The 288,358-nt window shown below is 39.6% G+C and overlaps 1 protein-coding gene across 2 annotated transcripts; it reads right to left on the bottom strand.

Annotated features, from left to right (window-relative positions):
* Positions 1 to 55,953: 55,953 nt before the first annotated feature.
* Positions 55,954 to 224,190, bottom strand: GLRA2 (glycine receptor alpha 2). 2 transcript variants are annotated; one of them, XM_054715516.1, is made up of 9 exons: positions 224,123 to 224,190; positions 221,574 to 221,707; positions 184,309 to 184,376; positions 175,968 to 176,191; positions 159,404 to 159,486; positions 155,784 to 155,921; positions 154,080 to 154,294; positions 89,905 to 90,054; positions 55,954 to 56,232 (listed from the first exon to the last, which is right to left on the bottom strand). In XM_054715516.1, the coding sequence occupies exons 1-9, from the start codon at positions 224,188 to 224,190 to the stop codon at positions 55,954 to 55,956; spliced, it is 1,359 nt and encodes a 452-aa protein (XP_054571491.1). The 2 variants fall into 2 exon arrangements, with proteins under 2 accessions (XP_054571491.1, XP_008153143.1); XM_008154921.3 differs by lacking the exon at positions 184,309 to 184,376 and adding an exon at positions 184,146 to 184,213.
* Between the last annotated feature and the right edge of the window lie 64,168 nt (positions 224,191 to 288,358).

The following is a 288,358-nucleotide window of genomic DNA, read 5'->3' as shown; positions in this document are numbered from 1 at the left end:
GGGGGGCAGTGGGGGCAACCAGGCTGTCAGGGGGTGCAGTTGGGGGTTATTAGGCTGGCAGGGGGGAAAGTGAGGGGTGACTACATCAGAGGGGGGGAAGTAAGGGGTGACTGGGGGGGGCAGTTAGGAATGGACAGGCTGGCAGGAGGGGCAGTTGGGTGCTACCAGGCTGGCATGGGGGGCAGTTAGGGGTGATCAGACCAGGATACAGAGGCAGTTAGGGGTGTTCAGGCCAGCAGTGGGGGCAGTTAGGGGTGACTAGGCAGGCAGGGAGGTGAGCGATTAGGAGCCAGCAGTCCAGGATTGTGAGAGGGATGTCCAACTATTGGTTTAGGCCCAATCCCGGGATTGGGCCTAAACCAACAGTCGGATATCCCCCGAGGGGTCCCGGATTGGAGAGGGTGTGGGCTGGTCTGAGGGACCTCCCCCACTCCATCCCCCCGTGCAAGAATTTCGTGCACCGGGCCTCTAGTATAATAATAAAGGGATCAATTTATCAAGAGGATATAACTATTGTAAATATATAACCACCCATATTGGAGCACCTAAATATATTAAGCAAATACTAACAGATTGAAGGGAGTAATAGATAACAATACAATAATAGTAGGTGACTTCAATATCTAACTTTCAAAATAATCTAAGTGTCCATTGAAAGATGAATGAATTAAAAAATGTGGCAGGTATGTGTGCAATGCTATATTATTCAGTCATTAAAAAGAAGGAAATGCAGCCATTTATGACAACAGGGATAGACTTGGGGCATTATTCTAAGTGAAATAAGTCAGACAGATAAATACTATATGATTGCACTTGTATAAAGAATCTAAAAACATGAAACTTAATGGAAACGAAGTGGAATGGTGGTTGTCAGGCTCTGAGGTGTGGAGGAAATTGGGAGATGATAGTCATAGATCAAACTTTGAATTACAAGATGAGTAAGTTCTGGGGGTGTAATATACTGCATGGTGACTATAGTTAAGAATCCTGTGTTGTATACTTGAAAATCGCTATGAGAGTAGAGTTTTGATGTTCTCACTGTCACAACAATGACAACAAAATGGTAATTATGTGAGTTGAAGGATATGTTAAGGATGGTAAACATTTTGTAATATACATGTGTATTGAATCATCACATTGTATACCTTAAACTTACACAATGTGGTATATCAATTATATCTCGATAAAGCTGAAAAAAGAGGTAATGATAATGCATATTAGAAAAAGTCTGCACTTTAAATTCCATTTCCAACAACCCAAAAATATTTAAATTGTGACATCAAAACCTAAATGGCACATTTCCTTTTTTAATTTACAGTATTATAAGTGGAAATATTATTTATGATAAAATATCTAGATTACTTCCAACTTACTTTTTGTATATTTAACTCGACAAATTACAACTCTTTTTATAATGATGCCATGTGTTTAATTTTTTATATGATGCATTGATTTTGAAACCCATCCTCTGATTCTCTGATTTCTGTTAGCACACACACACACACACACACACACACACACACACACAGAGTGGCCAGATTATTATGATCTCTGAACGCATAATAATCTGGCCACTCAGTGTGTGTGTGTGTGTGTGTGTGTGTGTGTGTGTGTGTGTGTGTGTGTGTATTAGAGGCCCGGTGCATGAATTTATGCATGGGTGGGGTCCAGCCAGCCTGATCAGGGGGAGGGGACATGGGCAGTTGGCCAGCCTGCCTGTTGGTCGAACTCCTGGTCAAGGGGACAATTTGCATATTAGCCTTTTATTATATAGGATATACACTGAGTGGTCAGATTATTATGTGTTCAGAGATCATAATAATCTGGCCACTCAGTATATATATATATATAGCTTAGCTTCAAGGAGGGGACAGGTTAGCCAGGTGGGGAAGGAGAGTCAGGTTCTAACTAAAGTAGGGCATGATAAAGTGACTGGCTTACATGGAGAGCCTTGCTTTTTCTTCAGATCAAACATATTCAGCGTCTTGAAAAAGTCCTCTTGCTAATTTGTGCACATATTTCTTTTGAGATTGATGCTTTTGGAAGGAAAGTACAAAATGACAGTGTCTGAGAGCAGTGCTTTTAGAAAGATATTCCTGACCCATTTAAAGAAGTTAAAAAGTCTCAAATTTTAGGGAAAAACCTATGTTTCCAATTTCCTCAGCAGTTCTATGACACATATTTAGTGAAGTTATAACAATTTTTCAACCTTATCCAATATAAAATATTATGAATATAAATGTAAGATTTTTAGGTATAATACAGTTGTCATCAATTTTTTTGTTTTTTATCATTCTTACCCTAGATGGAATGGAGGCTGCCCTGGAAATCAGGCTGTTAAAATGTCCCTTTTTAAAATATATTGACAAATATGATTGATTCATATAAAAGAGGACATGGATTCTCAATGGCTGCCTTAAGAAAAGGTATATTAAAAATTGAGAGGATAATAGCAAGATTTATTGTTGCTTCAAATATAATGAACACACAGAACAGGCTTTTTTACAGTCTAGTTTTTTTATAGTTTTAGCCATTGCAAAGTTATAGCTTTCTCATCCTTTCTTTAGGGGTTGCTGAAAAACAACATGATAATCTCTCAGCCGCAACAGGTCCACCTTCTATGGACTCTGTAGATGTCTTTAGTGCCCATGTCACCTCCCTTGCATGCATCTAATTTAAGCCATTGCTTGTTGCACAGTTCCTTGCATGCTCAAATTCATCACAGTTTGCTAGGCTATGGTAACAAAGTACCATGAACTGAGTGGCTCACATAACAGAAATTTATGGTGTCACAATTCTGGAGGCTGGAAATTTGAGATCAAGATATTGGCAGGCCACGTTCCCTCTGAAGGGCCAGGGAAGGGTCTTTTCTAGGCTTTTTTCCTAATTTCTGGCAATTCCTTGGCCTGTGGCAGCATAATGCCAATCTTCATATGACATTGCATGCATATATATGTGTGCCTTTCCCCCTTTTGATAAGTAGACCAGTCATATTGTATTAGGGCCTGCACTAATGCCCGCATTTCAACTTGTTTACCTGTGTAAAGATCCTATCTTCAAATAAGATCACATTTTGAGGTGCTGGGGTTTAGGACTACAGTGTATGAAATTTGGGAGTCGGATGAGGGGACACAATTCAACCCATCACAGTGTCACACCTTAAACTCTTGCTTTCTCTGTGATGGCCTTCTCAAAGCTGAAGCTATGGAAGTCTGCAGAGCTTAGAAGGTCAGGCTGTTGACACCCTCGGGGCAATCCTCAATCAGTCAGGGATGGGACCCAGTGAAAAAGTGCACTGACTCCTCTCCTTTGAATGAGTTATTCTGGCAGGTATTTTGTCTTTTCTCAGAAGTCCTGATGGGACTGGGTCTTAATTGCTACAATAATAGCAACTTCATTAATACACCCTGACATTGGCTTCTCCCTGTCTCAAGGTCCCTTTCTCATCCTACAATTTATTAGGATTTCCCTCTCAAACAAATTCCAACACTCTGCTGAAATTATCTCTTGTCTCAGACTCTGCTTCTGAGGTAATCCAAACAGCTGCTTTTGCTATCTTTAGCAGAAAAATCTAAGTAATCCCCTATAAGGTTGCATTTCAATTTAAGTTATACGTGATAGCAGTACCTGTGGTTATGATACTAACTCTAAAAAGGTATATTTTTCTTGTCTCCATAAACTTGGCCTGTCTTGCTAGTATGATTAATGTAGACATACAGAAAATATAACTTTATTGCTGAAAATACCTTTGAGACCCTACTCCCATTTCCCTTAGGTGGCAAAACTGAAACTCAGAGAATATAATTGACTAGAGACCTGATGCATGAAAATTCATGCACTGGAGGGGGGGCATCCCTAAGCCTGGCCGGCCCCCTCTCACAATCTGGGAGCCTTCAGGGGTGGGAGGCCACCCAGCAATCAGGAGAAGGTGACGCCCCCATCACACCTCTGCTGCTGCCACTGCTGGCAGCGTAAGCCTCAGCCGGCCCTGGTTATCTGTGCCTCAGGCCCGCCATGGGCAGCTGGGCAGCCAACATCCGAGGCTTGCCTGCGCCTCGGGCCAGCCCTGAGCGGCTGGGTGGCTGAGGGTGGGTCCGGCCACACCATGCGCCTGCCACCCCCCATCCCGGCAGGGCTAAAAGGACTGGGGACTCTGGCGGGGCTGCCACCATCTTGTGGCTATGGACACCGCCATCTTTGTGATGGCATGATGGTCAAGTTGCATATTCCCTCTTTATTAGACAGGATAACACAAGATGTAGTATAGATAGGGCTAGAACCTGATTCTCTGATATCTAAATTAGCATTTTCCCACTACGCATTTAATTCCTATTGCCAGGAATACTTCATATATTAATAAATGTCATTCCTTTCAGAGGATGATTTACAAGCTTTTAAAATAAGGTAATAGGAACTTCTTTAAGATAGGGAAGATTCCCATTTATATTTTTAACAAATGGGATTAATGCCTTTCATAGAATGGGTGCTAAATAGATATGATCTTAGCTCCATAGTGGCACAGATTTTTATCTGGTGTGTTTACTAACATATACCAAGAACCTAGAATAGTGCCTGGCACATAGTAGGCATTCAACAAACATTTGTTGAGTCAACAAATGAATGTGTACATGCTAAAAAGACAAGAAATACTTGTTTCTGTCTCTTTTGCCTTCTATTAGCGGGCCACCTAAAATCTGTTAATAATAGTACAATTATACAAGTCAAAGAATGTTCTGGATTATTTACATATATCCATGATCTAATCTAATCATCACAATATCCCTATAAGGTAGTGAAACTGAAACTTAGAGAAGTCTTATAACTATTCCAATATCACAAAGCTAGTGATTGATCCAACCATGTGTCAACCATGTTGCGTCTGATTATATATAACTTATATAGCTCAGTGTTAACACTATAGAAAATGAGGGTACAAGGAGCTCTTAGTCTCTAACTATAAATTAAGCAATCATCTTGCAAACACCATAAACCAAAAGGTGAAGTACTCAATCCAAGGTATTTCTAAACATTGAATCTGATAGAGAGTGATGGCTTATCATAAAACCAGAAAGAGCCTTTATTTCTCCCTGTTGGGTTGTTGTAAGTCTGCTGGGTATGAATTTTATTAAACTGAAATGACTTTCATTGTCATAATTCCTTATGTTATTAAGTGCCATTATTAATTGTTGGTTTCCTTTATCCAATTTATTCTTTCTGAGAAAATAATGTTATACTGAACAATGCCAAGCAAATAAAATCTCCTCCTTGTGAAATGTCAGCTCCCTTTGATAGTCAGAGACAATATATTCCAGAGGTTAAGTCAAGGGCTCTACAGTCAACTGTGTGACTTTGGCAAGTTTCTTACCCACTTTAAATTCCATGCTCTGCATCTGTTAGATGGAATCAAAAAAGTACTTAGCTTTGCACAGTACCTGAGTCTAAATGTATGCCTTTTTAAAATGACATAACACTGTTTTGTTTGAAAAAAGATTGCCTTTGCTGAGGTATAGATAGTTTTCTGGGCCTGCAGACATAACATAGAAGGTGAAATTTGCCAAGATGATTTGTGTTCCTTCTTATGTGTTTTAGGGCCTCACCATCCCTTACAGCTGTACTGTCTACATGGTAGCCTCTAGCCACATGTGGCTCTTGAGCACCCCATATGTAGCTAGAACAACTGACTTATAAATTTTATTTAATTTTCATGTGTTAAATCAAAACTTAAATAGCCACTGTGGCTAGTGACAACCAGACCAGACAGCATTGCGCTTTGTCATGCTGGGGATGGCACTTTGAATACCTTTGCCAGCTGATGCCCTGTTTAGCTCTGCCAGTAGGGGTCAGTAGAGGGAGACTTCAAAGATAGGAGAAGAAGGCACTTGTACCTGCCAGTCCACTTCTGTTCCTGTCAGTGAGTTTCAAGGCACCAATGGTTCTTCACTCTTTTTTAAAATATATTTTATTGATTTTTTACAGAGAGGAAGGGAGAGGGATAGAGAGTTAGAAACATCGATGAGAGAGAAACATCGGATCAGCTGCCTCCTGCACAACCCCTACTGGGGATGTGCCTGCAACCAAGTTATATGCCCTTGACCGGAATCGAACCTTGGACCCTTCAGTCCACAGGCCCATGCTCTATCCACTGAGCCAAACTGGTTAGGGCGGTTCTTTACTCTTACGTGGCAATTAGTTTCAGAACTTGCCACATTCCCAGAATTAGCCCCATTGTACCCCTCAGAGATGCCAGGACCAGCTGGGTAGTGCCCACAACCCCATGTTCCCTGGTCTGTGTCCCAATTACGTGGGGCTCTCCTTTTCAACCTTTAAATTCCAGTAACCCTGACTCCTTACATGGGGGTAGGTTGCTGCTTCAGTTTCTTCCTTTTGTCCTTTATCTGACAACAGTTCAATCAATTCTCTCTATTAACTCTTTTCTTTTAAATGCCTGGCCCAGTGTCTGTTTTTCTGTGTGGACCCCCATACAGGCTTCCTGGGATCTCAGTCCATGTGGGCCATGTTCCCACTGCTTCAGCCAAGTGCAGCTCCAGCCTACAACTTCGCCTAAGACAGTGGTCGGCAAACTCATTAGTCAACAGAGCCAAATATCAACAGGACAACGATTGAAATTTCTTTTGAGAGCCACATTTTTTAAACTTCTTCTAATGCAACTTCTTCAAAATAGACTTGCCCAGGCCATGGTATTTTGTGGAAGAGCTACACTCAAGGGGCCAAAGAGTCGCATGTGGCTCACGAGCCGCACTTTGCTGACCATGGACCTAGGACTTCGCCTCTGACAAAGTCTAGCCAGATGTTTTCTTTCTTTCTGCTAATTCTTAACCTTACCCTTTAACCAAAAATGTTTGTTTTATTTTAGCCATATCTCTCTCAACTTCTGTTTCGATTGATTTTCTCACTGGAATTGTTTTCTAATGTTATATTAATTTTTCATTTCTCTTTAAATTGGGTTTATTACTATTTCTATTTTTGTTTCCTCTTGTTATTTTCTCCTATCTTTTTGGTTTCCTCATTTAAAGCTTCATTTATTTTTTTCTTTCTATATTTATACTGGGTGGGTTTATAAAAAATTAAAAATGAACAAATTAACTTTTAAAATGTTTAATTGTAGATGTAAGTCTCTTTGCTTCTTTCTTTTCTCTTTGTTTCATATACTCTTTAAAATTGTAGTAAAATATACTTGACATAAAATTTATCATCTTAACTATTTTTAAATGCACAGTTTAATGGTACTAAATATTCATATCACCACCATCCATCTCTTTACTCTTTTCATCTTGTAAAACTGAAACTCTGTCCCCATTAAACAATAACTCCCCATTTTCCCCTCCCCTAACCCCTGGCAACCACCATCCTATTTTCTCTCTATGATTTTAACTACACTAAGTATCTCATATTAATGGAATTGTATAGTATTTGTTCTTTTGCGACTGGCTTCTTTCACTTAGTGTAATGTCTTCAAGGTTCATCCATGTTGCAGCATGTGCCAGAATTTCCTTCCTTTTTAAGGCTGAAAAATTATTCCATTGTACATACATACCACATTTTGCTTATCCGTTCATCCTCCCATGGGCACCTGGGTTGATTCCACATTTTAGCTATCCTGAAAAATGCTATTGTCAACATAGGTACACATCATATGTTTTAAATGACTTTCCATAAGTACAGAAAGAACTGAGTGAGTCCTAAAACTTGATGAGAGAATACTTTAAACTCTGAGGAAAATTGAAGTTTTTCTCATTCTCACTTCTTTGTATTTACTTCTCTGACTCCCCAAAATGGATCACTCAGCCTAGGTAAGGCATGTTCTTCCAATAAATTCATCATGTAGAGCTTGATACTAGGGAGGTAGAAGCCAGGGCAAGGCTGACCCCACGGTGTTCTCAGGTAGTAATGAACTCAATTCCACTAGAGGCCCAATAAGAGATTATGTTGCCACTTCTTGGACAGTTTTACCCCAATGTGCTTCCTGCTTACTAATTATGAGGCTCCTTCTCATTTTATTATCAGGGACATGGAAATGCTTGTTTGAGGTAGTTTTCCTCAGCTCACTTCCCTTGCCATCCATTAAGGCCAAAGAGAGATTGTGTGAAACAGGTATTAGCATAAATAGAACTTTAAAAATACAGGGGGGCCTCGGTTCTTGAAATTAATTCATTCCAGAAGGCTGTTCAAGAAGCAGTTTGTTCGAAAACCAAATCATATTTCCCCCATTAGAAATCATGTAAATTGAATTAATCCATTCCTGACCCCCAAATGATTCCCTGTTTTAACCTTTCTTATATACAGTACATGTCTAATGTACTGTTTAATCTATAGATAAACACTTCTTTCTTAATTTATCGAGCCACCCCCTACTAGCCTTAACAAATCACTTTCAGCACTCATTCCAGGGGTGTCTTTCAGGCCAGCATGCAGCATCTTTGCTTGTTTATATATCACTGCCTCCAAAATAGCTGTTACAAGTGAAAGGCTTTTCCTTTATCCAAATCAACAACAGTTCTTCTACCTCTTCCATTGCCTGTGATCATTGCTTCTTTCACACCCTTAGCAACATCAGCACTCTTAATGGCCTCTTTATGTTTTAAAATTGTGCTAATAGTTGATTTCCCCAGCAACAAAAGCATTCTCTCCTTTGTTTTTGCCTGAAAGACCCTTTTTGTCATGCTGAGGTATCAGCATAAAAGGGTTGTTAGGTTGACAACTTGGTCAAGAACCGAATTATTTGAGATCAGAGATGTTCAATAACTGAGGTTTGACTGTAGTTTATTTCCTCTTGGGATGTCCTTTGATTTGTCAGATTTCATTCTTGGTAACTGATGATAAGGAGAAGGACCAGGCCCCAGCACTTTTAGATAATCTGCCCAAGATTCCCCAGCCCCCATTTGGGGGACAGGAAAAGACCTCTCAGTATATAAAAACTTCTGGACAAGGCTTTAAAAAGCTTTTCACCATTATCCTTGTACTAGGTTCAGTTCTTAAAGTTTCCCTTAAGAACTGAAGCACCCTCCCTCCCACCTGCTGGCTGCTGGTAGCTGACAACTCTCAGTGGAGTCCCTCTCATACATCTTCCCCTGGTATAGTCACTGTCATTGACTAGCTGATGTTGGAGTAGAAAGGCCCCACTCCTTTGCCTCAAGGCAGGACAATTTAAGGGGCCAGCTCAGCTTCAGAGCTCTCCACAGGGCTCAGCTGAGGCCATTGTTGTGAATGCATTGCCATTAATTTCCTCTCTGTGCCCAAACCTGCTTTTCTCACATTCTTAAAGGTGTTCCCAAGAGCATTTCTACACCTAAGAGATTGGGCACCAGAAGTGATCTGAGGAAGGTCACCTTAAAATGGGATTTGGAAGGTGGATCACCCATCAGTTAGCTGACAATCAGGACTCCATCGCTGGGGGATGGTGACGTACAGACAATGTCTGGCATACTGAAGCCCCGGGATTGTTAAAACTTTCAAATGTGCCAGTCAACTAGGAGATAAACTGGGGTCCTATTACAGCACAACTCTATCAGAGAAGTGCTGGCTCTCTGAGGGAGAAAGGGGGCTTTGTCCCAAAGTTACTGCAGGATCTAGCCAACATATGCTGTTAGGGTCCAAAAGAGAGCTCTGGTAACTGGATCTTGAGGGTGCAGGATCAAGGGGGAAGGAGCAAAAGATTGGGTCAAAGACAGTGCATTGAATTGGGAGCACCCTCCTGTGGTGCAGGATTTGACACTCTGGCAAGGATGCAAGGAGACCATGCTGATACATAATTGTGATGGCTCTGGGAAGCTTGGAGAAAACAATGGCTTGCACCAAGTCAGGTAAAAATGACAGAATTGCCATAGTAGATGGTGTAAGAAGGATCCAAAAGGATCTGAGAAATAGTCATTCTAGCCTGCAGGTTCTGTGTGAGACTGAAAAACCCAACAGTTGATCATACCCCTAATCCCCAGAACATGTGAATATGTTACCTTCTATGGCAAAAGGGACTTGGCAGATGTGATTAAGGATTTTGAGATGAAGTGATTACTTTGGATTACATGGTGGGCCCAAATTTATTCACAAGGGTTTTAATAAGGGAAAGGGGGTGCCGGAAAATTAAAGAAAGAGATCTATGACAGAAGCAGAGGTTCAGGTGATAAGATTGCCAGCTTTGAAGATGGAGAAGGGGAACAGGAGCTGAGGAATGTGGCAGCCTCTGGAAGCTGGAAAAGACAAGGAAATGAATTCTCCCCTAGGGCCTCTTGAAAGGAATCCAGCTTTCCTGACACCTTGATCTTAGCCCAGTGAGACCAGTTTCAGACTTCTGACCTCCAGAACAGTAAGATAATATATTTGTGTTGTTTTAAAAAAACACTAAGTTTGTGATAATTTGTTACAGCAATAATAAAAAGCTAATGCTAATACAGGCATGGATCGCTAACATGGCACAACTGCATCTACCAGTATTTGGGCATTTATAGCTGTTGTATTCATGGTAACAGGGGCAACTGTCTAGCCACTCAAGAATATCTTCTCTGGTAGTTATGCCCCAGCATTTACATACTGAAACATGTGTTGTTTTATTGTCAATTAAAAATTTTTTCCTTCCTATTTCTTCCCTTTGGTTTAAAAATACTGAAGATCTGTTCCCACAAATACCCTCCTGATTTTTGCTGTTATAACTTAAATTCCAATAAAACAACACATGTTAAATTCCCAAAGACCCTCCATTGTATAAGCCTTCTCTTCCTGAGTCTGAGTCCACACTCAGTCCCCCACCCAGGGCATGCTGGGATCTGATTATGGTTATTGACGGAGAGACACTGACTGGCGGTAGGGTGCTGAATATGAACTTGTTCTGCAAGGGCCCTTGCTCAGGCTAGGAAGTAACAGTTTCTCTAAGTGAGGGTAGGAGAATTGGTCTGCAGACACAGGAGGTCCAGTGGGAGGAACTTCTTAGGGGGTTGGGGATATAAGGTACTCCTCAAAAGTGTTTTAGATATTTCCACTCAAATTGCTGAAAATGCACTCTTTCCAGGTCACTGCCTTCATTCTCATCAAAGACCTGGCAGGACTATGAATTCCACTGATACTGTAATTCAGCAAGTAAACTCAGATTTGATCAGACTCAAAATCTGAGTTAGATTTCTGGATATTTTATTCTTATTGTTCCTACCACTGTGAGAGAAAAAAATTAAAGCATGCTATAAAAAAAATCTTTGATTTTAATCTGTGTCTCAAGGCAAAAGCTTAGGCATATGAGGTTTTTGTTCTCCATGCTTTAAGTTCAGCACTGCCGTCAGGAGCAGCAATCCAGTTTAATTAGCGATTTCAGCCCTGCTTAGTTTGAACTACTGGTTTCCTGTATTAGATTATGGACATGAGATCAGTGTATTTTACAGTCTTGCTACTCAGAGTATGATCTGCAAACCAGCAGCATGGACATCCCTTGGGAGCTTGTTACAAATGCAGCATCTCAGGCTCTATCCTAGATCTGCTGAATCAGATTTGCAGTTCAACAAAACCACCTCCCCACCCCTCCCCTGCCCAGGGTGATCCACATGCCCATTAGTCTGAGAAGCACTTGACTCACTATCTTGGCCAGGTGAACAAGGCTGGATTCAGTGTTTTGCTTCTCACCATCTCCTGGCTCTCCATTCCCAGTGGTTTTCAATTTGCGGCTTCTAGTGCTGGCCCGAGCCTCGATATACTCTATCCTCTCAAATTTAGGCAGGTAGGGAATATTTAATAATAAACAAAAACTGACTGTACTTTTCGGATCTCAAGTTGTTCTTGTGGTTTCAGTTAGAAAATTAGCTCGTTACAAAGATAAGTGTTCCATTTTGTAAAATAAGTAGTCCCGGGCCACAGAGAAACAAGCCTCTTTTTTATGGTTGGCCATAATCACAGTTCAAAGTCATTTGGTCTATTCGTGTATTTCTAGAGCATGAAGCCCCTTTTCAAATAGAAAGTAATCAACACCTACGAATTTTTCATTTTCCTTTATTACATTTTGCTATACCTGCAAGTTCCTCTTTACTTAGTAATGCACTTGGAAAATGTCCAATAAATTATGTTTAGTTTCAACTAAGGTTTATTAATGTACCCAATTCTATTCATGTGGAATACTCTCTCTCCCTTACTGAAAAAAAATCATTAATAGTTTTCCATTGCTCACAGGCTACATCCAAATTCCTTACTTAGACTCATCCTGGGTACAGACTCTCTCTGACTTTATCATCCCCAACCTCTCTGGCCTCTCTTCTTATGTATTAGGTTCTTCAGAAGCAGACTTAGAGACAAGGGTTTGTGTACAAGTGTTTTCTTAAGGAATTCTTAAGGAGAATGGTGAAGGAGTGGAGGAAGGAGGATAGGGAAGAGTGTGATTGCAGGGGAGCTCTGGAGTCAAAGTTGCTTCTCAGCTTTTGTCTTGCCTTGAGGAAAAGGACCCGAACTTTTAGACTCTTACAGCCTTGAGTCATTGCCTAAGGACTGCTCTGGAGCTAGTAGAATCCTAGGCTAGTGAGCTTTTTGTGCATGTGATCAAAGTGGCTCTAGGTATCTAAGGACATCTTTTGAACAAAGTCACAGGTACAAGCCTTTACAAGCAGAAGCACACTGAAGCTAGGGAAGGTTTCACAGAAGTGATATGAGGGATCTCAATTTCTATCACATCATTTCCGTTGGCATATTCTTGCCATATAGCATGTACCACCTTCTACTTCCAAATATCCCTGGGAGTGAATCTTGGCTTTCTACTCAGTCAAGGGACCATGGTCATATGTCTAAACTTCTCTTAGTCTCTTAGGTTGTGCCTCTTTAAATGAGCATAGTTCTCTGTCCTTCAGAGAATTACTCTGCTGATTTAAGATGATACCTGAGAAACTAATACAGGATAGGTCTTCCACACATGTCAAATCTGAAATTGTCCCACTTTGCCAGTCTCTGGAAACACCTTGCTCTGCTGGCTATAATCTATAATTCTATCTAATAAAAGAGTAATATGCAAATTGACATCACTCCAACACACAAGATGGCTGCCCCCATGTGGACACAAGATGGCCAACAGGGGAGGGCTGTTGGGAGGGTCCAGGCCTGCAAGGGAGGGCAGTTGTGGGTGATCAGGCCAGGAGGGGAGAGCAGTTGGGGGTGACCATGCCTGCAGGGAGGGCAGTTAGGGGTGACCAGGCCTTCAGGGGAGGGCAGTTAGGGGTGACCAGGCTGGCAGGGGAGGGCAGTTAGGGGCAATCAGGTTGTCAGGGAAGCAGTTAGGCATCAATCAGGCTGGCAGGGGAGTGGTTAGAGGGTGATCAGGCTGGCAGGTAGAAGTGGTTAGGGGCAATCAGGAAGGCAGGAAGGCGAGCAGTTGGGAGCCAGCAGTCCTGGATTGTGAGAGGGATGTCCTACTGCCTATTTAGACCCGATCCTGAGAGGTCTGGGAGAGGGTGCAGGCTGGGCTGAGGGACACCCCCCCCATGGATGAATTTTGTGCACTGGGCCTCTAGTTTCTATTATATGACACAAAAAAGCACCACTACAAATGACGAATCGTGCCCTAGATAGGTTAAGCAGGACATCTCAACCTCTATTGGCCTTTTGGACTGGATAATATTTTTGTAATGGGAGGCTGTTCTATGCACTGTTGGTTGTTTAGCAACATCCTTGATCTCTACTCACTATACCCTAGTAGAACTCCCCAAGTTTTGACAAGCAAAAATGTCTCCAGACATTGCCAAATGTCCCCTAGGTAGCAACATTTTTCCTGCTTGAGAACCATTGGATTAAAGAAATTCCTACACGTTGTGCAGAATGGATTTTATTCTTGGAAATCGTGTAGGCTGATTAACAGCAGCACCTTTGGAATGCTAGAAATATTTTCCTATTTCCTACTCTAAATAATAGAATTTTTCATGTGTGGTATTGTGTTTGTTGGTTGTGTTCTCATGCGTGGTATTGTGTTGGTTGGTTGTTGTTTTGGATGTTGGGGAAGGTAAAAGGTAGGAACCTCACATATTCCAAATGCAAGGATTGGAGGAGTCATGCTTCTAGCAACATGTGAGTATCAGAGACGCAGAGAGTTCCCATCTAGAGTCTATGAAGGAGCCAGGATTTTAATGCAGACTGCCTTGCTCAATCCAGTGTTGGGAAGCAGCCATTGAAAGACACATGTGCCATTGTTCCCCAGAAGTGGGGCTAAGGAGGTTCATGGCTATCTCATTCCATCTTCATGGCTCCCTTCTCAGCTCAGGTGCTCTGCAGACCCAAGCATTCTGTTCAAGAATATTTGCAAATGACTAGTGAAGTCCAACTTTCTTATTTTGCAAACAAGGGACATAGACCCAGAGAGGTACAGGAATGAGTTCAAAGTTTCATCGCTCATTTTCAACAAAGACAAGATTTGAGCTGGCCCAGTGCTCTTTCCCCACTAGCCCTCCCAAGCATCTTTTCTCTGTCATCCTCTATATAGCAGCATTTTCTGTCCTGGAGCTTTCCAGAGTTTTTAGTGCATGTGACCAGAAGGCACAGACATTTGTCCAATAGTAGATACTGGGTAGAGAGATAGATAGCTCTAAATAACTGAATAACAAATTTTATGAGGTACTCAAACTGGATCAAGCTGGTTTTGAAGAACTTTTTGTTTTGTTTTAATAAGTTCTGTCCCAAGAGTGTCCTTAATTCTTCAAGTTAAAAAGAGGAAAGAGATTTCTGACAGATTCAGCCCACTGGACCCACAGTATACCCAGGCAGTCTCAATTCCCCTTGGTGACCCAGAGGAAGCTCAAGCTGAGACTTCACTATGCTATAAAAAGTAATTCCCACAGCTTAGGATTTGTCTACAAGTTGGGCTCTTTTTTTTTTTTTTTTTTTTTTTTTGCCAATGAGCTGGTCTGGAATAGATGTCTTTCTTGCCTTTATGCTTCCTATCAGCGCCAGGGTTCCCAAGTGCTCTCATAACACCACCTTCTGCCTCAGCCTAGTTCTGAGGTTGCCCTGTTCCACACTGACTGGCCAATCATTAATTGTACTAAAAGATAAAGTAAGGAGTGGAAGGATGACTGGCAGTAGGAAAGTCTGTAAGTATAGAAAAGACAGTTATATATTAGTATTAAATAATAGTTTGCAATTTATAAAGGATTTTGTATGTACTTAATAGACATAACAACCATGGGAGTTGGCATTGTTTTCCTTATAAGGTTTCAATTCTTTGAAAGTACAGTCAGGAAAATGTTATATGCCCTCAGAGGAACTGGTATTCACTCTCCTTAATGAAAACCAAATATATGTAACCTCATTTTCTCATTCATGCCCTGGCTTCTAGGAACCCAAAGTTCTAAGGTAATGAATATTTATAGTTATTACACTAACCTGTATAGTGTGCTTTTTCCCTTTTTTGTCCTGATTTTCTATTTCTGTTTCATCAGCCTCAGGTGATTATCACATATTACATTTTCATAATCTGCTTCAAGTGTTAAAAAAGAGGATACATAAGAAAATAAATGAATATAAAGAGAGGAAGGGGAGCTAGGAAGTAAAGGGAGGGATCCCCCATATTAAATGTTGAAAAGTCATAAAAATGATACCAAAATAAAAAGATTGGGTTAGAGGGATGGAGACAACAGAGTGGAAATAGAAGGGGACCCCAAAGGAAAAGTTCTAGTTTACAAAAATGACACAAGGTCAGGGCTTTAGGAATCTGATCCTTACCTACCTGTAAAAGAATAGGAAAGAAAGTATGTATTGAAACATTTGTATTTTTCCTCTGAGTTTTATACTTACTCTGAATCATAGGAAATTATTGGAGATTCATAGGGAAAATTATAGATTATTGGAATCTCATTAAAGTATTTAACATAATTAAAATTTTATGGATGCTTAATATTCTTTCTTATGCCCTAATTTATCAAACCATTATGCTATTTTTGGACACTTAGGTTGAAGGCATTTAGTGTTTTGTCAGATCTTTATTTGCTCTCCTTCATTAGGTAATTGCTCCTTTCCCAATCTAATCAAATGATTTGGGTGGGGGCTGTTAAACAACCTCATCATGTGCTGGTAGTTGGTTCAACAGATGGATCTGTGGCTCAGGCCAGGCCAGTCAGATGCTTTCACTGGGATCTCTTTGAATTGGGGATCTCATTGCGTATAGAGAAGGGACATGATGAGCCGAGAGTTGTAAGCCAGGAAGGTTTCAATTCATGGAGAACAGAGCAAGACTGAAAAAAGTTGGCACCAATAGAGTCTTCTGGTGACATAGACCTCCTGCTTTAGGTATCTCTGAGTAGAATCACATTCTTTCTGATTATGAGAAGCAAAACATCTAATTTTTCTAAAAATAGATCCCCCCAATTTTACTGAGGCATAATTGACAAATAGATAGGATGTACAACATGATGATTTAATATACATATACATCGTGAAATGATTACCACAATCAATTAATACATCATCACCTCGTACAGTTACCATTTGTGTGTGTAGGTGTGGTGGAAACACTTAAGATTTACTTTCTTAAGAAATTTCAAGTATACAATATGTTATTATCCTACCTAATAATAGACAAATATGCAAATTGGCCGTACCTTCGCTATGCCCATGATTGGCCAGGAGGCACGGGGGGGGCGGGACTCGGGGTGGCCGGGGTGGCTGATTGGGCCAGCGGGACAATGAGCTCACATTGCCAGTGGCAGCGCGAGCTCAGTGTCTGTGCCATGGCTGTGCTGTGGCACAGAAGGAGCCTCTGGGGCAGCGAGCTCATGTCCCGCCAAGGACCATCAAAAGTGGGGGAGCTGGGTGCCTGTCCGATCCGGCACCAGGCCTTTCAGAATCCTTCAATGTGCTGGAGGCTTCTGAAAGGCCTGGTGCACCAGCAGACAGGCATCCAGCTCCCCCGTGATCGAAAGCGAAAGTGTGTAGGTGACCCTACACGTGCATGATTTAATCATGCACTGGGCCTCTAGTTAACTATAATCACAATGCTGTGCATTAAATCTCTAGAACTTATCTTACAGCTAAAAGTTTGTACCCTTTGATCAATATCTTTCCATGTCCCCTATCCCCTGGCCCCTGGAAACTACCATTCTGTTCTCTGCTTCTATGAGTTTGACTTTTTAAAATTACATATATAAGTGAGAATATACAGTATTTATCTTTCTGTGTCTGGCTTATTTCATTTAGAATAATGTCCTTTGGCTTCATCAAATTTGTTGTGGCAGTATTTTCTTCTTTTTTATGATTGTATAACATTCCATTGTCTATATATCACACATACACTGAGTGGCCATATTATGATGATCTCTGAACGCATAATAATCTGGCCACTCAGTGTATATTCTATATAATAAAAGGCTAATATGCAAATTGTCCCCTCAACCAGGAGTTCAACCAGCAGGCAGGCCGGCTAACCGTCCATGTCCCCTCCCCCTGGCCAGGCTGGCTGGACCCCACCCATGCACGAACACGAATTCATGCACCGGTCCTCTAATATATATATATATATTTTTTTTCACTGAGTGGCCAGATTATTATGCGATCAGAGATTATAATAATCTGGCCACTCAGTGTATATTCATTGATCCATCAACTGACACTCAGGTTGTCTCCATATCTGTGCTATTGTGAATGATGCTGCAGTGAACATGGGAGTGCAGATACCTCTTCAGGTTCCTGTTTCATTTCCTTTGGATATATACCCAGAAGTAGAATTGCTGGATCATATGGTAGTTCTATTTTTAACTTTCTAAGGAACCTCCATACTGTTTTCCATAGTGGCTGCACCAATTTACATTCCCACCAATAGTGCACAAGGGTTCCCTTTTCTTCACATCCTCACCAACACTTGTTATTTCATCTTTTAGGTGATGACAATTCTAACAGGTATGAAGTGATACAATGATAGTTTTAATTGAAGTAGTACTGATCAGTATAAAATATTTTTCCTCATTTTCTACTTCTCTCAATGCCTTTGTTTAGACATGAGAATCTTATTGAGTACTGGGTGTCCTCTAAAATGCAATCATGTCCTTTCTACTGGTTTTCTTTCTCCTGTTCCTCCCTGCATCCTGCATGTCAGCCAGGCTGCTTTATGACTACACCTTAGCCTTTCATGCCTTTGAAATCTCTCCTGAGACTCCTAGATGCTCCCATTTTCTGATTTGAATAGCACTTTTATGACACTTCACCATTCATAAGAGGTGTGTTCAGAGCCCTCACAGACCCTGCCTTTGCTAACTTGAAATGTTTGTTTAGAATTTCTTCAGAGCTGAAGTTTTGTGCAAGGCATGCCTGTATGCCAGTGCTGGCTCTTTAATCATCACTGAAGCTTTAGTTTTCACTCGATTACTCTTTTTCACAAACACCTTTTAAAAAACCTCTCCATAAATTTCTATATGCTGTATTAGATTAAAGGAAAATGAAGGTGACTCAATGAAAACACACATGACCACCTGGCTCCACACATTAGCCCAATGATGCATCCTTCACCCAGCCAATGGTTTTATGACAATTGCTCTCTAAATGTTTGCCTGAATAAAATTACCCATTATTAGAATTACTCAAAGCTTTGATTGTTAAGTCAGCATGGTTGCTTCAATTTTTTCTGTGTTTTTTTTTCCTATTTGCATTTAGTATTCACTCAAGATTTTATGGTTTTTGAGGAAAGAAAACACATTTGATTCATCCCCCACAACACTTCCAGGTGCTTACTAATTTGCTTAATGGCTGAATGAATTTCTTATACATGTTAGTTTTTTCCCAAAGCACTTGGCACAGTAACGCACTTGATAAATATTTATTTAAGAAACAAAAATGAATGAACACAGAAAGAATAATTGAAAGAGTGTTGAATAGAGCAATGAATGTTTTCAAAGTAAACATTTTCCAAATACCAGAGAATTATAGCAATCTGATTTGTCACTATAACAAACAGTTCACATTTATCTCTCTCTTCAGCAGTATTTCTCAACCTGAGCACTAATGATATTTTGGGCCAGATAATTGTTTGATGTGTGGGGTTGGGCTGTGCATTATAGGATGTTTGGCAGCATCCCTGGCCTCTACTCATTAGATGCCAGTCCCTCTGCCTTTTTTGACAACTGAAAATATCTCCAGACATTGCCAAGTGTCCCCTGGGGGGGGGGTGTTGAATCACTCCTAGTTGAGAACCACAGCTCTTAAGATCCTTTGGTTCTCCATTTCTTCCCTTCTCTCCAGCTACATGTTTAATAATGTGTAAATTATTTTTAAATGCCTTTTCTGTACCTCCAGCGGCAGAGTGGACGTTGGCAGGTCTCTCAGTTATCTGATGTGTGTTTGCTTTTCCCATCCTTGCTTGAGGAACTGCAGGACCTTATATTTACAACAGACATCACTTGCTTGTCACCAGCATTTTCAGGCTGAATCAAGCTGTCAGGCTTTATTATGTTGAAGCTGCTGTTGCCAACTTTCGGAAGCAAGAACAACAAAAAATGCCTTCTGACTTCCCTAACAAAGAGTCCTGTTTGACAGATTTAATTCAATAAAATAGATACTGAGGCATTTCATTAATAAATGATCACCATAACTGCCATTTCTGAGCTATTTTTTTTACTCGTCAACTAGAGAAGGTTTGCTTCTCAAGTGATGGAGCTATTTTTTATTATTGTGCCTCATAAAAGAGAAGATAATAGGTTGACAGTTACCTATTGTATTAGTCATCACTTACTGTGTAACAAATTGCTACCCAAACTTAGTGACTTTAAATAACAAGCATATATGATCTCAGTTTCTGTGTGTCGGGAATTGAGGAGCAGCTTACTCAGGAGGTTGTGGTCTCCTGAGGTTGCAGTCAAGGTGTCAGCTGTGGCTGCAGTCAGATAAAGATTTGATTAAAACTGGGTCCGGGAGTCTGTGTCAGTTACATGGCTGTTGACAGGTAGGATTATCAGATTTCAGACAGACAGACATACACAAAAATCAGGATATTCATTTAAACTATAATTTTAGAAAACAATGAATGATTTTGTAGTATAAGTATGTTACATGCAATATTTTGAGTCATACTAAACTTATTCATTGTTTATCTGAAATTCAAACTTAAGTTGCATTCTGTGTTTTGTTTTTGTTTGTTTTTGTTAATCCTTAAACGAGGATATTTTTCCATAGATTTTTTTAGAGAGTGGAAGGGAGGTGAGGAAGAGAGAAAGAAACGATGTGAGAGAGACACATCAATTAGTTGCCTCCTGCACAGACCCTGACTGGGACCAGGGATCGAACCTGCAACCCAGGTACATGTCCTTGGCCTGGAATCTAAACTGAGAACCTTTGGTACATAGACTGATGCTCTAACAACTGGGCCAACACCAGTTATGGTCTTTTTATTATTATTATTCTGACTACCTTATTAGCAGTAGATCTTAGATCCCTGCTATATGGGCCTCTCCAAAGAGCTATTTTTGTATCCTCATGGCATGGTAGCTTGTTTCCCTGAAAACAAGGAACAGAGAGGTGGAAACTGCATTGTCTTATGGTGTAGCCTCAGAAGTCACATGTCATCATATTGGCCAATTTGATTGGTCACATAGACCATCTCTGGTAAAGTGTGGGAGAGGCTTACACAATGGTGTGATCATTGAGTGCCATCTTGGAGGCTGGCTCCTATATCTGTATTGTGGGATTTCAGGGCTGCTGAGAAAATCTTTCTCAGTCTTCAAATAATACCGCTTTGTGGTAAACAGAATTCTAAGGTAACCCTTAATGAGTTATATCCTTATATAATGCCCTCCTCACTTTGAATGTGGGCAGAATCTGAGACTTGCTTCTAGCCAACAGAATGTGACAAAGGTGATGTCACTCCCTTGATTGATTAAGTTATGTTATCTGTCAGAGGTGATGGGGTTTCATTTTCATAATTCTTTTTTTGAAACACAGTTTACATTCAGTACTGTTCCACACAAATTTCAGATGTATAGCAAAGTGGTCGGAAAATGATGCACGCTACAGAGTGGTCCCCACTCCAAGCACCCATCTGGCTCTATAACCTGTTATCTCGACACTGTTGACTATTATATGAGTCCCTCTTAGCCTGCTAGAGCAAGATGTTCATCCTTGGGTGTTGGATTAAGTGAAAGCTACATTAACATGCTCCCAGACCAAACTGGAATTATGACTAAAATATAGAAAAACCATCCTAAATAATCAACTGAAGACTAGCTGGAGAGAACCTTGATAACCAAGGATGTAAATTGGCCAAGCAACATATGAAAAAATGCTCAGTCACTAATCATCAGAGAGATGCAAATTAAAACAACAATGAAGTATCACCTCACACTTGTCAGAATGGCTATCATCAACAAATTAGCAAATGACAAGTGTTGGTGGGGATGTGGAGAAAAGGGAATGCTAGTACACTGCTGGTGGGAATGCAGACTGGTGCAGCCCCTGTGGGAAACAGTGTGGAGTTTCCTCAAAAAATTAAAAATGGAACTGCGATTTGACCCAGTGATCCCACTTCTAGGAATATATCCTAAGAAACCCAAAACACCAATCAGAAAGAATATATTCACCCCTATGTTCATTGCAGCACAATTTATAATAGCTAAAATCTGGAAACAGCCCAAGTGCCCATCAGTAGATGATTACATAAAAAAGACGTGGTAAATTTACACCATGAACTACTACTCAGCCATAAAAAGAAGGATCAATTACCTTTTGAGACAGCCTGGAGGGACCTGGAGAGTATTATGCTAAGCAAAATAAGCCTATCAGAAAAGACAGGTATCACATGATCTCATATGTGGAATCTAGAGAAAAAAATAAACTGATGAACAAAAAAAGATCCAGAGACATAGAAACATGGAACAGACTGTAGAATCTTAGAGGGAAGGTGGGGGTGCGTGGGTGAGTAGGAAGATATTAAGCAAAGAACTAACATGCATATATGCATGGCCACACATAATAGTGTGGTGAAGGCCTGGGGCCGGGGGCGGGGGCGGGGGCAAGTGAGGGGTAGAGGGAGTCATTGGCGTGAAAAAGGAGGATATCTGTAATACTTTAAACAGTAAGGATAACTTTACAAAAATAAATAAAATGTGTTCCTAAATGTCAAAAAAGAGACCCTCACTTGCTGGCGTTGAAGAAGCTTCCATTTGAGAGGCCTGTTCAAGGGCCTTTGACAAGGAAAATGGGTGGACTCTAGGAATAAATAGTGGCCCTTGGCTGACATTCAACAAGGAAGTGGGTGTCTCTGTTCTACAGTGGCACAGGATTAAATGTGACCAACAACCATGTGAGCTTGGGAGAGGACCTTGAGGCTCCCGAAAGGAATACAAGCCTGGTGACACATTGAGTGTAGTCTTGTGAGACCCTAAAGCAGAGGAACCAGCTAATTTGTACCTGAACTTGTGATGCACAGAAATTGTGAGAGAATGTGTGTTGTTTTAGGCTGCTGAGTTAGTGAATTTGTTACAAAGCAATATATAAGTAGTTCACCCTTCTATATTTCTCACTGCTCTGGGGCTGATATTCTACCCTTGGGAGAGTATTATTAAATCTTACTCTCTTCACGTGGCCTCTATTAAAATGTGTGCACTTTCACAATGTGCCTGAAAAGATAAATAAAGCCAATTTACAAAACTTGATTCAACAAGTAGTTGTAATTAAATGTGGATAGTTGTTCAGATAGGTGAACAACAGGGGACTTTGAGCACACAGCATAATGAGCTAAAATAGTCTAGGAATTTAGGAAAGGGCCTCTGGAGGAAGTGATATTGAAAGTTGGAAGAGCAAGAGTTATTTAGCAAGAAGGAGAGGTGCAAAGTATGAAGAACAGAGAATTTTTATAAAGTGTAAACTATCATGGTATGACTTACAGAAAAGTGCATAAATTCTAAGTGTAAAGCTTGGCAAATTTTTACAAAGAAAACACCCATGTAACTAACAAGGAAGTTACAGCTCAATATTATCTACCTCCCAAAGCCCCTCTGTGCCCCATTCTTTTTTTTTTTAATTTCTTTATTGATTAAGGTGACATATTTGTCCTCATCCCCCCATTCCCCTCCCACCCCCCTCCCCACGCATGCCCCAACCCCCTGTTGAACTTAACCGTTGGATAGGCTCATATGCATGCACACAAGTCCTTTGGTTGAACTCTCCCCCTCCCCCCACCCTCCCCTATCCTCCCTCTGAGACCCGATAGTCCGATCGATGCCTCCTTGTTTCTGGTTCTATTCTTGTTCCTCAGTCTATGTTGTTCATCATTTCCCCTAGATGAGCGAGATCATATGTCACTAGATATGTACTTATAAGAACTGAATGTGAGACGAGCAATAATAGTTATGCTTACAGGCAAATGAATCAGTCTGTAGTGAGTTTCTTTCTGGACCAACAGTTCTTTTGAGACCCAATTTCAATGTCCACCAGTTCCTTATGTGTACATGTCAGCACTGACCCCTCAGCTCTGGATGGTGGACAAATGGTGGTAACGGAGGTCCGACTCCCTCTGGTTTGGTCTCGGCCGGACCCAGGGGCACGGCTTCACCCGGACTAAGGGGCACGTGGCCTCACCCAGACCCAGGGGCGCATGGCCTCACCCGGGCCCAGGGACCCAGCCTCATCCGGGTCCAGTGGCGCGTGGTCTCACCCGGACCCAGGGGTGCGTGGCCTCACCCGGACCCAGCCACACCCGGGTCCAGGGGCGCGTGGCCTCTCCCAGACCCAGGGGCGCGTGGCCACACCCGGGTCCAGGGGCGCGTGGCCTCTCCCAGACCCAGGGGCACGTGGCCTCACCCGGGCCTAGGTGTGCGAGGCCTCACCCGGATCCAGGGGCGCGTGGCCTCTCCCAGACCCAGGGGCACGTGGCCTCACCCGGACCCAGGGGCGCATGGCCTCACCGGGACCCGGGGCGCGTGGACTCTCCCAGACCCAGGGGCACGTGGCCTCACCCGGGCCTAGGCGCGCGAAGCCTCACCCGGATCCAGGGACACATGGCCTCACCCGGACCCAGGGGCCGGGCCTCTCCCAGACCCAGGTCTGTGCCCCATTCTTGAGAGTAACCCACCCTTCTTCTCTGTCCTGACATGTAAGACCATAGTTAATTTTGACTATTTTTGTACTTTATATACTAGGACTAATATAGCATGTCCTCTTCTGTACCTGGCCTTTTGTCCCCAATGTTATGTTTGTGAGAGTCATTCATGTTGCATAAAGCTGAAGTTACTTTTGTATTATGGATGAATAGTATTCCCATTTTAGAAGATACCACATTTATACATGCTAATGTGGGTGATCTGGGTTGTTTCATCCTTGGAGCTATTACTGTGAAGATCTTTGTGCATGGCTTTAGTGAACAACAACATATGTTAAGTAGATACCTAGTTGAGTCATAGGAAAAGTCATTGGACTTTTGAAGTCAAGGAGGGGGGCATCTAATGTGGCTTATAGGGGACTAAGCAATCTAGCATCAGCCTACCTTTCCAAGCTTGGTTTAAACCACCTCCTGAAATATAAGTGTCCAGAGTCACAAGTGATGTAAACAGATGTCAGAAAGGTGGATCAGTGCTAGATTGCTCAGTGCTCTGCAAGCCACATCTGAATTTGGACTTTATCCCAAAAAGCCGTTAAAGAGTTAAAGTCGAAATTCATAAAAAATATATCTTCCTAGCTACCTACATTTTGGAGAATTAATTGAAAAGAGGCAAGCCTGGTGTGGGGAGACAAATTGACTGCTATTTCAGTAGGTGTAAACTACAAACATTTTATCTTATAAGGGTTTATTGAGTCTGGTGTTGATAGTTTCTGAAGTAAAGGACCTTGCATTTAATCATCTTCTGCCCCCCCCCCCTTTGGATCAGCCAGAGGACTTAGCTGACATTTTTTTTCATTTTGGAAATACTTTTTAATTTTTTAATTCTTTTTTAACAAACAAACCCAGGGATACGGCAGCTGGCATTTTTCACAGAAGGAATAGAGAGAGTGGTGAAACAAACCATATTTTCATTCGCTGTAATGCATTTCTATAGTAGTCAAGTACTCTGCAAATGCCACTATAAAATAAAAGCATGGGGGCCATTGTCCAAATGGGGGCCTTCAACCATAATGACATCACTAATTGTGGAGAGAAGCTGGATTCTAATGCTTTAGGAACAGAAATGCAGACTAATGCTTCCAGAAAGAGGGCATCGTCGTTTCTCTTTGGTTAGATATGTAGTAAAATACCCTCCTCCATACAACTGAGACAGTTCCAACCAGAATGGCCCTCCTCTCTTATGACTAGGTCTCCCCTCACTGACTCCTGCTTTTAAGCTGTTCCATCATGCTCTCTTCACCCACCCCCATCCAGGCTTAACCTGTGTGTCTACAGCATTCACACCTTCACAATTCCCCCTTCTTCACTCTATAGAAAGCTATCTCTCTAAATAGGTATATCCTTATCCTCTCCAGCAAAGATTGTACCTGTCTGAAGCCTGTTCCATATCCGTTCCCCATATGTCCACCTTATACTTTCTATCCTCCAATCATTTTCCCAGCCTGACATAATCTTTCTAACCACTCTATATCCATTCAATAAATCCCATCCATTCTATCTAGAAATCCTCCTCATGACCAGTGTTTCCTTTCCACACCTACTAGTGATTTTTTACTCCTATTTAGGTACTCAGCATCACTTGAATGACCCCAACTGAATGACCCAACTGACCTTCTTGCAAATGCTCTCTGCTCTACTTCATTTCTTCATATGTCCAGAAGGTAGTGTCTTTTTGACACGTTTTAAAATTTTTTAAATGTTTTTAATGATTTCCGAGAGAGGAAGGGAGAGGGAGAGAAATAGAAACATCAATGATGAGAGAGAATCATTGTTTGGCTGCCTCCTGCACGCCCCCTACTGGAGATCAAGCCCACAACCCAGGCATATGCCCTGACCTGGAATTGAACCCTGATCTCCTGGGTTGATGCTCAACCACTGTACCACACGGGCAGGGCTTTTTGACATTTTTCTTCTGCTTACAGCCACAGTCAGTGTTCATTCTTAGAGCTTCTGATACTGTTGCTACCCATTCTAAAAAACTACTGATCACTGTTCTGGAAAGTGATGTGATGCACAAGCCCAGAATGGACCCACATTCCTTGGGGATGGTTAAAAAAGCAATTGACTTCTTAGCCCTCTAAAAGTTTAGTCTTTGCCCAGATCTCACAATCACATTGCTAATCTATTATCTATATATTTTGCCCTAATCTGCAGATGCTCAAGGAAAAGAGCACCTCTTAACCCTGTTCCTGGTATATCACTCCATCTGACCAATCCTACCATCTACTTCTAAAAGCATTTTCTCTACAACTCCTTATAATCTCTCACCCCTATACCCAGTCATGAATTGCTGTCCATTCTGTTTCCAATGTCTATCACGTGCCAGCTCTCCTCTTCACCTTTTCTGCAATTCCTTAATTCAAACTCTTGTCATCTCTGGAATAATTTACAACTGGCTTCCCTGTCCTGTCACCATTACCCCTTCTATAATTTATTTATAATTATCTAGATTCTCCCTCAAATATTAAACTTTTATGTTACTCAAAAATCTCTTAAGATACCTCTATAAGGATATATACTTTTATGGCTATTTAATAATATGGGTTCCCGTATCTCCACGTCCTCATCAACACTTGTTATTTTCTGTGTTGTTGTTTTTTATATTATAGCCATCCTACCGATATTCTCTCCCCAACTTTTGTGGTTTTGACTTGCATTTCCTTAATGACTAATGATATTAAGCATCTTTTCATATGCTTATTGGGCATTCCAGTATCTTGTTTTGTGAGAAATATCCTTTGCTCATTTGCCCATTTGTCCATTTGTTCATAGGGTTGTTTGTTTTTTTAATTTATTTATTTATTTTTCTTTTTCACACTTTTTTTTATTAAGGTATTATATGTGTACATATTGTTTTTTTTTTAAATGATTGTATTATAAGAGTTCTCTATATATTCTGGATGAGGCCCTTATCAGATATGATTTGCAAATATTTTCTCCTATTTTGTATTCTTGTCTTTTTACGTTCTTGATAGTGCCTTTTGATGCAGTTTCTTAATTCTGATGAAGTCAATTAATCTATTTTTTCTTTTGTTGCTTGCACTTTTGGTGTCATAACTAAGAATCTCATGCCAAATCCAAGGCCAGAACTACTTTCAAATTTCCACTTCCAACCATGAACCTTTTTCTGTGGTTTACCCAAAGTGAATAAGTCCCGGGACATGCCATTTCCTTTACCTAGCAAACCTCTATCTCTTCCTTCCAGATAGAAGTCAAATGTCTTCTCAGTAAATTTTCTAAACCTGCAGGGATGGTTGCTTACTAAAACACGCCCTCCTTCATGCACTGATCCTATCTCTGTACCTGGTATGTAAATTTATCTGTGTCTTTTTCTCCTTTTAAGTTTGTGGTGTTTTGAATACAGGGATGGATTTTATTTTGTTCTGAAGCCTGTTCCTTTAATAATTGCTCACTGTTTGTGGAATGGATGGATGAATGAGCAATTATGAGAAACAACACATTCTCTTGTCATACAGCTTTAAAGCCATTTCTTGTGTATCCCATCAGTTTCGTGAAGAGGGGAGATCGATTTCCCTCTGCAAGGGTCAGATAGATGTAAGATCGATCGAAACACATGGCATTGTCATTTGTTACTGAACATCCAGCAAGGTTCTTTTTGTCTTACCTACTCCTTGTGGTTCTTTTTTTTGGAGACCTTCAAATTTTCTAAGACAGCCATGCCCCTCTTTGCATAGGTCAGATGAGAAGAATCGCATATGAGGCCAAACTTGGGCTTCGTATTTCTAAAGAGATATCACACATTCTATTTTATTTAAAACTAGGGACATACTACTAAAATGTCAGTCATGGTAGTCAGGAATTGTTTTATAGAAGTATATAAAAATGAATGCTATCCAGTGGCCTGAATTTTTATCTCATTATCTGATTCCAGTTTCAAAAAGACACAAAACAACCTTTAACTTGGTTCCTTTTTCCCCCCCTTCTGTGCCTCTTAAATATCTCAGACTTCCTCTTATTCTCCCTTTTCCCCTTCTTTTAGTGAAATCAGAGGAAATATACTTTCAATGAAATACCATTTTTTGTACTTATGGAATTTGTAATTCATGAGGGTTGTGAATATTACCTTTCAGAGGTCTACACTGATAGAGTTTTTCTTAGGTTGAGATGAGAAATGGTCCTGACTTTATACTTGGGTGGCAATGGCTTCATAGAAGAGCCACATTCCATGTGGTAATAAGTCCACTGTGAAATAGCATCTGTGCCTATGTGAGGCCATGAGAATGTAACCTTTGCAGTATCATCCATTAGTTCTGAGAATTCACATAAAGCCCCCACACTCCTAGGAAATGATAGCCCATTCCCTAGCCACTTTAACAATGAAACCCTAGAACAGGATCTAAAGCTGTTTTATCTGTCACTGGTTACTCTCTGAAAGTCTGTCAATCAGTGACAGTCTCACACTTTAACAGTCAGCTGATGGGAAGCTGCTGACTTGAAGACATTTTTAAGGCTGACCCACTATTGTCTATTGTCTCTTAGACAAATGTAACCTCAGAACAAACCCTTCACTGAAATCAGTGGTTTTCTTTGCTCAGAATGATTCTACCTGACCAGCAAAACTCTCCCTTACTTAAGTAAAAAATAAATTCAGCCTTTTGATTTCAGAAATGTTGTGATGGCCTTATCTGTGAGTTTTTACCTCTTGAATGTCTGCATATTCCACTATTACAACTTCAATCATCTATGCTATATGTGATATATGATGATAAAGGCAATAGTTATCAAGCATAAAGATATATCTATGGCCGAAACCGGTTTGGCTCAGTGGATAGAGCGTCGGCCTGCGGACTCAAGGGTCCCAGGTTCGATTCCGGTCAAGGGCATGTGCCTTGGTTGCGGGCACATCCTCAGTAGGGGGTGTGCAGGAGGCAGCTGATCGATGTTTCTCTCTCATCGATGTTTCTAACTTTCTATCCCTCTCTCTTCCTCTCTGTAAAAATCAATAAAATATATATTTTTAAAAAAAGATATATCTATGGTACATATATGATGTTAAGTCTTATAGTTATTGAGGATAAATTAAAGTATATTTTACATAGTCACAGATTAAGAGATATCCTACATTATAATAGAGAAACATGCAAATTGACCGCACCTCCGCTATGCCCATGATTGGGCCTGCCAGAGGCTGGGGGCGGGACTCCGGGTGGCCTAACTGGCCATTGAGAAAACCAAGATGGCGGCGCCAAATCCTCTTAGTTCCGGGGGTCCTGGTGAGTGATGGCAACCCTAGAGGGGCGTGGTATGCACAGCCAGCAGCCTCCCGGGGGTCCCGGGACCCATCGCGACCCGGGGGGGCGTGGCCGGGCACGGCCAGCAGCCTCCCGGGGGTCCCAGGTTCAATGGTGACCCGGGTGGGCTTGGCCGGGCACGGCCAGCAGCCTCCCGGGGGTCCCGGGACCCATCGCGACCCGGGGGGGCGTGGCCGGGCACGGCCAGCAGCCTCCGCGGTGTCCCGGGACCCATCGCGACCCGGGAGGGCGGGGCCGGGCACGGCCAGCAGCCTCCCGGGGGTCCCGGGACCCATCGCGACCCGGGGGGCGTGGCCGGGCACGGCCAGCAGCCTCCCGGGGGTCCCAGGTTCAATGGCGACCCGGGGGGGGGGGGGCGTGGCCGGGCACGGCCCGCAGCCTCCCGGGGGTCCCGGGACCCATCGCGACCGGGTGGGCGTGGCCGGGCACGGCCAGCAGCCTCCCAGGGGTCCCGGGACCCATCGCGACCCGTGGGTGGGGGGGGGTGTGGCCGGGCACGGCCAGCAGCCTCCCGGGGGGTACCGGGACCCATCGCGACCCGGGGGGCGTGGCCTGGCCCAGCCAGCCGCTCCAGGGGTGATGTCCCTGGGTAATCGCCACCCTCGCCTAAATGGCTGGTGCTGAGAGGGATCAATGGGGCCAGTGGAAGGAGCAGGTGGTAGTTGACCACCGAGGCCATCTGCAGCAGCCGGATGCAGAGCTGGGGTCCACGTTCTCCAGGTTGGCCTCCGTGGGGGCCCGAGTCGCACCCATACTAGCCGAGTGGGCATGCTGGCATAGTAGCCCCAGCATGAGGCCAGCTTCCCAAGCCAGGCTGCGGAGGGAGGGAGGGCCTCTGGGCTGGGAGCACTCCCCCACCCCAGTGGACAGGGCACAGAGACCAAGCAGCAGAGAGCTACTAGAGGTGGTGGGTGTGGTGGCCTGGCTTCCAAGAGGCTGGCTTCAGCTGCTGTGGCCTGCGCTGAGGTGGCTGGTGGTGGGGGCAACTGCATGGGCGCATCCGAGGCTGGGGCACTGGGAGACGTGGGACTGGAGCCCAGAAAGCGAGGCTCCGGAGGACCTGGTCACCGACCCCGGGCATTAAAGCCGCCTCCTACAAGATGTATCCTAGCCTAGGTGTGTGGGAAGCAGATTCAGGAACCTCTCCCTTTGCGGCGCCAGAGCCCAGGCCTGCCAGCACCCCAGAGGAGACCCCCACCAGGATCGGGGGCGTGACCAGTCTCTAAACCAGGGTGGCCATTAGCCTAGGCCTGCCAGCCCCCCAGAGGAGATCCCCACCAGGATCGGGGGCGTGACCAGCCTCTAAACCTCCCGCAGCCCTAGCCCAGGCCTGCCAGCACCCCAGAGGAGACCCCTGCCAGGATTGGGGTCATGGCCAGCCTTCAAACTGTGGCGGCCCCTAGCCCAAGGAGGCCTCCTGGCCGAGGACGCCTGAGTCTGTTCTTGACCTAGGGCCGGACTCTCCCCACAAGGGACTCAGAAGCCACCAGAGTCTAACTGCCAGTCTCTGGGAGTGCATCCACTGTCCACCAAAAAGTAGGGCCATCAAAGCATTCAGTCTCAGTGCAGGCACAGGTCTGTGGCTGACGGGGTGGAGGCCAGACCAAAACAAAACAGCAGAAACACCCTGCCCACCTGGGCGGGTACTGCTGTAGTCCACGTGGCCTGGGCAGTGTAGAAAGCGCTACCTTCTCCCAGGTCCTGTGCTGGCACCGCCGCCTCGCTCACCCTCAAGCCCCCCTGAGTCCTGACAGCAAAGTGTGTGGGGCATTCTGCAGGAGTTGTGCCGTTCTGGGTGCTTTTGCCCAAAGACACACTTTGGGATGAATTCAGAGCCACATCTCATTTCCCATGACACTGGAAGAACCATGTAAAAGGATTTTGACAAAAGCTTTCCACATCTCTGTTTATTCTTTTGAATCCATAAAACGACCTTAAAAAAAGCATCCGGGCCACCTAAGAAAGAATGCACTTTCTGGCCAGAGCACGCAGGATTCTTTTGCCCAACAGGTTAAAGGGAGCAGAGCTGGCACAGTGTGAATGGCCCTGGTGCCCTATGAGGAGACCGGGGGAATGGGGTTGCCGAAATTCCATAAGCCTCTTGCCACCTTCTCCTTTGCAAACCACACCATCCAGATCCACCAGGACTGGAGGCAACTGGGAATCACAGCCGTGATTTGGGACATGGTGAGCAAATCTTGAGGGGCCTCTGTAAACATCTGCAATTGATTATAAGACTGGTCTTTATTTAAAAAGAAATAAAAGAACAGCTTTGTTGAGAAATATCCATATATTTCATGTCACCTAAAGTGTACAATGAACTGGTTTTTTAAAGTAAATTCAGAGTGGTACAACCATCACCATGCTCAATTTTTAAATATCTTCATGACCCATCCCCTCCAAAAAAAACTTCTACCCATTGGAATCACTTTCCTGATCATCTTCCCCAAAATAGATTGCACTTTAAAGGTGGGTAAAGGAAAGTTGAGGGAAGTTAAAACACTGCACAAAGGATATTGTAAGATGACAAAGCCCAAAGTGAAGCTCATGTGTTTTCTTTAAAAAATATATATTTTTGAAATGTCAGAAAGGGAGAGGGAGAGAGAGATAGAAACATCAATGATAAGAATCACTGATCAGCCGAAACCGGTTTGGCTCAGTGGATAGAGCGTCGGTCTGCGGACTGGAAGGTCCCAGGTTCGATTCCGGTTAAGGGCATATACATTGGTTGCTGGCACATATCCTGGTGGGGGGTGTGCAGGAAGCAGCTGGTCGATGTTTCTCTCTCATCGATGTTTCTAGCTCTCTATCCCTCTCCCTTCCTCTCTGTGAAAAATCAATAAAATATATTAAAAAAAAAAAAAGAATCACTGATCAGCTGCCGCCCACAGGCCCCCTACTGGGGATTGAGCCCAAAACTCAGGCATGTGTGCCCCTGATCAGAACCAAACCTGGACTCTTCAGTCCACAGGCCGATGCTCTCTCCATTAAGCCAAACTGACCATGGCCATGTGTTTTCTTCAAGTTCTGCGTGATTGTAATGGTCCCCAAATCTATACTAATAAAAGGGTAATATGCTAATTAGAGTGGTTGTCTTCCAGACATCTTTCCAGACAAAGCCGCAGTGGCTACAAAGGCCAAGGCTCAGGCAGCCATAACCAGCTGCAGTGGCAGCAGCATTGGGGTTATGGGGGTGATGCCTCCAGAGGGAGGCCAGACTGGGGGCCAAGGCACAGGCAGTTTGGGGTGATCAGGCTGATAGGGGAGGACAAGGTAGGGGCAATCAGGCTGGCAGGAGGTCAAGGTAGGGGCGAGCAGGCAGGCAGGCAGTGGGGTTAGGGACAATCACGCAGGCAGGCAGGTGAGTGGTTAGGAGCCAGCGGTTCCGGATTGTGAGAAGGATGTCCGACTGCTGGAAGTTGGACATCCCCTGAGGGGTCCCAGATTGAAGAGGGTGCAGATTGGGCTGAGGGGCACACCCCCCCACCCCCACCCCCAGTGCACGAATTTCGTGCACCGGGCCTCTAGTTATATATAATAGGGATTGGCTAAGCATTTCATCTATTCAATTTTTAAACCCTTCCTATTCTTAGTTTGATTTTTGTTGTTGTTGTTGTTAATACTCACCCAAGGATATTTTTCCATTGATTTTTAGAGAGTGAAAGGGAGGAGGAGAGATGAGAAACATTGATGAGAGAGACACATCAATTGGTTGCTTCCCGCACGTACCACGACCAGGGCCAGGGATCAAGCCTGAAACCGAGGTATGTGACCTTGACCAGAATTGAACCAGGAACCCTTCAGTCCATGAGCCAATGCTCTATCCAATGAGCCAAACCATTTAGGGCTAGTTTGATTTTTTAATTTTAGGTTAGAAAAGTCAAGTTTTCAAATTCAGCCTGTTCATGTTCTTTTAAAAATATTTAAACCAATATATAGATATCTGAAAATTCTACATGTAAATCTAGGTTTTCATAATTTCTTAAAGAAAAAGGCACATTTGGTATTCTAGGGCCTCCATTGCTGCATGAAAGCACTCAGCAGTAATGAAGGAGCTGCTGCTGCTTGTAAAGGGTGTGTATGCTCTCTTCTTCACTGTAGCCTCAGTTTCCCTATTGTTGCCCCAAGAGGAAGAAAGAGCATCAATTTTTCTTTATCATTATTCTCTTATTGTTGTTTTTCTTATAATAGGGACATATTGCTCTGCACAGAATTCTCCATCATTCAGTTGTTTGTGGTAATTGCATTATAGCTTCAGAGAGTGAGCATTACAGGTAATTTATAGGTCTTTAAATTTGATCTCTTTGACCAATAAAAAGAAACAGGATGACAAGCCCTTTACTAGTGAACTTCTGTTATAGGTCCTTTTTCCTCACTGCTGTGGCACCTTGATTTCAGAATCTTTCAAGGCTGTAATTTAAGTGTTCCTACCTTACTATTTGGAGGCTTTTGTATTTTCTCATTTCCCCATTAATAGCATATTCTTTATTCTTTGAAAAAAACATCTTATCCCTTGCCTTTAGCTGCTGTGGTATATTGTAACATTTCTACTATTTCTCTCCATGATCTATGGGCATACTCTCCTACATTGACTCTGGACTGGCCTTGTGACTTCCTTTAGCCAATGGGACACTAACAAACAGGATGCAAGCAAAGGCTTGGAAAGCATTTGTGCATTGGAGCTTTCTCTCTTGCTGAGCTTTAGAACTGTGACCACAACCATGTAAATGCACTGGGTCAGCCTGTTGGATGATGATACACACATGGCTAAGTCATCCTTATGACCCCTGCTCATAGTCAGCCAACTGCCAGACATGTGAGTGAGGTCAGCCTAGACCATCCTAGACCAAGTTGGGCCAAACTAGAAGAATCATTTAGCTGACCCACTGAATTGTGAGGAATGATACATTTTTGCTGTAATAAATTTTCATTTTGAGCTATTATGTTTGGGGATAGTTTATTATATAGCGAAAGTTAAATGATACAACCTAAATTAAAGAACATTCTAGTATAAAAAAAGACCTGCAGTTTTCAAAAATGTCTATTTCATGAATGTAAAGAAAGACCAAAGAGGTAGTCCAGATTGTAGGAAAGTAAAGAGGCATGCAAATCAAATGTATGTCATACTGGATTGGGTCTTGGACTGGGTGGGGAAAATGCTCTAAAAGACATTGTGGGACCATTTAAAATAGATTATGGACTGTAGAATAGATAATAGTATTGTAACAATATGAATTTTCTTGAATTTTATAATTATATTGGTTATGTAAAAAAATATCCTTGTTCTTAGGAAATACACACTGAAGTGTTATGAGTTAAAATGGCATGATTTATACAACCTACTCCATGAGAAAAATAACAATAATAATATTTTCTCTCAGATAATAAATATAATAATAATGAGAGAGAGAGAGAGAGAGAGAGAGAGAGAGAGAGAGAGAGAGAAGAAGAAGAAGAAGAAGAAGAAGAAGAAGAAGAAGAAGAAGAAGAAGAAGAAGAAGAAGAGGAAGAAGAAGAAGAAGAAGAAGAAGAAGAAGAAGAAGAAGAAGAAGAAGAAGAGGAAGAAAAGTAGGAGGAAGAGAGAATTACAAAGCAACTATGGCAAAATAAAAATAAAAAAAGATCGGTCTGGGTAAAATTATATGGAGGTTACATACTTTTCTTGTATCTTTTATAATTTTAAAAGTATTTCAAAAAGAGGTAAAAAGAAAAACCTTGACAATTGAGGACATAAAAAAATTAACTGTATAGTTCCCTTCAGGAACTTCCTAAGAACATTATCTCAATACATTTGTTTTAGACAAAAGCCAAGATACTTATTTGTGTAGACATCAGACCTTGGGGCTTATGGTTGAAATGGGAAATGGAAAATGCTGGAATCATGTTCATTTTATGCCAAATACATGTGGAGATAAACAGAAGCCCTTTACAGCTGTGGGGTAGTAGAGAGGGTACTGGATAAGGAGCAGAAAATCTGGATTATTGTCTTGGTTCTTCCACAACTATCTTTTTTTTTTTAAAAAAATATATTTTATTGAATTTTTACAGAGAGGAAGAGAGAGGGATGGAAACATCGATGAGGAGAAACATCGATCAGCTGCCTCTTGCACACCCCCTCTGGGGATGTACCCACAACCAAGGTACATTGACCGGAATCGAACCTGGGATCTTGAGTCCGCAGGCCGACGCTCTATCCACTGAGCCACAACTATCTTTATGTGTTAAAGCAAGTCATTCTAGCCCTAGCTGGTTTGGCTCAGAGGATAGAGCATCGACCTGTGGACTGAAGGGTCCCGGATGTGATTTCTGTCAAGGGCATGTACCTCCATTATGGGTTCCTTCCCAGTCTGGGTCCTGATCGGGGCTTGTGCAGGAGGCAACCAATCACTGTGTTTCTCTCACATCAATATTTCTCTCTGTCTTTCCATCTCTCTTCCACTCTCTATAAAAATCAATGGAAAAATATTCTCAGGTGAGGATTAAAAAAAAAAAGCAAGTAATTCTCCTCTCTTGGCCTCAATTTTCTTCTTATATTAAATGGGAAGGTAATATCTTAAGGTTCCTACTGATGCTAACATTTGTAAAATACTTATAAAATGAAACCAAGTGTGTTAAGAATTGACTTCTAGTGTTGTAATCTTAGTGACCCTTTGTTATTATGTGATAACTACATGACATATATTTATGGCTAAAAATGGGTACCTTGTTAAATAGAAATATAGTAGAAGTATAGTGAGCATAAGCTTGAGTTATTACATGGTTGCCCCTGTAGAAGATAGGTTATTTGGGGATGTTATTAGTGGAGAATGAAGTTTGCATGATCATGGTGTTGGAAGCCCTTATTGGTGTTTAGGGTAGGTGATCCAGATCGCAAGTATTGGGATTGGTAAGGATCATCCTACACACACACACACACACACACACACACACACACACACACACACCCATAGCTCCCCAATATGAAATTGCAAAGAAGAATCACAATGACAGAAATGACAGCGTGGCATATGGAACAGAAAGACACATTATAGACTGGAAGGCATGTACTGGATTGCCCATAGGGAAGACTTGTATTTTTAGTAGCACTAAGATTTAGCCTAAATAAGAATGCCAGTGTCACTATGAAAAAGTGTCTTGGATCCTTTTGTTATTGTCAGAAATTTGGGGCATATATCACAAAATGGCATTTTTTAGGAAAGTGGTAGATATCTCTGGCTCTTGATACCCTGCAGCATTATTCTGTGTCCTCACCAACTCTCCTCTTCTTTATGGCTTACTTTCACATTTCTCCCTTCCCATCCCTTTTACTCTTTTTTTCTTCCTTTCCAAAGGCTGGCCACCATCATGATCAATATTTAAGTACTTTGAGAGTGGTCACTCAGGTGAAGGTCACCATTTTAAAAAAACTTTTTATTGCTATAAGTATTCAGCATAATGAATTTTCACAAACTGAATACACTCCAAAGCAGCACCCCTGTTCCAAAAGATAACATTTAGCTGCATCCCACAATCCATCATCACATCTATTCCCATTCAGTAGTTCTCTTCAAGGGTAACCACCATTCTGACTTCTAACAGCATAGATTAATTTTGTTCGTTTGGAACTTTATATAAATGGAATCACACAGTAGGTAATCTCTTTAACTTTGGCTCAATGTGTGTGAGTTTCATCCATATTGGTGCACATAGCTTGTTCATTTTTATTGCTATGTAGTATTGCATGTAAGATATATCACAATCTATTTGTCCATTCTGTTCTTGGTGGGCATATGTGTTGTTTTTACATTTTAGCTATTATGAACAGTGCTGGTACCTGAATTTTGGTAAGTATGTGTATTTGTTGGGTGTATACGTGGGCGTGGAATTGCTGGCCTGTAGGAGATGTATGTGCTCAACTTCAGTAGATGTTGTGAGGGCACTATTTTTTGAGTGTCTTTTATGGGCTAAGTAAACACTTGCCATGCCATCTTACTGAGTCTTTATAAAATCCTTTTGGCATCTTATGGAGCTTATGCTGCTGCTAAAGACTTTGAGGTTTAAAGGGTTAAATAAATTATGCAACGTCCATTATTGTTTGGTCAGGAGCATAGATTAAAACCTAGCCTGACTTGACTTCAAAGCCTGATTTTTATTTTATTTTACTTTATTTATTTAATGATGTGCTCCCATAAGCTTTTGATCTCTGATTTAGAACTATGCTAGACTATTTTCATGTGATTTAAGGATTAATAACAGTGTTTTCCAAGCAATGTTGTCTGTTTATTGGTACCCTAGCTATAAAAATCTTAGATGTATGTATTGCCTGGAAATGCTGGCAAAAGGAAAGGATGCAAAATGGTAGAGATTTGTATTCTCTCTGTTTCCAGGTGAGGCACAGGAGGTCACCTCTTCCCCCAATGTGGTGACCCTTATGTGGTGTTGAGTTGACTTTGGCAAACCAGGACTGTTACCCCTGTACCTACTGGGACCATGTGAAGGTTCTCACCCTTGGAATATGAGTGATAGAGATGTGTGTCATCTCCAGGCATAACTAGTTGAAGGCAAGTGTTTTTCCTCCTCCTCCCCCTCCCCCTCCTCCACCTCCTCCTCCTCCTCCTCCTCCTCCTCCTTCTTCTTAATTTAAATATATTTTTATTGATTTCAGAGAGGGAGGGAAATACAAACATCAATGATGAGAAAGAATTATTGATCAGCTGCCTCCTGCATGCCCCCTACTGGGGACCAAGCCTACAACTGTGGCATGTGCCCTTGACCAGAATCGAACCTGGGACCTTTCAGTGCGCAGGCTGATGCTTTATCCACCGAGCCAAACAAGCTAGGGCTAGGTGTTTCTTCTTATCCCTAGCTTTTTTTTCCCCCCACACCAGACAGATACAGAGAATTCAGCATGGGCCTTTGAGTCCATAATGAAGCTGGAGTTATGAAGGGAGCCTGGTTCCTAAATCACTGCTTGGAAGAGAGAAGAGCTAGCTACCGGTCAGAAATGTCCATTTGGACTTCGCATGAATGAATGATAAACTTCTGTTGTGCTAAGTCTCTGATATTTGGGCACTTATCTATAGCAGCTTGTATTACCTTAACTAGTATACCAGGAAAGTTTCTACACTTATCCCATCTGCTTCCATCATTTGGATTCTGGTACCTTTTCCCATGGTTGAAATCTTGAAGACATATTTCCCTTCCTCTCCTTACTTGCCAGGATCATAGGAATCAAAAGCTCTACAATGCAGGACCTTGATCTGATTATCTTTGTGAATCATCTTTGGCCCCATCATTTATTGCGTGTGCTGTGACAATGTGATGTAATTTTGTGTAATTTAGCCTTTGCACCTCTTTGTTCTTGTGAAGGAAGCCATTACAGAATGGAAAAGGGCCTTTTCATGGTAACAATGGAAAATTTAGTGGAACCTCTTTTTATATATAGCCATGCACTTGTACAAAACTCTTTTATGCTTTTTTCAAACTTCAAGCCTCACAGGAGCTTTGTGACATAGGACAGACAGCTTTATTATCTCTATTGGGCAGTTGAAGAAAATGAAGTAGAGACTAGAAGCCAGACTTGTGACTCCAGTTCACTGTCCTTTTGACTCCTCTTTGACGCCTCAGTGTCTGTGCCAGGAGCCAGGGAATTATCACAGAATTTACCAAACCACATTATACCGGGCTGCTGTTACATTTGGGAACTAGGTCTGAGGAATCAGTAGTTTAAAGGAGTCAGTAATTTCTTAATACGTTGTTTGTGGACTAATTTTACATGCTAGTTTCCCAAGCTTTATTCTTTTATTACAGGGCTGTGGTATATGGCTATATAGATTGAACACTACATAACCATATCTGGTAGCTCATATAGTCATATAATGGATGATACAAACACCGCAAGATCCAGGTACATTCTAAGCTCAGATCTGAGCCCTATATCTATAAGTCTAAAATCTTGGTCCATTTCCTGGCAGTAAGTATCTAAGGATCCAAATCAGTTGAGATCTTTGGGGAATAATTAAATCATGCCTTTATTCTTTCATTAGCATACATTTACTGAATGTATTATCTATTGCTGCACAACAAATTGCCTTAGAATTTAGCCACTTAATACAACAGACATTTATTATTGCATAGTTTCTGTGGTCAAGAATTCTGTGTGTGGCATAGCTGGGTCCCCTGACTCAGAATACCTTACTAGGCTGAAATAAAAATGTTGTCCTGGTCTGCAATCAACTCAAGTCTTAACTGGTGGGTAATTTGTTCCAAGCTCCTTTATGTGACTGTTGGCAGATTCAGCTCCTCATAGGCCTCAGAGGTCTGATGGTCTCATTTCCTTGCTGGGTGTTGGCCAGAGGACTCCCTCGGTTCCTTGACACATAGGCCTCACCATAGGGCAATTCAACATACTGTAGTTTGCTTCTTCAGAGCAAGCAGACAATAAGAGTGAGAGTGAGAGCGAGAGCAAGAGAGAGAGATCACAGCCTCTTGTAACCTTATCTCAGAAGTGACATTCTGTCACTTTTGTGATATAGTCTGTTTATTAGTGGAGGCCAACAAATAGCTATCTACTTTTTCCATTGAGTTGTGAACTAATTGAAAAATAAGACAAATGGGCGAGGCAGATGGGAGGCCCAAAGTGCAGATATCTCTTGCTTAGTGTTGGTTTTCTGTTAAAGAAATCAGTTGTTCTATATGAAAATGCTAAAGGAACCCTTTTCCAATTATTTTATTGGGAAAAATTACTATGCATTAACATCAACCCCAAACCCCCAACTAATGAAAACACATTACAATGCCAATATGTAAAGAACAAACTGTCATATCATGAGGTAAAATGCTTAAAACGTTGCTTCCTTGATGCCAAATAATTAATATGGTTATTAACAAGCAGTCGTTTTGTCTAATCATGTCTTTCTTGATGCCAGCAACATCCTTACCTCTGTTGACACTCTGGAGCACTAAAAAATATCTGTGCGTCTTTCTGATCCATCTAAATTTGATTTATTCCAAATGCCAATTGTATTAGGAGTGAAACTTGAGATTTTCAGCATGGTCTTTTGTTAAAAAGGTTGTATTGATTTTTAAGGCATAAATGTAATTTTTGAATACAACATCCATTTGCCTGAAAAGTACTTAGGTGAAGTTTGGGTATTAGAAAAAAACAAGAGGAATTTTACTGAGAAAACATTAGTGGAGGACACATTCTATGCGATATACCTGTATCACTTTTATTGTAGGTAGTGCCAATATTAGAAAATGTGCTTTACATCTGTGGGTAAGCAGGCTCTAAAATTCTGTGCTCTAGAATTAATCAGACTTATCTTTTGAGTCACAGATTGTGCTGGAGAATTGTGGGCTTTCCCTGAAGGGAAACGTTGAAACATTTCCATTATGTTGAAAACATATGGCAAGACCAGAGCACAACATGCAGTTTTGGAGAATTGGCCATCCCCCAAGTGAAAGGAAAGTGGAGGGGCCAGGGAAACACTTGCAAGATCCCCAGTGAGATTCAGTCACTTGCTTTCCAGGGAGGGGCTGAAGAGAGACCAGAAGGAATATGTAGAGTTTGGGGGACATGACCTTCTACCCAAACCCTGTAATTTAGTTTCTTAAACTTTACATGCATGAATCTAACAATAGCATTGCAAGTTACGTGCTGCTATCATTATTGCCATTACAGATGGAGAAACTGAGATTTGAGAGATTAAGCAACACATCTAAGGTCCAGGAACAGAAAGTGATATACCTGAGAATTGAACCCAGGCCTGTCCAATGCTTAAAGCCTTTGTTCTTCACCACAGAGTGATAATACCTTACTGCTTGCCTACTTTACAAAAAATATATATATTTTTATTTAAGAGAGGAAGGGAGAGGGAGAGAGAGATAGAAACATCAATGATGAGAATCATTGATCGGCTGCCTCCTGTAAGACCCACACTGGGGATCGAGCCCGCAACCCGGGCATGTGCCTTGACTAGGAATTGAACCTTGATCTCCTGATTCATAGGTTGATGTTCAATCACTGAGCCATGCCAGCCAGGCTGCATACTTAACTCTTGATGTGTGATGTTCAGATATTTCCAATCTGCAGACCCTTACATATGAGCCCATTTTAATGATATTGGAGGGCAACAAAGAAAAAGAAAGTTAGATTCATCCAAAGCTTTCTGAGATCAATACCATTATTATATTTTAGACCCTCCAGGTATTAATCTTCTGCTTTGTTTCAGAAAAGCAATTCCATTTTCCTAGCATGGTCTGTTAGAAATAATACTGCTTCTCTATGGCTCTTTTGAAATTTTTCCCCTGAGGGAGAAAGAAAGGCAAGCTTTTTCCTTTTCACCTCTGTTTCTCCTACCGCCTTTCTCTCTCTTAAATTGAATGTTCATTGATGCCCTAAAATGACTATGCACAGAGAAAAGGCAGATGTGAAGATGCTTTATAATATTATACAGTTTGAATATAAGCTGTTTTCAGTGCTTTCTGACACTTCTTGCTTTCATTATTTTATTTAACAAATATCATTGTATTTGTTGTCTAAAATATATTTTGCTAAAATAATATAATGCTAATAATATTTGTCAAACATTTGTTGTGGGCTAATGATTGTTCTAAGCACTTGACATGAATTAACTAATTTAAATCTCATTAGAATTCTGTGAAATAGGTACTGTTTACACATTAGGACTGCAGTGCAGAGAGAGTTTGGAATCTTTGCCATAGTAGGCTCACAACTAGTAAAGCGAAAATGAACTTTGATCCCAGGCAATCTCATACCACCAGTTGCATATTAAACTTTTAAGCTATATCTGGCTGAACCTGTACGTACCTTACACCTTGAAAACTGTAAAAAATTAGACACAATTGGTACCTCTACTGGATTGAATAGTGTTCCCAAAAAATGCATGTTCACTAGGAACTCCGGAATGTGACCTTATTTGGAGAGTATCTTTGTAGATACAGTTAGTTAAGATGAGGTCATACTGGCCCTGGCCAGTATTGTTAAGTGGTTAGAGCATTGGCCCATGCACCAAAGGGTCTCTGGTTCCATTTCAAAAGCACATACCTGGGTTGTAGGTTCAATCCCTGCCCTGGTTGGGGCACATGTGGGAGGCAACCAATCGATGTGTCTCACATCAGAATTTCTGTCTCTCTCCCCTGCCTTGCTTCCTTCCCCCCTCCCTTCCACTCTTTCTAAAAATCAATGGGAAAAATATATCCTCCTCGGATGAGGATTAACAACAAGAACAACAAAGATGAGGTCATACTGGATTAAGGTGTGCCATATGAAGTGTCCTTAAAAGGAGAGGGAGATTTGGAAACAGACAGATAGGTGGGGCAAATATCATCATTCTCATTCTGCAAACATTGCCTAGTGTTGCAAAGTTCGTACCCAATGGCTGGATCTGCCTCTGTGATAGTGGCCTCCATTGAGCTTTGTTTCATTTTTCTTATCGGTAAAATAAGGATCACGATGCTGCTGTTGGTGGTGGTTATGCTGTTGCTGCTGCTGATGATGATGGTAATGCTTCTGCTGCTGATGGTGATGGTGGTGGTGATGATGATAATGATATTGATATGGTGGTGATGCTTTTGCTGCCAATGGTGTTGTGGTTGGTGGTGGTGATGATGATGGTGGTGGTGACGCTGCTGATGGTGATAGTGATGATGATGATGGTTATCACCTACTAGGCTCTCTGATGGGCAACCGTTATTTTTCTCCATTTTACAGGAGAATAAAGTGAAGCTGTGAGAGAAACTTACCCAATGCCATCATTCCTGTGATTGCAGGATGATCTGCCCAAATTTAGGTGAAAGCAGTTTGTAAACTGTGATGGTGCTGTACCAATATTAGTTATATATAGCAAAAAGTCCTCCTAATAACTTCTTCCCACTGGCTGTAGTCATGCCAACTTGAACTTTTTCAACATTTAAATAAAAAAATATTTTCCTTGCTGTATTAGTTCAGAGTGAAACAATTAAATCTCTATTGTCCCCTTTTACCAAAGAAGTGTGTTCAGACTATCTCTAGATATGGTCTTTTCACTTTCAGCCTTTTTTATATTTAGATGATGGTTTAAGATTACAGTAAAGTAACTACACATAAATTGACTCCTTTCATAGCTGATAGGCTCTGAATGGTGTTATTATTAATTAAAGGTAGGTAGGAAGGGAAATGAGAATTAATATTATTCAGTACACATTAAGAGGTAGGTACCACTCAATTTAGTTCTCACCTACAATTGTATGTGGTAGATATTATTATGTCATATTTTACAATATTTTCCATTCTGGGGAATGAAAGCATTGCCCAAGGACACCCTGCAAATATTAGACAGAGGGAGAATTTGACCCCACCAACTGTGCCTTTACAACCATGATACCTGCCTTCCAGAAAAATGAGCAAATAATCATGTGGATGTAGAATAATTTAAAGGAGATAAAATGCAATTTATAACTTTTTCTACCTGGGATACATGGGGAAAAGGCTAATAGGGGTAGTTATAAACTAACCAGGACAGAATTAAGGGGATTTTGGTTCTAAACCCAAAGTTACATTAACATGCTATGTTATAGTGGCATGTCATGTTAATGTTCTGGTCTTGGTCCTATTAAGGCGTGATATTAATAGTCAGATATTAATTAAGCATTAACTTTTAATGTCAATGGTCAGAAAAATTATCTGAAACTTGGGAAATAGGCATAAAAAGGTTACAGGTGCTCTTTCAGTACAGTGCTGGGCGTGACATTGTATTGCCTGGGCTATTTCATCACTCTGTAGTGGCAGAGGAGAACTTGGTGAATTTTGTTCAGTAGAAATGCAAATATTTTCTGTCCAAAGAAGAGATAGAAAACCCTAAAGGTTACTGTTTATGGCCCTGTTGAACGTCAACCAGTTTTGTATCTAACCCAGGAAACATATCCTAATGTTGCTTATAAATACTTAACTTCTCAAATACTTTTTGAGAAGGATTGGTCTTAGCATTTTACTATTTTTAATCAAGTTAAATACAATTTTGACATATGGTAATTTTATATTTGTATCAGAGTCATGAATTTATCTTTTGAAAATTATACTTTAAGAGTATTTAGATAGAAAGCCTCAAATCTACAAGCATTATGGAATCTCTGTCTTGGCTTCCGTCCTCCAAGTGACACAAAAATGGAACTGGAAGTCAAAACTGCTATGTGGCATTTTGAGCTCCTAAAGCCAGGCAGGCAGCAGGCAAATTAAAAAAAAATTTTTTTTTAAAGTCAATGGGAAACTATAAAAAAATCAATTAGACCCTTAAGGATTTGTAGAATTTGGGGTTTCAGAACATTCTTTGAAAAAATGCTAACCTAGTGCAATTTCTTCATTGTTATAGACCTAAATCCTGCTTAAGTTTTGACAACTATTTTTATCTCACTGGGTAGTATTATGTTCTTTGTTCTATCCCTAAGTCTCACATGCAAACACACATCTCCTTAATAATTATTAATTATTCAATATTCATTGAACAAATGCTATATTGATTTAACACTTACTAAGTGCCAGGCTCAGATCTAAACCCTGGGAATACAACAGTGAACCTATGTTTCTAATTTCTCACATAAAGTTGTCCTTCAAGAGGTGTGTGTGTGTGTGTGTGTGTGTGTGTGTGTGTGTGTGTTGACAATAAACACATAAAAGCATCTATTGGATAGTGACAAATGCTATGGAAAATATAAGGCAGGATTTGTAAATAGATTATAATGGTTGGAGGGTACTAGTTTATATAACATGGTCAGAGAAGGCTTCTCAGATAAGATGTTCAAGTAGAAGACTGAGTTACATGAGTGAGTAAGCCTTGTTTATATTTAGAGCAAGGGTTTGTAAAGTACTGCCTACAGGCCAAATTTGGAATGCCACTTGCTTTTATAAATAAAGTATTATTGGAACACACCCACACTCATTTATTTACATACTAACTATGACTGCTTTTATACCACAACTAGAGGCCTGGTGCACGAAATTCATGCACGGGGGTGTGTGTCCCTCAGCCCAGCCTGCATCCTCTCCAATCTGGGACCCCTCCAGGATGTCCGACTGCCCGTTTAGGATTGGGCCTAAATGGGCAGTCAGACATTCCTCTCACAATCCAGGACTGCTGGCTCCCAACTGCTCCCCTGCCTGCCTTCCTGATTGCCCCTAACCACTTCTGCCTGCCAGCCTGATCACCCCCTAACCACTCCCCTGACAGCCTGATTGATACCTAACTGCTCCTCTGCCAGCCTGATTGCCCCTAAGTGCCCTCCCCTGCAGTCCTGGTCACCCCTAACTGCCCTCCCCTGCAGGCCTGGTCCCCCGCCCCCCCAACTGCTCTCCCATGCAGGTCTGGGTCCCCCCCCCCAATTGCCCTTACCTCCAGGCCCAGTTGGCCCAAACTTCCCTCTTCACCAGCCTGGTCACCCCTAACTGCCTTCCCCTGCAGGTTTGATCACCCCCAACTGCCCTCCCTTGCAGGCCTGGTCCCTCCCAACTGCCCTCACCTGCTGGCCTGATCACCCACAACTGCCCTCCCTTGCAGGCCTGGTCCCTCCCAACTGCCTTCCCCTGTTGGCCATCTTGTGGCAGCCATCTTGTGTCCATATGGGGGAAGTCATCTTTGACTACATGGGGGCAGCCATCTCGTGTATTGGAGTGACAGTCAATTTGCATATTATTCTTTTATTAGATAGGATTAGATAGGATAGAGGCCTGATGCAGGGGTGGGGGCCAGCTGGTTTGCCCTGAAGGGTGTCCTGGATCAGGGTGGGAGTTCCCTTGGGGTGTGGGGTGGCCTGGGCGAGGGGCCTGTGGTGGTTTGCAGGATGGCCATGCCCCCCTGGCCACCCAAGTGGAGGCCCTGGTATCGGGGGTTTATTTATCTTCTATAATTGAAACTTTGTAGCCTTGAGCAGAGCCAGCCTCCTGCTCACTCTGTAGTTGCAGCCATTTTTATTGGAATTTATTTACCTTCTATAATTGAAACTTTGTAGCCTTGAGTGTAGGCCTGGGCCAGCCAGGGCAGCAGGGAACCTTGGCTTCCTCCATTGCCGGGGAAACCCAAGCCTCCTGTTTGCTGCAGCTCTGTGGCTGCAGCCATCTTGATTGGGTTAATTTGCATACTTGTTCCTGATTGGCTGGTGGGCATGGCTTGTGGGTGTAGCAGAGTGATGGTTAATTTGCATATTACTCTTTTATTAGATAGGATGATAGAGTTACATAGTTCAGCAGAGAATGTATGGCCTGGAAATTCTAAACAATTTACTGGCCTTAAAATGTTTGACAACTCCTGGTCTAGGGAAAGAGGTGCCAAACAAGTAGAGAAAACAGCAAATTCAAAGGCCCTGAGGTAGAAGTGTGGTCAGCATGTTTAAACACTGGCCAGTATGCTCAGAGGAAGTGGGGACAACAGAAGGTTGTGGGAGAGTAAGGGAGGTAAGATCATGTGGCTACAAAGAAGACTCTGGCTTACTCTCTAAGTAAGATGGGAAGCAAAGTGACATGATTTGGTTTATGCCTTAAAAGGAACTTTCCATCTACTGTTTTTTATAAAAATGTATCTTTATTATTGAAAGTATTACAGATGTCCCCTTTATTTTTTTTCCTGTTGACCCCCTCCACCCTGTACCCGCACCTCCCAGGCCTTCACCACCCTATTGCCTGTGTCCATGGGCTATGCATATCTACACTAATAAAAGAGAAGCATGCAAATTGAACATACCTCCATGACACCCACCAGCCAATCAGGAGTGAGTATGCAAATTAACCCAACAAATATGGAGGGTTAATTTGCATACAGAGGTGCAGAGCAGCTGGGTATGGCGGGATGCCTGCTATGACGGGGAGAGCGGGGGGTGGAGGGAGCTACAGGAGTGGCACTCCGGCTGGAGCAGAGAAGACTGAAGGCTCCGGCCGGAGCGAACACTGAAGGCTCCAGCTGGAGCAAAGACTCTAGCCAGAGCGAAGACAGAAGGCAGCAGCCAGAGAGAAGGCCTGGGTTCCAGGTGCTAGAGGAAAACCGGTGCCGGCAGCCAGGGGAAGGAAGGCCTATTACACGAATCTTTGTGCAATGGGCCTCTAGTCTACACTAATAAAAAAGAAATATGCAAATTGACTGTACTTTCATGATGCCCACCAGCCAATCAGGAGTGAGTATGCAAATTAACCCAACAAAGATGGTGGGTTAATTTGCATATGCAGGTGCCGAGTGGCAGGGAGCAGGACACAGGCATTCTGCGCCACCCCAGCTGCTCCGGGCCTCTGGGCAGTGTGGGAAGGCGGAAAGGTGGCTCCAGGCTAGAGTGAAGGTGGTGCTGGCAGCCAGGGAAGGAAGGCCCATTCTTGCATGAATCTCTGTGCATCGGGCCTCTAGTCAATCTATATAAAAGCCTAAGTGACCATTGCAACTGAACCGATGACCAAACAGGCTGCGTGGGGTGACCCAGCCGGCAGGGGGGTTAGTGAGAGATGACCAAACGACTGAGCAGCAGGCTGCGTGGGGTGACCAGGCTGGCAAGGTGGTTAGTGAGAGACAACAAAATGACTGAGCAGCAGACTGTGTGGGGCAACCAGGCTGGAGGGGGTGGGGGGCAGTGAGGGGTGACCAAATGACTGAGGCAACCAGGCTGGCGGGGGGGCGGGGCAGTTGGGGGCAACCAGGCCGGTGGAGGGGCAGTTGGGGGTGATCAGGCAGGCAGGCAGGTGAGCAGTTAGGAGCCAGCGGTCCAGGATTGTGAGAGGGATAACTGGCATTTGGACATCCCCTGAGGGGTCCTGGATGGGGGAGGGTGCAGGCTGGGCTGAGGAGACACTCCCCCCATGCACAAATTTCATGCACCGGGCCTCTAGTGTGCATATAAATTCCTGGGTTAATCTCTCCCCCCAACCCCCACCTTCCCCTCTGAAATTCGTCAGTCTGTTCCATGCTTCTATGTCTCTGGATCTGTTTTGTTCATCAGTTTATTTTGTTCATTAGATTCCACTATCTCTTTTTATCTCTCTTCCTTCCCCACTACTCAGCCCCCCAAATCGTTCTCCATAGAAAGCAGGGGTAGCTTAAGAAATGATTAACCATTTAATTTGATGAAGTCTTGGTTGTTTCTGATACTTGTACATGAAGGTCTTCTAGCCCTTGGTTCCACCATTTTTGAGGACCTGGAGCCTATTATGAGACTTCAGTCTGCATGAGGACTGACCAAGCTTCTCATTCCAAGACCAGCCCTGGGTCATACAAGAAGGCCAGTATGATTGCTTGCTTCACAAAGAGCACCCCAGAGCTTTGCTCTCCTCTTTCAAGATGCCTTCACCTATTTATAAATCATTTGTGGCAAAGTGATAATGTACGCATAAATGCTGGCTTGTAGTCTAAAAACATCTAATACACACTGCTCTCAGCTTGAAGGAAACTATGTTACTTATTTTTAAAGTGCATTTGCACCAAAGCAAAATATTGCATCTTATGTGGAGCATGTGTGACAATGTGAAGGTCATTTTCTCTCCTTCAAAAATGGAAATAAACACTTTCTAAATTGAATTCTGTTTTTTTCCAACCCCAGTGTCTTTTTGGGCATTCAATCACATATGATATTTACTCTGTGAAGATGTTTTTAATGCCGTAAGCACAATTTTGAGCTATTTCTCTTAGGCATTTTCAACAGAAATATTCTATTATATGCTCTCTTTTACCAATCTGTTTTGCCATCCATGAGGATAGGTTAGTGGTGGCATGACTTTTTAGTTTTTCAGGCTTTTATTTTCCTGGACAGTGTGGATATAGTGAAAGGCTATAGGAAACAAACTGTGCTGGAATGTTCAACCTCTAACACTATAGGAACTTTGGGTGAGACATTTAACTCATAGAGCTTTGGTTTATCTATTTATCAAAGGATAGATATTGACTCTTTGTGATCTGGCCACCTTGGATGACTACTATATTAGAATTGAATGCTGTTGTAGACATCAAAACATGTTGATATGTGGAAAACACTATATGAATATGAGGTTGTGATGTTAGCTTTAGTTCTCCTACTTTGTGATCTATGAAGAGTATGTATTACCTGAATCATTCAACTTTATATTTTAAAAAGAAAAAAAAATGAATTTGTGAAAATAAGAAAAAGTTTATAGCAGAGGCTGAAAGATTTAAAAAGGAATATCTGGCAGATATATAACTTATATTCATCCAACAAATTGGCTTCAGGTTTAAATTAGGAAATGGATAAATTAAAATAATTCCAAATAGATTAAGTCTTTATTTTCCAAAGCTGTGAATCTTATGATATGGAATTCATGCTGTATTTTGGTTAGAACCTTTATGCAAATATCAAGTAAGCAAAATGTAAAATGATATTCATTTACATTGGAAGTTTTGTTTTCAGAATTTGGCAGATCTGTTCAGTGGCATAGATGAGCTTAATGCTAACATTTTTATGAGGATTTTAAAAAATCTACCGCCCATTTGGTTTGTAGTATCTGTTTTGGGCCAAGATGCTTAAAAATGTCATAAAGAGTCTTAAGCCTTAATTGAAAAATGTTTAAAATACAAATCCCTTAGTGACCCATTATCTGAAAAATGGTGGCAGTAACTGATTACCTTGTATCATTGCTTGGATGGGTAAACTTACATAAGTTTGTCAATAGGCATAGCATATCCTCCTTCACCAACTTTTTTCCTAGTGATAGTAATAATATCTGTTGAGCATTTGAGCTTTGGTAGGAATTCCAGAGAGCCAATTAAAACATAGCCAATTTCTTCCAGAAGCTTCCAATCTTGTGAAAACAGGTAGTAAGTTCTCTTCTTCAGGGCTGTAATCTTACACTTGAACTAGTTTCTTTCAAATACTATTATGAAAGAAAATGTCCTACATAAAAACTCAAATAACATTTTAGAGGAATTATCTATTTCACCAGAATATGTGGCACTCAAAATCTTTCCCTGAGATTTTATCTTACTTATATAACCCAAATCAGTACATTCAAGAGTTCTTTCCACTGAACATGGACTAGAATTAGACAAAAGCCAAGAATCCCTCTTGCCATCCAGGATGCCTTTGCCTACTTGAGTGGCTGACAGATATGTTTAGAAGTAAATCTTTTAAAAATTTTCTAATGTGGGGACCATGCCCTCACAAAAAATTACATGGTACATACATTGATTAGATATGACCACTTAGCTGAGAATTTCCCCCAAGGCACCTCCTCACCCACCATATGTAGAATCAGATCTCTTCCCAGGTCACTTCTGGGGTCAGGCCCATTTTGAGAGACATTTTAGTCTCAATTTTACTGGTTGCAGGGGAAGGAAGAAAATCAAGACCAATCAAACACTTGGCTTTATTTATTTGAAAAGGAATGAGCAATAAAACAGAGATAGTATTTCAGAAATGGTGCAAAAAGCCTGGCATTAATCTTGCCAAGGTTAGACACTGAAGCTTTTTACCCTGTGGATAGCCAATACTATCCATATTAGTAATAATACTTTTATTATTATCTATTAGTTATTGAGAATTTACTATGTGTTAGACTCCAAGCTAATGGCTTTACTTGCATTTTTCTCAGTTTATCCTCTTAAACTCTATGAGACAGAAAATACTCAGAAAACTTAGGTAATTCATCTAAGATCACTCTGTTGATAGGTGGCCAAGCTAGTCTTTCTATCACCAAAATTCATGCTTTAGCCATTCTGCAATATTTCTCTCTATGGAAATGCGTTATTATTTGAATAGATTTAAGAGGGAATAAACATTGACTTATGTTTTCACATCTCTCTGAAAATATTATGATGCATATCTCTGGTTAAGGAAAATCTACTGGGGTCAATATGAGTTAATTCTGCTTCACTGGTGTTCTCAGAATTTTTTTTTTTCATCTTAGAACTTCATTCCTGACAAAATCAGGATGGATAGCTGGACAGGTTGGTCTTTTGTATTTCTTATCACTTTGACAATTTATAATTCCTCAGTGTTCTTGGAACATTTCCACATTTCATATGAAGTATCCAGTATTAGATTCTGCTCACAATGACTACTAATGCTTTCATGTCTCCATTTGCCTATTTCTACAATGAGGATAACTTTTTTTCATGGGGATACTATTAGCCAGTGGTCAGCAAACTCATTAGTCAACAGAGCGACAAACCGCAGCTTGCAAGCCGCATGTGGCTCGCAAGCCGCATGTGGCTCACGAGCCACAGTTTGCTGACCATTGCTATAAGCTATTATTATATTACTAGAGGTCCAGTGCAAAAATTCGTGCACTGGGGAGGGTGTCCCTCAGCCCAGCCTGCACCGTCTCCAATCTGGGACCCCTCGGGGGATGTCCGACTGCAGGTTTAGGCCCCAACCTGCAGTCAGACATCCCTCTCACAATCCGGGACGGCTGGCTCCTAACCGCTCACCTGCCTGCCTGATTGCCCCCTAACTGCTTCCTTGCTGGCCTGATTGCCCCAAACTACCCTCCCCTGCTGGCCTGATCACCCCCAAGGCTTTTATTAGTATAGATATGACCGTTCAGAGAAAATTTTACTAACCCTGCTTTACAATAAGGGTTTGACGATTGAATCATTGGGACCAGACACCAAGATTTCCTTTCTTTGAATAGTGGAGGAAATAATTATCTTGTCTTTAAGTTGCCCTGAAATTAAAATGAGATAATGACTTAGAAAAGTATAAAAGCACCATATAAAGACAACTGTCTTTTTCATGTACTGAAAAGACAATAAAGTGGTAAAATGAAAAATACTATTTTTATTCTCCCCCTTCCTTCCTTTAAGCCTTTATTTAAACTTTGAAATTTATAAAAATTTCACTCCAATTTTCATTCAATATTATTTTGTATTGGTTTCAGGTTTTATATTAGTTACAGACTAGTAGTTAGACACTTATATACTTTACAAAGTGTTCCCCAATATTTCCAGTACCCACCTGGCATCATACCATCATGACAACACTATTGACTATATTCCCTATTTAAGTGACAATGGGTTTACAGGTTCCTTTCAATCTTTCTTTTGTGTTTTTTGTCCTTCCTTTTCTTTCTCACTTCTTCCCTCATTTTCTTTATATAGCATCTCAATTGGCCATCAAAGCTCAGTGAAGGCACTGGGACACGCTTCATCCATTTTACAGACCAGGAAACTGAGGCCAATTCCAGTTGGCTGTGGAACTTGACTCAGCACACAGGGAGCCCTCAGAGCCATGCTCTCTGCCCTTCCTAAGGGGCAGCCGCTGGGCAAACAGAACAAACCTTCCCGTCAGGCTTCTGAGCCTCTTTCTCAAGAAGCACCTCTTCATTGTGGATGCTCCACATTCTTTCCTCTCCCCATCCCCTGCCCCCCATTCTTTACTGCCCCACCTTCTCCAGAGCAGGTGGAAGGCTTCGCACTCACCGCCTAGGCATGCTCTGCCGTGGGGCAGGGCGGCGCGGGCTTGCTTTTGGGTCAAGGTGGGAACAGGAATCGCTGCCTCTGAAGTGCAAAGGCCGCCTGGGCTAGGCCGGTTAGCACTGGGAGCTTCTCTGAATCACGTCAGTCAGTCCGGTACCCTGCAGTGCGGCACCCCTCCACTGAGGTGGCACCACCTCTCAACCCCCGCCTCAGGGCTGTGAGTACTTGCCCCTACCCCCGGAAATCCTTCCATGCCCCTTGATCCCTGGCCTGGCCCATCCGCGTCTTGGGGCCACTGCAGAAACTCTATCTCTGCAGGTGAGGCAGATCCCTGCCCGCCGGTCCCCTGCCCCAGCCCGAGCCCCCTCTGGTGCACCCTGCCTCACCAGGCTTTTGCCTTTGATCTGTGGCATTGGTGACAGCACACTCCTAGCAAGCCTGGTACCCAGCGGGGCACAGGGTCAGTTCTTTGCCCAGAATGTTAGAGGTTGCAGTAGCATTTGCAGATGTCGCCCAGAGCCTGCTGGTGAAGGCAGCGCCTGTGTGGGGTGTCCTCATAGAGGAATGGTGAGGTGCTGCTTGGGGCCCCTTAGAATGCCCGCCTCCTGGCCAGCCGCTTAGCCAAAGCTGTGGCACTCGCCCTGGCGCCACCCTTCAGGCAGCCCCAGAGTCATGTTCACAGGGCCCCACGGGAGTGGCTAGGCAGGCCCAGCCGCACCTCCCCGGGGCAGCGATGTTCCCAGAGCCCCACAGGAATGGCTAGGCAGGCCCAGCCACGCCTCCTCGGGGTGGCGATGTTCACAGGGCCCCACGGGAGTGGCTAGGCAGGCCCAGCCGCACCTCCCAGGGGCAGCGATGTTCCCAGGGCCTCGTGGGCATAAATAGGCAGGCCGCTGCCCCTCCCAGGGCCTGCAATGGACCCGGATCCCCACGGGTGGTGCCTGGCGCTGCCAACCCCAGGCCCCGATGGACTGGTACCTTGCGGGTGGCATCTGGCACTGCCCTACTGGCTTCCCCTGGCCCCCAATGGACCCAGACCCCCAAGGGTGGGCCATGGTGCTGCCTGCCTCGCCTGCATATGCAAATTTACCCGCCATCTTTGATGTGTTAATTTGCATACTCGCTCCTGATTGGCTGGTGGGCATGGCTTGTGGGTGTAGCAGAGGTACCGTCAATTTGCATGTTTCTTTTTTATTAGTGTAGACTAGAGGCCTGATGCACAAAATTTGTGCAAGAGTAGGCCTTCCTTCCCCCAGCTGCCGGCACCAGCTTCCCTCTGGCACCTGGGACCCGGGCTTCCCTCTCAGCCCTGGCTTCTTAGTCCAGAAGGACATCTGGTCTAATTAGCATATTACACTGTTATTATTATAGACTAGAGGCCCAGTGCACGAAATTTGTGCATGAAAGGGAGGAGTTTCCCCTTAGCCCAGCCTGCACCCTCTCACAATCCTGGACCTCTGGCTCCTAACTGCTCACCTGCCTGCCTGCCTGATCACCCCAACTGCCCTCCCCTGCCAGCCTGGTCACCCCATGCAGCCTGCTGCTCGGTCGTTTGGTCACCCCTCACTAACCCCCCCTGCCAGCCTGGTTGCCCCACTCAGCCTGCTGCTCAGTTATTTGGTCACCCCTCAGGTTGTTTGGTCACCCCTCACTAACCCCCTTGCTGGCCTGGTCGCCCCACGCAGCCTTCTGCTTGGTCATTTGGTCGCCCCTCACTAACCCCCCTGCTGGCCGGGTTGCCCCATGCAGCCTGCTGCTCGGTCATTTGGTCACCCCTCACTAACCCCCCCTGCCGGCCTGGTCACCCCACACAGCCTGTTCGGTCATCGGTTCGGTTGTGATGGTCACTTAGGCCTTTATATAGATAGATAAGAATAATATAATAGCTATATAAGTGCTTCAAGCTTATGAGGTAGACCAGAAACAAAAATTCAAGTTACCATTGTCATCTAAATTATTCACATTGTAGTGCAAAAAACAGAAAGACTCTTAGATAAGTTCTGTGGCACACTTAGCTTTATTGTAATTGAACAAATACTTTTTTTTTTAAATAGCCCCTTTTACAACACATGTAAAGTTCAATTTTTTTCATTATATTTTTACAGGTTGTCTTTTATCTGAGTAAGCAAAAATACGTCTTTTTTTTTTTTTCTTACTTAAATCATGTAGCCAGGATTCAAACCACGTAGCTCTGGTACCAAAAAGGCAACGGGTTATGAAAATCACAGTACAATTTTAAAATTATTTAAGTTAATTAAGGATATCTAAAATGATATTCACTTGGATTGACAGTAGAAATCATGGGTCAGTTGACATTAGGACTAGTAGTTACACCTACAATGAGAGCAGAAATGAGAAGTTCAGGCTAATAAGAGCTACACCATTCAGGATACACCATCTTCATAAATACTGTGGCTGTGAGGTTGCAATGGCTACATCACACTTGAGCACTTCACACATAAATATAGCCAAAGCGAAAAAAATATATAGTGTGCTAACTTGGATCTAAAATAAAATGGGCATTTATTTTTAAGAAGGTATACTATTAAACAACTGCACAAGACACAATTTAAACCCCCAAATTACATCTAGGAAAGAAAATAATATTAAAATGCACACCTACACAGACAGTAAAGTAGAAATCTGTTCTTTGTGATTGGTGTTTATTTTTCTATGAGTAGAAATAATTTATGACCCACAAAAGGATTTCACGGGTGAAACACTAATTACAGACATTGTAAAGAATGTAGCTCAGGAGGCTTGTTTTAAAAATGAGGCAGCATTTTCTTGAAAAAAGTTTGGTCCTCGACTCACAATAGGCTAGTCACTATGATCTGATGGTAAGCATTTTTTCTCTCTCTCTCTGTGTGTGTGTGTGTATGTGTGTGTGTGTGTGTGTGTGTGTGTGTGTGTGTTAAGCTTTTCCAGTATTAGGATTAGTCAAAACCAGACCAAAAGACAAATTGCCCTTAAAAACTTGACCTTGCATATCATGTCTAATTGATGTATCATCTGAAAGGACAATGCTAAAGACTATGGAGGGAATTATGCTCACGTGATTCTGCAACAACTTAATTTTGTGCAAACATTTTCCTTCATTGCCATATAACTTATCTTCATTTACCTAGGTGCCAGGAAACCCACCCCATGATCCTCCCTCTCCCCTCCCCCAATCTTCTTCTCTATCAAAGTGATATAAAGACAATTTCACTGTATATTTACAAGCACAACACTTAGGCAAGAAGGTCCCAGGGTCTGAAGAGTACATCTATTTCTTGTGGACATCTTCATGCCGAATGATCTTGTATGTGATCCAGTAAAAGATGTTGAAAATGAGGAAGGCCAATGGGAAGGCAGCTCGAGATATCGTGTCAATTCTTTTTGCCCGGTCCACAAACTTCTTCTTGATGGTATCTGCATCTTTTGGGGGTTGTGGGACCGGGTTGGCAGGTGTGGTCTTGACAGCTGTTCCATCCTTCACTTGGAGGCAGTGACCCATCCCATAACCGCTGAAATTAAAACGACTTTCACGAGTAGCATCTTCTTCCTGAGAGAAGAAAGACAGAGGAAGCACAGTTTGGTTGTCACTCAAATCAGATGGAAGATGCTTAAAATTCTTTAGAAGTAAAAGGATAAATCACAGTTAACTGATAGTGTGGGAGGCTTTTGGAACGGGTGGTTCTCTTTCAAGTTTAACTCAATTATTCATGGAATAGATACAGTTCATTAACTTTCAGGCTGAGAAATTAAGGGTAAGAATAATGACTTTGTGGTCATTTTAATTAACAAAGAGAGACACCTACATTATATGCAGCACCAACTTTTCCAAAATCTAATGTATTAATCCATAGCTTTGAATAGGTTGTTTTAAAGTGAAGTCTCTAAATCACAAACATATACTCTAAATCTATGAAGAGGACCATTTTTCATTTACTCATTCATTCATTCACTCATTCATTCATTCATTCATTCATTCATTCAAAAAGCATCTATTTAACTCCTGCGGTATACCTGGCACTGAGGTAGGAACTTCTAGTATTGTGGCTTATTCACAGTCCAGTTCCTTCTATTGACATTGATTTTAACATTAATGGTAGATCTAAGGTTATCCTTTTACAAGTATATGTTTCCCCTCTAGCACTCTAGTTCACTTCAGTTAAATGGCAGAGATTAAATATTCGTTATTTGGTATTGGATATTTCTACCATGAATAATTTTTCTTTTTTAATATATATTCTTATTGATTTCAGAGAAGAAGGGAGAGAGAGAGAGAGATAGAAACATCAATGATGAGAAAGAATCGTTGATCGGCTGCCTCCTGCAATGCCCCCTACTTGGGATAGAGCCTGCAGCCCAGGCATGTGCCCTTGACTGGAATCAAACCTGGGACCCTTCAGTCTGCAGGCTGATGCTCTATCCACTGAGCAAAACAGGCCAGGGCTACCATGGCTACTTTTTCTAGTGTTAATTTTTAATATTGATTCTTGGGCTAGTTATTTATTTCTACCATATTTAAACATGTGTCCTTTTAGCTGATGTCAGTGGTATTTTGTGTTGATTATTTCTACATTATTTAGATAAAAGACTGAAAATTGTATTTATTCCTCAGGGTAAAGAGTAAATAGCCTTAACAGAAACAAATGTATGGAATCTGGGTGTGAGGTGGGTCAAAATAGTGGGGTTGAAAAGGCAGGATTGAAATTACCTACTTAATAATTTAGTTCTGAATAGCCATCAATTGAATCTTCTTCAGAAACTAGATTACTGCCTTCCACAACACTATGCAACCCTTTCAAGAAACCAGAGGCACTGCACTATTTACCTTGCCTTAAAATCAGAATGATATATTTTATGGATGCAAAGGTTTTAATTAAGTATAGTATTTCAAAATATGGTATAAACAGATATATTAATCATTGCAGTGTAATTGGAAGACTTATTTAGTACTTAGCAAGAAAGGAAGCATAGAGGCCATTAGGGGAAGGGGACTTGCTTATCACATGGGTTATAGGCTGTCTTGGACATCCTATTACTGATTGGTAATTAGATCTCAACCATTGTATCAGAGAAGAAGAAATGGTACCAGTTGGTTTAGTAGAGATTCAGACTAGGAATTTGGGTATTTCGGTTCTAGGACTGGTTCCAAGGGTTACAAGCTATGTTGCTCTTAGGCAAGGTATTTATTCTTTCAAGGCCTCAGGATCTCATGCAAAAAAATGTTGAGGCTAGACTAGATGTGTGGATCTCAGCTTTGGCTTCTGCAGAGCTTTCGTAAGTATATGTCTGCCTGCCTCCCCTCTCAGCAACTTCCAGATGAATTGAATCAGAATCTCTGGGGAGGAAAACTGAGAATATGTATTTTGAAAAATCGAGTGACTCTAATGCAAAAGGTTGGAAACCAATGGCCTACATGAGCTCTAATGTCCATTTCTAAAATCCTGAATCTATCCTATATTATCGAGTCTAAAGTGACTTTTCAAACGGAAACAATCTTTTAAATTTCCCCTTGTCTGCCTAAATTTATTGTGCTGTTTATTCTTTCCATGTCTGTAGAATCCTGCAAATTGCTGTTCTCACCTCTATAAACATTTAGAAACTCGTGATTAAGCATACAATTTACTGCCTGGGTGAGATAAGATTATTTTAAAAGTCTTGGGCCCCTGAAGAAATAGAAAGGGTAGTTAGCTGGTAACCCACTTTTAGCACATGAAAAAAGGAAACCTAAGTACACATGTCCATATTTATTTTCAGACTGACACATTCATTGAATTTCTATAGTCTTTCCTCACATACTGTGAATGGATAGCTGAACAGGTTAACTTACTCACTTCACTACCAAAGCTAGAATAGAATGATGCCAGGTTAGGTTATAATTACGTTGTACATTGCCATGCAACCTGTGGGTGCTTAATAAACGTTTGTTGAATAATGAACAAAAAGAAACTTGAAGAGGTTTTCTCTATGCTTGAAAATACTTTCCTTATTCAACAGTATTTTAAATTATGCTTCTTAGTATAGTTAAGCTAGTTAAATCAATTCTTTAAAATTCTCCACCATAAAAAATAAATCTGTCATAGGTAGAAAATTATCCATTGAATGTTTCAAATGCAGAAGATATGAATGCTAATTTAAGGGTCTTCTTATTTACCATTATGACTCATTCAATGCTTTTTAAATATAGAACCTTAAACTATCCACATAAAAGGGTATGGTTTTGCTTCAGAAAACATAATTGAAACCAATTTCTGTGTTATAATGAATAATTGCCTTTATAGCAGGTTCAGAATAAAATGTTATAATAATATGTAAAGATTCCTATATGAGGGGAAAATGGAGATGAGCTTGAGTCATGGATAAACAGAAGCTAAAATAAAGAACAATCTGTAGGCATAGCTTAGTTGAATGTATTCACAGGGAGAGTCAGGTACATCATCTCAGTAAGAATAGAATTTTAGACACATATTATCCATTTCTTCTAATTAGCCAAGAAACCAATTAGTTATTGCTGCCGACCAGCCATCTTCAATAACTTTGAGCAGAAAACACTTCAAGCTCATTTGTTATTCGCTGACTAAATCCCCATAGAAAATGAATCTTCCAGTCCAAGTATTAATATATACAATTTCTATATCCCACTTTGATAAAATCTTCAATTTTGTATGCTGTATGAAGCACTTCATGGCACTATGCAATTTGTTTGAGACTTATTATCTTATTTATTTTATGAATCAATTTTACTTACTGTAAAATTTACTTATTCCTGTGTTTGGAATAACTGTTGTCTAGATGTGAAATTACACCTAAAGCATCACTAGAACTGCATTGTAGTGAATTGTTTAAGAAGATAATTTTAATATAATTTAAAAACATGGTACTTATATAATGAAAGATTTTAGCAGAGCCTATAGTTTCAATTATTCTTTTATGCCCTAGAGAGGAGGAAATAAAAGGACTCCTAAAAACTGGGGTAGGGAAAGATTGTTTTCATCACATTTCTCACCCAGATTCTTTGATTGGAATAAGTCTCCCTTTTGTTGAAATAAGAAATTGCTCAGTTGGAACTGAGGTTGTAGTTAGCCTCAATCAATGCAAGGACATAATGGGATCCCCAGCCCCACTTGGGAAACAGTATGAGTTCAAACACAGCATGTTTTTACCAAAAAGTCTCCTGAGCAAATGAAGACTGGCTGATGCTTACTAATAATTGTAGGCCTGTTGATTTCTATCATGTGGACTTGGGGAAGAAGGATGGTCTTGAGAAATACTCAATTTTTGTGGCCTCAATTCCCTTTTTTGTATCACAGGGACTTAGGAATAAATATGAAGAATGAATAAATATCATTATTGTTTATGACTGTACACCATGCACTTAAAACTACAGTTATTCTTATCACTAAACTAACCCTGCCAGTCACTTGCTTCCTGGTGAAATTGAGGCTGAGACCAGTTCTGTGGCGTTCCAAAATTATATTTCTGATAAATATTGAAGCTGAGATTCAAATGCAGGTCTGTTTGATTCCAAAGACTCTACAAGTCTTTTATTTTTATGTATTTGTCCTATGAAATCCCACATGGCTTTCATTAAAGATTATGGATGAAGAATCTGACTGAACTTTGCAGAACAACAAAGTTAAAATAAAGTAAACTAAATATAAGTACTTGTTTCATAATGACATGTGGTAAATGAATTAAAACTGTCAAAGTGTCGTTTTGGGAAGACAGTGAAAGGCAATTTTTCTAAAAGAAAAGCATATCAATAGATCATCTCTTTTTCAGTGAAAGATATAATTATTATTGAGTTTTTAAGAAGAAAGTTCTGATAAGCATTTCTTGAGCACTTGTCATTCATGTATTTATATTTCCAACAAATAGTCATTGGATGCCTATTATGTGCCAGGTATGTGGCGGGGATGCAGCAGTGAACAAGAATACAAAGTCTCTGCTTTTTTGGAGCTTATATTCTAGTGGGGAGAACAAATAGTAACAAGTAAAGAAATTATACACAAACACATACATGTATACAGGTATGTACATATATACACATATGTATAAATATACATATACACATGTATATGCATACACAAGACACTTCCACATAATTACATGCACACACACATATACACAGAGATAATTATGGATGCTTTGAAGAAAAACAATCAAAGTAAGAGACGTAAGAGAGGTGAGGGGCAGGGAGATAGATGTTTTAGATTGAGTGAGTGGCCAGAAAAGGCCCAAGGAGATGTCAGGCACTATGCCATGTGCTGGGGGATCCAGTAGTGAGCAAACTAGATCAAATTCTTGCCCTCAAGGAGTTTTCAACCTTGAGATGAAAACAAAAATAAAATTATCGCATGAATAGATAGTTATTAACTATGACAAGGGCTCTGAAGGAAAACTATAGGGTGCTGTGAGAGCTTATTAATGGGGGTCCTCATCTAATCTGACAGATAGGAGAAGTTTTTCCCTGAGGAAATGATATTTCATTAAAGATAGTGAAAAAATGAAAGCATTAAAGAGGTGAAAGCAGAGTTGGGAGATGTCTGAGATTGGAGGGTTTTCTGCAATTGAGAGATGGTAGGATGGCTCCTGAAATGCACAGGGAAGGTGGGGATAAGGACAGTTTCAGAAATGACCAAGGGCTAGATCATGTAGGGCCTTGCAAGCCATCTGCCTATTTGGAGCTTTATTTTAAGAGCCCAGGGAAGGAAAAGATGAATAAGACCTTGAGTTTTTGTGGGGACAGGGGCATAGAGAACTATATAGAGTATAATACGAGAGATATTCTTATTTTTTTTTTTTTGAGAGATATTCTTGAGTTATGTAAAAAGGTTTGTTGGCATTCAGATAAGCCTGCTGTCTCCAGAGTTGGTGAGGTAATATTGCTGAGATACACAAATCACCTAATATGAAAAGGACTCTGTAGCTACCTATTGGTTTTCAGTATTCATTTATATTTTTGCTTTTTATTATTATTTTTAAATGTTTGTTCTCAATCATATTAAAGAATGGGTACTCAGGGAAACTGAATTTTGATAACTGATTTCCACTATTGTCTTCACTCACTGGAGGGTGAACTGTTAGGAGTGTGCCAAAGTCAGCCCTATCTCTTAGTACAGTGCTGGGCCCCTGATGGTTATTCAATAGCTGTGCTTGGAATGATCTACTTGATTCTGAGTAAGGACTCCGAAAGGTAGTGCTCCCTGTGGCAGAAAAGGCAACAGCAATTATCTCCTAGCAGATTTCCCTCTTTTTGCCAATTGCAGTCCTTTGCATAGCCTCTGGATCAATCTTCCTCAAAGAAGTTCCATCCTATTGTTCTCACTAGAGACTCAATAGCCTTGATATTGCAGAGGACCAGAGGAAATCATTGGGATAGAGCCCGAAAGACTTGGGTCGAATTCATATCATTACTGCCTCAGAGATTTTTGAATTTAGGACAGTCCCTCAACTTTCTTGCTCTTCTATTTCCTTATCTTTACAATGAAGACATTAGGCATTTGACCATTTTCTGAGTTTGAGTATAGACCTATAATGCTGGCTAGTATATTGCCTTGAGACTAATCTCTTGCTGGCTGATATGTTTCTTCTCAAGCAGAGAGTAGACAGAATGCAAATTAAGTGTCTTAAATTTTTAAAAAGAGTTTATTTGAGCTAAACTGATGATATATGCCAGGGATCAAGAGCTCAAATACTCCACAAATAAGGGTCTTATTGTCTTCATCCTACACCTGCCTTGATACCTTCTGCCAGGGTTGGCTTCAAGGGCGTGCATACTGCAAGGTGTCACAGGGCCCAATGCTTAGAAAGGTCCTGTAAGTGGTTTAATGCTCTGTTGTAGCCATCTTGAAATTCAAAATAATTTTTGAAAAGGACTCCCCATTTTCATTTTGTAGTGGGCCCCGCAAATTTTTGAGCCAGCCCTGCTTTCTGCTGTAGTAGAATTGATGGAATGCCATTTGCCCATTGCTTCCATTCCCAGCCTTAATTCTTACCAAGTTTCTCTTCTCCTTAATGACCACTCCCAAGCTCCTTTGTGTGAAATTCAAGGACCCCTATGTCCTGCCTTATGCCTCTCTTGAGGTTTCATGATCTTTGACTTTAGTCAACTGCTTCCCTTTGCATAGAATGTTCCTCCCCTCTTAACCTGGCAAGCTCCTGCATGCACTGCAAGACTCTACTCTGCCATCATCCCATTTGTGATGCCTTTTCTCGACCCCTGAGTTTGGGCCATGGGTTCCTCCTTAGCTCCTGTAGCACCTGGAACATGTCTCTATAGTTCATGTTCCTAAATTTGGCTCTAACCTGCTATTAAAATCAGCTGTTTATATGTCAGCCTCTTATGTAACCTTCAAGTACAGGGACCCAGTTTTGTATATCTTGATGGCCCTAGTACCTAGAATAATAATTGGCTGAAGCTTCCTATGTTGAATATATATAAAGTAATTTCTTCTTAATGGTAGAAAAAATATTTTGTAATAAGAAAAAATATTTTCCTTGCTTATTTATTATGTGGCTTATTTTCACATATTGAATTTATATAATATTAAGTCAAACCTAAACTCAACAATGCAACTCAGGAACTGAGGTATTTGTGATCTATATTTGAAACACTTTCCATCTTTTTTGAGCCCAGTGTTAAACTAATGAGCAACCCAGATAGTGTGAAAATATGTAAAATTAGATGCACGTCATTAATCTCAGTAAAAAAAAAAAAAAGCATGCTTTCTTTGCAAAGAAAATAAATGGAATAGACAAATACTCCAGAATACAAAGAAATATTTTGTCATATATGTACCTATTGGCAAATCAAAATAATAAAGCTAGGTAAATGAAAAGCCAGTATTTATTAGTTATATGCAAATATATCACCACATAAATTAGACCTTGTCAGTTCTTACTCATGACAAAAGACCAAAGAGTATTTGCATAACATTAAGGTTATTTGAACCATAGTCATCCATTTGGGTTTGGTGAAGAGAATAAAATTCTTGTAAATCTAATGGTTACCACCGAACATCAGTTTTAAGTCTTGAAACATTTTTCTTCACAAATCTTTTAAAACAAATTAATACCTATACTGTGATGCTGTTCACCATTTAGCTGTCATAACACAAAATCTCCTTCATTGCTTCAATCACATGTTAAATGAAGTTAAAATGTTTTTCTGTTAAAAAAAAAAGTCAGCAGAGACTGATTGGGGACAAAGCTCACCCCCAATTACAGTGGGATAATATGTAGGTAAGGGCAGAGAAACAGAATTCAGTTGTGGTATGAGCAGGGATTCCAGAACTGATATTGCCACATCATAGGAAGTTGAGTTGGCTAAGATTTCTAGTTATCCACCTAAACCCATGGTCGGCAAACTGCGGCTCGCGAGCCACATGCGGCTCTTTGGCCCCTTGAGTGTGGCTCTTCCACAAAATACCACGGCCTGGGCAAGTCTATTTTGAAGAACTGGCGTTAGAAGAAGTTTAAGTTTAAAAAATTTGGCTCTCAAAAGAAATTTCAATTGTTGTACTGTTGATATTTGGCTCTGTTGACTAATGAGTTTGCCGACCACTGACCTAAACCCATCATTCTTTCTTCTTCCAGTGGTGGACCTCCCTTTAGCTTAGGAGTTGCTTAATTGCAGCACTATTGATATTTGGGACCAGATAACTTTTGGTTGTAGGGAACTGTACTGTGTATTTCAGGATGTTAAGCAGCATTCCTGACCTCTTCTGAGTAGATGCCAGTAGCATACCCTCTTCCCCACGTTGTAACAATGAAAAATGTTGCCAGACACTGCCTAACGTATCCTGGGGCATAAAATCGCCACAACTTTTTAAGAAATCCTGCTTCAGCTGGTCAAACATGTGCACATGGGGAGACTGCATTTTCTAACCTCCCTGCACATATGTGGGGCTATGCAACACATCTAGTGTCAGGAGGTCCAATGAGCTCAATCTCCAAACCAAATTTAGTCACTTCTTATATCACCCCCAACACTACATGCTGGTCTGAGCCACTCGATGGTGACTCATCAAAGCATTCCCAGCAGAATTATTGTAGTCTTTTACCTGGTACCCTGGCTTCTAGACCCTTCTTCCCAGCAATAATGTCTGTTTTCAACACAGCAACTTGAGAGATCCTGTTAAAATGTGAGTCAAGTCAGATCATCAACTCAAAACTCTCTGGTGGCTCTCACCTCACTCAGTAAAAAGCAGGTCTTTGTAATGTCCCCTTTACCTTTCAAACCTCACCTCCTGCTGCTCTCCTTCTAGCCCAGGTGTGAGCAAACACTGTCCTTAAATGACCAAATAGTAAATATCTTAGACTTCATGGGCCATATAGTCTCTGAAGAATACATATTTTCAATCTATATTTTGAAACAAATTTTCTAAAGTGGAATACATATTTCACTGTATCTTGGAACACACTACCTATAACACCATATTTTTAATGGACTAGAAGTAATTATTTAAAAGTAATTGTTTGACTTTTGGCTCAAAATTTTTAAGCTGAAATGTTTTCACTTACTGTCAGCTGTAGTCTTAGAGAATAATTTAGAAATCAATTACGTGGTTGTGATGTTTCAATTCCTCAAGAGGAAAGCAATGCCTTGCATATGGACATTTTTTTCCTAGTAGTCTCTGTCAATTCTAGTCTATCTAGAATGCTCAGAAGGCACACTAAATTCTAAGAAGCATGAAGGTGAACATCTCCCATCTGGAGGATGAGCTGTTCAATTATTAACATCATTTGCCATCTGTTCAGGGTGCGAACAAAGTGAATGTTGAGACTGTCTACACAGCACAAACTGAAGGAGACAGGTGATTAGTACTAGTATATGAGCCAACTGCCAAACTAAAAACAATAATAATGATAGCACCAACAACAAATAACACCAAGCAGTTATTTGCTTTCTAACTTGGATGATCATGACCACCAAGTTCTTCAGACCATTATTGTTCCAGAGAGAGAGAGAGAGAGAGAGAGAGAAGAGAGAGAGAGAGAGAGAGAGAGAAAGAGAAGAGAGAGGAAGAGAGAGGGAGATTTGGTGTCAAAAACTGGTTACTGTGTGAAATTATCTATTGTTTACCTGGCACCACTCCTGTAGAAGTTCCTGCCTAATGCAGGGAAGAACTACATTTCCCAGAATTCCCTTCTTGATTGATTCTTGGTTAGGGTTTGCCAGTGAGAGGAACTTGGGAGATTTGGAAAGTAGAAGGGAAGCAGAGGCTATTATTTTGGGGAAATATGTGGGGGTCAGATTAGACACAGCAGCTTTCCAGACCTTTCTGTGGAATCCCATTTTATTATCTCACTTTAGCAGGTGTTTTCTCAGATTTCTTGGTGAGTACCTAATTTTCCACCCAGAGATTCATGTTGAAGTCCCATCTACTGACTATAACCTTCCATTCCCCTAGTTACTCCCATATTCATATAAACCCTAATTTCTACATTAAACCCCTTATTCTGATAGTATGTGTAATGTCTCTGTTTTCCTAACTAAACCCAACAAGATACAGGTATACAGGTACTCTAGACTTTTAACAAAAAAACATAATTTTAATGCAAATTACTGTAGTTTCCCTCACTTAAAATTTATTAGGCATCATAATGTACCAAGGATTAGAAAGAAATAAGGATAAAAGATGATAGAGTCCTGTCCTTGAAATCATTGTGGAATTGGAGTAGGGAGTCAAGAAAATATAGACCAGTAGTTCTCAACCAAGAGTAATTTTGCCCCTGAGAGGAAATGAGGTAATGTCAGAATATATTTGGTTGTCACAATAGAGGAGAGGGTCCTCTTGTCATCTAGTGGGTAGAGGGCAGGATACTGCTAAATGTCCTATAATACACAGGACAGTCCCCCACAACAAAGTGTGAATTATCTAACTTCAAATGTCAATAGGACATGAGTTTTGGAAACCCTGATATAGACAAATGATTCCAATATAATGTAATATCTGCTATGATAAAGTAATGCACAAGCCACAGGATAGAGAGGTTAGAGGGCATGTTATGGTAGAATAATTAAAGGAAAGTTAGATGGCATTCTTTCCATAATAACATCATGGAATGGACTGCCTCTGGAAGATATACATGAATATTAATTACACATTTATCACAGAAAAGCAACTCATGTAAAGGCAGCTTCATTTTGTTAACCAAGCTTGCCTTTTAGTACAACAACAGAGCAGCTCAAAGGTACTTGCCTGTGCCATTTGGCCAGGAGTACGTATCCTTTAATCTTTCTGTATTTTAATCAAAGAGGATTTGTTACAAAGGACAAAAACCTACTCATGGTAGCTTAAATAAATGGGGGATTTCTTTAAAAATTACTATAACATTATTGTAAGACTATCTTATGAGTCCCTAAGGATAGGGAAGCAGTGCCCTGTACAGGTAAGAAGCCTGGGTTCTATGCCCAGAACTCCTGGTTTCAAATCTTGGTTCTGCCTCTAATCAGTGTGGGAGTTGAGTAAGTAAATAAAGCCTTTACATGCCTCAGTCTGTTCTGCAGTAAAAATGGAAATAACAACCCCTTCCTTATAGGGTTTTTGAAAAGATTCAGTGAGATAATGCACATTAAGGGCTTATAACAGTGTCTGGTATATAGTAGGTACTCAATAAATGTTAGCCATGATCATGACATTGATGATGGTGGAAGGAGGGCTCCTAGCCCAGGAATTCCAATTGAGCAAGTAAAAAAATAAGATTCTTCTTAATCTCTCAGGGCTATTATTCTCTTCAAGTTCTGCCTTTCTCCTTTGATTACTTTCTTTACGCATGTTCAAACTGGGCCACCCTAGTCTCAACCCTATGGGAACCTTTTCAACTCAAGTTCTTACTATCATCTAATTAGAGTAATTCTTCCTTCAAATTCTTGAAAGAAATTCTCATTGATATCCTAGCTTATGGACTGTTGTACTTGGGACATTGGACAGATAAAGGGGTAGGAGATACACAATCAGGACAGCCTAAGGACAGGGTGAAGAGCAAGGTACTCCTCCCAGGGTGGTGAATGTTCCCAAAAGCATATCACAAGAGGAACCATAGAAGAAACAAGATTGGCTGGCCTTGAAAACAGATGAGTCTGGTGCTGGAAGCTACCCATTGTCTACACCATCATGAAAGTGCAGCAGGGAACACAGAAGGCTGATGGACCTTGGGCTTTAGCAAGGGCTAAAAGCTATGCACTGATTGTTCTGTCGAGACAATGGTGGCTCAAGGCAATCCCCTAACCTGATAATCTTTTACTGTTTAAAAAACCTTACCTTTGATATGTGTGTTTGCTTTGCTAAACAGCAAATGCATATTCTAGTAAATAAAAAGCTATGGGTCCGGAGATTCAGAGAGCCACTCCACTACAGAGTAGGTCTCCACTTGGTTCCCCCTGCCTTCTAAATTTATATTTATTGTCTAGTGTATCCATTTATGTGCAGCCCCTTCTCCAGATCCTGAATCCTCACTGCAAAAGGTTGTGGCAGTCTGGCACATATGGAAGGTGTTTTCAAAAGAGTAAAGAATATTTGTATTAATGGCTTCAAGGTTGCTAATCAGAAGCAATTGGTTGACATTACAGGGAGACAGAATTTAACTCATTATGAGGAAGAACTTTTAACAACTCTGAAAATGAACATGGAGCACAACACCTTGGAAGGTAATGATTTCCTTGTTACTAGAGACTATCAAGTGTTTATTCATTTGTTGGAACTGTTGGGTATTAATGTAACATGTGGGTTTGAGGTAGATGACCATTTATGTACCTTTTAATTGTGGGAGTTTCTGATTGTATATAAAAATTGCTAAGGGAAGAAGTCCAGAAGGGCAAACTACTTTGAAGGTGCAGGAGATATGTATTCAACAAGTTGTGCCCTGCTATGACACTCCTTGACCTCCTAGAAATTTCTAGTCTTTCTGATCCCATTTTGAGAAAATCATAGCAATAATTTGGTTAAGATGTGTTTTCTCTTTTATTTATCTTTGACTTGAAACATATTTTTATTACATTATTTTTAAGGGTGTCATTTGTGCAGTAAGTCCCTTGCTGCTATTATAATTTTGAGGAAAATTCTAATATAGAGCATATAAAATATATATTATAGAATAATAAAAATCCTAAGAGAGTAACCTGTAACCTCACTGTAAAATACACTGAATGGGTGTATTTTAGAGGTCAACATACCATGTTCATGGAGGCCTGTCTTTATTAAAAAGTATCTAGTTTTGATAGCCTAGAGGCTCCAAGCAGTAATGTCAATCTTCTAAATAGCCACTTTTTTCCCCCTCCTTTTTCCTCCCACTGCACAATGTCTGATGACAGGACCTCAGAGGGAGAGGAGTCAATGCTCTTGGCCATCTAACTTTGATGAGCTATTTATTTCAATAAACTGAAGAACTGAGAACTGAATCAATAGGATTGGCTCTATGTTTGGTCTTGCCCTTGATCCCTCCCTACTCACTTTTAAGAGACAGATTAATGTCATGATGAAGTCACCCAGGTGTGACTTGAAGAAGCATTAGAAGGTTTTGAAAGAGGAACAGTGAGGGAAAAGGCAGCTATGGGCTATCACTTCATTGCTTTCCATAGCTGCAGAACAAGCAGGTAAAAAATGATAAATCTGCTTTCTCTGGCCAATCTTATTTCCTTCTGAATTTGAATGATCCTGGTAAGCTAGCTCTTCTCTAATGAATATGGACTGTTAGTTCTGTTTTAAAATTAGCAGTAACTGAAGCAGATGAACACTGTAAACCACCAGGAGGCACTTTGTTGCTTCTCCCAAGAATGTTCAAAGCAGCAAAGTGTATCAGAAACTGTCCATGCTTCATTATTCTGGCTTATTATTTAGCTTGCAAATCATCTATACCCTACTTCTCTCCTAACTTTCCTACAACCATTTTTTACTAGCACTTCAACTATGGCTTATTGTAAGCAACTCTTACAAAAAATAATTAGACAAAGGCAAATGGAAAATAATGGTTAAAATGAGAGGTTGTTTTTTGTTTGTTTTTGTTTTGTTTTGTTTTTGTATCTGCAGTACATTTCCAAAAATTTACCTTCTTGCTACTTCATTACTATGGTTACCAGATTTAACATTTCAGACAGAAACTTGTCTGTAGACCCAGAGGAAAGACTGATTGCAGTAAACACAGAAGACAGAAATTGGGCACAATCTGAAAATAATACCAGTATCTGTTGACTTAATTGTTGACCAATTGAATTTCTCATTTAGAAAGTTCATGAAGGTATGCAGCATTGGCACTTAATGGGGAGTCTGCCTCCTTTTCCTTCTCAAAGATGTCAATGCAATAGTTATAACCAGGGCAAAGAGGAAACCTTATATGGATATAAGAAGATATATTTTCATAGAAACAAACTTAGTCTCTGGGTAGGTGTTTCTTTCTCTCCCCCTACCCTAGTGTGTGCTTCATTATAAGGCAGATGTCATGCCCAGATGTAAATGACAAATTCCACACTGCCAGTAGAGGTCACTGCATGATGAACCCAGGTCATGGGCATCCCAGTCTGGGGCAGGGTGAGGAGTTGGTGTAGTCTGGTAAAACAGGGGTGAGGGGCTCAGTGAGTATTAGTGAGGTGCAAGGTATGCCTCTTGTCCCTGTCATCACAGCAACCAAATAAGGACCCCCTGCTACTGGACCTGTGACTGACTCTTAAGGGTACCTAAGAACATTTAAACCATTGAAACTTAGGTGAATGTGTTTACTTCACCTGATACGCTCTGAAAGCACTTTTTTCCCCCATGACCCAAAGCAGAAAACATTTTCCATTACTGACCAGGTCACATACATACACACCCTGCAAACATGAATATCTCTAACAGAAACAGTTTCACAAAGTAGCATTTATTTTTTCAAAGCTGAATGCACTCTGATATTTTCTAATTTTTTCCTAATTTTTATTAAAAAAAAAAACAACAACTGGAGGTGAGCCCCTGAACTGACTTTTTGACCCACAAGTCAATCACAGCACACAGTTTGACAAGTTCTGTGTTTAATGGTCTTGATTGATTTCTTCACTGTCAGTATTCAGTCATCAACTATTTACTGAGCATTTACCATATGACAGGCATGTGCTAGTCATGGGGAAATTGGCAAGGGAGGCTTCCAAATACACAGGAGAGTCCTGACAAAGGGTCAGATATTCTGTTAAAACTCATTGCAGCTCGTCCATCATGCTTAAGAAGGTGCTGGGATTCCATAGGGAGTCTGGGAAATCTACTGTGTACCAGGCATTGTGCTAGGCCCTGAGACTTCCTGCATCCTTAGGTCAAATTATAGCTCCGTCTAGGAGGTTCTTTCCTTATGATTTCTGCCACCTCTATTTAGCAGTAACCACACCTTTTTCTGTCATATTCTCTCCTAAATGCCTGCATTTATTAGGTTGAATTTTAACAATATAGTTGTGAATCTCTTGTGCACTAATAGGCAATGGAATTAATCATATTAACACACAGGATCATTTTAAAGAGTCAGAGGACATTTTATATGAGCACAAGAAGGTAAGTTTACATAAAGAGCTCAATTTTATTATTCCGTGTGGTTGTGCATTTCTTTTCCCATAGATTTGTGCGTTGTGCTAGAAGTTAGATGCCAGTGGGCTGACTTCATAGGAAGACATTGCTATCTACCCCATATAAGAAATGGCATGACTTCTAATGAATTAGTGCTGGCGGGTTTTCTACTCTCAGACCACTAAGCTATGAGACCTGAGTGGAAACTAGCAATTCATTCAGCAAACAGTACCTAGCATGTACCAGACAATGTTACAGGCTCTTCAGATTGAAAGATAAATTCTGTAATAGCTTTGCTATTGAGAAGATTGCTGAGATTTTCCCGAGGGTCTTTACAAAACAGGTGACGGGAAGTGAAAGGAAATATTTGATGAGTGTTGGCTGTGTGCAATGCACCAGTGTTCACATGCATAATCTTGTTTACCCCTAATAGTAATCCCATGAGAAAGGCCTTTCTTTATTAGACCACTTTATAGAGGAAGAAGCTAACCAGAGTGATTAGACTATGGCTCCAAATCACCTAGCAAATATATTACTAGGCAGGGTTTGAATTCATTCACGTAGACTCCCGGCTGAAACACATTTCACAGTGCCATGCTTCTCTCCCATCTATTTGTATGATTTAAAGAGTATATATATATATATATATATATATATATATATATATATATATACACACACACACACACACACACACACACACACACACACACACATTGAGTGGCCAGATTATTATGATCTCTGAATGCATAATAATCTGGCCACTCAGTGTACTTCTCTTGAGTACCTCATTTATTTTATATCAAAGATACTATAAATCGTGCACCTGATCAGTTCCCCCCTTTGCACTGGCTGGTAGAAATCTCAGGACAAATAGGTGGTTGATTTCCAGCAAAAGTCTAGAATACTTTTGGTACCCATTTGAGATACAAATACACTGAGTGGCCAGATTATTATGGGTTCAGAGATCATAATAATCTGTCCACTCAGTGTATATTAAGAGGACAGGCATTCACATTGCAGAATTATTCCAGGAAAGGGTGCTGTAATGAAACATTAAAACATGTTGACATGGTAGTTGGCTGGGATGAAGAAAGCTTGTTTTATGACAGGGATTTTTATGTTTTGTTTTGTTTTTTAATCACAGGAAGTGTGAAAGGGCATTTGATGATTCTGTGATGAATTAAGGCATCTAAGTAAGGTCTGGCTGTACGACATTTAGCAAACCTCATATACTCCCTGTGCAGATATTACTGCCAAACTACTTTAATTTGAAGCATTTTGTGCTTTCTAGAATAAAGCCATATGAATATTTAGAACAATTGTTTTACTACGTTATATGTGTGTACACAGTTCAATCCAGATAACTAAGGTGAAACATCACCCTGGCATGGATTCTATTGGATGGCATTTGAGATCATCTCCCTGTTATGTATGTGAATACGGAGCTGAGAGGGCACCCTCACAGTTACAGGAAAAGGTGCTGCGTGGAGTTCCCATTTGGCTCGCAATACTAGAATGATAATGCTACTCTTTTTAAGGAAAACAACACAACAAGCAATATAGGAATATATTATTCTGTATGGTTGAAATCTTTCATAATTAAAAAGAAATAAAATGTACTGAAAAAAACACAAGCAACCATAGCGATGAACTTAACATTTTTCATCAAACGGATATTAATTTTACTTAGAGTGTTGGGGCATTTATCCATGCATTAATAGTATGCCTTACTTAAGACTGTGCACATTGCAATATGTATGCATTTTTAGTGGACTATTTGCAATATGCTCTAGTGCAGCACTTCTCAGCTTCAGTGTGCTTGTGAGTCCCCCAGGGTGGGGGTTGTGTCATAATGCAGATCCTGTGCGGTGGGGCCTGGGAGTCTGTCTCTAACTAGCTCCAGGTGCCGCTGGTGCTGCTGGTCACCAAGTGATACCTTAAGAAGGGAGGATCTACAGCATTGGTTCTCAAACTTGGCCACACATTGGAATCAGCCAGGAAGGTTTAAAAATCAAGCTCATTTTTTTCTATCCCCACAAATATTCTAACTTAATTGGACTGGGGTGGGGTCTGGACATGGAGATCTTAAAAAGTCTCCAGGTTATTAGAATGTGCAGCCAGGATTGAGAAGCTTACTCTCGTGGGTTACCTTGTCTCTAGAAAATGTAAGGACTCATATTTGGTGTGACTCTTGTTGCTCTGGAATAAATCCAGCAGCAGACAGAGTGAAATGAAGTGGAAACGTTCAATAACTTCGCCTACTAATGTTTACACCCGTGTCAATTTCCTGAAAAGCAATGAAATTATACACCCAACAAAATTCATTCCTCTGCTACCAGTGCAAAGAACCAGGCTGTGGATCCCCTTTTTACTCTCTGGTGTAAAGAAAAGAAGCTTGTCTGGAGTAAAATACTAACTAAAGAGGAAATTTCTAATATAAAGGTTTTTCTCTCTGTACCATCCTTTGGGTTATACTAGCTCTAATTAATGACTCCTGACAGGAGTGATATTTTTGTTCATAAGCAAGTTGCAATTATGAGGCTAAGCTTTTAAAAATGTTCTCTCAAAAAGCTCAGTCAGTCCTCTGTGTGCACAGCATGTCTCTGTCCCTTGGATCAGGATTTCTCACCTCAGTACCCTTTGCTGAGGGTGTTGTGTCCTGTAAATTGTAGGATGTTTACCAGTATTCCCTAGCCTCCGCCCACTCAATGCCATTTGCTCACACAGTCTCCCACCCAAGTTGTGAGAACCAAGAATGCCTTCAGACAGCACCAGAAGCCCTCTGGGGCAGAGAACACATACCCCCTGCTTGAGAAGCACTGCCTTAGATCGAGGGAGGTTTCCATATCACTGACTCCCACTTTTGTCTTGACTATATCAGTGTGGGAAGCTTTCCAGGTTTATCTGATGCAAAGGATAGATAATCAGCAAGGTAGGATGAGGCCATTTTCTGATGAGCATTGAATGCCACCTTAAAGAGTGGAATTGTCATTACCTGTTTAATTATTTAATTCTATTTTATTTATTCATTCACAATAACAAAATGAGGTTAAGATAATTTACAGTTAACATTCCAAGACTAAATGAAGTTTACAAATGCCGCTTCCTCCTTGAAAATAGCTCCTCCTCATCAGCTGGAGGTACTTCCCAGTTGATTCTAATGTGCAGCCAGGGCTCCAACTATAACTATTATGGTTAATGTTCTCTATCCCATGTTAGAAACATTTTGCACTTAATTTTTTCTCTTATTTATTTCTAAAGCTTTATGAAACAGGTTTCAAGCAGTTTTCATATCCTCACTCTCCTATCTACAGCAGAACTCTGTACAAATCAAGCATTCTACAAAATAATTGTTGAACAAATGAATCCTAGGGTAGTCCCGCAGCTTAGAGTTAAAATTAAGAGAATGGGGGCCATTTCTATATAGTTACTTCTGGACAGAGCCAGGAACATTTATTTTCTAAATGGTTACACTTGCTTATGATAATAATACATCAATTAGGTAGGAAATAACTCACTTAAATGTTTTGTTCCCAAATGAGCTTGTTACAAACAAGAATGATATTGAGAGAAGACAAATTAATACTGTGACTAGGCAAACCTGTATCTCTTTAATGTAATATCAGGGAAGCACCAGATTTCTCTTATTCAGTTTGATCTTTTTAGGAGTCCAGTTATATTGAAACTAGAGGCCTGGTGCATGACATTCTTGGGGGGTGTCCCCTCTCAGCCAGGCCTGTGTCCTTTCGCAGTTTCGCTCCCTGTGGGGAGCAGGCCTAAGCCATCAGTCGGACATCCCTAGTGCTGCTGGGGGCCAGCCATCAGCCTGGCTTGTGGCTTCGTGGCGCTCCCCCTTTGGGAGCGCACTGACCACCAGGGGGAAGCTCCTGCATTTAGCATCTGTCCCCTGGTAGTCAGTGTGCATCATAGCGACTGGTCATTTCACCCATCACTCTGTTTGCATATTTCCCTTTTATTATATAGGATAACCACAGTTTGTGTCACCATGAAGAATTCTACAGCAATTAAGAGCTGAGCAGTTAAAGGAGAAGGTTTAAGATATCTGCCATCATAGAGCTGAAGGCTGTATTATGAAACCTGTCAAGTTGTTTGGAAAACCCAGTAACACAAAATATTTTAGCAATACCAACTGGAAGTTGCAATAAATGAAATTCATTTTTTATCTGTAACTTGAAGAAAGTACTATTCTGTCTTCAAGGATGGCATTTGCTGCTGCTTCTATAAATTTAGCCTCCTTTTTCTACACTTTAGCCATAAAAGGTACCCTGGGATCTGTTTGGTATTTCGTGAGGAGGCAGAGGATGGGTTTAAATGGGACCATGATTGTCATCAGGCTCCTGGCCCAGGAGGAATTGCACTTTAGTTTGATTTTGTTCTCTCTAAAACAACCCCAAGACAAGGGTTGGTGTGCAAGTAGTTTATTTGGGGAGCAGTATCAGAAGTGAGGTGAGGGAGAGAGGACGTGGGACAGAGAAGGGAGGAAAGGCTATAAAGGGTGCATGGATGATCAGCGTATTACCACTGTTGGCAAATATGGCTCAAATCTCTGAGACTCAGACTTGACCTATCAAGGGGTGTGAGGGTGCGGGGTATTAGGCCACCAAAACCCTAACTCATTGGCTGAGGGTCACCCCTGGGGCATTTACCTCTTGGCACTTCTGGCTTGCCTCCAGTATGCATGGAGCACACTAGAGTGGCCTACAGATACTCAGATGGTCACAGGAAACCATTGCTGTGTGTGATAGAATAATGGCTATCAAAGGTGTTGGTGTCCTAATTCCTGGAACCTGAGAATATGTTATTGAACAAAGCAAAGGGTGTTTGCAGGTGTGATTAACTGAAGGGACTAGAGATGGGGAGAAAGGCCTGGATTCTCCAGGTGAGCCCAGATTTCATAATATGGCTCTGTAAGTGGAGACGCTTTCTCAGCTGTGGTCAGAGGGAGACTCGACTATGAAAGAAGGGTCAAAGAGAGGCAACATCGCCTGCTTCGAAGGGAGAAAGGGACCTGTAAGTCAAGGCATGTGCCTGGCCTCTAGAAGTTGGAAAAGGCAAGAAATCAGATTCTTCACTGGAACCTTTGTTATAAGACCCCAAGCTGCTGTTGCCCTTTGGAACTCTCTGACACTCCCCGTGTGCTGGTGAACAATGTCACCTAGAGAGGTAAGTCCCCTCTTTGATACTCTCTCCCCTTCTGGGTGGTAGCTCTTTGTTGTAAGACTCTGGACCATCTTATGCTGTGAGGGACTTCCCCTCATGCAACCCTGCCCAAGCCCCTCCCATACAGCTTGTTGTGTGGTACTGCCTCTGGTGAGTATATCTTTTTCCTGGATCAGCTCCCAAATTCCAAGAAATCCCACAAGCCTCCAGAAGCAATTTAACCTTGCCGACACCTTGATTTTTGCCCAGTGAGTTCTGTATTGAATTTCCGACCTCCAGAATTGTATATAATAATTTTGTCTTCTTTTAAGGCACTAAAGTTGTAGTGATGTTATAGCAATGATAAGAAGCATTTGTTATTACAAATTAATTCGAACCACAAAAGCATTTTTGTATTTATGATTGTTTGACAAGCTTTGCTAAGGTCATAGTATGTATCCCAGATTTGGAAAGGTAATTCCAGCAAAATTACCAAGAGATGAACTAGCACAGTGGTCGGCAAACTCATTAGTCAACAGAGCGGCAAACCGCGGCTCGTGAGCCACATGTGGCTTGTGAGCCACAGTTTGCCGACCACTGAACTAGCATGTGTGTGTAGGTATGGCTTTCAGGTAATTGTAGATTAACTATACAATTAAAACTGTGTTTAATCAATCAAAATTTTGCTCTGTGAGATGTCTGATATTTTGCTGCCTATGGTTTCTTCTAAGATTATTATGGTTTCATGACTTACATTTAAATCTTTTATCCATTTTGAGTTTATTTTTGTGTATGGTGTAAGTTAGTGGTCTAGTTTTTTTTTTACATGTATCTGCCCAATTTTCCCAACACCATTTATTGAAGAGACTGTCTTTACTCCATTGTATGCTTCTGCCTCCTTTGTCAAATATTAATTGAGCGTAATGGCCTGGGTCGATTTCTGTTTTTGGGGGTCTCTGTTCTATTCCATTGATTTATATGCCTGTTCTTGTGCCAGTACCAGGCTGTTTTGAGTACAGTGGCTTTGTAGCCGCTCTGTTGACTAATGAGTTTGCCGACCACTGGTATAACCTGTTATCTGATATTGTGATCTCTCCAACTTTGTTCTTCTTTCTCAAGATTCCTGCGGCTATTTGGAGTCTTTTTTGGTTCCATATAAATTTTTGGAGTGTTTGTTCTAGATCTGTGAAATATGCCGTTGGTATTTTAATAGGTATTGCATTGAATCTATATATTGCTTTGGGTAGTATGGACATTTTAATGATGTTCAATCCATGAACACAGTATATTCTTCCACTTGTTTATATCTTCTTCTATCTCTTTTTGCAATGTTCTATAGTTTTCCAGGTACAGATCTTCTACCACCTTGGTTAAGTTTATTCCTAAGTATCTTAATTTTTTTTGTTTGCTGCTATGGTAAATGGATAGTCATCAATAAATCAACAAATAAATGCTGGTGGGAATGTGAAGAAAAAGGAACCCTCATGCACTGCTGGTGGGAATGCAGACTGGTACAGCCACTGTGGAAAACAGTGTGGAGTTTCCTCAAAAAATTAAAAAATGAAACTACCATTTGACCCAATAATCACACTTCTAGGAATATATCCTAAGAGGCCTGAATCACCAATCAGAAAGAATGTATGCACCCCTATGTAGAAACAGTGAGTGCCACAGGGATATAGGTGGGGCATCAACAGTGTTTACCACAGGGTCCCTGCAGTGTGTTCCCAAGAGCCAAATCTATTGTGTATGACATGTAGTAGGTGTGCAGTAGATTTACACTGAATATATGAATAAATGAATGAATGAATGAAATGAGATAGTCTAAAGTGATGAGATTGTGAGTAAAGGAAAGATGAAAATTAGAGACAGAAAAGTATGATCTAGTAGGAAGGAACGTTATAAAGAAAATAGAGATAATGGGAAATAGCCTGAGATGAAAGGAGAAATTGGAGAGATTAACTAAAAAGATAGGTATTTCATTTGCAAGGCTGCTTCTGCAAATTACTTTGCATATTGCAAACCCCAAAATAACAGTCTGTCCTAATACCTAGCAAAATGGAACAAGTTTGGAAGAAAAACACCTTAAAAATGTTTCAGGCCACAATGTCCCTGATAAGCACCAGCTTTCTATCCTGGCGGTATAGGGCAATTACAAAGTACCATGACATTTATTTATTCTTGCTGGATTTCACAATTAAATCCAAATTCTTAATCTACACAGGCCTGTTAAATCCTCATCTAAACCCCTCAACCTTTAAGACAAAACACAAACAAACATGCCTTTACTTCCCCAGGGAAGAAGTTACTACCTCTTCAACATTCTGCTTGCTAAGAAAGCAGTTGTTACCTTAGTTAATGATCTATGAAATCTCTTTAAACACCTTGTGCAAACATGTGGCAGAATATGAAAAAATGCTAAATGAAAAAAAGAGAGCACGTACCATTTCACTATATTCTTCTTGAAAGAAAAAAAAAAACACAAAAACTAAAATTATGAAGTTTCCTTTCTAAGGAGAAGGAAGAAGATCTGTAAGGATTTCTAGTCTATAAAAAATGTCTTTAAAGAGTACTTTCTTTTCTCTTGGTTAATCCTTCAATGGTTTGTTTCCCACCGTGGAATCATTGTGGTTAATGATTCCACAGTGGGAATCATTCCTGGACATGACTATGGACACATTTATAGCAAAGGCTGAAGTAATCATAGCACTGTTTTTACTGAAGGCCACATTTTAGGAGTCCTCTGGACCCTTGCTAATCAAAGTGTGGTTCTCTGGACTAGCAGTATCATCACCACCTGGCACCTGCTTGTTGGAAAAGTCAAATCTCAGACTCTGACCTACCGAATCAGGCTTTCTTGGGCTGGGGCCTATGAACCTGTGTTTTAGCTAGGCCTCCAGGTGATTCTTATGTGTACCACTTTGGGAAGTATTGATCTAGAGTAGAAAGATCAAGATGTAGTCCATGCAGCAGTGCCAGTATTTTGACTGTTGCAGTTTGCAACTGGACAAGGGCATTTATTATTGATACTAGAGACCCAGTGCACGAAATTTGTGCACAGGGGGAGGTGGTCCCCTCAGCCCAGCCTGCACCCTCTCCAATCCGGGACCCCTCGGGGGATGTCCTCAGGATCGGGCCTAAACCGGCAGTCGGACATCCCTCTCACAATCCAGGACTGCTGGCTCCTAACTGCTCACCTGCCTGACTACCTGATTGCCCCTAAATGCCCCCCCTGCCAGCCTGGTTGCCCCCAGCTGCCCCCCTCACTGGCCTGGTCACCCCCAACTGCTCCCCTCTGCCAGCCTTTTTGCCCCTAAATGCCCCCCCTGCTGGCCTGTTCACTCCTTACTGCCCCCCCCTGCTGGCCTGGTTGCCCCAACTGCCACCCTCTGCTGGCCTGGTCGTCCCTAACTGCCCCCCTACTGGCCTGGTCACCCCCAAATGCCTGCCCGCTGGCCTGGTTGCCCCTAACTGCCCCTTCCCCCACCAGTCTGGTCGCCCCCAACTGCCCCCCCTGCTGGCCTGGTCACCCCCAACTTCCCCCCGTGACAGTCTGGTTGCCCCATGCAGCCTGATGTTCATTCGTTTGCTCATCCCTCACTAACCCCCCTTCTGGCCTTGTCGCCCCATGCAGCCTGCTGTTTGGTTGTTACTGTTACTGTGATGGCATCCTGGACAATTTGAATATTCCTCTATTATTAGTATAGATTCTCAGTTCCTGTATTTATTGCTAGTCTAACTAGTGAGGATTCTTATGTGCATTCTCCCAGTATTAGTAGCCAACCCAATATAAAATTCCTACTGGGTTCTTTCTGGAATGGATGAAATTGTTGTTCTCTCTTATTTAACACTGTCCTACTGCCTTCCCTTTTTCTTTAACACTAAGCATCATTGTGTGTGCCTGTTCAATCGCACATGTTTAGGTGTCAATACTAAAAATAAGCTTTCATTATGACTCTTCACACCACAGTATATTCCCTAAATAGGTGTGATGAAGAATTTAATTTTTCCTACACACATACAAGCATCTTCCTCTCCCACAATCTGGATATTAATTCAGAGTCTGAACCTAATATTTCCCAGATTTGGGCTCTGCCTTACTTCATGCATGAAGCTATGTATAGCATAAGAGATCATAGGTAGGGCACATGGTGTGTACATCCACATGATTTTGTCTTTACTTAATGAATGAAGCCAATCAGATTTAGTTTTCATTTGTACTCAGTTGAGTGTGAATTTGAATAAATAAATCAAATTTTCAAAAATAGGCTGCTGGATAGAATTTGCTTTTTTCTAATGTAAGAGAAAGACAGCTGGCCATCAACCAATGTGCTCTACCTACATATGAACATGCAGGAATTGGCTCTGACTGAGGTCAGCAGAACTGAAAGCATTCTCCTGGATTTTAGTGAGCAGTGTTTGCAAGGGAGATACAATTTGCATACAAGAAAAAAGTAAGACAATTTCATATTGAGAAGTATAACCTAAAAAAAAAAAAAAGAGAGAGAGAAGTATAGCCTAACAGTGTTATAAAGGAGGGTTTTCTCCATGGTAGCACTATCAACACTTAGGACTGGATAATTGTTTGTGGTGGGGGCTGCCCTGTACATTGTAGGATGTTTAGCACCATCCTTGGCTTCTACCCACTAGATGCCAGTAGCACCCTTGCTAGATGTGACAACAAAACATATCTTGCTCCATGTCCTTGTTGGGCAGAATCACCCAGGTTAAGAACCACTGCTCTAAGTGTTTGGAGGAGGAGAAGAGAAAAAGGTGAAAGACTTTTAGCAAGATTCTCAAAGCTTGACCCTCCTTTGATTATAGTTCTGTGGGTTCCTCATTTGCTTAGATTTGTTCGGTTGATTAGACTTAGTGGTAGTAACATCTGCATTTCAACAGCCTTCTTTCAAAGTCAGTTTACATTCTAATTGAGTTGGAAGGGTCTTAATGGGTTTTCTACTTTTGGGAAAAGTGCTCTTGTACTTAAGATGTACATCAGCCAAAGTCAGAATCAGTGAGAGGTAAAATGAGATTTCAGCTTGCCCCTAATTCTTCCCACTTCTGTTGTTTAGACACTGTAGAGTAAAAGCACGAACTCATTATTTCAATCATATGATTATAAAAATAGCTGTACATGGGTCACATCTTGCTGTGCAATCTAATTTCTCTTTGTGGGAAAAAGAGGAGTAAAAATAGGGGATGATGTATGTAGGCAGCCTATTATTGCAGTTATTCTAATATACTTGATTTTAATTTGTAGAACATGTTCCCCAATAAATTGAACAATAACTTTGTGACCCATCATCTGCTACATACTTTTCTGGTGGAAAACGTACATACTGAAATGAGCAATCACTAAACATGGAACTTTCCATTCCATGCGCCAGGACCTATTTTATGAGCTTTATCCATAGGACTCATTTTATTCTCACCACAATTCTATGAAGTTAATACTGTTAACTCCATTTTACAGATGAGAAAATTGAGGCACAGAGAAGTGTTTTTTTAAGTAACCTGCCAAGATCACAGAACTGGTAAATGATAGAGCCTACATTTTAATTTTTGTAGCTTAGCCTCTCATTTTAGGACGCGAAAACCACAATTCCAAAATTTTAAGTCATGTCACAGAATACCAACCTCAGACAAGATTAATTGTGACCATGATAAAGTGAAACACCACAAGGCCACTTCATAATTTTGTCCAAGCACAGGCAAAAACAAGGTCTCTATGCCATCCACAAAATGCTAAACATCTTCCTTTTGGTTAAAATGAGTGCTGCTTATTTACAAATTATAGTTTTCTTCTCGGTCTATCTAGTCTGCCCCCTTATTGATAAGATTTATTGAGACACTCAGTCTTAGAATATTCCCTGCTTTCTGACAGCATCCAATCTAGGGCAAACCCCTGCTTCCTTAGATTTTCTTCTTGAATCACCCAATTTACAGAGGCACCCTCTCCATGGAGCCCGATGGTGTGCCTTCTTTCACACTACAGAGAGCAGTAAACCCAACTTGTTTAACTATATGCAAGCTTGATTCCTGTGATCTTTGGCTGAAGGGTGTTGACACCTATTTGTCAATGTTACAAAGCTAGTATTTTTCTAAATAAGTATCAGAAAAATTGACACACTCTAGAACATGGGCCAAATACGAGGGAAGAATTTACAGGAATAAATATAGTCCTTTATTTAGGGACTTTTGGGAAAAAGTCCCTAATTATTTAGGTTAGAAAACCCCCCCCAAAAGCATGTTATTATAGCCAACCATATTAATAATAGGACAGAAAGACTTGGGAAATTAACAAGCATTAGCAAGTTCAGAATGAGCCAATAATGGAATATGAGTACTTAAAAGCAATAGTGTAATTTAATGCTCTATTAAAAATTACACATAAAGGCAGGGGATGTTACTGCTCAACTGTGTTACATGTTGATCAAGTAACTCTTTCAGATTCTGTAAGTCATGCTTCAAGATGTTCACTAGCAAACTAGAGAAAGGTGCTGAGGGCTGTAAGCCATATCATAGGAAGGACTAGTTCTATTTATACAGAAGAATTGACACTACCTACCAGCTCACCATCCTGAAATGTTTGAGGGATGTCTCCAGGAAGAGAGGATGAGATTTTTATCCCTAAGGAGAAGGAGTGCCAGTCTAACTGGGGACATTCCAGGACCCCATGCATTTAAATAAGCCACTCCCAGGTGACCATTTGCTCTGGGTCCTTGTCCTCTTATCTTCATCATTGGGGCCTGGTGACTCCTTGGAACATTGGGAAGAAAATAGTTCAGGGCTTCTGGACCTACCAAGTGGAGGGACAAGGGCTTCTTCTAAGTACGTCTCCTCCTGTGACATTACATTGGGGTTTGAGGCTGACACCTTCATAAAAATAAGGTAGTTCATTGTCCTTTTAAGTTTATTTCCCTCCAACAGATCAATGGAAGATGATCTGTTGAAAGCAGTATTCAGATATTAGTAGGTAAAGTGTCCTAAATAATATCTCCCGATATCATTTCAATTTTATAATCATGTACAACAAATGGGTAGAAGTAACACAAGTTATAAATAGGAACAAGTTAGATACTGTGGGTGCTTGAATGAGTGGGATTATTTAAGCCTGTGTAGGACCAGGAAATTATTTTTTGAAGAATTAACAATTTAGCTAAGATTAAAAGGATAGAATAGATGGGAAAGGGAGAGAAAAATCATGCAAAAAATTGAGTACTGAATTCCTGCTTTCCCAAGTTATCATCACCTGAGACAATTTGATCAGGGTCTCCCTTTCTTAACCTATTGTCTAATCAAGTTAAGAGGGCTCATATTTTCTTCCCATCAAGGCAGTCCAGGAATTGGGAAGCCAAAGATGGGAGATTGAAGTTTAAATAGTGTGTTAACATCAATCATTTTAAATGGTGGCTTATCACTAGGTGGCCTAAAAGTCATAACCATGTTCTCAAGAAGCCACAATGTCTGTTTAGTCACTGAAAATAAAGAAAGGCTATGTGGGCAGCTGGAACTGCCTGAAATCAGGCACACTGCCAGAAGTCAGTTAGGGTGTGGCCATATATAAAAGGAAAAGGAGAAAGGCATGTGAGGCTTTAAAGTACTTGTGGGGAAGTTGCTATAACATCACACAGAATGAAAATACCTTATTGGAGCTGAGGGGAACACATAAAAATAGGATTTTACCACACAGACCTGGGACATCAGCTTCTAATAAGTTGAGGTTGGCCAAACCATAGGGATTTGCTAGTTTTATCAGTGACATCTTGACTTGATTAATTCTAAGAAACTCTACTTTGATAAAATTGACAGTGACTGCTTTTTGAGATGTAGAAAAGATAATCAAAGCAAATGCACCGAGTCTCAAGTTGCCTGGCCCCTCCTTGAAAGTGACCCTGTTTCATAACTTGATTGTTCAGTAAACACCAGGCACTCTTCCCATGCATGTAAGTGTAATATCAGGCGTTTTCTCAATATATATCTTCCTTAAATAAATCCGAATGCCAATGTCATTTGTGGAAGTAATCTGCTCTTTGTGTTACTAATACCTGCTAAAGAATCAACCTATATTGTATTGTGGAGGTATGTGGAATACAATACAGTAGAAAGTTAGAGTTGACTTTTTTCATTGGGAATATTAAACATTTTTAAATGGTAGTGGTGGTGTTTGATTTTGTGTGTTGTTGTTTTTTTGTTGTTGTTTTGTTTTTAACTTAGGCTACAATTTGTTAGGGTCTGTGAAAATTCAGTGGTTCATGACCAGCTGGGCTGGAACTAGGACAAGGTGCAAAATTTAATAGATGTCAAAACCCCAGTACTCCAGATAAATATTTAATGCAATATTTTAAAAAATCATCATTAATGCAAAAATCTGTGGTGAGAAAATATCAATTTTAAATAAAAACAGGATCTGACCCTGCACTTGTGTGTCTTACCTCACTTGCCTTACCTAATCTCATCCCTGATGGCCAGTATTTAAAAAAACACACACAACAGAATATAGACTATTAGAGTGCATTAGAGGGAGGGAGGGAGTGAGGGAGGGAGAGGGAGAGAGAAAGAGAGAATGGATCATAATAATGTAAGATGTAAAATGTGAGCTCAGCTCAGTTATGGTGAGGGACATGCTGGAGCCAGACTGCCCGCATGTGTGGCTTTGGGCATTTTACTTAACCTGGCTTTGCTTTAGTTTCCTCATCTGTAAAATGGAGATAAGAACACTGCCTTCATTTTTGGCAGGATGGCCACTTACTTTATCCAAACAAGGACAATTTTGATAGTGGAAAGTGTCACTAACAGACAATACAGCTTTATAATGTTAATTATTGCAAAATTAAAAAAGCACTATCAAACAGTAAAACAGTTATAGATTTATATCATGCAAAAATGACAAAACCATTCAATCATGAACATTCAGATGTTCAACAGCAAGACTGTTTAGCCTCTATTTCGTTTTATGTTCATGGAATTTTCCATGTTTTTAATTGACCCCACCGAGTGGTAGGCTAGTGGTTTAATGGATTTTGCATGTTCTATCATGGATCAAAGCTGGTACCTAAAGTGGCCAGCAGGACAGGAGAGTCCCAACATTGACAGAGACCAAGAAAAGGAATCATTTATCCCCAGCCTCTTGTGTCTGAGTGTACTGTGTTATATCAGCGAGGCCCTTTGATCTGTCCTGGAGAGAGTATCAGTTATGACATTGCTCTGGAAAGAGCCAAAGAGGCCAAGGACAATTATAGTTATTTTCTAGATTTCACCACATGTTAAAGTGAGAACTTGTGCACTACATATGCATACTCCCACCCCAGAAGATCACTGCATGACAGAAACCAGATGTACAAAGTGGAGGTCAAAAAACTCATCTCAGTTTATTTTAATGCAAATGTTAATATAAGTGATTGGTTTAAAATGAGTAATCCAGGACAAATGCTAAATCACACAAGGCATCAAGAAAATAGGCAAAACCAGAATGTGTCATGGTAAATTAGGCTCTATGATCACACTACCACACAGTTGTTGTGGGGATTAAGTCAATTACTATGATGGGAGGTGCCTGGAAAAGTGCCTGGCATATAGCAAGTACTCAAGCAGTGTTAGCTCTTGTTACCATTTTTTTCTTACCGTGGTTCAGACTCAGAAAATTTTAAAAGCACTACCTTAGAGAAAAAGATGCCATTTCCTAAGGGACAAATAATTGGAAATGTCTCCTGTTCTTTTTTTCAAAATTTAATCGTTAATGATAATAACTGCCTTGACTGCAAAGGTCAAGCATGATTTGTTTTGCTTTCCATCTTTCCCTCAAGTCTTAACTTTGTTAATTAAACTTCATATTTTGAATATTCATTTTGATATACACAGTCAAATTGAAGAACATCTCCATATAAACCATATAAGTTTGGAATTCTCAAATATTTTTAAAAGAAAACAAAGCAGTGATTATAACCATATGAGTATATGGCTAAAGGCTAATACAGGAAAAATTGACAGCAAGGCAATCCAGGAATTGGGAAGCCAAAGCTGGGGTAAATTATTTATATGGATATTGAAGACCCTCCAGGAAAGGTAAAGTTAATAAGAGTGTTGGGTTGATAGTGAAAAAGGTGCTAAAGTCATTAATAAGGAATGTGGCTGGAAGCTGATAGATAACAGCAGTGATAGGGGAAATCAGCAATGAAGTTGAAAGACCTGAACTTCAGAGGCTCCAATGGAGCTGGGTTTGAGGAAGGAGGAAAAGGAGATGATTGTTCAGGCATCGCAAGGAGGATACTTGAGATGGCTGATAGTGGTGGGCATTAAAGAGAGACTCCTTAGAGATGCTACATATATTTAATTACTTTCCAACTCTACTGGTATGTCTCACAGGCATCTAAATTTAACAGCATCAAAATATGACTTTTGAGTTCTACCCCAAATCTGCTTCTGTCACAATAGTCCCCATCCTAAATAGTAACACTGCCCACACAGTTGCTTAATCCAAATATCTGAGACATATTACTCATTTCCTCACCTTCCCACATCAAATGCATCAGTATGACCTACTGGTTTTGCCCCCAAAGGATAAACCACTAGAATGTAAGTTTCATCAAGGGATTGCACTTTGTCCTGTTCAACAATGTATTCTAAGGCTGTGGACATTGCCTGGCACATAGTAGGAAGCAAATATTTGTAGAACGAATGCATGGATCTTGAATCTGACCACTTGGCTCTGTACTCCTGACCAACACCATAGTCAAAGCCACCAACACCTCTCATCTATATTTCTACAATGGTCTCCTAACTGATGTGCTTCTGTTACTCTTGCCCCCACAGACTATCTATGCAATAGCCTGACACTTGGTATGTTGAAACTAACCAATGGATTTTTATCAGTTAGAATAAAATTCATTCCTTTACACTGGTCTGCAAAGACCTATATGAACCGGAAATTAGCTATTTCTCCAACCTCATCTTCTACTGCTTTGCCTTTCTCATTTGCTACTGCCTGCTCTAATACTGCTCAACTTTCTCCAAACTATCTTTATCATAATAAGACTCACCAGGACTCTGGTGAAAAATACCACAGTAATTTAGTGACCTCCCTGTAGACTCTGATTCATAAGGTTGAGGGTGGAACACAAGAATCTGTACTTTTAACAAGCACTCCAGGTGATTCTTATGATAAGATTAGGTACAGATACAGCCTAAGATTCCTCCCCATAGCATTTCAATTATTCAGATATGAGAAGCAAAATGAAATTAATTTTCTATCTCTGGTCTAGTAGAACATGCAGTCAATGGCCACCTACTATGCTATGCCAGGGAATTCTGGTAATACTGCTTATGTGCTGAAGTATCCTCACATTCTAATAAAATTTCCTGGGTAGCACAAGTGACATCAAACTTGTGTCACTTTGTGCTAGACTCCTGTGGATGAGGTTGAAGAAATGGTTATCACAGGGAGGAGAAAATTGAGAAAGGCTTGATATTCAACAATGTATAGAAGGGTGTGTGTGTGTGTGTGTGTGTGTGTGTGTGTGTGTGTTTCCTTAGGCTGTGGCATAACAGAATATTCCTGAGAGGTAGGGAAGAGAAAGAGACATGGTAGCCAGCAGGATACGAGTCCAGAGTATGTGCAGGAAACATTTTGTAGATGCAGGTGGGACTCAGTGAGCTCATACACATATAAGCTCCACAGCCTAAGCAACATGTAAACCATAACAGATGCTCAATTTTACATCTAGGTCTGGAAGCATTAAGCTTGACAATGAACCATTTTTGGTTTTGTTCTGATAGGGTAGCATATAATTACGGCTTTACCAGCAGGTTTAATTTGTTGATTGGGGGCGGAGGGGGGGATTTTGAAAAATACCTCCTATCTCCTGTATATAAAATTTTAATTTTCGTTCTCTAGTGATATTATCACAGGCACTAGCATTCTCCTTACCGAAAGGCATGTTTCTGTCCCAGAACTTGAAACTGAAAACAAGTGTGAACCTTCTGTTGTCCTATATAAAATTGGCTTATAAACCAGAGCGGTGCTGCTCAAAGGTGTTCACACACTGCAGTTACTGAGGCGGGGAGGAGGCTTCAGAAATACTGACTGCTGTGCTCCATCCCAAGACTGGGATTTAATTGGCATGGGGCATGGGCAAGGTTTGGGACTTTTGAAACATTACTGGGGTTATCTAATGTGCAGGCAAGTTGTTTGGGAACCAGTGAACTGGATATTTTGAGCCATGTATTTCAAATCTCAATCCTCTGGATAAAGTTCAGGTTTCTGCATTAATGTTTAAGTTGAGATGATGAAATCCATGTGACTGGATTTATCAAGTTGCAATCAACCTGGGTAGGAACCTTATTTATATAAAGTCAGCAACTGATGAAAAAGATAAAGAACTTATAGCACAAAGTTCCACATACACATACATACAATTATCAGTGTTCAAAACATGATTTTAAAGTAATTTTGTCAGATTAAGTATATATCTCCAGTCAGAGTTGTCAGCTAAAACACCGGGCTCCTAGTTAAATTTGAATTATAGATAAACAATGAATAATTTATTAATACAGTCAAATCTCAATTCTTGAACATCTCCCATCTTGAACAATTTGGTTTTTGATGAAGTTGTTCACAGAAAAAATGTCTAGGTTGTGGAACAAAACTTCAGTTTTTGAGCTGATAACCCTCTCATGGTGATACCTCAGCATGACAAAAAGCATCTCTCAGAAAGCAAACATAGGAGAGAATGCTTTTGTTGTTGGTGAAATAGAATATTAGCATAATTTTAAAACCTAGAGGCCATCAAGAGTGCTAATGTTGCTAAGGGTGTGAAAGAAGCAATGATCACAGGCAATTGAAGAGGTAGAAGAACTGTTGTTGATTTGGATAAAGGAAAAGCAATTAGCCCTGTGACAGCATTTCAGAGGCAATGACATGTGAACAAGCAAAGATGCTGCATGCTGACCTGAGAGACACCCCTGGAACAAGTGCTGAAAGTGATTTGTTAAGGCTGGTAGGGGGTGGTTCAATAAATTAAAAAAAACAAAAACAAACAAAAAAACACACACAAGTATTTATCTATAGATTAAGCAGTACACCAGACATGTGCTATATATAAGAAAGGTTAAAACAGGAAATCATTTGGGGGTCAGGAATGGATTAATTCAATTTACATGATTTCTAATGGGGAAACATGATTTGATTTTCAAACAAATCACTTCTCGAACAGCATTCTAGAATAACTTAAGTTCAAGAACCAAGGTTTCACTATATAAGTATGCCCCATGTAATATTTGGGATATATATAATAGTGTTTATTGTTTATCTGAAAATCAAGTTTAGCTGTGTGCCTGTATTTTTATTTGCTAAGCATGACAACCTTGCCCCAGCTGTAAATGACTAACCTGAGCAGTAATTCAGTATAGTAGGGCAGAGCAGAACAAAAATTAACCGTAGTTTCTTGCTCATTATATGTTCTTGTGTTTTCTGAATTATATTGTCTGGTTCACCACCTCAAGCACTACCTGACTAGCTGCCTGAGGCTCAACTGTACCTTATTCTGCCTCTTCTGTCGTCTTCTGAGCCGCAGGAACTCCTTGTGTTGCCTGGAGACAAAGTTCACTGCTGCATATTCCAGTAAGGCGGCAAACACGAACAGAAGGCACACTGCCATCCAGATGTCAATCGCTTTGACATAGGAGACCTGAGAGAGACAGAGAGTCCATGACAGCTTGTGAGGAACCCTGTTCCTAATGTTGTGAGCAGAATAACCTCATTTGTGGATGCTGGGCAGAGCAGTGGAAGTTACACACCCCAACCTCAATGTCCTGAGCCCTTCTTCCATCTTTCTCAGTGTACCCCATCTGTTCAAGTAGCCTCATCCTTGAGAACAGCTCCAAAGAATTTTCTTAATGAAGAAAGGAGACATAAAACCAAAAATTTGAGGAAAATAGAGTGGACGCTATTCTCAAAACTGCTCATTTTCTTCTATTTTTTTCTTAACATTGACTTATTTTTTAAAAAAATATTTTTTATTGATTTTTTACAGAGAGAGGAAGGGAGAGGGATAGAGAATTAGAAACATCGATGAGAGAGAAACATCGATCAGCTGCCTCCTGCACACCCCCCACTGGGGATGTGCCTGCAACCAAGGCACATGCCCTTGACTGGAATCAAACCTGGGACCTTTCAGTCTGCAGGCCAAGGCTCCATCCACTGAGCCAAACCGATCAGGGCTTTTTTCTTAACATTTAAAAACAAATATTAAGATCACTCCATAATTTGGATGAGAAATAAACTATGGTCTTGGGCCCTTTAAAAACCAATTTTTAATTTTCATCCATCTGTTGGCCCTAACTGGCATGAAAACACATTTCTTAAGTAGTTTCAAACTATCACAATTTAAGGATATTGAACCAAAATAAAACATCAGGGCTCTAGCCTTGGGGAAAGTATCTGGTTAAAAAGAACACTTTTATAACCCTTCAGTGGTTGTTGGAGTATTTACTACATCTTACAATTTAATAAAGCAGATTTTCAAGAAAAGTACTTTTTACTTGCAATGGAAAGTGCCCCTCATATCACTTAACTTTCAATTATTTGTTAAATGTAAGGGTGAAAATAACTACATAAAGTTGTAGTATATTGGACCCTAGACTTCAAAAGATGCTTATAAAACTGCCGGCTGAATGTGTACTATTTAGTCCTAACTTTAAAAAAATATTTTGTTTTATTTTTACTTTATTTTTTAAAATTCTTCATTGTTTAAAGTATTATATATAGTATTACATATGTCTCCTTTTTTCTCCATTGGCCACCCCAACCCACCAGCATATGCCCCCACCCTCCTAGTGTCTATGTCCATTGGTTATGCTTATATGCATGCATTTTTTTTATAACTAATACTGAGTTCTTACCTATCAATATCTATATATATAAAAGGCTAATATGCAAAGTGCCCCCTCAGGAGTTCGACCGGGAGACAGGGAATTTGACCGGGAGACCAGGAGTTTGAGGCTCTCTGTGACATGTGCTGATCACCAGGGGGCAGCGCGGAACAAAGGAAGGCCCCAGCCAGCCCTGATCACCAGCCAGGCCTAGGGACCCTACCCGTGCACTAATTTCATGCACTGTGCCTCTAGTTTTAAATATTTTACGTGTATTAATTTTCTAACCATCACAACAACTATATTTCTCCCATTTTGATGAGGAAACTGGGGCACAGAGGGGTTAAATTATTACCTGAGGTCACAAATTTAATAAGTGGCAGAGCAAAGATTGTAGATCCCAGTCTGACTAGTGAATTTTCCTTCCTGTCACACACAAACACATTAGTAGGATTATACTGTTTGTTTCTTGCATTTCCCCTTGACCTTTATAGTGAGCATTTCCTATGCCAATGGTCGGCAAACTCATTAGTCAACAGAGCCAAATATCAACAGTACAATGATTGAAATTTCTTTTGAGAGCCAAAGTTTTTAAACTTAAACTTCTTCTAACACCACTTCTTCAAAATAGACTCAACCCAGGCCATGGTATTTTGTGGAAGAGCCACACTCAAGGGGCCAAAGAGCCGCATGTGGCTCACGAGCTGCGGTTTGCCAACCACTGTCCTATGCCATTTAACTTTCTTCTAAATCATAATTTCCAATGCTTGCATAATGGTCCATACCATGATCAATCATTCTGTATAAGACATTTAGGTGATTTTTAGTTTTATTTTTTGCTACTATAAATTTGGGGGCTGTGAAAATCCTTCCTCTCAAATATTTAACTATGTTTATATGTTAGGTCAATTTTTAGATTGGAATTATAGGAATAAATGCTATGTAAATAGGCTCTTGACTTAGAAAGTTAGTACCAGCACAGAGGATGTAAAAGCAGAGACTCCACAGTGAGATGCCCCAATAGGAAACACTGCTCTGTTCCTGAAGGTCTCTACAACTTTGCCAAGTGGTTCAACCTATCTCTGGCCTCCTTCTTCATCTGTATCTTGAATAATAATACCTGTCTTATAGAATTATATGGATACAATAACTTAATAATATGCAAAGTGCTTAGAATAGTGTATGGCACAGAATAAGTGCTATATAAAGATTTACAATTTGGCTACATAAGGGTGTGATTTTGTTAATGGAGAAATTTTGGAAAAGACAGAAAAATCAAGGAAAAAAGAAATCACTTACAATACTGATATATTCCAATTAATTTTTTCTTTATTGATTAAGGTATTACATATGTGTCCTTAGCCCCCTATTGCCCCCCCCCACCCGCCTGGTGTCTGTGTCCATTGGTTAGGCCAGTGGTCGGCAAACTCATTAGTCAACAGAGCCAAATATCAACAGTACAATGATTGAAATTTCTTTTGAGAGCCATATTTTTTAAACTTCTTCTAACACCACTTCTTCAAAATAGACTCACCCGGGCCATGGTATTTTGTGGAGGAGCCACACTCAAGGGGCCAAAGAGCCGCATGTGGCTCGCGAGCCACAGTTTGCCGACCACTGGGTTATGCTTATATGCATGCATACAAGTCCTTTGGTTGATCTCTTCCCCTTACCCCCACCCTTCCCTATCTTCCCTCTGAGGTTTGACAGTCTGATCGATGTGTCCCTGGATCTGTTTTTGTTCATCAGTTTATGTTGTTCATTATATTCCACAAATGAGTGAGATCATGTGATATTTATCTTTCTCTGACTGGCTTATTTCACTTAGCATAATGCTCTCCAGTTCTTTTAAGGCTACCACATTCCTAACACTATTTGTCTCAGTCAATCTGAACTACTTGTCAGTCTCACATAAGTTGTGAAGTGGTCCAGCACTTTATCATCTTCAGCACTATAAATGACCACTCTTCTTACCTGGGATGCTGTTCTCATTCTTTCTGATTAATAGACTTCTCAGAATCTTTCAGGACCTGGCTCAGATATCAGCTCCCCCGACAAGCTTCCCTAATCTTCTTACTTTCTCCAGTCTGGGCTAGGGGCCACTTTTCTTTCCTTCCTTATCCGTTTCTATTGAGCCTGTGCAGTTCCTTCTTAGTCTAACAGATTCCCTGACCCCAACACTAGACCTGTAAGCTTTTTCTTTTTGACAGGCCCTGTGAAGTATTACTTTTTGTATCACCAGTACAGGACATGACAAATAGTGAGTAAGGATTAGCTATGTGGGATAGATGGCGAAATAAATGATTGAATGACAGGAGGAAGGAATGAAGGAAATATTTGGCCACCTTTCCATTTTGTGCTTTAATTTCAACAATTCTACACCAAATAATATTATCCACAATTTCGTGTATTTGATATTTTAAAAAGTAGACTATTAGCACATTTCAATTCTCTCAGTACACCTAGCATTCCTGGAATGTTTCTTTCCTTAATAAGCAATAATTTGTCTTGTATTTGTTCTTCTGGAGCAATCCTATACTCTTGTAATAATAGAACATTACCAATCACAGCATTCCCAGTTATATATTATTCAGATGGCCCATAAATGTTTTAAGACCCAATAATGAGAGGACTTTGTCAATGCCTGAGATATGGCCATACCAAGAGCTAAGTCCAATAGAGCTGACCATCATTCCTCCCCATCCTGGTGTTTACAACATTCAGTAATTTGTAAAACATACCCCCATCTCTTTCTGGCCATCAGCAGGCCAAGCACGCATTTGGCTTCTTTTATAGCTGCTCATAAATGGATCCTTTCAGTCTCTTAATCATTTTGGTTGGTCTCTGAGTTTCCTCCAAATCACGAACATCTTTCCAGCATTGAAGTGCTGGTATTAAATGCATTATTCACATGGATTTAGAGGGTGTTTTCAGACATCTATTACACATGGTGTGATGCCACTTGGTGCTAGTCTCTCAGGATTGAAATACCTTTTTGTTGCTTTTACCCAGCTCTGATGTCAGATTCTCTCGCTTTGGCTGCTAATCCTTAGATGTTTTCAGCTCACATCTTTCCCTGACACATTCTTTTTTATGATTCTTGGGCTTATGTGATCCCTTCCTGAACTACTTTACTACAGTCTTACAAAATAGTTTTCAAAGGTAATTAAGCTCTCAAAATGCTAGGATGATTCACTGAGTTCCAGGCATATTTAATTTAGAAAAACATCGCAAGCCTACTATGTGGAAGGCAATGTACTAAGTGCTGTTGGGAGATGGGGCAGAAGAGATCAGGATAATTAAGATGCACATCGATTCTTCCTATGACTTCTCAGACTAGGCTCCAGGAAACCCCTTTCACACTGTGCTCCAGAAAGTGTCATTCACTAGGAGCACATTTTGGCCGGTCGATCAAATCTGGCCCACCACATGTTTTATAAATAAACTTTTTTTGGAACACAGCCATACTCATTCATTTACATATTGGCTGTGGCTGCTTTGAACTAAAATGGCACTGTTGAGTATTGTGACAGACAACATGTGGCCTACAAAGCTTAAAATACTTACTATGTGGTCTTTTACAGAAAACGTTTACCAGCCCTTGACCTAGACTGTAGTGTTGTTTGGTTTGTCTTGGGATTATACATCCCAATGGCCCTGCTTGATACTTGAGAAACCCATGGTCTATTTAAGGAGAATGTCAAGTGAACATATAACTGATAGATGTAAAATGCATGGTCCCATGTGCCAAAGTATGAGAAAGATCAAAGGGCTGATGGACTATGGGGAAGTTGATGTTGATAGGGAAGATCAGAAAAGGCTTTATTCCTGGATGGTGTGGCATTTGACTTAGGGTTTGAGGAAATCCAGGCTTTTGATTGGTAGAAGAAGATGTAAAGCAAAGCCATGAAGATGGAAGAGAGAAGGTGGGCTCAGGATGAACAACCCAGTGACCAGGATATGCTGGGTACCTGGAAAGTGCATGGTGAGGCGTGGGCAGATAGGCTGGGCCAGCACATTGAAGGGCAGGCAGAGGGGCTTCAGTTTCAGACTGCTTTTAAAGATAAGCTAATGATGGTTTGAGCTGGGGTATCGATGTATACTTTTTTTTGGGTAAGATTTGTGAACTTTGTATCCAAAAGCAAGATATTAGCAAAAGCAGACATTTTTCTATCTTACAGAAAGTTACCTCCCTTGATCTTGCCACTTTCCACCCTATACAGGTCTGGTTTTCTTCTAAGCTTTCTAACAACATCCCTGAATCATGTGCTGGATCTTCTATTTGTTATTGGGTTCTTTGAACTCTTCCCTCTTCAATTTTCACTCTTAATCTACATGCCCTTAATTAATTCATCCACCCCTATAGTTTTCTTCGTGTGTGTGTGTGTGTGTGTGTGTGAATCAAATTTTCTATTCCTGGAACACTAGATTTTCCAGTTCAGTTGGGTCCCCAGTGGGATGTGGGCAGGAATACACTGAGTGGCCAGATTATTATGATCTCTGAACGCATAATAATCTGGCCATTCAGTGTATATGCTATATAATAAAAGGTTAATATGCAAAATGTCCCTCAACCAGGAGTTCAACCAGCAGGCAGGCTGGCCAACCGCCCATGTTCCCTCCCCTGGCCAGGCTGGCCGGACCCCACCCATGCACAAATTCATGCACTGGGCCTCTAACACACACACACACACACACACACACACACACACACACACACACTCTGAGTGGCCAGATTATTATGCGTTCAGAGAGCATAATAATCTGGCCACTCAGTGTAATTTATAGCACTTCACAAGGCCTCTAAAATCTCCCACGAGTTCCTTAGGACTTAATCCTTCTGCAGTCACGTTGGATGTCACCCATTTAAGATGACAGTGCCATAAAATGGAAGAAATCGGGATCCCTAAAAGATCCAGGGCCACGCACTCCACAGTGGAGTGTAATGTGAATGAGAAATAAAATTTTATTGTATTAAGCCACAGAGATTTCAGGATTGTGTGTTTTCAACACTCCAAAATTCATCACTCAGTCATGACCTCTCAGCAGCATTCCCATGTTAATTCTAAAATGCCTGCAATTAGCATTTGCAAAATCAAACTTATTAAATGCTCCTCCTTCCCATTTATCTCATTTGCATCTTTCTTCCCACTAGCAACCCTAGTTTCATCATTTGTCTTTCCTTGCCTTCATCTCTAATATTCAATCTATTGCAAAAGCTCATCATTTCTTTTTGCAAAGTACCCTTGGGTTTACTCTCTTGTCTCCATTCCAAAGATGTCACCACAACTCTGGCCATCAACACTTACACCTGGTTATTATAACAGCTTTCTAACTGATGCCCCTGTATTCAGTTCGCCCGGTGGCACTTTATCCTTTTGCTTCTGCAAGATGAAATTTAAAACACCAATTTTATTTTGCAACACACCTGCTTAAGAACTACTCTGGCTGCCTATTACAGGCTCTAGCATCCAAGATCTCACACAGCATGTGGCCACCCTAGTTATTCAATCTTATTCCACTCTTTTCTAACACATACCTTGTACTTTGTTTAAACAGTTCTAGTTAACCCTGAGGAAGCCAACTCCATTCCTAGTGAAAATCCCAGTGGTTCTCATATAGGTGTGATTTTGCACTCCAGGGGACATTTGGCAATGTCTGGAGATATTTTTGGTTGTCACAATGCAGGGGGTGGGGTGGTACTATTGGCATCTAGTAGGTTGAGATCAGGAATGTTGCTAAACATCTGATAATGTACAGGAAAGACCCCACAAGGATGTTACCTAGCCACAAATGTCAATAATTCTGAGTTCGATAAATTCTGAGATTTATAAAGAAATCCTCCAAAATCCAGGTATCAATGTTTACTCCAGTGGCTCTCAATTGGGGGTGATGTTGCCCTGAGAGGGCATTTCCAATATCTGAAGATGTCTTTCATTGTCCTAACTGGGTAGTGGGGTTTTACCACTGGCTTCTAGTGAGTAGAGGCCAGGCATACTGCTAAACATCCAACAATGCGTAAGACAGACCCCATGACAAAGAATTATCCACGCCCCAAATGTTAATTGTATAAGGTTGATAAATCCTTGTACTATTCTCTCAGCATAAAAATTCTTCCTGCCTTTACTATATCTTCATTTCCAGATAATTCCTCAAGGAGTAGCTCAAATTTCATCTCCAGAGTGATACTTTCTCTGTCTATTCTAGCTCACAGTGGTCTTACCATCTTTAGAATTTGTAATGCACTTACATTTAGGATAATACAATTTAGCATTTGCTTCATGCATGCATGTTTTATCCATCCATCTGAAGTATAGGCTACTTAGAGTATAAAGACCTAGTAATGTCTTTTCTATCTATGCCACTGATGACAAGTCTTTGTAAAGGCCCCATTATTTCTGTTGATTGACACATTATTCAAGCCATATATAAATCCAAATTATTTTCACAGTCACTGCTATTTATAAAGGTTTGGATATCAAAAATGAGAGAAAGAAAGCTAAAAGGAAAAAAATGGCTTAGGTATTTTAAACCTGATAGTTGATGATATCCAGAGTACTCTTGATTTATTTTTACTAAAGGGCAAGAAGAAAGCTTATTATTCTCATGACTTTACAATCCATGTAGTTTACAAACATATCTGGTAAAAAAAAAATAGAGCCATTCAAGGGCTTTAGGTTTTTTGTGGCACTAAGTAAACAGTGGAGATTTGAGCAGATCAAGTAGATGGTAGAGTTTATTTAGCTCTTTGCTCAGTTTTGACATCATGCTGACATTTCCAGTATTGTTCTTTCAACACTGGCTTGGCATTTTGGAAAACTTTGGCAAGTTTTCTAAAGTCAGTCTTTTATTAATTATATACTCAGATTAGTATCAAAGGGGAAAACAAAAACATGAACTTATTTACTTTAGTCCCGTAATTTGTTTTATCTATATTAAAAAAAAATAACTACCTCATTTCCTGTGTCATGAAGCCAGTTGTTAATGAGTTGGGTCATTTTCTACCTGGTGTTTATCCCCAGCATAGAAGAGTGGATCACTTTATAAGGATTGCCTAACTATCCTTTCAGCTCAGATGCCCTGTCCATCTCTCATGGACAATGCACTCCCATGTGTGTATTTGCCAACTAAAATATGTCCACATTCCTGGCCCCTAGGCTGATTCCAGAGAGATGTGACATTTTTCCAGCAGCTAATCAAGGAGGATTGGTTATGAATATATAGAGAGACATTTTCTACAGTGAATAAATATTACTAATGACTATAATCAAGTATTATTTTAATAGAAAAGAAACAAAATGTAATTTGTAGGGTAATCTCAAAATAATGAGATAGTTTTCTTTAAGTGAAATGATCTGTCACACCCACCTGCTTGAGTCAATGTTTAATTATTCGCAAACTACATGTAACCCATTGCTAAACCAAAATAGAAGCTTTTCTGCTCTGTACAGTAGAATTTCTTTTTATCTAATTTAAGAGAAAAATTGCAATTAACACTCATTAATGCAGCTGTTGAAATGAAAGATACTGTTGGTCACAGTAACCTGACTTGAGCTTCCATTATATGGAACAAAAGACTTTGGTAGCTCCAATCAACTTTTTTATTAAGTGCTATGAAGTACATCACCATCCTCTCCATTCTCATTTTATGGGAGAGAAAAATAAATTTATTAAATACATGTCTAAATCTTATAAAACTAGTAATCAACAAAGGTGGAAATGAGAACTCTGGCTTTGATTTTTGGTTTTGTCTCTTACCTACAGTATTCAATCACTGTAAAGATATCAGAAAAAATATATAGACTATCAATTAATCCTAGTATAATCCTAGTTGTACATTTTACCTTTATAGTTTTGCTACCAAGTTGCCATTTGTACTGCCCGTTTAAAGAGCTGACACCTATTAATGCCAGGAAAGTAAGATTTCACGGGCAGAGAGGGATAGTGGCAGCACTGACTACCTGGCCTATCCAGTGTCACTACTGCCACTCCATTTTCTATCTGCATCTTGTGCTCTTGTTGGGTTCTGGGTAGAGTATTGAGTCAACACTCTTACAAAGGTGCTGTTTGCAGAAACAGCCAGTAGGTGGCAGTGCCTCCAAGCCTGGTATCTTTAGGGGCCAACTAGTTACAAATGGTACTGGTTAACAAAACTCATCAGGATAGGAATTGAACAACCTTCAGGGACCACTTTGTTGGTGTTGGGTGGCATAACGACCTAATTAGCTGATATTGTTTCCAAAGAGGAATAAGTTTCTCTCCATTATGTTGGTCAGAAAACTTCAAAGTATCTTGCCAAAGTACAGCATCCACGTCAGTTTTTTGAGTGCAGAAGAGAAGGGTAGAACTGCCAGCCCCAGAATACCCGAGAAGTACTAGGTGATATCCACTGTTAGAGGTACCATACGGATAATCTTCAGAAAGGTACCCCCAAATATCAGTCTTCAGCAAATGTAGGCATCTGGGGAGGGGGCCAAGGGTGGGGAGGGAGTGGCGTTAGGAGGAAGGGGAGGAGGCAGGACTAGGGGGCATCTTCCTGTGTTTGCGTCTACCACATTCCCAACTGATGGACAGGAATAATGATTCCTTCAATAGTCTACTTCCGGTGGCTGCACCTTAAATGACAAAACAAGTGCAGCATATTGCTTCTCAAACAAGAGCAGGAATAAGGATGGAGTGGGAGTCAGGAGCAGATTGTCCACTAGTGTAGGGAAAAAAACTTCAAAAAAAAAATGCATCAGTTGGTTTATCTCAGTATTGGAAAGACAGCCATAGGCTTTGGGGAATAATGTGATGACACTCCACCTAATAGAGATTTGTGTAGTTAGTGCATGCATGTGGAGGCAAGGAATTGGTGGGGGGGGGGGGAAGGAGATTGGGGAGTATATGAAGATGGGAAAGAAAGGAAGGAAATGAACAGCTTTGGAATCAGTCCAGCTTGGATTTGATCCTAGATGAATGGGCGGTGAACTTGGGAAAATTACTTAACCTTTTGGAACCTCAGTTTTCTAATATTAAAGTAGGGCCCAAGGATTCCAATGTCATGGTGCTGTTGAAGGATTGAATAAGACACTTTATGTAAATCTTATCACTCATTTGGCAGATTGTAGACACTCAGTCACATTGGTTTGCCAGGAATGAGCTCTTAAAGACATTGCATAATTCAAAACTTGCATAATTCAAGGCAATGTTCCCTCGGGTTACTTCTTGAAAAAAATGTAAAGTAGAATTTGTTGTATTTCATGCTCTATGCATGCATCAAGACTTTATTAGTATTTTTGTATTGCCCTATTTCAAATTCACATAAAATGGGACCTGGTTGTAGTGAGCACTCCTGTATGTCAGGGGGACTGAGACATACTGTTACAAAAACAAAAGAAAACAACAAACCACCACCATCACTGTCATAAACAGAAACCTTGCGACAACACAACTATGTGTTATCTCCATTATTAATGTAAGAAAACTGAGTTTACCCATTAACTTTGCCAAGATCACACAGATAAAAAGTGGTTGAGCTGCTATTCACATCTACTCTGGTTTGATGCCACACTCTGCTTTTCTGGCTCACTGACCCTTGTAGGAACTTCCTTCTCTGGGGAGTGAGTCAGGAGGATTACTCACACCAGATGACAACATCTGATGTGAAAGAGAGTTGAGAAAGTGCATGCAGTGGAGGGTGGGGGGCGGGGGCGAGGAAAGAAAGAGCAGCATAGTCACCTGCAGCCAGAGAGATACTATGAAAAGAAATGTTTAAAGATGAAAGATAACCAGGCTGTTCTCCATTTAATTTCCCAGTCTGCAACGAGTGCTGTTTCTACTTCTTTATTTATACCCCCAACCACTCCACCCCAGATTCAATTTTTCATACTTGTGAACAAGAATGGAGAGGCAGGAAGTTTAATAATAACAGTCAAGTCTTGTTCTTTGAACTAAGGCTGAGTGAAAGGCCTTGGAATGAATGATGGATGGGGTTTAGAGCGATGACAAAGGTGTTCTCTTATTTTCCATCTTGAGTTACCCAGAGAGGGGACTTGATGGGAGGGGGAGTATGGAAAAGCTGAGGAGACCCCACCTCCTAGACTGGGCTTACTGGCTTATGATTTCTAAGAGCTATGCTCCTTAGATTAGTATGAGGAGGCCAAATCAGGAAGGCAGCATGGGCCAAACTTCTCACCCCTAACTATTTCTAAAACTCAGAACCTTAGCAGAGTGAGTGGGAAGGCCAGTGCTAAGTGAGGGTCAATGTTGAATAGCAGGCTCTTCATTGTCAGACAGAAATCACAATGGTGTATCCTGATGCAAGCCTGATTCTGAGATGACTGGTGGGTAAGATAAGTGGGGAATGAGAGATTCTGGGCTACAAAATGGAGGCAGCCTTTAGAAGCCCAGTTCAGCCTGCAGCGATAGAGAAGCCATTTCTTCAAGAATACCTAGAATCTTGTCATGACTCCAGGTACAAAGAGGTTTCTCCAGGTGTTGAGTTTCCCCACTATGCACCTGAAGCCTCTGAGCACTAAGATGCTACGTCCTGGGGATGAGGACAGGTGATTCTTTGATGTAGGGCCAAAGCGTAATTCACAACTGAGAATATAGCACAAAATATTAATTTCATTGAAAGGCAAACTCAGTGGTAGCCAAGAAGTTTTATTGCCCAACCCCTGGCCAGTGGCCTGGTTTAGCATCATCTCTGTACTTTAATGTGAGCTCACAGTGGAGGCAGCAGGTTGGTGAGGATGTCTCCATGGGAGCCACCTTGAAAGAAACCTTCCATTCTTGGTATGAGACCCTGGACAATCATGCCTGGTGTGTGCTAAAGCTCTTGAAGCTAATCAGCTACCTCCTAGTTCATACCATCCAAAGTGAAACTGAAATAGAATAATGCCAGACCCCCATCATGTTCCAGGTTACATGTGGGGAGGAGAAAACAAGAAAAGGAGCTACAGGTCAATCAGAGGTTGGAAATTAATGTGGTACAAAAGCCTCTGACTGGGCTGGTGATCTCACTTTTTGTTACTGTAAATTACCGAAGAACTGGCCTCCACTGTGTCCGTTTCCTGTAGCTAAGCAGCATTTTGATGATAGTCAGCTCCATGCCTTTCTCCTCACCTCAAAAACCAGAACCACAAATCACCCACTTATGATGACTTATTTGCAATAGATATTAGCCTGCAGGAGTCTGTTATAATTAAGAAGAAATTCTACAGCCTCTTGAATAAAATGACACAGATAGATGTGCAAGCTCTTTGAAGAAATATAAAAAGCCATGCATTATGGAGACATTATTATATTTCAATATGGAAGTGTACAGATTGCTAAAAAGATAAATTGTAAATGTGAAAAGATTTTGTTTGGGCTCATTGAGCACATCAGTTTCTGATATATCAGTTGCATATATGTGCTTCAAGGAGCTCAATTTCAGTTCCTTTGTGGAAATCAATCCTGTAGGATCCTATAAACTAAGAGGAGTCAGCAGAGCTGTGATAGAGCTGTGAGAAGATGCCAGGGATATGGGTCTTGGCTTTGCCACTGGCTGACTTGGCCATGTCATTTTACCTTTTTGGGCCTCGGGTTACTTCTTGAAAATATGAAAGGTTTGTATGACTACTAGAGGCCTGATGCACGAAAATTAGTGCACTGAGAGGTGTCCCTAAGCCCGGCCTCCCCCCTCTCACAGGCCGGGAGCTCTCAGGGGATGCCTTTGGCCCTCGCAGCTGCTGTGGCTTTTTCTGTAAGGATGTCTGGAAAGACGTCAGGAAGATCTCTGGTCTATCCGGTCTATCTGGTCTAATTAGCATATTACCCTTTTATTAGTATAGATGTCTAAGGTTTCTGCTAGTCTATGATTCTGTGACTCCAGGGAAAGAGAAAGTGACGATAGAGGAAATTAAGTCACTAGCAGGATGGGGTCTCAATTTCAAGGTGATCAGAGTCCTGAGTCCCAGCAGTAGCCTCTGGCCTTCTTATCACCTTCAGTCATCCAATAATGCATTTTCATTGAGCACCTCAATGGGCCAGGCAGAACTTGCCTAAAATGGTGAATTCCTTGCTTAGAAACAAATTGTATTGGCGAAAAGCATTTACATGTGTAAGCAGATGCACTGAGTTCACCTGCAAATTTAATGGCAAAGTCTCCTGTAAACCATCAGCAACTCACCTCAAGCCCGTGAACCCTTTTGCTTTTCCATCCAAGAGATTTTTCTAGCACTTTAACAACTTTCTCAACTTGCATACAAGGAAGCCTAGAGCACTCCCAGGGGCAGCTCTCAGGCACAAATGGATGGAAGTTGGTGGGTAAAGAACCCAAATTTCCAGTTACTTGGTGAGACAAGTCTATGAGAATTCTGCATGGTGTTCCAGAGAATGCCCAGCTGGATTGACCCCTCGTTGCCCTCCATGTTAACCATCTGAGTAATATACTTTATTGGCTTTTCTCCTTTCCTGTTGACACTCCACACACTCACCCACACACTCTCACTTGTCCTTTCTGAGACCACATCCCAACAGAACTATCTGCATGCAAACACTTGTTATAGGATCTGCAGTTCACTGAAACAAATGACCCAAACATGACATAGATCAGGGAAGCCTGACACATAAATGATGCCTGCCACAGCATGCACTATTTAGGACCAGGATGGCGAACAAACCATACGGCCTCCTGAAAATTCCTTTCTGATTGACAAAAGCCCTACATTTGGCTGCTTTACACATCATCAATAAGAATGGTGTATTGACATGGTTCAAAAACTAATCTGGAGAAGCAAGTATGAAATCAATTTGGGATCTATATTACCCATGTAATTTAACACTCATCACCTGCCTTTTGCTCTGCACAGCTAGTTTTAAATTGATGACCTTAGAACCATGTAACTATAATAAAAGCTAGTATTTCCTTTCTAATATGTTGCAAAAAGTATTCAGCATATACCGACCTTCCTGGGAATAGGGAAATAATGACAGCACCTTATTTGCAGAAATATATAAGTAATCTGCTCCATGTAGGTATTAAATTTGCACATCATACCTAGGGATACTGAGTTAAAAGTTATATAAAGATATAGACATTTTGAAGATACAAATTACTCCTGTTGACAGAACGTCAATTAAAAATCTTAACAGCATTACACTAAAGGATCAATGCAGACTTAGCGTTAATAGAGCATGGTAGGCAGCCTTTAAAATGCACCCCCCCAATGATTCTTGCCTCCTGTTATTCATATCATTGGGTGCGAGCTGAACCCTTCCCTTGACTGCGAGCTGAACCCAGCAACTTGCTTCTAACAAATACAATATGGCAAAAGTGATGGGATATAACTTTCATGATTAGGTTATAAAAGATCGGCTTTCCTTTTTGCTTGCACTTTCTTTCTTGCTGGCATTCTCTCTCTGGCTCTTCTCTGGCTGCCTTGGTAGAGAGGGCTACCTGGCAAGAAACTGAGGGTCACATTCAGCAAACAGTCACTGAAGAACTGAGACCTCAGTCTAATGGTTCATGAGTAACTGAATCCTACCAACAAGCACATGTGTGAGTTTGGAAGTGGATCCTTCTCTACTTGGGCCTTCATGTGAGAAGACTGCAGTCCTAGCTGACACCTTGATTTTAACCTCCTGAAAGACCCTGAAACAGAGGTCCCAGTTAAGTTGTGCCTGGATTCCTGACCCACAGAAACTATGTGCTTAAAATGTTGTTAGGTGGCTAATTTTTTTTGGGGGGGGGGTAATTTTTAATGCAGCAATAGATAACTAATATAGGATGTCTTTAGGAGAAGAAGGGAGAGAGCTGAGAGATACATTGTTTATTTTGGGCCTCACAAATTCAAAATTTGGTAAGATTTGATGGTTTACTTTTAGACTTTTGTTTTAATAAGGAATTTTTAAAATCCTCACCCAAGGATATGTTTTTATTGATTTTAGAGAGAGAGGAAGGGAAAAGGAGAGAGAAACATTGATTGATTACCTCCCATACACATCCTAACCTGATATCAAACCCGCAACCTGGGTATTTGTCCTAATGGGAAATCGAACCCATGACCCTTTTGTGTACTGGATGATGCTCCAACCAGCAGAGCCACACTGGCTAGGGCTACTTTTGGACTTTTTAAAGAGGAAAGTTTAGTTAAGAAAAATAATAGATAAGATGTCTGTGAAGATAATTAATTAGAATAAGTGAATAAGAACCATAATATTTTTCAATCTACTCATTCAAGTAGGTTCCCTACTTGAATATGTATAAAATAGCTATTAAAAATAAATTCACTTATGCCGGAGCCCCAGGACAAGGAACTACTGCCCATGTAAATCTGGCTTATTACCATACCCATTCATTTACATATTATCTATGGTGCTCTGTTTTGGAATCACTTAAATTCTCATCTCGATTTCTTGATGTCATTGTATATACAGATATAGGGTCACAAAATGAATTGAGTATTTTCAGCAGTCAGTCAACAAATCATCATAAACTGTTCTTTATGTGTGAGATCCTGAGAGATAATTTTGGTTCCTGCCCTTGAGAAACCTGTTTTATAGAGGGGAAGAAAAGAAAATAGATGATGTCCAAGCACTCTATCAGTGGTAGGTTGGTGTAGTGGTAAAACCCATTAGCACCAGTATTCAACTTTGAGGATCAAAATCAGGCCTTGCCTCTTCCTAGCTATACTTCTTGGGCAAGATACTTAATCACTCTGTGTCTCAGATTTCTCAGCTGAAAAACTGACACAGTAATGGAGCCTATCTTATAGATGTATGGTAAGGATTGAGATAAGCACGAAATAATAAGTAGGTAGTGCTTAGAACTGAGCCTGGTACCTTGTCAATGCTCAAACACATTAATTCTCATCATCACTGTACAGTTGACCTCTTAGAGTTTATGCCTTGACTACTGCAAATTAGTTAGATTAATTAATGGTTTCATCCAATTTAGGATCTTCATTAAATTTGAATGTGGGAGTTAGTCTCATATGACTTCTTTCTAGATGGAAGCACTACAGTAATTTTAGGCAACTGCTGTACTTGAAATAAAAGCTATCAGTGAGGGGCTAGTTTTCCTGCTATTATTCTTGTTTTTAAATTATCCTTTGTCCTGAAATGGCTCCGTTTTACCTTTAAATCTAAAAATGTTAATTTCAGAAAACTGGGCAAAATTATTCCTGTGGAATTTTAGGTAAACAGGATGTAAACTATATTCTCTCAAATGCTACTTAGAGATTCATTTATGCTTTTATAATTCATAATCGAATTTGATCTTTTCCATAAACTTTTGCTGAAGTTTATCCAATATGACTCATGGTGATAATGTTGAAGGCATTCTGTTTATGAGTACCATTATGGAAATACTATATTTGCATAATTTTACCCAATTTTCTCTAATATTCTGAAGCATATTGTCACCATCAACAACCATTATTATGTATGTTGTATAGAGTACATTGATCTTTCAAAAATATTTTAATATATAATTCATTCTATATTCATATATTATAGTTATGCAGATACTGAAGTCAGAGAGTTTGAGAAATTATGCTAATGCAAAGAACCAGTTAAGAGCAAAGCCATACTTAAAAAAAACTTTATTGTAGTATTACATATATCCCCTTCCCCCCCCGCCCCCATTGACCCCTTCTAGCCTGCCCCTGCCCCCCCTGGCCTTCACCACCCTATTGTCTGTGTCCATGGGTTATGCATATATGCATATAAGTCCTTTGGTTGATCACTTCCACCCACCCTCCCCCACCTTCCCTCTGAGATTCAATAGTCTGTTCCATGCTTCTGTGTCTCTGGATCTATTTTGTTCATCAAGTGTATTTTGTTCATTAGATTCCACATATGAGTGAGATCATGTGATACTTGTCTTTCTCTGACTGGCTTATTTTGCTTAGCACAATACTCTCCAGGTCCCTCCATGCTGTCTCAAAGGGTAAGAGATCCTTTTTTACAGCTGCATAGTATTCTATTATGTAAACGTCCCACAACTTTTTTATCTACTCATCTATTGATGGGCACTTGGGCTGTTTCCGGATCTTAGCTATTGTAAATTATGCTTTTATGACAAAGACACACTTTTTTTTTTCTACTATGACATCATATGTTCATTCTAGTTTTAAGATTTTGAATATTTTTGTTGTACTATAATTTCTTCAGCATTTTAGATCTAACAAATATTTGATTAACCAGGATACTTCCTAAATACCTCTTTTCAGGTAACTTAAGCCTACAGAAAGGGTTTAGATAAGATGATTTTTTACACCCTTCCCCCTTCTTTTATTTGTCTTTGATTATTGGTAACAGAATTTCTAAAAAATAATAAATTTATTGGGGTAACATTGGTTAATAATAGTATATAAATTTCAAGTGTACAACTTCATAATACGACATCTGTGTACTCTGTTGTGTGCTTTCTCCTGAAGTCTAGTATCTTGTCACCTTTCATTTGATCCCCTTTACCCTCTTTTTCCCCCTCCCACTCCTCTTCCCCTGTGATAACTACCATTGTGTTGTCCGTATCTAGTTTGTTTGTTTTCTATCAGAATTTATAACTTTATTTATCCACACACATAAATAGAGTTCTCTATTGTTTTTTAAAGTCCAGTGTAGCATATTTCTATATATTAGCAGCTTGAAGATGTATAAATTTATCTTCAACATAGTTATTATTTGGAAAACATCTTTAAAATATTACTACATTGTTTTTAAGGGCACACATAGAAATTAGATAGTCAAATTCTATAAATAAACAGAACTTTAGAAAAAAAAGTAGAAAATGATACCATACAATACCCATGTGTGTTTCTCCATTGGTGAGAAGGTATTGGGATAGGTAAATCTCTTAGATGAAAGTTCATCTACTATAATAAATGAAGATGGTGGCTGTTACTCGGACAGGCATGGAGGAGGAGTGCACTTGCCTCTGCAGCATGGGCCCTTCGCGGGGATGCTGATGTCTCCAGCAGTGCCAGGGCCCAGCTGAGATGGCAAGCCGGCCCCGGCCCTGCCCCAGCCATCCAGGGAAGAGGAGCATGTCCAGGTGGCAGCATGGTGCTGTGCGGGGAGTGGAGGGTGAGCCCCAGTCACGGCACCCTTCTCGCTGCAAGACCTGCCTCCAGAGCTGCTGGTGGTGATCTTCACCTTGCTCCTGGGCACCGACCTGCCCAGCCTGGCCCAGGCCTGCACCAAATTCCACTGCATCCTGCACACTGACAGCATCTGGAGACGGCACTGCTGGGAGGAGTATGGCGTTTGTGAAAACCTGCAGAACCCGGAGATGATGGGTATGTCTTGTCGAGAAGTCTATGTGAAGCTGCTCCACCCATGCAGACACATTTTGGGATTGTGGCAGGAAGATAACGGGCCCTATGGAGGGCTGCTGAATGTAGTGGTGGATGGCTTATGCATTATTAGTTGGCTGTACCTGCCTCTGCATGACCCCATGTGGATGACCCAATGCAATTCAAGCCCTCATTTAGAATTCACCTGACGGAGAGGGAATTGACCATGGTGGAGTGCATGTACGGCCACAGAGGGCCCTTCAGCTGCCACATGCAGATTCAGGATGGGTTCTCCACCAAGTACAACCAGATGCACCACCACTGGATATCTGGTTGGAGCCCAGAGGATTTACTAATGTGGCTGAGGGAAGAATAGGGGCAGGCGCTGGAGGACATCCAGGAGGACAGGCTGCAGTTCATCCTGATGAAGTTCATCTACCATCAGTATAACAACTGCCTGAACTACCGCCGCATCTACCTCCCGCCGAGCCACCCAGATGACCTCATCAGGCCAGGCCTCTTCAAAGGCACCTACGATGCCTACGGCCTAGAGATTGTCATGCTCAGCTTCCATGGGAAGCAGGCCAGAGCCACGAAGATTACAGGAAACCCCAAGTCCCTGCTGGGCAGCAGATGATAGAGATCCCCCTCATGCACTGCATCCAGCTGCCCAATGTCGAGATCTTCCTCAACTTCAATGAGCTCTCCCGCATTGTCCAGGAGGTTCACGAGCAGGTGATCCAGGAGCAGCAGCAGCAGCAGCAAGAAGACAGGACTGAGGACGGCAAGGGCCATGGCTGGCAGAGCCCTGCCCAGCCCAGTGTCAGGGAGTCCGGGGCTTCAGAGGCAGAGTAGCTTGCATGCACTTTGAAGATTTGACCTTCTGACCAGATTACCCACCTTCTTGTTTGTTTTTTTAATCCTCACCTGAGGATATTTTTTCCATTGATTTTTAGAGAGAGTGGAAGAGAGAGGGAAAGACAGAAATATCGATGTGAGAGAAACACATCAATTGGTTGCATCCTGCATGAGCCCCGACCAGGGCCCGGGCTGGGTAGGAGCCTGCAACTGAGGTAGAATCCAACCTTAGCCCTTTCAGTCTGTAGGCCCAGGGTCTATCCACTGAGCCAAACCAGATAGGGCTGAGCATGTCTTTTTAAAAAGAAAGAAATATTGCCCTAACTGGTGTGGCTCAGTGGATAGAGCATCAGCCTGCGGACTGAAGGATCCTGGGTTCGATTCCGGTCAAGGGCATGTACCTTGGTTGCAGGCACATCCCTAGTGAGGGGTGTGCAGGAGGCAGCTGATCCATGTTTCTCTCTCATTGATGTTTCTAACTCTCTATCTCTCACCCTTCCTCTCGGTAAAAAAACAATAAAATATATTAAAAAAAGGAAATAAAAAGAAAAGATCCTAAAGTTAGATAGTGGTAATTGTTAGATTGTACAACTCTGAATATAATAAAAACCACTGAATTGTATATCTTTAAAGGGTGGATTTTATAGTATGTGAATTATATCTCAATAAAGCTGTCGTTAAAAATAAAAAAATGGAAACCAGAATCAGCAGAAGACACAGGAGAGTTTGTGACAGTGCTGATTTTAGCCAATGAATTACAAGGAGATCCTATACTGCTGTTGTTTCCACCAAGAACATCTGAACAGATGATAGACACACATTCATATCAGAAGAAACATGTTGGTTGCACCTTGGAAAAAATCTCTTTGGCTGATCTTCAAATACCATTTCACCTTTCCTTTTTTTTATTAAATATATTTTATTGATTTTTTACAGAGAGGAAGGGAGAGGGATAGAGAGCTAGAAACATCGATGAGAGAGAATCATCGACCAGCTGCCTCCTGCATACCCCCTACCAGGGATGTGCCCACAGCCAATGTACATGCCCTTGACCGGAATTGAACCTGGAACCTTTCAGTCCACAGACCGATGCTCTATCCATTGAGCCAAACCGGTTTCGGCTCACCTTTCCTTTTTAATGATCCAAGGATATTTGATCTAATAGTGTTGGTGGAACTTTGACTTCTTATTGTAAATTGTTGTGTAGGACTGGGAATAGGACTTGCAAGCCAAAAAAAATCTCAATAAATTTCAAAAATTGGAAATAGTATGGTAAACATTTTCTCATGATAATATGGCAAAACTAGAAATAACACAAAAACCCAGAAAATAAAAAGTCCTTACATTCTGGGGGGGGGGGGGGTGGCGGTGGGTGGGGAGGGAATAAATTTCTCTTAATCCTTGAATAAGAAGAGGAAATGTAAACTGAAATTACATAGTTTCTAGAAAATACTAATAAAATAATATGAATTGAAATTATAAGGCATATCTAGAGCAGTACTTAGAATGATAAAACAAACTATAGAAAAATAAAAGGAATGAATCATGAAGATAAAAGTAGGAATTAATGAGTTACAAAAACTTAAATTATTTGAAAAATAAATATAGGGTGTCCTAAAAATGTATACACACAACTTGAATAATTATAAAGACAATGTTTATTAAAATACATTTCATTTTCAGAATTGAGCTATCAGCTGTTAAAGTGTATATACATTTTTCTGGTATACCTTACATGATGAAAAACTAGCTTTGTTTTTTTTAATAAAACAAGATAAACCACTAGATAGACTAATCAAGAAAGAGAAGAGATAACTATATAAATTAAGAAATGATAATCTACACTAATAAAAGAGAAACATGCAAATTAACCATCACTCCTCTACACCCACAAGCCATGCCCACCAGCCAATCAGAAGCAAGTATGCAAATTAACCCAACCAAGATGGCGGCCGGCCACAGAGCTGGAGCAAGCAGGAAGCTTGGGTTGCCCTGGAGATGGAGGAAGCCAAGCTTCCTGCCCACCCTGTCCGGCCCTAGCCTCCGCTCAAAGCTCAAAATTTCAATTATAGAAGATAAATAAATCCCAACAAAAATGGCAGCAGCCATGGAGCTGGAGCCAACAGGAGGCTTGGGTTGCCCTCCGCGATGGAGGAAGACAAGCTTCCTGCCCACCCTGGCCTCTGCTCAAGGCTACAAAGTTTCAATTATAGAAGATAAATAAATCCTAGATACTTGCTTCCAGTCAGCCCTGGCCTCCACTCATAGAGGCATTGGGAAAAAAAAAAGTAAAAGAAAAAAAGGAGGGGCTGGGACCTTGGGTCGCCAGGGGGTGATCAGGCCAGAATAGGACTGCAAGGGCCATTGAGGGTAAGCAGACCAACAGGGGGACCAGTTGGGGGTCAGCAGGCCATCAGTGGGGGTCAGTTGGAGGTGATCAGGACAGCACGGGGGTAGTTTGGAGTGAGCAAGCCAGCAGGGGCGGCAGTTGGGGGTGAGCAGGCTGGCACGGGGGGCATTTGGGGGCGAGCAGGTTGGCAGGCAGAGTGGTTAGGGGCAATCAGGCAGGCAGGCAGGCAAGCGGCTGGAGCCAGCAGTCCCGGATTGTGAGAGTGATGTCTGACTGCCGATTTAGGCCCGATCTCAGTAAACCAACAGTAGGACATCCTTCGAGGGGTCCCAGATTGGAGAGGGTACAGGCTGGGCTGAGGAACACCCCCCTCCCGTGCACGAATTTCATGCACCGGGCCACTAGTCTATATATATAAAAGCCTAAGCGACTGTTATGACCAAATGACAGGAATGACTGGAACGACCGGTTGACCAGTCGCTGTGATGTGCACTGACCATCAGGGGGCAGACGCTCAATGCAGGAGCTGCTCCCTGGTGGTCAGTGCACTCCCATAGCGGGAGCACCACTCAGCTGACTGACCCATCCTGGTGGCCCACCAGCCTGGTGGCAGCCACTCACTCCCTCAGTAGTCCTGCAGGTCCAATCTCTGGAGAACAGGCCAGGCACCGATGGACCAGCATGATCCTGAAAGTGCCGGCCTCCTGGAAGTCAGCCTTGGGCACAGTGGCTGCTTCCCCTCCCTAGATGCAAGGAAGAAAGGATATAAAAGCAGCTGCCAGGTGGCTGCTGACAACTGGTGTGAACGTCAGCGGGACGGATCTATATCCCAGGCCGGCAAGGGCATCCCACCACCTTCCTGGAGGGCCAATCACGTCCCATCCTCCCCCGCCCCCAGGATCCCACCTATGCACAAATTTCTGCACCAGGCCTCTAGTAGGAAATAAATAAGAAAAAAGTAAATAAAGAATAAATAATAAGAGGCTACTTTGTTCAACTTAAACATATATATATTTCAAAACCTGGATGAAATAGACAATATTATAGAGAAATATGATTTACTGAAACTAATCCAAGAAGAAAATTTTAAGAATGTAATTAGAGCATTTCCCTAGACAAAGTAGAGAAGTTACTTTGAGGGCTACCTTTTTCAACATATAGATAATATGATTTCTCTTCTTAGATAAATTAATATGGAATATTTTATCAATAGATTTTCTTATAGCAAATTATCATTGCATTCTTGAATATATCTAATTGGTCATAACTTACTATTTTTTAATGCCTTGATAAATTGCCAAATAGAATTATATCTATTTTCCTGAGTAAGACTTATATGCAGTTATCTTTTGTCTGTGTGCATGTAATCTTTTTGAGGAATTTTGGTATCACCGTTACATTTACTTTAGATTTAGAAGTTTTTCTTTCATACACCAGGTTCTGGAGTAGACAAAACAGATTAGAATTATTTATTTCAAGGTATACTAGAAGTCCTCTGTAAAACTATCTGGGCCTTGAACTCCAAAGTAAAAATTATGAGGTCATCTACTGATATTTTAACAGATATTTGTAAAATTCACATAAATTCTTGATAAAATATGTAATATTAATTTATGGATATCTATCTATCTATATAAAAGGTTAATATGCAAAGTGGCCCCTTGGGAGTTCAACTGGGAGACTGGTGGTTAGATCGCTTGTTATGATGTGTGCTGACCACCAGGGGGCATCACGGAACAAAGGAAGACCCCGGTCGGTAGCGGGAAGGAAGGCCCTGGCGGGCAGCGGGAAGGCCCTAATCGCCGGCCAGGCCTAAGGACCCTACCCATGCATGAATTTTATGCACCAGGCCTCTAGTCCTATATAATAAAGAGGTAATATGCAAATTGACCCACACGCCCTTGCACAAGATGGCCGCCCCCATGTGGTCACAGGATGGCTGCCACAATATGGCTGGCAGGGGAGGGCAGTTGTGGGCTATCAGGCCAGTGGGGGAGGGAAGTTAGGGGCAACCAGGCCAGCAGGGGAGGGCAGTTGGGGGTGACTAGGCCAACAGGGGATGGAGGGCAGTTGCGGGGGACCAGGGTGGCAGGGGAGGGAGGGCAGTTAGGGGTGACCAGGATGGCAGGGGAGGGCAGTTGGGGGCGACTGGGCCGGTGGGGGGGGGCAGTTGGGGGTGACCAGGCCTGCAGGGTAGGGCAGTTAGGGGCAACCGGGCCAGCAGGGGAAGGCAGTTGGGGGCAACCAGGCCATCAGGGGAGGGCAGTTGGGGGCAACTGGGCTGGCAGGGGAGCAGTTAGGCATTGATCTGGCTGGCAGGGGAGTGGTTAGGGGGTGATCAGGCTGGCAGGCAGAAGTGGTTAGGAGCAATCAGGAAGGCAGGCAGGCGAGCAGTTGGGAGCCTGCAGTCCTGGATTATGAGAGGGATGTCCAACTTCTGGTTTAGGCAGTCGGACATCCCCTGAGGGTTCCCAGATTGGAGAGAGTGCATGCTAGGCTGAGGGACACCCCCCCAGTGCATGCATTTCGTGCACCGGGCCTCTAGTATGTATATAAAGGAAAAAACTATGTATAGTGGAAAAACACAAGTAGAGTTACAACTAGTTTTAGGAACAAGACTGGGATGTCTATATTACCATTATCATGCAACATTGTACTAGAGGTAGACATTAAGGCAATTAGGCAAAATAACTAGAGGTATAAAAATTAGAAAACATATGGTAATATTATAACCACTTGTAAAATTTAATATCAATCTACCTTGAAAACCAAAGAGAATCAACTGAAAAATCTACAAGTATTAAGATAATTCAGTGAGGTAGCAATGTACAAAATTAATATATAGAAATCAAAATTTTTATTCATATAAAAATAATAAATTCACAGTAACAATCCTAATATATAAAAACCCTGGGTCATAATGACCAGTAACAACTGGAGGCTGACCAGCTGGAAGTCAGTGCTGGCCCCGCCCCCAAGCAAGTGAATAGGGGCAATCAGGCCGGCAGGCAGAGTGGTTAGGGGTGATCAGGTAGGTAGGTGAGTGGTTAGGGTTGATCAGGTAGGCAGATAGCCCCTCGCAGGGCTGGCCCCACCCCCCAGCAAAGAAAGAGGGAGGCCCAGGCCAGCCAAGCCATTGCATCCCAGCCTGTCGCCTGCAGAGGGAGGCAACTAGTGGCAGGGGAGGGGGGACAGCACTGCACAGATGGCAAGCAGTGGCAGCGGCGGGGGTGGGCCAGCTGCCTGCAGCCTGGGGAAGGAAAGCCCCGATAGGCCCTGATCTCAGGCCAGGCCTAGGGACCTTACCCTAGGGGTCCCATATTGTGAGAGGGTACAGGCCAGGCTGAGGGACCCCCCTGAGTACACTGGGCCTCTAGTATAAAAATAAAACATTTGAGTGAAATTAATAGGAAATATGCAAGAACACAAAAGTTAATTTGAACAAATAAAAAGACATTCCATGTACTTGCATAGGAAGGTTCAATATATAAGTTTTAATCCTTTTATAGTTAAACTAGAGGCCCAGTGCATGAATTCATGCATGGGTGAGGTCTGGCTGGCCGGGTCCCAATCAGGGCATATTGGGGCTGTGCCTGTCGGGAGGAGGGGATGGAGGGAGGTTGTCTGGCCAGCCTGCCCAATTGGGGGTGACCAGAGCCAGGCTGGCTGAGGGGAGGGGCCATGGGTGATTAGCTGGTGGGCCCCGCCCCTGATTGGAGAGGGGGGTGCGATTGGGGGCAGGGCAGGCCATGGGGAGGAGCTGTGGGCAGTGGGCTGGCCATCCCCGCCCCCAAATGGGGTGGGGGGGCCCGATTGGGGGTCAGCGGCTGGGGAAGTGGCCATGGGTGGTTGGCTGGCCAGCCCTGCCCTTGATCGTGGTGGGGGTGGGGGCGATGTGGAGGGGCTGATGTGGAGTGGGGCCAGGTAGGGGGAGGGGCTGCAGGAGGTTGGATGGCCAACCGCGCCCCCTATTGGGATAGGAGGGGCAAACAGGGGTGGGGCCAGCGGGGGGGAGGGGCCATGGGAGATTGGCCAGCCAGCCCCACCCCCCAATCGGGGCAACCATTTGACCAGATGGCCACTGGTTTGCTGGCTGCAGTGGCCATCATAGCGACCGGTCATTCTGGTCATTACAGCATTCTGGTCGCAGGCTTTTTATATATACAGATGTGTTCCTGATAAATATATGAAATGTTCTCCAATTAAGATGGATACAGACTTAGGAACTGGGCCTGTGGAATATGGGATCAGGGGAGACTTTTATAAAATACATTGAATGGGCATTTACATAAATGTATTACTGCCTGTTCAGAAAATTAAATATACATGAATATAAATCAGGTGCAACTAAACCTCTAAAGTCTGAACATTCATATACATTTTGTTTAGGGATAAAAATTCTTACCAGAATAATTTCTGTATTTTTTGTCATCATTCATACCTGAAAAAGAGTTTTAAAACTGAACTTAAGTGAATTGTGTTGCTTGTCTTTCTTGGAAGTAATATGTAACACAAAGTTAATGTGAAAAAATATGAGCTAAGCTTTCTGAACTCTGAAATCAAGTTATATCTGCCCCTTTAAGAAAAATTGTGTTGTTGATTGTGAATGTTCATTAATATGTCTTTGTGTATAAATGTGTGTGTGTAGGGAGGTGAAGGGGGCAGGAGTTAAAAGTGTGTTTTCTGCTTCATGAATTTTACAGAGGCAGACAAAGATCTTAGAATGTGTAAGTCACCCTGATATATCAGAAGTCAACAAAAGGAATTATAGTGACAAATTGGGAAGTATTCAGGAAAAATAAATTCCAGGTGTCCTGGGCACTTCAGTTCTACCCATCTAACTATTCTACTCCCCTTTTCAAATATATTATGGAAATTAAAAGTAATCAAATAATTGTTAGTATTATATTTATTTGGGCAGAGTTGCAAATTTTAATAAAGCATAGGTTTGAGATATTATTCAGTTCAACAATTATTAATAATCTGTAAAAATGTACTTAATTCAGACTGGTTGATTTTGACAAATCTTTTCTTGGAAAATCTTTTCTATTTTAAAGTTAAGTTTTAGCCAAGTTATCTACTTCCTAGAATTTATTATTTTTCTCTTGGCATAGTTTCAACTATATAGTTTTTCTTGGATGGATGAATTTTCCTGGCTTTTTTTCTCTGGAATTTAATTTCTCTGATCATTCAGCTTGTCCAGAAATTGACAAGTCTTCTTTGAACAAGATGAGTCATTCTCTTATACCAAGAATAACAAAACGGGACTGCCAATGTATTTATTATCTTTTCTTACAACAGAATTGATAGGAAAGACAGCACACTGCAAGTTTGAAGGTCATATTTTATCCTAAATACCATTCAAGGTAAATGAAACAATTAGAGGTTTTCTCTCTTCCATAGAAGGATGATATTCCTTTCTCAAAATGTGTAAATTGGTCTCATGAAAATGTCTGTCCATTCATCTATTCATTCATTTATACATCCATCCATACATTCATTCATTTATTCATGTAGCATCTTTGAATATTGGTAAAGTACATTGTAATCCATTTTGTTCCTGCACCCTATTAGTGCTAGAGATAATAAGATAGAAGCGAAAAAAAAATGGGCAACAGACCTAAACAGAATATTTTCAAAAGAAGACAGAAGGAAGGCCAAGAGACACATGAAAACATGTTCAAAGTCACTTATTATCCGAGAGATGCAAATCAAAACAACAATCCATCTCACACCTGTCAGAATGGCTATCATCAACAAATCAACAAACGACAAGTGTTGGCGAGGATGCGGAGAAAAAGGAACCCTCGTGCACTGCTGGTGGGAATGCAGACTGGTGCAGCCACTGTGGAGAACAGTATGGAGTTTCCTCAAAAAACTGAAAATGGAACTCCCATTTGACCCAGTAATCCCACTCCTGGGAATATATCCGAAGAAACTAGAAACACCAATCAGAAAGGATATATGCACCCCTATGTTCATAGCAGCACAATTTACAATAGCTAAGATTTGGAAACAGCCTAGGTGCCCATCAGCAGATGACTGGATCAGAAAACTGTGGTACATCTACACAATGGAATACTATGCTGCCATAAAAAAGAAGGAATTCTCATCATTTGCAGCAACCTGGATGGAATTGGAGAACATTATGCTAAGTGAAATAAGCCAGTCAATGAAAGAAAAATACCACATGATCTCACTCATTTGTGGATAGTAAAGAACATTATAAAGTGATGAACAAAAAGATAGATACAGAGACAGTAAGGCATCAAACAGACTTTCAAATTACAGGGGGAAAGTTAGGGAGAGGTGGGGGAGATATGAAATCAAACGAAGGACTTGTATGCATGCATATAAGCATAAACAATGGACGCAAAACTCTGGGGGGTGAGGGCATGTATGGGTGTGGGGTGGGGGGGTAATGGTAAGATATGTACACATATAATACCTCAATAAAAAAAATCAATTAAAAAAAAAGATAGAAGCGAAAGTGTCCTGCCATCAAAGAATTTACAGTGTAGTAAAAGAAACAAAAAATGCCATGAGCTGTATTTTATTCAATGAAATTTGCACTCTAACCAGAATTTTATATTAATTCCACACTTGTATACCCAATGCCAACTCAATAACTCTGGTGTTTAATGGATACATCTATACTAACCTGCTCTACCTGCAATCTTTCCCAAGGTCCTATTGATTGGCAACTCCATCATTCTAGTTGCTATGTTAAAAAGTTTGAATACTTTCTTTCATTTAACTTTCACATCCAATCCATCAGGAAGTTCTCTTGGCTCTGCTTTAATATACATCCATCATAATGTGACCATTTCTCATCTCCCCACTGCCAGCCACTGGTCCCACTCTTCCATCATCCCTCATTTGAATGACTACAATAGCCTCCTAATTAGAATCCCTGCTCCCCCCACCCACCCACCCTTGTCCTTCCAGAGTGTATCATCAACAAAGCAGCTGAGGTAACCTTTTAAAACATAAATCATATCATGTCACTTTTCCATTCAAATCCTTCTGTGGCCCACATTTCACTTAAAAGATAAGCTGGAATCCTTTCAATGGTCAACAAAGACCTCCATGGTCCATCTACCATAATAACTTTGACCTCATGCACTAATTTCCCCTTCTCTACTTCAGACACACTGTCCTCTTTGTTGCTTCTGCCTTAGAGTCTTCATACTGACTGTTTCCTCTGCCTCGAATGTTCTTTCCTGGATATCTATGTGTCATTCTCATCACTCCATTCAGTCTTTGCTCAATATCTTATTCTCAATGAGGTGTGCTCTGATCACACTATTTAAAATTGTATTCCTCTATTTCTGCTCTCAACCTCCCATCAAGCTTTAAACAAACACACCAAACAACTATTTTTATTGATTTCAGAGAAAAAGGGAGAGGGTGAGAGATAGAAACATCAATGATGAGAATCATTGATTGTCTGCCTCCTACATGCCCCCTATTGGGATTGAGCCTGCAACCCAGGCATGTGCCCTTGACCAGAGTCGAACCTGGGACCCTTCAGTCCACAGGCAGACACTCTATCCATTGTGTCAAAATGGCCTGGGCTCATCAAGCTTTTTTTTTTTTTTTTAACTGTATGGTACATATTCCTTCCAAAGTACCATATGCTTTTTGTAGTATATGTATTGTTTATTATCTATTTCTCTCTGCTGGAATGTAACGTATGAGTATGTGGATATTTTTCATTAATAAATTCTAAGATAACCTGGCACACAGTTGATACTCCACTAACATTTCTTGAATGAATTTGTTGACTGAAATTTTTTTCCAGAACTTAATTTGCATCAAATAAATTAATTGAATGACCAATTTACCATATTTATAATTCATCAAATTACCAAGTTACTTTAAAACTATTTGTGGCGAATTGGCCTGTTTCCAGTTAACTGTTAGGCATGCTGTGAATCTTCTTAGAGCAGAAATCAACAAACTTTTTCTGTAAGGACTACATCATAATTATTTTGAGTTTGGGCCATATATTCTGTGTCACAACTACTCAATTCTGCTTTTGTGGTGCAAAAACAGCCATACACACTATGTGACTGTGACTACATTCCAATGCATCTTTATTTATAAACACATTAGAGGCCCGTTGCATGAAGATTCGTGCAAGAATAGGCCGTCCTTCCCCTGGCTGCCGGCACCGGTTTTCCTCCCGCACCCAGACCCAGGCCTTCGCTCTGGCCGCCACCTTCCGCCTTCAAATTCTGTATCTGCACGAACTTTCCCTATTCTATTGGTGAATGAGTTAACCCTCATTTTTTAAAATCTTAAAATGGCAAAAATTTAAACCCATCTGAGAGTAGTGAAAATAAATTGAGAAAGTGTACATGACAAGGGCAAAATATAAACATATGGATGGTTATTGTCTTCTTTTTTTCTCCTTTTCTTCTGAATAAAGGCTTCTTTGTTGCTAGGGCTGCTGACTATTCAGCATTCATCCGATTGGCCAAGTAGAACCAAGGTCAAAGCAAAAGAAACCTAAAAAAATAGATTGATTTATACTGGGGAGGATACAAAGCTACTCTCAGGAGGGAAAAAAATGGATTTGGAAAAAAGAAGGAGGAGGAGGAGGGAGGGAGAGAGAGCACAAAAGCCATCCTGGGATGGGTTTCAGGAAGAGAGTTTTATAAGTCTGGAAGAAGTAGGATTGGAGGCAGCTCTAATGAACTGCTTTGTAGACTGGAGGGATGCTGGAGGATGCATGGCAGGATGGGGAAGGAGGGAGAGAGGGACTCTTAGGAAGTGTTGCTCTGTGTTATGAATGTAATTCTCCTCTGCAGTTTTTATAGAGGATTCAATAAAGACTAAAACTATAATTTAATCTTACAGCGCAGGACTTGGAATAAAACCATTTTATTGCCTGGCCTGGAGGCAATCTAACTTTGTAAGGGTTACATAAGTACAGCACTAACCACAGACCATGACACAGAACTTAAAATGGTAATTATATAGTTTTTGCTATGGTGTTTATACCTGATGAGGGAGAGATAAGGTAAAGCTGCACAGAAAATAAACTCTTAAGTTGTATTTTATAAATGAGTAGGTGTTTGTTAAGCAGGTAAGTGACATGACTATGAGCTCAGGCATTGGAACCAGAAAGTCTGGACTTTGAAGACTGGTGTGTTCACTTCTTGTATGCCTTTGGATAAGTTGCCCCAAATCTATATGATTCAGGTTTCTGGGAATGAATATGGCAGTAACTAATGTGTAAGGAGATTGTAGGAATTAAATTTGATTACCAATGTAAGCTATTTAGAAGAGAGATGAAATGTAACTAGGTTTATCTTGTGTTAGTCAATGTTGTTCTAATGACTATTTAACCTGCACTACTGGAGTCAAATAGCATGTGAAAAAGAGGAGACCTGCCCAGCTGCTATGGCTCTGTGGTTGAGCATAGATCCATGAACCAGGAGGTCAGAATTCTATTCCAGGTCAGGGCACATGCCTGGGTTGTGAGCTTGATCCCCAGTAGGGAGTGTGCAGAAGGCAGCTGATAAATGATTCTCTCTCATCATTGATTTTCTTTCTCCCTTCCTCTCTCTGAAATAATTGAAAATATATTTGAGAATAACCAACCTTTAAGCTGTAAATGTTAAAAACAAACAAACAAACAAAAAACACACACAAAAATACAGAGGAGACCCGTCATGGATACGTTTATCATCATCATCGCCATTTCCATCACCATCACCAATCATCATTACCAGACACTGGTTCTTTGGGGGCTTATATTCTTACTTCAAGATTTTGCAATTAGGACCCATAATTGGGACACAAATATCTGAACCCTAGATGTCCTTTGGCAATGGAATGTTATAAATAAAACCATGACATCTGAAAAAAAAAAGTGGTTCAAGGAGGACAGCAACAAAATAGTGATGTTCTGCTTCTTGGCTGGAACTAGAGACTCATGCAGTCTGGAACCAGAGCCATGCTTCAGCACTCTGTACACTAGGCCCAAAGGGCTGGCTTTCTCCTGGTCCTGGTGTTATGAACAGTTCACAGGACTTTGATAAATCAAAGGTGAAGAGACAAAAGCAGAAGAATGCCTAAATGGAACTTTTCATTACATCATAGAGAAGGAGTAAATCTGCTGAACTCAAGGCACTGCCTGGAGTAGTAAATACTATCTCTGTATGTGTTTGGAAGCACAGGCCTGCAGATTCCAAAGTGAAATATTACTATGTTGAAAATTAAAGAAGTCGAGCCAATGATGATGCTCTGGCTTTTTGTTACTTTTCTGCTGCCTCAAATGTAAGACAGTTTTGCCTTCAGATAAATTACGTTTTCCATAAATGCACTTAAGCTTTGATAGTTTCAAGACTTAAATGAATGCACTGCTCTCTGTTTACCCCTTGACCTCTCCTAACTTGTTTCTACCTAGGGATCTTATCCTCGCATGCTCTCTGCCTGTCTTTGCTTGGCTTGCTTCTTGCATCATTCAAGTCTCTGATCAAATGACCCCTCCTCAGAGAGGTCTTCTCTGATCACTCAATGGAGTTAACTCTCCCCACTTGAACCTACCAATTTATCACTCCAACACTTCACTGTGCTTTATTTTTCTCCTTAGCATTTATTGCTACCTATGTATCTATTCTACTTTAATTTTTATTTGCTTGTTCATTATTCATATGTCTTATGTAATATAAGTTCTATGAGGACTAGAACTTTTCCTGTCTCAGTTATTTACCCAGCTTCTCCTATTTCCAAAATTAAAATTCAAGATTCTGGGATTTACCCAAGTAAGTTCTTACTTTCATTTTTAGAGAATTCCCACTGTTCAGGTAGCACCTGCTCAGTGTGAGTCTCACACCTGTCTTATTTGTTTCTATTCAAACAGCACTCACTCTCCTCCATTTTGGAATATTTTGAGAATTCAGAGTTCCATATCCGCATCTTCAAATATTTTCAGTACTTATTATGCATAGGGTACTGAGTGTGAATTTAAGTTTACCAGAGGTGGATGCTGATGTCAAAGATTAAAAATGGATTAGGGGTAGAAATGTCCACGTTAACTATGTATTGGGGGGATACTTGAAGAGGGAGAACAGAGCAGTGTTTATCTTCTATCTTAAGGACATCAGGATGACTCTGTCCTCATTTATGTCCAGTCATCCATATTTGATTTCTGTTCAGGCAAGCAAAGGATGACTAGATGACAACGTTCATAAAGCATGCTAAGCAAAGTTAGTCACATATGTTCTAAGTTAGGTATGTTCTTTGGAGCTTTACGTTTCAACCAACCTGAGTTTACTGTGGGGTATCTGAATATAATAACATGGAGTTAAGCTATAATTGAATGATGCATTATAATATAAAATGTAAGTTTATATTTTAATATCTGTTTAATTATATAATATAATTTATATTATAATGTAGGGTAATTATAATGTCAGGCATAACTTTACTTTAAAAATTTTCAACACTCTGATCCTTACATCTAAAAAAACATATTGCTCCCTATCCACAGATTTAGGATTACAAAGTGTGGGGAAAACAATTTTCTGGAATGATTTAAAAGCTCCTGCTTGAACTTCATTTATTAGCAAATTCTTCCATCATGACACAGTAATACCACTTTCACAAATGATGATCTTGGCATTATTCAATTTTAATAGAAGAAGAAACAGTATATTTACATTTGCATGTAATTATCTCAGAGATGGCATGCTCTACAGTGAATGCTACACTATGATATTTAAACTGTTAACATGTATCTTCTGGAATATAGAGAGCTTTACTGATATCATTATGAATATGATAAGTATAAGGGTATAGGAAAAATCCTTTCCTCCACCTTCTATCCAAAAACATACTTCTCAGCATCAACATTCACAAAAGGATATTCTTTTCCTTTTTAGTTAAGTAGCATACCATAGAATCCTCCATTCACTAATTCTAGAATTAGTCACTAAAACGATAAAGTCCCATGTCAAAAAGATCAAGCTATGGATGCCCCAGCTAAGCTTTCTCTAGCCTAGCAAATACACTGAGTGGCCAGATTATTATGATTTCTGAACGCATAATAATCTGGCCACTCAGGGTGTGTGTGTGTGTGTGTGTGTGTGTGTGTGTGTGTGTGTGTGTGTATGTATGTATATATACATACACACTAATATACATATATATTAGTGTGTATGTATATATATGTATATATAGAGGCCCGGTACATGAATTCGTGCATGGGTGGGGTCCTGCCAGCCTGGCCAGGGGAGGGGACATGGGTGGTTGGCCGGCCTGCCTGCTGGTCAAACTCCTGGTCGAGGGGACAATTTACATTTTAGCCTTTTAATATATATATAGGATATACACTGAGTGGCCAGATTATTATGCGTTCAGAGATCATAATAATCTGGCCACTCAGTGTATAGGCAAATATGGATCCTCCTGATTTTTCTTTTGGGGAGGCAAGTAAAAATGAGACCTTTATGTGCTTGGGGGAACTGGAGTGGAGATGAGGAAATTGTGATGAACTGGAAGGCAAAGTAATAGGCTGTCTTTATTTTAATTTAAAAAATGCAGTGCACAAACTACTTTTTTTTTTTTTTTGTTCCATGCTGAATAGATTGCTACTAAAATTTCTTGATGGGTGGAAAGGATCTGGGAGCTACTCCTTACATCTCAATACCCATGCTCCATTAGTCAGAAGGCTGGAAGGAGTAGTTAAAGGTTCTCTCTAATGAGACAGGAGACTTCTTTGTTTTCCCAAAGGTGAAAGGTACAAGGAACATTCAAATGTATTTTTCGTTCCTGCCATATTTACTTGATTAACATGTCCCGAAAGAACAAAAGAACCCAAGGGAACAGGGATTTTGTTAATTTTTTTTTTCTGAACAGAGCTTAATTTGCACACCACGAAGAAAAATTGATCTTTTTTTTTTATGTCTGCTACTCTGTTGAGAGTGTCTTACACAGAAAATCAATTTCCTTGTCTCAAGTTGGCTTGCCTACTTAATTAACTTATAAGCTTAATGGAGACAAACATGATTAAAACACAGTTTGAGAAACTTTTCAAAATTGTCATTTATTATATATAATAATATTTCATCAGAGATTTCCCTGTAGTAATTATGGTGTGTTTGGATTTTATTTTCCTTGCACCAATGTTTTATTAGTTCTTGAAGGTGATTAGTGCAGTAGTCCTGTGATAATCGGAAATAAAAATATCCTTATACTTTAATATATGCAATGTTATATTTCCTGGGTTGGAATGTCATGTTTTATATGAATCTGTAACTTGGTGTTTTATTTGGCATATTTAAAAAACTTGCATTGAGTAATCTTATATAATAAAACCCTAATATGCAAATCGACTGAATTGTGGAACTACTGGTCACTATGACACGCACTGACCACCAGGGGGCAGATGCTCAATGCAGGAGCTGCCACCTGGTGGTCAGTGTGCTCCCACAGGGGGAGCACAGCTCAGCCAGAAGCCAGGCTCATGGCTGGAGACTCAGTGGTGGTGGCAGGAGCCTCTCCTGCCTCCACTGCAGGCGGGTGGTAAGGAGTGAGGGGTCCCGGTCTGCGAGAGCCCTGGACTGTGAGAGGGATGTCTGCCTGCTGGCTTAGGCAGCCGGACATCCCCCGAGGAGTCCCAGACTGCGAAAGTGTGCAGGCCGGGCTGAGGGACCCTCCTGAGTGCACGAATTTCATGCACTGGGCCTCTAGTAATTACATAAATGTCAACTAACTTATTCAAAACAATGAAGAGTTTTAGGATAACTGCTTAATATTTTTTAGCTCTAATTTTTTTTTAGGGCAAGTGACCAACATCTATATATCCCTGATCAGATAAAGAAGAAATCTTAAGACAATAATACTTACTTGGAATCAGATTAGGCAGGTCAGAGAAAACTTAAATATTAGGGAGAAAGATGACATGTTGCATCTTGGACTTTATTTACTTTAAATGTTTCTTTTAAAAGTTATTTTAATCTCTAAGCATAACATAAAGTTTATTTAAAGTTTCTTAAGTATTTTTAAATCATTGAGCAATGAATTTATTCTTTTCATTGTCCTGTTATCTTTGCTAGCTGTGCTGCATCTACATTATCAGAGCATAAAGCCATTATGTACTGTTTTATCCTTTATAGCCTTTACTTTTAATTCTATAGATAAATAAGTACCACCAGTCCTTAAACTCTTAAAGTTTATAGTATAGATATACTACAGTGTACTTATTCATTCAAGTATTGATGGGCATTTGGGTTTTGTTCAATTTTAGAATATTGTTAATAATACTACTAATAAGTACATACATATACAAGTCTGTGTGGGCATATATTTTAATTTCTCTTGGGTAAATATCTAGACATGGAATTGTGTTATATGCTAAGTGTCTTTTTAACTTTAGAATGCAGTTCCATATTTTTTTTAATTTTTATTTTTTTTTAAATAGGCTTTAATATTTTGGATTCCCACCAGAAGTACATAAGAATTTCAATTGCTATACAGTCTCACCAACAGTAGATTATAATCAGTATTTTTAACTTTAACCTTTTTGGCTTACAATGGTATCTCTCATTGTGATTTTATTTTGCATTACCTTAATGACTAAAGATTGATGTTGAGCATCTTTTCTAGTGGTTATTGGCCATTTGTATATCTTTTTGTAGTGTCTGTTGAAACTTTTTGACTCATCATTTTATTTGGTTGTTTCTCTTGTTATTGACCTGCAACCGCTTTTTAAAAAATATATTTTGGATAGAAGAGTTCTGTTCCATTATACGTTTTGAAAATACTTTCTCCCATTCAATTGCTTACTTTTTTATTTACTTACGTTCAATTTAATATTTAATAAGGTCCATGTTAGCACTTTTTTTCTTTTATGGTTTGCAATTTTCTGATTTTTCTTAGAAAACGTTGTCTAATCCAGTTTCTCAAATATTTTCTTCTCAGACTTTAATAGTTTTAGCTGCTACATTTATATCTCTGGTTATTCAAGATTCAATTCAAATATCATTTCCCCTGACTGCCAGGAAATGTTTATCAAACCATCCTTCTGTAGTTTCTCAGCACCATATGTTCACTTATTTCAGAGTACTTAATTGTAATTATTGAAATGTTCATTTTCCCTAGTAGACTTTGAGCTTCAGTGCATAGTGATAAGTCTTGTTCACTTATGAATACCAAATACCTAGACAGACCATGCCTGATAAGTAACAGACTCTCAAATAATACTTGTGAAATGAATGTATAAAATAATGCAATTACAGTCAAACCTTGGTTCTCAAATGCCTCCCATCTTGAACAGTCTGGTTCTTGACCAAGTTGTTCACTGAAAAGAATGTCTCAGTTGTCAAACAAAACTTCGGTTTTCTACCCTCTAATCCAGAGGTCGGCAAACTCATTAGTCAACAGAGCCAAATATCAACAGTACAACGACTGAAATTTCTTCTGAGAGCCAAATTTTTTAAACTTAAACTTCTTCTAACACCACTTCTTCAAAATAGACTCACCCAGGCCGTGGTATTTTGTAGAAGAACCACACTCAAGGGGCTAAAGAGCCGCATGTGGCTCGCGAGCCGCAGTTTGCTGACCACAGCTCTAACCTAACCATTTCTTGCTGATACCTGTATAGTCGGTCTGCATCTCTCAGATGACAAAGGAGAGGATGCATGACTATGAGCCAGTACACTGCTAAACCTTGCATTGTTAACATTCAGGAAATTGTGCTATGCATATTTTTGTGTGTTTTTGCTTTTGTTACTGCTTATTATTATTAAATATGTACAGTAAGTCACCATGAGTCCTAAGGAGGTTAGTGATAGCAGCAAAGTGAAAAGGAAAGTTGTGAGAACAACAGAGAGCTTTAAAAAGAAGTAATTGCAAAGTATGATAGAGGTGTTCACGTGTCTGATCGGGCTACCAAGTATGGTATGGCGGAATCGAAGATTAGCACAATTTTAAAACATAAAGAGATCATCAAGAGTGCTGATGTTTCTAAGGGTGTGAAAGTGCTCATGAAACAACCATTATAGGCAATTGAGAAAGGTTAAAACAGGGAATCATTTGGGAGTCTGGAACAGATTAATTCAATTTACATTATTACTAATGGGAAAAAACGATTTGGTTTTCAAACAAATCGCTTCTTGAACAGCCTTCCGAAACTAAATAAGTTCAAGACTGAGTTTCCACTGTATATAATATTAATTCCTTAAATCATATTTCACAAGGCACTTTTGCATCGTTTTATTAAAATCTCACAAGAAACCCATGAAGCATTGTGTTACCTCCATGTTTATAAACTATTATTGGTTTTCCAAAGCCTATAAATTAGATCAATTTAGCTTGACATTCAAAAATGCCTATGATATCATCTTCCCCTTCCAGTTTTATTTTCTGCTATTCCCTTTCACATATCCGGTGCAACAAGTGCACTGGGTAATGCATTGTTCTTCATCTATGACCTTGATTTCTACTTCTTCACAATCATTCAAATTGTTTCAACCATCTTAAAAGTCTCACCACCCCATTTCTGCTTGAGAATATCCTACCCAGTTCAAAAGACAATACTTTTATGTACCTTCTCATGATCTCACAAAATAAATAACCAGGTCAATGCAAGTGCTCCTTTATGTACACAACCACAAACCTACATCTATCTTATCTTAAATAAAATAAATTGTGTTTGTCTTTAGTTTTCTGTCATTTCTTTTTTGATACTTATCTCCTGGATGTGGCATGCTCTTTTCTATTAGTAGGTTCAACCTTGCTCCCTTGTTGATCCCCCCTCCAAATTGCCCTGTTCAGCCTCACATTAACTCAGAGCGGGAGTCATGAGATCTGGATTTCAACTTTAGCTGTAAGGCACTGGCAACTGGGCTTGGGCCCTTAATTGTTTCCTTTGCAAAGGAGATCTAGTCCTGCCTGCTTTTGAAGGCTGCTCTGGAAATTAAATAATACAATGGATGGGAACGCCACTTGTAAATTTAATACGCCATACAATTATAAACTACTGTAATCATTATTGAAATCAACCTTTAGCTGAATCCATGCATCTCTCAACCCTGCTGCTGAAGACAAATGTGTTTGGGTGAAACGTGTTAGGGCAGGTGTATTTTTGGCATTTCCTAATGGTTATTCACCTCTGAGTGTGTCCCTATGACTAAAGCAAACCCTGAACACTAACTTCTAATTCTTCCCTGCATTTTGCTTTATGTTACTTAGATACTTTTAGATCCCTGCATGCAATGTACAACATCTGTTTATGCTTCCTAGGGTCAGACTTTCTAAAGCTAATATGAAGGGAATAATGGCTTCTTTTGCCCAATTTACTTGGGTTTTTACAGTTGTGAAAACCTGGCCTGAAAATGGCTGTCACTGTCTTTTATGAGGTCTAGGATACAGATGGCAGGAAAGGAAAGCTGAAGCTGAGTAAGCAGTCACTTCCTATTTTCAACACCATCAAAGGGTCTTGCCTCCCTAGGCAAAACTGTGAGGTTACCACAACTCAGCTGTCCACCTTCCTTTGCTAATGAACCCTCCCTACCTTTGTTAAATCTTCCCCTTGGACTCTATCACCCTTAGAGTCTTCTCTGTCATATGTGCACCTACACACCCCAATTATCCTCTTCTAAGCCCTCTGGGTTGGTTTGAGACTGAGTCTGGCTCCCCAAATTCAGTTTACTTTCCCAAGTCCCTCTCATGGGGAAGGTTCAAGGTAGTTTTTTAATGACAGAAGGAGAGGTCATGGTTAAAAGCACAGCTTCTAGTGCAAGGTTTTCTGAAATAAAATTCCAGCTGTGCCATAGTTTTCTTTATGAAGATATCCAGTTATTGAACTTCTTTTTGCCTCAGTTTGTAAAACTCTAAAACGAACTACTGAGAATCCTTACCTCATTTGATGTTTGATTAAGTGAGTTAATTGAAGGTTTTAATGAGTTAATCACACAAAGAATTTATTACATTGCTCAGTACCAAGTAAGCAGTCAATACAAGTACAGTATGCCAATTAATTGAATTAAAGGAACCTAGCACATGGCTTCAGACTCTTAACTGTCTAGGTTCTAATCTTGTCTCTGCCACTTACTTGCCACACAGTCTAAGACTAGGTAATTATTCTCTGTAAGCCAAACTTCAACTGTACTAATAGTGCCTTCACCATATAGGGTTGTGTTAAACATTACATAACATATGTATAAATTGTTTTTAGCACAGGGCTTAGTACATAATAAGCATACAATTGAATTGCCTGTTTTTATTTTCTTAGGTTATTGGAATTCCCCTCTAATTCTTTAATTGTGGTCTTCTGGAGCACTGTTCAATTGTCTCCATTTATTTCAGAGGGATGGCTTTCATGGTATATTCTTAAAGTCAGGTTGGAAGGTAGAGGAGCTATTTTTCAAAACACATCTATCTCACTCTATGGGAAAAGCAGCTATCTAATATTGTGCCAAGTCTGGCAAGCCCCAGGAGGACTTTGTTCCAAAAGCTGTGATGAGTTCTTGTTCTAGTCTTTCCTTTAGGTTAATTACAAAGAGGCAAGTCAATGGATTGAGAGCTGTGTTCCGTTTGGATCTATGTTCAAAGTACTTTGTTTTGAAAAAATGACTGCCATTTGCACACATATGTGTGAAAAGTATCTAATTATGGGCTCAAAGAAGGAAAGAGAAAAATAGAGTTCATTTCTCCATATTTTTCTCAGTTTTCTGTTGCTAAATGTGTAACTCAATTCCTATCCCAGAGGGAGAGCTTGGGAAATATAACCCAATAAGAATACGAAGCACACATAACCATCAAAATTGGTGGCATCAATTAAGGGTTTATCTTTGCTAATGAAAGAAAAGGAAGAATATTAATTAGACTCTTTGATCTAAGGTAAAGAGGATCTATAGCTGAAATCAAGGAAACTTTACAGCTTCCACCTTGCAATTATCTTTCATCTACCCAAGCTAAGTAATCAAACCATGGACAGAGCAAGCATGGAATTTGCTGTTCACTTTTACCTCCCTATGCTATTGCTATGGATCACAGAAGTCATATCAGTGGTATAAAATCAATATTTCTCATTAATGTTCATATAGCAAATTGTTCAGGTAACTTTTATTTATACTACCATAAAAAAATTTTTACATGAAGATGAAGGCTTAAGCACTAATATGTTTTCAGAGATTGAACAATCAACACTATTTACAACACTCACTAACATGTGATTAGTTCTAGAGGCTAGCACTAGAAAGAAAGTTAAGGGATAAACAAGCAAGCAAGAAATTGCTTTTATCAAACTATAAAGCCAAAAGCCAATATTGAACTGAATTATGTTCTCCTGTTCATTCTTTTCTTCAAATCAGCACTTAATATGACTAGTTAGAATGTTTAAGGATAGAGCAATACTTTAAACAATTTAGAACAACTCACTTAGGTAGGAAATAAAATAGATTGTTTGGTAGACCAAGGAGTGTTTTAGTTTTTTTTAAAGCATACTAATTAAAATATAAATAAAATACATCCTCTGAAGTATTATATCAGCAAAAGAAACACCATAAGTTATGATAGTAAAATAAATTACATAGGCTAGATGCCCTGTGCTTTTCTTTTTGAGTCTTTGGCTGTAGGAAATGTCATATTTCTTTACCTTGCTTGAACTAACATGCTTTGAATCCACATTTTTTCCCATAAAGAACTCTCTACTTTTAGAAAGCTTGGAATATTATTTGCAATAGGGATTTTCCAAATATCTAGATTGCTCCCATTAGTTTATTAAAACTCATGACTCTTAATTTCTCTATTCCTAAAATAATCTACTTCATTTCTTTGATTATCCCATTAATCTATCTAAACAAAGCAAGAGATAGCACTCTAGTGAGAAGAGGACTCTGGAAATCAGAAAGAAGAGTGCCATGTAGGCACTATTACGGGGAAAATTTCTGTCCTAAGACCTGGAAGGGCTCTCCTGCTGGCCACAGAGGAGAGAGGCAAAGGAGGTCATAAGTATAGAGAAAACCAGCAAGAATGGTGGCACACCTGTGGAATCAGAGCCCAGTGGGGTACTTCACACCAGAGTAGAGGGCCTGCAGATCTATTCCTAGGTACTGCAGAGAATGGAGAAGTATATCCCTCTCTTAGTGGCTTCCTACCTTAAAAGAACCCATACTTCTATCTTCTTTCTCTTTCAAGATACTTTCTCTTCCAAGAATCCACATATTATACTTTCTTGTGATTCTGGAAATTTCAAAATATTTTTATCACCACTTCCTGCCTTTCACTTTTCTAACATCTTGTGACACCAATGTTGTGTTTTATGACAATGATGCATAATCCCAATTCATTCATGGAGTTGTCATGGCACTCCTGACCTCAGCCATATTGCTACAGGAATGAGAAAGAGCTTCTAAGCCAAGGAGAAAAGGGAAGCACAAAAAGCAAATGGCATTCCTGATATGATTTCAAACTTGAAGAAAAATAATTGTCAAACCCAGCTCCTGATGGAATCTCTTATGCTTATGCTGGAAGACTCAATATTCTTTTCCTTGCCCCAATTGTGGTAATTGCAATTGGAGCCTCTTCTTCTCGAGATGACCCCATGAATTCTAATAACCCGAGTTCATCACTGGGTATTTCTCAGGCCTTTTAATTTTCTTTACTCATTCCACTTCTATTGCTTGGCCATTAAAAAAAAATGCAAAGAGAAGAAATCAGATGTATTATCTATCTATTGCCCTGTAACATATTGCCATTAATTTACTGGCTTAAAACAACACCCATTTTATTAGCTCATTCTGTAGATTGGCAGTTTGATGTGAAAGGGCATTTTTAGAATTCTGCCTATCACACCAGATCAATACGCATATGAAAAAGGACCCAGGACTGTCTTTTATTTGAACCAAATAATTATTAAGAATCATTTTCTTAAAATTCAAGAAGTAGAAAGTTAAAAAAAAACTTAGCAAAATAAAAATGATTGTCTCCTCAGTGGACATATTCATAGCAAGAAATCCATGTAGCCATAACTTAATGAATTGTACAAAATAATCATTACCAAGTGCAAATAATTACACATTGTTATATGAGCATTTATGAAAGCTAACATTCTGGTGGTGATGGATAATAAAAGATGTGATTTCCTTCTGAATCTAATGAGTCAGCGGGGACAGTCAGCACTGTCCCCTGTTCTCATTGCATCAAAAGACTGAGAAGCTGGGTGACTGAATGATCATACCTGGTTGCGCCTTGGAATGTCTCTTTCCTGAAAAATTGTTTCTGATATGACATTGGCACATGCAAAGGGGCAGAGATAAAGACTTGTTTCTTCCAGTATTAGTAAGAGCAGATTCTCATTAGCAGAGGAACTGCCAGGCATCTAGCCTAGGCAGATGGACTTAATGAGAGAAAAAGCCCATTGCCCCTTTTAACTTATTGACAGGGAGGAAGTGTTCTTACTTAAGCAGTTTCTCCCCTGCCACATTTGACTTGTGCTCTCTAGCTTCTTGGATGCCCTTGAGTATATAACCTTACAGGACTGCATTGTAGGTTCTACAAAATGATTCTTGTGGAACCCACATGCCTATTTTATTGAAGTGTTCCTGTGTCCTGGGCTGCCTGGAAGGGGAGCTGCTCTTTTAATCCTAAATATTTTAGTTCTTATTCAGAGCCAGACTGAACAATTTACAAGTCATGAATATGTATTATTTGGCCTGGGCCCTCCTAACTTATACACCAAGGATCCATTAGGCATATGTTGGGTACTCAAAGCCAAATGGACCAGAAAGAACATTTCAACAGGCTTCAGTGATCATTTTAGTGGTCATTTCACAACAACAAATTTTGGAGATTTACATCCAATCTCCCAGTTTTTGTTTGCGTGGTCCAGATCCACATGTGAATGTTTCTCCCAATTCATTGGATAATGTTCTAACCTTCTCTTGGTTGAACAGACAGAATGGCACCCCAAGCAATATTATCAATAACTAGTATTTATTGATGACTTAATGTACACTGCATATTATTCTAAGAGCTTTATATAGGTTAATCAAGTGATCTCCCCAACACTAGAAGGCAAGTTGTGTCATGATAGCCATTGTACAGAGGAGGTATCAGAGGCATGTATATACAACAAAGATCATATGACTTGAACTCAGTCTATGCTCTAAACCACTAAACTGTAAGGGATTTTATCTTCTGACTAGTAGCCCATTTGCAGGAAGAATCCTGCAAGCAGCCGCTGCGGCCACATGTGCTGCCGCTGCCACCACCATTGCGGCCCGCCGCGCCTGCACTTGGAAAAACATGGTCATTTTAAAATCACTGTTTTTGAAAACACCACAGAGAACTCCTAAAAAGGCAAAAAATTATTACCGCTGAAAAACCTCATTCGATTGGTTAATAAAATTATGTAGAATTCAACATAGAGTATTCAGGTAATTGAGGTCAAATCAAAAGTTCTGCTTGTGTTGTCCTAGCCACAGCAATCAGACATGATGAAACAATAAAAGGCATCCAAATTGAAAATAAAGAAGTAAAACTGTCATTATTCACAAATGACATGATATTATATGTAGAAAACCCTAAAGACTCCACGAAAAAACACACACCTAGATTTAGTGAATGATTTCAGTAATGTAGCAAGATACAAAATTAACACCCAGAAATCAATTTACAATAGCTAAGATTTGGAAACAGCCTAAGTGCCCGTCAGCAAATGAATGGATAAAAAAGCTGTGGTATATTTATGCAATGGAATACTACATGGTAGTAAAATAGAAGGAACTCTTACCATTTGCAACACCATGGATGGACCTGGAGAGTATTATGCTAAGCAAAGTAAGCCAGTGAGAGAAATATAAGTATCATATGATCTCACTCATATATGGAATCTAATGAATAAAATAAACTGATGAACAAAATAAATCTGGAGACATAGAAGTATGGAACAGACTGTCAAATTTCAGAGGGAAGGTGGGGAGAGATTTAGGAGGGAACTTATATGCATATGTGCATAGCCCATGGACACAGGCAATAGTGTGGTGAAGGCCCAGGAGGGTGGGTGCAGGGTGGAGGGGGTCTATGGGGGAAAAAAAAAACACCAAAGGGGACATCTGTAGTACTTGTAACAATAAAGGTAAATTTTTTAAAAATTGTGCTTGGGTAATAACATAATGGGCAAAAACTTGGAATAAACACTTCACAAGAGAAGATAACTAAATGGCCAATGAGTATATGAAAAGGTTCTCATCATCCTTAGTTATTAGGGGCGTGCAAGTTAAAACCATGATGAGCTACCTCTAAGTAGCATCTGAATAGCCAAAATGAAAAAGACTGACAATGAATGTTGACACCAATGTGGAGCAATGGGAACTCTCATACATTGGATCAATATATTGGGAAAACTGTCAATATATACCAGAGCCAAACATATTCATACCTGTACCCCAGCAATTCTGCTCATTGATATATTCTCAAGATAAGTGAGTGCATATGTCCATGAAAGTTATGTAAATGTTCATAGCAGATTTAATACATAGTAGACTAAGACCTGGAAGTGATGCCCATCAACAGGAGAATGTATAACAAAAAACAAATTACAGCCACACAAACAACATAAGCACATCCCATAGAAATTAGGTTCTGTGTAAGAATCCAGTCATAAAAGAATACATAATGTAAAATTCCAAGTGAAAAGCAAAGGAAGATTTGGGCTTAGGAATTTTTAAATTTCTGATTGAACAGGACATTTAGATTTTTTTCATTTCTTTTTCATTTGCATGATATTATTTTCCTTATGATGCAAGCAATACCCTTGTTGATTATTTTTCTTATGATAAATTTTACCACACAATTCTAGTCATCTCCCAAATAAAATATGGAAGCATTGCACATTTCCCTCCTTAAAAATGCTTGCTATATATTGCCTATCTCTTGGTAAAGCAATGGGCAATTTGAGACCTCCTTCTCCCTCTCCTTGCCTTTCTTCTTACCTCTCCCTCCTTCTTCTTACCTCCTTCTTACCTCTCCTTCCTTCTTCTTACCTCCTTCTTACCTCTCTCTCCTTCTTCTTACCACAAACACAAATCTTTAACGAAAGCAAGCATTACCATGTATACCCATTTAAAATGTGTACCTGCATGCTGTGGTTTGGGTTGGGTGTTAGTATATTATGACCAGGCAAAGAGGAAGAAACCATGCAATGGCACAGAAACAAAGTTGCAAAATATTCTTTCAATTAGGAGCTATAATTGAGTTTCAATATTAAAATACTGATAGGATCATCAGATATGTGAAGTTCACCTATAAAATATACTTGTTTTATACATGGTACAAAATATTATTACTATGACTATTTTGACATCTGTTTCAGCATCAGCAGTTCTTTTTATTATTAGAAATACTCTGCAAAGTAATGTGTTTTAAAAGCTATATAGAAACATTTACATTAAAGAAAAAATAAATATAGCAAACAAACACATGGATATTTCTTTAAATAGGCATGAACTCTTCGAGTTTAGACAGATTTCAGTCTTTTTGTGGCATTTGGGGGCACTTTAAGAATTTAGAATCTTACAAAGGCAACACAAGTCTCAGAATTGCTAATGATGGGCAGCATTAAGGAATGGAAAGCAGAGGGGAACAGGGCTCAGAACTGAAGAGCTGTCTTTAATAATTATCTCTGGGGCTCCCATACTGTCACTGAAATAGAAAAAGCGTTGTCATTGAACAACAAAAACCATTAATAATTGCAATGCAGGAGGGAATTTTTTCTAAGAATGTTAAATTGTCCAATTTAACTAATGAACTGTTGAGGATTTCCTTGCCTCTGAAGTGGGACTTTTTCCAATAGGAATTGCCCAATCTTCCTCTAATTATTCATTTGACAAATACATATTGAACAGCTGCTTCATATCAAGCTCTGTCTATGCTGGGTACACAGTGGTTCTCTGCCTTCATGAGGCATATAGTCTACAGTGTCATGTTTCTCAGCATTGGGGATGCGGTTCCCATTAAGAGTCATCTAAGAAGGAAAGTTTGGGTGACTTCATGAGAAAGATACACAGGAGTTTGAAGGAAAAGAGGATAGAACTATCTTTTATGAATATACTATGTAAGACATTACCCAAAACAGCCTTAAGAGGTAGCTATTTTAATAACTGGCTTGACCAAGGGCACCTACAGCTAATGAGGGCACCTACAACTAATGAGGGCACCTATAGCATTCAGATCCAAGGAAATCTGAATGCTGGCTATTTTATACTACTGCAGAAGACTGCCTCATCACCACCCTTCCCAAGGACCTTTAGCAAACCTTCCTTTTCATAGTCCTCAAAACTTCAAAGAAACTGCACATTAAGTAGCCGTGGTATGGTGTTAACTGCATGCTGAAAATGCCAATTCAATAACCCCTTTCCATCTGCCAAAGTGCTAGAGTTAAAGACATTGGATTAGTGGTTACAAGACATGCAACTAAGACCCTACACTTTCTCTAGTAAAATCTTTTCTGGGTATCCCTCTCTTATCCATAAAAAGCAATGATAATATTTGTCTGGTTTATGTCCAAGAACTATTTTGATAATTTAAAAAATAACATAAAAGAGATTTGAAGACTGTAAACATTATGTAAAAATAAGGTATTATTATTAATACAGTTAGCCTAGCCTTTAAAACAAGCCTAGATATTGTGTATTTCCTTTCAGTTTTCTGAAGTTGTTTTTCCTTGTATTTTTAAAAATGTTTTTATTGATTTCAGAGAGAGGAAAGGAGAGGGAGAGAGGGATAGAAACATCAATGATGAGAGAGGATCATGGATTGGCTGCCTCCTACATGCCCCCAGACTGGGAATTGAGCCTGCAACCCAGTTATGTACCCTGACCGGAAATAGAACCCTGACCTTCTGGTTCATAGGTCGATGCTCAACTACTGAGCCACAATGGCCAGGCTCAGACTTGTTTTTTATGACCTTGACAGTTTTGAGGCTTGTTGGTTAGGCATTTTATAGAATGTCCCTCAATTGGTAACTGTCTGATGTTTTTCTTGTGATTACTAGGGTTATGGGTTTTGGGGAAGAAGACTACAGAGTTAAAGTTCCCTTCTCATCAGTCATTATCAAGGACATATACTGTCAACAAAACTTATCACTGTTGTTGTTGATCTTGATCTTCTGATTGAGGTAGTGTTTGTCAGGTTTCTTTACTGTAAAGTTATTATTTTTTCCCCTTTCCATACTGTCTGTGGAAGGAAGTCACTATACACAACCTGTGTTTAAGTGGGGAATTACCTTCCACCTCCTTAGAGGTAAAATATCTACATAAATCATCCTATATAATAAAAGCCCAGTGACCAAAACAGTGGAACAACCAGAAACCAAAACAACCACAGCCCCTCATCCTGGATGGCAGCCTTCCAGTGAGCAGTTAGGGGCAATCAGGCAGGCAGGCAGAGTGCTTAGGGGCAATCAGGCAGACAGAGGCAGTTAGGGGCGATCTGACAGGCAGGCAGAGTGGTTAGGGGTGATCAGGCAGGCAGGTGAGCATTAGGGGCCAGTGTCCCAGATTGCAAGAGGGATGTCCAACTGCCAGTTTAGGCCCAATCCACAGTTTGACATCCCCAAAGGGGTCCTGGATTTTGAGAGGGTGCAGGCCAGGCTGAGGGACCTCCCTCCCATGCATGAATTTCATGCACTGGGCCTCTAGTTTAGAATAATTCTGCATGGGAGATTTGTCTTCTGTCCTTAATTATCTTATCCAATCATTTATTTATAGCAGTATGGGTATTTATTTTATGAGTAGAGGCCCGATGCACGAAGATTTGTGCAAGAATGGGCCTTTCTTCCCCTGGCTGCTGGCACTGCCTTTGCTCTGGCCCAGAGCCACCTTTGCGCTCCAGCCTGGTGCTGCCTTTCCGCCTTCCCATGCTGCCCAGAGGCCCAGAAAAGCTGGGGCAGTGCTGAACGCCTGCATCGTCGCCATGGCGATGATGCAAGAGTCCAGCCCCAACCCCTGGCCGCTCAGTGCCTGTGTATCCAAATTAACCCGCCATCTTTGTTGGGTTAATTTGCATACTCACTCCTGATTGGCTGGTGGGCGTCATGAAGGTACGGTCAATTTGCATCTTACTCTTTTATTAGTGTAGATATGGGTTATAATCTAATAGTATATTATTTATTTTGTTGCTTGAATTGTTCTAGTTTTGTCCACTGGGAACTCATTCAGTTGGCTCCTATGTCCCTTCAACATACCCCTCTCTTTATGGTTTTCTTTTTTCCCCCCTAAACCCAGTCTTGGTATGGACAGGGAAGACCAGAAACAATGATTCTGTATGGGCACTAGGGAAAGTATCTCTTTGCTTTCCATTCAAACTGCAATATTTGATCCCCATAATTTCTAGATAGGAGACATATTCAAAACTCCTCCCTAGGAATTGTTTCCAATAGAGTTAACATGAGAGACACATTTCTCATGACCTGATTAATTTCACATAAAGAAGAAATTAACACTTCTGTGTAGACTGTCCAAATCCATGATGAAACTTGTCTTGCATTCTCATATTTTGAAATGTACATTATTCTTTTACTGTCCATTTTCTTCTGAATAGTAACACAGACTCTGGCCCTCATATTTCTCTTAGCTTACTTGCTTATTTGTGACATTTACTAACAAAAAAAGGTTCCTACTCATAAGCCACCACCTACGTAATCTCACAGACACAGGTGTTATATAAACAGATCCTGCTGATGGATGGTATCGCTATTTGCACCTAGAAAATCTTCATTAAGTGATTCTGGGCCTCTTCTCTCAGCCACACGTGTATACTCAGATTCCATTTTTGCTGTCTATCTTCATTTTCTTAGTGGACATGACAAAGTTGATTTATGATTCTACACTTATTTACTCTCATTGCAATTCATAAGATTCATTTATGTGCGAACTGCTTAGTACTTTTCTCTAAAGAACTGCTCAGCCCTAGCTGGGTTTGCTCAGTGGATAGAGCATCAGCCTGCAGACTGAAGAGCCCCAGGTTTGATTCCCCATCAGGGCATATGCCTGGGTTGCAGGCTCGATCCCCAGTAGGGGGCTTGCAGGAGGCAGCCGATCAATGATATTTCTATTTATCTCTCCCTCTTCCTTCCTCTCTGAAAGCAATTTAAAAAATTAAAGAACTGCTCAAAAACTATGTCATCATGGAACACTATATATTTTACAAAATGATTTCTGTGGAGATACCAGCAATTGCAGGAGGATTTGAGAATCTATCCGCTTTCCTGTCTTTTCAGGTTAAACTTGCCATAGGCAATTTTGTCTGCTGTTACATAATTAATAGAACACATGAGATTTTTATTCATTCCCTAAGCTTTATTATTCATTCTAATACCACACTAACTTAATTTTAACCCATTTAAATTATTTATTCAAAATTCCATGCAAAAATGTATTCAAACATAAAGATTAATTCACTTAATTAACCTTTTGATTAAAAAATAAAACCCTAGTACTTATCTATATGGATTTTCTCCCTTGAAATAGACTGTGGAGAATTACAACCTAGAAGCTGTATTTCAAGTGGCTACTAATTATGGTCAAATCTGCATGATGAAGGAATCAAAGAAATTAATCTATGGGGATTTGCAAGGTCTCTTACCAAAACTCTTGTTGAAAAATAAAGGTGCTACTGTTGTAACTAGTGAACATTTCCACTCCTTGTTAGTCAGCTAGTCTTTAAACTATTTCTGCATAGCCTCAGGGTCTAGTTAGCAAGCCCAAATGGTTTGGGCTGAAGTGGATGGTTTCATTTATTAATTCCACAAATAATTTTGCTCTGCTGCTGGCTTCCATCTCTGTGCTAGAAGCAGTGGAGATTTAAAAATTAGCAGTATATAATCATTGCCCTAAATGTGAGGATTGTCTAGTAGAGGAACAAAGAGAAATGCAAAAATAACCATAATATAAGACAGAATGAGGTAAAGGATGGAAGAAAGGAGCTTAACCACTTCAGAAAAGGAAGATACTATCTCTGTGGGTGGGAATCCAAAGGCCTCACATTTCTTTATTTCCCACCTCACTTGTGTGTATAATCAACATTCCAGCTAAATAGGACTATCTCATCCCCCAAATCTTCAATGCCTATTCATCTCTGATATTTATTTCAGGTCTTCCCCTGTCATTTTTGCTTATTATAATCCTATCAAATTTTAATACATCAACTCATATATTGCTGCTTCCATTAAATCATTCATTATTTTTATAAACCAGGTATTAAGATATGAATCTTATTGACATCTCATAGCACTTGCTTCTGGTCATCTATGTAATACATGTACAGGGTGGGGCAAAAATAGGTTTACATTTGTTCATATGGAAACTAATACATTCATTAATAAATCCTATCTAATAATAGACAAATATGCAAATTGACCATACCTCCGACACACCAGAAGCTACACCCACAAGCCATGCCCACCATCCAATCAGAGTGAGTATGCAAATTAACCCAAACCAAGATGGCTACAGCCACAGAGAGCAAGGTTTCCTAGGTAACAGAGGAAGCCAAGCTTTCTGCCTGCCCTTGCCAGGCCTAAGCCTCCACTCAAGCTACAAAATTTCAATTATAGAAGGTAAACAAATTCAAACAAATGGCGGCAGAATGGAGCTTGAGAGAGTAGGCCAGGGTTGCCACCGGCAACAGGGGAAGCAAAGCTTTCCACACACCCTGGCCGGGCCCACCCGCTTAAGGCAACAAAGTTTGAATTATAACCCCAACACAAATGGCTACCAGCCTTGGAGGGAGCCCCAGGCTTGGCTCTGCCCAGGCTACAAAGTTTCAATTGTAGAAGAAAAATAAATTCCAGATACCAGGGCCTCCACTTGTGTTGCCAGGGGGCGTGGCCCGCCTGCAAACCACCACAGGCCCCTCGCTCAGGCCGCCCCACACCCCAAGGGAACCCCCACCTGATCCGGGACACCCTTCAGGGCAAACCAGCTGGCCCCCACCCCTGTACCAGGCCTCTATCCTATCTAATAAAAGAGTAATCTGCAGATTGATCATCACTGCAACACACAATATAGCTGCCCCCATGTGGTCAAAGATCCTGCCCCCATGTGGACACAAGATGGCCACCACAAGATGGCCAGCAGGAGAGGGCAGTTGGGAGGCACCCGGCCTGCAAAGTAGGGCAGTTGAGAAGGACCAGGCCTGCAAGGGAGGGCAGTTGGAGGTGATCAACCCTGCAGGAGAGGGCAGTTAGGGGTAACCAGGCCAGCAGAGGAGGGAAGTTGGGGGCCAACAGGCTGGCAGCAGAGTGGTTAGGGGGTGATTAGGCTGGCAGGCAGAAGCGGTTAGGGGCAATCAGGAAGGCAGGCAGGCAAGCAGTTGGGAGCCAGCAGTCCTGGATTGTGAGAGGGATGTCCGACTGCCCTGGGATCGGGCCTAAACGGGCAGTCGGACATCCCTTGAGGGGTCCCAGATTGGAGAGGGTACAGGCTGGGCTGAGGGACACCACTCCCACTCCGTGCACGAATTTTGTGCACCGGGCCTCTAGTAATAATATAAAAATAAACTCTGTGTTTCTCATATTCACATCTGTAAACTTACTTTTGCCCCACCCTCTATTGTTCTATGTACACCTCTGCTTTATTTTTCCTCTGCTTCTTTCTATTAGGTCAGGAGTTTTATTGGAACACAGTCTATGCTCTTGTGTGTACTAGTATGTATTTATCTGTAGCTGCCTTTGTGCTATAAGTTCAGAGTTGAGTAGTTGTGACAGAGAGTGTATGGCCTAAAACAACACCTAAAATGTTTATTGTCTGTCCCTTCGTAGATAATATTTGTTGAGTCTTGTACTAGATAATAAATCCCTCAAGGGCAGGAACTATTTCACTATCTTTTCGACCTACTTAATATCTAACATAGTAGGTATACCTTGAATATTTATTGTGTTGAATCAAACTTTTTTAAAGTAAATAATTATGTGATTTAAGTGAGTGCATCCAGGGAGGCCAACAGGAACCATTAAGAGAAATTGACGTGTGAAGAGGAGTTGCTGCACAGGAGGTAAGGTCCCCTCTTCCCAAAGCTGTCCAGAGTCCAGAGTGTGTTATAAAAAAAGAATTAATAATAATTAGTCAATTATAAGCCTAAATATGTTGGAATATAACACTTTAAAGCAAATCTTTTGATGAAACATTTTGTAGAGCAAAATTGATTTTCCCATTAGGCTATTATTTGTGCCCATATATACCAACTATTAATTTTTCAAAAAAACTTTTGTTCTAAGTCTTAGCATTCATAGACCATTTATTTAATAAATGTTGTCTTAGAACAACAAATGTGGATTAGAACAACTATAATCTTAGCATTTATAAGCTAACTAGAGGCTCGGTGCACAAAATTCATGCAAGAGTAGGCCTTCCTCCCCTCAGGCTGCTGGCACCGGCTTCCCTCTAGCCACCGGTAGGCACCTGGGACCCAGGCTTCCCTCGCAGCCCCGGCTTTGTCTGGAAGGTCGTCTGGAAGGACATCTGGAAGGATGTCCAGTCTAATTAGCCTATTACACTTTTATTATTATAGATGCTGGTTCTGATAATTACTTCAGTTATCAAAATTATTACATTCAATTTATTTACATTCCATGTCAAATTTTAAAAAGAACTAAAGGATTCAAAACCATGGCATTAACTTCCACTTAAGGCCAAGATGGAGTAACAGGGATCAAAATTACCCTCCATTAACTGAATTAACTAAAAAGAATCTGAAGAAAATATGAAAAAGTGGTTTTCAAGGCATCAGACATTAGGCAAAAAGGGCAGTGATTCCATGAAACATGGAAAACAAATGATGTCAGTCCTGCTATTTCTCCAGCTTACTGTCTTGAGAGAGTTTTCGGGCAGGTCATGATGCAGAGAGGAGGAACCTAAGCAGACCTCAACAAACTTCCAAAATTGAAGAGGTGGAGCTGAAGATCTGGAGAGTCCACAGAAGCTAGGGTTCACAGGGTAGGATTTGAGTTGAAAAGAGCCAGTAAACTTCAGGAAATTAGAAAGACGGTAGAAAAGCTTAAAGAACAAATGGGACAAATCCTATCTAATAATAGAGTAACATGTAAATTACCATCACTCCGCTATGCCCACGATTGGGCGGTGGGAGGCTGGGGGGTGGGACTCGGGGGTGGCCTATCCGGCCATTGAGAGGCACGGATCCGCTGCCACTGAGGGGGGCTACCCTGCTGTTGAGAGGCACAGGGGGCCAGATCCACGGCCGCTGAGGAGGCCTGCCGCGGACACCCAGCTGTGCCTCTCAACGGCAGGGTAGCCAGGTGTCCGCGGCAGCCCCCCTCAGCGGCCGCCCCACTCAGCGGCCGCGGACCATCAAAAGTGGGGGAGCTGGGTGCCTGTCAGCTCCGGCACCAGGCCTTTCAGAAGCCTCCGGCTCGGCGAGTAGGCACCCAGCTCCATCGCAAAAAGCGAAAGCGTGTAGGGGACCCTACAGGTGCATGATTCAATCATGCACTGGGCCTATAGTAAAAATCATAAAATGATAGATTGAAACCTAACCATATCAATGGTCATATGAGCTGCTGGTCAATTCAAATGTGCAGCAAAGGTTGAGACCCCCTGCTTTAGTGACACTTCCTTATGAGGCCAAGTAAGTTCCAGCACTAAATCTTGCTCTGATCACAGAAGATCAGGAATGTGGAACCATTGAATGTGGCCCCCATAGAGTATTTAACAGTATCTTCTATGTAAGTCACATGGGCCAGGCAGAGTTGAGCAATACTTGGTCCTTTCTGCAAAGTGTTTACAATATATTAGGGCAAGCACACATGGGCCCTGATCATTAAGCCACATGTTGGAATACAGGGATCAATATAAGACCCCAAAAATTCCAGAGATGCAAGGAAGGGAGAGAGGCTGTTTACATTTGATAGAGATTCATGAGGGTTTCCTGTAATAAGTGGTGTCTTACTTCAAGCAGGTCTTCAAAAATGGGAAGTGAATTAACCTTCATAGTCACCAGTTTTTCCATCCCTAACAGGATTACTGAGGCCTGCTCTTCTGCTAACAACACAAAAATTTAAGATTTTATACGATCAGATCAGTTCATTTATAGTTTGGAAAATACTTTGAAATTTCAGTTTTGTTAAGACATAGTAAATTTTGGAAAGCAAACTGGGGTGGCCCTCCTTTTTTTGTGAGGCATAGAAAATGGTTTGTTTTAAGCATATCATGCAGTTTGCTTCAGATTAGAGCTCATGGTTTCTCAAGCCCACAGAAATTCTAAGGTTCAAATGCACAGATAGTCTTCGATAACACATTAGAATCAGAGAAAAAAGCCACTTGGTTTTTGTTAGGCAAAGAAAAGGGAGTATTTTCTGATGTTTGGGCCCCATGAAAGAGTATGGGGCTGTACCTCTGGTCTGGAATGGCTGTAGAGAGCTCAGATGAGGAGACCTGTGGATACCTTTATGAGAATTTAAAAATATTCTTGCATCCAAACAAACTGGAGGAGCAAGAAGGGGAAATAGTCACTTGCATTGGCACACTGAGAAACCTCCAAATCAGTTGTGACAGTGCTAAGGAAGCAAGACAGCAATAAAAATGGCATATCTAGTTGCCCTCTCATCTAAACCATTGCTGTTTTATTATTATTTCTTTGTTTAGATTGCCTATAATCAATAGCTATCCAAGAAAAATGAATACACTACTTGATAGAATAAGAGAAGTGAAACTTTATAAAAGTGTTATTATATTAGAGTAATATAATGCAGGCATCCAGGATTCTCTGTGGTAAAGAATAGCCAGTCAAGGTGTCCTAGAGAAATCTTAGATGGATTTTTCTCAGTGACTAGACTTTGGAGATGTATATATTCATTCATTCATTCAACAAACATTTATTGAGCATATACTATAAGCTATGTGCTCTTATTGGGAGTAAGCCAGATAAAGATATTTGCCTTCATGGAACTCATAGTCAAGCTAAGGGAAATAGACAATTAAAATAAACATAATCCATAGTAGAGTTTGATATACATCTTGGAGTTGCTATCCTATATAATAAAAGCCTAATATGCTAAATGTCCAACTATTTCTTCGACTGCTCAACCAGTTGCTGTGATGCGCACTGACCACCAGGGGGCAGACGCTCTAACCAGTAGGTTAGCTTACTGCTGGGGTCCAGCCGATTGGGACCGGGTGAGATGGGCCAGACATGCCCTGGAGCCTTCCCGTGGTCACTCCGATCATGGACCTCTGGTGTGGCTCGGTGGGGTCCCTTGGCCTGGCCTGTGCCCTCTTGCAATTCAGGACCCCTCGGGGGATGTCAGAGAGCCGGTTTCAGCCTAATCCCCGCAGGCCAGGCCAAGGGACCCCACCGGTGCACAAATCTGTGCACTGGGCCTCTAGTAAGGTAATAAAATACCGTGGGGAAACAAATACAAATTGAAAAGTTGAGTGGGGTCAAGGTGTTGCTGAAGCATGGTGAGGTGATAATGGCCAGAGCAGGGTTTATTGAAAAGGTAAAATTTGAAAAAATACTTGGAAAAGGCAGACAAGTTAGTCATGTGAATAACTGGGGGCAGAGCTCTCCTGGTACAGAGAGCAGTCATCGCAAAGGTCCAGGAATGACAGCATGTGCCTGGCATATTTGGGCAACAACGAGGAGACCAGTACCTGGAGCAGTGAGCAAGGAAGTAATGGTTAACTGGCTATCATCTTGGTAATTGAAATAACTGGGCTATGTGTCTCTCATCATTTAATAGGCTACTCTGGCCTTATTCACTTGGTGGTGTCCATAGGAGCCCCAAGAGCAGCAAGAGAAAGCTAACTACAATATACAAGCATTTTTCAAGTCTCTGCTTATATCATGTTTGTCATTGTCCCATTGGCCAAGGCAAGTCATATGGTCAAGTTGACAGTCAATGTGGAAGGGGGCTATTACCTAAAGGGTATAGATACAGAGAGCATAATTATTATGGTCATTTTTGTAAAAAAAAACAAAACAAAAACACACAAAAACAAACAAAACAACAACACAAAACTACTGCATTGCCCTTAGCTTACTGAATTAAAATATTCTATTTTATGTATGTGTCAGTCTTCATAAGGACAAAAGTTTTGTTTTCTCAGGTCTGTATCTTGAGTATGTAATACATTCTGCTTAATAGTTCATTTTTTCCTCACCTGAAGACACTTAGGATGTATGACCCTGAGAGAGTTATTCATTTTAATGAAATGGAAAGAGTGTATGAAATTATATTGAACCTCAAAATGCTATTTCCCCAAATTTATGAGCCTTATCAGGACTTGAGAAGAAGCATAGCCTAGGTAGCTTCCCTGATTGTCAGCTTCCCTGAAAAGGCTGCCAACAACATTCTTAAACTAAAGCGCCACCGGTGCTCCAGCTCTGTCCTGAGAGAATTCACCCACGTCATCTCTTTGCATATTTTTATCACACACTCACTACATCAATGACTCTTCAATTTGCTGTGGCTTGGGAAATGTCAGAGGGAAAATTTATGAAGTCTCCCACATATGCAGACATCTGGTTATAAAGCAAGCTGGTCTGCAGATCAATTTGCCAAACCTTGGGCATTCAGACTTTTTAATCTTTTATCCAAGAACTTAGTGGCATCCTGCTTTTAAAATACAAAAACATTTCCCAACCTCTTTCAGAAATACCAATCTGACCTAATAAATTCATTCCAATTAGCTAGGGATGTACCTGATTCAAGGAGCAATTATGTTTATTTTTTAGAGTTAAAACAGACATCCACATCTTTATTTCAGAACTTCTATAACTATCAGTCTTACTGCTTTCATAGTTTCTCTTACTGCAGTGTCTACATTCAAACATTATCATGGGGAATAAAGCAAGACTGAATGTGGCAGAGCTTCGGCCTCTTTTGTTTTAAATTCCAAGCTGTCCTGGGTTTGGTAGCTGCTTGAAATGGTCCAGCTGGTCTTAGTTTATCAGATGGCTGAAAATAAGGAGGCGTTTTCTTCTATAGGAAATAGGGAATCTCAGTTAATAATGGTTAAAGATGCCTCTGGATCCTTGCTCCAAGGAGATGATTATGGACCTGTCAGAGTCACCTGTGCACTTGTGTCATCCCCACTGTCCCCTACCAATGCTCGTTCCCACCTCTACAGTGTCTAGGCTGCAGCCACAAATGAGGACTCAAGACACACTTACGAGTTCCCACAACACATTCAGCTATAATAACAAACACAGAGTAAGGGAAAATACTGCCTGATGTTTCACAGCCTGCTATTCAATTCATCCTGATATTTCCCTGCATGTTGGAAAGACAACAATACACCCAGCCTATAGTCTGCCACTGGGGGTTTTATGTTCCAAATGGTTAGAATATTATCAGCTGAACAGTTTCTTGGAGGTTGGCAGAGTTGTATATAGAGTGTCCCAAAAATGTATACATTGTATAATTATTAATTCCAGTGAGTTAAATCTGAAAATAAATAAACCTCAATTGAACTATCAGCTGTTAAGGGTGTATGCATTTTTGGGACACCCTGTATGTATGTATATATAAAAGATATTATATAGATAGATATAAATATTTTATTGATTTTTAGGGAGAGAGGAAGGGAGAGGGAAAGAGAGAAACATCAGTGTAAAACATCAGTCAGCTGCCTCCTGCATCCCCACCCATGGGAATGGAACCCATAACCTAGGCATGTTCCCTGACTGGGAATCGAACCAACAACCTTTTTGTACATGGAATGATGCCCAACCAACTTAGCCACACTGGCCAGGATGGCAGAGATGTTTATTTTTAGAACTAGTTTTACAGCTTCAAATGGGATGGTATCTATGGAACAGGTATTATGCTGGTATTTCTTTTTCATGTATTTGAGGAAGACAATGAACTTCTGAAAACCAAAGCAAACAAAACCAGACCAAATAAAGCAAAATCCACAAAAGCCTTTGGTTGGCAGGAAGGCAGGATATTAACTTGGAATCAATAAACACAAGTTTCTTACTTGAAATGTGTTTAAAATTTGTGAAGCATGTTGGAAACCTGCCCAGATTGTCTTCTAGAAAAGCTTATTTTATAAGTGTAGCCCAAATATGAGTAGGAAGTCCTCATCACCTGGAATGACCTTTACCTCCTCCTACTTCACCTATTTAGTCTGCTTTATAGATTCAACTCAGGCTCCTTCCTTTAGGCCTTTTTCCTAACTTATCTCCCTCCTTCTCTTGCTTCCTTCTTCTTTCCATCCTCCCTCCCGCCCTCCCCCTCCATTTCTCCCTCCTCTATTTAATAGGTTAGGCATCTTTCTTGATGTACTTATACAGTCATGTGTGCTTACTGATTGGGATATATTCTTATATATGTGTTGTTAGGTGATTTCATCATTGTATGAACATCATAGAGTGTACTTACACAACCCTAGAAATGGTACAATAAAAATATGGCATGAGAGATAAAAATGATATGCCTTTAGAGGGCACTTATCATGAATGGAGCTTACAGAACTGGAAATTGCTCTGGATGAGTGAATGAGTGAGTGGTGAGTGAATGTGAAGGCCTAGGTCACAGTGATGGGCAACCTTTTGAGCTTGGCGTGTCAAACTTCGCCAAAAAACTGAGCATAACTCGGGTAGTGTGTCACTTTGAGGAAAAAACTAACTCCAAGACTCTAGTCGCAAATGTTTCATCCTCAGGAGCAGCAAATGTTTCATCCTCGGCATGCGGCCACGTGTCATCAGAAATGGCTACGTGTGTCAGTGCTGACACGCGTGTCATAGGTTTGCCATCACTGGCCTAGGACATTACTGTACACTACTATAGACTTCATAAACATTGTCCCACAAGCCTTCTGCCTGCTTCCTCTGACAAGGTTGGGAATAGAACATTGAAGCTGTCTGTGCTACTCTATGGATAGGGATGTGGACTAGATAGATTAGAAATATTGAAGAGAAACTGACTGGGTAAGGCGTATTTCTCTTATGTGCCATTGAGTTGCCTCTAACTGCTTATGACCCTATAAATGTGCGATGTCCACAATGTCCTGTTCTCAACAGCCCTGCTCAGCTCCTGCAGACTCATGCCTATGGCTTCTTTTATGGAGTCAATCCATCTCATATTTGATCTTCCTCTTTTCCTGCTACCTTCTATTTTTCCCAGCATCACTGTCTTTTCCAAAGAACTCTGACTTCTCATGGTGTGCCTGCAGTAGGATAACTTTAGTTTGGTCATTTTTGCCTCCAGGGATATTTCAGGTTTAATTTGCTCTAGGACCCACTTTTTCATTTTTCTGGAAGTCCAAGGAATCAGTACAGCTCTCCTCCAACATCCTATTTCAAATGAATCAAGTTTTTCCTATCAACCTTCTTCACTGTCCACCTTTCACATCCGTACATAGTAATAGGAAATATGAGGGTGTGGAAGATCTCAGTCTTGGTCTCTAATGACAATCTTTACTCTTAGTGATCTCTCCGAATTCTTCCTTTGTTGTCCTTCCAAGTCTCAGCCTTCTCTTGATTTCCTGGCTGCAGTCTCCATTTGAATTGATGACAGAACCAAGGTAAACAAAAATATTTAACAATTTTGATGTCTTAATCAAATATGTTAAAGTTGTGTAGTTCTTTTGTAGTTATCATGTATGTCTTCTTGATATTCAAATGCAGTCTTTCTTTGGCACTTCTTTCATGTTGATGAGAAGTTGTTTCAAATCATTGCTACTTTCTGCCAGTAAGATGGTGTCATCTGCATATCTTAAGTTATCAGGAGGGCATAGATCACCATAATAGTGATTGTCAGGAGGGGATCAAAGGTTGTCTGAGGGGCAGTAGGAATAAGAAAATCAAAATGGAGAGATAAAGGAACACAGGGGACTGTCGTGACCATGTAGTTTTGGCTGTTATATATTGGAACAGTGGTCAGATTAAGGAACTTTGTGATATTAATAAAAAAGAGGGTATTTAACATGGAGAGAGTATAGAACTGAGGACCCAATATTTGGACTTTGGAAGTTTGTTTTTTGTTCCATTGACCCTATCTGGCACAAAGGGGGATAAATAAAACCTATCTATGCTTCACATCATTACAACCTAAAAATATTTCCAAAGTACGGGTACAGGCTGGTTCCATATTATCACTGAGAGCTTTTACTAAAGTGGCAATGTCACTTAATACTTGTTAAGGTAGCTCTTATGAACCTGTGTCCTTCTATAGGATCTTAGTTCCTCAACAAAGAATTTACATCCATATACTCTGAACACCATCAAACTATGCCTGGGAAGCTATAGGACCCTCTGAATATGTAGTGTTGGGGGGAAAGGCTCCTCTGTGCTGAAACAGGTCAGTGACTGACTGACTGGAATATAATCTGTGCACTCAAAATTTAGGTGCTATAAGAATACATTGCCAAGCCCCTCAGGTATTGCTCCAATTAAAGAAAAAAAAAGTTTGTTCTGACCCACAAATCCTTCAGTTTTTTTTACAGGAAATTCAGCTCTCTCATAATCTTATGTGACCACCATCATATATGTGGTCTGTCATTGAGCGAACTGTTGTCATGTGGTGCATGACTGTATTCCACCTTTATAATAATAAGTCTACTATGCTAATTAGAACAGACATCCTTCCGGACAACCTTCCGGACGAAGCTGGGGCTGCAAGGGAAGCCCGGGTCTCGGGTGCCAGAGGGAAGCCAGTGTTGGCAGCCAGGGGAAGGAAGGCCTACTCTTGCACATATTCGTGCACTGGGCCTCTAGTTGTTTAATAATCACTAGTCCAAGTATTTGTCTTTGACATTAAAGATTACAAGCCCCTGAGAGCAAGGATTATGTTTTCTTTATAGTTCATTTCCCCAGCCCCTAGTATAATGAGTGGCACAGAGAAAACATTTAATAATGTTAGTTGAGTAAATGGATGGGTAAATTAATTGCCAATTAAATTACATGTGGAATACCTCTTGACTACAAGACTATTCAATATTTTTCATTCATTCACTAATCAACACTTACTGAGCGCCTATTATGAGCCAGGTGTTCTGCTAGTGGAGGGTATGTAAACTTGGATAAAATCAATGGAGTTTTTACCATCATATAGATAAAACTCTAAAATTAAGTATTTCTTTTATAAGTTTAACATTTTTGAGAGGGGATAATCTTGTTATCTCGTAATTTTGACTAAAGCGTCACTCTTAATGTAGTCTATACACATTTGCATGCAGGATGCAGGACATTCTTGAGAAAGTAAAAGCTATTTAGAGACCCTTATACCCCCAAACCCTGTATTATTGCAGACGACTAGACATTTAAAAATAATTAATTGAAATAATGTACATGCCTACTCTGTAAAGGTTGTTGCCACAGGCACTGGAGTACCTTTACAGTCAGCATGGTGGAGCATCTGCTCAGGGACTGCAGTATTTGTAAATTAAAATGAGTATCTATGTGTGTGTTTGTGTGTGTGTAAGTGTATGGTTAATTCTTTATTTTCCATGACTCACTTTTGATCCCATTTTCTTTTCTCACTTGTCATCTATATGAGTCACATCTCTCCACAGTCAGCTGAGTGCCAACCATGTTTAATAATAGCCTAAGAAAAATACATGTAGGAAGATAAACCTGCTGATGGCAAAAAGATAACCCCTATGAGCTCAGAGCCCAGTATAATATGATTTTTGAATATGCCCTCTTTTGGTTCCTGATTATCTCTACATGCAAAGATCACTGATCAGCGACAATTTATTTAGCAATAGTTTTGACCATTGATGTAAAAACAAAATAGCTAATAAGAATGAAGAACACATTTTTAAAAACTCAAGCTCTCACTTTGAAAATAAATGGCTACTATTTTCATAGCGATAAGTGGTTGGAGGCTAAATGTCTTATTTTTAACATTATCTGCTTACAATTTGTCACCAATACCTTAGCTGTCTATTAAATTGTAAAGTACATAGTTGTGCATCCTGGGGTTTAATAATGGCATGGCATGCGGTGATGGCAGTAACTAATAACTAAAGAGAAATAAGTAAATGAACCAGTTTGGGAGGAAGCACAGTGTGGATTAGAATTTCTAATAGGTAAAATTGATTTGTGATTTTATAGCTGAATAAAAGGCTGTTAGTATTTCTCACAACTATATTCCAATAGAAATATGGCACACGTATTTTGTACTATTTGTTCTAAAAAACTATCAGAGACATCTATTCTTTTCTCTGTTAGCATACTAAATCTAATATTTATCTTTGGAGGCATGGACCTGAAAAGTTTGTAGAACTATTTTCACAGCATCCAGTCCATCTCCATTATAGCCACAGACCTTCTTCACATGTCACCCTATCTTCCAACATAGGAAATAATGTGGACCACAATCTAATATTTCTCATCATGTGAAATGCAGAACAACTGAGCATAAGCTCACGCCAGCAAAGATATGGGATTATATCTCAATTTTCTGGAACTGGTTTTTGGAGAGACTGCTCAACCATACGAGGCAGTATACACTGAATACTAAATTGAACTCACACTCCTGTAAAATTGAAGCCAATGCCTCAATGTACTCAGTGAAAGGGGGAAACACACATAGGCGCACTTTTGGGGAGCTGAGACATTTCACAAGTGGAGCATGTATCATTACTTAAGTAGTATTTACAAATGCAGAGGGCCTGCCTTACATAAAAATAGATTGTGCAGCCATTATGGATTATTACTTGACTTGCCAAAAAATGTCTATGTGTCACTGATATCCACCCCACACTTCTCTTTCAACCTCCCACAGTTACCAGAATGTCCACCAAGTTGGAGGATTCTGCTGATCTTTCTCTAGGTAATTATGTCACTTGAAAATAGTAGTGTATCAGCCATTATGATAAATTAAGGCATAACAAAGATTCATGTATCTCATTTGCTGCACCATAATATTGTACATTCATTTCATATATACCAGTATATATATACATACTCATTGAGATGGCTTTTCTGCATAAACTGCCAGGAGCTTAATTTAAATTTTTATTAATGTTAGTGACTTTACTGAGCATATGGATCACAATAACTTCACCAATAAAACGTTGACAATGCAGCATAAGTTGAATCGATCTTTCTTCAATTCCTGCAAGCTTCATGGCTTATAAACAACATAATGTCAAAAGCACTCAAGCGCGTCTTAGAATCCCTGAATGTTTCTGCCTCCACTCAGTCCTCCTCTCTCTCAACCCTGACTCCCCTTCCCCCTAATTGACCTGATTATGAAGTTGCCCCATGTCCTCAGAGCTCTAATGATCTCAAACTCAGTTCTTTGTTCTCTTATTGCATTTGCATCTCCAACAATGTCACAAACTGGTAAATATTTCTGACTTCCCAGAATCCTCCAGCCTACAAAAACTTTGACAAACTTTTCAGGTCACTGTGGTCAAGTGAGGAGATTTCTTACCTTTGGCAGAGATGCCCTGGAACCTGAACTCTGGGTGGTCATCGTTAAAACTGTGGTGATGCCCAGTGCGACCCTGGCAGGGGCTGCATCCATGTTTATCCAAAAGGAGACCCAGGACAAAATGACTATCAAGAGACTGGGGATGTACATCTGGATCAAATAATATCCCATCTGGCGTTCCAAGTGAAACTTAACCTCAATACAGGTAAACTTTCCTGGAAGGCAAGAAATGATTACTTAAAATCCAATTAGAATTTATCTTTCCTATTAGACTTGCACTTTATTTTTTAAAAATAAGAGTATTATAGATGGATTTGGAAGGGTTTACAAGATTCTCACTCTACATAAGCAATTGAACTTTGTTCCTACTTAACAAGTAATAGAAATGACAGTGGAAGAATGAGTGATCTAAAGAGTCACTGGACCAAAAACCATGCGGAATTATTAATTTTCAAAATCTGTGCCTTTTTGCAGCTTAATTTTATAGAGTTTCAGAATTTGCAAGACTATCATAAGCTTACCAATGGAAATAAAATATTCATATTGGTGTGGTTATTATATTTAGCATATAATATATAAACCACATAATATATGTATAGTATGTAGTATATAGCATAAATACATAATATATAACATGTAATATGTAACATTTGAAACCATTCTCTCCAAAGTTGTAAAGTTCACATGGGCCTCATAAAGAATTTGAATAATTGTGTATTTTTTGACATACTACTAAGAAATAGATGTTCCTTCTCCTTTCCACACTTCCCCTCTTTAATTGGCTTGACGTTAGAGCTCCAGAAGGTAATTTGGCTTAGTTCAGACAAATTATAAGAGGTAGGGTTGGACTCTGCTTTGTCAGGAAGAACACCTTGGAATTATGTTTTAGTTACTTGAATAGAAAGCACTGTTGACTGCTAAAATAAGTTTTCATGGGCCATTCTACTCAGCAAGGGACCTGGAGCAGTCCCTGAACAAACTATCATGTCTCAATTGCCTACCTATGATCAGCTTGTGGTATCAAAACTGGGACATGCATATGAAAAGCCATCAACTTGACTGGGCAGGCATAATCTTCCAGGTAACAACAGATGCCCACTGTTGCTACTGACTCAAATTCTCCTCTTTCCCCCCTCCCCCTCCATGTGTCTGTCAGCACTACAGACAATGCAGGTCTTTAGAGCCAGCTGAATTCCTGCCAGCTGATTTTCATCCAAACTCCTATTATTGTTCAGTACTGGAGAGCACAACAGCTGTGCTTTTGGGTTTACAACGACCTATGTTATTATTCCTCTCCTCTACTAAGACAGAGAGTGTAAATTGACTTGGGGGTCCCATGTCAAAAGTGGATGCCAGGAACTGGCCAGAATTTATACACTTCCTGCGCCACTTACAAGGTCCCATACACCTGTTCCCAGACTCATTTGACAGCAGATGGTCAGCAAGAGAACAGTAAAAGATTCCCAAATCTCTTTACTTATCTCCCTGTTTTGGAGAAATTTTCTGTTGTGCTCACTGACCTATTCCAGAGGGTATTGGCATCTTATCTTGGCGGGGGCGGGGGGGGGGCAGGTGGAGTCAAGTCTAGGCCCTTGCCTTGTAGCTCCATTTTCCTGGTGAATATGTAGCAATTAAGGTGATGGGATATATAACCCAAGCTGCAGATGGAGCCCACTTGGGTTTAGCAGCTGAAAGAAAACTTACCAGTGTTGTAGTGTTTTGTGCAGTAGCCGAGTTCCTTCTCTTCTTTTAAAATAAACTGAGGAAGGGTCAATCCTTCAGCAACTTGTACTGGACCATCACTTAACCACTCAAATATTAGGTCATTCATTGTGTATCCAACTGAGATAAACAAATCACAGTGAAAAAAATGAATGCATCTTTCCAAGAAACCTTGAAAAGCTAGCCATGTAAAGAAACAAACAAGAAAATTGTCTAAAGCAGACACATGCTCAATCAGTTTAAGAGCATTTTTTAATAAAATAGCTGCAATCATCATGACAAGTACATGTCATTGTAGCCAACAAAATTGAAGACAACAAGCTATTTCTGAATGATTTATTTCCATTTAATGAGAGAATGGAATCCATAAAGTCCATTTTCTTCTGCTTTCTTCATTAAATTTTTCTGAAGAGCAAACAAACAAATATAAAGACCTATTGGAGACTATCTTAACTTGAAAGAGCTCTGTCTGTGACAATCCAATAAGACAATGCAATTCATGGTGCTAGCCTTAGTATGTAAAATGAAAAAAACTTTTTTTAAAAAATGAGAATGAATTCATCATAGGCCTAAAGCATTCCCATGGCAACTTGGCCCCTCTCCTATGGTCTATTAGCTTTGTTTCAGAAAGCTTATGTTAAAGTTCTTACGGTCAATCCTTAGTTACTTTAGCATGTGGGGAAAACTAGAGAGAGGTAACCTAAGAAGAAGTTGCAGAATATGCAAATCAAGCATATTCATTTGTTTTAGTGTCTTGCAAAATGGGTCCACTCATCACAATGATTAATTTGAAGTAAAACGTTCCCTATATATCCTATCTAATAAAAGAGTAATATGCAGATTGACCATCACTCCAACACACAATATGGCTGCCCCCATGTGGTCAAAGATCCTGCCCCCATGTGGACATAAGATGGCCACCACAAGATGGCCAGCAGGGGAGGGCAGTTGGGAGGCACCAGGCCTGCAAGAGAGTGCAGTTGGAGGCGATCAACCCTGCAGGGGAGGGCAGTTAGGGGTGACCAGGCTGGCAGAGGAGGGAAGTAGGGGCAAACAGGCTGGCAGGGGAGCAGTTAGGCATCAATCAAGCTGGCATGGGAGTGGTTAGGGGGTGATCAGGCTGGCAGGCAGAAGCGGTTAGGGGCAATTAGGCAGGCAGACAGGCAAGCAGTTGGGAGCCAGCAGTTCTGGATTGTGAGAGGGATGTCCGACTGCCTGTTTAGGCCCAATCCCTAATCAATAAAGAAAAAAAAAGAGCTCTTGTGTGAATTGATTGCCTCCAACTGCACTCCCTTGCAGGCCTGGTGCCTCCCAACTGCCCTCCCCTGCTGGCCATCTTGTTGTGGCCATCTTGTGTCCACATGGGGGCAGGATCTTTGACCACATGCGGGCAGCCATCTTGTGTGTTGGAGTGATGGTCAATCTGCATATTACTCTTTTATTAGATAGGGTAGAGGCCTGGTGCACTGGTGGGGGCCAGCTGGTTTTCCCTGAAGGGTGTCCCGGATCAGGGTGGGGGCTCCCTTGGGGCGTGGGGCGGCCTGAACGAGGGGCCTGAGGGATCGGGCCTAAACGGGCAGTTGGACATCCCTCGAGGGGTCCCAGATTGGAGAGGGTGCAGGCTGGGCTGAGGGACACCCCCCCCCCTGCTCCCGTGCACGAATTTCGTGCACCGGGCCTCTAGTAATGTCATATTGTTATATGTCTCTTGAACCATCCAAAGTAAGGTTGTTATCAGTTTACTAAACCAAAGTTAGTTCTTAGTCTCCAAGCTCCTTGTTAACTAGTTCATTATCTATAAAGTGCTCTGGATCTTTTTGCACCCCAGAAATGAAGGCTGCTCTTCCTTCAGATGTTGTTTCTCTCTCCTCTCCCTTTGTGATATTTGAACACTAAAATTAGAGTGAGGAGTACAAAGAATATTATGTGAAGTTTTGATTATCCAATAGCCTCAGCATGTTTATTAAGTTTATAGATTCTTAGAATGGTTTACTACAGCTTAGTGACTCACCAAAGCTACTCAAAATCAATGGCAATGTCAATTAGAATCTACTTTGCTCTTTCTTTGGACCACTTTTCCATTCAAAGCCAAAAATAATATGGAAAGCAAGGGATTACAAAACAAGAAATTGCAACAGAGAGAATGACCAACCCTATTACAATGCTATATGAGTAGTTGGGTGTCTCCAACAAATAAAAGAAGATCATCAAACACCCCATATCCTTGTCTGGCGAGCTTCTTGCTGGCCACCATGATAATAGTCTTCTCAGCCACCTTGAAAACCCAGCCTAGGGCAGACAGACCAGCTAAAGAAGTGGGGAAGGAGGAAGTAATATGAGGGTAGAAAAGTAGAGAGTAATTTCTGTCCTTCATATTCAAAGTTAGTGGTAAACTCATTACTTCTTTGATTTCCTACTTCTAGGTCCTGCAAAGACCAACCATATTTACTAATTGGAGTTTTTTTAAGCCTTGGAGGAGCCTCAGATGGCAACTCTGATTGCTGATTTATAGAGAATCTAAGTGTTGAGCTAAGGCAGGGGTGAGTTTGGAGCAGTAGAGAAGAAATGAAGAAGGAATCATTATGTAAGAAAAAAAATTTTTCTTAACTTTCTTCTCAAGAGAAGGGGTTATAGGGGGGAAAGAATACATAAAGTTTATTGTCAATCAGAAATTCTCATTTTATACCTGACAACTTTTTTTAAAACAAAGACATTTCATTATTTTGTTTATTTCTGTAGGAAGTTTCAAGGGAAATCAATGGTGATTTTAAATGATCAGAAGGACACCCTGTCACTGCCTCTTTAAAATAATCGTTGATATCTTTTTTATTATTTTTCTAAACCAAGAAGTTAAAAGTATTTCCTTGCCCTTGCCTCATTAAATCTTCTAACATCCCCATAGGTCAGTAGGACTTATTATTCTCTACATTTTACAAACAGAGAAACTGTCAGAACAAGCCAGAAAAAAAATTCATGTCTCTTGACTGAACATGCCATTACCTTGGAGGCATTAGCAGCTTATGGCATGTGTCAAAGATTTCAGTGTCATCATGGCTGGGGCATAAAGGGGACTAAGTAGATAGCATTTCTCTGCTTTCTTCACCATGCCTTTATGTGTCCACTGCTCATCTAAAGGACATGCCTCTTATCTCATATCAACTCAGGCCCCTCAGTTTTGCATCCTCCTCTGACTCTCTTGTATCTTGTCCTCAAATCAATTATCCCCCCGCCCTGCCAAAATTCCTTTTGGGGTGATGGTCTATATAAGATAGACATATAATTTTCTGATTAGAGAGCAATTCATTGTAGAGATTGAATGACTAATCATCTTAATTTTCTGAGGAGACATTTTCATTTCAAAAAATAGCTTACTCAATCAGGCTTGTTTTTGAGGGAGGTGAGTTATTTGGCATTTTACTCTGAAAGATTGTCTATTAGGTATCAGACATGCACACACACTTTTGCTTGCCCTTTCATTAGGACCTTGGGAGGTAGGTAGAGAATGAGGCTTATGGGTCTTTTCTCCTTAATTAATGACACACTAAAATAACCAGGTTATTGATTAAAACAAGGAGGCAGTCATTTCAACAGCAGTGACTTACAACTCTCCAGCTGCATTGTACATGTCTGGACATCCATTGGAAAATTCTTCAAGTCCATGGGACAGGATAAGGTCAAAGTGAGCCTTAGCAAAAAAAAAAAAAGTTATAGAAAATAAAAATAAGTTTTAAATCTGTGAGGTCTGATTTTGATAAACAAACCAAAAATACGTTTGATATTAAAGCAAAGTGACTGATTCAAATAATGAAATCTAAGCTCGCACATAGGTCAATGCTTTTTATTTTTTAAATTTACCATATAGGTAAATTTGAAAAATAATGTAGAGTTTTACTATAACCCCTTACTTTCTATTTCCCATCTTCCAACCTCTGACTCCTACCTCCCTAGTGGCACCAGTCACAAGCTTATTTTAGGATCAGCAAGAGCACTGAGAAATACTATAATGAGGACAATGGGCTCTCACCCATACTGCTGTCCAAAATACATAAAGTTTATACTGTTTTTAGATTTATACTTTGGACAGGTGGACTGTGCTTCAATGATAATAAAGAATGTGATAAGCATATTTGGTTGTAATTGAGCATTGGTTCTCCTTCCATCAAATGAGCAAATTTAACTTGAATGTCTTTTCATTTGATAATCTATGTGGGAGGGTTAACAATACATTGCAGCATTCATTCTAGAATTTTGACAAATCTGGAGCATGTAATCCTTGAGCTGAAAGAAAAACATTTAAGGATAGTGGTTTGTACATAGTCTTTACATCTCTGCACCCAAGAGGGCTTCCCTGCTCCCTTTTTCCCTTTTCCTTAACTTTTCTGAGCTCCCAGCCAGCAATGATCAAGCCTTATATCATTGGGATATTGTTTGAGCCACCATCTCTTTTGCACCATTTCATTCATTCATTCATTCATTCATTTTCTTTAATCCCAAGGATATTTTTTCCACTGATTTTTAGAGAAAGTGGAAGGGAGAGGGAGAAACAAAGAGAGAGGGAAATGTCAATGTGAGAGAGACACATCGATTGGTTACCTCCTACATGCACCTGACTAGTGCTGGGAGTCCAGACTGCAACCAAGGTATGTGCCCTTGACCAGAATCAAACCTACAACCCTTCAGTCCACAAGCTGATGCTCTGTCTACTGAGCCAAACCAGCCAGGGCTACCATTTTCCTTTTTTCAGTCCTCAGTGAGATGGTGCTTACTTATTGCTCTTTAATTTTTCTATACCTCGGTGATTCAAGAAGGAAATGAAGGTAGAGAATTGGCATATCTGAGTTCCCTTACCAGTATTGCTTCAAACTATCTCTGTCCCCTAAGAAAGACCTTAAACTTGATAAACATTCATCTCCTTATCAAATGATGGGATAGGATAAAATAATGTTTATTTCTATTTAACACCAATACTAGAATCCTTGTTATTCTAAAGTTCACTGCTCCAGTCCTGTTTATTTTCTCTAAGAACTCTTTTATATCTGTAGATCCCTTTGACTCTGGCACTACAACCGAAACTCTCCCTTGCTGGCATGCTCATTTTCACTCTCTTCTACTGGTCCTCTTTTCTTTCTCTGTTTCATTTTGTACATTCTATCTAATATGAAAAAAAAAGTAGTGGCATATACTTCAAAGAAAGTAAAGATTTGGGATCTGAAGTGAGATTAGACAAAGAATCTATGCTGACAATCTCCAAACTAGTTAAAATACAACAATGATTATGAAAAGCAAGATACAAAACAGTGCAGTGTGACCTCAATTGTGTAAAAAATATATTCTTATTCTTGGAGATAAGCACAACACTATATTAAGAGTAGATATTTTTGGTTTATAGGATGATTCATGTTTTGTTTTTACCCTTTATTCTGCATTATCTATATTGACACATGTAGGTTATTTGAAGATGTCTTTCATATTAAACATGTCTTCAAACAATACCTGAAAGGTAAAATTATAAAGTTCTCTCTTATTCAGTAACCTTCTGCTACTGCTATTGCTATAATATTTTTTATTATTATTTAAATTTTGCCATAAACATACAGTATTTCACCTCCATTGCTAAATAAGTTACCTAGCTTCTGTGGGCTATTCTGAGAACACAAATACCATGTCTCTAAAGGGAAAAAAATAGATTTTTGAGTTATCAACAACTGACAACATTTTAGACAGGAACAATAATTTTTGTCAGTCATGGATTTCATTTAGAGTTATAAATATTATATAGATATTTAAAAATTTTTTCCATAGAAGACTTTATTTTTTGCAAAACACAGTTTTATTGAGATTAATGCCATGGACTCTTTTATATAAAAGTAGAGTAAAAGGATCAAAATGAAAATCTCTAGTAATCGATTTAAAAAAACCCTGACACTTTGTAAAGGAGTAAAAACCACAAAAGAATCTGTAAGTTTTTAAAACTGTTATTAACTCAAGGAGAATCTATTTATTCTTTCCTATTTTTTAAAGAGGAAATACTTTCATCAAACAAAAATATGTTCATTATATAAAATAATCAGTGAGCATGTACATAATTTAAGTGAATCAAACCAGAAAAATCTATAAGTTTCTTATGAGAAACTAGAAAGAAATAATAGTGGAAATAAATACAGTTTTAAAAGCATGCAACATGGAATTCAACTATATTTTGTTTGCTATTGGAAACAACCCAGTTTTAATATTCCTAATCATAGGTTTGCTGAATATGACTCTTTTGTGAGGTGAACTTTTTACATTTATTTAGGGAGCAGAAGCCACACACACAATTGTTTCTGCCTTTGTGGCAGATCTAACAATCCTATGGAGATCCAGAATTCTTGGGGTAAACTATTACCAGCATGGAATACCCTATTGAGAGAAATTCACAACAAGCATGAAACTGTCTCTGAATTTTGGCTCAGCTGAGAACTTGGCGGGTATTTCCCTTTCTCCTTATTTGTTTTCTAATTTCCTTTCTACGTGGGTTTAGTATTGGAACCCAATGGGTGCCAATAACAAGGAGGCAAGTTAACAGCTCCATGGTTTGCTAAATCATGTAATCAGTTGAGCAAATAGGAAGCAATTGTAAAGATCTAAATCAGTCCCTTCATAGGCTGCAGAACCCATAGTTTATGATGTTTAGTTTACTATACATCTGCAGGCCTGAAATGTGGGCTTGCCCTTTACTTACTTTTTCTTCCTTTTTCATTGAAGTTACTATAGGACACAGTAAAATTATACAAATATTAAGTTGTACCATGATGACTTTTTATATCTCTAGCCACCTATTTAACAAGCACCCAGATCCACTTTTAGAATATTTCATTCACCCCAGAACATTCCCTTGTGCTCTCTTCCTAGTCAAGAACCTTCAAAAGTAACCACCACTGCTTTTCTTTTTTAAGCTATTCTTTTATTTAAAAGTAGTTTTGAGTAAAATGAACTTAATATTTTGTACAGATGCAGAAATTGCATCCAGTAAGATGGACACATACAGCATTACACTAAAATGTGAACAATTTTTATCTGCTTTACATTGGATCTCCATCTATTTTTGGTGGGTCTCACAAAATATTTTAATTGAGATTCAGACTGTTTGCTGGCAGATACTGCCTACAGCATGTCAGATTTGCTCTCTCCTCTTTTTCATAATTTATAATATTAAGGCCATTTCACCTGAGAGCAGCGAGCTGAGGCTGCCCATCTTCCATTTGATATTTGTTAAAGAACTCATTTCCTGAAGCATTATCACACATCCCCCCACTGTCATTGTGGCCAACATACAAGCTCCGGTTTGTACAAGGGAAGGAATATAGTTTCCTTACAGAGAGGCCCTGCTTCTTTTACTGAGAGTAAGAGGCTGAGCAAACATTTCAATTTTAAAGGCAAGAGAATAAAACAAAGTCTCCCAAAATTTCACTTCCCTTCCTTACTACTCTCCTATTCAGTTCACCTTGATCATAAAACCAGTTCATGGCTTTATACCTTGCTTAAAGTTTAAATGACTAATAGACGCAGACATTGTAAATCATTTCCGTTCCTTTTAGTTTTTAAAATCAAATATTATATTTTTATTTACTTATTCGTCCCCTATTTATTCTTTGTCCCATATTTGTTCTTTACCATCTAAAATAGTAGTTGGCACAGAGCAAGTAGTCAATAAATATTTGTTTAACAAATGAATGAATCAGTGTTCTAAAGCTCTGCGGGAGAATTTCAGGCTTTTATCCTGCGGAAATGGGAAAGGATTAGGGATTTAGGAGAGAGGCGTCTGGGCATGAGAGCCCATAGGGTGTTGCCAAATTACAAGACAGGCACAGGAAGCCAGCAAAACTTGCCTGGCCTCTTCTGTAAGTTGCTAACAGATTCCCACTAGAAATAAAGCAAATCAAGCTGAAGGAAAACTAGAAAGCTCCGTCCACCTGTCTTTGAGCCTTGGTCAGGTGGCTGGGTCCATGGCCAGGACTGTACATTGCTAGAATGATTCAAATGAACTATTTAACTTTACAACATTATGGTGGACAGCGGTACCTTGATTCATAAAGGAACTACTAGTTCATAAGAAACTTAGTAATATTAGAATTGAGAGTCCATTCCAAGTGAAATGTTCTTGAGGAAAAGAAAACCATTTGAAGAGAAAAGAAATTTTCAGAAAGAAATACACATTTTAATGAGTGATCTGCTTGCCTGAAGCAAAGATTACCAATGAACTATTTTGGGAGAGTTAATTCTAATGGTTACAGTAGTCTGCCTTATTTGGAAAGTAATAACAATAGGGAGCTTCTATGTTTTATTCACGAAACGTAAGAGAGTCTTGAGTGTATTGCTATTGTATCTTAGTTTGGGGACCGCATTTAGCACACTCTATGCAGCATGCTATAAACCCTCAGCAGTTTGTGGAAATCAAAGTGGGTAGGACCTATGGTGCTCTTTTAGGATTAAAATACTTAAGAAAATATTAAAATGTTATGATGATAACGATAGTATTAATAATTACAATTCTGCTCAAGCACTCTCATTACAATCATGGAGTATCATCACACAAGGCAGATAGTATTTTCACAGTTTTCGAGATAAGCAAATTGAAGAGATTAGCCATTTTCCCAATGTCACAATTTGAACCCAACTTTAAATGATGTCAAAGTTCATTTATTATTTTCCACTCTACCACATTTCCTCCTTAGTAAAAGAACCTATTGCTAATTTATCATCCTGTCTTGTCTGTGAAGTCAGCAGAGTGGATTGTAGGCACCTTAGTGTTTTGTACCTGCTCAGGGATACCCCTTTCATTTTTCTTCAGGTGTCCAGACTTCTCATGACCTGTCCTTTTTAAAAACCCCTCCAACCTTCCCCGGCAGCCTCATAGAGTACCTTCACTGTGGATCCAGGGAACTGGTTGGTTGACCCAGCTTACTCTTAAAGAGCTATTTGACCTTGCCTGGCTGGCAAGGCTCAGTGGTTGAACATCGTCCTATGAACCAGGAGATCATGATTCAATTCCTGATCAGGACACATGCCCAGGTTGTGGGCTCAATCCCCAGTGGGAGGCGTGCAGGAGGCAGCCAATCTATGGTTCTCTCTTATCATTGATGTTTCTATCTCTTTCTCCCTCTCCCTTCCTCTCTGAAATCAATAAAAATATTTGGGGGGAAAAAGCTATTCGATCTTGACTAAATCTCTGGGCCTAATTCTCCACACAAAACCCCATGCTGTTCAACATTTATCTGATTCTAAACTAAGTGAAGGTGACCAGCTTAAAGGATTTCCTCTTATAGGTGAGTTCGAACACTTTGAATATGATGAAAGCCTTAAGTGCAAGTTATAATGCTTCTTAATTTAGGAACTTTCTGGCACTCTGGGTATATAGGTGAGATATTTATTGTCCTGATACGGCTTTGTCATCCAACATCCTAGAACACAATCCACTCTTTCCTTAAGAACATAAGGACAGCCTTTCTCTACAATGTAGGTCTGTTGAATCTTTCCTCTCAGTTGTACCTTGAAATTTCTGAACCATGTGACATGCTAATGTCAGAGATTTGCAGGATGCATCAAATATTGAATAAGAATGTCATCTTAACCCATCTAGACCTTATGTGAAATTAGCCTGGGGGCAAGTTAGAAGTCAAGCTAAAAGTGCATCATTAATATAACCCACACATGGAAAGAGGGATGGGAAAGTTAGGGAGTCAGTGGATTAAAAGGCACTGCCAGGATGGTTGTCTGATCAAGATAGCCTTTAACACAGTGGATTTCAAACTCTGGTGGATATAAGTGTTATCTGAGGGCTGAGGTAGGAATTCAGATTCTCAGGACCTCTTGATAAGCAGCCCAGGTAGCACTGATGCTGGTGTTCTGGAGCACATTTTAAGAAGCACTGTTTCAGCCCAGCTGGTGTGGCTCCATGGTTGAATGTGGACCTATGAACCAGGAGGACACGGTTCAATTCCCAGTCAGGGCACATGCTTGGGTTGCGGGCTCGATCCCTAGTGTGGGTGTGCAGGAGGCAGCCAATCAGTGATTCTCTCTCATCATTGATGTTTCTATCTCTCTTTTCCTCTCCCTTCTTCTCTGAAATCAATAATACATATCTATAGATATAGATATAGATATAGATATAGATATAGATATAGATATAGATATAGATATAGATATTAAAGGCACTATTTCAAGCATGTTCTAAGGGATGACTTTTTACTGTCTAGATCAATGACTTTCAACCTTTTTCATCTCATGGCACACATAAACTAATTACTAAAATTCTGTACAAAAAACAAAAAACATATATTTTTTTACTGATCTGACAAAGAAAAGTTATAATTTTGATTCATTCACACCAGACAGCCATTGCTGTATTGGCTGTTGACATTTTTTTATTTGACAGTCTGAGGGAAAACAGGTCAGTGCCCCTGACTAAATAGTCAGGTATTGCTTATTTTAAAGATTCTTGTGGCACACTGGTTGAAAATCACTGGTCTACATGATAGACTAAAAGAAGATAATTTTGAAATAGGAAAGAGGGTTAAGGAAATGCTCTGCAGTTTTTCAATAGCGCTAGCACTCTCTTAGGAAATACTACTTTCTACTCAAAACCAGGGCTAAGACAATTAGGCTCAAGGAGGCTTCAAAGCGACTGGACCCAGGGTTAATGACAAGGGGGATTGATCAAGAGCTTAGGTCACAATGGAGAGGCATTCTAGTAAAGTCAAGTCAGTGAAACCAAGGTTAGTCCACTGGCAACCAAGAGTATGGTGGGTGTGGCTAGAAAACTGGGATAGCTGCTAAGGGAGATGGGAGAACAGTTTCCAGGTGCCACAGATAGGAAACCAAATCAGAATGCCTATTAACACACATGAATGTTCAAAGATAGGCAGTGGGACTCTACTTACGGTGGTAGCAGTGTATCAGGGCACTGTCTCTGATCTCTGACTAGAAAATCAGCTATGGAGAAACTTCAGAGGAAGTTAGGGAGGTGGCTGCAACATGCATTGGATTAGACTCAACTGAAAATTTACAAAAGCTTATGGTGCTAGTCAGGGATGAGGGCAGAATACACAGGAGGACCAGTTCCATGTCCTTAGTGAGGAGGAGTTAGTGTTAAACAGAACTCTGCCTGAGGTGTAATCTAGTACATCCACTCAGCAATTTTTGGGTGTCATGCATATCAGATACGTGAAAGAGCAGTTTCTCTCATGAAGGAGACCATAGTTTAATATCAATATATTAATAAGATATGTTATATGTTAATATATTATTTTAAAGGAATATATCGCAATACTTGTGCATTTATTCAACCTTTTAAAGTTGTTTTCAAATCTCCATTTAAAGAATCCTTCCAAGATAGACAGACAGATAGAACTGTTAACAATACTTATAGCTAGAAAACTTGGGGAGGGAGAATTTGTGGCTAAGATAAAAAAGGATTTCTAATTTTTTCCTTGTAGGTATTTATTCTCTCTTCATGTTTCCATATATATTCATATATTTACTACTTGCTTTATTAAAATCAAACAGATCAACAACACACACATATACAGAAAATCCTTCCAGATTATGTAAATCAGACACATGAACTGAATCAAGAAAAGGACTTTTAATTTTTCCCATGGTGCCTACAAAAAGGCTCACACTGATTGGGTAAATAGATAATCTACCCATACAGGCCTAGATCCTGAGAGAGCCCTTTTGGTTAATCAGTGAAGTATGACTTTCCATAATCATTTGATGTTCCTGAATCAAAACACATGGTACCCACAAAACAATATTGATCCAGTGAAAGCAAAAAACAAGTTTGGCTAGACAGGCAAGAAATGAAATTTTAAACTCTGTAATTAGATGACTTCTTTGAAGTCACTCATCATACAAAGCATAGAGCAAGTCCTGCTTACTCTGGCCCTAAGCTGTTCACCTGGCTTATAGACAGGCACAGATGTGGCTATACTTAAGAAGGCTTTCCATATAAGTAAAGGTTGAAAATTCATGCTGTGTAAATTATTAGGAGCTTCAGGAAGATCACAGTGCATGTCCTTGCTCATACACCTTTCAACTCTTAGCTGCTATATATAATAAACTAATAGACATTTAACTAAAAGCCCCCATGACTATTAAGATGCAAATCTAGGAAGAGAATTGTATTTCGAGTACTGTTAGTCATTTCTTCCTTTGTGTATATGAGTTGATAGATTCCCAGATTCCCTACTAATATTCCCAAGAGCTGACTTTGATACTGAGAATAGCAAACGGAAGGGTGATACTGGATAGAAAACAGGGTTCAGAGCAGTGTGGCAATGGCACCAGAGATAAATTATTTTTTTCAATATTGTCTCAGGCTGAACCTAAGCCCCAAGTTGGTATTAGCTGTACAGTTAGACTATCCTCTTAGATAATTTCAAATAAGAAAATATAAGACCTGTTTTTCCCTGTTGACCTTGGGATTTGGAGAAGATGAATGGCAACACTGCTGATTCATCAGCTATTCTACTCCTCTCCACTGACTAAAATGCCAGTGGCTAACAAGGAAGGTCTATGTTCAGCAAACATTATAAAGGCATAGCAGAAAATACCCATATGCATTGAGCAATACTACCTGGGAAGGACAAAAATACAATATTTCTCCCATCTGTGCCCTTCAGAAAATTTGCACATCTATGGTTGGCCCATTTTAATTAAGTCCAAATATGGAGAAGATTCAACTTGAAGCCTAACCAATAAATATGCAGCTAAAACTTTTCCAAATGCTTTGATTTTTCCTGAACAAAAATGTTTTGAAGGCGTTGAATTGGAGAGGGCTAAAGTGACCACCACCAGAATGAAGAGCTCAAATTACCAAAGATTCAAATAACCAATACTGCTCCCATTTTAGTTACATTTTAAATTTCGAAGTCATTTTACCTCTAATATTATTTATACACCCAAACATTCATAAAGCTGAAATATTATTAGCTGCATATTAAAATAATGAGGATTGATTTGTCCATTCCATGATCACTATGTGTCTAATTTTATAGATATTTAATGGTGGCCTTGAAGTGAAGAAGGAGAGACAATGCTTTTCTCTTAGCATTTTCTTAACAATTTATTTGGGATTATTTTGCTGGAAAAACAGAAAGAGAACAAGCACTTGTGCAGTGAAAACGTGGCTTTAAGAAAACTAAAGTAACTTTATATCTGCTGACGGCTAACAGTAAGATTGTATTTTGTGCATTAAGACTTCTATTGTAGTAATTGGCAGAGAGTTGGTGGCCATGTTTCTGGTGGCAAAGGTTGGAGAAAGAACAAAGTTCTGGTTAGATGGTAGGATGCCCCATCCTTTATTAGATAACACATTAAAATTAGGCATAATTCTTCAGTTTATTCTTAACAAGCAGCTAAAGAGGAGGCCCAAGCAATTATCAGAAAGAAGATGCAACTGTCATTTCTATTATGAGCTATATGCTTCCCAAAGGAAGGAAACTCAAGACAAGGCAACCCATGTGCTTGGAACTAAGCATGGATGGGGAGTTGAGTGGGGTGTAATAGGTACCGAATACAGAAATGTTCATGTGTATGGGTTAGGAAGAATAGAGAGAACTATCTAAAATGAAACATCCAATAAAACATTTATTTTATTGTCCTTTGAAAGAAATGATCTATCAGATATTGGATGGACCGGCTCTGAATGTGGGCTGTGTGTGGAACTTCACATAATTATATATGTCCTTAATTGTCTTTCAATGACTGTCCAATGATAAATGTTGTATCCTCTTCAGGATAGATGTTGGTTTGTAATTTTAAATGCCATAAGCCAGGATATGCTGAGCTTTGAGGATGGACAATTTTTTTTCCCATTTTAAAATGGAGCACCTTTCCTTTGGGTTATGTGCTATGAGAATGTGCTAAAGTAATTCATGTGTCTCATGAGAGCCATAGTGTGTTTATTTTGGGATTAATGCCATCCAGGGAGCCTTTCAAAAGCAGCACTCTGGACCAGGGAGAAACCCATGTCAACATAAGTTGTGCAGGCTCACCAGGACCTCTGAATTTCCTTTGGCTTCCTGCCACAAGAAAATTCAGATAATGAGTAATAGCAGATTAGCCCTTCAATTCTGCTAGCTCAAATCTGCCCTGTGATTTCCTTTAGCCTACATATCCAGGTAATAACTGTTTCAGCCAACCATTTTTGTATAATTGTTTAAAAATATATAAACATATAATTCATGAACACATTCTAAAATATCTCATGGGTAATCTGGTTAAATAAAAGGGTACAAATTATCTAAATTTTAATTGGAAAATTTCTCACTAAGGAGTCCAGTATTGAGTACCTGTCTTTATGTAAGCTATATGTTAAATGCAGGTAATCCAATCTTTGCTACCCACTCGAAAATCAGGTTCCTCACCTCAGGAATTGGATATTCAGTTTGGGAGAACAGGTTCAAAAATCCAAAAATAGTTTGAGATAGGCACCTTAAATTTAACCTTTTGCACTAGGATGTCGAGTGTGACTCGACACAGTTAGCATTAGAATGAAGGAATCGAGAAAAAAGCAAGCAAGTGCAAAGGGTTAAAACCTCTTCTTGATGACTCCCAAGATCTAAGGGATATGAGGGACCTATTCTTATTTCCTCATCCAGAAGGAATTTTGTGGTTTGGGAAGGAGGAGATAATTTTGAGTTATCTATATATATATAAAAACCTAAGCGATCGGCCGCCTGTTCTACTGTCCGACCGGTAGCTATGACACACACTTACCACCAGGGGGCAAACACTCAATGCAGGAGCTGCCGAGCTATGATGACTTGGCAGCTGCCGTTCTCGGGTGAAGCACCCAGAACCAGGGAGGAAGGTGCCCTATTCCAGGGTGCGTCACTCAAGAACCACCCTCTTGCAATTCAGGACCCCTTGGGGGATGCTGGAGAGCCAGTTTTGGCCTGATCTCCACAGGCCAGGCCGAGGGACCCCACCAGTGCATGAATCTGTGCACTGGGCCTCTAGCCCATTGCAGAGGTCGTGGGTCTGGCCCTTACAGAAACTTTCCTACTCGATTAGGTAAATGATGAGATGTGCAAGACCTACTCGCTGCGGCCCTGACATCTGGCGCCTGTGCTGGCCCATTCGCTTAATATCGATTACCAGTGGAGGCAGCGAATTTTTCTGCTACCATTCTCGGCTGGGAAACCAGCCACAGCTTCCCTCCTTCTGGGCAGACAGTAGCGCCAGTGGGCAACCTCCTGGGAGGGAAGGAGGTGAAGGAGCAGCTCAGGTGGGAAGAAGGAGGTTCTTGCAGCCACAGGACTCTGCCTGGGCAGAAGGGCCTGGGTGGGATCCTGACATTGAGCAGGGTCCTGCCCTAAACCGACTAGATCCCAGGCTAAGTAAATTCTGTTTGCTAAATAATTTCATTTTGCAGCTAAATGCCCACAAGTCCTCAGTTACCGCCAAACTTAGGGGTAAAGTGAGATGAAAGAAGCAAAACAGATACAGAGAGAAAGTGACATAATATTGGGAGAAGAGAGGAGGGAGCCCGATTCCGGGGTGCGTCACTCAAGAACCACCCTCTCGCAATCCAGGACCCCTTGGGAGATGTCGGATCCCCACAGGCCAGGCCAAGGACCCCACCGGTGCATGAATGTGTGCACTGGGCCTCTAGCAGACTTATAATAGATCTAGAAGGAGCCTCAGACTTCATCTAATCTCCTGGTTCAAACTCATTGTATAGATAAGGAAACTAAGACTCAGAATGATAAACTGATGGGGTTATAGAGGCTGTTTTATAAGCCTGGAGGATACAGTAAATGGTGGAGGTGTGGAGCTCCTGATGTCATGAGCTGCCTTATTGGTATTGTTATTTGCACCGTCACTTTCAAAGCAACCTCTGATGAATGTTAATGCAGTGGGAAGTTGCCTCCAAAAGGAGGAAAACCTACTGGTTGCTATTGCTAGTTCAATCAGGTAAACAACCAAAGGCAAGTGGTCATTCCAGCTGCCATGTATTTCTTTGCACAATTTCCTCTTTTCCCTTACTCTGTTCTGTTTGAACCAATATTATGCCCTTGAGTGTATGTGTATTTCTGAACCAAATCATGAGCTCAACAGAGCTTTTCAGCTCTTTAAGAGAGTCTGTCATGTACAGAACCCACTTTCTAGACTTTAATACTTCTACTGTCAGCCATGCCTTTTTTGAAAACTACTCTCCAAAAATACCCCCCCACACACCACTTAGTTCAGCTTTTGCTGAATCCACCAGCGTATGTGCATGCCAGTGCCTCCCACCTTCCCAGCTTTGCATGCCTCTAGGAAGAATGGAATCATCGTGGTTTCCATGGCATTTCCCAGCACTTCTCTGAAACCTCACTGCTTAATTCTGATGTGGGCGCTTATGTTACAGTCATTAATTACTGCATTAAAACAAGTCACAAAACTAATGAGGATTTGGACATAGAGTAGGAAAATGAGAATGTAATTTTGCCTGGATTATAGAATATAAAGATAAACATGATCCAAATAAGCATGGAGAGAAGAAATCACAGATTTTTATAGCTGCTTTCTAACAGAAAATATGGACTTACGCATCTCATCAAAACTGAGAGTAAAATAAGCAAAGTATTACCATTGGTAACATTTAAACAGGGTTTAGTTCACTGTGCATTTTATTTTTAGCTCTGACATCTAAATAGAGAATGTTCTTTTTTCCTATGCCATAAAAATCATTCTATTACTAAAGCTAGAATCTTTTTAAGTTCTTGCATCGGACCTTAGGATGAGGCAAGGATGGGAGGCTATGTGAAAAAAAGTTGTCCTCGTATGTGTGTAGGTAGAGTCAGTCATTAGATAGGATTGTTTGGAAAGCACCATTGGATATCTCTCTAGAAATCTACACTCCACCTACACTCAGTGGTGTCTGTAACCTACCATTAGAGGGAGAAGGCATGTCAATCCCCAAGAGTTCTCTATACAATTCAAGTACTACTGGGAAGGCTGAATCATCAATACCTAGAATTATGAATGGCATCAAAAGGGATTAACAAGCAAATATCCTCCAACACTATTAAGGAATAAGTTGTAGTTCAGGTAAAGTTTCATTATGAGGGTAGCCAATACGTTGGTGCTATGAAGTGCTGTTGTGGAGGGACAAACGTATAATTATTTATGGTTTAGAAAATTTTCTTCAGTTGAGGGTAACAAAGGCACCCAGGTACCTCGTAAGTCAATTAAGAAGGCACTGAAGGCAAATAGTATTTCCTTAACAACATTGCTATGGTCATACCCATACTTGAAGAAATTTTTAGCAGTTGAAAGGTCATAGCTTCCTTAGAAAGATAGTTATGTTTTCCTCTAAACAAACAAAAATAAAAGAGTTTAAATAACCCAATGTAAAAAATGTGCAAAGTTTTAGGGGGATTTAAGGAGTCAGTCATTAAATAGGATTGTTTGGAAAGCACCATGGAGTTTTCACCTACCCCTCAGATTAAGCACCCCTCAAGGAGTGGGTCAGTCCCAATCTTAATATCTGGAGTTTGTAGGGATCTGTCTCGGTCAGTTTATTCATTAATCTCATAGAATACAAACAGTGAAGGAAAAACTAACCCAGCCAGCCACAGGACAAACTCCACTCTATCCAAAGCTATTTTAGGTATTTCAAAGCCTGTAATATGCTACAGTTGGAACCAAAGATAGAAGAATTGCCTCTGGATCTAGGTCTGGGGAACATTATATTCTTCATAGTTCTAGAATAGAAAGGACTTCATGGAACAAAAGAAAAAAAATTCCTGGTTTTATTTCAGCAGTGCAAGATGCTAGGTATTTACTAGAGCAAATGCCACCCAAAGCCCAGAGGGTTAGCTGGAGCAGCTGATGCCCTGTACTGCTTTTTATAACTCTTCCTCCCTGTACCACGCTCTACATATGTCCCATTTCATCAGGTCACATCAACTTAGGTTGTGCTCAATACTGCATCTTAACACCAAATGCATTGCCATCTGAAATATTTTGTTTCCTTAAAAATTTTTATAAGAATAAAAGTAAAGTTCCTTAAAAATAAAATAAGGGAATTTCCTGGTTCTTTGTGTAAGCAGTGACTGCTACTTTTTACAAATGAGTAGCCTCTTTTGTTCCACATGGCATGGGGGTTGTCAACCATCATCAAGCTGTGAAATTACTAGGTTAAGAATGGAATATATAGTACAAACCTAAATTGTATATAGAATTGTGAAATGAAGTTTTAATGATATGAGTCTGTAAACTTGTGGAAATTATTCACAAAGACACTAGCTGTCCACTTTTTTGGGGGGTAATAATATTGGAGAGAAAGGAAGAATTTTATAAAGGATCTTTAAAATGTCAATACTTGTTCAATGTATTAGAAAGTCTAATATACAATACATTGTCTAGATCTTTGGGAGGGATTATAGAAGATACAAAATCCAAATATGTTGAATACAAAGAGCGTACTAATTAGAAAGAATGTTAACTTTAAAATACAAACAGCCATGATTTTATTTATTGATCACATCCTCTATGTCATGTATTATGGCAAGTATTTTTTAAATATGTTTTTATTGGTTTTAGAGAGAGGGGAAGGGATAGGGAGGGAGAGAGAAACATTGATTGGTTACCTTCCATATACACCCTAACCAGGGATTGAACCCACAACCTGGACATGTGCCCTGACCCAGAATCAAACCAGCAACCTCTAAAAGCACAGGACAATGCTCAATCAACTTAGCCACATTGGCCAGGGTGGTGGCAAGTATTTTTATATACTCTATATCAGGGGTCAGCAAAGTATGAACAAAGGGTCAAATCTAGTCTTCAACCTGTTTTTGAACATAAAGTTTTATTGAAATGCAGCTACACTCAATTGTTTGAGTATTGTCTATGGCTGTTTTAACGCTACAATGGCACAGTTGAGTAGTTGTGACAAAATTGAGACAGTCGAGCCCCCAAAGCTAAAATACTGTCTGGCCCTGAGTAAAAAATATATATAATTTGCTCTATATCATCCGGTCTCACAATAATACTCAGAAATAAATATGGTGTTTCCCATTTTACTGTTAAGATACCTGAGGGATATGTGTTATGTTACTTAATAAGTGGCAAAGCTTGGATTTGATTTAGATTTGTTGTATTCCCAAAGTCCATGTTCTTATGCTATATTCATGTATAGAAATAGCCAAAATGTGAGATATTAAGAAATAAGAGCTTTACAAATTCACAGAGAAACTGTTATTAGAATTCAGAAAAGAGATTATTTTGAGCTTGGAGTGATGAAGATTTTGGATATTATATTAGAACTAGTAGCCCTGCACATGAATCCGTGCACCAGTAGCTCTCTGCACAGCCTGGCTGCTCCGCACCCACTGCCCAGAGGCTCTCCACAGCCCAGAGGCCCTCGGTGGCCAGGGCGGGATGCTTGCCTCATCGCCACAGCCATGAAGTAAGCATTCTGCCAGGCTGCTCACACTGCCTGCTCTCAGTGGCCTCCCCTCCAGGATGGGGTGACTCTGGCAGGGCTAAGGAGACTGGGCACCGCCATCTTGTGGCTATGGGAACCACCATCTTTGTGACCGAGTGATGGTTAATTTGCACATTACCCTTTTATTAGATAGGATATAAGGGCTAAAATAAATCTTAGGAATTGTCTGTCACAAGCTCAAGCCCAAGAAAAGTTTAGAGATCAAGTTTACATGTTTAGTTAGAAGCAGAGCTGGGATTAGAACCAGTTTTCCACTCACCCAGCCCTAAGTATGGTGTCAGTGACCATGGTGAGCTTTGAATTTCCATGTGTGTGTGGGAGGGGGGGAGGGGTTAAATGTTATTGTATGACAGTATTATTTGAAATGATACTTTGTACATTATATTCTATTATAACTGAACTAAAGGCTCTACTTCCTTTATTGAATATTGAATTCATCAATAACACATTTGTGCAGATATTTACACAATGTCATCACCCATCCACCATCCTACCAAATATATATATATTTAGAGAATCACACTTCTGAGATCATGAGAACCTCTCACCAACTTTAAGATTCAAAACATAAACAAGAGACCACAAAAGTCAAATATTCACATATATCTTGCCATGCAGAATTAGACAGTTCTAGGCCAGGAGAAAAATGGAGAACTGAACAGGTGCAGTCAAAGGAAGCTTACCTGATACTGTAAAGCACTTTGCCATTTTTTGAAATCCGAAGCAATTTGTTGTCAGTGGTAACATCATGGAAATTGGCACCTTTCTCATTGGCAAAGAACAAATCTGGTTTCCAAATGGAATCCAGCATCGATGGATCCAAGTCCAGGGAATCATCAGGGTACTCGCTATATGCCAAACGTGAATCATTCCACTGTTGTCTCAGAAAAATGTTCACTCGGTAATCCTACAGAAATGCCATGGAAAGGTGTTACTTATCACCCATTCTGGCATATGAGGTCCATCTACATTTCCCCTCACTCTTCTCTCTGATTTGGTGCAGTGTTTGTGTATACCTTGGAGTAAAGCAGGCTGTATATAACTTGGTTAAAAATAAACCACTCCATTCTATTAGGAGTGGGAACAAAGGGAACAAAGTAAAAAAACTCAACCAAACCAGGTAGACTTGGTTGAATTGTTTCCATTTGAATTACTGATTATGGGAGAAAATAGTATCAACTCAAGCTGATTTTTCTATAGGAAAAGGTAATGATGAGTACAGAAGTCAGTCTGTGATGACAGATTGTCAAATAAAACGGATTCATTTTCCAAATCAGAAATGCTATGATCTATTTCCTCATTCTGCTCAGAAGTTCTGAGCAGAAGCAAGCCCACTCTGTACTTTTGGTAGTGAAAATATGATTGTAAAACTCTTACATGATGGGGCAATATTTCTTTAACTCATCAACATAAATATTTATTAAAATGTTTTATATTGATAAGATAATTCCCACACAACTACTTACTTTTGAAATTCTTAAATATTTTAGCACTTATGTGAATGGGTATCTATAGTAGTCAACTTGATGCTTCATCAAAACAGAGATCTTTTTCATGTTCTTCTCATCTGAGCACCTTCTAACAAATGTGTTACTTTTCGTGGGAGCCTCGGGTACACCCTGTTATTCCCACTTGGTCTGGAAATTTCTTTCTGTGCTAATGAATCAGCATAGGGCAGCGATTGCTCTCCTGGGGATTTCTACTCAAAAGTCTTTAGGTTCATGGAAACTGTTGCTTTGCTTGATAGAATGGACCCCATATAGGTTTCAACTGTATTCCCTAGTCAAGTGGGACTAAGGTTTAGAGCTAATAGTTGTCCATTCCTGCCACTTGTACCCATTTAGGGTGATATGTACTCATTCCTTCTTACTTTCTTTCCTTTACCATTTTATTCAAATTTGCTCTATTTCCACACCTTTGGCACCTGGACTTTTGATAATTGTTTACATTAATCTACTGGTGGCCAACTTGTCTTTGTTTGCCTGAGAACTTCCCAAAGTCCCATATTCAGGGAACCCACTCAGTTCGAGGTGAAATTGGGATGGTTAGTTACTCTACCAGCTATAATGGAGGCCACCTCAGGATGGTCAGTTTTGGTTAATTAACCTCAGGGCCAAAAGAAAAAAAAATGACTTAAGTTATAAAGATCAGGGTGTATGGAAAAGAGTTTCAGTTCAGTTCCTTCTACCTATTACTAAACTATTCAAATTTCCATGACTTCTTTTCAAATACAGCCATCCTGATGATCAGGCTGATAGAGTATTTTGAAGGTGATGGTTTTTAGAATGAGTGCCCAATGTAGTTGGCCTAAAGCAGTGGTCGGCAAACTCATTAGTCAACAGAGCCAAATATCAACAGTACAACGATTGAAATTTCTTTTGAGAGCCAATTTTTTAAACTTAAACTTCTTCTAACTCCACTTCTTCAAAATAGATTCGCCCAGGTTGTGGTATTTTGTGGAAGAGCCACACTCAAGGGGCCAAAGAGCCGCATGTGGCTCGCGAGCCACAGTTTGCCAACCACTGGCCTAAAGAATGCTAATAATCAAATTGTTACTAACTTCTGAAAATCAGTCATCAAAACCCAGCTTATTTTGAAAGGCTGAAGTATGAAAAGAAATAACCTTAAGATTCTCAATTGTACAACCTAATGACTTTCTGACTTGGAAAATTTTATCAGCTGACTTTTGAAATTATACCAGGCCTGTGCAGCAAATTCTCAGGCCTAAGAGAGTGCTGTTTTTGGCCCATCCATATTTCCATCCCATCCTATGTGTTCACTGTGTATGTACCCCCTCCCCCAATGATCGAACCAAAGGAATGGCAGAACCTCAAAGTGTTTCTCATCATGTATTTTGGAATTGTCTAAAGGGACCAGAAGGTTGTAACTAGAAAGAAATGACCAGGTCTGTGTTTCATTGTCAATAGGAGTTACTGGAAGCTTCGGAGTTTTGCGTGAGTGAAGAATGGAAGGTGTGATTTTGGGAAAAATTTTTTAAATACTATTGAAAATGTAATAATCCAATATAAGTATGCACTAGATATATCAATTGTGAGATTTTTTTAAGGTTTTCTGAGGGGAAAAATGGAGCTTCTCCAGTGTTTGATATCCACCCCTTTTATTTCCCTTAGAGTGAGAACCAGTTATCCATAACAATTCCAATTGTGAAGGTAGAGAAACTCTAAATACAGAATGTAATGACAGCTGGAAATAACAGAAGTGAATGGGTTAAATATTTTAGGCCATCACAAGGCCAAGAAGGGACCCCCAGGAAGTAATCATAGGATGCTAGCATGCAAGAGGACATAAGAAGCCAGATAAAAAGTATGGGGAAGCAAAATCACCAGGATACGTTGCAATTCTCCCTTGAACCTGTGAATCATTTAAATATGCATGTTGAGAGACTCTAGAGAGCATTACATTAGTGACATACAATATGAAAACATTGACCTTTAAAAAAAAATCTCAATGTAATTTTTTACAGCGAATGTAACATCTTTTTAAAAAGTATTTTCCACAAGTATTCTCCAGTTTTCCTGGGTGTTTTTTTAAATTATATATATAGAGAAAATAATAAAATAGATTCTCCCACTATTAGAACTTTAAAAAGATCACCGAATCCATTATGCCACAGTAGAACCATTAAATGTTTAACAGTTAATTTAAAATAAATTAATCCTCCTATTTGTAAGCAAGGATAATTGGAAACTTAAAGTAGAAAATATGTCTTATGCCACAATTAAAGGAATTATGTGAAATAAGTCCTTTATTAGATCTTATAGAAGTATTTGTTCTTTATAATATATAGGAATTAAATTTTTCCATAATTTTATTTATGATGACATACACTATTCTAAAATAAATAGCAACCCTTAATACCTATTAGAATAGAAAAAGACACCCAAGGACCTAGAGAAGTAGATAGCCAAAGAAAATATTTTCTGAGTCTGTGCCTCTGTAATTTTTTCAGTTTTCTATCATTGTCAATGCAGGGTAGACATTACTCATGTGTGCTTTATCTGTGCATCATCTCTGTTTATTTATAGATAGGTTTATTCTCTCATGACATTCCAAACTACAGGAGTTAGTTATATTGTTTTGTAGTCTTCTTTGTTTTTATTTTTGCTTCTAGGTTTAATGAAATATTAAAGGGAGATAAATATTGAGAGACATGCCTAAATGCAGTCTGAATTTTCTTTTACACTGTCATCTCTCTCCAGAGACAGATTCTACTTCAAATAAATATTTCCTTGTATTAAAATTTATCTTCCTATTATTGACTATATGGATATTGGATTAGGTAATGGAAATATATATTTTTTTTTTCATAAGCTATGTATAAGTCATATACTATTTATTATATTCTTAATACAGGTACCTATATTCCATACTGTTATTTTCTATTAAGTTGACAATTTCTAAAGTTTCACTTTTTCTGGTAGCTTCTGATATGGTGCTGATGCCACAAAGATTGTTTCCTTAAGTTGAATTATTTTTGTACTATTATATTTAGCCTGGAATTTGTACATAGAGGTTGCCACACTGCCTTATATATACTCTTATTAAACCTTACCATTACTGTTTTATTATTTAAAATGCATATATGTTTTAATCCAATTATGTTATAATGTTATCAAAGACAAAGATATGTTTCACTGATTCCCCACAGTGCCTATGGGGCACTTTGGTTTTAACCTCTGGCTGCACAGTAGTACAGTTTTCATCATCTTGAGTCTATGCTAGCTTTGATATAGAAAGTTAGCCTTGAATTTGAAATTATGGGGAAGCAGTTACTTTATGATGAATTCAGGCTTTAACATTGTGTTGTTAATTTAGAGACTAAGGTCACCTTATATCTCAGTTTAACAAAATGCCAGGCTTGTGGAAGGTTCTTGGTTCTTCTTTAAAAAATCAAAAATAAAAGATATAGTTACCTGCTATTCCTAATAAGTTAGCATCTTCTTATGAATTGCTTATGCAGCTATAGAATAAAAGGGAGCTGATAGTGTCATTTCAGCAGTTACAACACAGCATGTGTTCTTATAAGGAGCTGTCTACCTCTTATCCAGTTCCTCAGCAACATGATTTCAGATCAGAGATAAAACAACTCTTTACCCTGCAACAGTAATCAGCAGAGCATGTGGAATTTTTGCTCTGGGGCAGAGTTTTGGGGAGCCAAGATCATATTGTGAAGATGCTCACTGAATGGACAAATTTTGCATACTTTCAGCTCTTGCTCCTTCCTTTCCCCAAATCTGTTCAATGAGAAAGGTGTCAGGATCTGATTTTGTGGCATGGGTAGTGAGTGTTCCAGCACCCACAGTTCCTCTGTCTACCCACATCCTTCCAGGCAGTCATTAGAAAGCTTTGAGGAGACCCTCTCTTTTTCCATTTTCTTGTTTTTAAATATTTTTTATTGATTTCAGAGAGAGGAAATTATATATATGTAAATTATGAGAGAGAATCATTGATTGGCTGCCTCCAGCACGCTCCTACTGGGGATCCAGCCTGCAAACTGGGTATGTGCCCTGATTGGGTTCAAACTATGACCTCCTGATTCATAGGTTGACACTCAACCATTGAGCTACACTGGCTGGGCTTTTTCCATTTTCTGATGGCCTATCCCTGGAGAGAGTTGCATGCAGATGTCATGCAAATCCTCTTGACCTTTACTGACATTATTAATATTCCCAAACTATGCCTTTAAATCAGGAAAGAGGGTTTTGCAAATACAGTCCCCATCCTGTAAATTCACTTGCCATCAGCAGCTAAAGAGAAGGAGGAAAGAAAAGGAAATGGTAAACTGACATTCCCAAAAACATATATAACCTTTCTCATTATACATCCCTTACTAGTCTTTTGGAAGCCACAAAAAAAAATTGTTCCACTGAATACTCTTAACATGATAGCAATGACCATCAACAGATCCCTGTGGCTCTTAATGAACAAAAGTATGTATTTTGGAGTAATGTATGTCATCATAATGATCCATAAAATATTTCTTAGAATAATACAAATATGCTAGCCTGTGAGCACACATCTTCAACACTAACATATCAAAAGAGTGAGTTAGAGGCCACATTCCATCTGTAAGCAAGCCTGTACTTTGTGGGCAGGTAGTATCAACAATTATTTAGTCTTTCATCAAACATATTATGGTATTTCATCAAACATAAAAGGGGAAGACTGGATAGCACCAAAAGAAAGTCGTGTCGAGTTCTTAATCAGAAAATTACTGCCTCTTATTTAGGAACAAACAAACACCTAAACTAAATCCTGCAATAATGCTATAGGGCTATGTGGTGTGAGTGGCACATATAGAGAGAGGAAAATCATGTTTAGAAACTCAAAATTCTGAGGTATTCTTGTAAAAATCTATTCCAGAAAATTTAGAGAAAGCGAAACTATTACCTCTCAAATAGCACTAATCGGTCTCCTCAATGATCACATCCATTATTGTGCTTAAAAGCTAAAGGTCTGATGTTCTCACTCCAACTAAAGACAGCTCAGGGAAGAATATGATTCTGTTTAACATTTTTGACCAATTTTTGAGACAAATTTCTGAAAGTATGAGTAAAATCATGGGTGGTAGAATCTTGGGTTTTGGTAAAGGAAGCTCAGGCTGTGATGACACTGTAGGCACATCAGGTAGATTCCCAAGCAGGGCCTTAGGGATTTGGGAAGATAAGACCCTTTCGAAGGTGGAGCAAATCACACATTCTTATGAATACCTGAATATTTAAATATTGATGCCTTAAATTCAGGGTTGGCAATTGGCCATAGCCTGTTTTCGTAAGTGTTTTTTTTTTTTTTTTAAGTGTGGCCACATCAATTTTCTTACCATTGTTTATGACTGCTTCATGCCAAAAGGGCAGAATTGAGTTGTGACAGAGACTGCCTGGCCCTCAAAGTCTTAAATATTTATGGAATGGCCTTTTACAGAAAGAAAATTTGCCAGTCCCTACTTTATGTGGTACAAGGATTTATTCTTGATTTAAATATGATAGAGTTTCAAAAACATTTTTTAGCTTCACACATATTGAAGAAAATAAATGAGCTTTAAAAAAACAAACAAATGAAGTTTGTCATTACATTAAAAGCTAAGAAATGAAATAGAAGCTTAATACACATCACTCTTCTGACCATGTGATTCGATATAGCTCATACAGATAAGCTGTTGATATTACACTTGAGCAATGATTTCCAAATTTTCTCAGAGGAAACATGACAAAGAACACCTTAATAAATGACCAGGAAGCATCAAAGCAGCCCATTTATTAAACACCTTCAGTAGCTGATAAAGACTGGAAAACAAGGATCTCCACATTTTCCATTTTCATCTCCTTAAATAGTAAGCTTTTTCTTGCATTAATGAGCATTAAAAAGGTGCACATTTGCATTTCTGATTGAGGGTAAAATGCAATGAGGAGATTTAATCAAAGCAACTTAGGAGACTAATTAATGCAATTAGCATTAGGTCGTGCAAATATTGTCATTGAATGCCATCGTGTAAAGCTGGTGACAGTGATTTGGGCTGCTAGGAGATTTATCAGGATAAAACCAAGAGGGGAGAGACACAGACTGAATGCCAAACTCAGAGTTTCATTATTCTTTCCATGTTCAGCTTTTATTATGTCATTTAATAACCCTATCAAAACTATTTTATTTGGGTAAAATTATTTATGCACTATATTCTGTCAAGGCCCATATGTCTCATTTCTGGACAATGCTATGCCAGAGCAATATTATAGTGGGTAGTGAAGTTGATTACACCTAATTTTGCCAGTGGAAAGGAGTGGTAAAACATAAATTATTTCTTTCTAGCATCAAGGATACTGAAAAGTACAATAATTTGTTAGACATGATCCTAGTAGCCTAAAAGAAAATTCATAAAAACAGGGGAACATTATTTTTTACATCTCAGTGGCATTGTGCTCATTATTTCACTTCTTGAGTGTTTTTAGTACATCAGCCATCATTACTATTTGATCAAGCTCAACTATATTTTATTTTTATCTCATCCAATAATATGGTTGTATATTTTACAGTCATGAAAATTAAAACCAGCCCATTGACTTAGGACATAAAATAAATTGTATAGGGGACAAGATAAAATTTCACTCAAAAAGCAATCTCCACACTATAGCCTAGCACTATAAGTCTACTGATCAAATAGGCTGTGTCAAGGCAACGCCATAACTATGACATCTACAAGGAATCCGGCGAATTTTAAAGTATCTAAAACCATTTTCATATACGTGAAACTTGTTTGCATGTACATTATGATGAGCTTTAAATAGTCTTATATTTATGTTATTTTTTAAAAAGCCATGCATGTAATTACTATGGACTCAGGACTACTTTCTATTGTGAACAAAAGTGTGTGTGTGTGTGTGTGTGTGTGTGTGTGTGTGTGTGTGCATATGTGCATGAATGTGTTTATTGTAAAGTCAGCCCCTTGGCATATATCTTAAACATTGCATATATGAGCCTACTATGTTAAAACTTACAGTATATGAAAAATAATGGCTATAAAATATTTCCCAAACTTTGAAATTATTTTTCTGAAACATTGGAGATGCAAATATTTAAGTACCCTTAACCATATCTTTACCTAAATCTAACTAACATCAAGTGTTTCCAAAATTTCCTTGGCATGATGGATACAAGATTATTGACTTTTAAGTAATGAACACTTGACTAATGACTTTCTAAAGTAAAAGAGTATAAATAATTACTTTCTAAAGGTGAGTGAACTTGGAAATTGGCACTCAGTAAATATCCCACAAATATATAATAGTGCTCTTAGATCCCATTTCCCATTCCTTCACACCATGGCTTCAATGTTCATTCCCACTCACCATTGTAGTTTCTGCTACTGACCCAAAGCTGTTGATAAATATGTTGCAGGTAACATTTACAGGAGGCCCTGCAAGTTGAACAATAAATAGAAAATTTGACAGGTTGTGTTCATGGCATAATCAAGTCAAGTTTTTCTCTTGCCAGTGGCATTGTAGCACTTACCATGGTGGTTTCTGTGACTGATCCAAAACTGTTGATAAAAATATTGCAAGTAACGTTTACTGGAGGACCTGCAGAACGCAATAAGAATATTGCAATACACATTGAAGCAAAAAATGCAGCTTCATCAACATCTGTGCAAATGACTAGAGATGTAAACAAAATTAAAATGATGGTGAGATTGCAAAAAAAAAATGTTTACCCAGAGGTTTATAGTGATAGCATTCCCACTGGTATTTTAAATAATGACAGTTAAGCAATGATAACTTACCCTGAATAATTTTGGACTTGGAAAATACAAACTGAAGACTTAAACTGAATTCATTGTCAATAGTTGCTAACAAAATAGCCTTTTGGATAGGTGGATTTTTTTCATCTTAGACTCAACAATACTGTAGACATCAACAATGAGCACCCCATGGTGATGAAATAAGCCTGGGTCATGAGTTTAAATGGAGCTGTAGTTGGAACTATACAGGGGTCAGGGTTCACCTCCTTTCCCGTGACACCCTTTAAATCAGTAGGTCTAGTTTATTTTCATGCCTATGAATTTACCCCATTTTTCTATAATCCCTTGGTACTCCCACAATGAAAAATGACATACAGAAATACAAAAATATGAAGAAAATTAGCTCATTTTAAGAAAAGAAAAAAAGAGATGTCAATTATGTCCAGATTGTTGCCTCAGCAAATACAATGTAAAAGCAATGGTTTATTAATGCTAGACGTGCTTTGAACAAAGCCCATTTTTTTTCTTTAAAGAGACAGGGACTTGCTCTCTTTTCCCATCCCCTTTGGCTTCTATCCAAGGACTAACCTGGCCAGACTCTACTAAGCTTCAGTGATCAGATGAGGTCAGGTGTGTTGAGAGAGGTATGACCACAGACTCTTTGCTCTTTGACAATAATAAATCACTCTGATGATTTTCAGTTTAATTTTTTTTTTTGCTGGGGAATGTTTATTGCCCTCATGTAGTTTCCCCTATGCTTTCTGAGATAAGAACATACTGCCATGAACCATCTTTGCTTTTCCTGGTGGAAGTTTGTCTTCACTCAAAAAGGGGATAAGGACACATATGTAATACCTTAATCAATAAAGAAATTTAAAAATGAATAAAATAAATAAAAGGCTCAGCAACCTGATGCAAGCTACACCCAGTTGGCTCTCTATTCAATTAGCTGATAGGATCTGAACGAGGAGGAGTTTGACTTGAGGCCTCCTTCAAAGGCTAATAAAACACAGCTGTGGTGGCACTTGAACACCATGTCTTTGAACTCTACAAGTCCATGTTGGGTTCTCAAAATGAGGAAAGGAAATGGGCTGAACAGCAAATTTAAATCTCCAGGCAAGGACCTTTGTAAAAGGAGTAAGGAGTTTTGGTGAAAGAGATGTGTTAAGCTGTTTTTCTTTCCAGCATAACTAACTTTTCTGATTAAAAAAATGTATTTCTTTAAAAAGTTTGCAGACACCACCATATTACCAAAATGTTTTAAAGCCTCCAAGTCTTGTAGTTCATCCCTTTCCCCTTATTTCAGCATCTGCTAAGGTAACTTCTCCATGGTCACTTCCTGCTCTGCTTGATATTGTTTTTGTTTTTTTTGTTACTCAAAACAAAACAAAAAATAAAAATGAGTATCTTTTTGTTATAAAATTCTATTCTATAACACTATTTTTTTCTGCTAATAAGAAATACATTTATACAAGGTAGAAGCAAGTCATGAGAAATTGTATGTTTGCATTTTTGTTCTTTTTACAATAAAACCTTTTATTTTAGATAGTCTAATCATGATGGAAAACTTTCATGACTTCTTATATTCAAGATATATAGAAAATGAATGATGGGGAAAGAAACAGGAAAAGAGAAATGTCATCTTAACAGGAGTATTTTCTTGTACTGAACAATATCTGTTTGTCTGGCCTCCCCAACTGACTTGGAACCATTTAAAGGGCATACATTTGTTTTTATCCTTCCCAGTAAATGACAGTGTGAGTATATTGCTGAACTCAAAATATTTTTAAGCTACCATGTATTGACACACACTACTAGGCATATTACAATTACCTACTTTAATCCTTACAAAAGAGCAATTGTTTTATTGCTCCAGTAAATTTTTTCAAATGTGGGAACTGGGGGTTAGAGAGGTTAAGTAACTTGCTTAAAGTCATGTCACAGTAATTAGAAAAGCAGAGACTCAGCATCTCATCATTCTGATCCCCCAAACCAAAACTTTCAACCGATTTGCTTCACTGCATTCATTACACAGTATCTTCTCTCCCTTCTGACCCATCAATCACGGTATTTTCCATTGGTTTGTAACTTTCTGGGATAATTTTATTCTTTACATCTGACCTCTTCAATCTTAGGCATTGTCTCAAGGTTCATTTGCATTTAGATATAAAACCAAGAGAAAAAAAGTTTTTTTTATGAGGGATTAGCACATGCATATAATAAGAGTCGACACACATTAAAACCTCACTGTGTGTCAGTAGATGCCTTATTTAATTCTTCAGTAGTTAGGTGTTGCCATGCCCTCCATCGTATAGATAAAGAAAATGAGGCACAAAGGTGGTTAGCTAATTTTTTTAAGGTCACAGAGTTTGTAAGAGGCAGAAATTGCTTAACCTTAGGGACACTTTTTTTTTTTTTTTAAGTACAGAAGTAAAATGTCTGAGGCCAATAGAATTATCTTAATGATAGAAGCTATAAATCTTTTACCTCTTTGGTTTAATTTATTATTAGGTATTTTATTCTTGTAGATGCTATTTTACATGGACTTGTTAATCTTTTTCAGGTTGTTCATTGCAGCTGTGTAAAAACACAGCTGATTTTTGTGTATTGATCTTAAATTCTGCAATTTTGCTGAATTCATTTGTTGGCTCTAGTGGTTTCCTTTTAGATTATTTGAGATTTAAAATATATAGGATCATGTCACCAACAAATATAGTTTTACTTCTTCCTTTTAAATTTGGATGCTTTTTATTTTTTTTCTTCTCTAATTGCCCTGTAGAAAAGTCCCAATACAATGTTGAATAGCAATAGTGAAGCAAGATATTCCCTATCTTGTTTCTGATCCTAGGGAGAAAGCTTTTAGTCTTTTACCATTGGGTATGCTTTCTGTAGATGGCATAAAGTCAGGTCATGTTGTTAGCTTTGAATTTTTCATAAATGCTCTTTATCATGTCAAATAAGTCTCTTTCTATTCCTAGTTTTCTGAGTAGTTTTCTTCTGTCTGTTGTGAAAGGACATTGGACTTTGTCAACTGCTTTTTCTGTATCAATCGAGATGATGTGTTTTCTTCATTCTATTATTGTGGGGTATTACTTTGATTTTATGAAATTGAACCACCCTGGCATTCCTGGGATAAATCCCAATTGGTCGTGGTGTACCAGTATAATTCTTTGACTAATGCTATTGGATTTGTTTTGCTAACATTTTGTTGAGTTTTGCATCTCTATTTATAAAGGATATTGTTCTGTGATTTTCTTTTCTTGTGATGTCTTTATCTGGCTTGATATCAGAGTAATGTGGTCCTCCAAGAATGAGTTTGGAAGTATCCTTTCCTCTTTTATTTCTTGGACAGGTTTGAGAAAGATGTGTGGTAATACTCATTCAAATAAAAACATCTAACCCTGAATATTTCTTTGTTGCAAGATTTTTGATTACTCATTCAATCTCTTGCTCCATGTCTGTTAAAATTTTCCACTTAATCTTTAGTCAGTTTAGGTAATTTGTGTGTTTCTAGGTATTTGTACAATTTCATCTAGGTTATCTAATTTGTTTAACATCTTCTTTTACAATTATTTTTGTTTCTGTAAGGTCAGTAGTAATGTCTCTAATTTCATTTCTTTCTTTTTTTAATATATTTTATTGATTTTTTACAGAGAGGAAGAGAGAGGGATAGAGAGTTAGAAACATTGATGAGAGAGAAACATCGATCAGCTGCCTCTTGCACACCCCCTACTGGGGATGTGCACGCAACCAAGGTACATGCCCTTGACAGGAATCGAACCTGGGACCCTTGAGTCCACAGGCCGACGCTCTATCCACTGAGCCAAACCGGTTTCGGCTCTAATTTCATTTCTGATTTTAGTTATTTATGAGTCATCTCTTTCTTTCTCTGTAGTCTAGCTAAAAGTTTGTATTTTTTATCTTTTTTTAAAAAACAACTTTTGGCTTTGTTGCTTCTCTAATTGCTTTTCTATTTTTCTTTTATTTTTCTCTACTCTAAATTTTATTACTTTCTCTGAAAACTTTGGGTTTAGTTTTCTCTTCTTTAACTAGTGCCTCAAGTTGTAATATTAGGTTATTGATTTGAGATCGGTCTTCTTTTGCAATTCATGCATTTACATTTTAAATTTCCCTCTGAGCACTGCATTTACTGCATCACATAAGTTTTGATATGCTGTATCTTTGTTTTTATTCATCTCTAATTTCCCTTATAATTTCTTCTTTGACACATTGATTATTTAGGAGTACACTAATTTCCAAATATTTTAAAAGTTATCTTTATTGTTGAAAGTATTACAGATGCCCCCATTTATTTCTCCCATTGACTCCCTCCTCCCCAGTCCCACTCAGGCTTTCACCACACTGTTGTCTGTGTCCATGAATTATTTGAATTTTCAGGGCTTCCTTTTATTGTTGATTTTTAACTTCTTTCCATTATGGTTGGAAAAAATACTTTTTTATTATTTTAATCTTTAAAAATTCATTAAGACTTGTATTATAGCCCAATATATGGACTATCCTAGAGAATGTTTCATGTGCTTGAGAAGAATGTATATTCTGTCATTGGGCAGAACATTCTGTATATATTTGTTATATCTAGTTGGTTTATAGTATTTTTCATGTCCTCTGTTTTCTTACCGATCTCTGTAGAAGTTCTATTCATTATTGAAAATGGTATTAAAGTTTGTAACTATTATTGTAGAAGTGCTATTTATCTCATCAGTTTTGTCAATGTTTTCTTCATGTATTTGGGGTCTTTGTTGTTTGGTGTATATATTTTTAGAATTGTTATATCATCTTAGTGATTTGACCCTTTCATCAGTATACTAGGAGCCCAGCGCACAATTCGAAATTGCGCAGCACCACCCACCCTCAAGTTGCCAGTACAGCCCTGCCTCCTTCCCCGGGATCCACAGAAGCCTTAGCTGCTGCTGGTCCAGCCCTGCCTCCCTCTCTGGCCCTTGAAGCAGCTGCTGCTAATCAGGCCCTCCCCCAGCGCAGGTGCGTGGAGGCCCCTGCCGCCCCGCCCCCGACACTGCGCACACAACCTCCTCCTGTCTGGTCGACCCATTACAGAGTCCTGGTTAATTAGCATATTTCTCTAAAATATATATATATAATGACATTCTTTATTTCTGCTCCCTTCAGACCCAAGGACCAGGGTTCCACACTGAGAATGTAGGCTGTCACTGATTCAAAACTATAGCCACTCCTGGGAAAGGATGGGACAAGGGAAAGGAAAAACACCACAAATATTGCATGATAACACCTATTTATGGAATCTAAAAAAGCTGACTTGGTAGAAACAAAAAGTAGAGCAGTGGGGGATGAGGAAAATGGGGAGATGTTGTTCAAAGGGTATAAGATGAATAAGTTATGGTGACTGTAGTTAACAATACTGTATTGTATACTTGAAAGTTGCTAAGTGAATAGATCTTAAATGTTCTCACCACAAAAAGAAATTGTAATTATGTGATGTGATGGAGGTGTTAGCTAACACTACAGTGCTAATTATTTTGTAATATTAATGCTATGGTGGTAGTTATTTTGCAACATATAAGTATATTAATCAACACATTGTATACCTTAAACTTACGCATCGTTATATGTCAATTATATTTCAATAAAGCTGGAAAACAATTGAAAAGAGGGCTGCAGCAAAGATGAAAAATAAGCATAGGGGATCATGTATAAAACCAAAACAACTAATCACTAATCATTAGTTTTGCCTCAGTTAATGTTATTTTCCAACATCATTTTAAGGCAAAAGATGACAGCAGAGGAAATTCTTTCATTTCTAAGATGAAAATGTTATTTTTTTCCTCTCTTGCTACAAATAGACAAGAATGGCATTTTCATTTTGCATTTTATTTCTCGTAAATAATTTAATATGTCCTCAAGTACTACAATTGCTTTAGTATGGGGTCCTTGGATGGGAATAATATATGAAATATATGTGATTAAATTATACAGAAATTAAATTTTCTTTGGTATAAGATTTTTGTCTAGAGGAAAACTTCTTGCCATTAACTCAAGCGATAAAGGGGGAAATAAAGCACATAGAGGAAGCAAGGAGATATGTAGTTAAAGGTCAGAGTCTTGCTGTATGAATATGGGGAAGCACTGTTTCTTATGATGGCTTTCTATGTTGCATGGTATTTTGATGCCCATGAAAAAGAGAGCCTTGGAGTATTGCAAGATGAGGGAATGGCTTTTCATCGTGATACTCCCTTTGTGAGGAATGATTTGAGGCACATAATCTGAAAGAATGGAGAAAGTTGTATGTGTATGTGTGTGTTTTTTAATGCCATGATGGTAATTAGAGATAGTTACACAAAATAACCCATTGAATTATATTCATCTTCTTGAAAATTCACCACAAATGAAATATATGTAATTGATTCTTCTTCCCAGCACAAGGACAAAATGATTTTACCAGTTCTATAACATTCAGTTGGGTTGCTGACTGACATCCAGGTCTGTGCAAAGAGCAAAATATTCAGAGAAATAAAGAAATTGGGCATTTATTGATTCCCACAGCCTGGTGAGATTGTCTAGCAAACCATTTGCTTTGGATCAGTCATGTGATAAAATTATGAAATTGACAGACAAAGTAATTAGTTTAGCTCTTAAGGTAGCTTAAACAAGGGGAACCAAATGGCAGGCTCTGTGAGTCCTTCCTACTATTGGTTACCAGTTGTCAACTGCTCTCACATAAGGATGCGTGAATGGACAGATGTACACAGACCAGATCCATATCAGAGGGCTTTGAGAATGCTGGCAAGTTTCTATCTTTGCATGTTATAGATTTATTCATGATTTAAAGAGAAGGAATAAGGCAGGTACCATTATCTCATATAGCAGAATCACTTTTTAAGTGGGTGGTATTAATAATTACACAGAAACACCTGGCATAAACCAGGACTGTCCTGAGAAAACCTGGACATGTGTCACACTATTCAAAGATGTATCTGAGTTGCTTTTGGCCACTAGTTCTGCTTATTACCACCTGTGAACTTTAAACAGTTTACAGAAACTCCTGAGTCTGTTAGTTCTTCTGTAGAATGGTAATTATGATGCTTAACTTGATGCTAATTATGAGAATTATTAGTGATATATGGAAGGCCCATAACAGTTGCTCAATAAAGTATAATTTCTTTATAGTAATAGTAGTAGTACTACTATCATTATTACAAGTTCATTGGATTATCAAAATAGGCCTAGGTAGGAGGTACATCATTAAACACATTTTAATATAGAATAAACTGAAATGTTGAGATTATAACTTAGATCTCCCAACATTTTCTATACTACTCTTTACTGAAATAATGCCCATCTCATTTCTCTTCTCTCTGTAAACACTGTTTTGTTCTATGCTCGGTAGAATGTTTTAGCAGGATCAAACCACCTTTTATAACTTTCTTGCTTCCAGGAATGATGCATAAATATTCTTTGTATCTGAACAACCATGTAACATTGTGGATTTGAGATCACTGCTGCTGCCTTCTTTATTAAAAATAGGGTTTCTCAACCTTGGGAATATTGGCATTTTGGGCCAAATCATTCTTTGTTGTGGGAGCTTGTCCCATGCACAGTAGGATGTTCCTTGGTGTCTACTCACTAGTTGTCAGTAACACACCACCTCCCAGGGTCTCTGTTATGACAACCAAAAATGTGTCCAGACATTGCCAACTGTCCCCTAGGAGAAAAAATATCACCCCTGGTGGAAAATCACTAAACTATAAAAATAAGGTAAAAATGACAGGATGACCAGAAAGGTTATTCAACACAGATCATGTTATAATAATTAAATGAGCTTTAAATTGTTGTGCTCAACCAAACAAATTATTAATATATTAAATATTAAAATATTTTGGTGATATGACTTTCTCATAAGAAAGTCATCTCCCATTTAATTCAACAAAGAATGTAGATTTTAAAAATATTTAGCCCTGGCTGATGGTGCACAATGGTTAGAGCATTGGCCCTTGCACCGAAGGGTTGGAGGTTTGATTCCCGGTCAAGGGCATGTATCTGGGTTGCAGGTTTGATCCCTGGCCTTAGTTGGGGTATATGTGGGAAGCACCAATCGATGTTTCTCTCCCTCTCTGTCTCTCTGTCTCTCTTTCCCTCCCCTCCGCTCCCTCCATTCCACTCTCTCTAAAAGTCAATGGAAAAAATATCCTTGGGTGAGCATTAACAAAAAAATTAGAATAAAGAAATAAAATAAAAAAATTTAAACATACTTTGGGTGAAGAATACATGGCAGTATTATAAACTTATATTTACTTATTGGATTTGTTTATTAAAATTTTTAATTTGCTTCCTCTTTACAAGTATTTGCTGAATTATGTGCATTTCCATCTTATAAATCTTTAGTCATTCATTAAATCAACAAACATTTATTGAGTACCCATTATGCGCCTAGTATATTCTTGGTCTTCTAATTATCATCCTATATATAAAAGCCTAATATGCAAATCTACTGAACGGCAGAACAACTGATCACTATCACACACACTGACCACCAGGGGGCAGACACTCAACACAGGAGCTGCCCCCAGCCCACAGGCCCCAGGCCAGCCAAAGCAGGTGCCAGCAGGGACCCCCCAATTGCCCAGCCAGTCACCCCACAGATTGGCCCTGATCACTGGCCAGGCCTAAGGACCCTACCCATGCACAAATTTTGTGCACTGGGCCTCTAGTTTATAATGATATAGTGAGTTGGAGGGGGTAAATATTAAAAAAATCAGGCATTAAGGACAATTTGCTATAAAGCCCTTGAGTCATTCTATAAGAAATGGCAAATTAAAGGAAAAGTGTGTATCCAAGCAAACATCATGGAGAGAACATTTTTGTTAAGCCTCTTTCTAATACAGGTGAACAGCTGCCTTTTTGTTCATTGCAGGATTATAGTCACCTTAAAGTGTGCAGTTTATGTTCTGGGAGATGTAGGACACTTTGCTTGTGGTGACAAGGTTCATTTCCCATTTTAAAGATCTCAGACTAAATGGAAACTTTCATGTTGGGAGAAATTTATAAGGGTAATTTACATATATTTCTATTTGTGCTATAATAAAATGTCATCAGATGGAGAAATTCTGGAAAACATAAGATTCTTGCTCTCTTGGAGTTGGAGGAGATAATAAATAGAGGCCCATTTGACCTTAGAAAAAGACAGTTTTAAATGTCATTTGGAATTAGTTTTGAAATGAAGATATCTGAGAATTTCTAATGAACCCAAATGATATTTCCTTTCATTTTAGGAAGTAACAAAAATAGAATTGAAGATAACTTTCTCTCATATTAATTGAATCATCTACTACATTGCAAAATGAATAGCAGGTTCATCAACTTGTTAGGTTCTGACAAATTGCAAATATTTTTCCATTAATAATTTTTAAAGAAGGAACTATTCTGTATTGGGGTTTATAATAATGGAATTAGGTGCAATCCACACATATATACATATGTTTCCATGTTCAAATATTCTCATCTTTCAAAGTCCAGTTCAAATGATACCTACTCAGTGAATTTTTCCATAATTCTCCCAACTTAAATATCATCTTTCTTGGCACTGTTATGGCCCCATAACCCTTATCATGTTATAGTAAATTTTTCAAATGTGTCTAATATTTTCTATTATTTTCTAGACAGGGTATGGTTCAGATATGATTCACTGTAATGTATCCCAAGGCATTTCAGTATATTACTAAGCACATAGTAGACGTTCAATAAAAACTCAGTGAATCTTATTGATCAGAATATAAGCCGCCTCGGGTAAAGAAATGCCAGTGGCATCCAAAGAAATCTGTTTTTTTTTTTAAATGTAAGCATTTATATTTCTCCATTGTCAACTCTGATAGTAGCATAAGAGGAAAAACATCTGAATTCACTGAATTTTGATTAACAATGCTATGTTATTAAAAATAGGTTTTGCCTGATGGATTGAAAAATTGTCTGGGAGGACTATGACTCTGATTTAAATAGCCCGTAGTATTTCCATTTCATTTCAGAGCAACTTGAAATACAAGGCATTCTAACCCCATTAGTTAGCCTCCATCCCTGCAAGTTCAAAGGACAGTTGTTGTTTTTTCCCCCAAAAGGTTATTAATGTAAATCAAGTGTCTCATTTAAGCTTGTGGAATCAGCAGTGAATTCTATTTATCAACAGAATGATAAAATTGTGACAAAAACATGACAATCACCAATGAGCAGCATTGCAACATGGCCCTTTGAAACTGCTACTGAGTTGTCCTCTTTGCAGAGAGGGTTAGGAAACTTCTTTACTGTTTCTCTCCCTCCTGACATCATCCCTGACCAGCAGGGCATGGAATAATGGAAAAGGTAATAAACTTCAGAGTTAGAACTGGATTTAAATCCTGGCTGTGCTATGTACTCTTTGTGTGACCCTCTGTAGGTTATTTAATCACTCTGGGCTCCAGTTTCCGCAGTTTCCTCAACTATAAAAGAAGTAATATCTTTACCTAACTCACAGGTTCATTGGGAGGACTGGATGTGATAGTGCGTGTGAAATACCATCTATTTCTTTTCTCTCTTCCCATCTCCTTCCCCTTTCAAGAAATGATCTTTCTCCTAAACCTTGAGATTTCCCCTTTAATTTAATGATCAGATGTACTTTTCTCAAATACATATCTCTGCCCTACATTTTATCACTCTCACCTCTGCTCAGAATCTTAAGAAAAAGACACATATTTTAAAAGTATAAATAGGTTCTAGAAAAAAAATGACATTCTCCTTATTGGCAAAGAATTGTGTTATTAAATCTAACAATTAAGAGTATAGAAACTAATTGTACTTCAATGGAAAAGTATGCATTATTTATAGTATACCTTTCCATGTTATTTGACTGTGATTCTATTGGAGCTATATTACAACTCTATAAGTTGAATAACTGATAGAAATGTAAAATATATTTTGCTTATTCTTGCAAATTCTGTCCTGTCCTGTCAAGGTTCAAGTGGCTTCCCTCCCCCACTGTGGAAGAGACTAGTTCGCCTCCATTTGAGCATTCATTTCAATATTCTTGATCTATAAATGTGTCTGTTTTGGGGGTTTCTTTTGAACTGATTATACCATCTGCCTGGATCACTCATTGATTAATTAGTTAAAACAAAATCATTAATACGTTTTCATTTTATATATGCATGAGAGTCATGATTTTACCTTTATTTTTTTAAAGAAAATTTTCTTTTAATGTGAGTTTTTTTTAAAGAAATTATTACCCTTTGGAAGTGTTAGACTCAGAGCCAGGCTTTGGAAACTTGGAGTCCTAAATCCTGTTGAGGGCCATTGCACTGCCAGGCAACTCAGCACTTGCTGTTTTGCTGACAAAAGAGATCAGAGAGCACCATATCTGCCAATGAATTGTACCAAAGCTCTCATTTTTCCCTTCTCTGTTCCTCTGTGGATTCCACATATGGGTACTTGTTTTCTCATTAGCCATTCTGCACCATTTTTTTTAGGGTAGGAAGGTCACTATTGCACGGTAAGGAAACAGATTTTCTATTTCAGCAAGAGATCTAAAAATAGAAGCTAGAGTTCTTGACACACTCTTCTCTAACAACTAGGACAGTCACTGCCCCACTGCAGAGGGAAACCCTGAAATCATGATGCTTGTTGTGTTTACATGGGCTCAGAATTGACTGATAGGCCTCTAGCACTATTGTAGCATAGTATTTTTATGTCTCTTATCTCATGTTACACTATGCATCTGTTTAATTAGAAGGACATTTATTGGACTTCTTAGTTTGGGTTACCTTTGAGTCAAGGATTCAAGTGAAAGTAGTTTATTAGGAAAGTGAACCATACACTAGTTGGGAAGTGGGGAACAGAAAGAGTAAGAAAGGAACCCAAGAAAAGGTGCTTTAGCAAGTTCATTATCTCCTGGGGGCAAATGAAGCTTTATCCCGTGAGCAACTCTGGAAGACACCTTCTGAGCTATTCTGCCCAAAGGAAGAAGGAGCTGGGGTATTTTACATAAACTCCCATCAGTCATAAGATGAGAGTATTGTTAAGGGCCATTAATTCATCTTCACTTCTGGTCTGCCACAAGGGTGGATAAGGTGGCTTGGGTCAGAGAAAGCCCTCAAGCAAGGAAATGCAACTGCTGGCATTTCAAAGTCAAATGATGCACTGATATGGTAAAGAATTGGGGATGTGGGCTGGGCACTGACAGTAGCACCTGTCAGTGCCCAGGTGCTACTGTCAGTGCCCAGTAAGATGCTGGAAATACCAAAATGTATTTGATCCTTGAATTCAATAAATTCACAATCTGTCATGGCAGAAAGACATAAATTAGACTAACTATAATGCAATGCGGTAGGAATAAAACTTTTTAAGGGAATATAGCAGCTATGGCAACAAATTGTTCATGGGAAAAGGAAAAGAGAGGAGAGGTTCATTGTAGGGAGGTTGATGTATTTTTTTATATACAGAGGAGGGGAGAAGATAGGCTCTATTTTATAAAAATATATATCACTAGCCAAAGTTTAATCAGTAATTGAAGGTTGAACCAGCATTATTGCCCTCTTTATTGTATATCCTCCCTGAAATTCAGATACCCCCACCCCAAAGTTTTCATTGTTGGAGATTTTTTTAAGTTGTGGAGGAACTATCATATGTCTGTATTTTAATATATAAAACCACCTCCATCTGAGTGTGGCAGGATCTCTGATGCTGAGCTTAGTAGAGCTGTTCCTCTGAGTAAAGAAGGCTCTAACTTTGTGTGTTGTCCCAAACACAATAGAGCATAATTGTAGGAAATAAAGTCATTTGTGAGAAATGGCCCTAATTCTCGTGTATTAGAGATAGAAAGCCCCCCAAATTAAAATAAGGCAAGACTCTACCTAAGAGAGTCTTCTTTCTGGGGAGTAGGCTGGGTTAATGCCTAACTTTCCAAAAGGCCCCTTCCAGTGAGATGTGCTGGGCATTTACATACACGGGCACTCATACCCTGCCTAGGCCACCAGGACGAACAGTGCAGTGGGTATATGGGCTCCAGCACCACAGAGCCTGGATTTGACCAGCTGCTCGGCCTCTCACAGCTGTGCCAGCTGTAAGGATTCTGAACATTAGTTTCTGGACCTGAAAAATGGAATTGGTAACAATAGTATTTATCAATAGTGTAGAGAATAAATGAGATCACACATTTAACACACTTAACATGTTGCCTGGCATGTCAATGAGGCACACGTTGTCTCTGTAAATCCCACTCATACTTGAAGTCCTCACTTATTTTCTACACCTTCCTTCTACTTTAGCAATTTTCAACCCCCCTTGCTCAGAACTTCTAGCCTCTGTGACATAATTCTATACATAGCTCCATGTTTATATAGACAAGAATTATCTTGTGCTTCTCAGATTTGTTTTATGTGTGGTATTTCATTTGCTCAGTAAGATAACACATTGCTAAAAGACAGGAATTATCTGTACTGCTTTTAGTAAGTTCCTTAAGTCCCTGCAAGTTAGACACATCATAAGTGTTGCTCCCAGATACTTTGTGATTAATTTGTACCTTGCTACAAAGTAAATTCAACTTTGTTCATAAGCAGGAAGTGCTTCCTTTGCTTAAGAAAAGATCTCATATATCATTTCAGAGAGTAGTTTCCTTGGTTCTTAAAGAACCCTGCCCCAGCAAGCAGTACTCAAAATCTTACCTCCCCTGTTCACTTCTCAAACTTGGGCTTTTTCATATGTGTTCTAAAGTAATCATAAAGAGAATCAAATTGCAGGCTTCAGGCCTCAGACTTAGCATTTTCTCTCACTAGGCCCAATGACTGAGATTACTGAATGAAAACATTACAGAGCCCAGATAGTAAACTGCACTAGGAAGTAGACTATAGGATTAGAGAAAAAGCCAGATGGAAGGCATGCTTTTGGTATGTCACAGTCAGCATTTTCCTGGAATGTATTTAAATATATCAGAAATTTTTACTGAAAGAAGATGTAAAAAAATGACTACAAAATACCATTAGTTAGAAGCAAAATCACATACTGTGTAACCCATGAAGGTAGCAGTCACTGTATCCCTTCTCCTTTCCTCCACTACTAACTGTCTATCCCCGTGATCTCTTCAGTATTGGTCATAGAATATAAAGCTTTTTATGTATGCAGTGCTGGCCCTAGAATAGTGGTAAATTAGAAAGAGGGGCATAGAATGGTTTGAAGGTTAAAATGCTCGTACATTAACAATTTTTAAAAATTCTCCTCTACTTGGTGCTTACTACAGTGCCATATGCCTATTAAATGGTTGATATATGTCTACATATAAAAGAAGATACAGCCCGGCTGGCATGGCTCAGTGATTGATCATAGAGCTATGAACCAGGAGGTCATGGTTTGATTCCCAGTCAGGACACATGCCCATGTTGTGGGCTCAATCATCAGTAGAGGGTATGCCGGAGGCAGCCGATCAATGGTTTTCTCTCATCATTGATGTTTCTCTCTCTCTCTCTCTTCCTCTCTGAAATAAATAAAAATATATTTTAAAAAATAAAGAAGACACAAATAAATGGAAAGTTATCCCAAATGAATCCACTCACTCATTATTAAACATTCATTAAGCTTCTACAAAGACAGGAAGTGCACAAAAACCTGGGACTTCAAAGATAAACTAGACTTACCCTGTCATAGAAAAGTGGGACAATCATAATTTAAAAATGCATTCACTAAGGTATTGGAGATCAAGAATGAGTGTCTTTGTCCTCATTCTCTAAATGAGAAGGTAGTGTTGGTCTAAGCCTTGTCTGTCAGAAAATTAACTTTTTCTTTTCCCTAAATAACACGAATGGTAAACAAAATTGCAGCTGTCTTCCATTCTGAGGAATGGATAGCGTCAAATGAGATAACACATGGGAAAAGACTTCATGCATTTTAAAAGATTAGCAAGTATTAGCAGATAATTTATTTTTTATTTCAGTTGCTCATATCCAACTTTGCATTTGTACAAATTCTTGGATTTAAATATTAGTATTATATAAAATTAACATACAAAATCAGTAGCATTTATTCTATACACTAACAATGAATTTCTTGAATAAGAAGTAAAGAAATCAAACCCATTTAAAATAGCATAAAAAGATGAAAAATTTAAGAAACTAAACTCTGAAAACTATGACATTGATGAAATAAATCAAAGAAGCTACAAATAAATGGAAAGTTATCCCATGATCATGGATTGGAAGAATTAATATTGTTAGAATGTCAATACTACCAAAATCCATCTATAGATTCAATGTAGTGCCTATCAAGATTTAAATGACATTTTTTACAGAAGTATAAAAAACACTTCAAAATTTAAATGGAGCCACAAAAGACCGCAAATAGCCAAATAAATCCTGAGAAAGAATAATAATGCTGGAGGCATCACACTTCCTGATTTCAACCTATACTATAAAGCTGTAGTCATCAAAACAGTATGTTACTAGCATAAAAGCAGACAAATAGACCAATGGAACAGAATCAAAGGCCCAGAAATAAACTCATACATATACAGTCAACTGATATTTGACGGAGGACCCAAGAATACTCAATGGAGAAAAGTGACTTTCCAATAAATGGTGCTGGAATAGTTAGTCACATGTAAAGGAATGGAACTGGACCCATATCTTACACCACTCACAAAAACTAGCTCAAAATGGATTAAAGATTTAAATGTAAGACCTGAAAACATGGGAATAAAGTTATATTTATTTGAATATTATTCAGCCATGAAATTATGACAACATGGATGAACTTTGAAGGCATTATTATAAGTGAAATAAGTCAGAAAAAAAGAGAAATGCTGTATGATCTTACTTATATGTGGAATTAAAACACCTCAAACTCATGCAAAAATAGATCAGACTTGTGGTTACCAGAGGTGAAGAGGGGAGGAGAATTGGTGTGGGTGGTAAAAAGGTACAAACTTCCAGTTATAAGATAAATAAATACTGGGGATATAATATATAACATGATGACTATAGCTAACACTACATATGTTGTATAGAAAAATTGTTAAAGGGATAAATGTAAGAATTATCCTCACAAGGAAAATATTTTCTTCTTTTCATTGTATTTTATGAGAAGATGGATGTTAACTGAAGTTACTGTGGCCTGATCGCCCACATCTGCCCTCCCCTGCCAGCCATCTTTTGGCAGCCATCTTGTGTCCCATGGGGGCGGCCATCTTTGACCACATGGGGGTGGTCATCTTGTGTGTTGGAGGGATGGTCAATTTGCATATTACTTCTTTATTATATAGGGTATTTCAAACCATCCTGCTGTACACCTTAACTTACACACTGTTATATGTCAATTATCCTATATAATAAAAGGGTAATATGCAAATTGACCCTAACAGTGGAATGACTGGTCACTATGATGTGCACTGACCACCAGGGAGTAGGTGCTTAATGCAGTAGCTGCCCCCTGGTGGTCAGTCCGCTCCCACAGGGGGAGCTCCACTCAGCCACAAGCCTGGCTGACAGCTGCAAGTGCAGTGGCGGTGGCAGGAGCCTCTCCCACATCCTCCACAGCGCTAAGGATGTCCGACTGTGACTTAGGCCCACTCCCCATCAGTTGGACATCTCTCGAGGTCTCCCAGGCTGCCAGAGGGTGCAGGCTGGGCTGAGGGACCCTCTACCCTCACCTTGAGTGCATAAATTTTCGTGCACCAGGCCTCTAGTTTCTCAATAAAAGTGAAAAACTATTAGTATTATACATTTTTCTATTCACTTGATAAATGTTTATTGGTTGCCTACTGTCAGATATTGGAGGTACATTGAATAATGAGATAAGCCCTGCCTCTGGCCTCCTTGAACTAGTCTAAGAGGGAAAGAGACAGGGAAGTAGCCAAACTCAAGAGAGATTGTAGACTGAGGATATAGGAGAGGATGGACTTAATAGTTTAAAAGAGGCATTCTAGACAAAATAATATTGATGCTGAGTTCTGTAGTATGAGTAGGCATTAGGCTGGTATGAAGGCAGGTATGGTGAAGTAAATGGTTTGAGAAACAAGAAGCAGGGCATTGAGGCTGGAACAGAGTGGGAGGGCATGGCTAGAGATGTGGAATGATGTTAATGTGGGCAGTACTGATGCACCACTCAGATTCCTGGGATCTCATTTACCAATCTGTGCCTCTCACCTCAGTGTGCTTTTGCTTCCAATAACCACACCTACAGTCTTCCACAGAGGACAATTCTGGGGCTACTGGAGCTCACTTTGCCCACATGGAGCATCTGAGCATTTACTCTCCCACCCACCCACACGCACCTGAGGGTAGTCTTTACCCAATAACTGACAGAGGGTAATCTGAAAAACCAACTTTCTTGTTTCCATTCAGGACAATTCTGGGATGTAGCTTACATTTCAGAGTTCCCCTGAGGAATTAAGGTGGAACCTACCCCTTTGAACTTTTCTTGAGATCACACCCTTACTGGGCTTTCTCATCCTTGTCTGATTTTATCACTCTCTTATATGTCTCTCCTGCTCACTTATCCTTAATAAATCACTTGCACACAGGGTCTGCTTCTCAGAAACCCAATCTCAGGCAGATGTAGTAAAAAACCTAATCACCAAGGCCCTTGTAAGCTATTTGCAGGTGTGTGAACTTTATCAGAAAGTGATGAGAAGTCCCAGGAGAGTTTCAAGAGTCATTCGAGGCCTAGAACGGCAAAGATACTAGTATTTTGAGCTCTGCACTCCCTTGGGTGACAGCTCAGCTTGCTCTTCCTGTGCATTCGGATAAAGATACAGCCAATCAGGCACGCCAGAGCAGCTGCACTATGGATTTTCTAAAAAAAGTATAGGAGTTTATTTCGGATTTTAGCTTTCCTTTGGGATCTATTTATTATCCTCTCTATATTTCTTTGCCTTCTTTGCACCTGCCACCTCACCCCTCAGAAGTGAATAACTTTTTTTCAAAGGTGTCTTTCTGCGATTTATGTGGCATATTGCATGATGTCACTGATGGGCACTTTTTATTAACACCCTCAACTGCTTTGCTCAATTGCTAAAGCACATAATTTATTCTGACACACACACACACACACACACACACACACACACACACACACACACATATATATTATATATATATATATATATATATATATATATGTATATGTATATGTATATATAGTTAGATGCTGAGGGGATACCTCCTCACTTGAGACTTTACCTATTCACAGATTATTATGGCACATATTGTTAGTTCCAGATTCTTATGCAATAATTCTGTTCTTTCAATGTATTGAGGGATGTGAATGTTCCCATGATAAAGTACTCATAACTCAATCATGGAAGCTTCACATGTCAAGCCACTTCCACAGAGCTCCACCAAGATTCCTTCACCCAAGCCATATTTTTGTTAACTATACAATTGACACCTCTTAAACTCAGTTGGGATTAGTGGGTACTATGAAAAGTTTTTTACCCATGGGCTCTATGAAAACCCAGTTTCAAAATTAAGCAGAAAATAAAAAAAGTGTGTGTAAGCATGTTATTTTCAGAGTCTGGTTGACAGGTCGACATGTGGAATTTTTTCCTTGAGATAGTCTGTTCTCTTGCTGAGGAAATCCTGCTCTGTAATGGGCTTTGGGATATTTTCCCAAGTTACAAATTTATACACTTTGCTAAAAGCCTTGCATGTTATAAACTTGCTTGGCACCAGGATATCTATGGAACAGGAAGCCTCCTGCTGGGTTTTCAGGGGGAATATTTGCTCAGAAATTTTGAATAAAGGATGAGCTTAAATGAGGCATGTGTGCACGATAAACAAAAGTGAATATTGGAAATGTAGGTGCTTAGGGGAAATAAAAAGAACAGATAGCCAAGACGGTGAGTAATTCCTCCTATTTTTGGTAGCTAGAGAAAATGTGTGGTAATATAGGATTAGTTTGGCAAGATTCTAGTTAACTATGCCACTGGTCACAGAGTGATCACTAATTCCTCTAAATGAAATAGGGATGTTTCAGAGGGGGAAAGAAACCTGAATAGAATAGCAACTTGTTGCTATCAAGCTATGGCAACAAGCACAATGGCATTTTATCTATAAGAAAGCCACCTAAAATGCAATTTTTGGTGCCAGGGCTTCCTATTCACAAGACATGGCATTGAGCCCATGTAGCACTTCCTTTCAAACAGGAGGATCTATTCTTACGTTTTTATATTTTTGGAAGATACTATATATTTCATTTTGAAAGCAAATCTTGTAATCCTAGAGAAAATGTTATCCTCTTGTATTCCATGACTTCTATAACTAAAGATTCAGCAAAGCCATCTCCCCACCCCCGATATCTAATGCCACTCTCTTCTAGAAATGGAGAAGCAGCAGTGATATCAAAAGCAAATGATAACAAAGAATCTGAGTAAGGCACCCAGACTATGTAAAACAAAATTTGAAAACAAATTTTGAGGATATCGTGAAGCAATGCTACAAATAAAGGACTAGTTTGATACAGAATGTACAGTGGCTTCATCACCAATGTGCCTTCATCTGTTGTATGAAATAAATGACATGGGTCATCAGCCATTAAGTAGCTTTCATATTTTCTCACCCCCTACTTTGTTTTGTATATTTTACTAAGACCCTGGAATAAGAAACAGGAAGAAAAAATCAGACTTGCTTATTTTAAAAAAACTCTCTCAAAGAAAGCGTGGGGAGAGAACAAGCAATAAAGAAGTTTACACACACACACACAGGAATATATATATATACAAACATATGCCATTTCCCAAAGACATTTAGGATTATTTCAAATACATTTCTCTTTTGCCATCCATCTATTGAAAACAATTTCAATACTTTTTCTGGAAATTTATATATGTAAGTATATGAAACATAATTTTGAGCAGACCAACTTAGAATATATTTTAATACTGATAAATAAAGACCTAATCTTAAATCTAGACAAGTTACTTAAGATAAATATTGCATGACTTATATTTTAAATGAGTTTTGTTACTATGGATTTCATTTCAAGGAAGTGATGGGAAAATTGTTTTAACAAACAGTTGAATGGAAATTGTACAACCACAAGATTTATCTATGAAAGACAAGATGGCAGTCTAAAAGGAAATTCTTCATTCAGGCATAAAACTTGGCCATATTCTGCTGAACAACATGTCTGTAGTTTGTCAAAGGTCACTTGTTTAAATGTGTATTTGTCACTCAGCCTTCAAGAATTATAAAGGTTAAAACAGAAGGTGATTATCAGATCAAAGTTTCACTGTCTTTTCTTTTGTCTTCAATATTTGTTTTTCATAAGGCCACAGTTTGCTTATTTATTCATATAAATGAAGCAGGAGATAAATAGCCTACAATAATAATCTCATTTGTAGAGTAATTCTCTTGTGGCATTGGAATGCTAATGTTGACCATGTATCAATAAGAAAGCCACATTTACTGAATGCATGGGCCTTCTCTCTCTTATGATTATTATCTTTCTAGATGATCATTGTATTTTATGTATAGTTAGGTTTCCCATCATAATCATATATTTTCATGGGAAATATGTTAGATTTATGGAGCTTACCAAGACTACATTTTCTAAAGTATATTCTGTAAATGGTACTCATTTAAAGAATTATGACTAAACTAGAGGTCCGGTGGACAAAATTCATGCATGGGGGCAGGGGTGTTCCTCAGCCCAGCCTGCACCCTCTCCAATCTGGGACACCTTGAGGGATGTCCGACTGCCCGTTTAGGCCTGAACCAAGTAGGATCGGGCCTAAATGGGCAGTTGAACATCCCTCTCACAATCCAGGACTGCTGGCACCCAACTGCTCACCTGCCTGCCTTCCTGATTGCCCCTAACTGCTTCTGCCTGCCAGCCTGATCACCCCCTAACCACTCCCCTGCCAGCCTGATTGATGCCTCACTGCTCCGCTGCCAGCCTATTTGCCACTAACTGCCCTCCCCTGCGGGCCTGGTCACCCCTAACTGCCCTCCCATGCTGGCCTGGTCCCCCCCAATTGCTCTCCCCTGCAGGCCTGTGTCCCCCCCAACTGCTCCTCCCTGCAGGCCCAGTTGCCCCCAACTTCCCTCCTCTGCCGGCCTGGTCCCTCCCACGTGCCCTCCCCTGCTGGCCTGATTGCCCACAACTGCCCTCCCTTCCAGGCCTGGTCCTTTCAACTGCCCTCCTCTGCTGGCCATCTTGTGGTGGCTATCTTGTGTCCACATTGAGGTAGCCATCTTTGACCACATGGGGGCAGCCATCTTGTGTGTTGGAGTGATGGTCAATCTGCATATTACTCTTTTATTAGATAGGATAGAGGCCTGGTGCATGGGTGGGAGCCAGCTGGTTTGCCCTGATGGGTGTCCCAGATCAGGGTGGGGGTTCCCTTGGGGTGTGGGGTGGCCTGGGCGAGGGGCCTGTGGTGGTTTGCCGGCCAGCCACGCCCCCCAGGGACCCAAGTGGAGGCCCTGGTATCTGGGATTTATTTATCTTCTATAATTGAAACTTTGTAGCCTTGAGTGGAGGCCAGGGCCGGCCAGAGCGGGCGGGAAGCTTGGCTTCCTCCATTACTGGGGAAACACAAGCCTCCTGCTTGCTCCGTGACCACAGACATCTTGGTTGAGTTAATTTGCATACTCACTCCTGATTGGTTGGTGGGAGTGGCTTGTGGGTGTAGCAGAATGATAGTTAATTTGCATATTACTCTTTTATTAGATAGGATATAAGCCTCAGTGTAAAAAACTTTTTTTAAATGTTTATTTGTGTATTTTTATGGCAGGTTTTCTCAAAACCTTTTAATATGCTAATAAATATTGGGACTCTCTCAGAGGATGTTTTATAGAATTTTCCATTCCTCTTATTTTCATTAGAGTCCCAGTGTATGAAATTGGTGCCCGGCGGGGGGGGGGGGCAGGGAAGGGTCCCTTCAGCCCAGCCTGCACCCTTTCTAATCTGGGACCCCTCAGAGGATGTCTGACTGCTGGTTTAGGCCTGATCCCGGGGATCAGGCCTAAATCGGCAGTCGGACATCCCTCTCACAATCCTGGACCGCTGGCTCCTAAACTGCTTACCTGCCTTCCTGCCTGATCACCCCTAACTGGCCCCCCTGCCAGCCTGATCACCCCTAACTTTTTCTGCCTGCCGGCCTGATCACCCCCAACTGTCCCCGTGCCAGCCTCGTCTTCCCACACAGCCTGCTGTTCAGTCATTTGGTTTCCCTTCACTGCTCCCCCCCACCCCACACCAGCCTGGATGCCCTGTGCAGCCTGCTGCTCAGTTGTTTGGTCGTCCCTCACTAACCCCCCTGCCAGCCTGGTCACCCCACGAAGCCTGTTTGGTCATCCGTTCAGTTGCGATGGTCACTTAGGCTTTTATATAGATAGATTTTTAACCTTATATCGGAGAACATTTCATGGAACTGGTGTTTTGAGAAACATATTTGACCCAATGCTAAACTAGTAAAGCATGCTATCTGCTTTTCTCAGACAGCCTCTGTACATTGATTTGCTACCTCCAGACCAAAAGCAAGGCAAAAAATTTCAATGGCTAATTTCTTCAGTAATCCCGTCATAAGTTTCCAGAGTCTCCCCAGAGTATAATGAATCATCTTTGAAATATTAGGAGTTGAAGTAAATTATGCACAACTACAAAAAATGTTCTGAACAGAATTAAGAATTTCTCAGAGGAGAGGCCAATTCTCTATGAATAGTAGAGGCATCCAAGTTCTTCTGTGGGTGAAACAATAACTTACAAAAGGACATATGCAAATATATTAATATGGACTATAAAGAGAGGGACTATCAAAGTGGAAGGCAACATGGAAAACATCTTGGTACAAATCCTTTTAGATATGACAAGAATGAATCCCAGAGAGGTACATTGGCATGCTTCAGGTCACAGCTGGCAAAACTGGAGATCAAACCAGGTCTCATGAGTCTTAGTTTAGATTTTTTTTATCTCATTTGGTATTGCCCCCTCTATTTTTGGTAAGGCAATACCAGCACACAGTATCTTGGGGAAAATACTATACTGTATCCTTCAGATACAAAAGGAAATATTTCTCATTCTAGTCCTGTCATTCTTAAACTTCAGGGAGTAATTAACTTGTTAAAGTGACTATTTCAAGATACCGTCATACCATAATTCTGGGGAGGTAGAGTTGGAGAAGTGTGGTTCCCAGGTATGCACCTTTTTAACAAGACTTTCAGCTCTGAAGCAGGTGTTCTGAAGAATGTGGTTTAAGAAACACATCTGGTTGGTTGCTAATTTGGTTTAGTATTAAATCCTAAGTCCTTTGATTTGTAATACTCTATATAGTGCTCAAGTACTAAAACCAGAGTTAATTAAAATGAAAAAGTAGAATGTAAGAAATCTACTGAAACATTGCACAGTATATTTATAAATTATTCTGAATCACTACATTTAACTTGAGTAGCTACATTGTGGTTTGCCAAATGTGTGTATCATTCACTATTGAGAGATTTCAAGGTTCACAGCTAAATAAACAGACCCCTTGTTTTCTCAGCACATTCTTTTTGGGGAGCAAATAATGCTTTTCCTAAGAGAAAGCCTGATGAAAGAAATCTCAACTGCGTTGTTGGACATGAAGTGGTTCTTAGGAATCAACATCTTGAAGTATTTAAATGTAAATAAATCAGAAGAAGATAAATTATATTATCTCCTTTGTACACTTGGGTTTTAAAAATGAAAGAAAATTATGTGTTAAAATGGTCTGAGGTTTTCCTAAATAAGTAGAATTGACATTAGTAGCTGTATTTCAGGTACACTAATCAAACCAGCCAAGGAATTGAAAACAAACAACTGTTCCTCAGATTTCCCATTTTCTTCAGACACACACTACTCTGCTCCTGTCTTCACACTCTTCTAACTACCCCCTCACATACCTAATCTTTTCTTCTTCTAACACTCCTTATTCAGCTCTGTGTAGAACAGAACACGGAGGGAAAGAATGTGTCTCAGTCGTGCTGCCCCAAAGAGACCTGACATGAAGTCTTGTGCACAAATCTAAGCCCATAACACATCACAATATGTGGATCCTTGAGGGGATTACTGTGGGGCAAGGGCAGTGATTTTAGCAAATTTATACACATATTAAATCAGAGAGAAAGGTAATTATATTAATTACTTTCATATACTCCACAAGAAGAACTCCCCCTGCCCCACCAGGCCATTGGTTGTGCCTCTTTCAACTGTCTGTCTAGGAGAAGACTATCATGTTATATTATCTTCCTCTCTCTTCTCTCCTTTTGGAATTATCATGTTATCTATTGAGATAATGTATCCAAATGATATGACTTTGTGATTTCTATTCTATCTTAAGTCTGATAAAGGAAGGTTTACTGAACTGATCATGAATTGTGGAGCTGTCTGCTTGGCCACCTGAGGGGTGGCTTTGCTCATAACTTCACTTTGTGCTGATTATCTTCCATATATTCCCAGAGACACTGTCTTTTCTGTTCTGTTCTTTGCCGTACCCTGGAAAGCTGATCTTCTCGGTTTACATCATTGAGCCTGCCCTCTGACTTTTAGCTGTATTTGGCCAATGAGGGGCTCCCACAAGAAAATGGAAAGCATGAGGAGAGTGAGTTCAGACTAGTTATTCCCTAGCCTGTTCCCTGCTAGGACAGCACAGATTAACTACATTGCTCCACAGATCTCATTCAGTGGCCTCTACAAATAGCCACATCCTCTAGGTTCTTGTAACCACTCTCTCCCTTGCCTCTCAGGTCTACTCTTGATAGTCCCAGAGTATGATACTCTCCTTCTAGAGATTGGTTTTCCAAACCCTGCCATACCTCACTGGAGTATGCCATTTCTTTTCTGGATAATATAGCATTCAACTTAGAAATTATATTTCAGTTTTTAGTAAAGTGAGAACTGGCATTTAAAAGCTTAGATTTCTGCTTGGCTGGTGTGGTTCAGTGGATTGAGTGTCCTCCCATGCACCAAGAGGTCACTGGTTTGATTCCTGGTCAGGGCACATGCCCACAAGCACATGCCTTAGTTATGGCTCAAACCCCAATAGAGGGCATGTAGGAGGCAGCCGATCAATGTTTCTTTCTCATCGATGTTTCCTTCTCTCTCTCTCTCTCTCTCTCTCTCTCTCTCTCTCTCTCTCTCCCTCTCCCTCCCTCCCTCCCTCCCTCCCTCCTCTCTTTCTAAAATCAATAAAAACATATTTAAAATCTTATATTTGTTTGAAAAAGATATAAATAAAAGACATATACCATGCTCATTGATAGGAAGAATTAATATCATTAAAATGTCCATACTACCCAAAGCAATCTATAGATCCAATGCAAATACCAATAGCATTTTTCACAAAACTAGCATAATCAAAAAATTTATATGGAACCACAAAAGACCCTGAATAGACACAGCAATCTTGAGAAAGAAGAGCAAAGTTGGAATTTTTATGCTACCTGATATCAAATTATATTATCTACACTAATAAAAGAGAAACATGCAAATTGACCATACCTCCGCTCTGCCCACAAGCCATGCCCACCAGCCAATCAGGAGTGAGTATGCAAATTAACCCAACCAAGATGGCTGTGTCCATGGAGCAAGCAGGAGGCTTGGGTTTCCCCAGCAATGGAGGAAGCCAAGCTTCCTGCCCGCTCTGGCCGGCCCTGGCCTCCACTCAAGGCTACAAAGTTTCAATTATAGAAGATAAATAAATCCCAACAAAAATGTGCCTTGGGCCCTAACCAGTTTGGCTCAGTGGATAGAGCATCGGCCTTCGAACTGAAAGGTCCCAGGTTCGATTCCAGTCAAGGGCAGGTACCTTGGTTGCGGGCACATCCCCAGTATGAGGTGTGCAGGAGGCAGCTGATCGATGTTTCTCTCTCATCGATGTTTCTAACTCTCTATCTCTCTCCCTTCCTCTCTATAAAAAAATCAATAAAATATATTTTTAAAAAATGTGCCATGGAGCTGGAGCTGAGCAGGAGGCTTGGGTTGCCCCCAGTGATGGAGGAAGCCAAGCTTCCTGGCTGGTCCTCGCCTTCGCTCAAGGCTACAAAGTTTCAATTATAGAAGATAAATAAATTCCAGATACCAGGGCCTCCGCTTGGGTTGCTGGGGGGGCATGGCCAGCCTGCAAACCACCACAGACCCCTCGCCCAGGCTGCCCTACACCCCAAGGTAACCCCCACCCTGATCCTGGACATCCTTCAGGGCAAACCAGCCAGCCCCCACCCGTGCACCAGGCATCTATCCTATCTAATAAAAGAGTAATATGCAAATTGTCACTCCAACACACAAGATAGCTGCCCCCATGTGGACACAAGATGGCCACCACAAGATGGCCAGCAGGGGAGGGCAGTTGGGAGGGATCAGGCCTGCAAGGGAGGGCAGTTGTGGGCAATCAGGCTAGCAGGCAGGGCAGTTGGGAGGGACCAGGTCTGCAAGGGAGGGCAGTTGGGGGTGATCAAGCCTGGAGGGAAGGGCAGTTGGGGCGACCCAGGCCTGCAGGGGAGGGCAGTTAGGGGCAATCAGGCTGGCAGAGGAGTGGTTAGGGGGTGATCAGGCTGGCAGGCAGAAGTGGTTAGGGCCAATCAGGAAGGCAGGCAGGTGAGCCATTGGGAACCAGCAGTCCTGGATTGTGAGAGGGATGTCCAACTGCCCATTTAGGCCCGATCCTACTTCGTTCAGGCCTAAACGGGCAGTCGGATATCCCTCGAGGTGTCCCAGATTGGAGAGGGTGCAGGCTGGGCTGAGGGACACACCCTCCCGTGCATGAATTTCATGCACCAGTCCTCTAGTAAAACTATAATAATCAAATCAGCATGGTACTTGCATAAAAACAAACATATAGATCAATGGAACAAAATAGCCCAGAAGTACACCCACAATTATATGGTCAATTTCTATAGGACAAAGGAGGCAAGAAGATACAATGCAGTAAAGACAGTCTACACTGAGTAGCCAGATTATTATGATCTCTGAACACATAATAATCAGCCACTAGTGTATATCCTATATAATAAAAGACTAATATGCAAACTGTCCCCTCGACCAGGAGTTCAACCAGCAGGCAGGCCAGCCAACTGCCTATGTCCCCTCCCCCTGGCCAGGCTGGCCAGACCCCACCCATGCACAAATTCATGCACCGGGCCTCTAATATATATATATATATATATATATATATATATATATATATATATATATATATATACACACACACACACACACACACACACACACACACACACACACATACATTGAGTGGCCAGATTATTATGTATTCAGAGATCATAATAATCTTGTCACTCAGTGTATTCAATAAATGACCTTAGGAAAATTGAACATAGACATGCAAAAAAATGAAACTAGACCACCCTCTTACACCATACACAAGAGAAAAGTCAAAATGGATTAAAGACTTAAAATGTAAGACTCAAAACCATAAAAATCCTAGAAGAAAACATACACAGTAAAATCTATGACATTTCTCTTATTAATATTTTTTTTATCTATCTAGGCAGGGGAAACAAAAGAAAAGCAAATGGGACTAAATCAAACTAAAGGAAATCATTAACAAAATGAAAAAACAAACTACCAAATGGGAGAACCTAGTCACCAATGACACATACTATAAGGGGTTAATACACAAAATTTATAAAAACTTATACAACTCAACCTCCAAACCCCCCAAATAATCCAATTAAAAAGGAGTGGAAGACTATTCTCTAAGGAGGGCCTATAGATGGCCAATAGACCTATGAAAAAATGCTCAATGTCACTAATTATCAGAGAAATGCAAATTAAAACCAGGATGAGATATCACCTGGCACTTGCCAGAATGGCTAACATCAACAAATCAACAAACAAGTGTTGGTGAGGATGTGGAGAAAAGGAAATCCTCATGCACTATTGGTGGGAATGCAGACTGTTGCAGCCATCTGGAGTATGGAGGTTGCTAGAAAAATTGAAAATGAAATGGCCTTATAACCCAGTGATTCTACTTTTAGGTTTATATCCAAAGAAACCCAAAATACTATTTTGAAAGAATATATGCACTGCTATGTTAATTGCAGCATTATTTATAGTAGCCAAGATATGGAAACAATGCAAGTGCCCATCAACAGTCGAGTGGATAAAAAAGTGATGATGGTATTTATATGCAAAGGAATATTATTTGGCCATAAAAAAGAATGAAATCTTACCATTTGTGATACTATGAATGGACCTAAAGGGTATTATGCTAAGTGAAATAAGTCAGAAGAAGACAAATACCATGTAATTTCACTTATATGTGGAATCTAAAGAACAAAGTAAATGAACAAAGTAGAAACAGATTCATAGATACAGAGAACAGATGGATGGTTTCCAGAGAGGAGGGGTGTTGGAGGACTGGGTGAAAAAGATGAACGGATTAAGAAGTATAAATTGGTAGTTACAAAATAGTCATGGGGATATAAAATACATAAATATATATATAAATATATATGCCTAAACTACCATTACGATGGAACAGCAGGAATGACTGGTTGCTATGACGCGCACTGCCCACCAAGGGGCAGATGTTCAATGCAGGAGCTGCCTCCAGCCTGCAGGCCCTGATTGGTGCTGGGCCCCCAGGCTGGGACAGGGAACAGGGGGTGGGTGGCGGCTGACACAGCCCCTTTCTCAGGGGAGCTGAGGGCTGGCTCCCTCCTTGGGGCTGTTGGCCAACCTCCTGGGTCCCTCCCCCAGTCCCTCCCCCATTTGGCCTGCCACCCACCCGCTGCGGTGGTGGTTGGCCCTTTCCCCCAGCCTTCAGGTCCCAATCACCCAATTGGGCTTCGATCCAGGGATGGGATGGGAACCAGGAGTGGGTGGCAGCAGATGTGGGTGGCAAAGGAAGGAGGAGGTGGGGAGGTGGGGAACCTGATAGGCCCTGATCGATGGCCAGGCCTAGGGACCCCACCCATGCACGAATTTTGTGCACTGAGCCTCTAGTATAGTAATAACATTGTAATAACTAAGTATGGAGCTACATGGGTACTGGAAATATGGTGGGGGGACACTTTGTAAAGTATATGATTATCTAACTGATATGCTGTACACTTGAAACTAATACAAAATAATATTGAATATCAACTGTAACTGAAAAATAAAGATAACAATAAAAATTGTCATGAATATTCAGGTTCTTGATGTTCTAAATTCCCAATTTGATAGAGCTGCTTTGTAACATTAGTCAAATCACATCATGGCAAGTCTTAGGTTCTGTGTTTCTAAAATCTGGTAAATGTAGTTCTGGTTTCATGAATAATAAAGCATATCTCTGTAAAGTTATTGGTTTATGGAAAGACTAAATAATAAAGGGAATTCTTATGTTCTTCCAATTTTCAAAAATATAAATAAAAACTTAAATTTCTGTTTACCACTGTATGCTTAGCAAGTAACATGTCACCTGCACATATTGTTTACCATTTAATTGTTCACTAATTATTAAAGGAATAAGCAAATATGTGTTTAGACTCAAATATAAAGATGTAAATCTTTACATATAATTGTTGTGTCCACATGTGTGCTACTTGACAAAAATGTACTCTATTGCCCTGACAATGCATGGGCATGTAATTTATTTTTCCTCACAAAAGTGTTAACCCCCTCCCATCAGAGAAAAAGATGCATTAGAAAACAAGACTTATCCAGTCATATTTGTGATAAATGCCTATTGAGTTTCCATATTTTGACTCAGTCCAGGATTCTCTTTTGCACTCTTGGATGAATATGTTAATAAAACACAGCCACCATTTGGTGTATTCATGCTCATAAGGGAATGCTGAGTGCATAATCCAGAGCATGAGTCAGAGAGTGCCCAGCATCACTCTTGTACTTGCCCCATGACCACATTAGTTGGCTAGCCAGACTAGACTCCAAGAGGGTCACCTAGTGACTTTATTCTTAAACATCTTGCACACATAAGAGTACCACTTAGAGACCTATTCCTTTTGATCATGATCTTTCTTTAGTGGGTTTTATGTGGCTAAATGTGTCTGCAATCAGTCACAAGTGTCCAGAGTAGCCCTCTCAAAAAAGAAGTCAATGAGCAAATGCTGCATGTCACCCTCAGGACTGCCTCTTTTAAGAGGTGTTAACTCCTAGGAGAACCCAGAGTGCTTCTAATGACCTTGTTATTATGATGTTAGGTCAACTATATTTTCATTTTTTAAGACCCTATTTCAAATGTATCTGATCCAACACACCAAGAAAAATATCCAACACCAGTAGGAAAAAAACTAATGACTTTTTGTCACTCTAAATTGGCTTGCCCCAGCTGGACACATCGTAATATCCAGTCATTAAGGACCAATATAACCTGATATCTAAGCCATTATCTTTTTAAAAAAAAATAAAGTCTCAGATTATCAGCAAAATGGGCTAAATTGCCTTTCAGGATGAGGAAGAGCAACAAGCACTATAGAATTCAAGATAAATGTTTAGGCTCTATCAATAATGAAAACTCAAGATATGAAGTCACCCAGAATCAACTAAGAAGCAATACAATACATTCTCAAAAATTAAGTTATGGTTTCCCATTTCCAGTGTTCTTAACCTTCTATGTTGTAGAGACCACATGTTCTTTTAAAAATACTTATTCTAAAATAGGAAATAAATTCAGCATATTTGTGCCACAACCCTTGCAACTGCAGTAACTGCACAAGAAAATACATCAGAAATGACAGTCATACATCTTCATGTAAATTTAAGGTTCTTTCTAGGACCACATGAAATTAGTTCCATGTCTTTTTCTTTTTTCACTTAAAAAATCCAAAAACAATGAGGGATTCAATTTGAATGGATAATGATAAGTCCTTTCCATAAATGGCTCCCTCTTTGTTTCATATTTAGGATTAGAAATAGCCCTTTCATGTTGAAAATTTTCTCACCAAACTAATAATGGGAGAACTAGCTGAGACTCATGTTATCTATGTTCTTGTTACTGTGTTTGAACTCTAAGATGCTAGAACTTTTCAAGACTTTTTTTTTTTTCATTAAAAAAATCAAACAGTGCCCTGACTGGTGTGGCTCAGTAGCTTCAGTATTGTCCCATGCACTGAAAGGTTGCTGGTTTGATACTAGTCAGGGCACATTCCTGGGTTGTGGGCTTGCTACCCATAAGGGGCATGAGGGAGGCATCTATCAATGTTTCTCACATTAATATATCTCTCTCCCTCTCCATTCCTCTCTCTCTAAAATCAATAAAAACATATTTTTAAAACATCAAACAATTATAAAGACCCAATTGCCATGAAAGGTAAGCTTTGATAATATATAGTCAGTGTTGGTTAAAAGGAGAAATGGAGGACTAATAATAATAATTCAAATTATTTAGGTCTTCCTACTTCAAAACAAATCTATCAGATGCATAATCCCCTTTGATGTTCAGAACAACCCAAATGAGTAACAAAGGCAGAAGAAAACCTGAGGTCAAAAGTGGCTGAGTCAGGACATGAACCTGGGTTTTCTGGATCTGTGTCCAGGGCTCTTTCTACTATACCGTTCTGTCACCACAGAATGAAAGACATATTCCACTAAGGTGAACTTATTGGAATATACTTTACTAGAGTGTGTTAAAATTCTGTGGATGCCTCCTTCTTTAAAAAAAAAATGTTTTTGTTTATTTTTAGAGAGAGGAAGGGAGAGAAAGAAACATAGATGAGAGGGAAACATTGATCTGCTGTCTCCCATGCACCCCCCCCCCCAACTGGGGATTGATCCCACAACTGGGCATGTGCATGTGACCTGACTAGGAATCGAACCTGTGACCTCTTGGTTCATGGGTTGATGCTCAGTCACTGAGCCACACCAGCTAGGAAAGATGCCTCCTTCTTGATACCACCTGAAATCCCTGACAGGCACCTTGAAGGCCTGTAGTAGTAGCCTACTATATACAAATGTATTACTTGGTGTCCATCCATAACACAAAATCTAAAATAAATTATCACAAAGTGGACTTCAGATATTAAAATAAAATCTCTATAAATATCATCCCTAAATAATATCATTCCCTTTGTTATCCACAGCCTTTCTTTTCAATAACCTTTTCTCCTCCTTTTATCTCCTGTTGTCTTATTCTAAAACTAGAGGCCTGGTGCACGATATTCATGCACAGAGTTATGTGTCCCTCAGCCCAGCCTGCACTCTCTCCAATCTAGGACCCCTCCAGGAATGTCTGACTGCCCGTTTAGGGTTGGGCCTAAATGGGCAGTCAGACATTCCTCTCACAATCCAGGACTGCAGGCTCCCAACTGCTCGCCTGCCTGCCTTCCTGATTGCCCCTAACCACTTCTGCCTGCCAGCCTGATCACTCCCTAACCACTCCCCTGACAGCCTAATTGAGGCCTAACTGCTCCCCTGCCAGCCTGATTGCCCCTAAGTGCTCTCCCCTGCAGTCCTGGTCACCCCTAACTGCCCTCCCCTGCAGGCCTGGTCCCCCCCCCTCAACTGCTCTCCCATGCAGGTATGGGTCCCCCCCAATTGCCCTTCCCTCCAGGCCCAGTTGCCCCCAACTTCCCTCCTCGCCAGCCTGGTCACCCCCAACTGCCCTCCCTTGCAGGCTTGGTCCCTCCCAACTGCCCTCCCCTGTTGGCCATCTTGTGGTGGCCATCTTGTGTCCACATGGGGGCAGTCATCTTTGACCACATGGGGGCAGCCATCTTGTGTATTGGAGTGACAGTCAATTTGCATATTATTCTTTTATTAGATAGGATTAGATAGGATAGAGGCCTGATGCACAGGTGGGGGCCAGCTGATTTGCCCTGAAGGGTGTCCCGGATCAGGGTGGGGGTTCCCTTGGGGCATGGGATGGCCTGGGCGAGGGGCCTGTGGTGGTTTGCAGGCTGGCCATGCCCCCTGGCCACCCAAGTGGAGACCCTGGTATTTGGGGTTTATTTATCTTCTATAATTGAAACTTTGTAGCCTTGAGCGGAGCCAAGCCTCCTGCTCACTCTGTAGTTGCAGCCATTTTTATTGGAATTTATTTACCTTCTATAATTGAAACTTTGTAGCCTTGAGTGTAGGCCTGGGCTGGCCAGGGAGGCAGGGAACCTTGGCTTCCTCCATTGTTCGGGGAAACCCAAACCTCCTGTTTGCTGCAGCTCTGTGGCTGCAGCCATCTTGATTGGGTTAATTTGCATACTTGTTCCTGATTGGCTTTGTGGGTGTGGCTTGTGGGTGTGGTGGAGTGGTGGTTAATTTGCATATTACTCTTTTATTAGATAGGATGGCTTTACCCTTTCAGTTGCCTGAAGGCTACTGCTACTTTCTGTACTCGGGTCAAATACTTCTGATACATGAAAGCATTTTACTCTTCATATTAATATGTGATGCCCATATCTACCAGGGTGATCAAAGAAATGATCACACTATGTGGCTACATTATCAGTGAGTAAATCACTCTTTCCAAGAGTCCCTACTAGATGGACATTTGTGTTCAAGCCACCCCCTACAAGGGTTGGTAAGCACAGCATTTGAGTTTGAGGTTTACATGGCTACAGACAAGAGAATTTCCAAGGGGAGAAACCTGAAGACCTTTAGTTGTTTTAGAAGGGTATTTATTTCTACTTATATCTGAAACACCTCTTGAGCTGATATCTCCTTGGGAAATGGAAGCCATATTGCATGCAAATGTAGGTTTTAATGTCACACATGACGCATTCAGATTTAGGTCTCCAGACATGGGGTGAGGGGAGGGGAGAATAGTGTGCATGGCATGCACAAAGAAGTGAAGTGAATAATTATCTCCTGGCTTTATCTTTTCAAGATCCTATTCCAAAATGAATGTGATAGTGAAATGTATTTATTCATATTGGGATAAAACTTAGGCTATAACTCCAAGTTAATTTAATTTTCAAAGCAAATATCGTTACAATAGATAAAGGCTTTGTTTCAAAGACAGAGAATTAGAACTAATGCATTTTTCTCTGGTTTGAGCATTTCATTTGGCTTCTTTAAAAGCTTAATGTTTAAAGTGGCATTTTCAAGATACAATAATACTGACAAAGGAATAGCTGATTGAATGATAGAATAACATCATGATAAATCAACTGACAATGAGACAAAACACCCAAGTGGGGAAAAAGACTCATCTGTTGGCATAAAATCGATATTTACCATAGTTTTAAAACCAGGCAGACATAGCTTGTGTTTTTATCTGAACTGAGGATTTTGAAAATTTATGTTTTAACAAGATCTGGCCCAGGTCTCTATGGATCTTATAGATGTAATGCAATTGGCAACTCTGACTCATGACTTTGTTTATACACTTATGCTCCACATCAGAAAAGCTATTTTCTCCCTATAGCTTCTAAGAATGGCTCTCAATTACAGACCTAAGTCTGAATCATGTCTCAGCTTCCCTTTTCTAGCTTACGTCCATCTTCCTTCTTGTATGTATCCCCATTATGACATCTTTCAAAGTCTATCAGGGACATTGAATAGACATGATATATTTTACTGACTTGAAAGTATGAAGGAGACATGCCTTCCAATAAGAAAAATTATGCATATGCATTTCTTTCTCCCTTGCTAATGCATGGCAGCAAGGAAACAGAGAAATGTGCTTTTATTTAGTAAGACTTCTAGAAAAGCCATTCCCTTTGCCTCAGCAGCCCATATCTGGCTCTTGCTTTTATTCTTGTGGCCAAATATTGCCCTTGTGTCTTCTTGTTAATCATGATCATTTTCCCCTTCTTCTTCTTCTTCTTCCCCTTCTTTTCCTTCTTCTCCTTCTCTTCCTTCTCCTTCTCCTTCTTCTCCTTCTCCTTCTCCTTCATCAGTATAAATAACAACACTTCACTGCTCTCTTAGATGTAGTGTAGGGGTGGGTAGATAAAACATAAGTATGCTAAAGAACCATATTAAACATAAAGTTTTATGGGAACACTAAAGAGAGATAATTGTTTTTGTCTAAAATAATGAGGAATGTTCTATATACAGGAAAAGCCAAGATCCTAAGAGTAATGAGAATTGTGGGAACTGTTAGGTAATTGATCTGTTATAAATTGTCTGTGTAAATAAAATTTATGAAAGAGTATCAGGATTCATTGAAATGAGGATATAAAGGGAGAGGGAGACAAAACTCAGTGAAGTCCATTAGTAATAGAGTCTTAAATTATATCCACATATTTCCCTCTTATAAGTCTTTAAACATCCTGTGTTCAGGTCTTCAAGTAGTGGATACATCTCAAAACATGACCATACTTTGCTATACTTGATATTCCCCTTATTTATTTATCCTTTAGGATAATGATAACTGTCACTTCCAAAGGGTGACATCCCCAGAAGAACCAGAAAAAAAGCTTGCATATGGAAATGATTGTTCATTCTATATGGTCACTTAAGTAGCAATGGCAACATGGATTTTTATTACTCTCTCTACTTCTATCTCCTTTTGAAGAATTATTCCTAGAAAATAATAATAACTGCTATTAAACAGGATGCTCATGAACTTGAAACAATTTTTCATCTCTGCACCTTCTCTATTAAGCTTTCCATGAATAGCTTAATAGAAATCATCTTTTCATTTGTTGGAAACCTGTAGTATTTTATCTGTACTTCCTAATGTTACTTAACTCTTAATTACTTTACTTCTATATAATAACATATAGCTTATATCATTATATTTTATAAATATTCATGTAACATCTAATCTCCTTACTGAAAATTTTTATGGTAGCACCCAAAACTGTGTCATCTTTCCACTTCTCAAAGCATGCAGGTGTTAGTATTTTGCATATAGTTCAAACTCCAGAGTTATTGAATAGCTAAATGAATAAATGTATGAATGAGCAGTCCCATTGAAAGCTGATTCTTGACTTGTTACTCATAGGATTTTGTTTCAAATATTGACTTCCAAAGCAATGATCACAAAATTAATATGAAATGGGCTGAATATGAAAATTGTTTTCAGGAAAATCAAGCTTTGAACTTAGTTCTGTTGTCTCTTTTGGAAATACCCTATAAATAAAAAAAAAACATGTTTTGTCAAAATTCTAATGTATTTCTTTATGAAATGTGCCCTTAGCTGAGTATATTCAGAGGTGTAGCATTTAAAGAAGAAATGAATTTAGAATTTAATTTTTATGCTGGCATTTGCTAATAATAAAGATTAATCAAAATTCAAGGAAAGCAATCCAATTAAATTGCTAATAAGCAGAACCAAAGCAATGCATGAACTGTGACATAACATCCAGAATATTATAGGTTTCTCCTCTTATAAAATATTATAAACGTTTCACAATGCATTAAATTAAATTATAAGGTAAAATGCAATTGTCATTTAAAATATATATTAAAAAATTAAAGCATTTAAAATATGTATTTAAAAATTGAAACATTAAAAATAATCCAATTATTAGTGATTGGTTCTTATTACAGTATTTTTCTGATTCAGAATAAAAATAAACCAAATAGTTAAAAAGTAATTTCTTCAGATTATTAATTACACTTTTGTAATGTTCAACAATAAAGCCAAATTTTTAGGTTTGTTTCTAATTGAACAAAGAAAGTATCGTCTTGACATGTGCACTTTATAATTCTGTTATCTTCTGTGTTAATTTCAGATATGTCAAATAAATAATTAGAATGTTGAAACAAGAGGAAATCAAAATTTTCTGATGTGGTATTAGAGCCTCTTCTCACAATATTTAAAAATGAGAGAGGCCTGAAAATGTGTAAAATGGTATGTTTTACACTGAGATTTAATCTTTACTTTGGGAATAGGTATTTAAAACCCAAACCAAGGATTTTGGTGTAACCATTGAATTATGAGTCCTGGTAGGCATTCATACAAGTGAAGCCCATCATTTGCTCTTGTATTCATTTCCAATCACTCTCTTACTTAAGAGAAAATAGGGAATGTGGCAATAATCTCTGACATTAGTCTTCTTTGTGAAATAGAGCACAAATGAAAGTTTTCAAAAGTTGCAAGTAACATGTAAAATTTAAGCTATTAAATAGACTACTTCAAAAGAATCCCAAATTGACCTGAAAACTTTTTAAAGAATATTTAAATGTCTAGATTTCCCACAGGCTTAACATAAGTTTAAGCAAAACGTACCTTTAAAATTTGGTCTGATTCTTGCATCATATCCTGATGTCCTTCCCATTAATTTGTCCAAGAAATCTGAAGGGGATAGGGTCTGCGAAGGTTGTTTTCCAGACCTGGAGTCATGGTCTTTGCAGAAAGCCGCCCTAAACACATCATTGAATATTTTAGCAATAATTCCATTCTCATTGCCTAAGAACTAATACTCAGATAATGTTTCACATGTTTTGTAAATATATTTGATAAGTTATTAAGAAGAAAATAAATTATAAACTCTTTGGTCAACTTCTGGTCTAGAGTTAACTTTAAATGGTGAGAGGTACAAATTCTGAGTTGTATCTCCTAAGTTTTCAAACTTCAGCCATACATAAGATGTTTAAGATGAAACAATACACATAATTTTAGAGTGTAGATTTTATGGACATATTGTTAAGGATATTTCTTTTTTTTCCCAATTTTTTATTAAGGTATTATATGTGTACATATTTTACCATTGCCACCCCTCACCCCACTCCCATATATGCCCTCACCCCCAGAGTTTTGCATCCATTGGTTATGCTTATATGCATGCATACAAGTCCTTTGATTTATCTCTTATCTCCCCCACCTCTCCCTAACTTTCCCCCCTATAATTTGACAGTCTGTTTGATGCTTTACTGTCTCTGTATCTATCTTTTTGTTCAAGTTTATAATGTTCTTTATTACCCATAAATGATATTTCTTTCTAAAGTCAACAGAGAAATGAAGACGATAACTTCTAAAATTTAGGTGTTTGTCTTAAAATAATTTCCTCATGAATTTCAAAAAATTCTTCCAGTATTTTAGCCCTTAAAATAAGTCCTCTACTTTTTATAAGAAATATAGGCAGAACAAAGTAAGCATGAACTAATTATCCCATTGCTTATTTTCTCACCTGCTAGATTCTATTCCAGCTATCAACTATTAATACTTTTCAATGTGATGTCTAAAAGAAAATCTTCACTTGGAAATTTAACTTCATTCTAAAATAGGTCAACAATGAGCATGCCCATACTTCTATTATTGTATCAGTTGTTATTTATACATAGGCATTTAAATTGTCGACTGGAATAAAGTATTCATAGAAAAGAACTTTTAAATTATTTTCTCTTGAATGATCAAAAATACTAAATGTTGGTTGGAAAATTTTTATTTTCCTTAAAGGGCTTATAAAAAGAGCATATTTAGTTTGTAGTGAAAATGAATTATTTCACAATATATAGTGGTGTCTGAATGTTGATTTCTACCCTGAAGAAATTTTACAAGCTTTGTTTTCAATAATTTAATAGTCTTGTTAATTTTATAACTAAAAAAATTACAACAAAAAATACCACATTCTTTCCAGTTTTTCAAAGAAGTAATATTAAATATAAGTGCAAAGATGATGTAAACATTTGGTAGGAGTTAAAAAATTGATATGATCATCTAGAAATACTCACATTCCCATATGCAGATCATCTGATTAATCAAGTACTATTTGATTATGATGGTGGTGGTGGTGGTGGTGAAGGTGAAGGTGAAGATGATGATGATGATGATGATGATGATGATGATGATGATTCTAATAAAACCCAGCCTACAGTTTTTCTTAATCATAGTAGGAGGTGTGAACCTGAAAGGAACGTAGTGGGTTTTCCCAGTACTCAGAGCATTGCTGCTATATGTTTCATTTCTCTTGGTTCTGTGAAAAAATACCATAAAATTTGGTGAAAATTAAATGAAGAGTTCTATACTTTGTTGTATGAACATCTCCTATCTATCTTTCATTAGGTTGGCTATTTTACTTATTGGTAATAATCTGATATTTTGAAGTATCATTTGATTTGACAATTTTTAAATTAGGAAGAAAATGCAAGCATGCAAATAATGATTTCTCACTTATTTTAATTATTCATAGTCTATTTCACATGCATACATAAATACAAAGATGTCATTAATTACATTTTGGTAGGCAATCAATTTCGACTATACTGAACAGTAGAATATAGTGGCAAAATGTGATTTGAAATGTTACTGATGTTTCAAGAAATTTCCTGAATTGTAGTCCTCATAGTATGCATCTAGTTGCTGAAATATAATAGAAGTCCCAAGTTGGCTAAGAATTAGGGTTTTTTTTTTAATATCTCATATAAAAGAATCACGATCTTGGTAAATTAATCCAATCACTTCCAGCATATGAAAAGTATTGCATTCAATAATCCTTTTAAATGACTTCCAGAAGAATTTGAAATAAAAAAATTCACCATTATATAGAAATTTAAAGAGCATGCAACTCATCAGACTACTTTAATATCACATTGGCTGTGAAAATATGTTGAAATGCATAGAGTGGGGTTATATATCATAAAACTTGCCTTTGTGAAAATTTACACCCCTCCCACCATAATTAAGCTTTTTAAAAGAACAAAAGAAATCTAACTCTCTCCCATAAAATTAAAATAATATGGTCTGGGGCATAGGAAATTGAGAAAAACTGTATGACATGTTATCTTTCAAACAGTTCTCATGTGGAAAATATCAACATGCAAAGTCTTTTCACCTACCTGAAGTTGTTTGTCTCTAAGAAAAATGCAAACAAGGTTGTCAAAATGTTCACTAGCTGCCGGTTCATTCCTGTTTCTGTGATCTTGTGGAAAATATCCCCGAAACGATTCCAGAAAGAAGCTAGGACAAAGTATCTGTCTATTGTCCAGATTCAAAACCTGGCAGGAATCTAGTTTCCTTGAAAATCAGAAAGAGATTTGGGTTTGTATAGTTTGCTGAGAAAAAACAAAAAGTGCCAGTACTAAGCATCGTGCTCAGGTCAAACTGGGCTCGGGACCATCAGTTAACCCAGGAAAGACAAAGCCTTAGAACTGATGATCCCCCAGCTGCTTTTCCTAAATAATAAAAATGCTGCTACCTTAATCGCATCACCATGCAAAGGGGGCTGGTGACAATGCCATGCTGGAAGTCTGGTTGCTGTGGCTTTTAAGTCCTTTCTGTTTAGCAAATCCCCTTTCTCTAGAAAATGTTCTCTTTTTAAAATAAGTTGTAAATGAGGGAGATGAAAGGACTCTGCGAGCTGGAGTGGGTAGGGAGAAGCGGGCAAAAATGCTGAGATCCTGTGCTGGAATGAGGGCTACAGAAAGAGACGGAGACGTGATCTTACCCAGCCTATAAATTTCAGCACTAGGACAGCTTCTAGCTCTGAAGTGCGCATGTTTCCTTTTTCAGTCGCTTGGGGCGGGGGTCGGGGAGAGGCATTCAAGAGGGAACATGTCTGTCATTCAAAGGCAAAGAGTGACTGCCCGCTCAGCTAAGGGGTGCTGAAGGGGGTGCGATGACAACCAAGGAAGAGCAGAGGTCAGGGTAGACGGAGTGCGTGAAGGAGAGGAGGGTCCGAGCTCCTGGAAATGCGAGGCTGTCGGTGGGTGGGCGGGACAGGAGTTTGAAGCAGAGGAGAGAAGGGAATGAGGTCTAGGCGTGGGAAAACGAAATTGGGGGAAGCAGAAAACAGGATCTGGAGTACTGAAGTTATAATAGGGGAGTGGGTTGCCCACTCTTTATGAGTAGAACCTGGAAGCATAAGGGAGTCCTGTGCTGAAGATGAGGGGATATTTCCGTGGCATAGAGAAGCCCGTGTGGCGGGAAAGATACGTGGGGATAAATTAATTTAGAAGCCCTTTATACCTTCCTCACCCCTTGAGTGTTTTCGTTTGATTTTAGCCGCCTGTTCCCAAAGTCTCTCTTTACCTCTCTACTAGGGAAAACCCCTTCCGCTGAGTTTTCTTCAGTGGCTCAAAATCCTTGGGCATCCTCTTGAAGTTTCAGATTTCTAGAAGAAAAAATACAATGGGCCAGAAGGGGGCAGTAGCAATCTTTTCCTGCCCTGGTTAAAGGTTAGAGTAGGGCTCCCCGTAAGAAATGGAGCAAGGAAGGGTGAGACTGGGGGTTGTTTCATCTGCCCATTCCAGATGTTAATCACTAGGGAGCATCATGTAATACAGTGAAATTCTTCTAAATTGGCTAAAGAGTCAGAAAGTAGCATGACAGGTAATCTTGCTATTTCAAATTAAAATTATAAATATTATTAATAATAAAAGAGGAAAGGTAAATAGTTCAGTGCAAGTAATTAGCAGCTTCTGGTAAGGGGAACTGAAAAATGCATGTTTAACCACGAGCAGGGTGAATAAGCTACTTTTTGTCTGTAAAATTACCTTGTTAGTCACCTTGGCACTCCCCTGCAGGTCTTAATTTTAAAAAAGAATATGATTAATTTTTAGTCCATAAATGATGAATCTCCCCAAGATCAGTTTGAATTTCATAGCAGAGTAACAAAGAATTTCATATTTTTAAAAAGTAGAAAAAATTTATGAGAAGAAATTGTGAGTTCTTTTCACCTTTTAATGTTAATATAAATCACTGAGAATCTTGTTGAAATGCAGTTTCTGATCTAGTAGGTCTGAGGTGGTGTTTGAGATGCTGCATTTCTAACAAGTTCCTAGCTAAGGTTGATGCAGCTGGTCCACTGATCACACTTTGAGGAGCAACTGTCTGTACACCCTTTTATTGGATTTCTATCCCACCAAGCCAGTGAAAATATAGGAACTTCTCCTTAATGAAAAGCAGCAGTGCCCAAGCATTCTGCTTGCATACAAAATCAATTCTTTGCGATGTGTTCTCTTAACTCTCAAAGCCCAGAAAAAAGTGATTCAATTTAAAAGGAAGACAGTGTAGTGTAGTGTGAGACATCTCTGGACTGTATCTTCAAATCTGTTCACTTCCAAATTCACCCACATGAAAACTCTAGACCTGATTTTATCCCTGCAGTCCTGACCCCCAAAATAAAATCAATTCCAGTTGGTATTATGGGAAAAACCACACAAGATTTTTATGCTCAAGATTCTTTCCAAAAGTAATATATATAATCATTTTCTTCTACTTTTACATTATATATATAATTGTCTCAAATTGATTTGAGGTTGTAATGCTGCTCGAAGTAATATAGTCTTTGCAAATAATTTCTTTCAACAGCAATATGGTTATTAACCAGGAGTAGGGTGGGTAGGAAAACCTGTGACAAAGGGACACTCTGGCTAACAGCATGAAATTAACTATTTTAGAGTTGGAATGAACTTTAGAGAGGATCTAGTCTAGCCTCCTCATTTTACTTTTCAGCTCTCCTCCATTTGAATTCCAGCTCTATAAATCCACAGAAATAGCTCTCACTAAGTCTGCCACTGAATTCCATGTAACTAAAACTAAAGGATATTTTTTGTTGTCATCTTACTTGACAGTTCCATGACACTGAACACCTCGGTCTTTTTTCCCTTTTTTTTTAAAAAAAAAAGTTTTATTTTATTGTGGTAAGAACATTTAACATGATATCTACTTTCTCAACAGATTTTTTAAACTATGGGCACAATATCATGCAGTGGGTCTCTAGAGCGTATTCATCTTGCACCACTGAATTTTTATACCTTTTGATTAATAGCTCCCCACTCCTCCCTCTTCTGTCCCTAGCAACCAGCACTCTGCTCTCAAAGTACTTTCCTCCCTTGACTCTGTGACACAGTGAACTCATGGCTTGCCTCTTGTTCTATCTCTTTGGCAGACATATCCTCTTCTACTTGGCGTATGAAAGTTGAATTTCCTAAAGGCTATATTCTGGGCCCTCTCTTCTTATACTATACTCACTTACTAGTATAAAATATTATTCCCACCCATAACTTCTAATATCCTTTTACATAGATGATATACAAATGTATATTTCTATCCAGACCTGTACATCCAACTGTTCCCTATACAATTCCTGCTGAATGTATCAAAGGCTCCTCAAACTCCACATTTCAAAATCAAGCCTTTAATATTTCATCCAAATGATGTTTCTATTCTACTGTGCCTATTTCATTGTTGCCAACCAAAAACCAAGGCATCATCTCTAAGACTCCCTTTCCATCATCCACCATATTCAGTTCTTCACCAAGCCCTATTGATTTTATCTCTCAGATATTTCCAAGATCTGTGCATTCTCTCCATCTCAACCACTATGACTCCAGTTGACCTATCTTTATTTCTTGATTCTATTGCAGCAATAGCTACCTTACTGATCTACCTGGACCAACAGCACATCGTCCTTCACCTCGTTCTCTACACTGCAGCCAGAATGACTTTTCAAAAATCCAAACCTGATTATGTCACACCTCTTGATTAACATTATGACTCTCCGGTGATCTTTGGGTAGAACAACAAAATGTAACATGACCTAAAAGCTCTATAAGGTCTGGCCTATGCTTACATTATCCTTCATCTCATCCCCTACTCATCTCATTTCTTCCCCTCTAGCCATATTGGTCTCTTTTTAGTCCCTCGTGCTTGCCATGTTGCTTAATCCCATGGCATGCTCATGCCTCCCATTTTGTCTTGTTCACTTTAGCTTATTTTTCAAATCTCTGCTCAAGTGTTATTTCCTCGATAAGGCTTTCCATGACCTGTGTGACTCTATTAACTCTCCCTATTATATGCTCCCTTAGTACTCAGCAACTCTGATTCAAAGAGCTGGTCATCATTGCATATACACTGAATGGCCAGATTATTATGATCTCTGAATGCATAATAATCTGGCCACTCAGTGTATATCCTATATAATAAAAGGCTATTATGCAAATTGTTCCCTCGTGTGTGTGTGTGTGTGTGTGTGTGTGTGTGTACATACACACACTGTGTGGCCAGATTATTATGTGTTCAGAGATCATAATAATCTGGCCACTCACTGCATACATGTATATGATTAATTGCTTAGATAATGAGCTTTGTAATGGACAGGACAACATTTGTTTTGGTCCACTATTGTATCCCCATGCATTCAATGATAACGACAATAATCATAATGGTATCAATGCTGATTAAGATACAATATTTAAAATGCACCCAGAAGTACTACTTAAACAAAACAATATACTTAAATATATGTAGTTCTGTCAAAAATTACTTGTGAGGAAATGAACAATTTAAGAACTATGGTTATTTGAAAGGAAACCAAGCTCAGTGGCTCAGGAGTCTATAGCATGAGATGAAAATACAAGTAGGAGACTATGAATCTGATGTGCTTGAATCAGATTCTACCTCTAACACCAATCAATTACGTGATCTTGCATAAGTCATTTAATCCCACTAAGTCTCATTTTTGTAATATGCAAAATACAGATAGTAATATGATGGTAATATTGTTACATAAAATATTTCTATATGGAATACTCTTATAAGTCATATTAAATCATAGTTGAGGATGTGTTTTAAGTTCTTAATCTTAGTTCTTAACATCTATTGACTACTAAAATTCATGTTTTGATTTCATCCCTTGGACAATTATATTTGCAAGTACAGTAAGTCTCAGAGCTTGGAAAGGTCATATTTGCAATGCAATAGAATCCTGAAGTTGAATCCACCTATGCTTCTAGTTCACTAAATTACAACTGATTGAGGCATGTGACACCCTTGCTTTTTACTCTTGTCAGATAAATGAGAAGTTTCTGACCATCCTATCTCTATATATAAAAGGCTAATATGCTAAGTGTCCAACTGTCCGACCTGTCGCTATAATGCACACTCACCACCAGGGGCAGATGCTCAACGCAGGAGCTGCTGTGACACGCACTGGCCATTTACAGAGAAATGACACCATGGACCTGGCACCCACAAAGCAACACTTAGCTTCCCCCAAGTGCAACATAGGCCCTGCCACCACCCCGGAGTGACACCCCACCAAATTGCAGCCAACACTGCCAAGACCTTATGGCACAAAATGCAGCCCAAAGCCCAGCCCAGCCCAGAAATGATGTGGGCACTGGGTAATGACATCACATAGCAACGCTCATCTTCCTCTCTTTAGCGACTAGCCTCCTTGGAGTTTCTTCAGCCCAGGAACACAACTTGCGTTATAGCCAGGTGGAAACATTTTCCACTTTAACCAAATGTCTGTGAAGTGTTTTCCCATGCATTATCTCATTTGCTCCTCACAGAAGTCCTGGAGTAGGTAGATAGGAGACTTGGTGGAATCCTATTTTTCTTTTCATTAGTTGGAAAATGGAGATTTAGAAAGCTTAGAAACTTAATCTGACTGAAAAGAAGTGAGAAATGGTGAACCTTGAAAATGACTTCAGGTTTTCTCACTGTGCAGAATATAGTCAAACACTGCTGCAGTTAAATATTTTATTTACCCTTTGTTTTCCCTGCGTGATTTACAATAATAATCTGCTTCATGTTGGTATTTACTGCTGTGTTGCTGACAATTACCTGAAAGAGAAGTTGGGGTGCTTCACTGGGCTGGGAAAAGTTTAGCTAAATCAGAAAGCAGGTCTAATTAAGCAAGTTTATTTTATATATTTAAAAGGCTAAGTTAACTCATGCATGTGTGATACATACAAAGCTCTCACTGGCGCCAATTGTACTCATGTGTTTCGATCTGTCATTATTGATCATGAATTTGGTTGACACTTCTATTATAGAGAAAGGTCAAATAGTGATATTAAAACATTTCTTCTAATTAGTTTCCTTTCATTGTGCATGAATTCATGCACCGGGCCACTAGTAGTGTCAATAAGGATCAATACACAATATTTAGTCTATATGATGCTACTATTAAAAAATTCTAAATAAAAGAAACAAATAAAGACATTTCATATGTTCAAAAGTATCATTTGAAATCAGTATTGCCCGACTGGTATGGCTCAGTGGCTGAGCATCAACCTATGAAGCAGGAGGTCATGGTTCGATTCCCAGTCAGGGCACATGACCAGGTTGTGGGCTCGATATGATGTTTCAAGCTCCCTCTCCCTTCCTCTCTGAAATAAATAAAAATATTTTTTAAAAAAGAAATCAGTATTATTTACTGACACTGATAACCTCTAATGTATACATCATTCTTTACAGTTTTCAAAATACCCACACCATGTGGTAGGCAGAACAATGATTAATTGGCATATTTTTCCAATGAGGAATCTCAAGTTCATATAAGTTGATCAATTTTCCCAAGTCAACATGTTTATTAACTGACAGTCACACTTTTTATAGTTATTATCCAAGTGAATAAACTTATTTCTCATCCTATATATGATTGATGCTATTTTTCAAGTCACTTAAAATCTACTATATGGCCACAACTATTTTTAATAGCTATGTTTATTATTCCTTTGCAGTAAGTGTCACTTTCTTGATGATATTTTGGTTTCTATTATATTGAATTCCACATACACACAAGTGACAGATGGAAAGCCCATTATTAAGAGTCCCAAAGTCAATTTCTTCAGGGAAAGTGTTGAAAGATTTCTAATATATCAACATCCTTTATCAGGTCTCCTCGTGAAGTCTTATGAGTCTTCCTGCAGAGAGATGGTCACCCTAAAATATGGGCATTATTTCCCCACTTGAAAAGATAGAGATTAAGAAAGGACTTATTAATGTACCATGGACACCAACCAAGAAATAGAGTTTGAGGCAAATCAGAGAGGGCAAGAAATTGTTTTACCAAATCTTTGTTTGCTTGAGGATGCTTCCTCACAGAGAACAATAGTGCTAATTTCATCTTGATAAAATGCACCTTTTGAATTTTAGGAAAAAGTCTCCTGTCCCAAACAGATACTCTTCTCACTGTAGGGCTCATGTTTAGATTTCTGGTTAATAAAACCCTCTAACATGAGGATGTGTGATGATTATGATATTTGTTAAAACTTGTAGCTTGTGAGATTAATAATTAGTGATTGCCATTATTTACTATATATAATATCTCAGGGATCAGGTAGAGAGTCTATCTCTTAAATCTGAGATCTCTCAGCTACCACTGCAGAGTCAACAAATGGCTTTCAACTTTCATGGCCACCCACTGATTCATATATCCATTACCACCTTGCAACCGTTGTATTGGAAATGAAAGGCACACTATAGAGCCCACTCAGTTGGATTAAATAAGTTGCCAGGAGGACAGGAATTTAAAAAGAAAGAATGAAAATGAAGCATAGCTCCTGCATGTTGATCTGTGCAGGCTGTTACAAGTGCTAGTAGTAATGAATTTAAGGCTATTTTCAATGGTCAGCATTGTCCACAGAGCAAGCATGCCTAAAGAGCTGATGTCATCCTGCATTTATTCACTTTCATTTTTTGAAACCAGTTTGCTTCTCTCTTCTTTATCTTATGGAATGAATAAAAATACTCAGCATCCAGAGAGGCAAGCTTCAAGGCCATGAAGTCTAAAATATGAAATTGTTGCTCTTCCAAGTTCCATGCAGACAATTGGATGTCTGACCAAAGCATTTCTGGATTAAATTACTGAGAAGTCAGAAAACTCATTTTAGGATTGGAACTCTTATGCTTATTAGTGTTCAATGTTCACAGACCACATATGTGTGCAGTAATTGAAAAAAATTCTATTTCCAGCAATGATTCATAAATTGATTGCTTCTCTATTGACTATCGTGAGAAATGCAGCATTTCTTTTCATAAACATCAGGTGCTAAACATTAATTTTGAGGGTAAAGCAAATGTAATACCATTGGAATGTATTAGAAAGCTTCCTCTGCTACAATTCTAAAATTGAAAATAATGAATAGCAATAAGATTTATTGTTGTGTATTACTATTCTTAGAATCTCCTAGGTTTGGTTCTGCAACTGATGTGAAAACTGCCTTGACATCACCTTCATTATTATACTCTTGCTAAAAATTTCTTTTGGAGAGTTCTCAGAGATTAAAGTTTTACTATTTACGTAAATAATATATTCTCCCTTCCCATAAAATGCCTCTTCTTGGTTCACAGAAGGGTGAAAAGAAGCTGATTTTGAAAAAAATGAATTATTTTAACTTGAAAAAATGGCAACAGTTGTGAGTGCCCTTTGGGGAACCCCCACACTTCATAACCTGCCCAGCCTAGCATCATCCTGCCCTCACTCCAAACTTAACCAAGTCTGTCTCCATTTTAGAACTAATCTCAGAGCTGCTTTCAAAGAAGTGGATTGCCCAAGGTTGGCAAATTAATAACACTTGAAACTTATATAATGTTATTTTATCAACTAGAGGCTCAGTGCACAAATTCATGTACAGGTGGGGTCCCTCAGCCAGCCTGATTGGGGCCAGCTGGCCAGAGGGGAGGGACTGTGGGAGGTTGGCCGGCAGGAGGTTGGCTATGGGAGTGCACTGACCACCAGGGGCCAGCTTCTGCATTGAGCATCTGCCCCCTGGTGGTCAGTGCACATCATACCGGCCAGTCGTCTGGTTGTTCGGTCATCCGGTCATAACAATCACTTAGGCTTTTATATATATACTAGAGGCCCGGTGCACGAAATTTGTGCACTGGGGAGGGTGTCCCTCAGCCCAGCTTGCACCCTCTCTAATATGGGACCCCTCAGGGGATGTCCAACTGCAGGTTTAGGCCCAATTCCACAGGGATCGGGCCTAAACCTGCAGTTGGACATCCTTCTCACAATCTGGGACTGCTGGCTCCTAACCGCTCACCTACCTGCCTGATTGCCCCCTAACTGCTTCCTTGCTGGCCTGATTGACCCCTAACTGCTCCTCTGCGGGCCTGATTGCCCCCAAATACCCTCCCCTGCTGGCCTGATCACCCCCAAGGCTTTTATTAGTATAGATATGACCCTGCACAGAAAATTTTACTAACCCTGCTTTATAATAAGGGCTTGACGATTGAATCATTAGGACCAGACACCAAGATTTCCTTTCTTTGAATAGTGGAGGGAATACTTATCTTGTCTTTAAGTTGCCCGGAAATTAAAATGAGATAATGACTTAGAAAAGTATAAAAGCACCATATAAAGACAACTGTCTTTTTAATGAAGTGGCAAAATGAAAAACACTTTTTATTCTCCTCTTCCTTCCTTTACAGCTTTTATTTAAACTTTGAAATTTATAAAAATTTCACTCCAATTTTCATTTCTTTACATTCAACATTATTTTGTATTGGTTTCAGGTTTTATATTAGTTACAGAATAGTGGTTAGACAGTCATATACTTTACGAAGTGTTCCCCGATATTTCTAGTACCCACCTGGCATCATACCATCATTACAACACTACTGACTATATTCCCTATTTAAGTGACAATGGGTTTACAGGTTCCTTTCAATCTTTCTTTTGTGTTTTTTGTCCTTCCTTTTCTTTCTCACTTCTTCCCTCATTTTCTTTATACAGTATCTCAATTGGCCATCAAAGCTCAGTGAAGGCAATGGGACACGCTTCACCCATTTTACAGACCAGGAAACTGAGTCCAATTCCAGTTGGCTGTGGAACTTGACTCAGGAAGCCCTCAGAGCACACAGGAAGCCCTCAGAGCCATGCTCTTTGTGCTTCCTAAGGGGCAGCGGCCCAGCAAATAGAACAAACCTTCCAGTCAGGCTTCTGAGCCTCTTTCTCAAGCACCTCTTCATTGCGGATGCTCCACATTCTTTCCTCTCCCCCCATTCTTTACTGCCCCCCCTTCTCCGAAGCAGGTGGAAGGCTTCCCACTCACTGCCTAGGCATGCTCTGCTATGGGGCAGGGTGTAGCGAGCTTGCTTTTGGGTGAAGGCAGGAGCAGTAGTCACTGCCTCTGAAGTGTGAAGGCCGCCTGAGCGAGGCCCATTAGCACTGGGAGCTTCTCAGAATTACGTCAGTCAGTCCAGTACCCTGCAGTGCAGCACCCCTTCACTGAGGTGGCTCCACCCCTCAACCCCCGCCTCAGGGGTGAGGGTCCTTGACCCTCTGCCAGGAGTCCTTCCTTGCCCCTTGATCCCTGACTGGGCCCACCCACGTCTTGGGGGCACTGCAGAACCTCTGTCTCTCTGCAGATGAGGCAGATCCCTGCCCTAGGTCTCCGCAAAGCTATGAATCTGTGGCAGGAGGCCTGGTCTGGGTCTCAGCAACCACATGCCTGCAATGTTCCCAAGGACCCTGGGAGGGGCTGGGTGAGTCCTGCCACGCCCCCCCAGGGTGGCGATTGCTGCCCGGGACCCCCGGGGAGCGCCTGGTTTGGCCCGGCCACGCCCCCCTGGGTGGCGATCGCCGCCCGGGACCCCCGGGGAGCGCCTGGCTCGGTCCGGCCATGCCCCCCATGGTGGCGATCGCTGCCCGGGACCCCCGGGAGCGCCTGGCTGGGCCCGGCCACGCCCCCCTGGGTGGCGATCGACCCCGGGACCCCCGGAACTAAGAGGATTGGGCACCGCCATCTTGGTCTTCTCAATGGCCGGATAGGCCACCTGGAGTCCCGTCCCCAGCCTCTCGCAGGCCCAATCATGGGCATAGCGGAGGTGCGGTCGATTTGCATGTTTCTCTATTATAAGGTAGGATAGATGTTACCCTAATAAATTTAATTTTAAACAAATTAACCTTTTGCACTCGGATGTCGAGTGTGACTCGACACGGTTAGCATTAGAATAAAGGAATCGAGAAAAAAGCAAGCGAGTGCAAAGGGTTAAAAATTAGAAAAATCCTATTATTTAATTCTATGTTTATCAAGAAACATTTTCTGGTAATGTGTATCAAATACACTTATGCGATGCTCAGCCTACATGGGTTACTTCGCAACCTGATAGCTATATTTTCTATATTTTCATTCTGGCTTATATGTTAGGCTCTTATGTATTTAATATATTTGTATTGATTTCAGAGAGGAAGGGAGAGGGAGAGAGAGATAGAAACATCAATTATGAGAATCACCGATTGGCTGCTTCCTGCACTCCCCCTACTGGGGATCGAGCCCGCAACCAGGGCAAGTGCCCTTGACCAGAATGGAACTTGGGATCCTTCAGTCTGCAGGCTCACTCCACTGATCCAAACCAACTAGGGTGGCTCTTAGGTATTTAGAGTTAGTATGTCACATCCCTGATTAGTAACATAGTTGGGATACTGACAGGATTAATTTTGTGAACCTGCCAAACTAAGAACCAGAGTTTAGACTGTGAATACATAGAATACATAGGTGAATGCCACATTTTGAAGCTCTTGGGTGTCAGTAAGCTGATCTCCCCAGATGATATTCTGGCTTACAGCCCCACCTCTATATTTATTTTTCTTATTTTAATATATAGATCATAAGTCCCCAGAGGGACAAAATAATGTCATATCACTGCCTCATCTTCAAAAAATACGCAGTACTTTGTATATAGTAAATTCTCAATTAATATTTGTTGACTGGTTGATTGGCAGGACTGTTGATTACATATACACTGATGGAGCCATCTCCAACTTGAATACCTATCCATGAAACTGAATATTTATACTATCTGTCCTCATTACTCCATCGTTGGAGATAATTTAATATAACCATAAGACCAACTCTGTGGAAAATATTGAGCTGTGTTTGCTTTTTTAAAATTTTTTTTTATTGATTTCAGAGAGAAAGAGAGAGGGAGAGAGAGATAGGAACATCATTGATGAGAAAATCATTGATTGACTGCCTCCTGCCTGCCCCAATGGGATCAAGCCTGCAACCCTGGCATGTGCCCTACAGGGAATCAAATTGTGACCTCCTGCTGCATAGGTCAATGCTCAACCATTGAGCCACACCGGCCATGCAGTTGTGTTTGCTTTTTGACAGGACAACAAGAAACATAATCAGCTAAAGAGACTGAAACACTTGAATAACCATTCATTTTTCTCCTTTTAAGGACAACTGTTTTTATTATGGCTTGCAATTCCTTGATGATAAGGCCAACTTATACTGCAAAAAGAAATCAGTTTTTAAGTAAATATACTAGACAAATCTAGTTGTACAGGCTCCCATCACATAATTAGAAAATAAGCTTTTTTATTTATTATAGGGTACCATAAAGAAAGGATAAATACAATTCTCAATGTCATGTCTACAAAGTCACATTGATACAGATAAAATGAAAATGAAATATGAATAATGGATGATGAATCATTTTCTTTGGTCTCCAGAATCCACTTAAAATTAAAATGAAAGGATGCCATGATTAATCTTTTGTTACATAAGGACATTGAAAACACTGTGACCACTAGACCCCTTGATTCCATTCTGTTGAATAGACCGATTATCCCCAGGGGTGGCTCCTTCCACCCAGCTCCTTGCCCCAGGATTGCACACCCTTTCTACTTTCTAGTTGTCTGGCAATACATTCTCTCCCTAACATCTTCTCATCAAGAATCTGTAGGGCGCTGGGGCACTTGGTTTCTCCTGTCCCTACAGATTCCCTTCCACCCCCCATCCTGCTTTGTGCCTCTGGAGGCTGATATTAATCAACTGCACAAATCAGCCTTTATTGACATCTGGCCTCAATATGATTTTAGCCAATGGGAGGCACCAGCAGGATATATCATAGTAGGGAAGAAAAGAGAAGTTGGAGTATTTATTCCATCAGTTCTCTTCCAGCTAAGCAGAAATTTGGTAGAGGCTTTGTTGTTCTGTTAAAAGACAAATTCAAAGGGAAAAAATAGATGGTGGTTTCTAGCAACTTGGGGGGAGAGGGAAATGGGGAATGATTGTTAATGGATATGGGGTTTTGGTAGGTGATAAAAATATTCTTGAATTAGATAGTGGCGATGGTGGCAAAACTTTGTGAATACACTAAGACCATTTATTTGTGTATATTAAATGGGTGGATTTTATGATGTATGAATAATATCTCACTTAAAAATGGATAGGGAATATACACTAGAATATTATTCAACCATAAAAAGAATGAAATCTTTCCAGTTGCGACAACATGGATGGACTTTGAGGGCATTATGCTAACTTAAATAAGTCAGAGAAGGAAAAATACTGTATGATTTCACTTATATGTTGAATTGAAGAAAAAAATCCAAGCTCATAGATACAGAGAACAGATTAGTGGTTGCCACAGCAAGGGGTGGCATATAAGTGAAATAGGTGAAGAGGGGCAAAAGGTATGAACTTCCAGATATAAAATAAGTCCTGGGGATATAATGTATAGCATGGTGACTATCCTATCTAATAATAGACAAATATGGAAATTGACCATACCTCCGACACACCCACAAGCCACGTCCACAAGCCACGCCCACCATCCAATCAGAGCGAGTATGCAAATTAACCCAAACCAAGATGGCTACAGCCACAGAGAGCAAGGTTTCCTAGGTAACAGAGGAAGCCAAGCTTTCCGCCTGCCCTTGCCAAGCCTAAGCCTCCACTCAAGCTACAAAGTTTCAATTATAGAAGGTAAACAAATTCAAACAAATGGTGGCAGAATGGAGCTTGAGAGAGCAGGCCAGGGTTGCCACCAGCAACAGCGGAAGCAAAGCTTTCTGCACACCCTGGCCAGGCCCACCCGCTTAAGGCAACAAAGTTTCAATTATAACCCCAACACAAATGGCTGCCGGCCTCGGCCTCCACTCCAGGCTACAAAGTTTCAATTGTAGAAGGAAAATAAATTCCAGATACCAGGGCCTCTGCTTGGGTTGCCAGGGGACGTGGCCAGCCTGCAAACCACCACAGGCCCCTCGCTCAGGCCGCCCCACACCCCAAGGGAACCCCCGCCTGATCCAGGACGCCCTTCGGGGCAAACCAGCTGGCCCCCACCCCTGTACCAGGCCACTATCCTATCTAATAAGAGTAATATGCAGATTGATCATCACTGCAACACACAATATAGCTGCCCCCATGTGGTCAAAGATCCTGCCCCCATGTGGACACAAGATGGCCAGCAGGAGAGGGCAGTTGGGAGGCACCCAGCCTGCAAGGGAGGGCAGTTGGGAGGCACCCTGCCTGCAAGGGAGGGCAGTTGAGAGGGACTAAGCCTGCAAGGGAGGGCAGTTGGAGGTGATCAACCCTGCAGGAGAGGGCAGTTAGGGGTGACCAGGCCGGCAGAGGAGGGAAGTTGGGGGCAAACAGGCTGGCAGCAGAGTGGTTAGGGGTGATCAGGCTGGCAGGCAGAAGCAGTTAGGGGCAATCAGGAAGGCAGGCAGACAAGCAGTTGGGAGCCAGCAGTCCTGGATTGTGAGAGGGATGTCCGGTGGGATCGGGCCTAAACGGGCAGTCGGACATCCCTCCAGGGGTCCCAGATTGGAGAGGATACAGGTTGGGCTGAGGGACAACCCCCCTCCATGCACGAATTTCGTGCATTGGGCCTCTAGTAGTTAATAATGGTGTATTGTGTATTTGAAAGTTGATAAGAGAGTAGATCTTAAATGTTTTCATCACAAGAAAAAAAAAGTAACTATATGTGGTGAAATATGTTAACTAGACTTTTTGTGATGATCATTTTGCAATATATAAAGCATGAAATCATGTGTAAACCTGAAACTAATATAGTGTTGTATGTCAATTATACCTCATTTAAAAATGGGTAGAAAAGTTTCAAATCCAATTTTTGTAGCACAAACCAAAGAAAATATGGACAAATAAAAAAACAGACAATAAAAAGTGACATCAAAACACAAAAATACAAACCAAGAAAAATGTATCTTTACATCAATTAAAGAAAATAGACAAGGAAATAAGGCAGAGAAGGAGGGTGGGAGAGAGGGAGGAAAGGAAGGAAGGAGGGAAGGAAGGAAGGAAGGAAGGAAGGAAGGAAGGAAGGAAGGAAGGAAGGAAGGAAGGAAAGAAAGAAGGAAGGAAGAAGGAAGGAAGAAGGAAGGAAGGAAGGAAGGAAGGAAGGAAGGAAGGAAGGAAGGAAGGAAGGAAGGAAGGAAGGAAAGAAGGAAGGGCCATAGTTCCTAGAAAATGGCTCTCTCTTACAACTACAGCTCTTCCAGTTTCCAGTTATGGCTCCACTCTGTGCCCTCAAGCCTAGGAAGATAACAGCTCCCTGCTGTTTCTGGCTCCTGGGTGTTTCACCATCCCTAATTAGCTTTCTTTAGTCCTGACCACAGACCTTTGTAAAGAATTCTATTAGTAAACCCTCTTCAATTAGCTTATTTGAGTACACCCTCTGTTCCTAGCCAGGACCCTTTCCCATACAAATCATCATGTCCAAACTCTTCTCTCTGACTTTTAACTCCCCTTTTATCTTTATTTTCATTGTTGACACTATTACAGATGTTCCCATTCCCCCATCCCTTTGCCCACCTCCACCTTTCCCCGCTGCCCTTCCCTCTATCACCACACTGTTGTCTGTGTCTATGTGTCATGCATATGCACTTATATGTGGAATCTAATGAACAAAATAGAAGCAGAAGCATGGATACATGGAACATATTGACAGCTGCCAGAGGGGATGGGTAGGGGGAGAGTGGATGAAAGAAGATGGAGGGATTAACCAAAGAACATATATGCCTAACTCCCTTTTTTATTATTCCTCACCTCCCTGTTTTGCAAGCTGTGATTCAATATACTTCTCTTCTTCCATATCATCTCTAGCACACATTTTCAATACTCTAAATATTTTGACTTTTTGCTTTGCTTTAAATTCACATATGATTATTTAGCTATGTGTAAGACATATTTCACCTAAAGATGACACAGAAATCCATTCTTCACTCTGCTCATAGTTTTTAGTCCAGGAAGAGGCAATAGTTAGGAGCTGAGTTTGAAATTTTAATTCATTATTGACTGCTTTGTTTTTCCTCCTTTCTATTCTTTCTTAGTTTCTTTTAATCTTAACCCACGCCTTCACCCCTATTTTTTCCTGGACTCAATTGTTATAACCCCATCATTCCCAAGCCCCCTTATAAAGCCACTAAATTAGATTATTGATGACAAATCAAAGGACTCTGAGTTTGTGAGTCTGAAAGTCCTTTGCTCTCTAATATAACGAAGTCTGAAGTTTCTACTCTTCAGGGCACAATACAGAGCTCATCTTAAGTTTTTGTTTTGTTTTGGCTGATCAAAGAAAGGAGGTCAATTTACTTGGAAAGTGCTATCATGTTTACTTAAATTAAACACTGTTGTTAGTTATTTTAGTGTATTAAACAAAATTCAAGTGAAGGATGCTCTAGGGTCATGTAGTCTGCTGTCATGAGGCTGTTGGACCAGGGAAGATAAATAAAGATGAGACTGGAATGGATTTGTAGAACCGGATTCCATTTGGGCTTTATACTTCAATCTATTATAAGCTCCTTTTGTACCCCAAGGGCCTGGTTGGGTTCTTCAAGACAGGGCCAGGGCACATTCCATAGATGGTGATAGAGAAGCAGGACTTATTTGTCCATGGTAGAAGAGTCCAATTTTATATTCCTGATAATAAACTTAAGGTACCAGTGTATATCCCTATCCCTTTTTAGAGAGGAGAAACGTGAAGAGTAACTCAGCCCCATGGAGTCTGGGAAAGGGTGGCCCAGATCACACATTCTGGGGCTTCCCCAACTGCAGAGAGCATGGTATTTGTTTCTGGTGTTATCTCTGAAGCATGCTGTTGTAGAATGAGCATTGAACTCTGCGCACGTCTGTATTTGAACCCTGATTCTGTAATTTACTAGGACCAGAGCATACTGAACTGAAACAGTTATGGAACCAGGTTTCTAGAAGGATTCTAGCTTTGGTGACCCTGAAATCATTTATTCATTCAACAGATATTTTATTGAGTGCCTACTATGTTCCAGGCCCTATTCTGAGCAGGGGGGTATAAAAATGGAAGTAATATGAAGTCCCTAACCTCATAGAATTTAGCATGACTTATCAGGCTTGCACTTGACCCTAAAAGGGCTAGATGGCACATTGCCCCGCCTATGTCCATAGGCAATCAAGCAAAATGCACTAATTAAATGTTTCCATAATGACTGTGTGCTTCAGGAATGGCCTGGTGCCAATGCCTTGAAAAGACTGTGCTCCAAATGCTGCTCTCATCCTGAAACTGATGGATAAAGTGACCACAGCTTGTGCCTACAATTGACTGTTTTCTTTAGATTTAATCAAGCTCTCCTCCCTCCTCCCCTGAAAGTGTTAATGCTTTCTTTCTACTACAGCCACTATACCTCAACATGAAAAGAATTAAAATTTCCTCTCTGACTTTTAATTATCCCCTGACAGCTTTAGGAAATGGCATGGGTAACACAAATCAGAAATGCCAGTTGGCTTTGGAATGCGTCCTGCGTGCTTTTGAAACAGATTTTCTGAGTTATGTTTTGAACAAATGTTAACATTAATTTGTGTTTCCTTAACAGACACCAACAGATGAGCAGAACAGGGAAAGAAGCCCTTCACGAATGTGATGGTGTGATGGGAGGACTTTCAAGGATTAGAAGGTAATTGGCCAGCAGAAAAAGGAGAGGTCATGGAATATTTGTTTTTCTTTTAAATTTATTAGGGTAACATTGGTTAATAACATTATATCAATTTCAGGTGTATAAGTTTATAATACATCTGTATATGCTGTTATGTGCTCACCAGCCAAAGACTAGTGTTATCCTGTCACCATGTATTTGACCCCCTTTACCCTCTTCATTCTTCCCCTACTCCTTCCCTTCTGATAACCACTTGGAATTTCTTAAGAATATCTTTCCAGGTGATATATGCTAAGCAGTACCCCAGACATTTCCTCAACTGAGGTCCATTTATGTCAGTGCTTCTCTAAGTATGTTTGGGAAAGGACCAGTTTTTTTTAAAAAAAGGAAAATTTCCAGTCTAAAAGTTTCTAAGTATGAACACTTAATTTCTGTACTTTTTTTCACCATAAACTAGTAACGAACAACTAGCACTAGTCCACAAACCACACTTTGAATAGCCCTGGTATATGTAAATAAAAGCCATCACCTTTTAAGGGACAGGTATTATGCACAATATTTAATCAATATCATACTTTTACTCTTTCATAACAATCCACTGAGGCAACTCTTCTGTTTTAATGGGGGCAAAAAAGATTTACAGAGTTTAGAAAATATGCTGAAAGTAAAGAATCCATCTGTGATGGAAAATGTTTTTTTCTCCTTGACTCAAATCTATCCACCACCATCGTTTCTTAAGGATCAGCAAGTATCAAGGTTGGGTAGTTTGTAACGTGCAAGGTTATTGACAGAAGAATGACATCAGGCAGAATCAGATGCTGGAAGCAAAAGATCAGGAGAACCAGATCAGGCTTGAGTCAGGTCCTGGAAGATAAGAGTGGTTGAAACTGGGTTGCCTGCTAGACTACTGAGTGTTCCTTGTTATCAACTACTGCAATGTGAAAAAATGGAATAAAATATTTTGTTTTTCTTAATCATCCTTTTTCCTAAAGCAACCAAAGACCTGATTCTTCTGTCACTTTACAATATACAGTTGTCCTGATCCTTTTATGGTGATAGGGTCATCAATATATATCCATAAGCTTTGCTGTATATGGCAAAGGGAGGGACACATCCTTTGGCCCTGCTTGAGACTCAGTTGGAGGGTCTTTATTCTCAGAGACCAAATGATATACCATCCAGGGTTATCAAATTCAAGGACTTGTCTCTGCTTATCAGAACATCCTCTTTACAGGGAAGCAGATCCTGTGAGGCTAACAGAACTGGGAGTAGATCACCCCCTAAGGCTGGGAGGTGGGCACGGGATGACTAAAGCTATTTGCAATGAGGGAAGAAGACTTCACTAGGGAATTAGCTCTTAGGAATACCCACTTGAAACAAAGTATGGTGTCTTACAGTTGGATAATCTCTCGGGAGCAGGGGACATTAAAGCTAATATTAGAAACTCACGTGGGAAACTAAAGTAGGAGGAGGAAAAACAAGGTGGAAAACGATATAAGGGAAAATTTTAAAAAGTGCATTGTCATAGCAGGGATGTAAGGTGAAAGGGAGGAGCCACGAGGAAACAGCAAGAACAGAATAGGTAGTAAGTCAAATATAGCAGATTAGGCCATGTCTAAGCCCCAGGGTTTGGCACAAGATCAAATAAGTATTTCATCCAAATTGTATAAAATACAGAAAAGCAGTAGCATACGCGCGTGCACGCGCGCGCACATTCACACACAGTATGAGAAATCAGTCACCCATATTCCCACAATCCTAAGATGATAATTTCAGTGTGTTTTCCTTACATTATTTGACTTTGAGAGTAAGTAGAGCCCAACCAAGCTGATTCCCTGACTGTATTCTGAGTAGTGTGTGTATTGGAGAGAGGGAGGGGTATTGAGGCCAGGACTCTGAAAATAGGGGCAGCTAATCCATTTCTGGAAAATAGTGATAATGTTGCAGATGGCCGAAGCATTGTAGGATTTCTGACCCAGAGACAGCTTGCAGATCATCCAGTTGGTAATTTTAAAAATCTGTTTTTCAGAGCTGTGTAGATTTGGCACAGATACCTCAGGGGCTGCCTGCGGGGCAGGATAAGGGATGGTTGAGTGTATAGCAAAGTGGTCAAGGCTATAGGTCCCCCAACCTGGCTTCAACACAGCGGCTCTGCTTTATCTCATGTATGTATTCCTTTCTGAGTAAGATTTCATTTGAAGAAAGGATTCTGTTCCTTTTAAAAGACTAAAATAAAAATGATTAAAAGTCATTGTTCTAATACCAATTAAGGTAATTGAAGTTCCAAGAGATGAAAGAAAATTTAGAAGATCCCATGGTCATTCATATATGGTAGCTATAAGGAGCATTTTTTCCCACACAGAGTGGAGTAAAACTTCACTTCTTTAAATTCCACACATAAATGAGATGCTGAGAAAGCCCTTGTCATCCCTGACAGAGAAGCAAAGCAGCTGTTTCAAGAATGACAGCACAATTAAAGCTAAAATAATATAAAAATAATTTGAAAAAAATCCCTTTTACTGTACACTCTCAAATAAAGCAAGAAAAAGAAACAACAGTTCCTACCCTAGCCGGTTTGTCTCAGTGGACAGAGCATCAGCCTGCGGACTGAAGGGTCCTGGGTTCAATTCCAATCAAGGGCACATGCCTGGGTTGCAGGCTCTGTCCCCAGTGGGGGTCCTGCAGGAGGCAGCCAATCAATGATTTCCTCTTATCACTGATGTTTCCATCTCTCTCTTTCTCTCCCTTCCTCTCTGAAATAAATAAAAATATATTTTAAAATGAAAATGTGTTTCTATTCATTTGGGCTTTGAAGTTCAGTGTACCCCACATCTGTGTGCATACCTGTTTGGTTATATGTGTATAATCTATGCAGTATATTAGCCCCCAATCTTTACAACTAGTTTGTGTAATCATTAAGCTACATAACCATTTTGAATACTAATATAAGGTGTATTCTTGATTCCCTAGTCCTTCTCTGACATCTCCCCTCAAATCAGCTGTATCCTTTTATAGGATTTATTTTTTGCAATTGGCTACCTCTTACTCAGAAAATGTCTGGTTGTTTGTTCAGGATTTCACAGTAACAGGATAACCTACTGTTCCTGCTTTCCCAGGTCTGTGAGGTTGCCCTGGGTGCAGGACTTTGAGGGCAAAGACTGAGAATGTCCCAGACAAACCAGAATGGTTGGTCACCCTACCAGGAAGCCCCTAATTCCAAGATAATTTTATTGTTGTTGTTTATTAATTTTTTCTTTTTCATTTAGTTTATTGGGGTGACATTGATTAATAAAATCATATAGGTTTCAGGTGTACAGTTCTATAATACATCATCTGTACATTGTATTGTGTGTTCACCGCCCCAAGTCAATTTTCCTTCCATCACATTCTGTTTTTTGTTGATAAAAGCCTGAGTATGTTGCTGTCTCTCTTTAGACTCCCACAGTCATTCAACCTTTGGGGCCCAATATTTGAGCCTGGCTTCCTCATTTCTGCTTCCTGACCCCATGGTTCCTGATTCATACCTGTGTAGATACATTCTATCAACTTACTTCTCTCTGTCATGGACAACACCCTCTCTCCAGCCTTGATATTTTTCTGATCTAGGATCTGACTGCATGTAGTCATTGAAGAAGTCACCGAGTGTCACTTGCTGACCATGTGAATTGCAGTAACTGCTGCTTTCCTAATCAGTTCTGCCAAACTTCTGGGACATTCTGGAAGCTCCTAGACGCCAATTCAGACTTTTGCACAGCTTCTTTCCATCACCCTTTTACTTAACTGCTGACAGGCTTGGAAAACATTTTATCTTGACTGGTGGAGGCCAACTATATATTTTACCCCCCTGAAGTGTGGTCCCAGACATACCAGATTAGAAGGGGATTTTTTAAAATTCCATTTAGAAAGAGTCTCTTTGCACCACTGCTGATCAGTATATCTAAATTATTCTCACCACTTAGTTTTGCTGAAGACGACTTGCTACATATCATCCAAGGAAGGTTAAGTAACTCAAGTGTGGAGTTTTAGTGTCTCTTGATGAGAACTCTGCCCAAGTGTGGCTGTTACTTCACTCAGCATTTGGCCTGTGGGGAGAGCCTTGTCACCTCTGTTCTGTTCATCTTCCCACTCGCATCTTTTCTATGCTTATTTCATAGATTCTGATCTGAGTTATTTTTCAGAGTCCCAGACATGTTCTTTTTCAAAAACAAAAAACCAGTCTGGCTCACCTCTGTGTCTCTCCTGCTCTCTCCAGTTGCACTTATGGCATTCAGACTTAAGTGCTCAAGGAAAGCCATTAGAGACATGAAATGGCATCCACATTCATGCCGTAGAGCATTCAAGTTCAGCTAACATGTGAAAGATCATGGTGCTCTTCTTTCCATTCAGTGAATGTTAAGTTATATTTTTGGTACTTTCGTGTTTTGGTTTTGTGGAGAAGAAAAATCACTTTACTTCCTTCCAAAGATATAAATAAGGAGACAGACATGAAATTATGTTGTAAACATGCTATGGGGAAGGAAATCTGTTAATTGACATCTTTGCTATAGAAGCTACATCAATGAAAGAAAGACTGGAGGAGGAGGTGCCTTGGTAGAGTTGAAATGGAATTTACAATTTTAGCTCATAGCTTTATCTTGGACCAGCATCTTTTTCTTCAGATGAGGAAAGTGAGATGGAAAGAGATCAAAGTAGTTCTCCACTCTGAATGCACAGTAATTCTATCTGGAAGCTTGAGAAACTAGAGATGCCGGGCCCCACTTCCAGAACCAATATAACTAACTGGTCATGGATGAAGCCTGGCACTGGTGGTTTTTAAAAAGTTACCCTCGCAGATGGTTCTCATATATAGCTTAAGTCCATAATCCATGTTTTAATGCTCAGTGGCAGAATGGGGAGTAGAACAATGCCATGTGAGTCTAAGATCAGAAGTGTGTCCTCTACCCCCATGCTGCCACCATTCAGAATGTTGGCTGTGGCCACTGCAGAGAGCACTAAAAGGAAATGAGCCATGGCCACCCTGGGAAGGGAGAGTGTTGCAGCCAGGGACTGTTTGAGTAAGAGGAATGCAAGCCCCATGTCATTCAAGTACAGGGAGACAGAGAACACACAAGGGCATGCTGACATACTCCGTAACTCAGCTTAGACTTTAGTTGGGTCTTACCCTGATCGTGGTACCCTCTGAAAAGAGATACAATTCATTCAGTAAACAGAGTGATGGTGGAGTGCCTTTAGGAGGCAGATGCTTAGAATTCTCTTCCTTTCCAGAGGATTCAAGGATTCGGAACACTCCTGCCAACTCCACATCAGCAGGTCATTCATTAAAGCCCCTTTTTGGCACCCTACCACCCTGTCCCCTGCTAGGCAGAAACTGCCTTGTTCCACAGTGTGCTCTAGAACTTAATGCAATACTTCACACCTAGTCAGTTCTCTTTATTTGCTGGTTCCATATTTGTAAATTCATCTACTCACTAAAATGTATTTGTAACCTCCAAATCAATACTTGCAGTCATTTGTGTACATATGCAGGGCAACAACAAAAAAATTTAACCTTCCAAAGCACATGCATGCTTCTGAGGTTGAGTAAGACAAAGGTCTACCTACTTATTTTAGCTCTTCTGCTGTAAACAAGTACCCTTTTTCTGATCACTTTAGTGCCATGTTTGAAAAAAATTTATGCTTTTTGTTGATGACTTCACTGTTGAAAATTACTCCCAACTATAATCCTGAAGTGCTGCCTAGTGTTGTCAAACACAAGAATTCTGTGCTGTACCTTACAGAGAAAATACATGTGTTACATGAGCTTTGTCCAAGCCTGAGTTGTAATGATGTTGGCCTTGAGGTCAATGTTAATGAACCAACAATATGTAGTAAATAAGGTATCTTAAACAGAAGCATACTTCAAACAAGGTTATATACTGATCAGTTGATGAGAATGTTGTGACTGGAGTCTCCGGAAACTAACCCTGTATTTCTTCTAGAAGCAATGTTTCAGTATTCACAAATACAGTGTTCATGGTGACTTTATAGTACATTACTGCTGCAAATAATAAGAATCACCTGTATATGTGCTCAGCAATTTTAACTTAGGTAGTTTGACTACTGTTATGGGCTGAATTATGTCCCTCCCAAAATTCATATGTTGAAGACCTACCTCACCTCCAGGACTTCAAAATTTGACTATTTAGAGATAGGGTCTTTAACCTTTTGCACTCGCTTGCTTTTTTCTCGATTCCTTTATTCTACTCAGGATTTAATTTTTTAAATACCCCAGATTTTACAAAGCGCGGCAGTAGAATAAAAAACTGGAGTTTCTTTTCATACAAACTTATTTATTTGGTTTTTTTTATATTTCAAATTATTGATACATTCAATAACCGTCACACTCGACATCCGAGTGCAAAAGGTTAAAGAGGTAATTGTGCTAAATAAGATCATTGGGATTGGCTATAGTCTAATATGACTGGTGTCTTTATAAAAAGGGATTATGACACTGACATGCACAGAGGAAAATCCATGTGAAGACAGAGGGAGAAGACAGCTATTTACAAGCCAAGGAGAGAGGCCTCAAAAGAAAGCAATCATGCCAACACCTTGATCTTGGACTTGAAGGTTTTAGAACTGTGAGGAAATAAATTTCTGTTCTGTAAACCACTTTGACTATTGTACTTTGTTATGGAAACCCTAGCAAACGAATACAACTACAACCTTAATGCCTGGTTGATAAATAAGACATGGCCCAAGACTCCAAACCACTCAGGGGCTAGCCACTTGTCATAATCCTCTGGAGGCAGGTTTCTTCAAGGAAGGAGCAGTATAATTGTGAATGAGGCTAGGACTAAATCTGGAATTCTGGAACTGCCTGCAAGGATGGAGCAAGGGAAAAAAATGTGCTGGATATTGGGCCAAAGCCAAGTGGGGCATAAAGGTGGCCAAGCCAGAACAAAACACCAGGAGGGTTGCCAAGTCACAGAATCATACATAAAACAGGGAGGAATTGTGCTGGACAAGATACAAGTCAAATGATCCAGGCAAGAAGAAGGACCAGGTCACAAAGGCCAAGGTTTAAAAAAGCCATAAGGCATAGGAAAGGGATCATGAAGAATGCTTTCTGAATCTATAGACCCACTTGGCAGTAGGGTCCAGTTTTGAAAAGCTTAAACCCATTTTTCTGTCATGCTCCTTTACCTGGATGAAGAACACAGCATTGAAATTGAATTCTGACAGCCCCATCAAAATATGGTTGAGTGACAAACTATCATTACTGTGTCATGTTGAGTTCCCCAGAAGCAGGTGCTGAGAGGAATATTTTGGAATACAGTAGTTTTTAATTTTAATAGCATGGAGGATAAATCTCTCCTTATTTTCTACCCTTTCAAACGCATTCTAGGCCATTTGGCATACTTTGTTTTCTTATATGTATTCTTAAATCATTATCTTCAATTTTAAAATAAAGCTTATTGTGTTTCTGATGGAAATTGCATGAAATTTATATATTTATTTAAAAAAGATGAACATTTTAATTACATTAAGACTTTCAATCCAGGAGCATGTTATGTCTCTACATTTATTATGGTCTTGTTTTATATGCCTCAAAATATATAGCTCTCTTGCCCAGGCTAGTGAGGCTCAGTTGGTTGGAGTATTGTCCCTGGTCAGGAGACAACTAATAAATTTTCTCTCTTCCTCTCTTCTCTCTCTCTCTCTCTCTCTCTCTCTCCCTCTTCCTCCCTCCCCCTCCCTTCCCTCCCTCTCCCTCCCTCCCCTCCTCTCCCTCCCTCTCTCCCTCCCTCCCCTCCTCTCCCTCCCTCTCCTCCCTCCCTCCCCTCCTCTCTCTCTCTCTCTCCCCTCTCCTCCCTCTCCCTCCCTCTCCCTCCCTCTCCCTCCCCTCCCTCCCCCTCCCTCCCCCTCCCTCTCCCTCCCACCATTTCTCTGTTAAATTTTTCAATACATGTTTTGTAGTGTTTGTCTCTTATTATTAGGTACTAGAGGCCCGGTGCACAAAATTCGTGCACGAGGGGGGTTGTCCCTCAGCCCAGCCTGTACCCTCTCCAATATGGGACCCCTTGAGGGATGTCCGACTGCCCGTTTAGGCTGGGTGCGGGCCTAAACGGGCAGTCGGACATCCCTCTCACAATCCAGGACTGCTGGCTCCCAACTGATCGCCTGCCTGCCTTCCTGATTGCCCCTAACCACTTCTGCCTGCCAGCCTGATCACCCCCTAACCACTCCGTTGCCAGCCTGGTTGATGCTTAACTGCTCCCCTGCCAGCCTGTTTGCCCCCAACTTCCCTCCTCTGCCAGCCTGGTCACCCCTAACTGCCATCTCCTGCAAAGTTGATCACCTCCAACTGCCCTCCCTTGCAGGTTTGGTCCCTCTCAACTGTCCTCCCTTGCAGGCAGGGTGCCTCCCAACTGCCCTCTCCTGCTGGCCATCTTGTGGTGGCCATCTTGTGTCCACATGGGGGCAGGATCTTTGACCACATGGGGGCAGCTATATTGTGTGTTGCAGTGATGATCAATCTGCATATTACTCTTTTATTAGATAGGATAGAGGCCTGGTACAGGGGTGGGGGCCAGCTGGTTTGCTCTGAAAGGTGTCCCAGATCAGGTGGGGGTTCCCTTGGGGTGTGGGGCGGCCTGAGTGAGGGACCTGTGGTGGTTTGCAGGCAGGCCACGCCCCCTGGCAACCCAAGTGGAGGCCCTGGTATCTGGAATTTATTTTCCTTCTACAATTGAAACTTTGTAGCCTGGAGCGGAGCCAAGCCTGGGGCTCCCTCCGAGGCCGGCAGCCATTTGTGTTGGGGTTATAATTGAAACTTTGTTGCCTTAAGCGGGTGGGCCCGGCCAGGGTGTGGGGAAAGCTTTGCTTCCCCTGTTGCCGGCGGCAACCCTGACCTACTCTCTCAAGCTCCATTCTGCCGCCATTTGTTTGAATTTGTTTACCTTCTATAATTGAAAGTTTGTAGCTTGAGTGGAGGCTTAGGCCTGGCAAGGGCAGGTGGAAAGCTTGGCTTCCTCTGTTACCTAGGAAACCTTGCTCTCTGTGGCTGTAGCCATCTTGGTTGGGTTAATTTGCATACTCGCTCTGATTGGATGGTGGGCGTGGCTTTGTGGGCGTGGCTTGTGGATGTGTCGGAGGTATGGTCAATTTGCATATTTGTCTATTATTAGATAGGGTGTGTGTGTGTGTGTGTGTGTGTGTGTGTGTGTGAGACCACCCCCCCCCATTTTCATTTCTATTTCTATCTGGTTTCTACTAGATAATGAATTGATTTTCAAAATATTTTTTTCTGGTAGCCGGTACCATACTAAATTATTTTACTTCTAATCCAGTGTACTTTCTTAGGTGCCATTTTATTTTATTTTATTTTTAATTGTTGACAGCGTTATCGATTTCCCTCCTCTTTGCCCCCCCTCCACCCAGCCCCTGCCCCACCCCAATTTTCTTTTCATTGTGCCTCTTAAGTTTTCTAGGACACCATCATATATCATTTGCAAATCAGGATAATATGACTGTGTTTGAATATTGACATATGTCTTTACTTTTTAAGGCTTATTGCATTAGCTAGAACTCTGAAGAATGAAAATAGTAGCATCTCTTCTTTGAGAGAGTAAAAGTATATGCTGTTGGCTAGTGTTTATGCTACAGTTGTAGTTGTGACGGGGTACTTTACATGTGATATATTCTATTGTATGTCTTATTTAGGATGATATTGCTGTTTCAGAGTGCCGCCCTGAGCAGAGCCACATGGAATCAGAGGGTTTTAACCATTTTTTAAAGTTAAATTTATTAGGGTGACATTGTTAATGAGAGTATATAAGATGTTGAGAATATCATGGTAAGTGAAATAAGTCATGTAAACCATATTATTTCACTCCTGTGTGGGATATAAAATTGAAAGCAACAAATGAACAAACAAACCACCAGAGGGTTTTTAAGAGACACATTTACAAAGTTGTTCTGCATTGCTGTGAAGTTGATGGGGGATGGGGAAGGGAGCAGGCAGGGCAGGGTGCAAAGTACTTCTGGGGTTAATTGCCTGACACAAATTTTTAGTGACATAAAATTGTAGTGATATTTTAAAAACCAAGATAATTTGAATATTTTACTTTTTAGGTCTGGTCAAAATGCCCCCTCATTAAACAAAGTGGAGTGAAATGTTCCCCACATTATATCCTGTGCACGATGGGAAGCTAGAGGCTCAGTCTGCCACTCCCTCACTGTGCCTAGTTACTGGGCTGTAGGTTTGTGGGTCTGCTGTTGTTTCATAACCTTTTCTGTCCTCAATGACAAAACCCACTCCATATAACCAGGCCCACGTGGATTCACACACTGAGGATTATAAATTACTGCACAGAGCTTGTTTTCCTCTTATGAGGACTTCCTTTTTATGCTTTAGAAATAAGTAGCTGGGGTAATTTGCACCCTATACCTTCACCTTCTTGCTTTCCATTTTGTAATTACCATACAAGGTCAGTCAGTGAAGGTAAACTCAAGTCCCCCTCACCCCCCGATTATCTGATGAATTCGTTTTTCTAACTTGACCTCACATCATCCCCTTTGCATCATCTTTCCATGTGGTACAAATATTTGTTCGAGTGCCTTGGGCTCTGAGTTCTGTAGAGCAAGCAGCTGTACTTTATTTTTCCTCTGCTGTGCTCTAAGGCACCTGTAATAATTATCAGCCTAAAATTAAACCAAATCAATCAGATGTACAGTGTTAGGTCACCCTTCAAAGCTCTCTGTATTTTTCCTGGCTGATCCTGTCTGGAATGGCATGGTACTAGACTAAATTTAACATGTATACAATGACAGGATTTTGCCTAATTTTTCTAGGACTTCGATGTTCTGGTATTATGACCAGCCTAGGTGGGGTAGCTCAAGTTGCCTAGTAACCAGCTGAATACCAGCACCAGAGGGTAACCTAGAGAAGCCACGTTCCTTAATAAACAAAGCAACAGCCAGGAACCAGCAGGTCTAGGGCCATGTCTGGGCTGGAACTTCACTCCTTTGAGGATGTGACTGACTTATCTTTTGTTAAGCTGCTCAAATCCTCCATCTGGAAAATGGGCTTGATATTTGACAATGGTCCCTTTGGCACATATTGTGAGGATTAATAACGAATCCAGAAAATAGTTCGAATCCTTCAGAATGAATGCACTTGGGAAAATGTTAGATTTAGAATAATTTGGTGCTAGCATGAAGATAACTTTGAAAGTGCAATCAGCTAAATCTCCAATTTCCAAAATTCTAAGACAAATACAGTAATATCAGCCTGTCTACTTGTGTTTTAGATGAGATAATTGTGTTTATATAATTATCTCTAGGACATAAAGTAGTGGTAAATGCAATGAAAACTGAGGAAAAACATATTGAGGTATTAAAAAACAATCTGAATTATGTCTGAGGCCAATCCAACATATGTGGAATTTACTCAGCACTAATTTGGCTAATCTTTATTAGAGAAGTCTGTCACTTCAAGGAGTAGAAACTGCAGATACAATGTGCATCATGCCATAAACAGAATATAAAAAGGCTTTATTTGGGTTTCTCCTCTCTTGATGCTGGGGTGGAAATTTGGGTCACTTGAGCCAATATGTCCTGCCCAGGGGTCAAGCCCCTCTCCCACCCCTGCAATCTGAACTTCCTTTTTGTTTCTTCGACATTGCCCCATGCATACTTTGCATTGCCCTCCTGCAGTTTATTTCTTCTTTTCCAAACACATTCAACTCTTCACACTTGTAAACATAAAGGCGCACAAACTTCTGCCATAATTTTTTCTACATAGTCCTCTTGAATGATATGAACAAAATTATCCTGAAAACACTCAGCTCAGGTCTTTCTTTGTAAAATGAACTCTTTGACTTCCCAGGCCCACAGTGATCATAACACCTCTAAGGTATCACCAGGCATAAAGAAGGTTAAAATTCTTTCTCTGCTGTTTTCTGTGTATACAGCAAATAATTTTCTCTCTCTCAATCTTAGAGTCTCATCTATAGAACAGATAATAATATACTCAAAGTTGTTGAGAAGATTAAATAAAGATATATGTGTAATAAACCTATATGTATAAGGATAGATAAATATCCCTCTCTAGAAATTTTGTAAGTATTTAGTGCTCAATAAACTTGTTATTGGTAGCATTGTGCTCTCTCTCTCTCTCTTTCTCCCCCCCCCTCTCTCTTTCTCTCTCGCTCTCTCTCACTTTTCTAGCTCTCATACCAATCATGACAGCTTTTCCAGAAGCTACAGTAGGGCCCTATGTCACCTAGCAATATAGATGTGTAGATGTTTTCCCTTGGAGGAGAATTAAAACCAGGCTAAAAATAAAAACACATTGTCCACTATCCTGCATTGTAATTTTCTGCAACATTTAGAGAATCCAGCCACTTTGCCTGTTTCTCCACTTCTTGCTGAGATCATTTGTTAATCACAAGTGCAAACAGGCAAAGAATCATTCTACATTTTTAAAAAGGATGCTTTGGTCCTTTCTTCGAGAAATGCTTTAATTGTCTCATATTGAATATTTTAAGTGGTATTCATGTATTATAAGAGGGGAAAAACATGAAAAGCCAATCCTAGAGAGAGAGCCACCTTATTTATACTGAGAACTCTCAAAGGTTGCTGGGGCACATGTGTGCCTTCTCCCTGGGAATTCAGGAGCTCATTGTACAGAGACAAGATTGCCTTGGCTAAATCTGATCCACCAGCAAGGACTCTGAAAGGCATTCGTTTAATCACTTGTCCTGAAACTGCTGCTGAAATTGCATCCAGTTGAAGTGCTATAGGAAACCAAGTCCCTGCACTTAGCATGGAAGATGAAAGGAGGAATCATTCAGTGGGTTGATTAAAGGGCTGCTACTATGATAGCCCTCACCCTCAGAACACAGGGGAATTTCTAAACACTGCCCTGACCCACATTGGTTTTGTCTGTTTTTTTTTTTTTTTTTTTCAAATATAGGAACTGCTGAAAATTCCATTCTATTTCCCCACAAAACCCATCTGGGTGTTTCTATGGAGGCAGATGATTCCCAAAGCCCACTGACTCCAGTGACATGGGACTTTGAAGATTTGCGTGTTTTTCTTTTTCTTTAAAAAGAAGGAAAAGCAGAGCAGGGGTTTCTTCCATTTCGGTTCTGGTTTGCCCAGGACTTTCTTGGCTTTAGTGGTCTATAGTCCTGGGAAACCCTGCAGTCCAGAGAAAACACAGAACAGCTTTCCTATAAATATAGCCAAGAGTAGGAAATGGCACATGTCCACCAACTTTTTTATTTATTTATTTATTTTTAAAATATATTTTATTGATTTTTTTTACAGAGAGGAAGAGAGAGGGATAGAGAGTTAGAAACATCGATGAGAGAGAAACATCAATCAGCTGCCTCTTGAACACCCCCTACTGGGGATGTGCCCGCAACCAAGGTACATGCCCTTGACCATAATTGAACCCGGGACCCTTCAGTCCGCATGCTGATGCTCTATCCACTGTGCCAAACCGGTTTTGGCTCCACCGACTTTTAAAAATAGAATAAGACTTTGACTCATTCAATTTATAAAAATCTGGAAAAACATAACAAAACATTTTTCTGGTCAACCCACGATCCCAGTGCCATCCAAGATCTTCTTTTTCTTTCCCAATTCAATGGTTTCAATTATTTTTCAGGCAGGAACCCCTTTGAAAAACTGAGGAAAACTGTGGAACCTCTACCTAGAAAAATCTATGCATAGTAACATTATTTTGAAGTATAACATACATAAAGTATACTAAAAAAAAATTTGGGCCAGGTGGGTATTAAAATACCGGGGGACCACTCTGTAAATACATGACTGTCTAACCATTATGTTGTACATCTAAAACTAATACAGAATAATATTGAATGTAAACTGTAATTGAACAATTTAAAAATTTAAAGGTTAGGGCTTGATAATTTTTTTTTAAAAAATGAACACACCCATATCAACAGCATCCAAATCAAAAATAGAACATTATTAGTACCCCAATAGGATCTCTCTTCCCCTTTTTGTCACTTGCCCACCAATGGTAAATGCTACCCCAACTTCTAACACTTTAACTATTTTTGCTGGCTTTTGAATTTCATGTAAATGAAATCATCTACAGTGTACACTTTTATATTTGGTTTCTTAAAATTCAACAAAATTCAACATTGAAAGAATATATGCACCCCTATGTTCATAGCAATGCAATTTACAATAACTAAGATTCGGAAACAACCCAAGTGCTTAGCAGCAGATGAATGGATAAAAAATCTGTGGTACATTTACACAATGGAATACTATGCAGCAGTAAAAAATAAAGAACTCTTACCATTTACAATAGCATGGATGGACCTGAAGAGTATTATGCTAAGCAAAATAAGCCAGTCAGAGAAAGATAAGTATCACATGATGTCACTCATATGTGGATTCTAATGAACAAAATATATATATTTTTTTATTTTGGGAAGAGATCTGGATATATGCATAACCTATGAACACAAGCAATAGGGTAGTGAAGGCCTGGGGTAGGGGCCAAGGGTGGGCTAGAAGAAGTCAATGGGGTAAAAAGGAGACATATGTAATACTTTCAACAATAAAGATTTTTTTAAAAATTCAACATTATGTATATAAGAATAGATGACATTATTATGTACTAGAGGCCCGGTACACAAAATTTGTGCACTGGGGGTGGTGTCCCTCAGCCTGGCCTGCACCCTCTCGCAGTCCAGGAGCCCTTGGGGGATCCTTAGTGCTGCCACAGAGGCAGGAGAGGCTCCTGCCACTGCTGCTGTGCTCGCCAGCTGTGAGACCAGCTTCTGGTGCACTGACCACCAGGAGGGCAGCTCCTGCATTGAGCGTCTGCCCCTTAGTGGTCAGTGGATGTCATAGCAACCAGTCATTCCACCATTCGGTCGGTTTGCATATTAGCCTTTCATTATATAAGATAGTTGCAGTTCATTATTTCCTGCATACATTCCATTAACATACCACATTTTATTTATCCCTACTATTATTGGTGGACATTTGGGTAGTTTTTAGATTTGGACTATTGTGAATATTACTACAAACATTTCCATGATGTCTTTTAGTAAACAAATATGTGCATTTCTGTTGGCTATAAACCAAAAAGTAGAATGGCTGGCTTCTATAATATGCATATGTTAAACCTTAACAGATACTATTTTAATTTAATTTATTTTAATTTACATACAATTTTGTTTCAGTGCAAAGTTCTGTGCATTTTGACAAATGCATGGAGTCATGTAACCATCACCACAATCAGAATTAAACAATAAAAATTCCTCTGAATTCCCTCATGCTGCCCCTTTATAGTCAATCCCTCACCCACCCTTTTCCCTGACAAAACATTGATCACTCTATAGTTTTGCTTTTGTCAGAATGTCATATAAATGGAATTTTTCAATATGAAACCTCTGTTAGACTGGTTTCTTTTCTTTAGCACAGTTTATTTGAGATTCATTTTTGTTGTTTCTATATACTTAGTTCATTCATTTTTTTATTACTGAATAGCATTCCATTGTATGGATTACAATTTGTTAATTCATTCATCTGTTAAAAGGCATTTACTTTTTCACTTTAAGGCTTCTATAAAATTTCATGCACAGGTTTGTGTGTGAATGTAAGTTTCCTTTCTTTGGGATAATCACTTAGAAATGTTGGTATATTTGGTATTTTGTTTACCTTTATAAGAAACTGCAAAATTGTTTTTCAGAATGATTCTCCCATTTCGAGTTTCCATCAGTAATGTGTGAAAGCTCCAGTTACTCTGCATCCTCACCAGCACTTGGTATTGCCAGATTATTTTATATTAGTGGCCTGGTGCACAAAATTCGTGCACGGGGTGGTGTGTCCCTCTGTGCCCAGCCTGCACCCTCTCCAACCTGGGACCCCTCGAGGGATGTTGGACTGCCTTTTAGGCCCGATTGGTGGGATAGGGCCTAAACGGGCATTAAGACATTCCTCTCACAATTCAGGACTGCTGGCTCCCAACTGCTTGCCTGCCTGCCTTCCTGATTGCCCCTAACCACTTCTGCCTGCCAGCCTGATCACCCCCTAACCACTCCCCTGACAGCCTGATTGATGCCTAACTGCTCCCCTGCCAGCCTGTTTGCCCCTAACTGCCCTCCCCTGCAGGCCTGGTCACCCCTAACTGCCCTCCCCTGCAGGCCTGGTCACCCCTAACTGCCCTCCCCTGCAGGCTTGATCACCCACAACTGCCCTCCCTTGTGTGTTGGAGTGATGGTCAATCTGCATATTATTCTTTTATTAGATAGGATAGAGGCCTGGTGCATGGGTGGGGGCCAGCTGGTTTGCCCTGAAGGGCGTCCCGGATCAGGGTGGGGGTTCCCTTGGGGCATGGGGCGGCCTGGGCAAGGGGCCTGTGGTGGTTTGCAGGCTGGCCACACCCCCCGGCGACCCAAGCGGAGGCCCTGGTATCTGGGATTTATTTATCTTCTACAATTGAAACTTTGTAGCCTGGAGCAGAGCCAAGCCTCCTGCTCGCTCCATGGAGGCAGCCATTTCTGTTGGGATTTAACATTTCTAATTGAAACTTTCTAGCCTGGAGTGGAGGCCTGGGCTGGCCAGGGTATGCAGAAAGCTTGGCTTCCTCCATCATCGGGGAAACCCATGCCTCCCTCCTGCTCTCTCTGTGGCAGCAGCCATCTTGGTTGGGTTAATTTGCATACTCCTGATTGGCTGGTGGGCGTGGCTTGTGCATGTAGCAGAGTGGTGGTTAATTTGCATATTACTCTTTCATTAGATAGGATGCCATTCTGATAATTGTGTAGTGATATCTGATTGTGGTTTTAATTTACATCTCCCTGATAACTAATGATGTTGAGCATACTTTCGTGTGCTTATTTGCCATCCTCAAATAGTTACTTTATGTATTCTACCCAGGATTTTTCCTTGTATTTCATGGGATAATAGGATATATGTATGTGCTTGTTTCATCTCAGCCAGATTCAGACGTCCTCAATACTTTTGTAATTGAATTTTAGTATGTTTCTCATAGAGTGTGGTTTAGACAGTACACCAAATAAATGGGACTTAAAAGCATGAGAACTCTAGATGAAATGAATGCATGTCAGTGACTCTCAAAGACACCTCTTCTGCTTTGAGTCATGTCTCCAAGTTTGTTGAAAACCTGCTGTTCTGTATGATGGGCTCCTAGAAAATTCAAGAGGGCAAAAGAACTCGTGTCGGTTCATTGGAAATGCACTCCACACTTGTTTTCTGACTGTCAACCCATTTTGCTTTCTAAGGATACAAGTTCACCCATTCCCCTTGGGTTATAGTGTTTTAAACTGCTATCTTAGAAAGTAACTGGATCTAATATAGTGCTTCCCCTCTTTTGCACAGTCCTACTGGAATGATTTGACTCAGTAGTTCTCAGGGTAAGGAAACAGTCTTTCCCCTAAAGTACACACTCTTCTCAATTTGGCTGCCTTAACAACAGAATTGGGAGGCATGGGTCATGATGATCAACTGTGACAATACATTTGTCAAGCTGGAGCTGTTCTCAAAAGATACTATCTCTGGTGTAGCAAGAGCTTAAGTCTTAAGATGTCCAAGTATTGACATCCATCCTCACTTATTAGGCAGGATTATTTGAACCCACACATAATCCTATAGGAAGATGTCAGGTCTTTTGAATGGCTCCATTAACTCAAAGTATGGCCTGAAGACCAGTGGAATCCGCATCACTGGGGAGCTTGTTAGAAATCCAAATGCTCAGACAACACTGAATCAGACCTCTAGTGGTGGGCCCAGGAATCTGTGTCTTACCAAGCTTCACAAGGCATTCTCATGCATTCTGAAGTTAACAGAAAACACACACACACACAAAAAAAAACCCAAAAAACAAACACACTGATTATATTTCCAATGCTGTAATTTACATCTCTGTGACTATACTATAACTACCAATTTGTAGTTCTTAATTCCCTCACCTTTTCACCCAGTCCCTCACTCTCCCCTCTGTCTACCATCAATCTGTTTTCTGTATCTGTGAGTCTGTTTCTATTTTGTTAGTTTATTTTGTTCATTAGATTCCACATATAAGTGAAACCATATCGTATGGCTGGCTTATTTCACTTAGCATAAAGCTCTACAAGTCCACCCATGCCATTGCAACATGTCAGATTTCATTCTTTTTTATGATCAAGTAATATTTCATTGTGTAAATGTACCACAGCTTTTTTATTGATGGGCACTTGGGTTGTTTTCATATCTTGACTATTGTAAATAATGCTGTTATGAGCATAGGGGTACATATATTCTTTCTGATTGGTGTTTGAGGATTCTTAGGATATATTTCCAGAAGTGGGATTGTTGGGTCAAAAGGCAGTTCCACTTTTAATTTTTTAAGGAAACTCCATACTGTTTTCCACAGTGCCTGCATCAGTCTGCATTTCCACCAGCAGTGTACTAGGGTTCCGTTTTATCCACATCCTTGCTAGCACTTGTTGATTTATTGATGATAGCCATTCCGACAGGTGTGAGATGATACCTCATTGTGATTATAATTTGCATCTCTCTGATGATTGGTGACATTGGGCATATTTTCATATGTCTATTGACCATCTGTATATCTTTTTTGGAAAGTGTCTATTCAGGTCTTCTGCCCACTTTTTAACTGGATTGTTTGTTTTCCTATTGTTGAATTGTCTGAGTTCTTTCTAAATTTTGAATTTAAAAAAACACTGACTAGTGACATACTTATTATGAAGCTGAATTTTAAAAGTTGGGAAGAGGGAATGAGATGATTTTCTCAATATTTTAAAATACCTACTGAGTGTTGATCTATTACTCTTTTAGGACCAGACTTCCCTAAACCTCAAAAAGGAAGAGCTAACATGACTTTAGTAATAGCAGTGAATAAGACTGCCAGCTTCCAGCAAAGTGTGTGGCCCTCCTTTTGCAATCATAGGTGGTAAAATAGTATTGTGAAATGTAGGTAAAAATACAACTCTATTTTGAAGGAAATGCATACAGTAAAATCATTTTTTTTCTTTTTTTTAAAAAATATATTTTATTGATTTTTACAGAGAGGAAGAGAGAGGGATAGAGAGTTAGAAACATCGATGAGAGAGATACATCGATCAGCTGCCTCCTGCACACCCCCTACTGGGGATGTGCCCGCAACCAAGGTACATGCCCTTGACCGGAATCGAACCTGGGACCTTTCAGTCCGCAGGCCGACGCTCCATCCACTGAGCCAAACCGGTTTTGGCCAGTAAAGTCATTTTTAAATGAAGACAGTTTCTTATTTTTCTTATAAGTAATATTAAAAAAAATAACATTCGGAAAGCATAGGGGAAAAAACAAGCAGAGCTATTTGTGGTACATTACCCTCAGGAAAGAAATTGTTTTCTGAGCATTCTACCAGGATAAGGTGAATAAGTTTTAATAGTAATTCTGACTATAATCTCAGTCTCCAGCCTAGGTAAAGGAATTCTGAGAGCTGAAATCAAGTAAACTGACAAACTGGCCAAAAACAAACAAACAAACAAACAAACAACAATAACAACAAAGCAGAAGCACTCTTCTAATTGGTCTTGAATTGGTCAGATGCTGTTAATAAATATTTATTTGGTACTTATTATGTGCAGAGTGTGTGCCTCATGCTGAAGCTGTCCATCATTATAGCAGTTTGGAAGTATGATAAGCTAGCCTTATAAAATGTCTACCAAAACCCTGTAGGCAATAGAAGGCGATGAAGTTTTATTATTTCCCTCTGTGCTCTCCTTCCACTTCTCCACAACCTTATCAAGGTGTGTTTTTCTTCCACAGAGAGCTAATACTGCTGACTTCGCATCAGGGGCACAGAATTTCCATTGTTTCTTTGTTTCATCCAGCCATGAAGATCTTCTGATTCAGCCTGTTATTACCAAGAACATGCATATTGCAAAGTGAGGTGCAAAGTGTGAACACATAACTAAGCTAAAGGAGATTATTATACAGAGGAACTTATTTTTTGTAAAATTGTCTATCTCTGCTGTTCAAACTTTAAGCAAAAGATACATATCATATAATACTTTTAAGTTTTTCCAATTAATTTCTCTATGAAAAATTCATCAGAAGTGAATTAATTATCGCATCTTATCTTGATCTTGGGACTGGAGCCCAGGCACATTGCCAGTTTTAGTCCCCACTCTGCCCTACCCTACACTTCAATCGAAGAAGAGCAGATAAGGTTGGAACTGCAGAGATATTTGACACATTGCATATGCAGCCCCTGGAGGGCTCATAACTGATTACCCATCTTCCTACAGTTTGAATCTCAGGAAGATTCATAGCCTTAGAAGAGGCAGATGATTGTTTGAAAGAGAGGGTTCTGACTAATGAATTCACTGGGCACTGCCTCCATCCACAAACACCTAGGGAAGTCAAAAGCAAAACAAGGGAATGCTTAGATGAAAGACTGGATGGCTAGATGCCTGGGATTCCTTGACTTCTCATCATGCTTCCTCTGATTATTTCTTTATGTTAGGAAAGAAATTGTGGTGCTACAGAATTTTTCAGAAAGTGAAAGGAAAAATCACCTTCAAGAAACAAAAGGGTTTTTTCTTTGGTTGTAAGAGAGCTTTGTTCATTTTCCTTTGTTAGTATCCCAAGTCTCTGTCCCAGGTTCTGCTCCAGCAACATTCTAATGTAGTCACTGATCAGCAGTGGCTCCTGTTGCTCAAGGATTTGAATAGTCCATTTGCAGACATTAATTCACAATGGGAGAGGACTTAAACCAGAATTTTTTATCCCTTATGAGTCTGAGAACCCCTTTATACCATCAGAAAAACTCTCCTTGGTGTGGCAAACACACAATACATGATGTGTTATAGAATTCTATACTTGAAACCCATATAATTTTATTAACCAATGTCACCCCAATAAATTCAATTTAAAAAGAAAAATCTCCAATCACTGTGTAATTTTACTTGTTTCTAGTGTTAGTTGATTGAGAAAATATTTGAACAAAAAATGACTAGGTTTCAAAGACAATTTTAAATGATTTTGTACTTGATTGATCATAACACCTGCATACATTTGAAAAAGCAGTCCATTTATAGGAAGACCTGTTTTTATTCATTATGAAACCAATACTTGGTGAACAGAGGGATTAAAAGGTTCTTTTGCCCTAAGTGCCCTGAGAGAGGATGGAAGGTAACTTGATGCCCCCTACCATACCACCGCTGGTGTTGATGGGATAATGATAACCCATAGGTGAGGGAAACACTTGTCTAAAGAGGGGTGTTGGCTCCTAGCAGAGCCATGCTACTTCTCTAACTTTCCATTCAACTTTTTTTCCTTTTTTAATTTTTTTATTGATTAAGTTATTACATACGTGTCCTCATCCCATTAGCCTTCCCCATCCCCCCCACTCATGTCCTCACCGCCCCCCCACCCCCCGTTGTCTGTCCATTCAACTTTGAATCATGAATCCCCATCTGGGATCTCTGGGAGTGATGTCGGGTTGTCAAGTGCAGTTAAATGGAACTTTAAGCAAAGGACAAGGCATCAACTGAATCTTATCTTAATTCAACCTCTCTCTTCTCCTTGAAGTTTCCAGAGTCAGTGTGCCCACAGTGGGCAATGGCAGGAAAAAAAAAAAAAAACAGCTACACTTCTTTTCAGTGAGTCTATACCTAAAATCCCAATGTAGAGCTTTCTAGGCAACTGAACAGGAATCCATAGCTTACACCCATGTGGGGAGGCAAAATTCGTCCCTTCCCTTAACCCAATAGAAAAGAAGGGAAGCCAGAGCCCATGACTGGATTGTACTCCATGGAGGCAAGGGAATTATAACCAGGCATTTTGGCCCTCTAACACACAGGGTCAAACACACACTAAAGTAGTAGAATCTGAACCACTCATATTAGCAATGTTGACTTAGAGAGGACCTAGGAAGTAGATGGGATGGAGGCAGAGGTCTCCTTTCTTTATAGTACCTATGGATCTCTTTCTGGAAGTTCACTTATGAATTATACCTTGAAAGATATATAACTTTGGAAATCTTCACACAATAAAATTTTTTGGCAGATTAAATTCTGCTCATAATCTTGTTGGCACAAGCTGCATGGAAACAGTCTTTGACTTCCTGAAGCAGACGAATAATCAGGCTCCTGCTGGCATTTGATGGAGTTAAGTGAACTGAAATATAAAGCCTTACAAATTTGTTAATGGAATTTCCTTTAACCAAGAGGATCAACAAAATCCATAGGAAGCAAATCTTTGCTTCATCTCCCACTGCTGTTATTGACAGAATTTTGGAGACATGTTATTTGTTTTGGCAGAAATCCAATGAATTTCTTGATTTTATAAAAAGTGGATAAAAATAGTATCTAACTCTAAGGAGATAAGAATGTTCTAGAACAGTGCTACCCAATAGTCTGCCCTGTCCAATATGATAGCCACAAGCCACATATGGTTATTGAGCCTTTGTAATTTGGAAGTATGACTGAGGAATTGAATATTTAATTTTGTTTAATTTTAAATAATTTTATTTTAAATAGCCACATATGTCTAAGAACTATCATATTGGAAATCCCAGTTCTAGGAGAACTGTTGCCCTCATGGGTGCTATAATTTTATTAAATATACCATCAGCACAAAATAATATATAACATATACAGTTTAAATAATAATAAAATAATTCATGTACACTTTAACCCTTCTTAAGAAAGAGAATATTATCTAAATATCTGAAGTTCCCCAAGTATCCCTGCCTGATCCCTTTGTATCCCACCACCCCCCCTCCCCCAAAGGTAACTACTATCCTGAATTTTATGTTTCTCATTTTCTCATTTTGTTGTATGTCTTTATGAAAAATTCTATTCATTCTTAAACAAAATTTTATTTCACTTCACATCTTTTTGGATATTTGAAAAACAGAATTGTACTGTGTACATTCCTTGGTGACTTACTTTTTTACCAAATATTATGTTTAACCATCACCCATTATTGATGAATATAGCTGTACTTCATTTGTACTGATCTTATTAATACACTGACATACCTTACTTAAATGGAAGCACAGATTAGCTATTATTTTGTGCCCTGCTCCTGTGTATGAATATACTATAGTTTTTTCATCCATTCTGCAGTCAATGATAATAATGTTGTTTCTATTTTCTTGCTATTAAAATACTGAGAATAGTTTTTCACATGTTTCTAGGGTCAGATAAGAAGGATTCTCTCTAGGGTACATACCTTGGAGTCAAACTGCTAGGTATTAAGAGTACACATATTTGTACTTTATGAGGTAATGCCAAGTTGTTTTCCAAAGTGATTGTACCAATTTTTATCACCACCAGCAGTTCAAGACACTTTTGGGTTTCCACATTCTGGCAATAATCATCTTTGTCAGCCATTTTAATTTTTGTTTATCTAGTAGGAATAAAATGCCATCTCATTGTAGCTTTAATTGGTATCTCCAGATTATTAATGGGCTCAGGGATATTTTTATCCATATATCTCTTCTTGTTAAATGCATGCTTGTTGTTTTTTTCATTGATGTGTGAAATTTTAAGAAATATTCTGGATATTGATCCTTTGTCAGTTTTATATACTGCAAGTATCTTCTTCCTATTTGTGACTTTTCTTTTATCTTTTGTGGCCTATTTATTGAACAGGAATTGTTAATTAATATATTTTAATTTAGCATGTATTTCCTTTGCTTGTGCATTTGTGATATTTTTAAAGAAATCCTCCCCACCTAGAGTTTGTAGCACTATTCCTCTATATTTCTTTTAGCTTTATTTTTTGTTTTCTTTGAAATATTTTATTAATCTGTATTTGACTTTTATTTATGGTATAAAATGGGGATACAAGTTAATTTCTTTTCATAGGGATAACTATTCCAGTTATAGTTATTGAATAGATGAGTTATTTACTCAGTGATTTCCCATGCCCACTCTTGTATGTGTGGACCAATTCTAGGCCCTCTGTTTTCATATATCTATCTTCTCTTTTCATCTTTCTCGTGTATATGTGGGCACAATTCCAGACCTTCCCTTTCATTCCATTAGTCTTTTTAACTCTGAGAAGATGCTATAACCTCTTAATTTCTATAATGGTGAAAGAAAGGAGTCAGACACAAAAGAATAACTAATCTATGCTTCCATTTACATAAAACTTAAAACAGAATATTCCACATTTTCTCCAATGAGGCATGGAGAAGAGCAAGAGATGACGCCAGAGAGGTACTAGGTGGTACAGATCATAGGGTGAGATGACAGAGAACCGACATGACCTGGTTTATGTCTTCAGGGTATTACTCTGGAGCCTAATTGAAATAGACCTTTGTGAGGCAAGAGAGGAAGCAAGGATACCAATTATAAGGCCAGTGCAATAATCCAGGTGAGAAAAGATGGAAGATGGGACTGATAGCAGAAGAGATAGTGACATGTGGTCAGATTCAGGTATATTATGAAGTTAAAGATAATCATATTTGCTGATGAATCCATGGTGAGGTATAAAAGAGGCATTGGAAGTAGAGAGAGATCAAGAATGACACATTAAGATTTTTGGTTGAGCAATCATAAGGATAGATTATGCATTGTACAGGACACATATAATATACAGTATATGGCATATGTAGAGTATATAAAGCACACATACACAAATAGTGCCCAATATAGGTTTGAAATATGGTATGTATATGTGTTTAATAAATCATCCTTCTTTCTCCCTCATGAAGCATGGTTATAAAGGACAACTTAGTTCAGATTTGAATATCCTACATAGTTCCTTAGAGCTAGCGATACCCTCCCATTCAAGTGGTGACCCTTGCCTGATAATGAAGTCAGGCTGAAAGAGTAGTGTCTGTAAGCCTTGATTCTTAGGCAACTAATAGGCACTAACAACACTGGCCATCTTGGGAAATAATCAGAGTAAATGAGAGTATCTGTAATGAAGCTTCTTCCAAGAGGCCAATGTTTTTAAGACCAAGTGCTATTTTAACACAAGCCTAAGGGTGATGTTTACAGTAGAGAGCTTTGAAATTTCTGTGTTGTCTGAATATAAATAGAACACTTGAGCCCCTTGGAAGAAAGTTATTTACCAAGATGACCATCATTTTCTGCTGCTCCTGACCAGTGGAAAACACTTTCCACATACTCTTCTAATTGCATCAGCCCTTTATGATGGATGGCTTGATATAACTTTATTGAGTTTGTGACTTGCAGAAATGACAGACTCTATCATCAACTTGACATAGTGTCTCCCCATATATCTCAGTGTTCAAAGCTAGTACCAGGTACTTGGTTTTCAGGTTAACACTATCAAAACCAAATTAATTTCTGTGGCTGATACAAAAGCTGTACTTTCTCTTCCCTTGGGTTTATAATAGATGTCTAACCAAAAGACCTTGCCAAGGACTTCATCCCTCTGTGCCACTCTCCTGCCTTCTGTACCTGACATCATCCAATGAGTTAAGGACTCATAAAAGTACCTAAGGACTCAGACAAGTATGCCAAATTCCACTATCCATTCCAGTTGGGTTTATTGCTAATATAAGGTCAGCAACATTGTGTTCTTGATGTGGCATTCTTTTTTAAGTTAAAGAGAAAATACAGGGCACTAAACAGCAGTGAACATTGACTAGATTGAAGTAAAACCCTTTTTTAAAGTAATGCAAAGTATATGAGATGCTTTAATGTGATTTGAATATTTTTCCATTTGTATCATTAACCAAGTACAGCAGCTACTTTTATATTGTCATGACTTCAGCTTTCAAAATCTGAAAAACTAATATAAAGGTAGTCCAGAGTAAAAAAAATCAAAGGTATTCCCTATCAACCAAACTTTTTTAATGCAGTAAGAAGCTAAGATAAATTTTTAAAAAAGATGTTATGGAGTTCTTACACATAAAAAGGCAATTGTCCTAAGCACCAGGTGGTATAAAGAGATAACAAATGCCCCAATCGTGAAGGAGTTGATTATCATGGGGAGACAGATAGAAACCAATAGTTTTAGAGACCACAAAACCCAATGACCACTTCTGGGGGACAGTTTACTAGTGAGTAAGAGGTGAATGTTATAGTCAGATGATAATACAAGTTAACATTTATTGCATAGTTTGAAGTATGCTGCATGTAGCATCTCATTTAATCTTTATTACAACCCTATGAAGTAGGATTTTTTTTACCACCATTTTGCAGACAAGGAAATAAAGGTATAGTCAGGTTAAGTGACTACCTCAAGTTCACACAGGGTACAAGTGGTATAACCAGGATCTGGAAGAATCCAGACAGTCCTGTTCCAGAATCTATGTCACAATCTCTGTGTTGTTCTGGCATTCTGATGTGTAGGCAAATTGGCTCTACCACTTACTGTAGTGACGAAGCATGGGTGAAAAGAGTGAGCTTCTAATTTTATGCCCTTCTCAGTTGTGTACCACTTTTACAAATTTGGAAAGCAGGAGTCATGATAATATTAAAATGCTGCTTCTTGATTAGTCAGGTAATGGTAAAAGAATCTTTATATGACATTTCAATATCTCTTTTACACTCCACATTGGAAGAGGATTGCCCTTTAGTCTAGCAAATGTTTATAGCATGTTTCAAACCTTAAATGTGTTATCTTTAGAAGGATACCAAATCAAGAACAGTTAAGGTTGCTGACTCTATAGTGGCAAATAACTAGATGAATAGTAAAATTGGAACTTTAGTGTTATATAGTTAGCTGCTGTAAGACATAGTTTGTTCCCTTGTAAAAGGAGAATAGTAATAATATGTCTACCTTATAGTGTCTATATGAGGATTAAATGAGCTATTGAGAGTCAAAGACTTAACTTTATGCCTGGCACATAAAAAATACTCCATGATAATGACATTGATGATGATAATGATGATAGTGGTGGTAGTGATGATGATAAGGACACTATCTTTTGTTGACATGCTCAATTTTATAACCTTCAATTTTTTTAATTTAATAATCTTTATTGTTCAGATTATTACAATTGTTTCTCTTTTTTCCCCCATAGCTCCCCTCCACCCGGTTCCCACCACACCCTCTGCCCTTACCCACCCCCCACTGTCATCATCCATAGGTGTATGATTTTTGTCCAGTCTCTTCCCGCACCCCCCACACCCCTTTCCCCCTAAGAATTGTCAGTCCACTCCCTTTCTATGCCTGATTCTATTATATTCACCAGTTTATTCTGTTCATCAAATTTTTTTTATTCACTTGATTTTTAGATTCACTTGTTGATAGATATGTATTCGTTGCTCATAATTTTTATCTTTACCTTTTTCTTCTTCCTCTTCTTAAAGAATACCTTTCATCATTTCATATAATACTGGTTTGGTGGTGATGAACCCCTTTAGCTTTTTCTTATATGTGAAGCTCTTTATCTGCCCTTCAATTCTGAATGATAGCTTTGCTGGGTAGAGTAATCTTGGTTGTAGGTTCTTGCTATTCATCACTTTGAATATTTCTTGCCACTCCTGTCTGGCCTGCATAGTTTCTGTTGAGAAATCCGCTGACAGTCGTAAGGGTGCTCCCTTGTAGGTAACTAACTGTTTTTCTCGTGCTGCTTTTAATATTCTCTCTTTGTCTTTTGCTCTGGGCATTTTAATTATGATGTATCTCGGTGTGGTCCTCTTTGGATTCCTTTTGTTTGTGGTTCTCTGTGCTTCCTGGACTTGTAAGTCTATTTCTTTCACCAGATGAGGGACGTTTTCTATCATTATTTCTTCAAATAGGTTTTCAGTATCTTGCTCTCTCTCTTCTTCTGGCACCCCCATAATTCTGACGTTGGTACGCTTGAAGTTGTCCCAGAGGCTCCTTACACTATCTTCATATTTTTGGATTATTTTTTCTTCTTGCTTTTCTGGTTGAGTGTTTTTTGCTTCTTTGTATTTCAAACCTTTGACTTGATTCTTGTGATCCTCTAGTCTGCTATTAGATCTCTGTATAATATTTTTTTATTTCAGTCAGTGTATGCTTAATTTCTAGTTGGTCCTTTTTTATATCCTCGAGGGTCTCTCTAAATTTATCTGCCTTTTCTAGAAAATTCTTGAAAAACCTTATAACCGTGGTTTTGAACTCTATATTCAGTCATTTGCTTTCCTCCATTTATTTCATTTGTGATCTGTTTCTTTGTCTCTGCATTTTGGCTGCTTTCCTGAGTTGATAGAGTGGCTTTGTGTGCTAGGTGTCCTATAGGGCCCATGGCTCAGCCTCCCCAGTTACCTGAGGTGGACACTCTTGGTGCACCCCTTTGTGGGCTGTGTGCACAGTCTTGTTGTTGTTAAGCCTTGATTGTTGTTGGTATCACTGGGAGGAATTGACCTCCAGGCCAATTGGCTGTGAGGATCAGCTGTGTCTACACTGGGAAAACTTCTGTGCTGGAGACACCCTTATGGGAGAAGACTTGCAAAAGCCTCTGTGCTCAGCTTGGATGGGGCGGAGTCTCAGGGTGGAGCAGACAGCATTGGTTTCCCGTCAGCCCTGCCCTAAGAGGCCCCTGGGTCTCAGTGTCCTATGGTAATCACTACAAGCATCTCTGAGAGAAAGCCGTCCTCGTCCTCGAGTTCCGCCTGCTACCAGACAGTCCAGTTTCTCCCTGAATTAGTCTGGGTCCCCAGAGTCTCATCTGCAACTGGAGTTCAGCGCAGTCGTGAGCTTTTGTCTCCCTCCCGCTTGAGAAAGCCAGCCGTGCATTCAGTTGCCAGTCCTCTCCTCGTGCGTGTCTAAGTACCTCTGCCTCCTGCAGCTCCTCTGAGTCTCAGTGTGCTTTTCTCTTTCCTTATAGTTGTAGAATTTCCACTCAGCCAGCCTTCCTGTGGTTCTGGATGATGTCCGTTTTGTCTTTTAGTTGTAGTTTTGAAATTGTTGTGTGAGGCAGCAGTTTAGGTGTTTACCTATGCCACCATCTTGGTTTCTCTGGTATTATAACCTTCAATTTTAGATGCTTAACTGAGATGTTCTGTATTTTATATTTATGAATATAATATATAGAATTAGAAACATTATCAATGAGTTTTTCTGTAGCTCATTACTGAATCTTACATTGTTTCATCTTTACCATCTCTCTGACACATTATAAGAGCATTTGAAAGAAACATTTTACCAATTGCCCTATAGCCAGAGTTCATTTGAATAAAATTGGGTGAGGACTTTTACTTAGGTAAAACTTATCCTCTGACCCCCCACGTTGCTCAGATGTTAGAATTTGCAGAACATAATTCTGAACAATTTTGTTAACAGATTAGAGCATTCCTGTAGATGAAAAAAAAATAGTGTGATAATGTTGCCTGTAAATGGAATATCTCACCTAATTAATTATACTGGTACATACTATAAATGCATCTATTTCCAATACAAAGTCCACTGTAACCAGGCACACTGAATTTTAATAAACAATTCATTGGGTATTCTAAATTAATTTATAATTTTGTTCACTAAGCATATGTGTTCTTTGTGATCAATGATGAGACATCAAGAAAGGCTTCCTTGGATTCTGCAATTTCTTCCATTCACTATCACAAGAAGTTTGCTCTCAGGTTTTAGAATACCAATTAGAAGTTAAAGCACACGTTTAAAAATCAGGAATGTATAGTTAAGCCAATGGTTAGTTCTACTTGCTAATATATATATATACATATATATATATATATATATATATATATATATATGCATTTAATTGTATTTAATTCTGTAAAATAGAAACATTTAATTGATTTTTTTTCTTTCAGCTTTCTGAAGCAATATTTATAGTGCATTCTTAGATGTGAGAGTGGGCTAAAACACAGGCCTATAAATAGGACCAAATTTCATTGAATTGGAAGAAAATTTCACCACTAAGAGTGTATGTGTATGTGTTGTTTTTATGCCCATACATTGTAACCACTCTTCAGACTCTGAATGATAAGAGTATTTTTGTGGATCTCAGGAAATTCATTTAGTCACACAGTGAAGGAAAATCTCTTCATATCAACATATTAGAATATTTAGTAAAGAGAAGTAACAAAGCTCTAATTTCAGTAATGAAGATTGGGTAATGTTTTATCTTCCAATCTTTGTTTTGCACAGACATCACGTCCCCTGCCAGTAAACATCCATTGTTAAAATGTGAAAGAGCTCAGGGGACAGACAGCTGGATTTTCACTTTAAATTGCTAGCTTGCATGCAGTGCCAGCTACCAATATCAAGTGCTCATCCCCATTTCATGACTCACCATTGACCTTAGTGAGATAAACCATTGGGTGCTGGCGTAATACTGACTTATCCCTGGCTTTAGGATGTGCAGTAAATACCAAGGGCTTTGTGAAGCCTGGGACAGGCCACCTGAGTATTAATTAGGCCAGTAGGTGAAATGTGGAATCCAGCAACATAGATCAGAAGTAAAGCCAGAAAGCCCATTGAAAACTAGTCTGGAAGTAAAAAGAAAAAAGAAACATCCTAGGTCAGCAATATGAATTCTGATTCAGTTAAAGGAGGTTTTAAATTATGATCTCTGGCCCTATCCAGTTTGGCTCAGTGGATAGAGTGTCGGCCTGATGACTGAAGGGTCCCAGTTCGATTCCGGTCAAGGGCATGTACCTTGGTTGTGGGCACATCCCCAGTAGGGGGTGTGCAGGAGGCAGCTGATCAATGTTTCTCTCTCATCGATGTTTCTAACTCTCTAGCCCTCTCCCTTCCTCTCTGTAAAAAAATCAATAAAATGTTTTTTTAAAAAATAAATGATGATCCCTTAGTGATGATATAAAAACTGAGAGTGAACTGTCTCTGATGTTCATCACTCAGCACACTTTCTTCTAAGCACCCCAAAAGCTCTGGAGGATAAAGGAAAGAATGCATGTGAATGATGAAAGTGCAGTTTAGTGTTACATTCTTTGCTTTGCTTCTCTTCATGCCTACTTATATCTTCTCTCTTGTGTTCTCTATCATTCTGTCCTACCCTCCCTCCCACACTCCCTTTCTCCTTTCCTCCATCATCCACTTGACAGAAAACATGGCCATGTCATGATTCAACTCCTTAGTTAATAACACCTTCACTCTAAGGATCAACCCAAATGAAACCAAATTTCATTTGTATGAATTCCAAATTGTATGTGCCTACCTTCTCCAACACCTGTGTTGGAGTCAATCTAAAATAAAAATGTGCAGACATGTGAAGCAAAGCTAATAAAAATGAATTTAAATTATGGTCAGGAGTCATATAAAGAAAGTGAAACTGTAAGTGTAACAAGAATAAAATAATGAAATGAAATAGTCCCCATAGCAAACATGCAAGTTTAGCTGGGAGCTTGCTGGCAGACAAGACAATTAGGAAAACATTATAAATCATAAAACTGTCCTAATAGAAGAAATTGCCATTTTTTTAAAACCAGGTCTTATCATAATGCTTAACACATAGTAAGTATTCAGTAAACATTTGTCAAATGACTACAAAAAGGTAAACATTTTCATAAATAAAATGTAACATTATATGCACACAGAAACACACTCACACAAATAACATATAAGTCTATGTAAATATTTATTACCCAGCTAGCAATGCAAAGGGGACTGCTTCTATTATGTCTCCATATGGAACACAGACATTTTTTTTGTAAGGTAAACATTTTCACAGAGAAAATGTAATGTTATATGCACACAGAAATACACTCACACAAATAACATATAAGTCTGTGTTAAAATTTTTTGATTTCAGAGAGAAGGAGAGGGAGAGATAGAAACATCAATGATGACAATCATTGATCGGCTGCCTCCTGCATGCCTCCAACCAGGGATCAAGCCCACAACCCAGGCATGCGCCCTGACCTGGAATCGAACTGTGACCTCCTGGTTCATAGGTTGATGTTCAACCACTGAGCCACACTGGCCGGGCTGTGTAAATATTTTTTACCCAGCTAGCAATGCAAAAGGGGATGCTTCAACCATGTCTCTATATAAAACACAGATGTCTTTTCTGTAAGGATTCTAATACAAGCTGAGAGATAACATTAGATAGTTGCTCATAGAAGGAGTGCTATTAAAACTTCTTTAGTTGCATATACCAGACATAGGCTCAAGTGTACCCAAACTAGTGTAAGCAAAAAAGCCACCATTTATTATTAAGATATAATAATATGGCCTACAAAGGCCTTGGCAATAGATTAGAAGGAGGGCTTAACACACCCTCTGTGCTATCTCCATTTCTCATCTCTGCATCACTCTACAAGTCTTCATTTCTTTCTCTTTCCTCTAAGTTTCTCTCTCTCCTCCTCCTGGGCTTCTCGGATCTCCAGTCCACATGATGAAAAATAGGATCACACTACCACTCATGGACTTGCAGTGCTTCCTTTTAAATAAACAGTCCTGGTGGAAACTGGAAATTCAATCCCAATTCCAAATTTCAGGGATGGTCCTCTTTTTTGTCTAATCTGGGTCACACATTCAAGTCTGAACCAATCAACTGTGCACAGAAAGTCAAGGCCATATCACAGAAAATGATTGCCAGGAGACTACTCTCACTTTTGGGTGTGAGTGGCATGATGTCCTGAAGAAAGATTGTAGTGCAACCAAGATAATATTATTGAATGCATTGCTTTCAGAGGGTCTAACACTTAATACAAAGCTAGGAGTAAGAGATCCTAGAATTATTGCTTGATAAGCTAGATTAGTGGCCAGCAAACTGTGGCTCACGAGCCACATGTGGCTCTTTGGCCCCTTGAGTGTGGCTCTTCCACAAAATACCACGTGCGGGTGCGCACGATTGAAACTCCGTGGCCCATGCACAGAAGTCGGTTTTCAGCTCTCAAAAGAAATTTCCATTGTTGTACTGTTGATATTTGGCTCTGTTGACTAATGAGTTTGCCAACCACTGAGCTAGATGATCTATTGCATGTACAACCCTTCACAACCATGATATTGGCCAAAGGCACATGTCAGTTCCAAAACAAACTTTCCAATGAGCATTTGACATGTATTTTGTGTTGTTGAATGAAATGAAACCCATATGCTTTCACGTTCATATGACTGTGTGACAAGGTTAAATAAACATCCTTCTTTTGTAAAATTAAAAAACCTGATTTGTATTTTCACTTAGGTAAAAAGTCATCCTACCTTTAAATGGAATAAAGCATCAGATGGACCTGTGAACAGAGTCCTAATTTTTCTCAGAAAAGAACTTAAATTCTTCTCAAAATCCTGTATGAGAGCTTAGGGATCCAACCCCACTCCCCAGATAAACAGAGATCATAGGATAGAGGAGAGATAATTTTGACCTTGGAAATTTTACAGGGAGATTTTAGGGTCAACTGCCATGACCAACATAACAGCATTCTGGCTTTGAATGCCTGGGACACAAGTGAAGGAGAGAAAACACAGTGACATCAGATTCCCAAGTAGTTTTCCTTTGAAAGCATTTGTGACATAGGCATTAATCAGCTTATCATGACCAAGAGGACTGTGAGGCCAGATGCAGGGTTCTTGGGATAGGAATGAGTCCCCTATTCCCTGTATTAAAACACCCAAAGCTGGTCTTACCGTGGGTAATTCAGAATTTCTAGGGAGATCTAGACTTATCTGGGTTTCCCTTCCTCTTTCTTCACAGCTCAAAGAAACTGGATAGAATGGCTAGACATTTTTGCATTAGGAGAAGAGAAGGCGATATAATAACTTGCTACTTTGTCCAATTCCCAGCAAACACATAAAACTTCCAAAAATGTTTCACTCTCTTCTTGTTGTAATGAATTTCTAATAGTATAAGGCACAATAATAAATACAGGCCAGTAGACTCAGGCTGAGACCTAGCAGAGCCTTGGAGGAAGAAAGTATTGATAGTATCAGAATACCATTCTTGAAGGACTGATCTACGGTCTCTGAGATGACAATAATCTAACTTTACCAAACAAACAGCCGGCTAGACTGACTTGAGCTACCTTAGTGCATCCTGAAGAAATGGAGGAGCTAAAAGAACAGCTTTAGAATCATAGTTAGGAAACATGCCAGTAAGACAATGGATAGAATGCACTTGGCAGGCATTAGGAAAATGCCAGCTGAATCCGGTATGTTCATTACACAATGCAAAGCTGAGTCTGAGTGGAAACCCAGTTGAAGCAAATGTAGTTGGAAAGCAGTAATAAAAAAACCAATCAGGAAATGGTACAAATGTAGTTCGAAAAGAGTAATAAAAATCAATCATTAAACTTAGGGATTTCTTAGGGTTTTGGGACCAAATAAAAGAGACTGGAACATAGGTGGCAGTGGGAATTTGTTATAAATGCAAAGTTTTGGCCTTGCCACACCCTCATTGAATAAAAAACTCTGGAGGTGGGCCTCTAGAAGTTGTGATTTAACAAGTAGTTATGCATACCAAAATTTGAGAACCAACAGCACCAGGGAATGGATATTAAGAGGCATTTATTAATTATAGAAGGAGAAGCATTATATATTTGTCATGTATACCTGGGAGAAGAAAGAATGTCTTTAAGTAAATGTACTATAAGCATATTCCCTAGGGCTGTCTTTTTCAAAAGCCAGGCCATGACACAATATTAGGTCATGAAATACATCCAAGTCGCTGATCAGCATTTAGAAAACTTAAATAAATTAGAAAATATTTATTGTACTTAGGGTATTTTCTCCTCAAAATCTTTTGTTCAGTTATCTGTCTCTGTGTGTATGTGTGTGATTGGGATGGATAGAGTTCAAAACATTGCAAAAATCACTTCTCTAAGACGTTGATTCTTAAACTTTAATGCACATAAGAAGTACCCAGGTGGATTAAAGATAGATTTTTAGGCCCAAAGCAGAGATTTTGGTACACTAGACTGAAGAGGGACCCAGGAATCTGCATTTTAACAAGCACTCCAGGTGATTCTGATTCAAGTGGTCCACAGATCCACTTTGAACAACATGTTTCTAGGGTAGAAATTATAACTAATATTCATGATAAAATTTTAACAATTCAAATTATTTTTGAGCCCAAATTAATGCTAGGCTAAAGGCTGTGGAGTTTACAAAGTTGAATAAAAAATGGATCCTTCCCTCAAAGACATAAAAATTTAAAGAAGCAGTTTCTATTTTTTCAGACTGCTTAATTTGGAAAGTCTGCTAAACAGAAAAAGGGTAAAATATCCCCGGGGATGTTATTCACCACTTACAATCTAGTTAGGAAGACGAAACATATTTTGGAGCAATCAGAGTCTCTGCTAGCACATATAATGCCTTTGTGAGTAGTAAAAAAAAGAGTTACTCTGGGAAAATGAAATTAGGGAAAGTCACAACTAATGGCTGGATCATCTAGAAAAGTAAAGTTGCCCCTTCCACCACGCTAATGTACGCTCAGGCCAGTGCCATGGCTTTGTGTAGTAGATTGTAAAATGGGCCACAAAGTATTCTCTCTTATCCAAACTCTTTGGTATTGCCCTCCCACAGTAATTCTGGACTGTCATTAAGACTTGATTTGACCAATGGAACATCAGCAAACATGATGAAAACAGAGACTTGAAAAAAGCTTATACATTGGGGTTTACCCTCTTACTGCTCTCAGTAACCTTTCTTACCATGCAAACAAGCCCAGTTAACCACATGGATAATAAGAGTCTATAAGGGGAGAGGCCTTAGTCACCCAAGCCATCCCAGCTGAGGCCACCCTAAACCAGCCAGCTTTAGCCCACTCACCAGCTGACTATTGGTAAAAAGCAAGCTAACCAAGATCAGCCAGGTGTAGAAGAACCAGACAGCTGAGCCCAACCCAGATTGCCAATCCATAATATTTATGATAAAAAATAGTTATTTTTTAAGCCACTACAGTTTGAGGTATTGGGGTATTTAGTGAAGTGAATGAGACACTTAGCTAGTAAGCTCTGATTGGAGTTCAGTCTTTACTCAGGCCCCCTAAGCTCAACAATATGTACCAGGCACAAGCTGCACCATTACACAAGGCAGCTTGAGGTACAAAGTATCTCAAGCCACACTAAACTGTACAGGCTGCTTGATAATCACCAATAAATCTCTTCCTGGTAGAGTGGTTCAGTTTTGATGATGTGAGAGACTGAAGTGATTCAAGAAGAGCCTGGTGAGTTGGGAAATTGGATGGTCTAATGATATGATCAGACTCATTCAATGGATAATGGATTGTACAGCATTACAGAAATTCCAGATTGACTGTTGTAATTAGGGTAGTCATTATATACACAGCCTCTTAGGCCTAAGAATTGCTTTTGACCATTGTTATTAAGAAAATCATACATGTTGAGAAGATATAAGTACTTCAATATTTCATTATTAATCTGGATTGTGTGCAAAACCATTCTTAAAATGTATTCCCATGTAACAGCAGCGGGAAACATCCAGACAAGCACCAGTGACAATCTATCCCTATTCTCTACTACTTACCCTGCCATCAATTGTGAAAGGAAGAAATTAGAACCTCTCTTCCATATTTTCTTCAATTCAGAAAGTTTTCCTTTTCCTTTTAAAATCTGAAACAGTTTATTTTCATGATATCATTAAAAGCCTGCATTGATCACAGAAAAAGAAAAGTCCTATCAATGCACAGTCCCCTCTGTGCAGAAATGCAGTCTGAGCAGGCTGGTTTATCATTCTAAAGTAGGAGTGGACAACTATTGAATGAAAGATGAGTTGGGTTCAGAGAAGATGACAAGACAGAGATGCCTACAACACAAGGACAGCACCTTATACACCTATTGGGGAAGGGAGGAAATCTGGAACAACACAGAGCAATCATTAACGCTGGTGTTCTTTAATGGGCTCCATGGATTGGCCATGGCTGGGATGCAGAAGCACCGGGATTAAGTTCAACAATTCATATGTGTGAATGTGGTTTTTTGTTCCTGTGGCGAGGGTTCAGTCGCTTTCATCAGATTTATAAAATAATCTTTGTCCTTACTACCTTTTCCAAAAAGCTAAGAACCATTCCAGCAATGGAATCTTAACTCGCAAGCATCTCAATTCATTCCCATGGAGAGCTGTTGTTCAATTGTGTTTTTTAAATTTATCTCTATTGTTGAAAGTATTACGAATGTCCCCTCCCCCCCATTGGCCCTCTCACCCTGCTCCTGTCCCCTCCCCCCCATTGGCCCTCTCACCCTGCTCCTGTCCCCTCCCCCCATTGGCCCTCTCACCCGGCTCCTGTCCCCTCCCCAGGTCTTCCCTGAATTATTATCTGTCCTTGTGTTTTTCTTTTTAAACCAGACCCCGATTATCCTTTACACAGATGTACTTTGCATTGCATATACAATGTGAATTTTTTTCTTCCCCTTGTATAATGAAATTAGGTATGTGTTCTCATGGGAAAGAAAAAATCTTCCAATTGTTAATTTGGAATCTCTTGGCCAAAAATAGGGTCAAGCAAAGAGGGGTAACTCTCTCCCAAAATTTCCTCTCCAGTTTCACTACAGCCTTCTTTGTATTTCTTCTTTGGTCCTTTCACGTATTTGAACTTTTTTTTTTCTTACTCTACTACAGTGGTCAGCAAACTCATTAGTCAACAGAGCCAAATATCAACAGCACAACGATTGAAATTTTTTTGAGAGCCAAATTTTTAAAACTTGAACTTCTTTTAATGCCACTTCTTCAAAATGGACTCAACCAGGCTGTGGTATTTTGTTGAAGAGCCACACTCAAGGGGCCAAAGAGCCACATGTGGCTCACAAGCCTCAGTTTGCCAATCATGGCTCTATGACATACCTGATGCTCCCTTGCCTCTTTCCATGATCCAAAGGAATTGTCCTGGTTCACTTCAGCCACCAGAGCTCTGCTCTCTGTCTTCTTATACGTGAGCTTTTAGCAGAACTGATATGCATAGTATATTAGCCTTCCCCTCACATCCCCTAATACACAAATGATGCACCTGAAGGTTCTCAATCAAATGAGGGTATGGGATAAAATTGACTGGGCTACCTCTCTTATTAGCTGTGAAATATGGGCCATTGCTTACCATCTATATGTATCAGTTTCTTCCTTATAAAATGAGGATAATAATGATCACTAGCTAAGTACATTGTTGAAGAGTTAAATAAGGCAGTCTTTTATTTTTAAATTTTTATTGAATATATTGGGGTGACATTGGTTAATAAAATTATGTACATTTCAGGTGTACAATTCTATAATACATCATCTGTTTATTGTATTGTGTGTTCACCACCCCGAGTCAAGTCTCCTTCCATCATCATTTATCCTCCTTTTACCCTCTTCCACTTCCTCCCACCCACCCCCCTTTCCTCTGGTAATCTCCATACTGTTGTCTGTGTCTATGAGGTTTTTATTTCTTAATCCCTTGACCTATTTCACCCAATCCCGCAACCCCCTTCCCTTCTGACAGCTATCAGTCTGCTCTCTGTATCTATGAATCTGTTTCTAAAGACAGTCTTTTAAAACACATAGCATAGTATCTGGAACATAGTAAGTATTTAGTAAATACTGGCTGTTAGTATTAGAAATAGCCTACCCCAGCATTCATTGGTTTATGTTTCCCACATACTGTTTACATCTCCTTGGCCAGGAGGAAATAACCCCCAAGTCAAAGAGAAGAAAAAACACTATAATCACAATGTGATCTGTAGTTGTCATGTCTGGTTCTTAATGAGAATGGAGTTCATGTATTTTGCTCCCAGCCTTATGTTTGTTCAAGATACCAGGTTGGTTGAAGGTGCCCTTGTGAGCCTACTCAGCACTGCTGTGGTTTTCCATCACTATCAATCAGGGCAACACATGTTAATTAAGTGCTTTACTGTTTTGGCACATGATTTATTAGGTCTCTTTTCATTAATGTGTTTGATCAAAAAGAAAAGTAATTAAGTGGGGAACAGTGGTGGCAACACATACTTTGTGTTAATTATTAAAAACAAAAGTTTTAGGATGAGAGCCTGATCGTTCATCCTTAAGCCATCTGGGGGTCTCAGTTGACAGCAAACCTTCTGAACTATTACTACTTCTAATTCTTAGATTCACTTTCATTTTTCTAAGAGTACTAAAGAGAAATATGTTTTGATATTTACAATCAAAATACCAGCAGCTGGCAAAGGAAGATTGGCATTGCACAATCTTCACTTTATCCCTTAATCATAGAAAGTCAATAAAAATCCTTTCCAGTCAAAAACCTGTGATTTGTCCCTTAAATTTCAGTAATACGACTTTGTAAGATAGGCTTAGAAAATGCACAATTTTATGAGGGAAAACCCATTTTAAGGAAAAACAATCCTTATTGTTTCTTCCTTGAATAGCTTTTTTTTTCCAATGGAAGGATTCATAGCAGGTTGGAAGGCAGCTCAGAAGTCATTTAGTGTATCCCTCATTTTTATAGGCAGGTTATAAACAAAGTCTCCTAGAATTTCTTCTAGCCTTTTCAATAAAAGCACCCAATGTGAAGGTATTAGTCAGGTATTATGATTAATCCTGCTATTCTGATGAATCTATGAAATGAAAGTCATCATCTCCTACCCTCAGAGATATTTAAGAGGCTATGATCTCTCAATATCTTAAAGCCAGTGAGTTTTAATTCTTGGAGTCAATTTAAAGATACTTACAGTCATCGTAAATTATGTTTATAACAAGATAGGTTATAAATATGATGGGAATATTCATATGTAACATGAATTCAGCCTTAGAATATTATAATGAGAATAGTGTATATGACTATAATGATGAAACTAATTTTCTACTTTACAATTTATTATTATCTTTAATTTTGAGGGTATTTTTAAGCTTCAATATTTCTTCCTTTTATTTTTTTTTCTTTATTGATTAAGGTATTACCTATGTGTCCTTATCGCCCCATTGCCCCCCCACCCCCTCACTCATGCCCTCACCCCCTGGTATCTGTGTCCATTGGTTAGGCTTATATTCATGCATATAAGTCCTTTGGTTGATCTCTCCCCCTAACCCTCACCCTCCCCTACCTTCCCTCTGAGGCTTGACGGTCTGATCGATGATGCTTCTCTGTCTCTGGATCTGTTTTTGTTCATCAGTTTACGTTGTTCATTATATTCCATAAATGAGTGTGATCATGTGATATTTATCTTTCTTGGACTGGCTTATTTCAACTTCAGAAACATTTTGTATATTAAGGTCCTTTTTAAAAACAAACAAACAATGGGTCAAATGTGAATGTGGCATGACTATATGCAAACTTGAATATGAGACCTGCTAAATGAGAGATAAAAACCTTGACTTAAGAATAAAAACAATAAAGTTAATTAATTTAGGAAATACTTTTTATTTTTAGAAGGATCTCTATGAAAATATTAATGGTTGTAACTATCTTAATATAATTTTTGTGCACCTCTTTATTTTTCAAATCAAATTTTATAATAAAAGTGCATTGGCTTTAAAATCAGATCAAGGGATTATTTTTAAAAACACATTTTATCAAGTTAAGACAGTAAATAATTAAAAACAGCATTACCACATTGTTTTTTAATTTAAGTTTTTCATATAGGTAGATTTCTGGATATTCCTCATTTAACTTTGGTAATAGGATAATATTGTGCTAGAAGTGGGAGTATCCTTAAAAAACATTTCCAAGAATAAGTCCCATGTAATATTAATCTTGTGATATGCTCCTTATAAAAAGGATTCCACAATAAAATAAGTTTGGGAAATGCTACTCTCCATATTCAGAGTCTCCACATAAAGAATTCAATAAGCTTGTGCTAATGAAACCTGTTTAAGTGTATTTAACCCAGTATCTGTCTGTCTGCCTCATTTGAACACAGACGGCATTTTCCCATATAACTACAGTTAGCATTCTGTCACACTCTGGGGAATGCTAATTTAGATGAATCCTCTAGAGAAAGAAATTTATTCAGAAAGTTGTTGCTCAAGGTCCAACAGGTAGTTAATAGTGGCGTTGGCACTAGAACTTGGATATTCTGACTCCTGGCCTAGTGCTCGTTTTTATTACACCTTTACTCAAAGATGAAGAGGTGCCAATTTTTCCTTCCATATCCATCCTACAGTTCCCTCACCTCAAGGAAACAGAGAAGGAAAGATTCCTTCTGACATTTCCTCCCAAGATACAAGTCAACCTAACACTGTGATACACTCTCATGCCTGAGAATATTTGGATGATTATAAACAGACTTGATTAGTTCATTAACTGACCCACTTAAGAAGAAAAATTCTGCCTCATCACTTGCTATCCCCATTTCTACTCATTTGAAATGCTCCTTTCCCCCCAGTAACCTTGAAGTAAAAGACTTTTTTTTTTTGTCTTGAAACACTAATGCCTCTTGAAGACCATTTATGTCACTCTTCAGGAGTTTTTTCTCATTACCTGAGTAATCATGAGAGAGTGAAACTCTATCCATCTGGGGACTGAAGTGGAATACATGTTCAGAACAGTTACTGCTTATCTCCATTAGATCTGTTTTCTGCTTTTAAAGAGCTTAAGTGATTAGGCATGCAGGCCCATAACATCACACCTCCAATTTGGAGTGTTTTGCCCAGTGGTAGTAAATTACTTATTGTTCACTTATTGTCTGAAAATGCAGACCTTTCCATATGTTCTTTTTTATTTTTAATTTATTTTAGAGAGAGAGGGAGGGATATATATGTAGAGATAGAAACATCAATGATGAGAGAGAAATATTGATCAGCTGCCTCCTGCACGCCCCACACTGGGAATCAAGCCTGCAACCCAGGCATGTGCCTGACTGGGAATCGAACCGTGACCTCCTGGTTCATAGGTCGACACCTAACCACTACACTGTCTGGGCGACTTTCCCATATTTTCTTTCTTATCAGGTTATTTTCTCTTTTTCATTTCTATTTTAATATCCTAAGACATTTAAAGACTGGTTAATATCTCTGTAAGACAGTATAGCTCTACTCCTCATAGTGTGGTCTGTAAACTAGCTATTTGGCCATTATTTGGGGAATTGTTTAGAAATGCAGAATCGTAGGCCCCACCCAGACCTACTGAGTCAGATTCTGCATTTTTTCTTTTTCTTTTTTTTTGCTTTAAAATATTGTAAATGGTGACTGTTGGAAATGTACATGGCTTTGAGCTTTTTTAAAAAATATATTTTTATTGATTTCAGAGAGGACGGGAGAGGGAGAGAGGAATAGAAACATCAATGATGAGAGAGAACTCCCACTACTGAGGATCAAGCCTGCAACCTGGGCATGTGCCCTGAGTGGTTCATGGGTTGATGATCAACCACTGAGCAACACCAGCTGGGCCGGAATCTGCATTTTTAAAAAGCTTTATTGTTGAGATTTCCCCCCATTGCTTCCCTCCACCCAGTTCCAATCCTCATGGGATTATGTGCACTTTAAATCAGGAAAACATTGGTCTAAACTATGTTACAAAGCAAGCATTTAATTTGTGAGGGAGACGCTGGAAAGAATTCTATTTACTTGCTACCTTCTTCTGAACTCAAATATTCCTTTTTGTTCTGAAATATACACCAAAGCTAAATATTGGGTTATGAACTTTTGATTTTGTGAAATAGAAACAAACCCAGAGCCTTCCTGAAACATTTGAAAGGGAATATCAAATATGGCCCATGTAACTAATTTAGGCTATTTGACTTTGATATAAAGTAAGCTAACAGGCAGTCTTCTTCCCTCTGGGGACTAACAACTGAAGCTGGGCAGCACAGCTCGGCATGAACTGGAGCTATGGAGGGGTGTGGATGGAATAAATGCAGCCCCCTCACTTCCCTGTGTGGAACTGTCTGGGGGAGGCATTCACATACACAGCAGAGGTGCAATCAGTCTCTAGCTTTATTCGATCTGGGCACTTCCACTCCAATTTCCCTACAGCTATTTTCTTGGGACTAATGGCAAAAAGAAAATGAGTCTTTAATGCTTTCTTGATTTAAACAAACCCCCCCCCCCCGCCCAAAGTGTGACTTTCCTCAGGGATTCTAAGAGGTAGTGTGTGTGACTGTGTACTAATCTTATTTGATAAGGCTGTGATTGATTTCTTTTGCATGCATTTTGAAGTGCTGTATCTTAGCAGTTGCTGTCTCTAAGGAGCTGTACACAAGCAGCTCATTAAACTGCATAAAAAATCCCTGTGAGGTAAAGGGATCAATATTTATTATGCTCAATCTTAGAGCAGATGGAGACAATGTGTGGAGAGAGCTAAACATGGTGAGCTCAATTCCAGACTACTAGCTCTTAGCTGAATACCCCATGTAGTGGTATCCCCAGACTCCATTTTTTAGAATTAAGGAAAACTAACTTCTTAGTTTCATTAGGTTTACTATTAGGTAGTCCTAACCATCCTTTGAGTTTATAATAAGGAGGTAAATGAATGCCAAGAAGCCGTGAAGATACATCTTAGTCAACACAAATCTCAAGGGTAATGAATAACTAAGTTTCCCAGCCATTGGTTCCATACATGCTGATGGCCTGTATTTGGTTGTTAATTACTTAATTGTTAATTAACTCTTCACCAGCTTATCGGTGGTCAATGGACATCCATCTGCATCCAGTGTGGGGATTCAGAATTTTCCTGCCGAAGGATTATGCCTTTGTTAACCAAAAATCACAACCCAGGGTTAAACATCCAAAATCAAGCATGCAAACAAATCTGAGGCAGAAATTAAATTTATGTTGCCTGGCATGGAATAAAATCCAGAATACAAAGTCTGGAATAAAACAATAAGCATTGCTATATTTCTCAAGGGCAAGCACTTGGGGCCATTTATATTTTAATTTGAAAACCATGAGTGTACATGCCACCAGAATGTCCAGGGATCCATCAGGGCTGAACCTAATTGTCATAAGGTAAAATGGAGAACGTGATGCTCTTTTCCTAGAGCATATTTTCACTTAACCTGGGGTTTCCAAAGTCTTAATGTAGAAAAGTGATTAATTGGTGCAATTCCCCCTTATTGTGATTAAGAAATAGTAAAGAATGTTGGGCAAAGAGGCTTTTGGTTCCCTTCAATACATGTCATCCAGGCAACTGCCAATTCTGACTGTGTTTAAAGCAAGGCTTCCTGAAAGTAGAGGACACTTAAGAAACAAGTCCTAATTTTTCCCACAAGTAAATCAGGATATAAGTTTCCCTAAATCTAGATTTTTTATACAATAGCGGGTGGTATGAAGAAGTAAATATTTTCAAATTATGCTTTGTCTAAGTTATACAAAAGCATGCAAGATAATTCTACAGTTATATGCCAATAGCTTTGAAAATATACGATTGGAACATTTTTCAAAGAAAATAAAAATTATTAAATATGACCCAGGTAGAGTTAAAAAGACTGAACAGACCATAAAAGAAAAAATTTTAAATTGTCAAAATGTTTCCTTCCCCCCACAAAATCCCTCTGACCACCTAGTTCTATGGAACAGAGCTATCGTATATTTAAGGAAAAGATAACATGTATTCTATTTAAACTATGTCAAAGCTAAGGAAAAGATTAATGTCTATATTTATTTCTAAGAGACAAAGCTATCTTTAGCACACTAATTAGATAAGTATACCTCTGTTCTGCAAAAGAAAACTGTAATCCAATCTCAATTATGAATATACTGAAAACATTAGCAAATTGAATATTAAAGTAGATTTTAAAGGAATGTTATATTACACAGAAAAATAATAATAATAATTTAGCATCACAAAACCATTTATACATTAAAGAAGAAAAATCCATACAATAATCTTTATAGATTTATGTACTAAAATTAAACAGAAGTTAATATTAAAAAGTATTAGTGATGAATATAAATGTGCCTTTTAACTTGAGCAAAGCATATTTATCAAAGCCTAAGAACAAACTTCTTACTAAATAGTAGAGACATTTCCATTAAAAATAAGATGAAGACAATGATACCTATCATCATGTAATTTTTCAACGTCTTCCTGCTCAATAAGAAACACTCATTCAGTTATCAAAATCATTGTTGAAAACAAAGAACACTTTTAGTAAAGCAAGTAGATTATTGAGCCTTAATTAGTCCAATTTTATCCTCAAAATTTTTTGCCAGAGAAGTTCTTAAAGTACCATATTGCTCAGCTTTCAAAGGCATACAAAATCATTGTCCTATGTGATTTTCCAGATGTTTCTCTGAAATTATGCTGACACTGATTCTATCTTTTCCTGACATACAGACTATTATTATCTTCTATTTGTCAAGTAAATCAAACAGGAGAGTTGAAAGACCTCACCCTCTCCTATTGCTTTCTACCTTCCACAGTTTCAGAAATAGTAATATCCCTCATTTTACAAAGCAGATTTTATATTTTTGATCCATCACTCTGAATTTTCATTAGTACTAGAAGTACGATAGTGGCTCTGATTTAGAAGCAAAGCGACTAGCACCATTGTGACAGGGAACTGGTTTGGCAAATCACTGTTCATTCTGAACAGAAGAAATAAAGATATATTCTTAGCAGTAACAAATTAACAGAAGAACAAACATAGTAGGCTCAACATTTACTTGGGCAATGTATATGGAGTTCCAATAGAAAGCATTAATTAAGAATGTTGAGCAAATAAAACTGGGCATGAAGGAACTATTTTGAAAACTTCATTTAAAAAAAAATGTCACCCATATTTAAAATATCTGATGGGATTATGCTTTATATTATTATCCTTTAGTTCTATGAATCATGATATATTGGAGATAAGTTAGAGTCTGATAAATAATGGCCATATTTCTAGTGCTGTATTTGTATTGATGGCAACAGGCTAGATTTTCTTAGCCTAGTGAAGCGTGTGTAGTTAGGAGAGACAGTAGCATTAGCAAACAAAAATTATAAGGTGGAAGAAAAAGTATATTCTACTGAAAGACTGAGCAAATCAAAGTATGTGAATCTGAATAGTTTAACTTTTTATTTCTAGATCATTATAAATCCACATGCAGTTGTAAGAAATAATGCAGATATCCATGTACATTTTACTCAATATAACATACGACAAAACCATAATGCAATATCACAACCAGGATACTGATATTGATACAATCCACTGAACTTGTTCATATTTCTCTAGTTTTAATCATACTTGTGGGGGGGGAAGAGGCTGTACCATTCAAGTTTATCACATGGTTATATTTGTCAACCCACCACCATTATAGTCAAGATCCATCACCACAATAATACTCTATATTGCCCTTTAAAAAGCACTCTTACCTTCCATCTTCTCTCCCTCTCCCCTGTCCTTAACTCCTGGCAACCACTAATGTATTATCCATTTCTATAATTTTTCATGCCAAAAAAATGTTATATTAATGGAATCATATAGTATGCGACCTTTTGGGATTTGCTTTTTTCACTCAGCATAATTCTCAGGAGATTCATCCAAGTTGGTGTATCAATAGTCTATTCTTTTTTACTGTTAAGTAATATTACAGTATGAATGAAGCATAGTTTGCTTTACCATTCATCTATTGAAGGACACCTGCATTTTTTCCAGTTTGGGGTTATTCCGAGTAGAGCTGCTTTGAATATTTGCACATAGGACTTTGTAGGAAAATACATTTCCATTCCTCTTGATTAAATGCTCAAGAGTGCAATTGCTGGGTCCTCTGGTGGTTGCAGGTTTAGTTTTATTAGAAATGCCAAACTGTTTTCCTAAGTAGCTATACCATTTTACATCCCCACTAGCAATGCATAAGTGATTCTATCCTTGCCAGCACGTGGTGTGTCACTATATTTTATTTTAACATATCTGATAGGTGTTTCACTACTGATATTTTAGATAAACAATATGCTTTTTTAAAGGGGACTGAGGTG

Source organism: Eptesicus fuscus, chromosome 1 (genome assembly GCF_027574615.1).
Source record: "Eptesicus fuscus isolate TK198812 chromosome 1, DD_ASM_mEF_20220401, whole genome shotgun sequence".
Classification (NCBI taxonomy): domain Eukaryota; kingdom Metazoa; phylum Chordata; class Mammalia; order Chiroptera; family Vespertilionidae; genus Eptesicus; species Eptesicus fuscus.
Note: the sequence above shows the minus strand (reverse complement) of the source record. Positions and strands in the feature narration are given on the sequence as shown.

What these genes read in the sequence shown, in the direction of transcription:
- GLRA2 (XM_054715516.1), bottom strand. Translation starts at nt 224,190, where the DNA reads ATGAACCGGCAGCTAGTGAACATTTTGACAACCTTGTTTGCATTTTTC. An exon ending in TACAATGCAGCTGGAGAGTT is followed by an intron (nt 155,922 to 159,403) that starts GTAAGTCACTGC and finishes TGTTTATCTCAG; the next exon opens with TTGGATACACAATGAATGAC. An exon ending in GACAGAAGAGGCAGAATAAG is followed by an intron (nt 56,233 to 89,904) that starts GTACAGTTGAGC and finishes TTCTTCTCTCAG; the next exon opens with GAAGAAGATGCTACTCGTGA.